The sequence below is a fragment of the Blennius ocellaris genome (genome assembly GCF_963422515.1).
Source record: "Blennius ocellaris genome assembly, chromosome: 18".
Taxonomy (NCBI): domain Eukaryota; kingdom Metazoa; phylum Chordata; class Actinopteri; order Blenniiformes; family Blenniidae; genus Blennius; species Blennius ocellaris.
This window is the reverse complement of record NC_137667.1, coordinates 18,661,890-18,886,889: the sequence shown is the minus strand read 5'-3', so window position 1 is coordinate 18,886,889 and position 225,000 is coordinate 18,661,890. Positions and strand designations below refer to the sequence as shown.

Here is a 225,000-nt window from a genome sequence, read left to right as displayed (position 1 = left end):
CCCGGGGGCCAGAACCGGCCCACCAGATGATCTAATCCGGTCTGCCATGTGATTTTTGAAGTGTGAAGTATAAAAATTAAAACTGACAGAGGCTGATATAAAAACACTCGATTGCCAAAAATGACATTCAAAACCGCCCTTGGTCAGAATTTGACCCCCGACATTAATGCATCTGCGGAGGTCACATGACACAACACCTTTCACAATAAAACAACGAGTCCAACCTATTTGAAGTGATACTTTAGACACGTAAACTCAAAACAATTTCCAGATGATGACAAATTGTTTCAATCCCAAATAAGATATCCAGATACAGGTGACTGAGGGGTTTTTTTCTGCTTTTTTTTTTTTTTTTTTTTAACAAATATAATAATATCTGACTTCCTTTAATATATATATTTCAGAATAGACAGGCAAATTCTTGCAGTTACAAAAGAATCAAAAGAAGGAAAGACTTTGACATGTGTCCGTATCTGCAGTTTAATATGTTATGTTTGACTTGTTCGGCCCTCCAAAGGTCAGATTAGGTTGATGTGGCCCCTCAACTAAAATGACTTTGACACCCCTGTCTTAATGGGTATTTAGTACCGCGCAATCCAAGGAAAACATTTTGTTTGCTTCTGCGTTTTGGAGCGTTTTAGAACTTGGAAAACGACCTGGAACCAGGTTATGTTAAAAAATGGTCTAAATTTAGGATCAGACTTGAAATCCTCATTACTGTTGCCTGAGGTCACCCTGAACCACTTTCTTAATCCTGCTGCTTTAGGTTGAGGAACAATTTACACGACAACGTTGTCGAGTGAAAACGCAAAGCTGCTGTTGTGTTTTGGGTTCTGTTTACCCGACAATGGTGCTCAAAGCCACTGATAATCAGACTTTAAAAAAATGCTCAGTCACTGTGGAAATGGGAGAAAATGTAGTTTTTTGAAACTGTAGCTCCTGTCACTGTAATAACAATCCAACTTGGTCGTCTGTCCATGTTCTCCCACATAAACAAGGCCTCAGGTTTCTTTTTCACTCAGAGTTATTTCTCAAACGGCTCGATTTAAAGGAGATGATTGTTCGGTGCCGCGAGAAGACGATGGATCTGATGTCCTCTGGTCTACTGATTCAATTGATCATTAAAGATACTTCAGAAGTGCCAAATGCAACCCGAGACGAAAGGATTTTTTCCAAGATTTCAAAACTTTGAAGTGAGAAAACTTTCTTTCGTGCCATTTATATGAAATAACATCAGTTGAAAAAAACGTTAACAGATGAAAAAAGACACATAATTGAGATATTCTTAAATTGGATACATTTCTCCAGCAACTTAGAACAAGAAAGACAGAATCCAGAAAGAAGCACTTTTTCTCACTGCATATTCATATTTATTCATGTGGAAGTGACTAAATACAGCTTCTCGCCTACAAAAAGTGTCTGTGAGAGATTGCGTTTAATGGACAAGCCAAGAAAACTCACGTCAAACCAGACGAAGGGTTTGTATCGTCCCGATGACCGTGCAGCTGTCGAACATCTGGGGATGACCTTCAACCGACGGTGACGTCAAAAAACGCTGAGTCAGCAAAACGGCACTTGAATAAAGGTGAACAGAGCCGGGCCAAAGTTTTCTTTAATGACTTTGTTTGAATGGACTGGAGATCTATTTCACTTCGCCCCCGGAGGACACTCTTGTCCTGCAACACCCATTTAAAGCTGCTCCAGTAGAAATACGTTTTGTTTGTCTAACGCGTCGACTGGCGAGAGGCACACAGCGAAGATCCAGGTTGACAAAAGGCAGAAAACTCTCCGGAGCGCCTCACACGATGACTTCATCGGCATGGCGGTGATTCATGAACATAAAGGAAGTGCTTTGCCGTATGGCCGGAGCCGTGTGTCACCATGAAACAGGCTGAGAAGATTTCCTGCAGATGCCGAGCGTCCGTCTCCCACCGGTTCTATACTGGCGACTCACTGTGCTAATGTTTCATTCTGCTGACTCATCGTTACTTTGTGTCCCACCTCAGACTGACCCTGTGGCTCAGGGTTAGCCACTAACTCTCCTGGGACAACCAGCTTCTGTTGGACCGGCTACCGACTTACAGAACTCCCCGTGGAGGGAAGGCGTGGTCTGTGTTCCAGTCAACAAGTTAGGAGTTTCAGTACTTTAAAGGTATACAGGAGGATTTTCCCGAATTTTAGGAAAGAACCGCCCTCTCCACCTTTTGAAAAAAATGCGCATGCGCAACGCTGTACCTGCTCCCGAGACGGAACGCCTACTAAAACGTGTGCGAGAGACGTGCACGAGCCCAGTTCTCCTCGTGCACGCTCTGTTTACAAGTCACAAGTCGGCATCGCTCACATAAGCTCACTTTACAAGAAGATTTGCACCAGAGGGGGTGAAACTGTGTAAAAATGTCGGAGAATAATGCGTCGGGTCGGCCACCGGCATGATGAGGACCGTGTGGAGTGAGCTGCGCGCAGGGACGAGCACGTACGACGGGCTTACGTCATATATCACCAGAATGATTGACAATTGGGAGGAACAGTTATTTTGATGATCCACCCGGAAGAAGAAAATCCTCTACTATACCTTTAATATTAAAAAGGAACCCTGTGAGATTGTGTCCAGTGTTTTGTGTTTAGTGTATTTACACCAGAACCTTAGGCTAAAGAGTCCCAAACAGTTAGACAATATGACCTTGGAGTTTGCTGAAATGAGCTCATTATCATTACATTTCAGCAAATGTTTAAAAAACACATTATAACAATCTTGCCTTTTTTTAGATTGAGAGAAACCCGTTAGAGCCTGATGTGTAATAACTGGTCTCACCCTAACCCCCCGTGATGAACGTTAGATCAACCTGGTTAGAATGAAGATGCTCTATAATGTCCAGCTGCATCATGACGTTGCTGTGAGAAACTCTGATTTAAGATTTGTTAACGTCTATTCCTCAGGAAGTAGATTCACACCAGTTCTGCTCTTCATGATGCAGACGTTGTGTTTGTATCCCACTAATGCTGGTCGATGGAGTCACACACAACTACAGCTGTATTGGAAGCACTTGGCCTCTTTTCAGCAGTGTAATATTCGGAATTTAAATATTAGAAACATCAAATGTGTGTTTTTAGCACATTCCATTTCAAAATTGACAAACTTTACATAAGTTAACGTCTGCTTGATTCACACCCAATCCGCTTCCAAAACAGTGTCAACTTGCAGGAGAAACACGGACCGAGGCATTCTGGAGCCATTCTGGAGCCACTCTGGAGTCACTCTGGAGCCACTCTGGAGCTACTCTGGAGCTACTCTGGAGCTACTCTGGAGCCACTCTGGAGTCACTCTGGAGCCACTCTGGAGCTACTCTGGAGCCACTCTGGAGCCACTCTGGAGCCACCCTTTAACTGTTCTGAAGCCACTCTGGAGCCCCTCTGGAGCCACTCTGGAGCCACTCTGGAGCTACTCTGGAGCCACTCTGGAGCTACTCTTGAGCCACTCTGGAGCTACTCTGGAGCCACTCTGGAGCTACTCTGGAGCCACTCTGGAGCTACTCTGGAGCCACTCTGGAGCTACTCTTGAGCCACTCTGGAGCTACTCTGGAGCCACTCTGGAGCTACTCTTGAGCCACTCTGGAGCTACTCTGGAGCCACTCTGGAGCCACTCTGGAGCCACTCTGGAGCCACTCTGGAGCTACTCTGGAGCCACTCTGGAGCCACTCTGGAGCCACTCTGGAGCTACTCTGGAGCCACTCTGGAGCTACTCTGGAGCCACTCTGGAGCCACTCTGGAGCCACTCTGGAGCTACTCTGGAGCCACTCTGGAGCCACTCTGGAGCCACCCTTTAACTGTTCTGAAGCCACTCTGGAGCCACTCTGGAGCCACTCTGGAGCCACTCTGGAGCCACTCTGGAGCTACTCTTGAGCCACTCTGGAGCTACTCTGGAGCCACCCTTTAACTGTTCTGAAGCCACCCTGGAGCCACTCTGGAGCCACTCTGGAGCTACTCTTGAGTTACTCTGGAGCCACCCTTTAACTGTTCTGAAGCCACCCTTGAGCCACTCTGGAGCTACTCTGGAGCCGTTCTGGAGCCACCCTTTAACTGTTCTGAAGCCACTCTGGAGCCACTCTGGAGCCGTTCTGGAGCCACCCTTTAACTGTTCTGAAGCCACTCTGGAGCCACTCTGGAGCCACTCTGGGGCTACTCTGGAGCTACCCTTTAACTGTTCTGAAGCCACTCTGGAGCCACTCTGGAGCCACTCTGGGGCTACTCTGGAGCTACCCTTTAACTGTTCTGAAGCCACTCTGGAGCCACTCTGGAGCCGTTCTGGTGTCGTTTTGGACGTTACATAACGGTCCCCACACTTCACACAGTAACACCAGCAGATGTTCAGCTCTGTTCAGAACTCGTTTCCACAAAACCTTTTTTCTCGTCACACCCAGGAATTCAATTTCAGTCACTCTTTCCATAGTTTTTTTAAACTTTTATTTCACTAATTGCGTTCTATCAGTGAAATCAATTTAGCATTTAATTGCTCTACAATTTCAAACATAATGAACTTAGTTTTATCTCGTCTTTTAATTGTGTGTGTGTGTGTGTGTGTGTGTGTGTGTGTGTGTGTGTGTGTGTGTGTGTGTGTGTGTGTGTGTGTGTGTGTGTGTGTGTGTGTGTGTGTGTGTGCGTGCGTGTAAGCCTGAGAGAATCACTCTATATAAGTGACGTCCATTTACATTTTACTGTTCACAGAATTCATTTTATTTCAATTTATGTCGGTAACAATTAATGTTTATAGGTGAAGTGAGACTCTTTCTGACTAATCCAGTAACCTCTGACCAACACCGCCATAAAGTCTCCAGAATAAATGATCTCAGCGGTTGATTGAAACCTCGCTGAGCTCCGCACTCCAAGAAATACTATCAGAGCGACGTCCGTCTGCGCCGCGTTCCTCAGCAGAGCGGCTCCTCTCATAAATCTGGCCGGGCTGGAGCGGCGCTGGTTGGGTTTGTGAATGGTGGCAGCTGCTGGGACGCCTCAAACTGAGCTAACCGCCGCTGCCAGACTTTCCATGAGGTCAGCGCTGGCTCGTCGGCCTCTCCTCCGCTTTACGGCTCTGCTAAGAGCCCCCGAAATCTGACTGAAGTTTCTTTTTTTTTTATTGCACTTCACAGCTACGAATAAACACGGCGTTCCGTCCGACTGCAGCGAGAGGATCTGCAACATTCCTGAACAAAAGAGATGTTTTCACCATTTTCCACCAAACAAAATGAGTCTGGAGCCGCTGAACATTTCTTTACATACTAAAACTTCCCGTTGCATTCATGCCTTTTCCGAGAGACAAATATTTTATTACATTTTTAGCTTTTGTAGACAATTTTTGCAATTTTTTATAGTTTTAGAGATCAGAGAGCATTTTAGAGATTTAAAAATAACAGTGAAATCCATATTCAAATGAGAGTTTTGGGTGTTTTAAGCCTGTTTATATGAGGAGGATCATCCAGAAGCTCATCTCCTCCATGTTTGTTGGTGTTTGTCCACCGTGGCGTGACCGACTGGGCCGTCTCAAGGCATCTCGCTACGCACTGAACTAGATGAGCCGCGGCGGCGGCAGCGGTTAGACCAGGACTTGTTGAACACTCCACATTCTGTCAGGTCTCTGTCTGCGTCTTACCTCACCTTTCCAATTATCCACTTGTCTTCTCCCTCTTTGTGCACCTCTCTGTCGTTATGAGTTCCACCTGTGTCCTCCCTTTTCCCTTCGTGCTCGAGCCTCCCACTCTCTGTCGTTCGTCAGTTCATTTTACGCAATCTGGCCTCGTTCACACTGCAGAGGAAAGCAGCCCAGTTCACATTTGTTTTGTCAACTGACTCGTTTCCAACCTGTCTTGTGGCTTGTGTGAAACCACCCATTCAGATTGTTTTCACACCAGAGCCACGCCTCCATCATATGTGGTACCAATTTTCTGATATTTTTCTCTACATTGGACTGCTTCATCATTGACGTGTGACTGACGGCACGGAAATGTGCCGGAGGAAGCGGCTGCGCCAAAGTTTTAAAAACTTAAAGCTGTGCTCTCTTTTCCCTCATCCTCCTTTTTTTCACTCGTCATTTTGTCTAGATGTTGTCGTATTTAACAACTTCAAAATGGATCTACGCGCTCTGACCAGCGTTGCCAGATGTGGCGGTATCCTGCAATTCTCTCACCGTTTTAGCTTTGTTTATTTCATGCATTTGTGTGTTTGTGGCGTGTTCGTTATAACACATTTAATAGTTCTTCGGTTTTAACATTATTTCTACACAGACTGAGATTTGGGCTGGTTTTTATTCAGGTGTGTGGGTTTTATGTTGTTTTGGGCTGGAACCAGTGAGTCACATCTGGCAACCCGGTGCTGACCAGCATACCTAGCGCGATGGGGAGACTTCACATCGTCTTCTGCGATCTGAGGCCTTTGGAAATTGGAAATGAACACGGTGAAAAAAAATGGGATCCCATCAAAAAATTGGAATTGAGCATCAAGACCTGTGTGCTCTCTGGTCTCTGGGATTGGACTGTGCTGTTTGGGGATTTTTAACCTCCCTGGACTATTATTTCTGCAATAAACTGTTTTTTTTTCAAAGGAACTCTGAGTCTAATTGAACAGAAAAATACTCTCAGAATATTTGGATCACAGCTCGAACTCCTTGACACCCGAGTCTTTTGACTGAAAAATATATGGCAGAGCCACGTTTAAAAAGAACCATTATACTTTAGTTATAATCAAACTTTAAATTGTGTATCTATTAGATGTATTGCAATGCCAAGGCCAAGAAAAAACTGCACAGTGAAACCATCAATAAATGAAAAAAAAAACTATTGTAATGATATTTAATACATACTTGTACTTTATAAAAGTGTATCAGTGCCATTCGAAAAGCAAAAAAATACAGAATATACTGTTGAAAATATGCTAGAGGTTGTGCTTTTGTTTGAATAAAAAAAATATATCGTGAAGCTTTCTTTGATGCAGTTTTCTTGGATGTACTGCATTTCTTTAAAAATCATTCCCACTTTTGTAGCTTAACCAGCAAATCTCCCGACGTCCGTTCCCGTCACTCATCAGATACGTTTTCGAACTTTTCTCCGTGCTTAGTTGCAAATTACTTAGTGTAAAAACTTAGTTGACTTCCGGCGTCAGTAAATAAATAAATAAATGCGTTGCCACCCATGTTTTGTTAAAACTCAGCTTTTTAGTGTCAATCCTTCTTCTTTTCGAAAGCTTGTGAGGACGATCTGCTGTGCGGACATCCTAAACCAAATAGTAAAAGTGTTCGCCTGCATGGATTTTCATTGGTTGCGGTGTCATATATATACACAAAGCTTTTCTATTTTAAACCATGCGTGAAGTAAAAGTATTTATGTTTTATTGTCTAATTTCCGACGGGTCTTACGAGGGCTGGTGAGGAACCGGCAAAGCCCCGGATGTGGCCCGGTGGTCGGGACTCAGCCAACGGTTGTCTCATGGTTCCACTTTCCAGACCTTCATTCTTGACCTGATGGGTGAAATGATTTGTAAAATCAGAAGTATCTCCGAGGCCAGCGGGCACATTTCGCTTTTCCTCTCTAATAATCTAAATTGTTGATTCGGGATTGCTGGGAGCTCCAAATGAGTCACTCTCGCGTCGTGATGAACTCATCTGAACGGCGGAGGACCGGTGATGATGTGTTTCCATGGCGGAGATGTGATGTTTACTGATGATTAGTGTGTGTCTAACTCCTGGGCTCAGCGATTGGGCTTTATGTTTGTGGCAGTGATTCATGAGGAAAATATCTGTGGACGAAACTCAAACATGAGACTGGTGATCGTCGTCCACTCGAACAAACTCCTGGCTTCAGGGAGAGAGAGGGAGAAGAAAAAGCAGCCGGAGAGTCCGAGAAGGAAAAGCACTTCGAGCCACTTTCCTCAATTTCCTTGCTGCCGTATTCAAGCCTCTCCAAGTCCCGGCTGCAGGACGAAGGGCTTTCCCTGACAGGAATGAAACGGTGCAAATGTGTGGATCAGCTCTGGGACGCAGGCGATAATCCTCCGCTGAGTGCTGATGCTTTTTGTGAGAAAACTGCAGCTCAGCTGTGGCCTATTTATTCTGGTAAAAGCCTCATTTCACCACTAATTTAGATTTGGAAGGTTCCCTCAACCAGCTTTTTCCTCAGTAGTTAGTCGACCACAGACTCCTCTCTCTCTCTCTCATTCCTCTCATCTCGGGCCAAGAGTTGCTCTGGTCCCTCAGATTTTTGTCTCGCGAGTACAAATGCGTCTAATCAGCCTGGATGCTCATGGTGACGCTCCAGTTGACCTTCAGGTCAATCCAAGTGTTCTCATAAGTTAACCTCTGCCCCATCGATGAACCCAGATGTTTTCTGTGGTGGCGCAGTGCCCCTGTAGACTCTGTGCTCCGACCAAAGCCTCGGCCCCGCTGTGGATCAGGACGAGGCGGGTTGTTGTGCATTTCCACTGGCAAAAGTTGTGGATAGTCGCCAAAGCCCCGTATCCCAACGTTACCATTTTTCCTCACTCCTGAATTGAGGTAGCGAGCACATCTGTAGGAGGGTCTGAGTGCACACGCTGACATGGAAAGTATGGAGGGGCTCTCAACAGGAGAGGATGGTCGGAAGGAGGAAGGAGGCTCGGGGCTTTGCTCAGACCGTTGACTGTTGACGTGATGACGTCACACACCGCCGACCTCTACAACCAGACCTACATTTTAACTCTCTGCAGTGGAACCGCGCGACAGACGGGTCCGGATGTGCTCTGCCTTACCGTCCCGTACCGGCACATACTGCACAGTGGAAACAAACCTTAAATGCATTATAGTTAAACTGAGTTGATCAAACTAGTTATTGAGTTGCTTCTCCAGCTGGTTATTTTTCTGTCTAAATAACATGTTGAGTGTTCCTTGGAATGGATTCCTGTCGTCTCAAAAGCCTTAACTTCATTTCCACTCACTCTGTCTCTCTAGTCCATGTATGAGCCGTCCTGGTAACTGTGTGTTCCACTGACGAGCACGATTGTTGCTTCTGTTGGTTTAGTTGCACCTCTTGTTGGTTCCATTTCCCTCTTCGTGGCCAGAATGGCCTTTTATCAAATCTCTTGTCCAGTTTGTCCTGGTAGCCAGACCGCCTGCAGGCGTTTGTTCACCCCAACTCCTCCAGGTACTTTCTTACCCTCGTGTTCTACTGGTGAACACAACTTTTCCTACCGTCTGGTCAAACCTTCCTGAAACCCTCTTCTAACTGTAGAGGTAACCTCAACTCAAAGACTCTTCTCATGCCCCACTAGTTTTTCCAATCCCCCCTTGTAGTCAAACCCATTTCTAATTAGTCACAGTTCTTTATTCCAGATTAGAGTCCATTTAGTCCTGGCTTCCTCAAGTCAGGTCGTATTTTCCCCCAAATCAATGTTTGGTTGTTGTGGAGGTTTTTCTGTATTCGTGGCAGGTGACCTCACCACAGCTGGGACTCGTGCCAGTCAATGTCTCTTTCTAGTTCAGGGGTCGGCAACCCGCGGCTCCGGAGCCACATGCGGCTCTTTGGTCCCTCCACTGCGGCTCCTTGAGCCTCCGTCCCACTGCAGTTCATCCCGGAGGGACGTAAGGAGGCAAAGCCACCCAGAGTGCAGACCCACTACAAAGAGTGGTAAAATGTAGGCGCAGCGATGTAAAGTCATTACGCACCAATAATGGCATGAAGAACGTAGAGTTGCGGCTGCAGGTCACGACAGCGGCTCAACTGGTGTCTGAAGCTGGGAGCTTCCTGTGCCTTTCACAGTAAAACTGCTGCACTGCGGAGCGCCGACAATTTCTGGAGGTTCATTGCAGATTTGTTGAGAGTGACGGCAAATAATAGTGAATTCCTCAACAACTACAGGACATTAAAGCCACACCACTCACACACATGGTTCCAAAAATCCCAGATCTCCCACATTTATCTTCCATTTTAATAATGTGTAGCAATAAAGGAGCTGAGAGCTGCAATGCATTATGGGAGTTTCTGTTTGTCATGTTTTAAATGTAATTATTGTGGGTTATATTAGGTTTGTAGTGTCTGTAATAATTGTGTTGTGTTGTGTTTTTGTTGCTTAGTTCATGTAGTTTAGTTTATTAGTTGTAAGTTGTCAACCAGCAGTGAAGAAGGTTTTGTGTGTCGTGTCCTCCTGGCATGGTCTGCCTGTGGGACTGTCAAAATAAAATGTGTGCGGCTCTCTGGGTGATGTGTTCAGTGGGACACGGGACCAAATGGCTCTTTGAGTGTTAAAGGTTGACGACCCCTGTTCTACTTCATGCTACACAGTTCACCGTTCTGGACACTTGAAGAACATCCAGCCACATGTGAGACGGGAACATGAGGAAGGTTTTCCTTCTGGGCTCCATACAACCTGCTTCAACCCTCAAAAGTTTCCCTCCAGTTGGTGCGGGTGTCTCTTCTCCTCAGCTCACACTGTCCTCATTCAGGTATGGTCTGAATGAGGAGACTTGAAGTTTAATCTCCGCCTTTTGAATGCTCGGAGCAATATTCTATATTTTTCCACCTCGTTGGCCGGAGTGTATTTCTGAGTGGTCGTCCAGAGACGTCTCAACGGAATTATATTTCCGATAGTTGTCGAGCGTCTACTCTTAATGAATTCCAGTCTTAACATTGTTTACGTGCAAATCACCCCTGAGAAGCTTGCCGAAGGACTGAACGCTGGAGGAGCCGACTGGAAGCTTTGCAACTACTTACTCCCGACTGGTTTTTTTCCTGCAGTCTCAGTCCACCGCCGTCAAAGGAAAAGCAGCTGAATGACATTTTGAGGTTGCTCTTCAGTGGGTCGGCCCGCAACACGAGTGTGGAAAATAGGCAACAAAAAAATGTCTTTTGAACCGTCGTCTGGCTAATCCATTGTGGTTCCATCTCGTCTCGTGTTCGTCTTCTGTCTCACAAATCAAAACTCCACTCCCGTGTAGATTTTCAGTAGTTTTATTGAAAAATGCCTCTTCTGTTTTCAGAAATAAATAAGAAAATAAGGCTGTGGAATTCACAATCTGCGGTGGAAACGCGAAGCGGCAACACCATTTCCATAGTCTTGCAACGCAGACTTTCGACCGCTTTCCGTACTGAGAAAATGACAAGAATGACAACAACTATATTCTGGTTTAAAACAAAAACAAAAAAAACAAAAAAATTGAAATGTAACACAAACATGTACTAAATATACACCACAGACATGCAATTCCACCTTTGGTAAAGTTAGCTGTGACGGAGTAAAGGAAAACTGATAAACACTAAGCCTTGGAGATACAAAATGAAAGCGGCGTTAATCTGAAACCGAACCTCTCCCAGACGACACCGAGCCGAGTGACGGCGGTTATATCTAACATACTGAGTGAACCGTGACAGGAGAGAGAGAGAGAGAGAGAAAAAAAAGAAAAAAAAAGAAGATATTATTCCTCTTCTGACGTCTCGACACTGTGAACGTTTTCTTCCCGCCGCCACCGCTCCGCTACAATGAGTGCACTGTTCAACACTGCCCATCCACAACCTCAATGCAAATATGTTACAAGCAAAACACACAAACTTGGAAAAAAGGAAAAAAAAGCTCACAGGCACTTTTTTTTCCCCCCTCTTCCATTTAAAAAAAAAACAAAAAAACAAAAACACCCTCCGTCCCTCCGTCCGTCCAGACCCTCCACCTGCCACACCGACCAATTCTATTCACACACATTAGAAGCGTTTAAATTGTATTTTCCAATCCAGCTGAGGTGTCAAACCCCATTTCATTTCTGCGCAGGAAACCCCCAAACGACAGACCCGGGTTGAACTGAGAGAAACGGAGAAGTGGGAAGACGGTGGGTGTTTTTATGACGCTCGCCTGTCGGGCGCCTCTCTTGATAGCGACCTCTTCCGACGCTGGTTGCGTGAAACGTCCTCCTCCGCGGGGACCGGGACGACTCGGGTGCCTGCTCGGAGATAGTGACGGGTTTGGGCCAGTGTGAGCATCAACTTTTCCCTCTCAGTTTTGTTTGTTTGCTTGTTTGTTTGTTTGTTTGTTTTCACAGCATGCACAAGAAAATAAAAACAATGGCAAGTTGACAATGGTTTGTTTTGGTGGTGAGTGAGGAGCAGGGGGCGTGTCCACAGGCACAGCAGGTGGTCATGTCACTGTAATAGTTTTATACCAGGAGGCCATCACTTTTTATTCATTATTTCAAAATTCATTCATTATTTATTCACTCACTATCCAGACTCACTTCGTTGCAAAGTTGCATCATGATTTTGCATGATTTTCTTAGAGTAGAGTTCAAATTCCATCCATGTTTAACCAGTGAATAATAAACCAAATGTCTTTTCAATGCTTTTATAGTCATTGCTTTTATATCAGGTGTTGGGAAAACGAAACCTTTTTTAACTTTCACTTTCGATGTGACGTAATGTGTTATTGCAGGCAGGCGAACAGCTGCTAAATAAATGTGATGAACAAAGCGATGGTGTTCAGAAGGTGAAGACCAAATATTTTCTAAACAAGCAATAGAAATGTCATGTGTCTTTAATGGAGAGTTGAAATGAGACTTAATTCTTGATTCAATAGATTTCTAGACTGAAGCCTCCAAGTATTAGAAATCAAACAAGATCCAAGCTTAAAATGTAGCATTGGGGAATATTAACATTATTTCTTATTAATATGAAGCAAATCCAACAGAATCTTTGTGGATTTTTGTTTTTTACAGTAGGGATCAGGTCACCCAACAGCGCCCCCAGTGGACAACACCCCCTGCTTAACAACTCCAACATCGTCAGACCCGTTTACGCAATGTTTCAAGTGAAAATGCATCTTTTTTATGTTGTTGTTTTGCACTGAAACCACACAGAGAAGATCAACATTACCAACTCTAGCAACTCCAGGAGAATCTGGACTGGGAGTCGTGACACTCTGGAGGAAAACATTGTTCTGATTGAAACAAAACAACTGACCCCAACAAAGGTTTTGCCTTTTCACTTGAACAGCAGCGTCGCGTAAACGAGTCTGAGAAGTTCAGATCGTCACATCCCTGCTGTTTCTGCACAACTTTCACAAATACAAAACATTTTTCTTTTTTCTTTTTTCTACTCATCTGGGGTTAAACTGTTAGTAGTTATGATGCAGAGATACAGCGCAGGTGGTTTGTGGAGGAAGATCAAACAAAATCAACGTGAAAATATATATAAAAAAAAAAAAAAAAGGTAGAAAAGCTGGATTGTTGTTGCACGTGTGCAGAAGTGGTTCAGTTTGGCCCCGAGCAGCTTCAAACAGCTACAGAAACACTGTCCAACAAAAAGAGTTGTTTTTTTTTTTATTGCCATTCAGCAAGCAGCGGTTTGTTGTTTGCAAGGCAGAAAGCTGGAGGCGGGACAGATCTGAAATTTAGTGGACTTGGTTCAGAAATCATTTACAAGGCACAAATTAGTTTATTTACACGTCACATGGAGAGAGAATGCTGCTGCTGCTGCTGCTGGGTTGTTGTTGTTGTTGCTGTTGTTGCTGGTGATGCTGAGGAGGCTGCTCTCTGCTACACATCCACCGGTGTTAGTATTTGCGTGGGTTTGTTGTTGTTGTTGTTGTTGTTTGGTGCATGCTCCTCCACTGAACACAAGGTCTCTTTGTTCGGTCTCCGAGATGCAAACAGGCCGTTAGAGGTCGGTGCTGCTGCAGGCGCCGCTGTTTTCTACTGTGAGTCGATGTTAGTACTCGTTTCCCTTCGATCTCCTCAGCGCAGTTTGTTAATGTTTGTTTGTTTGTTTGTTTCGTTCCCCCGGCGGTTATCCTACAGCGTATGAGCGAGTGTTTGGGTTTGTGTTCAGGATGTCAGTGAAAAGCAGCACAGAAAGTCTAACCTGAAGGTTAACCTGCAACAGGCCAGAGAGGATGGAGAGGGGGTCAGTCAGGTCAGAGTTAGCCAATCAACAGACTTCTCAGTGTCTCTGCCCATTAGTCCCATGCATTAAGATTAATGCTACTGCTAAATTTGCCGCGACGCTTTTGAGGAAAGAGCACCAGGGTCGGGGGAGGAGTGAGGGCGACTCGTGGATCCAACTCTGCTGCTTAACAGACACTTTAAAGCAGCTCGTCCCGATAGATTAGACTTGACCGAGCAATCAGAGCCCACCGGGGAGGTGGAGCCCCACAATAAATTCAGGCCGTCCCCGAACATTCAGGTCGGCGCTAATGAAGTAAGACTTGTTCTTGTGAACTACATTGACAAGACGTGAATTAAGACTGAGTTCAGAGGGGGTCCAGCCCTCGGTCCTGGGGGGCCGGCGTCCCGCAGGGTTTTGCTCCTCCCAGTAGCAACACACCTTCTCGCAACCTTGGTGATGACATCATCATTAGATTCAGGTCTGCTGAAGCAGGGAGAGACTGAAACCTGCTGGACCGGGGTTGGAGACCCCTGAACCAGAGATAGAGGTAGATTTAAAAGGTAGATTTGTAGCGTCCCCATTTAAAGGACTCACAACACAGAAATCCCAATGTTTCTTTGTTTAAAACATGTATCTTGGTTTTGGATCTCAAGTTGAAACTTGCCTGAAAATCTGGAGTTTGGAAGTGTTTTGTTTGGGCTCTTTGCTCAAAGCAGAATCGCTCACGAAGGCAGGGAGACCAAGACTCCTTAAATGAGGAGCGAGCGGAGAGATCGGTGGACAACTTGGTAAACTAGAAAATTAAGGCAAGGAATGAATTAAATGCAGGCCTGGTCTCGTAAATTAAGACTATTTTACGGTGAAAATTCATTGCCCGGTTAAATCCGGTTGGATCCTCTCTCCTCCCCCGACTCCGCTGACAGAAATCAGGTGTTCCTCCTCTAAAACGTCGGTGTGCCGGATGTTTCATCCCAGATTAGGGTTAAATTTGAAAAAAAACAAAACAAAACAAGCCATCGTCTTCACGTACCTGCGTATCCTTGCCCGTTGTAAGGAATACCGACGCACTGAGAGGAGTCGCAGTACCCAGAGGGTCCGGGAGGCCCGCGGATCCCAGCGTGGCCCTGACGTCCAGGGGGGCCGCGAGGTCCGGCAGAGCCCGGCTGCCCCGTGGGGCCCGTCCTGGTTTCTCCCGGTGGACCTGGAGGGTCAAAAAAGGAGCCAGGACGTCAATAGAGGCAGCAGTGAGGTGGTGAAGAACCACACAAAGCCATGAGCCAGACACTTTCTAGAATCTAAAGCCCAGGAACGTCCTCCACGCTCATCTTCGTCTCCTAACGTTTTCGTCCACGGGTTTAGCTTCAACTGCGATGTTTTGTGAAAACCAGACGCCCTCAGCATCCTGGGCGAGCGCCAGGAAAAAAAAACTACCGTTCAGAAGTATTTTCCAGACACATCTGATGCCATCTTTATAACCTTTAAGAGTTCTGTGATGATCATTTAGATGGTATTTAAGTTTGTTTTGTGGTTTCCGACAGTTCAGCTCGGGTCTGAACCGCCAGTCGGGAGAAAAACAGGTTGAAGTAGTTAAACTGTTACTTTTCACTTCTTGAGTCGTTGCAGTGATGCAGAAGAATTAGCAGCATGAATGCAGCACGCAAAGAGCAGATGTTTTCTACCTGGAGGAAAAAAAAGTGGGTTTTAACCATGTACCTCCTGGTTGAAGCTTCAATATTGGAGTGTGACATTAATGAGCAGCACCTTAAACGACTTTTTAAACTTTCTAGCAAATAGGATCAAATCAACTTTTTCTTTTCCTTCCTTTTGGCGGGAAACTTCATGTCTGATGTCACGTTCTGTGAATATTTGACAGAAGATGCTCCTCGTGGGCTGGTTTTCTTGGAACTGAGTCAAAGTCCCGTTTGATTTATGAATCACAGAAACTTCCACGAAGCTTGTTTTCCTTACAGTTTACGTTTTTCGCAGTCGTATAAAACTGTTCTTGTTTCAGACTCAAACGGCAGCGAGTTGAACCCTCCGGGCAGAGTTTTATGATCCTTGAAGCAAAACAGATAATTATGGCTCAGTACCGCCGTGGCGTTCGACTCCAGCTGGAAAGACCATAAATTTCTTCTGGAGGAGTTCAGTTTGCTGCTTGACGGCCTCGGAACATCGGAATTAAAAGAGCGAAAAAAGTGCGACTGGCTGATCCCTTTTCCTCCTCCACGCCGCGTCTAGACTCGACCCAAAGCCCGCTTGGAAAGTTTCCTGGATGAGTGCAGCGTGAGCCTCCTCCACCGCCGCCGTTATCTCTGCTCTGACGGGCTGCAGGGTTAAAGCGGGACTGGATGGAGTGTGACTGGACGTGGCAGGACGGCTCCGGGCTGCAGACTCGCAGCTTAATCTGGGTGGGCTGGTCGGGACGTGACGAGGCCTGTAGCGTAGACGCCACGGTTCTAAAAAAAATCGTAAGTCGACGCGTTGCCTACAAACAAACCAGCATGGAGGAAGAACTGGTCTCCAACCAGCTCTCAGGCTCCGCAGCAACCCACCGCCCCACATCAAAGGTGTGGGGAGACTTCAAAGCAGCCATGAGCGTCAAGAGTTATTTGCAGTCTTAGCACGATGGAGCTAGCATATCACGCCAGCACAACTTCCATGTGGGAGTGTTTGAAGCGGAGGCATCGCGTTGTTACTCGTGACTCCATGGAACAGAAGTAAGTAGCGTTACTATTGCCAACGTTTACTAAATTAATTTACTTTCAATTGTGCAACGCACTTCGGTAGTGCTAGCTAACTGTGTCTGTTTGGTTACTGTTAGCAGCTAGTGGCTAAACAGCTGTGTTTAGCTCACATTAGCTAGAAATAGCATATAATGCTGGCCTGAATGGTAACAGTGGCTAACTTACAGCTAACAGAACACAGCTATCTGGCCACAAGCACCATCAAAGTGTAGAGCTGCTAGCTACGGTAGCAAGCTGATTGTTCAACGTTGCATTTGCCAATTCATGATTAGCGTTAGCTCAATCACGCTGCAGTCGTTTCCCAGTGAAACACATTATTAGACTGACGTTTGCCAGTTTAGTATCATGATTCACTAAACCAAAGTTAGTTTGCCAATTAATGTCGACTAATGGAGCCAAGACAATGTCCGTTAAAATAATCCACTATTCAATAAAATAACCGCCCGTTTTAAAAATTATAATTTTCTTAGACATGACGTCCAGCCAGTTTCTCCATCACAGCTGGTTTGGCTTCACACACCTCGACTGGACGGATCGTTTCTCTTCCAATGAGTTGACTGATGCTGCGGGAGCTCCCGTTAAGGACACTTGGTGATTTCGTGGGGACTCAGGATATTATTTAGTTTTGGGCATTAAAGAGAAATTCCGCGAGAGATTCTACGTATAACAGGTTCTAATCACCCTGCAAAGGACTGTCGTTTTTTTACTGGTTCACTTTACACAAAGTACTTTACAAAGAAAAAGATGAAAATTTCAAAGAAAACATGGATTTTCTTTTCAACAATGTTCTGCAGAAGAGTGGACGCAACACAACACTGAGAGTCCAGCTGAGATATTGGTGATGCTGCCGTGACGGAAAACAAATTAGTCTCAAAGCCATGCTGTCAGGCTGAGTTTGTAAAAACACCCATAATGCAACAGTGTAGGAGAATTGTTTTTTTTTACATTTCACTGTATTTTGCATCTGAAGGTTTCATTAAAATTGGTTTTATGTTGAGAGTATCATCATTTTCCATAGTAATTGTTTGCGTTTTTCATGTATCCTCTGCGACACGACAAAGAAAAACATTAAAGTTTGAATCGAAAAGTTATTCTGATGAAGCCGAGCTGTACGTGGCTCGCGCTGTGAAGCATTTCCAGACGTACCTGGAGGTCCTCTCGGTCCCTTCGGTCCGACAGTGGAAGCTCCTCGTTCACCCTTTTCTCCCGCTTGACCTGAAAACAAAACAGCCCACAAATCTCAACAATCACAAGAGAATACTTGAGTGAGTACTTCACAACAAATATGGAGACATCGAAAAAAGCCATCAAGCAAAATGCTAGACAATGTTTGTTTTGTCCAGACAAACTAAAAAAAAAACCCCAAACCAGAACCAGGAGTCTGACTCACCATCCTGCTGGGTCCAGCAGCCCGGTGCCAACCGTCTGCCTACAACTGTTTAACATTCACACGTCTCACTTCTGCCATATTGGACTGTATGTGTTTTGTTGCTGCTGTGTAATCTTAATAACTGCACTTCGGGGACGTATCAACTACACACTAGACAAATTAGAACTATTAGAACTATACACCTAGCTACTTTGGAAACCGGGATTTTTACCTAAACAATTGTTTCATGAAGAATATTATCTATATTATTTTAATCATATTATTGAATTTAAGCACAATTGCAGTGGTTGATGATTTCTAGAAAGTGTTGGTTCCGTACAAGTTAAGTGTTCTCACGATACTCTTAGGTGACAATTCCTAACTTTTGTTTTGGTGAAAACATGAAAAACAATGTGACTAATTACAGTTTTGATCATCACTGATCACATCGGCGACGTGTGCGTACAGTGCTGCAAGAATTAAAACCGAAACGAATACGCTCGCGAAATAGCTCCAGGCTATTCAGCCTTGTAATTCCACTTTCTGCCACAAGGTGGGGTAGAGAGCCACACTCTGACATTGGGTGTTCTCAGTCCAAGACAGGACGGAGAATAGAATAGAATAAAAATACTTTATTAACCCCACAGGGGAATTCTTTTACAGGGTTGCTCCACACAGACTTAATAGGATAAAAAAGTTAGAATATGCATAAAACATAATAAAAATCAAATAAGTAATATTGAATAATAACTAGATATTTTCAGATTAAATGTAAAGCGTACCCAGAGACTAGCATCACCTCCAGTTGGTTTTTTCACCAAAATCCCATCGTCTTTGACCGGACAATTTTTCTGATTGTTTTTGTTTGTTGTTGTTGTAAACAATTTGTTGAATGATTAACAAAAGTCATAACAGGCTCTTCCCAAACTGTCCTCACATTTTGATGTGCATGTCGTGTTTGTGCTCCCAACATTGTTAAATGCTGAAAGTCCTTCAGAAGAAAATTCTGGTGTATTTTCCTGATTATACTGACACCTAATGGACTAAATATGTATTACACTCACGTTTAATCTTTTGAAATAATACTAATTATCGTCTAACAGTTTGACAATAAAAGAAAATCAGCATCTCTATAGTGTGTTTTTAATCTGATGTGCTTAAAGTAAAATTATCAAAACTATCAAAATGAAGAAAACCTGTTCAGTATATTTTTTAGCAGCCGTCCATTAGGATCTTGTGATTTGGTTCATTTTAGATTAAAAAATAATCGCCGCGCAGCGTCCTGTGCTCTCGTTCCAAAGTCCGCCGGTTGGTTTTGGTAGCCGGGGTTGTTTCCTGACCGCAGCTCTCGTACCTGTCTCTCCCTGCTGGCCCGGTAAGCCGGGGCTCCCGGGGAAGCCGTTACTGCCGGCGGCGCCAGGCTCTCCGCGGGATCCCTGCCTGCCGGGGGGTCCGGAGGGGCCCGGGGGCCCCGGGGAGGCGCTGCGGATGCCGTTGGGGATCTGGTTCAGTAACGAGTTGACGCGAGACATTTGGTCTGGAAAAATGAAAGACACACAAACACACACACACAAAAAAAAACCTTGAAGTGTCAAACTCTGAGGCGGTTTGTTCTTCCAGCTGAAAACTCTTCCAAAATGTGGAGGGAAAAAAATTGGGAGCGTCTTACCGCTGACGAGCTGAGCACAAACTTGTCTGGCAATGGATCTCATCATGTTCTGAGGAGCGAAGTCGCCCTGAGAGCCCAGAGAAACAACTTTACATACACACAGTAGAAGGACATGCAGCCTTCAGGGAACTGGAGCAGCAACGTAAGTGTATTTAGGATCGTCACTTTTGACTTTTTCTCAAATATGAACAGTTGAGAAGCTGCAGAGTTTCTGTCCTGCTCACTCAGCAATTATCAGCATTAACGTTAAACCTGAACCTTAAGGCTGCTGCGTTCACTGAAGAGTAGCATTAGCATGTATCCAGGTCCGAGGCCGCGTTTGCTTGAAAGCAGAAACGTTCCGTTGCATTTCGAGTGTTTGCGTTGTCTGACTTTTTTCGAAATCTTAGGAAAATGGTCCGTCTCCGTGGAAACGCAATTTTTCTGAAGCGCTGCTAATGGCCATGCGTACCACAGCCGTAGTAAACAGTTGTGAACGACTGCCTCCGGGGGGGTCGTGACCCCCAGTCCACCTCCGCCTGGCACTTGGCGGTTTTAGAATCGTGACCGTTTAGAGCCTGTTGTTCTGGAGCTGCATCGCTGTGGTTTAGTTACATGCCAACTCGCATGCATTTTCAGCGTTTCTGCCGTTTCCATGTAGACGGACATCGTTTTCAAAACACTGCTGCGTAAACGGGACAAGTTAAAGTAACTTTAGAGTAACTTTACCAGATCACTAGTTACTACTTACTGGCGGCGGCTAACTCACTTTAACAGTGATATTCTACACATCTCATGAAAACACAAAGGAAACGACTTCCTAACAAGTTAGAAACTCAGCTTTTTGTCAAGGGACTTTTTTTCCCTCATCACTTTAACACAAATTGTTGAAAACTCCTTAAATGTGGCGCAGCAGATTGGGTGTGAACGATGACGCGTCACTCACTCTCTCTCCCCGGTCTCCTTTGACACCGGCAGACCCCTGGAAAGCAGGAAAAAACAAAACTATTGGTCTCCACATGCTTCGGGAGCGTTGAACCTGGATGTTGCTCAAACAAGGACACTCACAGGTGAACCGGTGTCTCCGGGGTTCCCTGGTTTTCCCGCAGATCCTGTTATTCCGGGAGAGCCTGGAGGTCCCTGCATGAGATCAGACAAGTCCAGTGAAACATCGACTTCAGGCTTCGTCGCCTCCTTTTGCTTGAAGCTTCAGGTCATTTTAACGGAAGGTCTTACCATTGGCCCTGCAGGGCCTCTGGGTCCAGTCGGCCCCTCCTTTCCCTGAGGACCCTGGAAACCCCCGGAAGGAGACGTTAAAAACGGTACAGTTCACGTGGCGTGAATCCGCAATGCCGTTGATAGCTACTCACCCGCACTCCAGCCGGTCCGATCGGGCCGGAGGATCCCAGAGAGCCGGGCGAGCCCTGGAGAAAGACACAAAACAAAGCGTGAGCTCAGGACGTCGCGTCCGACCGACTTGAAGCGTCGTCGTCGTCGTCGGAGGGTAAATCTTCTGTTCGCGCTCATTTGCGCACTACTTTTCATGGTGGGGTTCTCTCTTGTCTTTGATGCCTCGGCATGAGATTTACAAGCAACATAATCCCCTCCAGATCCGTTTTATAGGCCATTATGAAGCGAGGCCGCTGGCCTGCAAGCCATTAAATGCATGTTGCTACAGCATCTGCACCAACACGGTCACCTGCAGCCTGTCTGTCGCTCCGGCAGCAGCATCCACGTGGTTCCACCGTTTTACTGCCGTAAAGAGCAAATTAACCAGTCTGACTCACGACTGTGAGGTTTCTGATGAAAGCTGCGGGTTTGATTCCCACCAGCAGGTCTCGTCTCGGGTAAAATGTTTCAGCCTGTCCTGTAGGGGTTTATAGAGGAGCTAGTTGAGGTCACCCTCAGTGGGAAGAGAGAAATCCACACACAAGTCCCAGAAAGTCTCAGTGTCAGCTTGATAAAGTGCCTGAAAAACATGAACGCTTTGCAAATGTGGCCAGGAAGAGTGGATTGTTTTCATTTCTGCAATTCATGCCGCGAACACACAAAGGTTTTGCTCCTTCTGACTGAGAAACACGGCCGTCATTTTATTTCTGCCAGAAACGGTTGGAAAAACCCAACAACCCTCTGATTCCCGCCTACAAAAGTCAAACTTATGCTGAAAAAGAAAAAAACCCTCTTTCAATTTCTGCTTGAAAAAATTCAATTATTCTTCACTTACTGCCAGGAAAAACTCAACCATCGTCCAATTTCTCCCTGAAAAACCCACCACCTTTCAATTTCTGCCAAAAAACCCCAACCGTTCTTTAATGTCTGCTTGAAAAATTACACCAACCTTCAATTTGTGCCTAAAAAGAACAAGGATCTTTCTATTTGCACAGCCACTCTCTAATTTCTGCCTAAAAAAATCTCAAACAATTCTTCAATTTCTGCTTGAAAAATCCCAACCATTCTCTAATTCCTGACTAAAAACCCAAACAGTCCTTCAATTTCTGCTCGACATGCCGAACCAGCCCTCAATTTCTTCATGGAAAACTTCCTCGCTCCTTATTTCTGCCTTAAAACTAAACCAACCTCAGATTTCTGCCTTAAAAACAGAACCATCCCTCATCTGGGTTGAAAACCTGAAACTTTCCAATAAATGCCTTTAAATACATTTTGTAATTTATGCCTCAAAAGACTTCGAAATGCAGTTCCAGCCCAAAAAAAAAAAGAAAAAAAGAAAGATAACCCAAACAGAGGCTTATCGTGGTATCAGTTGGGAAAACACTTGAATTAAAGCCATGTGCTGAGGTTTAACTCGACTAGTGTCTCCAGGAAGAGTGTGGCACTGAGAGACTGTGTGAAGGCTGCGGGTTCGAGTCCAGCCAGGACTTCCTGCCGAGTCAAATCTGAATTTCTGCCTTTAAGGCTGTATCTTTAACCGCGACCACACATTTCGTGGAGAAAGCAGACCAGCTTAAACTTCAGTGGGAAGCTCCCAACGACCTCCAACCCAAACGAAATCCCTCCTCCAACGTGTCAGACTTGACAGCGTCCACCAGAGAGACTTCAAATCTCAGCAACTGAATGTTGAAAAAGCCATTTTACACCCGAATAATGATTTAAAAGTTAAACAAAGTCTTGAGATGAGCCTTTTTTCAACAAATCCCCATTGGGATCCTTCTCCCAGCACACTATTCCCACACTTTTTGCACGTTTACATTTGCTTTTTGGATACATGCTGCTCGCATCCGGCGGAAGAAAAAGATTAATGCGATCAAACCGGAGGGCCGGAACCTTTGCGACGGGTCTCTTAAAGAGACAGGCACACAGAATAGTGTGACTGATCCTTTCCTGAACTCCCTTTTCCCCCCCGAGGCTTAAGTTTTCTCTGACGTTTTCAAAGTGCAAGGTGAGTTTACTTGTCCTCTTGTTTGTAAAGTCTGCAGCTCCACCAGTTGACGCTCAAACTTCACTTCGGCTTCCAGACTCGCAACCGGTGAAATTCCCGGAAAGGTTTTTTGGAGCTTTAAGAAGTAAACAAGTCGCCACCCACGGAGGAGTTCATAAACACACTGAGCGGATCACATCTCCACCGATCGCCACTGGCAGGAGGACCTCGGGTTAAAGTTTCCATCTCAACATGATCTGACCTTTAACCTCTGTCCTGCTCAAATCTGCCTGATGAAGCCGCGGCAGTCACCTGCCGTCAAACAATGTCATAATAAACATGTGTGGCTTCACGTTGCTGCCCAGGGAGCCGCGCAGGAAGCCGACCGCTCGCTAAGCTCCATTCATCAACGCGACTCCTTCTTGGCTCGCGCACACGCAGTATTTAATTTGAAGTAGTATTCGGTGAAAAGCTGCTGAATCTCTCCCAGCTGGAAAAGCATCTGGATGTTCACCAGAGCGGTGGTTTAAGAAAAAAAGAAAAAAAAAAAAAAAACGGATGAATCATCAGGTTACCACAAACAGCCAGCGCTGCACTTACTTTCTGTCCAGGTAGACCGGAGTCACCGGGGTCTCCTTTGGGTCCAGGACGGCCCTGAGAGCAGGAAACAGTGACGGATGAGACAAGAAGGACACAAGAAGGAGAGACGTTGACATTAAGACTTCAACACCGCCAGGATTCAGACGTGCTCATGATCTTTCATTGCACTTAATCCTGGATGTGGAACTTTGTACACAAAGTTGTCTTAAAGCCAAAAGGAAGAGATTTAAAGCAAAAGTCTAACTTTCTCTAAATTCCGCCTTAAAAGTACAAACTGGCTGTAATGAAAAAACCCAAACTAATGATAATTTCTGAATACCCCGCTCCAGAAATCCTAAACTTTCTTCAATTTCTGCTTAAAACATGCCAAATTAATGCCCAACGTTTGGTATATAAACACCAAATTGTCTCAAATTTCTGTTTGCAAATTGTGGCTATATTTGTTAGAAGAAAACCCACATTTTCTCAAATTTCTGCTTGAAAAGAGTCAAGTTATTGTTATGTTTGGGAAAAATGCATGTTTTCTCCAATTTCAGGTGGAAAAAGGCCAAATTGAAGCCAGAAACTTTCTCCAGTTTCCACCTCAAAAACCTAAACGTTTTCAAATGTACAAAACTCCTGATTCAAAGTCCTCAACTCCACTTTCTGGTGGGAAAAAAAAACCAAATTAATGCTATGCTTGCAAAAAAAAAAGTCAAATTAATGATTGAAAAGCTGCAATTCCTGCCACGTTCTTATACTTGAAAGCTCAAACTTTACAACTTTAATGTTCTAGACTTTTTCTAATGTAAAAGGTGTTTTCCGGTGGTTTATCTGTCCCAACATCTCTTCACGTGAAACTTGACCTGGAAGAAGCTCCGGTTCTCTCGACTGTCTGAAAGCAGCTCAGAACCTCCTTTAGTTTCCGTCAGTGTCCGTGTTGTGGGACATTTCTAAGCAACTGAGTGAGGGGGGACGTCCCTTTTTAATCCGGGTACATCTCGTCTCCCGAGACGGAAATCCCAGCCGGGATTTATTAATGCTCAGAGATACGGAGGATTCTCGTCTCTCCTCTTCCTCCCAGACATGTTAGAATGTGAGTCTCTGCCACTGATCCTCCTGTAAATTCCCTTTAATGATAATAAATCTGAACGATCCACTGTGTGTGTGTGTGTGTGTTTCCAGACGTACGGCTTCTCCGGGGATGGAGAGTCCGATCGGGCCCTGAGGTCCGGGCAGACCCATGGGTCCAGGTGGTCCGTTATCTCCCCGCGGGCCGAGCGGGCCCTGCCAAACGTGGAGGAGGTCAGAGGTCAGATAAGGAGAGTTTAAACACAGCGGGAGCTTGTTGTAGATAGCAGCTGATGGTTGAGCGCAGATGAGGAGCACCGATCCAAACGGAATGGAATCAGATGTTTTCTACGGTACTTACAACAGGGCCGGCCTCGCCTTTCTCCCCTCGGGGTCCTTTGCTGCCGGGGGCTCCCTGGGGGGGGGGGGGGGGGGGGGGGGGGTTAAGGACATCCGTCAGGTTAACAGCAAAGGTGTGGAACAAATCCACAACAACAAAAAGTTCAGGAATCAACCTCAAAACTGCTAAATGAGTTTGTCTCTTCTGAAAATGGACGGTTCTTGTAGATTAAAAGCTTAACAGAGGTCTCAATAACTTTAGCCTGTACGACTAGTCTCACTTCAATTTGTTTGATTTTCCGTCAAAAGAATAATAAAATACAAAACAAAGCAAAAAAAAAAAAATGCAGTTATAACGTCAAACGATTAAAATATTCAATCAGATTAATTACAGAGTTGCTGTGGATTAATTTCGATTAATCAGGATCAAATATCAAAGGTTAACTAACCACATCAATATATTTCCTCCTTCAGTGTCAAAATAGGCGGAAGATACAAATACAAAATAAATTACCTTTTTATTAAACCAGTTTTATTGTATTGAATGTCATTTCATATCATATTTGTATTACATATGCATACCAATCAAAGTGTATAATGATTTACTGTATGTGATTATTATGTACAGATATGATATATTCTTACAATATAACCTTGTAAAACTTATTTGAAACTCTGATCGCGTTGCTAAAACTTCCCGATCCGTTCTGCAGGCTCCAATCAGCCTCAACATGCTGATCGTTTGTCTGTTTGTTGTTTTCTGTCCTGTTATTTTCTTTCTTCCTTCGATGTCCCCTAATCCCAAACAGCGGCGCCAGATGTTCTCCGACTGTCTGCATCTGTTTGTTGGAGGTTTCTTCCTGTTCAAAGGGAGGTTTCCTCTCCACTTTCTCCATGTGGGATTGTTTTTTTTTTTTGATTTCCAGTGAATCGATGTCTCATCTTTGAGGCATGACCGCACTGCATGATGATCCAGATACGGTGAGAAAACAAATCTAATACAGTTGCCGTTGTTGTTTTGGTATTTTGAAACTGAGCTGTTGCTTAAATTAAGTTAACTGCATCAGGCTACTTTGGCTTTGTAGATTTTTATTATATTTTGATTCCTTTTATCAATAATATTTTTTATTGATGGTGACGTTTTATACATGTGGGCCCAATTTCTTGTCCTTTGGCCTGAATCCTTGAATTTCTGCAATTAATGTGGAATTTATGAATTTTTTTTAAACACATTTTTTAATAGTAGCAACACAAAACAACACTGAGAATCAAGCTGAGATAACGGCGATGCTGCCATGAAAGGTCAAATTAGCATTAGCTTCAGGGTCATGCGGTCAGGGTGAGTTTGTGCAAACTCCCATAATGCAACAGCAATAGAAGTTTTTTGGGGGGATATTTCACAGTATTTTGCATCTGAAGGTTTCATTGAAGTTGGCTTTATGTTACGATCGTAGGAACTTTCAGCAGTAATTGTTAGATTTTTGTGAAAATATGGACATTTTTGTCACGTGCACCCTGTACCACAACAAAGAAAAACTTTAAAGGGGTCATTTTGTGCAAAATTCACTTTATAATGGGTTTCAAACAGGAATAATCGTCCCCACACCTGGAATGACACAAGTGAAGAAAGTGTGTCCTCTCTCTCCCTGGCTTGTTCCAGGTTTTAAAAAGTGTGTTGCTCCAAGCAGCCAATCAGAAATCAAACCCTATAGAGTGTCATCAGAGGGTTCAGCCAATCACAATCAAGGTAGGCTCCTCCCCTTTGACTCCTCCCACAATCAGGCAGCTCTGCTCTGGCACATGGCACCACGAGAGGAAGTACTTCCTCCTCTTCCCAAGATGGGCATGTGTGGGCGGAGCCAGTCCAGCTCACACAGACACAGCAGATTATGAATGTAGCGCCTATGATCCAATATTCTAATGGAGGAAAATCAAGGAGAATCTGGATTTGGAGCAGTAAACTTTGAACACAATGTTTTTGGACCAACGACACCATGTGAAAGTTTTGAAAAACTGGATGTTATGACGTCTTAAAAGTTTATACTTCAAGGTTATTATGTGTTTGACACCGCTGATCTACGAAATCAACACTATCACAAGTGCAAATACATTTACTTCACAAGTCTCCTCCTCTTTATTGCCAGTATGTGAAGTGAAACAGGTCTTAACCTGCTTCTTAACAAGTGTTTGCTCATATCATGTCTACTTCCATAAAAAAAGTGTGAAACTGAAGCTGTTGACTTGACAAGAGTAGCATTTAATGTCAGAGCGTCATGGACCATGAAGACCACACGTGTTTCCCTGATTCGACTCGGCGTCTCCACTGGAACATTTTTTTTGCTACTATGGAGCACAGTGGAGTAAAACCTCGACCCCGTCGGGTTATTTATGGTTATTTATCCTGTGGATGTTGTACAAGGCGGAATACGTTGCCCTGAAGGACATTAACCACGGGAAAGCCTCTCTGCAATGCCTCATAAAACATTTTAAGAGAGGGGAGAAGGTAAACTGCGGTGCCTGTCTGACAGCTGACGGGTGACGCTGCTCTTCCTCCTCCTCCTCCTCCTCCTCTGATATAAGGATGAATGTATGTTCTTTCTGTCAGTGTTGGGTGTTATTACTGCTATTAAGAATTTATTGTTTTTTCATTGATGTTTTCTTTGAAATATTTATAATTCTCTTGGTGGTTTGGCCGGACAGGGGCCTCTTGTCTGACACCACTGTGTTTTACAAATATGAGCTTTTTAAAACAGGTGTGGAGGGATGTCATCTTATATTTGGACCGATACAGTCTTCACATGTTTCTAACATACTGTATCTTTTAAGATTTTGAGCGTGGTACCACCGAGCTGAAATGACGAGGAAAAGTTGGCTTTTGGTAACAAGAAAAGATCAAACTTGAACATTTGATTCGGGGTGAAGGACGGTTACATTACACATGTACACATGACGGCAATGTCTTCACTCGGTCAAACTCGGCGAATGTATGAGACGGTATAAAGAGAAGAATCTGCAGATAAATGGAGGAGTTGATTCTTACCACTGGCCCCTGAGGGCCCGGCTGCCCGTTGGCCTCGGAGATGCAGGTGCAAGAGTTTGGAAGAGAAGGACACTTCAGTTCATCTCTCTGGTGGGGGAAAAACATTCGAGAGTCAAAAAAAACCCAAACTTTTGTTGCACTTTGGGACATTTTGGGAGCAATGGCACTCAGTCACAGAATTTTTGTTTTAAAAACGTTCTGACTGCATTTCAGAAGGAACATGTGTGAGCAGATGGACAATAACAACAATGGCGGCCTCCAGAGTGCGTCGACTCCCTCATATTCCACTGGTTGGAATTCAGTGCAAAGCCAGTTGGAATTTTCTCTCAAGCAGTTGGAAGTGGAATTTTGTCTTTACTGGGAATTTAGTGGAAAAACCATTTAGAATTTAGTGCAAAACTCGTTGAAAAGATAATGGAATTTACTGTCAAGCAGTTGGAATTTGGATTATTTCTAAACTGGTTAGAATTTAGTCAAAAACTGACCAGAATTTAAATCTAAACTGGTTAGAATATAGTCTGTCACTCATATGGATCAAGTCTACCACTTGACTCTAATTAATCTTGGACAAGTTAGAAATTAGTTTATACTAGTTGGAATTTTTTGCCCAGGCTAAACTTTGCTACAACTCGGAAGTAATTTAGCCTAAAACCGCCTAAATATAATTTAAATTCAGTCTTTATTTTTAACAGTTATGAGGAGGAGTTTGGTTTTTTTCCACTGAATTGGTCTCAACATGTTCCAACTTTTTGTTGAGCATCAAACAACGGGAAACAAAACCGATAATCTCACAGTTTGTTGTTTATTCGGGAATCAGCCTGACCTCTGGAAGCTATTTGGTAGAATTGTGTCGATTCAACCAATGATTGCAAACACAATCAGCATCACTTCCACACGAAGAGCTTCTTGGTAGGATTCAGTTTAAAGCTGCTCTGACCTCACATGAACCTCAGAGACACAGACAGTTTCTCCCACGTTCAGCGTGTGCAAAGCTAAGCTAAGCTAAGCTAACCTTTGATCTATTAAAAACACAGTCTTTTTGATCTTTTCCAACATCCCAGACACACAGTGACACACTCGTCTTTAGGATTTCCTGCCAGGATTAGGCTCATTAATGAATTCTTTATCATTATTTAAAGGTTTTCTGTCTAAAATTCTGGGTATAATTAGTCTTTGTCTTTCTTTATTCTCAACACATGGAATGAATAGAAGTAATCTAGCTGTTAAAGTAACTAATATCCTGGCTGTATTGATTAACAAACACATGCCGGGTTGGGTTTTTTTTGTAGTCTGTACGGATGTTTCCTTTGAGTTCACGTTGAATGGCTCCAGTTTTGGGATTGTGTCATAGCTGTCAGTGAAACAGGCCCAGTCACGCAGCTGTCCCCGCTCTGCGGCAGCTCCAGATAATCACCCACCGGAGCTGAAAATCGCATTTCAAAATGTCTTGGACGGCTCGGGCTGTAGACGTGCTCCCCCACACACAAAGCTTTGTTTGTTACTGCCGTCCCCGGAGATCGCTGCTGGGACCCGAGTGAAAAATTTTCGTGGTGAGAAAGACCAGAGACTGAGCAGTGCAGGATTAAGACAAAAAAAAAAAAATGATGTCATTGCTGCTGATGCCTAGAAATGTACTGCACTTAAAACATTCCTGGAGATCCAGACAAACGCCAGAGGTCACAAAAAGTCAGGAGATGTCATTTCACCCAGTGTCCTAAAAGCTGCAGCCTGTCCGGCGTTCATGCTCGCCAAATTAAGAGCTGCTGCAATAAATCCATCATCTGAACTTGATCCTCACCTACGATCACGTGACTGGACCAGGAAAACACGGCTGTCCATCAGCAGCCTCCCAGCGTTGCTCACCAGTCAATGTTTTGAGGGTTTCAACGGATTTGTTGAGTTTGTTTCAGTCTTTTTTGCTCTCAGATACAATTTGCCTGCAACCCTGCTCATGTGTGGAACGTTTCGGAGTTGGTGGAGACCAAATATGGAGCCAAAAGAGACTTAAAGTGACAGATTTCTATTCGATTTCATGGTGAAGTTGTTTTATGCTCATTAGATATCAAAATAAATGAAAGTATTTCACCTCGATAGACACTAAAACTCTGCTAGCCGTGGAGCAAAACGAGACTTAAAATGTCAGATTTCACAGTGACGTCGTTTTCATTATGGATAAAACAATTCAAAATGTTTTTCCTTAAATATACACAGAGTGTGTCTTCGCTGCATCACCTTATGTTCCTCTCCTGGCGTCATTTACTGCCTCGACTCTTGTGTTTGTTTTCTCGTGGGGATGCTGGCTCCACAATCCATCAACAGGTCCAGTATTGGAGGGTAAATGTGACTCCATAACTGGGTGTGTTGTGTTCCTGGGTGGGTCTCTGGGTACTGTGATTGTCCCATAATTTAAAGGCTTTGTAAGGATGATTGGTGTCTGTGAATTGGTTTTAGGCGTGGCTGTGTGACTCTGTTGATCCCGCGATGGACTGGAAAACTCGTCCTACGTGTAAAACGACGGACAATGTGAAAGTCCTTTTGGGACGACTGGATCTAATCACAACGTTCCCCATCTTGTTCATGTTTCGGTTCTGATGTTTGGAGGATGAAATGTAATATAGTCTGCATAATTGACAGGAATAAGAGCCAAAGCTGAGAAAATGACAGCCAGAATATTAGAAATAGTCTTCTTCTGTGTCCTGAAAGCCTCCTGCGAGTTCTGCTAATGCAGATGTATCAGCTGGCGCGGATCACATATACCCTGTTTATTTTCTGGCAATTTGAGCCATTTCTGATTCTGATTACGAGTCCTGAGGAAAATCAAGGACACGTCGACAGCCGCACAATTCAGCTCAAACTCAACTACCCCCCCCCCGACATCCCTACGCCAACAAACACACCATTAACAATTCCTTTACGTTTCCCTTCAGCCTGGATGTTTTCCTCTCAAACAACATCCAGGTGGCCTCGCAGGGTTTTCTACTCGATGGCGAGCGTCTCCAAGATGCAGCGCAGATGTAAAACCTAACAAATGTGCATTTACACAACAGCAGATGTGAGCGTCTGCGGAGATAATCTCTGGACGGTGTCTGTAAAATAGCTTTTTTTTCCCCCTTTGAGCTTCTCCCCCCCCCCTGGGGATGATCTCACTGTCGCCGCGGACTGGAAGGAAACGCAGCCAGCATTGGAAGCATGTGTCCAATCAGCCCATTAATGAGCCACCAGCTCTCAATGATTCAGTCTGCCATCATCTGCCAACACTGAAACCTCACTGTCAAGGACTTCCTGTCAACTCAGTCCTAAAGCTTTACAGCCAACACCGTGAGCGATAGCGTGCTGCTTATGTAACAACGTTAAGCTAGTGTGTTCAGTTATAGTCAGTCGTGTTCCATTGGCTCTTACATTCATCTGAACCAGATGTCTTAATGTTACCTTTATTTAGCTGGTGACTGATTACCACGAAACAATGAGTTCCTGACGTTCCTTTAACGCAAAGTGTTGCAGAGCTGCTGTCTCTCCGCTTCGTTACTAAACTCACTGTAAGGCCCCCGTTTACACGACGACATTTCATCGTTTTCTGCATTTTCGTTTCAGGAAACGTCAGTGCCCTTACAGCGACGTTTTGAATGGCGAAACCAGGCACACTCGCTTGTGCAGAGAACGATCCACTCCCAACATTAGCAACTATCTCAGCTATGAAACTACCAACTACAGCCCGCGGTGCACATGGACAGTGGCAGCGTTCTAGAAAAATTGCATTTCCCCTAGTTTTCCTACAGAGACCGTGTGTTTTTCAAAAAAAGTTCCACTTTGGGAGCCGTTTTCAAAAAGTTGCATTTTCCATGGCTCCGAGCACCGTTGTCATATAAACAAGACATTCAAATGACAATCAAAGTTCTGCGTTTACACGTGAAAACATTGCGTAAATGCCTGCGTCCACGTCACCTGCGATTAACATTAGCGGCTCTAAATAAACTTTAAACTAAAACTCAACTGATGTTTTGTCTCAGGTGCCTTTTTTCTCCATTGTAGTTCCTTATAAATAGAAAGAGGTGAGTGCAACCAGACTTTAGAGCATCTTCCGTCTGCTCAAAATGGCATTTCTTCTTTTAACTCAGCAGTTTATATTCTCTTTTACGATATATATCGAGTCGATATTTACCTCAACGTGTTTATCGATAGCGTATGGAAGCCGGCAAAACAGTTTCAGGCAGAACCTGCACTCTCCACACAGAAAGGCTCCGGGCCGGAATCAAACCAGGACCTTGGTTCTGTGACGCTGCAGCGTGAACCACTGCCCCACTATTCATTCCTGTCACATGTACTAGAAGCAGCTCGGCGAGAGAGAGAGACTCTGCCGAGTGTTTATCTCTGCAGGTCAAAGAGTTCAGAGGGACGGCGGCAGCCGGGGTTGAATCCCGGTTAACTATATCGAGCTCAGAGGCCCCGCGGCGGCCCGGGGTTCCCTCACCATCGACGGCAGGTCGCAACATCTGTCCTTGCTGGTCCAGCCCAAGCTGCAGATAATGTCGAACATCTGGAGCTGGAACTGTGGAGGAAGAGGAAGAGGAGAGGAAAGTCAAAACATGGAGACGCTGTTGTGCGACATGTGTGTGTGTGTGTGTGTCTGTGTGATACCCCCCCCCTTCCTCCTCCGCTAACGGCTGAGTTACATCAGAGGGCGGGGGGCGGGGGTGGTAAAACATCCTCATTTTAATGTCAACTCTAATTCGCTGCAAATGTCTATTTGGACAGCCGCCATCTCGTTCGGGCTCACTGCAACTTTTGAAGATGAAATTATCAGATTATAGAGCATCTTCCTCCCACTGATGTAACGTAGTGAAGTTAATGAGAGAATCAGTCATTGGAGACACACAAACAGGTGTTGACAGCTCAGCTAATACAATACAATAACACTACAACGCCACAGTTTTAACTTCTTTCCCAACTCTTTTTTTTTTTTTTTTTATTCCTTGCTTGAAACCAACTGTGCAACACTGCAAATTAGCACCAATCCTCACTGTGATCAAACCCTGATTCACACTGTCTCTGCATAACGCCGGCGGTCCCTCGTCCAGCCGTTGCTCGAGCTCACTTACAGTTGCCGATTCGCCGGTGGAGCCGATGGACTTGGACATCTTGCCCAGAACCTGGTAGCCGTCGCTGGACGTGTTTCCAGCGGCCTTGATCTCCTTCTCCGCCACTTCTTGGCAGTCGATGTTGAGTTTGACACCGGTGGATGAAACCAGGATATGGAGCTTCAGGGAGACAGAGGAGGAGAAAAGAAAGAAAGAAAGAAAGAAAGAAAAAAAAGGATTGAGATTTTATTGGCATGTCCTTTGTTCTGTGACCAAGCGCCGGCGTCTGGTTTTCATCCTTGCGGCCTGTAAATGATTAGATTTTGTCGGGGGGGGCCAAGGCGAGGGGTGGATCCCCTCTCGACTGGAGTTCTTGCGTGTTGAAACTGGAAATAAGTGAGAGGAAACGCAGCACTTCCTCCACGTCCATTCATAAAGTGGAGGCACTTGATCAGAGCCGCACGCTGAAGCTCCAGAAAGATGGAACGTCACATCTTTCATTCGCTGAAAAAAATGATGTGAAAACACATCGTTTTTGCTTTATTGTTTCGGAAAAGTGACACGTCTCCACGACAACGTTTTCAAAACGATGTCCATTTACACGGAGCCGGTAGGAACCATGTCGTGAGCACGCCACGCCAGGAGTCGGCGCTGAACATTTCCTCCAAACTTTAAACATCTTTCTGCACCTTTAAATGTTTGTGATCACAATCTTTCATTCAGCCCTGCTGTTTTGTATTATTATTATTATGTTTGTTTATATGTGGTGAATTTGATTTGATTGAGGATTTTAGCTATTTGAGGTCAATTTTCAGTCATTTGATTTCTCTCTGTGATCTTTTCATGACTTAAAATGTTCTTGTCATCTTTCCTGAGCGTGTCTTGCACTGTTGTATACCTTCGAATGTTTATTATTTAATGTCATTTTTCATCATATTCAGATCATTATCTGAATCTTTGTGTGCATCTGTTTATCGCTTGGTGATTATCTCGTCTGTTTTCGTGTGACTTCATGATGATTCTTCCTCCCTTTGTGATACTTTTTCAGATTTATTTAGTTACGGTAAGTTTTCGGGTTGTTATTTTGTGTTTTATGCCTTTGTTAAGATTTGTTGGTTGTTTTGATTTTTATTCCAATATACATATTATGCACACCCATATATGTACACGGGTATACTCATACATGGAAACATGGAGGGTGAACAAGGCAAATTAGGGGGGAGGAATGAAAAAAAAACATATATATATATATATATATGTGTGTGTAAAGAAAGAAGTAAAGTAAAAAAAATACAATAAAATAAAAATAAAGAAACATAAACAAAGAAGCAATCAGACAAAATGATAATAAGAAATTATAATAAAAGATTATAAAAATTAAGTGTTTGTCATTGCCATTTATTATTTTGTGGTCATTTTATGAAATATTGACATTATTTATAGTTATTATTATATTTTTTTTAATTCTATCTGGTTGTGTTGTGACTTTTGTGGCCTTTTGCTTCTTGGTAAACTTGTCTGGTGAGTTTGTAGTTATTTTTAGTTGTTTTTCATGAATCACCCAGACTTGTTTTGTCTTTTTTTGCCACTCTGGTTATCAGAGTTCCTGTGGGGAAGCTTTGTGGCTTTACATGTTGTCTCGTGCTGCTTTGGGGTCATTTTATGAGTCTCATGATCAGCGTTTACCTTAATTCGCTGACATCTGCAGATTTTCCATCAAGTCACCCGTTTGTTGTTCAAGTACTCTGATATTTAGCCCGCATCTTAGAGATTCCTTTTCAGCTGCAGAGGCACATTTTTGAGTTTGCCCAGAATTCCTTCCCTCCTCACTGAGGGACTGCTCACAAATCTTAATGGTAAACCAACTGAAGCCACACACAACACACACACACACACACACACACACACACACACACACACACACACACACACACACACACACACACACACACACACACACACACACACACACACACACACACACACACACACAAAACACCACCGTTTGCATTTCTCCTCACTGGCATCACTCTCGCCACGTCTTTGTGTGTGTCGTCATTTTGTGGCGAGGCCTGATCCTCGCCTTCACGGCAGCAGCGGGAGGGAGAGACGTGGTCTCTGCCGGAGCCGCAGCCCGTCTCCTGCGGTTCGTCCGGGCGGGAGTTCAGTGAAAGCACAGAATCATCAGCAAACCATGCGATGCTGAGCAGCAGGTCGTCTTGCACCAACTGCTGCTTGTGTTACTTTAAAGCAGCTTGTCAACAGTTTGTTCTCCTTGTGTAAACACGGGCTTGCATCGATGTAAAAGAGGTTCATTGTTGATTCTAGAATTGCCCATTGGTACGCCTGCGTGTCTTTCTGTGAATTTTCCAGGCTCTACTGCCTTTAACCCCAAAGATGGCCGCGCCGAGCTCCGGGTCCACGACCCTCACCCAGATGGAAACGCATAAAAAGATGAATGAACCCCAAATGTGAGCAGAACTCCCAGCATCCTGAAAGAAGACACTTTCTATCTGTTTAAAGGAGGAGGAAAAAAAACTGGTCGGGGAGTCGGTTTGACGTAGCCCACACGTCATCTGAAACGCATCCCGGAGTCCACCCCCTAGTGCCGCGCCGCTAATCACACTCATCCATACGACCTGGCTGCATCCCAGCTCAGAAAACCGCCTTTTCAAACACTCCGTCAGATTCCGGAGCCAACTTCCTCCAGATGCAGCACGGAGCGGCGAGCGAGGTGCTGCTGAGACTGAGCAACGCCGCCACACGTCCTTTGATTCACGGAAACCAAAGCAGAGAACGTGAATTCTCCCTGTGCAGAGTCTTCTGTGTCGGTGTGATGATGTGGAATTTACTCAGGGGGGGGGGTCAGTCCCTGGACAGGGTTACAGCTGCAGCTGCACTTTTTCATTTAATGACATCAAGAAATAACAAATTCCGATAACTGGGCTTACGATAAAACCAAGGTATTTCTGCAGATCCTGACTCAATGAATGCTGCATGTCACACCATCTGGACACCTCGGCTCAGACGTGTGTGTTACAGCATCAGTTCAGGGTCAATGTCATTCCGGAGCTGAGCAACTTTGTTACAGTTTCACTAAACTCCCGTTTACTGGACCGGGAGAGCCTCGTTATTCGTGGACGTTTCAGGAAATCTCGTTGCTTTTGTCGTTCAGTTGGAGAGTTGCAGTTCTCTCTTAAGTCCTGCTCAACAGTTTTTGACTTTAGTGTTACTCGTTGCTTTTTCACTAAACGTCTCTTTAATGGAGATGGAGCAGCTCTTCAACTGAACAAACGGTCCTCCAGATAGCAACAGGAAACATCTCCACTTCTGAGTAGCGTTAGCCTGCGTGCTATGTAGCTGTGATTAGCATGAGCCACTTTAAATAAAGGTTACCTTCCCCTTCGAGGAGCTGTCTGGATATCTAAGCTGGTTTGTGGTGGTTTCTCCTTTTAAGACGAGCTCAAATCCAAATGATAGAGCATCTTCCTCCCATCACAATCCTTCCAGCTCAGCTAATGTATCTAGACAACAACTCAACTATGCTCACGTGACAAAGACATTCATATTATGAGGCGATTACTTGTTCTTCTTCACAACTAGTTATGTAACTTGGCAACTTTGATAAACTATAGTTAACTTAACTCTATCCAGGTACTCATTTTCAGTAACTCTTAGAATCCTGGTTAAATGAAGAGCTTCATCAGATTTGAACTGGAGTACAACTACTTTCGCATCTTCTAAATTGTACTCGAATAAAGTTATTTCAAAATACCTCAATGTACCTGAATTAGAAGTAACTGACTTTCAATTGGGTTCAAGTGGATTGCATGCTGTTAATTGTACTTAAATGTGAGTAGAGTCCCAGATTCAGCAAATACTACAGTAATGTGAGTACTTTGCTCTCTGGAGGTCCAAAGCTGGTTGGATTTTGTGCTTCAGAGGGAGTAAAAAGTGAATTCGGGGGGGTGAAAACATGGATTTACCCTCAACATGAATGACAGTGGACCGAGCCAGCGGGAGCAGTGTGCTGAGGTGTCGAGGAGCCTGGAGACCGAATCACTGAAGCTCTCCACTGTCATTAGCAGCCGGCCCGCCAGACGGAGCGTGCAGATGCATGCTGGGAGGTAAAACCACAGGATTCCTTGGTGGTCAGCTCCCGGGTGTGTGTGTGTGTGTTCGGAGGAGGGGGGGGGGGTGGTTAGCCGCTGGATCTGATGTCATTGTTTAACAGCGGCAGCGGTGACCCAACTTTTTCCAGGCTCTGATGAAAACCTCGGTGGGACAGACAGCTCGTCAATGAGTCTCCATCAATGCTCGCTCTCTCTCTCTCTCTCTCTCTCTCTCTCTCTCTGTCTCTCTCTGCCGTATCTAACATATTGACTTATTTCCAAACCTATTTACTTATTCATTGACCTATTTGGTATTTACTTGTTTATGCACTAACTTCTTCACTTACCAACTCACTGACTCACTAACCTACTCAGTTACTTATGTCATCACTAACGGTCACTTACTTACTAACTTATTGACTTTCTGACTTACTTACATACTGACTTGCATATGTATTTACTAGCTAATGTACTTACTCACTAGCTTATTTATTTCTTTATTCACAAACCTGTTTGCACACTAACTTCTTTAATTACAAGCTACTCACTAACTTTTTGACATACTTGTTTATTTACTTACTTTTATTACTTTTTGACTGCCTTACTTAGTACTGCCTTACCCACTCATTGGCTTGCAAACTTATTTACTTAACTTTCTAAGTTACTTATTGATCGACGAACCCACTGACTTACTTATTTACTCATTTAGCTTATTGACTCACTTGATATTTGTTCTATCTACTAACTTATTTACTTTACTACTGACAACTTATGTGGCATGTCTAAAAGTTAAAAATAGATTGAGATGAGAAACTTTCAAACAATGAACACTTTTTTCCTACCGAGGTGAAATTAAAACACCACGACTTGCAGCTCTGCCAAACTATCCTCCTCAATAATCCAAACCAAACCTGGGTACATGCCGGCCGTCGCCGCCTTCAGCCCACCACTTGAACCGATCGATCGCGACGAAGAGACCTGGCGGCCTGGCGCTGCGGCGCGGCCCTTTAAAAAACCCGCAGACGACCATCTGCAAGCGGGTCTGCGGTGGCGTGTGAGGTGCGGCGCCCGTAATGTGCAACACATTTGGAATCTCAGGCATCCGCAGTGGTACCTGCGTGACCTCGAGACGTCCGGCGAGAACAAAGCGCAGCGATTCCATTGATGTGTCGTGCCTCGGTTTGCGCCTCGCTGCAGAAGATGTTACATAATTCGCCCATTAAAGACACATTGCAACTTAAACGTGAAACAAGCCAGACCGGTGGAAGAAATTAGCGTTTCGTGTCGCATCCCTTTATGCAGGATTCATGACGTTTTTTTTTCATTCTTCCAGGCATTCATCCAGCGCTGATGGCTGGCAGGAAGCATGTCTGAGATGTCGCTCGCCGTTTACCTTGTGGAAGCTGCCGTGGAACATCTTCTTCACTTGGCTGTTGTCGAACGTGACCCTCTGCGTCTCGCCGCGCTCATCTTTGTTGTAGAACGACACTGTTTTGCTGGAGGCTGATCAGAGAACAAAACATATATCACATGTCAGCACTGTTAAGTGACGCACAAATAAAGTAAGTCATTACTTTAGTAAAACAAAATCACGCTGGTAAAATTCTTTAACGTATGGACGGCATGATACCTTTGTCTCACATGACGTAGAGCTCGAGCTGAGTTAGCATTAGCCACGGCTATCGTCTAAAATAAGTGTCAAACATCAGGACCGACGGCCAAAACTGCCCACAAGAAGCTCTAATTCGGCCAAACCAACAAGCAAAATGAAATAAATTCAAAGAAAACATTGATTTTTTTTTTACACTGAGACTCGAGCTGAGATATCAGTGACGCTGCCATGAAAGCTAGCAAACTAGCATTAGCCTCACAGCCATGCTGTCAGGGGGAATTTTCAAAAGTTTTTTTTTTTGGACATCTGACCGTAGTTTACAGCAAAAAGCTTTATTAAAATAGACTTATGATGGAACCCAGAGTTGATGACTGAGGCTTTGCTGTGCAACACATGGAGAGCCCTTTATAGATAAGTCATACATACTCCTGTGGTGTAAAGTATTAATTTTCAATAACAGAGATTTAAATCAAATCAAGCAAATGTTTCTGATGGGTCAAAACAGCTTGAGCCAGCTGATGACAGCATGTTGAGGGCTCCTTTACCCGTCTGCTCACTTATCGGGAACACGACAACCCAGACGTTTTCAGGAAGGGTCGACCGTTGCTCCACGCAGCAGGGAAACTTACGGTCAATGGTGACACCGGTCTCCGGTTTGTGATCGCTGCTGGAGACCTGCCAGATGTCAAAGGCCTCGGCAGGCGTGTCAGGCAGGAGGCGGAACATCAGGATGATGGTGTATGCGTGGGGGAGGCCGTTGGGGTGGATCTCTCTGTTCAGACACACGAGACGGGAAACATGAAGAGTTTCGTCGTGGTAACGTGCCGAGTGACAGCGGACCGAGGATGACACAACTTTTCACACTTGCGCGATTTCCTGGTCTGGAACAAACATGTGGACCGAACACGTGCCGGACACATGCTCCCACATGGAATCCGTCGCAACACCATGCACGTTGGGTTATTATGGTGGGAGTTTGACCAGCTAAGACCTTTTAAATGGAAGAAAGTGTCAAAGCCACAGCAGCTTCTCTTTGTTCAGTTTCTTTTAACCGGACCACCAGAGTCGGTGTGATTATCAAACACGTCTTTTTGTTTGGGGCTCACCAATAACAGAGTTCAAGCTTCTACAAAAGAATCTAACACTGCGATCAAAGAACAAATCTGACGTGTGTGGATGTCCTGCGAGTTACTCAATATGCTGATGATGTTATCCTCCTCACTCTCAGACGAGTGGAGCTCTATCGCCTCATGCAAAATTCATTCTTGACAAAATTATACTTTTTTTTATCACAAGTGGGGACAGGGTTCAATTGATTTAAGGTAATTGCAATTTTTAGCACTTTGAAGCAATTAACCAAGGGAGACAGAGGTGAGTTAACGACTCACAAGGAGATTTTTAGGCTCTAATGTGGAAAACATGGTTGTTTTATAGTAAATTTTGACAATTCGTAGACATCCATACAGCCTTTTTTAACCAATTAATCCAAATTACATAATAGCCTGTTGATATTTGACTCGAGATTGAACCACAAGCAGTTTGAGACGTGTTTCCTGGATCCTTACGTAGTGGGCTGTGTCAGGAAGGCGTTCTTGTGCAGTCTGTACGACGTGTAGCTGTTGAAGGAGCCGGGCTCCATGGAGACGCCCTTCACGTAACTGTACATCCTCTCTGTCAGGTTGAACGCCTCCAGCATCCTGAAGCCTGGAACATCACATCCAAAGGTCTGTCTTTAACTGTGTGTGTGTGTGTGTGTGTGTGTGTGTGTGTGTGTGTGTGTGTGTGTGTGTGTGTGTGTGTGTGTGTGTGTGTGTGTGTGTGTGTGTATGTGTGTGTGTGTGTGTGTGTGTGTGTGTGTGTGTACTCACCAGGTGAGGTGAAGCCATTCAGGTAAATCAAAGGACAAGCTGTGGACAAGAAAAGACACAGACTGTGACTTATTTTCTTGTTTTTAACTTCATCAGTACCAATTACCTATAATCCCCTCTATGTGAAGATAATTTACATTTTAAGATTAAAAAAAAAAGTTAAACTATTGATAAAAAATGATAGCCACTAATCAGATTGAACATTAAGCAAATATAATTTTCAAGAGGATAATAAATATATTTATTATGGATGTCAATAATGTTTGGACTATTTTTTAACAATAACACACATTTTTTAACCAAAAGTTTAATTTATTTACCAATAACAAGCATTATTGTTATTATTATTACTATTGTCATTATTAAAAGCAAATTTGCAAGCATTAAATTGCTTTTAGTCTCACTTTAATTTAATCTAATTACATTTTCTTCTGCTTTTTAACAAAAATCAATTGGATTCAAAGCAAATTATGTTTTTAAATGTAATTAAATTCAAATCAATTCATATACAATCAGATGAACGTCTTAATGTTTCAACCTATATTTATACCACTGAATTACACATTCTACTATGAAGCTCATTACATTTAATCAACACAACAAATTAATCAAAAGATCTTCAGACACTACACACGAGACACAAATGCATGAAATGTGAGGCTAAATGAGGTCAACAAACAATTTTTCAGTCTCAACATTTCCTTAAAAATCAGGTGATCCTCTTAATCAAATCCAACCTCCTTCTTTATCGACATGCAAAACAAATTCACATTCCTCGCTTCAACGTGTCCCGAACACAACAAAACAACAACACACTCACATGAGCTGGCCGTCTCACAGATGAAGGTGACCAGGTTTTCTTTGATGGTGTTGAAAGCGTCGAAGTCGTCCACCACGAACACGTGCCTCTCGCTGGGTTTGCTGCCGATCTCCTGCAGCTCCACGAAGTCCACGTCGGCCACGCCGATGGAGAAAACGCTGTAGCCTGAAGGCACCACGGCACGTCCTCAACTTTTTACATTATCTCTCACCTCAGCGTGATTTATTGGAACATCAAACCAACACTGAATAAATAAAGTGGTGATGGAAATTAAGATGAGGATTAATAACGGAGATAAACGAAAACTTCACAATGACAAATTTCACCTTTTCCAAGCATCAAAACGTTTAATTGACCGTGTTTTTGATCGGTGGAATTGTTGGGGTTTTCTAGGTATTCAGCTCTAAAGGAATCAAATAAAATTGAAATAAACATGGAGAATCCAAAAGACCTTTTTTTGCTTGGTTGTGGACGTGTTTCTTTTTTCTTCCTTTTTCATATTTGCTCTCTTTATGGTCCTATTTCTTTAATTTCTATTGTTCAGAATAAAACAAAATAGAATTTAAAAGAAAGATATCATAAAGTAGGTTTAACGTGTCACGACAAATAACCTTTCTTTATTCATTTCCTAATGTATTTACTAAGTAGCATGTTTACTGACTAACTTAGTGACTTATTTACTTACAAACGTTATTAACTTTCTGACTAACTTGCTCCCTTATTCATTTCCTAACCGACTGACTTACTAACTCACCTACGTATAGCTTGATTCTCTAAAGTATTGACTTATCCATTTACTGGTTTACCTACAAAATTATTTACTTGCTGACTTTCTTCCTTCCTAAATTGTTGACTCATTCATTGACTTGAATGGTCAAATGAAAAGTAAGCTCATTATGAGCGGATGAACATGTGACCCATTCCCTTCCCCCGGTGAGGATATAAAGAATTCGCTGCGTGGGGCCGCTGATGGACTTCCTGTTTGTTACCTGCGTGCTGCAGCTTGGCGGCGCTCTTCTTGACCTCGTCCTGAGAGCGCCCGTCGGTGAGGACCACCACCACCTTGGGGACGTTCCTCCTCATGCCGTTCTCCACGGAGAAGGCCTTCTCGTACGTGTGCTTCAGAGCCACTCCTGCACGACACACACAAACTGGTCAGGGGCCGCTCGGCGCTCCGAGGCCTCGCTCGGCGCTCCGAGGCCTCGCTCGCCGCTGCCGCACCTGTTTTGGTGTTTCCTCCTCTGTAGCGGATCTGGTGACACGCAGACATGGCGACGCCTTTGTCCTGGTAGGCGTTGAGTCGGAACTCCGTCTTTGCCTCGTCGCTGTACTGGACGAACGACACCTGAGGGGCAGATCGCTCAGTTCAACCAACCGTCCAGTCTCAACACCACGAGGGAAGATCTTGGCGAGAGGACTGAATGTGGCCCTCCGGCAAATCTATTTGGCTCAAGCGTCACCTTCTTCCATAAACGTGCTCGAGACAGACACCCTGCTAATGTCCACATTTAACAACCCTCCAATAAAATCGACTTCCCCAGAACATCCACTCACTCATGCGCTCAGATGCCGGCACCGCTGCATCCAAATACCACAAAGAGAATAATTAAACGCCGTCTGATGGAGGCAAATGAAGCAGCGTCTGCTCACCAGCTTTTTTGGATTAGGACAAAATCTCATTGTCCAACTTGCCCCTCAGGGATGTAAGACGAACCAATAATAGGAACCTAATGGATTCATTTTTTTTCAGGAAAACACATGTTTGGATCGGTTCCTGAAAACTAAGATGAATTGTAGTTTTTCCTGTGAGGCAACAAAACTTCAGTACCGTTCAAAAGTGATCCAATGCCTCTAGTGTTCCTTTTAGTCTGGAGTGTCAAACTGCTTTCAGTTCAGGAGTTTCATCAGTCCAATTTCATCTTGGGAGGACTGGACCGGTAAAATAGAGCCATAACAAACTTGAAATCTAAACTTTATACTTATTCTTTGTTGTGGCGCAGAGTATACGTGATGAAAATGTCTATAGTTTCACAAAACCGCACAATTTTGCCAAGTCACCCTGACAGCGCGGCTTTGAGGCTAATGCTAGTTTGCTCGCTGTCATGGCAGCATCAGCGATATCTTAGCTGGGGACTCAGTGTCGTGTCGCTACTCTTAAGAAATTAGTTTTAAAAAAATGAATCTATTTTAACAATTTATTTTGGTGGTTTGACTTGATTAAAGCCTCTTGTGGGCCAGTTTTGGTCCACGAGCCTTGTGCTATGGAATCTAAAAACAGATTGGCGGTACAAACCTGCATTCCCGAGGGTCCGATGACGTCGAAGGCGGCGATCATGTCGGAGACAAAGTTCACCACCTTGTTGAAACTCTCCTCGCCGATGCTCCACGAGCCGTCGATGAGGAACACCACGTCTGCTTTGGCTCCTCTGCAAACTGGAGGCGAGATTTAAGAAATGGGAAGACAAAAAAAAAAGAGCCAACGTACAGCTTTGTGTCAGTCCAACAACAGCAGCACGTGCCAGCGGAGGAAACGACGCCGTCACACGGCATCGTTACAGTCATCTGGCAGCAGACGATGCAGCGCTGCCCTTCGTATACATAATTATGGGCTCGACTGATTAATAAAGAGAAACACCGGCGAAACAAAAAGCAGGAAACATTTGGGCACCAGAAGGCTGCAGCGCTTGTTAACGGGCTCTTGTTAAGATACACTCAGCTTCACACACTCTTCCCATCCTGTGGTGTGATCCTGTCCTCCTGCTGCTCCCATTTATGAACACATGAACACAAACAAGCCTGTCTGTCTTCATTTTTTCAACACATGTTGTTGGGTTTGTAAACGGACGTGTCCCTCGCGGACACACCTGATGGAGATCAAGCCACTGCAGGACGTCTCCTCTGAGGTTTCCATTCAAACCTCAACCAAAAAGGTTCAGGAACTGATTTTAATGGTCCGAAGTAAACCTGAAGAGTTGAACCGGGTTGTGTTTATTCTGCAACTATTGTGCTCCCAACACAAAACGAATGTATGTGTGGGTGAAGTGATATAAGGCACATGTTCAATCCATCACGCACTGAAAAGCTGACTGCTTGATATGTTATTGGTGTTCATGTTATTTAGTGTGAAAGTCAAGAACTTCATATTGTTGCGTTTTTTTTAATTCACTGTAAAGAAGAGTTAGCTGGTTAGGTAGGTGGTAGGTAGATAGGTAGATAGATGGTTAGCTGGTAGGTAGATAGTTCAGTAGGTAAGATGGTAGACAGCTAACTAGATGAGCAGATGGGTTGGTCAGGAGCTCGGTAGATATTAAGGTTGACAGATCCCACGATGACGAGGATTCAGTAAAAAATGCATTTAAAAAGGCACCCAGCGGTTCAGTGTGGTGGAATTCAGTTTGCGGGTCGAGCTCTGTATCACCCTCGGCTGAGAGGACGGTGAGTGTGACGGCTGGTTCAATCCCTTCGGGGTGTGGAGGAGTGAATTATAGTATTTTAGATGGGAACTGTAATCTTGGTGAGATTGTTTGTGCTGGAGTCACTCAGCTGGAGAACAGTACAACAGGATGGGCTGAACGTGAACACTGAGTGTACCTGGGGTATATAACAGTGTCATCTTTCCTCTATAGAGGAGGTCTGGATTTTTAATATGTGGCTGACTGCTGTTAGAGACTCACCCGGCCATGCAGGAGGGATGGTGGGTGGAGGTGCAGGAGTCGGTGGCAGCGTTGGAACTGGAGTCGGCTTCACCACTGAGAGAAAGACAGACGAACTCTGGTCTACACATTTGTGATGAACCCAACGCATCGTGGAACGGTGTCGTCACGCTGCGAGGTGATTTAAGTTCATGTCTCAGATGCCACGATTCACACTCAATCTCATTACCGCCATCTCCCACGCTTTGTTTTGGGTTTTTTTGGTTTTTTTTATCATCATCGCGAGGCGACAGATTCCAACACGTGTTTCCATGTCTGCTTTCAGTTTGTGGCGAGCAGATTTATCTCTGTGCATTATTTCAGGGAGACGAAATCCCAAACAGGTTTAAGTTGGATTCCGTCCAACTTTGACCACAAAAACAACAAAAACAGCTCTGGTGTCGGTGGCGTCGCCGGCGTTGTTGAGCCAATTCACGAGTTAGTCCATTTAACTCGTGGTCACATGTGGCAGCTGCGCCGGCAAGGGCCAAACTAGTAAGAGACACAAACTCAACAAGACTCAGTAATGCAAAACAGACACCCAGTAAATGAATGAAAGGAATCTCTGACTCGAAGGGCCTGAGCTACGCTGGAAACGATGTAGTTCGCATACCAGGCCATGAGTTAGCGCTGTTGTTTGTTATTTCTAATAAAGACCAGTCACACAAAAAAAAACCCCACTATAATCATTATCAGTGGGAGAACACGGACATTCTAGTGGACAGACGACCAAGTTGGATTTGTTATTACGGTGACTGTCAAAATAAAAGTACCAAGTCCAGCAGAATCTGGACTGGGATTCGTGACACTCTGGAAGAAGACGCTGTTCTTAATGTCCAGCAAGTGAGCATGTGCAGAACTGTTTAGCTGGACCGTCATGTGCATACGCAGCTTTCAGACAAGTTGCACTTTCCACTGTTTCCATGGAGACGGAGTCAGAGCGTTCTCAAAAAGTTGCCTTTTCTGTGACTCTAAGCACAACAGCGTGACCGTTCTCTGAGAAGAACAGTTTACTACGGCCGTGGTCCACGCAGTAACCATCCAAATGTTTGCAGTGGTTCCGACCACGATGGTGGCAAAACGTTTGCGCCCGTTTGTAGACTTTGCACTTACAGGTCCTCTCATTGATGCTGACCCCCGGTCCCTCCAGATTCGGGGTCTGGACGAAGACGTTGGCGGTGTACGGGGCGTCGGGCGAGAGTCCGTCGAAGCAGTACTGAGGCAGGCCGGCGGGAATGGTGACTTCATGCTGCCCGAGGCTGGAGGCTGACGAGAAAAGAAAAGAATCACTAACCGGATCGCACTAGTTCTCAGCAGTCTGGGTTGATCTTTAGAGTCCGATTTGAAGACATCGGATTGTATAATCCAAACACTTTGTTTCTTCTGGAAGACAAACGGTGACTCACGTTGATGGTTTTCTCCGAAAAAGCTGCAAAGTTGCTGCCTCGTAAAAGGCTCAGTGAGTTTTATGTCATTTTCGGCGCTCTGAATCATGAAAGGCCGAGACACGTGCTGAAATCTCATTATACGCATCTCCTGGGGTATGATAGCATTAACTATTGTTATTAATGGATCAGAAATTGCTTCCTCGTGTATGTGCACATTACTGGCTTTTAAAAGCTGGCTCATGACACTGGCATTCTGCAGCTGTGTTTATGACAAAGATGTTTCATTGTGCAGACTTAACTTCAGCGCGTCTGTATTGTGTTTAAAAAAAAAAAAAAAAAAAAAGAGAGAAAAAAAAATGAACACCTGCAGGATTTTTGACAAAACCACAACCATCACACCAAAAACAAAACTGGAAAACAACATAAAAGAAAAAAACATTTTTCCTATTTTAATGGGAGTCACTGTGTTATTTGGTTATGTTCTATCACGTCAATCAGGATGCTCACAGAGAAAACTTCAGACTGTCATGAACACTTGGATTTAGTGGACATCAGCTTCAGGTTTAGCTGCAGCCAGAAGGAGGCTGAAGTTGGTGTCAAATTACAAGCACGGTGGCGCGGGTCGGAGGACATGTTTACTCCTCACTGTTGCCGCACGTGAAAGTCTGCTTCAAAGCTGCTGACTCAGCAACTCTTGGCATTATCCGAAATAGTTGCGCTCCACCAACACTATTTCACCAAACTCCTGTTTATTGGAGAACCTCACTATTCTTAATAAGGATGCACCGGCGCCACTTTTATAAAGGACGAGTGTGAGTACTAACTTTGAGCAACTATTAATCCTAATTTATACTCGAACCTTGTCAGCCTCTGCGTCAACATTACGCCTCCAACAGCCCTGAGACTCTTTAGCATGTAGCATGTAGCACGTAGCATGTCTCTGTTTAGGTTTTTTTCCCCCCACTTACTCACCTCGCTGCCGCCGCTGACCGCCGTTTATGTTTCCACTGGAAACTTTGTTGACTCGGGGCGTCCAGCGGAGAGCTGCTCTGGTTGTGGTTAACCCAACATCTACCCCGATTAGTTCTGGCAGCTCAAATCAATAATGACTACCATGTATTTAGACGTATATATCTGAATGTCGATAATCCCCGTCTGGTTTTTTTTTTCCTCCTCGCTCGCATATGAATGTGAAGCAGATGGAGATTCAAGGAGGCTGAAGTCACTGGAAAGGACGTAATCTCTGCAATTAAAGGTCGGTGGTCCTTCAGTCTCAACCGAAAATCTGCATCGCGCCTCTGATAGTAGTAATCATCCAAAAAAAAAAAGTCTAGACAGAATGTGAGTCGACAGAGTTTTCTAAACCATGATCTCATCTCACATCTGCAGCAGCTGGAGTCCGAACGCTCGGACTGATCGGACAGGAAGTGGAGCTGACGTGTGTGTGGGAGCTAGTACCAGGAGCGTCAAGACTCGCATATCTGTCCTCTAATCTGCTCCAGACCATTTCAGCTATTAAAAGGTATTTAATACTTAAACAAGCAAGAAAAGATGTAAACTGCCACTTCAAATGGAGCAAACACACTATTTCACTTACTTCTGTTTACCTAAAGTACTTGGAAAAATGGGGATGGCGGACATTTCTCAAAGGTTTTGGTGCCGTTTGTTTTTAAGTATTTGTTTCCTGTGTCCATCTTCCATGCTGAAACTCAAACCCTCTGGATCTCTAGTTTACATGTTCAGTTTTCTGGATTAGTGATGGGAAATTGTTCATTTGGTGATTCTTTTGTTCGAGTGCCATTTTCTTTCGTTCCCGTTTATGTTGAATCGGGTTCAGTTTTTCTCTTTCTGTGAACACAAGAGGTTTGTGTTTGTCTTTTATTTTTTTCTACTCTTATTGGTTTGGCTTTCAACTGGAGATATTTGGATTTCTGCTCACAAAGTGTTTTCAGAAAGAAGTGAGAGCTGATTGGCTGGTGGTTTGGGGACTTTGGAAAGGACATTCCTCACATTGTTACGTGAGTCACAAACCCTCCTGACGTCCAACTGACATCAATGACTTTTCTGGAAGAAATACATTTGGATATAATCCTTCTGCCAGTTTCTGTTACAATCAGTTTTTTTGTTTTTTTCCCCCTGTTACTTCCCTTTGTTTGTAATCTCTCTTTAATGTGTGCCGTGAAGTGACGGAGCAGACTTACGGTCCACGGGGTTCAGCTTGATGCGGTACGACGTGGCGGCGCGGTGAGGACTCCACTTGATGCAGAACTGGTCGTGGCCGACGTTGTAGGTCTCGATGCTGCTCACGTTCAGGTAAACTGGCAGCAGGCAGACACACAGTTTCTCATTGGGGACGCGGTCAAGATCCTGCAGAGCTTTTTAGACGGTCCGTCTGATGTGTAAAGATTTCCATGCAATATAACCCTTGAGAAGTACTCGTCGCTATTTCGAATTCTTCCTCACCTAAAACACTAGAAAAACTACGCCGGCTCGAGATAACGTCCCTGCATTGTGTTCAGAGGCGCCGCTAGCTGTTCACGTGAAGGACAACGCAGACTCCTCGGACACACACACACTTCAAAGACACATTTTCATTCATGTAGAAATATAGCTGTGGATATTTTCTGCTTCAGTTTTGATTCAAAGAAAAGGAATGAGGGGATTTATAAACAGAGATAAACAAGCCCAGGTACTTGATACTTGTGAATTTAAAGAGAAACAGATGGAGAAATATCAAGAAACTAATATTTTTGTCAAGGTATGCCTATGTTTTGGGTTGTTTACTGTTTCTGGTCTACCAGCTGCATGCAGAATGTTGGTTATGAAGCTAAAAAAAGAAAAAGCAGTTCAAACGACTGACTGCTTCACAAACATCTCAATGAGTAGCTAAAACTCTCATATATCATTGTGGTAAAATGTGTTTGGTCACGTAGCGACTCATCTGGCAGTAAAGCTTTTGTGGAACCTCAGGTTGACGCAGTGTTTCCAGTACATACGTGTTGTTCCCTGCCCCAGCAGGGGGGCACTGATGCCATTGGGGTACTGCGCCAGCACTTTGACGTCGTAGGTGGTTCCGGGCAGCAGGTTGTGCAGAGTGTAGGACGACACGTCGCCCACAAAGAAATCCACCGGCTGGTTTGTGCCTGGAGAAACACGCGGCCAAACGTTTACTGGACCAAGATCAAGTTCTCTGCCGCTGCACGTCTCAAACATTGTTTTCTCCAACAAACGTGTATTAATCACTCAATCACTGACAGGCGTGTTCCACGGCTTCTTGCTGTTGTGGCTTGTTGCTGGAAGTCCCAACTCAATTTAAACTTCGGTATTTTACTGTACAACTGGTGTCAAATTACAGGACCTGTTGAGGCCACGGCAGAAAGCAGCATCCCGAAGCCTCGATGAAATGTTGAAGAAAGCTCACCTTTAGGGGAGTAGCTGAGCCGGTAGCCCTGGACGGGGGCAGAGACGGGGTCCCAGGCCACCCTGAAGCGGGTGTACCACTCGTCAGAGACCCGAAGGCTTCTGGGACTCAACATGCCGACTGTGAGGGAGACGAGACGAGGCAGTTTAATTCATCAATCTACAACAGATTAGCATCACTGCACAACTGAAATAAGACTCAGTGCTGGAAGATTTGAAGGTTTTAGGGTGAATCTTCATCATCATTGTTGTCAGGCGGGAAACAGCATTTCTCAAAATATATACAGAATAACATTTGTAATATTTACAGAGATTTGTGTCATTATTGTTTCCTTGCTGCAAACAGATGTCCCATAACCATGACATTTCCTCAAATATAGATTTTGTAAGTCTCAAATGTCTTTTTTCTGGCTTTTGAAGTGATTTCAGGATTTCATAGTGGTTTTGGTTTGTATTTTTTTTGCAGTGTTTTATTTAATTTTGTACTATTTTATGGATTTTAGTTGTATTTTTTAATTTTTTTTGTGTTTTCTGGATTTTGTAGGATTTGATAGTTTCTGGTCCTTATGTTATTTCGTAGTAAACATTGAAATATGAAATACATTTTTTTTTAGCCAAGACTTTCTTTCATGGTTTGTTTAGTTCCAGACTTTTAATGTGCCTGGCTCACTGGTAGCCCCTCACCTGTACGCCCGTTCCCGTTGAGCGAGCCTCCGGGCCCCTCGGCGTACACGGCCTCCACGGTGATGTTGTACGGCGTGTCTGGGAGGAGATTCTGCAGCCTGGCGTTGTTCCTGTTTCCTGGCACCACGGTCTGAGGGTCCAAGCAGTGCAGAGTCACAAGCTGAACTCCAAGTCTACAGGAAGTGGGTTTACAACCGGCAACATCCAGGACGTGCGTGCTGAAGCTCGATAACTTAGGCTATCTGGTTGATAATCAGTATCATTGGGTTTTAACTAACATCAACATCGGACATGGTGCGCAGTAGCAGTGTTTCAGAAAAGTTGCAGTTTCCATGGAAACGGAGTGTTTTCACAAAGTTGCTTTTTCCACATTTCCACAGAGACAGAGCTGGAGCATTTTTGAAAAAAAGTTGCATTTTCCACAAAGGAGTGTTTTTGAAAAATTGCAGTCTTTGTCTCTTCAAAAGTATAAGAATGAGTTCTTGGTGTGACACAAGGAATTCATTTGTGTCGCATCTCTAATAAATGAGCAAATATCACCGCAAATATTACCAAACCATTTCACAGGATTGTACAATTGTACAATTTGAAACCGCCTTCTCAATGGGTCACAGATGTTGAGAAGTAATAACGAAGAGAAGGACTCTGAGTTCCCCCGTGGGTCAAACTGTGGAGTCGTCCTTTCCTCTGCGGACTCATTCGGAAACAGGTGCTCCAAAAAGAAGCACAGCTGGAACCCCTCCGCCCACCCTTAATAATATTATTACACCCTTAATTACACCATTTGCACAACAGAGACTGTAATTGGTCTCACTAATGGATGATTAAAAATCCAAATGAGGCAAGGGGATTCTGAGATCTGACTTCACGGTGTAATCAGGAGAAAGTCACGCCAAAAAGACAGTTCATACCAGACATAACACATCTGTAATCGCCAGAAAATCCTGTCATTATGAAAATAACTCCAGCTCTCATCTTCAGATACACAAAAAAAATAATGTCACACTGAGAATTGAAAGAACAGCCACACCTCGGAAGTTGTGTTCAATCGTTCCGACCACGGTTGTTGCGTAAACGTTGTCTGAAGTAGATGTACTTACAAATTCAGTGATGGGGTCTCCGGTCATGGGGGCGTAGGAGATCCTGTACTGCCTCACCGGCCCCTCGGCGTGGTCCCACCCGATGGTCAGCGTGCTGGTGGTGGCGTCGTACACGCGCATGTTCCTGGGACCGGCTCGGGGCACTGCCACAAAACCATAGAACAAGAGAAACGGTGAGTTTTTGGCTCTCTGGTGTTGTGAACAGTTCAGGATAAACACAGAGCTGGAATGCTTTTCATTGAGCTGACTGTTAGCATTGGCGTTAGCTATAGCTTTGTTTCTCGTTCACAAAAAAAATCCTCATTTCTGAAAGAGACAATCTCATCAATTCGCAACCACCTCAGTCTCCCTGACAACATGACAGATATACAACTATAAGTCCCCTTAGCATTAGCCTACACCCACAGTCACTGTGGTTAGCATGAGCTATAGCATTGTTACTATTTAACAAAACCACTGAATCCTGAAAGAGATCATTCTCATTAATCCTGAGCCAACTCCATCATGTTGACAGCAATATGACGGACATGAGGAACATGAGCATTAGCTCGTATCCACAGTACCTGTGATTAGCATTAGCAGCATTCAATAAATGTTAGCTGATCTTTTCTAAGAGCTTCTAAGAGTTTCCTGCCGTCTGAACAACCTGCTGTCGATTTTTCTCTCTCTCTTGCTAACATGTGGTGGTAGTTGATGTTGTGCTTACATGTTTTGCCGTTGCTGTTGATTGTCGGTCCCTCAGCGTCGGCATACAAGGCCGACACGCTGACGGAGTATGGCGTATCCGGGACCAGGTTGTCCAGGAAGGCATTGGTGACACTTCCCGGTACCAGGACCTTTTTTTTTTTTTTTTTTAAATAAATGTTGGAAGAGGAAGAAAAAGAGAAACCACATAATCATCGTTGTATCCGCAGAGGACCACGCTATGCCTCTACTCAAACGTTACGCAAAACATCTGGCAGCGGTTCTGTTGGAAAGTCAGTTCACTGCTCATCCCACATCCAGTTACGTCCTTCGCCATCCAGCTGCCAAAGCTTCCCTCAAACACTAACAAAGGTCTGGCGGTTATATGCCAAACACATTATTTGTTTAGTGAGTGGACCAACAGATCCAGGGATAAACACTTTCTCCTGAGCGGCGCGGTGCCCGTCACCACGCTCAACCACTACAGGCCGTCTTCTGACACCGAGGTTTTCACGGGTGTTTTAAAATCCTGCTCATGGTCCCCGTGAACGATCCGTACACTTACATCATGAGAAATGTATCTGCTGGAGTGCACCCTCATCCCAACGCTTTGTTTTTTTTTGGGGGGGTTAAAAAGCAAAAAGCTGAAAGAGTTTAAAACCCCCTAAGCGTTGGCACGTCGGAGCATGAAATGGGCTCCGCGCTGACGTCGAGGCCGAGATCCCACAATGGGGAGTGCGTATACGCCTACTGCTGGCCTGGGGTTCAATCCCAGCAGTAAACCCGAACAATGAGACCGCTGGATTGGCTGCCGTCCTTCTCAAACACAATGAATTATGTTCAACTGAAGGCTGAGTCATGCGGTCATTTCCTGGAGGGCCGAGATGGACCTCATTGTTTGAGGCAAATCTATTGGCCATAAAGGTTTCTCCTTTCACTCCTGGACTTCAGTCTTCAAGGAGCTCGCAGAAATTATGAGCAAACGGACACTTGACTTAATGAATCGGGAATGTAGAATACAGCCATATTCATTGTAATTATCCTAACAACTGGTGAACATTTGCACTTCTCACCTCGTCTTTGTTTGTCTTTGCAAACCAACCCCCCCCCCCCCCCCCCCCAAACCCAAATTAATGAAAATAAACAGTTCAAATGTGTAACTAGTCAACGAAACAGGCCAATGCAAGACTAATAAACCACTCAGTTGGGTGATTATGCGGGATATTAGTGTGTACAACACTGTAAGCTTGATGAGCACGATCAAAGAAGAGTTTCATAACAGAACAGCCTTGTTACATTATGGCCGAACAGCCCGGAAACGTCAACCGTAGGAGTTTAGACTGATGTCAAGCGCAGATGTGTCCGGCGTGTTTGTCCTTCCAAACTCCCGTCACAGATTTCAGTGGTTTTATGAGGGAAGTAAAGCCCCGTTTTCTCACCCCGAGGTTCAAACATGGGCACCCGTCCATGAAATCAGTGCCGACGGAGACGAATTAAACCCTGATGTCACCACGTTCATGTGAGACCATCAATGTGATGGATAATGCTGTGCGAACATCTGCGCATCACCAACACAAAGGAAACACCTGTCACAGCTTGTCGACGGTACACTTACATCTAAGCACGGAAAAATAAATGCGATTTACGTAAATACGTTTGTTCTTCTTCATGATTTATTTCTTTTGGCCGATGCGACTGAAGCCCCGTCTACATGACAGTGTTCCAAGTGAAACTGCACCGTTGTGTTTTTGTTTCGGAAAAGTATCGTGTATGCACGGTACCGTTTTGAAAACGATGTCCGCTTACATGGAAACGGCAGAAATGCTGAAAACAATGCAGTGAACATGCCATTGTTTTTGGAGTGAAATCAGACACATTTGTGTGCAGAGAGCAACATGCGTTAAAATGCGTTTCCCCCCCATTTCCCTGGAGACACAGCATTTTCGAAAAGTTGGTTTTCTCCCATTTCTATGAAGCCGGAGCATTTTCGGAAAATTGTGCTTTCGCAAAACTAACAGTTCAAATCAGAGACAGAGTCAGAGGCTTTTCAATAAGTTGCACCCCCCCCCCCCCCCTCCTCGTTTCCATGGAGATGGGGCTTTTCGGAAAAGTTGAGTTTTCATGAATTTCCACAACGACGGAATTGAAGCATTTTCGAAAGGTTCCACCTTGGAAGAATTTTCAAAATAATTGTTTGGCGCGGAAAACGCTTTTACGCAGTTTTATGCAGGTGGGAATTCATACTCCTGAAAATATGGTAATCTCAAGGAGATCAGAACCGATGTATATATTTTCTATATTCTAAAGGTGATAAAAGCTCAAATTAAAATATGATGACTTGATAAGAAGAGTAGTCAGCTGTGGTAGAGGTGTCTTTACTTTTGGATCAAGCCTTTGATGAGATAATCACTGGTATTTTTTTTTCTCCAGCTTATGTCTTTACACTCATGCGAAACACTCCCTGGATGCTCGTGACGACCTGCAAGTTCTGACCCGCCACCTTCGCTCAAACCGATGCGCTTCGGAAAAAAATGATTACCTGAACCTCACCAGCAGGCAGCTTTTAATAATCGTTTTAAGAGCAGAATGGCATACCAGAGTTTATTTTTCTCTCATCCTTACGAGAGCAGACGTTGGCGGAGTGATGTTGGAGTGAGGCGACCCCTCCCCCCCCCCCCCCCCCCTCCCCTCCCCCTCTTGCCCTGGGGGGGGGGCCGGTCCCCGCCGCTAATGACAGTTTGTGCTTTAACAGTCTGAAGGGGGTGAACTCACCGAGCCTGAAGGTCTGTTCCCGGACAGGGAGGAATAAGCCACCCGATACTGCTGAACCTGGCCCGAGGCGGGCTCCCAGCGGACGTTCAGGCTGTTGGGGGTGGGGTTGTACACCTGGATGTTCCTGGGTGGCGTCCGCGGCACTGCAACACACAAGGACGAGGCCAGAGAGGTGAGGGGAGCGTGGAGCCGGGCGGGAGGGAGTGTTCACTTTTCCTCGCTTAGCAACAAAACACATTAAAGACCCCGGGGCGCCGTCCGAGTGCCAACAACTGACAGATTTACAAACACAAGTGATTACATTCCTGAAAATGAAAGTACACGAAGAGCCGCGCGGAGCGAAAGATCACAGGGATTTTTTTACACTTTAAATCATTTCAGTTCAGGAGTCAACATTTCGTCTTGATGTGGCCGGACCTGTAAAATTCCTCAGTAATGACCTTTGAATTTAAACTATCAAGGCTTTTTTTTTTTTTTCCACAGCAGAATTTCTTCATTTTTGTTTTGTCTTGACTAAAAATAAGATTTTCGTGTTGAAATTGTGCATCTAGTACAGGGGTGAGTTTAGATTTGCAGGTTATTATGGGCACTATTTCACTGGCCCAGCCCACTTAAGATGGAATTGACTTTTGGCGAAGCCCCGCCCCCTTACTGTTGCTAACTCAGGCAAGCGTATCACTGCTACATGTGCCCCAGGCACATTGTTTGATCATTTTTCCATCTTAAATTACTTAAATAGCCAAGAAAACATCAGATGCAAAAGAAAACACCATCAGCTCAAATGCTTGGTTTGTTTGCACTCAGGGGGCGGGGCTTAGCCAATGTGGCCTCTTCACTGCAATGTGTTTGACGCCCCTGGTCTTATACATATGATCTATATTGTTCGCAGCTTTGAGTGTTCAGTGTTTTTTATAGCCCCCCTGGAAAAAAATTTAATAAAATCACAATTACATCTGTTGAGCTTCTAAAGCGGGTCTCTCTTATTACTTTGTTCCAACTTCAGTTAAAATATGAGTACTAAAGCTTTCCAAATGACTACATGTCCAACTTCACCTCTTCACAAGTTCATGCTTCGCAGTCAAAGTGCAGAAAGGCTCTCCTCCTGCATGTAAAGTCTTTTTACAGCCTCTTCTCTGAGCGGCCGTTGAGGGAAGTCGCTCAAATTTGGGTTTATGCAAAAGCCTTTAACTTCTCTTTTAAACCAAAGCAGGTGTGCATCGAGGCCTGCTACCTGCAGCTTTTACCCAATAAAAGGAAAGGTAGACGCAGGAGATACGGAGAGCCTCTGTAAGAGTGTCCCATTTACACCACGGCGTTTTTGCATTTTTGTTTCAAAAAAGTTTTGCTTTTACACTCTGGAGGCGAACATTGTTCTTATTGTCCGTCTACTGAGCACGTGCAGAACAATTTACGACAGCTCTGGTTCAAACGTTTCAGAAAAGTACCATTTTCCCCGCTTGCAACAGAGACGGAGCATTTTCAAAAAGTTCCACCCCGGGAGACGTTTTCATAAAAATTTGCATTTCGGTGTCTCTGCGATGTCAATAATCAAAGCAGCAAAAGTTTTTCTTCCTGTCGTGTCGTTCATCTTGTGTTTGGATGGTTCCACAGAGCACTAAAAGCCTCTGTGGTTTGATTGTTGAAGACTCAGACCAAAACTAATGTTGTTTAAACAAATACTAGAGCCACTCTAGTGGAACGTTCAAAAAACTAAAGCCACAATAGCCTCTTAGAAAAATCCTTTGTCTGATGAATTTCTCTTTATATTACAAATACAGAGTTTACACCAGTATTTGCTAATTCAATTGTCGTCACTGTTAATAGAGGCCAACTAAAATTATAAATGAAGCTTTAGCGGAAGACTCGAGCCCTGATTTACTAAGATCCTGCAAAAGTGCTGACTCGCACCTCCAGTTTTTGTGTGTTTTGCAGGTGATTTACTAAAGATAACACCCCAACACGTACACGTTTTGTGTGTTTTAGACCAAGCTTACGTAAGAATGATCAGCTGGAAACTGTCTCATATTTTACTGTCTGTGGAGCCCAACACTTGTAAAGTTAAAAATATTTTTTTTAAAAACACACGTTACCGATTGAAAAAACAAGATGTAGAATGGAGAAGAGGAATATGATTTGTCTGAGTTTTGCAGTGTATCTCTAAACTAAAATAACAGCTGTGTGACGAACGACCACAATAATCCGACCGCAGAGGGCGACGGCGGGAGGAAAAACCACATAATTTAAACACAAAAAAAAACATTAAGAGTGAGAGAATCAGTGTTTAACTAACACGTCTTCAGGTTCTCGCGGCAGAAAGACGATCCGAACAAGACATGAAAAGTGCCGCTTCAGTTTAGGCGTCTTCTTTTATTTTCCAGTTACGGAAACACTTTCCGCTGCCGTCTGGGCTCACGACCACAGAGACGAGGACGCTCAGCAGTCCTCCAGGCCTGCGCCCGCACTCCTCGCTTCTCTGACTTATCTTCGTTTCATCCGCCGCGATCAATCACTCTGACGGCAGCTCCCGTCCTCGACCCGAGGGGGCTCTTTAAAGGTGATTTACTGGTTCTGAATGACGCCGCGGATTACAGTATGGCCGCAACCGGCAGTCGCGTCTCTCGATAAAGATGTCAAAGTTTGAAAAATAAAGCAGAAAGCAGCAGAAGCAAACAAATGCAGCATGTTGCTGTGGCGTTGCTATGGGGACAAAGCCAGGTCATTGGATTTCTTTTACCTCCACTAATGTCACTTCCTCTGGCAGTCGCACCTTGACCTTTAACCTTTGACCCAGCTGCTAGGGGGGGGCAAAAGTCTGGCTGGAGGGAAGCTGGACAGACCTGATCTCAACTGTTAGCAGCAGCTATTAAGATACAAATCTGAGCAGTTTACTTTGCTTGGTAAACCTGGTGAACTTTTTTTGCAATTCATAAAAAACAGGTTGCCATGGTGAAACAGTTTAAGAGCTTAAAACAAGGAGGCCACAGAACTTCAGAAAAGTTGTGTTTCCTCCCCCCCCCGTTTCCATGGAGATGGAGACAGAGTCGGAGTGTTCTCGAAAAGTTCCACCTTGGGAGCCGTGTCTCTAAAAAGTTGTATTTTCAGCATCTGGTGGACGCCCACAACTCTACGAAGGTTTTCTGTGTTTACGTCGCGAAAAACGCCGCTTTAACCTCGCTGCCTGGTTCAGTGTCTCTGGGCTCTTGTCTCACGTCGGAGACTTACGTGTCTTCCCGTTGTCAGACTGGCGCAGACCTTCTCCTTCGGGGTAAACGGGAACCACGGTCACAGTGTACGGAGTGTCGGACAGCAGGTTCCTCAGGACCGTGTTGGTCGTGCCGCCCGATACCTGCTCCTGAACACCACATACACAAACACAGCAGACGGGTCAGGGTGTGACTTGTTGTCGTCATTTAGTCATGGTCCATAGGAACTGTTTAGCTTTGCAAAGGAATTCAAAGGTTATTATGGAACAGTTTGGCCCACTCACGGTGGAATTGGGCAGCATGTGGCCCCTGAACCAAAATGCTTTTCACAATGCTGGTCTAATTCTAGCTTGTCCAGCAAAAGTCTCCATCGTTCTTCCTAATAAACGGATTTTCCTTCATCCACACTCCTGGAATTGTTGGGTTTTTCTCTGAAAAAGTGCCATGACATGGTCAAGTCTCACTTATATAATGTCATGTACAACTTAAATCATTGGAACTGACTTATAAAGCATCTATTTTCTCCGCTAAACGGAGCCGGCGTGAATGCCCTGAATACTTCTGAGCAGAACTTCGAGCACCTTCCCTCCTGCGTCTGTGTTGCGACTTGCACAACTTCCCACCTTAAAGCTAAAACAGGGCGTCAATGAGTGGGGCGTGACATCCTACCATGTCCTCGGCGCCTCCAGACGCCGGCACGTAGAAGAGGCGGTACTGTCGGACGTTGCCCTCCGCCGGCTCCCAGCGCACCTTGAGGGAGCTGGTGGTGGGATCGCTGACCTGGAGGTTCTTCACGCCGCCCAGAGCCTCTGCGAAACACACAAGACGTCGCACCATTGTCAGCTTCCTGTGTGAGTTACAGGGGCTGAGTCAGGTCACGCCAGCGGCTATAAATCCCGCCTGAACGTTTGTTTTGACCCCCGTCACAACTTCACAGCTTCAGTTTGTCGGGTGTCAGTCACAGGAAAAGTGACATCTGCTAACCTGAAAATACTCCTATGTGATTACCCAGCCTCTTTGAAGTGGCGCCATCATCAAATTACTTTCATCTGTTTGGGAACTGTTGGGGGTCACACTCACTCGTCTTTCCGTTCTCCGAAATGCGTTTCCCCTCCGTGTCGCTATAAATGGGCACGACCGTCACTTTGTACTCGGTGTCGGGACGCAGCTCTCGCAGCACGGTGTTGGTCGTCATCCCGGACACCGAAGTCTGTGAAAGGCCGAGAGGTCAGTAGCTGAAACTTGGAAGTGGTGTCCAGAGCAGAGGCGTCAAACATAAGGCCCGGGGGCCTAAAGCGGCCCCCCAAGTGGCTCCAATCCGGCCAAACCAACAAGTACATTGTAAAAATTTCAAAAAAAACATTGATTTTTAGAAGAAGACGCTTCAAAAGTCAAGCTAAAGCTGCCTTTTTTTTTTAAACACATAAACCAATTTACAATGGAACCAAATCTAATCAATTTGAGTCTCACACCCGCATTGTTGCTAATTTGAGAGTCACATGAACTTCAATGAAAAAAAATAACATAAACATTAGTTAGAACATTAAATAATTCCTACTTTATAATGGTATTTCCCCAAATATAGCACGAAGACTTACATTTGCAATAAATGTGACGTTTTTGTTTTCGTGCAGTGCAAACACTGAATAATTTCCTTTTTAGTGTCATTTCAAAGAAACTACACAACCTTTTCAGAGCTATTTAAAGTAGTTAAAAGCTGGGAAATTTGCACCCAGGTTGTCAAATTATAGAAATACCAGGAGGTTTGAATGAAGAATCTTTTTGTATCTTACTTCCTCTGATCCAGAGACAGGGCCGTGGTGTGTGACCTGTGGAATGAAGCAGCGATATAAACCACGGTGCAGACTGACCGTGCTCTCCGAGCCGCCGCCGGCGGGGACGTAGATGATTTGGTACTGCCTGACGTCGCCCTCGGCCGGCTCCCAGCGCACCCTCAGCGAGTTGACGGTGGGGTCGGTCACCTGGAGATTCTTCACTCCTCCCAGAGGCCCTGAAAGAAACGGAGACGCCCGTCACAGCCTGAAAGCTGCCCCTGCTGTTTGCTTTACCCCGCAGGGTTACACGGAGCGAGCGGGCAGGGGGGGGGGTTCCACTCGCCAGCACGGACCAGATGTCTCAACGTCAAAGAGGCTGTCAATCAAACCTTTCTGAAACTGTCTGCCGAGCTCCAAAAAAAAACAACCCCGGTTGAACCGTTTCTCGCTTTCAGAGAGATTCTTCTGAGAAGATAACATTTGAATAGCTGCTGCAAACACTCATCGGCATTTGTTTTATCCGGCAGGGCGCTCCAGGGGTGTCCAGATGTGTTGGTCGAGCCGCAAACATTCAAACGCGAGCCGTCTTCTCCTCACCGTCTGTGCCGGAGGACTACCCTTCACGTGGTTTTGTCTCAGGCAGCCAGTGGGTGAACCTCGCCCGTCTAAACTCCGCTTTTGTTTTGGGGTTTTTTTGAGGGGAAAACAGCATTTAAAAGCCACCACTTTGGAAAGAGTGCACGTAAAAACAGCGCCCGGCGACGAGGCAGCTGGTGGAAAGATGATCAGGTTCACCATCTTGAAGTTCTCTTGGTGGTTGGGGATGTTGGTGTTCAGACTCACACTGGGTGATATCATGTGACGGTGGAATGGCGAAGGTATTGAAAGTGGATGAGCCGCCGTTTCGGTGCAAAAGAAGAAATACAGACTTACAAAAAACATGTTATGAATTGTAATTAATTCCCTTCTGGCACCATCATGAAAAAAAAAAAATTAGAAAGCTACAATTACTGAAGTTCTCAGCTGTTTTGATTTTGACGGAGCTTTAAAATGCTTTCTCCCCGTGGCACCGTGTTGCCCGATACCTGGTCCGTTAGCAACACGTCATCATCTTTTCCACAGCGGAGCGATCGCCGGCTCTCAATGACTGACCGACAGAGAGAGTTGAGCCGGTTGGGATCAGCCGGCTCTGTGGAGAAGACGCTCCCGTCCAAACAAAGGATTCTGTTTTCACGGGCTGCGATTCACGACCTATTAAGCTTCTAAGAGAACCGCGCATTCAAGAGGTCTTGTGGGGATTTAAACTGTCATCCCGTTACTTTGCCGGTCCATGCTCCATTTCTCCTGTTGTTGTGTGGTAAGCGAGAGTGACGAACGCGGCATTAACGGGGCTTGAAATGTGGATACGGCTACAAGGTGCAATGCTAAAACTCCAACGAGGTGAAGCCGTATGAAAAACAAGAGATGCTGCAGATTACAGGCACTTTAACGCAACTGTTGTTTCCAGTCAGTCCAGAAATCCTCTATTGTGGGCCGAGTAGAAATAAAAGAGAAGCTCAAACTAAAACAGAGTTCCAGCAAATAAATAAATCTCGTAAACAATAGCATGAAAAAAGGGAATAATGGATCTTTTATGGCTGCAATAAAACATGCTCTCTTCGGGGTTTCTCCAATGCATCATCAGAGAGACGTCCAAAGCACTCCAAACATGGAATGACTGCATCGTTTCCCCTGCGTGGTTGGAAATAATGCAGCAAACAACAACAACTATTTGAAGAATGCTCGGCCAGCATTTTGGTAAGTGTGCGTTGAAATGAAAGGCAACGAGTCCCACGGACACCATACGAAAGCGTGGGGTTGTTCGGGAACGACTCTCATTAACGATTCGTCGCACGGCTTGTATGAAAACGAGAAAAGTCCAACATAAAGTGTCCCAAATGTGACGAAACTCTTTGGACTGGTTCCTGTTGCGTCCATGTTTTCATATCATATCCTCAATAGTTTGCACAAAATGTATATTTTCATTAGATTTCACACTGTTTTAAAATGTTCTACTTTCATTTCTGAAAGCTGAAACTGTTAAAAATTATTTTACGGGTATTATGACTGAATATGACATCACAGTTCTTTGCATTTGATGTTCGATGTTAAAAAAGTTTTACGCAGGTTCAAAGTAATCGCCTCCTGTGATTGTCATTAACTCACCATTGCTATCTTGGAAGAAAACAAAGTTAGCAGATATGATCAATTGACTGAAGAAGGGTTCAAATGTCTTCCAGTCAAATGCTATGAGGTCCGGTTTTTACATTTTTGTTTTACGAACATTTCCATTTCAGGCCACTATTATATGCAGATGATGGTGTTGTAATTGTTGGTAAAAGTAGAATTTATTAGAAAAGCACAGTACTGTAGAGTTTCGGTAACGTTCTATTTACAGTGACTCTAAACGACGTCGTCATGTCAACAAATAGCCAAAACACATCAGATGTTTGCTGTTTTCACTTGAAAATTTAGTGCAAAAAGGCCTTCATGTACTCACAAAGGCATTTTTGTGTCGTTTAGGTCAGAGTGATTGTCACGTCAGCCCTCTCGTTGACTGACATTCATTTTGACGAGTGGGTTTTTCAGTGGAAACCAGAACTGAGGGGCGTCTTTCTCAGCTCGACCCGCCAACAAACCACATCACAGAGACTTGACAAACATCAGAGGATCTTCAGGACTGACGGGCCTGATTTCTCGGTCAAACCGTTTTCCTCCACATCCTTTCATTTCTAATTATTCATTGCTGTTTGAGCCCTTCCTTCGTGATCTGCTGTCCTCTTCACGTCACTGGGCCACTCTTATCTCTCCGTCTTCTGCTGTTATTTTCCTCTCCATGGCAACTTGCAGCCTGTGATTAACAGTGACTCAGCGGTTTTGCCTGTTCAGACATAGACAGCTGTGTTAAATCAGACAATTGGAGCTACTGTCTCTCTCTGGACATGATTGATGTTGCAACAGAGACGTGTTTACTCTTATCTCATCCAAACTCTTTATTGGCATCTCCTGGAGACATCTGTGACGCGACACTGGTCGTTACGGACTTTACGGTTGAAGTCACTGGACTGTCAACACTAACATAATCACTAAAGCTTGAGCTCTGCTGTTCATATTTTGGCTTCGTTCACATTTCGATTCAACCCATATTCTTGTTTTCTTTCCATTTTCATGTCGTTCTTCTGTCTCGTCTCTAACTTTCACTTGAAATTCTGAACCTGGAGCATTTTCAACGTCATTATCAATCTTTGTTTTGATCCCACCGTGAATATTTTGTCTTATTTCTGACCATTTGATGCTATATTCTCAACATTTAAACTTTTGATCTTAAAGTTTGAGCTCAACTCTTTGACCTCTTCTTAAAAAAAAGAAGTCATTTTCACAAGCTTTTCATCTTTTTTTCCATTTTTAGTTGCATCGTAAATCTCTATTCACGTGAGCTTGTGTTCATGTTACTGACGTATGTAGTGTATGAGTTGTTTTTGTTTCCAAAATAGCCACAATTTATAGAGCAACCTTGACAGACCTGAGCTCTCCTTTTAGAGGTCTTGTAACATCTAAAACCCTTCATCAGCCTGGAGCTGGACTTCATTGTGTAAGAATTGCTGTGTGGATCCAGCAGGGATGCAACAGATGGACGGCGTTCGGAGCAGATTTTGACTCTGGGATACATTCTTTTGCGCTGAACTCCCATCAGATACAAACAGTCCAACGCAGTGTCTGAAGATTATTCCGAGGTTTGATTATTTGACCCTGTGTGGAACAATACACCACCACAAGCCAGCAGGAATGTGGGTCTCATCCTTCTAAACGGGAACAGATTCACTCACTTGTCCTTCCCTTCTCGGCCTGCCTGATGCCTTCCACGTCAGGGTAGATGGGAACAACGGCCACGTTGTAGGGCGTGTCGGATTCTAGGTTCCTCAGGGTGGTTGTGGTGGTGCCGCCCGTTACCTCCTCCTGTCCAGCAGAGTGGCAAAATCCCCATCAACACTCTGGCAATGTCGCCATAACTGACATTAAAGGACCGTTTGAAAGGGTCACAGTGAAGCGATTCTTACCACTTGTTCTTCTCCTCCTGGCTCAGAAGTGTAAAAGACCTTGTAACTCCGCACGTTGCCCACTGCCGGATCCCAGCGCGCCGTCAGGGTGCTGAAGGTCGGGTCAGTGACCCGCAAGTTCTTCACGCCACCCAAAGGATCTGAGGACGATGTAGAGGAGATCTTCATTATTCCCTGAATGATTAATAATTAAACTGGACGTTTTGTGCCTGATCTTTAGAGTGAAGAAGGGTAGACATCAAAACAACCACAACCAACAGTTTATTTTGTATTTCTGCTCATCAAGACATTTTCAGAAAACGTGGTGAGGTGCATTTTGTAGTCAAGTATGTCCATGCACAGAAGGTTTAGCTTGTTCTAGTAGATCATTAGGCAGGTGAAGAGGTAGGTAGTAAGGTGGCTGAGCTGGTAGAGATGAATGGTTGTAGGTAGACGGGTAGACAGCTGAGAGGTGGGTGGGTAGGAAGGTAGGGATCAGAAATCGAGATAAGTATTGGTGTTAGTATGCAGCCAAATGGTAAGATAGACACTAGGTTGGTCAGTAGGTGAATAGGTAGCTACTAGCTTGCTAATGAGATGCTAGGTGCTGCGAAGTATATTATAAATGGTGGCAAGCGGGTTGGTCAGCCAGTCAATCGGGATTAGAAATTGAGTTGGATAACTATATAGGCAGGTAGGAGGGTAAAGTTTAAGAAGATAAGGATTAGTTTGGTAGATGGATAAATAGACAAGTTGAGAGGTAGGTAGGTAGGTAGAAAGGTATATAGGAAGGTAGGTTAGTTGGTCGGTCGGTCAATAGGTAGGTAGGTAGGGAGGTGGGTAGGCATTAGATACTGAGATAGGTGTCTTTGTTTGTATGTTGGTAGGTGGGCAAATCATAAGATAGCTGGGTTAGTCAGTAGGTACATAGGTAGCTAGTTAAAGAGATCGTTAGCAGGTATTCAGATAGATTTTTAACCCAGTAGACTGATACTTTGTCTTCACGGTGACTCAGATTTGATTGTCACCAGTTCACTTTAAACTTGGTTTAACTCAGTATAGAACAGTACTTTCAGTGGATATAAAGATGATTGTGAAATATTCAGTTCTGGCTTTGATGAAAAATCTACACTAATGTCTCTTCCATGCTTAAATTATAAAATTTGGTTTTGTTTTTTAATCAAGTCAATCAATTTCGGAGGGAACTTAGAATTGTTAGTTATTATGGGCTTACCAGATGTTAATGCAGCAACATCAATGTCCAGTATGTGTTTTGCAGGGCATTAATGACACATGTTCTAGATATTTTTTCTTTTCTTTTCCTTTTTATTCTTTTGTTTTGGTTATTTTTTTTCAAACTGGTGTTTCGATTCTTTATGGTACTCTGACAGTCTGAGTCATATGTTTTTGTGTCTTTATTCAGAATGGGGCCCACGAGGGCAATAAAGAGTTTTATGCTACTCTTTTATTTTTCCATATAAATAAGAACACGTTTGAGTGAAATCACTCCTTCGCTTCAAGCTTCGGACTACAAATCAAGCAGTGGACTCACTCGTCCTCCCTTTCTCGGACTGTGGCTTCCCCTCCATCTCGTGGTAGACGGGCACCACGGTGACGGTGTAGTCGGTGTCCGGGTCCAGGTTCTTCAGGACGGTGGACGTGGTGGTCCCGGACACCTGATCCTGATCGGGAAGAAGAGAAACAACTCTGAACCCGGTGAACTCCTGCAGATTTGAAGAAGTACGAGAAGAAATCCCAGAAGAGAAGACGTGGGGGGAATTTGGCAGAGCGACTGTCAGACTGAGCGATGTTACAGTTTAGCGTGTCGTGAGCCCAGTTTTCTTGGATCGAGTTGGAAACCGCCTCTGTGTGGATCAGGAGCTGATGAGAGCTCAAGGATGAGGATGGATTTCAGCAGAGGGCGACCACTTTAAAGCCCTCCTGGGACACGCTCAGCGTGGCTCCTTTCAGGCCACATATACATTTATTGTTGTCCATTTAATCTAAATTATGAGTCTCCCAAAATCTGCCAACATGGTGAGACGATTTCACCTGCTTTCAGATCAAATCGGCTCATTTTTTAACATTTTTTGAATCGTGTGAAATGATCTCAACAGCAAATGAGTTAGGAAGCACAATGATTATAAACTGTGATTATAGAACATTGGAGAAGTGGTAGGATTAAATAAGTCTTATTTGTTGTTGCCCCTTTTCATGTTGTATGTACGTCCAGATAGCTGTGTGTACTTTGGCAATAGATGTATTTATTTTGTGTTTTTGTATTTCCATAAAATAACATGTATTTATTTATATAGATTATTTACAATATGTATATAGGCATGTATGTTGATAGATAGATAGATAGATAGATAGATAGATAGATAGATAGATAGATAGATAGATAGATAGATAGATAGATATTCATGATTACATTTTTTTTATTTAAAAAAAAGGAGTCATTCCAGATTTTGTCACAGCTTCGTAGTAAATACTCAAACTTGCCTCACAGATGCGTTGAACTTCATTTACCCCTTCATATTTTGATACTGCAACTAATCCAGGATAAGAAAATAAATGTCCTTGCCTGTAGCTTCCCTGGAAATCATTTTATGTCACTGGCGTGTCTCCACTTGAACTGCGATCTGAGCCAGAGCTGAAAGTGCTCGCTCTGCACGGTCGCTGCTCCGACTTGACAGATCTCTCTCTTTAAAATTAGGGAGTACGACACTGATAGCGCTGCTCCTCCATCCCAAGCGTGGGAGAGTAGAATTTACAAAGAGGATCTTTGGTTGACTCTGGAAGGAGCTTAAAGCTTCATCGGTCTGAAACACAGTGAGGGCTGCTTGAGTTTACGATGCTATGTGGGCCCATATATCAGCTTTTCAATGCTCCAAGTTCAAGTGCTTTGATAAATTAAAAGTGTGAAACCGCAACAGTGAGTTCTCCTCACCGCCTCTGGTCCTAAGGGAAAATACAGCAGCTCATGCATATTGTGGAAGTTACTAAAACAAGTGTTTATTGCTATTCCTTTACAAAGTAGTGGACCAACTTTACTCGAAAAAATTAAATAGTTACTTAAGGAAGATGCTCTATAATCTGGATGTTCGCGCTTTGTGAATTAATCTGATTTAGAAAATAAAGACAAAAACAAGCAGCAACAAAATGTCAACACTTAACTATCAAAATGCATTTGGCATCTTTTATAGATTTCTTTTTTATAAAGCCAGTAAAGCTAAGCTAACCATGCTAATGCTAATCTAACCCAAATTGGGATAATGAGTATTTCAGGAATTAGTTTGAAGTGAATTAGGAAAGCATGGGTTTTGTGGACACAATTTTAGTTCCAATAGTAGCAGTTATCTTCACAGTCGATGACAACTTTGTACAGTGCTAATGTTAACATAGCAAAACATTACTGAGCTTGTTTTGTTTTGTGCTTTATAAGCCACTGCTTTAGTATATGCACTCTTGTTTTTTTTTATTAGTTCAGTCATTTACTCTGTTACAACATATGAATCATTTTACATCAGCATGCTTTCAGTAAAGTTCCCTTATTGCAACTGCTAACTTGTTGCTTCAACAATGAGCAAACCTGTTAAAGTCTATCTAAGACTTAAGAGTATATCTAAGAGAGATTTGCTGCTTTTTCCACTTAAAGTTTGTTTAATGTTTAGTTCAGGCTGCTAATTTGAATTGCGATGGATTAAGGCTAATGCTGACATTACGTACAGATTTACGTTGTGTTACTTTCTTTCTTTCTTTCTTTTTTTTTTTTCATTCCAATTTGCTTTTATAGAGAAAATAGAAAAGCCCAACATATCCACATGAGCAAGCAGGTGTGTTTGCGACTGTGGAAAGGAAAAACTCCCTCAACAAGGAGAAATCTTTGCAGAAACCAGACTCAGAGGTGGCGGCATTCTGCGGACCGGTTGGGGTGAAACGTTGTGTTACTTTCAAGAGAACCAAGTAAGTTCAGGATTAATAAGACACTTCTCCAGTAAATAAGACTTTAGTGAATTAAGCTTGAGCTGACATCGAAGCAAACTGGTTTTTTTCATTAACAGTTAAGGCCCCTGCAGACTCCCATAAGAACCAATAAGAACAAGAAGAAAGTTTGGCTGTGACGTCAGCCAGCTGCCCAAAAAAAAAAAAAAGAAGCTTTTTTCGTCAGGGGAGTTCATACTTCGAGAAGTAACTGTTGAACTGGCAGGCCTCGCCCCTCACAGTAGGCCACGCCCCTAACAGCAGGCCACACCCCCTCACAACAGGCCACACATCTGTGAAGCGGCGCTTTAACTTTACAACCGTGCTAGCTTATTTCTCACTTCAAATGTATTCAGAAATACATTTCTCTGTCCAGAGGGAGCAGGCCTAAGAGAATGACGCCATTTTGTTCGTCAGGACCCCGCAGTGCCAAACTATCTTCTTGTCCTTATGGAGGATGAATTGGCCTTTCGCCTGAACGTGAAACTGTGAGGATGTTAACATGTCCTGGCGGGTACCAGCGAGGTCTTACATTGTCGGGTTCTCCTCCGGCAGTCGGCGCCCAGATCACGATGTACTCCCGGACGTTCCCCTCCGGCGGTTCCCAGCGCACGTTGAGGCTGCTGGTGGTGGGATCGGTAACCTGCAGGTTCCTCACAAAGCCCAGCGGCCCTGAGCAATGGGAAAAAACACAAAACAGAGACGGTCAGAGCTCGGGGGGGGGGGGGGGGGGGCGAGTCTCACACAGCTGCTTTCTGAGGAGGAAGTTACTGGCGTGATACCGGGGGGATCGTTGGGTCTGGAAGCTGCTCGCAAAGAATACGACTGCTTCCTGGTTTTCTCGAAGGTTCGACAAGCGGCTTTATACAGGCTCAACAAAGGCTGCGGGTTGTTCTCGCTACGCTTTTTCGTGAGTTCTCAATCGCTAAATCATGGTATTGACACATCGAGAATACAGTGATGCTGTAGAGCTTCTTGACACTCAAGATCAGAAACTCACGGGTTTTCCCGACGTCGGAGAGACTGGGTCCGTCTCCTTCTGCGTAGACGGGGACCACCATGACCTTGTAGCGCGTGTCAGGGAGCAGCTTCTGCAGGACGGTTGACGTGGTGCTCTCCGACACCTCCTCCTAACGAAGGACAACAACGCAGGAAAGATCAAAACTCTGACGATGTACCAAGACGACAAATATCTAACCAGACAACCAGGTTTTCAACCTTTAAGTCGCCAAAGAGCTTTTTTTCTCTAGGTCACTAAATATTTTTTAAATCTACATCAAGGGTATCAAACATTTGGCCAAAACCAACCCGCAAGAGCTCCAATCTGACCAAACCCCAAAGTAAATGAGAAATATTCAAGGAAAACACGACACTCAGACCTGAGCTGAGATATTGGTTACGCTGTCAGGAAAGCTAGCAAACTAGCATTAGCTTCGAAGCCGCGCTGTGTGGGTAAGTTTGTAAAAACACCCATAATGCAACAGCGATAGAAGGTATTTGGACATTTTAATGTCTATCGCACCAGAAGGTTTCATTAGAATTGGCTTCATGTTGAGATCGTAGTCATTTTCACTAGTAAATGTTTGTCTTTTCATCACAAACAATCTGCGCCAGAACAAAGAAAAACTTTTAACTTGAAATTTAAAGGTTAATATAATACGAGTTTAGAGGTCCAGCCCACTCAAGTGTAAACAGGGCTGAAAACACCCCTGGTCACCACAAATCCACAAAAGGGCTTTAAAAAACAATAAAAGCTACAACAATTATTATTTTAAAAGTGGATTTTATAGCACCAATATTTTGCTGACTCCCCTTACTCATGTCTAGTGAATGATAAGTTATTGTTAACATTTTAACACAGTTTCAAACTTGATTTATTCTTTTCAACTGCATTTTTGACCCTTTCTTCCATATTCTTTTTCTCTGTATTGAATTGACGAGTTTAGTTCTCCTCCACTGTCATAATAGAATGAATTTAACTGCGCCTTTTAAACTTGTTGATTTTAAATTGAGGCACTTGCTCTATAATTTACAGGACGCTTCTCAAAAAAGTTGGGACACTGTGATATATGTAATTAAAAAAATACAATGAAAAGAATGCAAATTGAATAAAAATGCAATATTTTGTTCCCAATAGAACATCAACGTCACACCAGATGTTGAGATTTTACTATTTCATGGAAAATGTGAGGTCGTTTTGAATTCAATGGCAAATCTTTCAAATCTGTTTTGAATCCCAACCTTTTTTTTGGGACTTGTTTGAAATCATTTCAACATTTTGTCGGTGTGGCTTTTTTTTTTTTTTTTAAATCTGCTTGAATCTATTTCACCAGTTGATTCTTGACATCACTTGAAGATGTGCACTGTTTCTCGTCTAACTGGTGGACGGCCTGTGAGACCACAGCAACAGCGCAGCCACATTCCTCTGGCAGAGCATGTAAAAAAATTTTTTTTTTTGAAAACCTCACGTAAAAAAAAAAATCTGCTCTGACATACTAATTGGCGGGTTTGAGAGTTGCATAATCGGCAGGAGCCGACCGCTCGTGAACAGACGGACCGGAGAAGACACGTCATCGGTCAGACGGCCTCAGAGCCGTTACTCAACGTCTCGTTGCCGCGCGGACTTTGTCACCGCCGCTGATTTGCAGGATTTACACTCCTGTCCAGGCTGCACTCCCCCGAAACGTGAAGCCAGCGAAGAAGCCGCGCAACAATGGCGCTAAAACGAGGATTAGTGATGCCGCACGGCGGGATTAGCTTGTGAAAATAAGCAGGACATGAGGAATAAACCCCTGCTGAGTCCTTTGATCGTCTCGTTTCTTCTGGAGGATCAAAGTCTGACGGCTTTTTAACGAACTTCTGCTGAAAGATCTCGAAGGCGTCAAAACCGTGTTTCTTTCCAGCCTCAGTTATTTACTCCCAATGTTGTATTTTACAGGTGAGGAATGGACTGCGAGTATTTACTGGTTTCTGCAGCAACTTTCCAGACTTTCTGCAAAGTGCGGGCCCAACCGGGAGAGGCACTTTACGAGTTATTGTCATTATTACACACACAGAGGTAATGCGTGTATTAAATGATGAAGTGGAAACAGCAGAAACGCTGAAAACCATGTCGTTCTCATTTTGGGCCAGTAGTGGGTGCTGTTATTTGTTTTCATAATGAAACCACACACACACATGCATACGCCGAGAACAGTAGGATCTAAACATTAACACTGGTCTGACATACTAATGCGTAATGGACATTCACATGGACCAACGGGGAGAATCAGCACCAGGAGTCATGAGCCACTCTGGAGGAAAATCTACTGAGTATGTGCAGAACGACTTCTTGTAATCTGATTAAAAGCAACTCAATCCAAATTAGTCAAATAAATCTGACTCCACTTCCCTGAAACTTGCATTGACTTTAATGTTGTTCCCCTCGCAACCTCAAAGTGTGTGTGGATGTTCACGATCCATGTCAAACTAATGTACCTCCAGTTTCCTAAGTTTCAAGTAGACTTGGGGCCAATCCCAATTCTATTTTTACCCCTCCGCCTCCAAAACGAGGGCAAAAGCAGTTTCAGCCCTTAGATTTGGGACCCCCCTCTCCCTCTCGCTCCGTCTCACAGTTATGACATCATAATATGGCGCTGTTATATCAGCAGAGCTGAACCACGGATGTTTGTTGATTTTCCAGCAGGAGCATCGTCCTGCCGTCCCAAATTCAACGTGTTGCAGCAGCTTGGCTGCTTTGTTTCCACATCAAGGCGAAGAAATAGACGGAGACATGGATTACTTCAGTTTTTGCGCTGTATTTGGACTTCAGAAATACTTCCTCATTCACCATGTGAAAGCGGAGCATTGTTTGCTCGGGGGTCCCTGTTTTCAAAACACCCATATTAGAAGACTTTGGAACTCTACAGTGTAATAATAAAATGTTATAAACACGGTCTCTACCAAACAAATACACACAGAAGCTCCATACGGCAGCGCTACTGCCGTTCTTACTAGTATAAAACACAACAGGTTTATAGAACTTTAGAAGCGTATATATGTGAAATGCGAGTCCTTCGGCGCCATGTCCTCCTACCCCTCTGTTTAAAGTGTGCATCTGTAAACACTCCGTTTAGAGGGGTGAATAGCCCTTCCCCTCACCCCTCCGCCTCTGCACAGTAGTGACATGGGACACCACTCAGACCCTTGTGAACGCGCATTTCAGAGGGGTAGGGGTAAGACGAAGGGCTAAGGGGGAGAAATGGGACGCAGCCTTAATATGAGTGAGCTTTACTCATCCCATAATCAAACGCATTACATCTTAGCGTTATTCGTCCATCGAGCCTCTCACCACGATCTCCAGGCCTCCGTCGATAGGTGAGTAGATGACTTTGTATCCCTGCACGTTGCCGTCAGCAGCGTTCCAGTTGACGGTGAGCGTGGTGATGGTGGGATTGGTCACTCTCATGTTGCCGACGCCACTCAAAGGCACTGAAAACGTTTTCAAAAAGAAACACTGTTGGAATTCATTTCTGTGGGAGATCTGTATATCTCGTTGTGGTCCGAACGTGGACTCACATGTCTTCCCATCTTCGGACTGGCGCTTCCCTTCCCTGGCGGGGTAAACGGGCAACACCCCCACCGTGTACGGAGTGTCGGGCATCAGGTTCCTGAGGATGATGCTTGTGGTGCTCGAAGGTACTTGCTCCTATTCAGCAAAGACGGAACGTGAGGAAGGCATCTTCTCTCGGTCTGCCTTTACGGCATCGCCGTGGGAAGTCTGACCAGTGGGGAAGTCTCACCATCTGCTCCAGTCCGCCCGCTTTGGGCACGTAGAAGACCTTGTAGAGGCGGACCGCTCCGTCGGCCGTGTCCCAGTTGACCGCCAGGGAGGTCATGGTGGGGTCGGTCACCCGCAGGTTCTTCACTCCGCCCAGAGGCCCTGGACGACACAAGTCAAGCTCACGGACGAGTGACAAACTCTAAGGCCCCATTTACACCTTGTTTTCCAGTAGAAACGGAAAAACTTTTGTTCCCTCTTTGGTTCCCGTTCATCAGGAAAACGCTGCTCGGAGTCACTTTTTGAAAGCCGCTTCAAAGATGGAACGTTTTAAAAAAACACTGCAATGTTGGGAAACGCAATTTTTTCTGAAATGCTGCTACTGCACATGTGCAAAGTCAACCATTTAATTGAACTATGATGCAACGACTGAAGTCTTTAATGGAAGTCCAGCAACACTGAGTGACGGGTGTTAATGACGTATCGTGAATCACCTCACGTTTAGAGCCTATTGTTCTCTGCTGCATGTGTGTGTGTGTGGTTTCACTAGCAACACAAACAACAGTGCGAACGACTAGCGTTTCTGCTGTTTCCATGGAAACTTGCTTGATTTTTAAAATGTTGGCGTGTAAACGCGAACTTTTTCTGATACAAAAACGCAAAGAAGATGCGATTGTTTCATTGACGCTGTCGTATGAACGAGGCCAACAGTCAGTGTCTACGTCACCTCCACGTTTGGACCGATGACAACAATCTACTCCGCCAACAGCCTTCACAGATTGTCGGATTTGAAAAGAATCGACTTCGCATTTCCTCCATTATGGATGTAAAGCTTCACTCCACCTGTCGCCCATCTGCTTCTGATGAGTGGTAATGATTTTTATGACCTGCGATTCATGAGCCATCGCTAACACCCAGCTCTCACTCAACGTTGCTGGACTTACATAAATGGCTTGGTTCTGTTGTGGTTGCGTCATGGTTTAATCATGTTTATCCTGGGTAAGCTCGTGGGATTTGACGAGGCTCGTTATGAAGCCATAAAAACCGAGGTGTTGTCGATTGTTTGAGTTGGCCTGCTTCGTGCTTCCCCTGCTGTTCGTGTTCATTATACCACGAGTACGAGACATAATTTCAAGTCGGCGGCAAACATTTTCTTTGCATGTGAACAAACTTGTCCGACTCCGTTTCCTCCACATCCACAAACAAAGGTCGGTGTGATTCCACGGAGACTTGCCACGCTTTCATCCCGCCCCCGTCTGGATTACTGTAACTCTGTCTGGCGTGTTTAAATCAACAATCACAGCAGTCATACTCCTCACAAGAACTTCTCTCCTCTGTCTTCAATCTTCAATAACTAAGTGAATTTACAATGGATTTCAGGTTGCCTCAGGCTGCATGGTGGTGTAAGGGTTAACACACAGTCCCTTCACCTCTGGCCTTGGAGGCCTTTTAGCTTGTGAGTTACTCTTCCCCCAGAAGAAACTGGAATGTATGGAATGTATTGTTTTGTGTCGGATGCTGTCTGTCAGGTCCACCTTGTAAAAATGATTCTGGCCTCATTGAGGTTTTTTTGTTTGGTTTGATGGGAGGACAAAAGAAAATGTAGGAATTGTGGAGAGACTGCATGTTCTTCCTGTTTGAGTTTTCTCCTGGGTGCTCCGGCTTGAATGGATGGATGGATGGATGGTGATGTCAAACATATTGAGTAACGGGTTAACAGAACTGTATATCGTCATTATGGTATAGTAATATATGGGATATGTAGTTTAGAGCCTTATTAACTCTGCCAGTTCTTCTCTTGGGTTCCCTTAACCTCTATACACGTGTCGACTCTTACTCGTCTTTCCGTTCTCGGACAACACCTTCCCGTCTCCGTCGGGGTAGACGGGCACCAGGGAGACGGTGTAGAGCGTGTCGGGCTGCAGGCCTCGCAGGATGGCGGTGGTGGTTCCCGGTGACACCGTTTCCTGAGGGTTTGGCGACAAATGGCACGCTTTTAGCTTCACATAGCCCAGAAATCACCACCGCATGCAAAGACAACAGTGAAGAGACGCATGCAGTTTTATACTCTGTTTGCCATCATCAGGCTGATTTAAGCTGCAAATTAAACCAACAAACTCGCCAACAATGTGCATGTTTTTCATTGAGTTTTATCAAACTACGATGGGGGATATGTTCTGTGCATTTTTCAGTGTTTTAAGTAGTTGAGAGTAAAATTAAGTAATCAGATGAATAAAGAACTATTTCAAGTATACGTTCACTCCTGGAGTTCACTAGAAATTGTAAAACCATAACTGGAAGATACTTTATTGTCCTGGCAAAAATGTAAAAATGCCAAGTTGGTTGGTTTTGGCACATGCTTATTTTTTGAGGCAGTTTGTCAGATAAAGATCAATTTTGACTGGGCCCTGAACCCCTTTTTGTACCAACAATCAACATAAATACAAACAATAACAATAGTCCTGATATTAGGCCCGAGCTCTCAATAAAAGAAATGTTTGCAATAAAGAACCAGGGGGAAAAAAGAATAGAACTACCTCAAGAAAAAAATACAAAAGGAAAAGAAAGAATCATAAGAAATTTCTGATCGTGGGGCAGATCATTCGGGAATGTGTCCAGTAAAAACGTAAGATTTCACTTTAAATAGCTTTTCTACTCGTCCTTTAACTTCAGCCCAAAAGTGTTGGAAATCCCAAAATATGTGCGTTTGATCACCCACGACTCCACAGTTTGTCCAGCACTTACTGTTACCCACGTTCCTTTAAACACTTTTGATTTCGTTTGAGAATCAGATCCTGAAGGTCACTTTGGACACTAAATAAGGTATTCAATTAAAAAAAGATTGTAACTTCAAACAATGTTTTGGTATTGACAGAAAATCACCTTTGAACATTGACTTGGCTTCCCACATTGCTGTTTGGATAAAAACGCTAATATGTTTGTTCAACTGAGGATTGCAATGAAGAGGAAGTGGAGGTGGAAGACACACACACGCACGCACGCACGCACGCACGCACGCACGCACGCACGCACGCACGCACGCACGCACGCACGCACGCACGCACGCACGCACGCACGCACGCACGCACGCACGCACGCACACACACACACACACACACACACACACACACACACACACACACACACACACACACACACACACACACACACACACACACACACACACGCACACGCACGCACACACAGGTGCCTACCAGTCCTACCATGCTCTCGGCTCCTCCTGCAGCAGGGGCGTAGATGAGCTTGTACTCCTTGACGCGGCCCTCGGCGGGCTCCCAGCGGACGTTCAGGGTGGTCATGGTGGGGTTGAGAACCTGCAGGTTCCTCACTCCGCCCAGAGGCTCTGCAGGGAAAACACAAAAGTGTACGTTCGATCAGTAAAAGTAACCAAAAAAAAGCATCTCAATTGCATTTTTTTTTTCCCCCTGGCGTTTTGATGAGACGTCTTACTGGTCTTGCCGTCTCCAGAGATGGCTTTGCTGATCCCGGTGGAGTACACGGCGGCGACGCTGACGGAGTACGGCGTGTCGGGCTGCAGCTTCTGCAAGGTGACGGTCGACTTCTTCCCTCCGACCTGCAGCTGTGAAATCATAGCGACAGGACGACACGAAAGAAACAAAAACTTTAGATGTGTGTGTGTGTGTGTACACAGGATGCTAAAAGCACTTCCTGTTCAGGACCGTAACTGTGTGTCTAACATGTCGCCAGGCAACGTAGCATTATCATATTAGCATTAAAAAGCTTTATGTTATTCCTCAAAAATGATAAAAAATCATTGTAGATTCTTGGATACAAGAAGCTCACTGACTTCACTAGGAAATAATCTCCGTCACTCTGGACGAGCCAAATACTTGAAATAGTGATGTGAATGTGACCGTGAGATAAACGTCTCTGTCGTTTATCTCTCAGCTACCATGCAAACTGTTTATCCGCGCCGGGGATGTGTTTACTGCGTCGTATCCATTTCGTGATGAACCGCCTGGTTGTTTGCGCAGGACTTCCCACAGGCCTACTTGGACCCTCCTCCAGGGGAATACTTCACTTACTTGTGTATAAATAATGGTAATAGTTTGCAGACGCCGTCCGGAGGAGGAACGGTGGCCGGGTGCTTTGTGGAGAAAATGAAGCGATGGATGGATGAACGGTTTTGAATGAAGCAGTTAAAAATGTGAGTCACGGAGCTGGCGCTTGTTTTAACGATGAAATCAGCCCGTCGCTTCCGTCATCAGAGATTTTCACACAACGGCAGCATGAATCGATATAAAAGTATTGAATAAACGTAAACACTAAAAAATCTTTAAAATCTATTTCCCATAAAAAGAATGACTTCTGCACAGAGACTAAACCAAAACACCAAAACAAGACCATCGCCACACTTTTGACTAATTTCCAACCCGCAGTCGGCTGAATCAATCGCACCAAAGTCCATGTGTTTACAAACAACCTGGAATTTGTAGCCGTCAGACTGCGTTTACGTTTCGATATAACTGATGTCATCTTTCGGGAAACGGCACGCATGGAATTGTGGGACATCGCTCAGGTGAAAATATCAACATTTGAGCAACTCAAAATGAAAAATAAAAGATTCTGAGATTAGATTCTCAAAGAAAGAGAGAACAGCCTGAAATGTGAAACTGTTGATGTCTGCAAAGGAGATCTTGCTCCTCGTTCAGCAAACAGGAGCTTAAAAACAGTTTTGGATAACACCATAATACTCAACATATCCCCGATGCTAAGATTACACCGCTGCGATAATGACGTTAACAGCAGAGATCTTATATTCCAAGTCATTCCCGCTCTGCTCACGGTGGAGGTTTGTCGCCACACGGTTAAAACCTGGGTGATAAATATCTGAGCTCCTTCCTCTTGCATAGTTTAGCATCACGATTTAGTTTAATGACCTCGCAGTGTGACGTGGATTTCGAAGGTGTCCAAGCGTTGGATCACATTCCTGCGCGGTGACTCCGCTCAGCGTCCGGCCTTGAAAGAGGAGATGAAAGGGAGCCGCGCGGCGCTCCCTAAAGAATTCCAGCCTGATTCTCATTGTGTCTCTGAGATGTTATGACAGCGTTCCCCCCAAACAGCGTGTCAGGGTCGGAGCGTGAGCCTTCCAGTCCCTCTGAAAGATGGCCGGTCCTGCGTTAAACACAACGGAGGGCCGAGAGCATCTGGCGGCGTGAGCTGCAGGCCCGCCGTCATACGATACTCCAGTGTTTGTTTGCTTCGCGGATGAGCTCAGCCTCTCCTCAACCCATCCAAGACAAGCGCAAACGTCTGATCCAAGGCTACGCAATCGTCAGGCCGTGCTCTTAAATGTATTCAAACATCAGAGCCGACGAGCAGAGTTCCTTCTGCGCTGTGAGATATTAACAAACCGATGAGTCATGATAGAAAGAAAATCAAGAGTCGTCGCAGTCGGAACTGTTTTGGGGTTTTTTTTCATTTGACTTTAGGGAAATAATTCAGATTCCTTACTCGCCATTTTTAACAAGTGACGTGATGAGCATAATCCGAAAACACAACAACCAACTGTTCCCACAGTTTGTAAACACTGTAGAGTTAACGTAACAAAAGACATATGTTTGTTAATATATCCTTTCAATAGCTATTAATTGTAATGAGTTTTACAAACCGTTCCGTTTTTGTTAGTTTAGGTACAAAAATTCTTAGTATTACTAAATAAGTAGAAGCGAGCCTGCTTGATAATATAATAGTTAATACCTGTACTAAAATCATAAAAGAAGTTGAAATACTGACTTTAAGTGAACACTTTTTTCTTTGTCACATTTTATGAGTAAACGCATGATTTAAGCACAAAACGACCTGAAACTACAGCAATGACAAGGTTTTCGCAGTTCAATATCTGATTTATGTCATCAGTTGAATTTATTTACAAGAAACTATGTTTAGGCAGTATTTTGTTTCATTTTGTCACAAATATTCAAGAAGAACTGAGGGATTTTTTCGCTGCTTTCAGCATCTCCTCTTGTAGAGTTTAACACTTTTTTTTTTAAATCACTTTCTGGTTGTTGAAATTGCATCTGAGGCAACAGAGATCTAATCTACTTCCCCTCACATCCAGCAGTTGGTAAATGATGTTTTTCTACACGTGCGTTGGGACTCTCTCTGACAGATTTAAGGCTTCGGGGATCCGCCGATCTGTCACGGAGCGGCTGAAACGGACCGGAGACGGTCCCGGAGGTGAAAAAGCAGCACAGCTGGAAGCCTCCGCACCGCGGCGAGAGCAGAGCCAGACCAGAACGGACAGAAATACACCCGAGGAAGGCATTTACTGGTATTGTTGTTCCCATCCTGGACAAACAGTTGAGACGGCAGCATGGGTCCACAAGACCAGAGACGGGGACTCATTATTTGGGTGTAAAAAAGAAAAAAGAAAAGCCTTAAGAAAACACGGTGTGGATCTCTGAAGTGGGTCGATTGTTCAGAGTCGGTGGAGCAGCTCCAGCTATTGTCTCTGGACAAAACGATGAGCCAAGCCTTCGTCTGCGTGTTTTCAGAGCGGCTGCTTTTCACATGACCACATTGAGAGTACTTAAACAGTTGGAAATACTTAAATTTAATCTTGAAGTAATTCCCCCACGGATGTGATATAAGGACTAAACAGCAGGATTTAATGGATGGATGGATGGATGGATGGATGGATGGATGGCCGTACCAGCACAGGCTCTCCTCCATCGACCGGGTTGTAGGTGACCTTGTAGTTGAGCACGGGGCCGGGGGCGTGGTCCCACTTCAGCGCCAGCGAGGACGTGGTGGCGTTGAAGACTTTCAGGTTCCGAGGAGGCTGAGGAGGAACTGGAGGCACACAGAGGAGCACAAAGTCAGCTGGTGGGGGGAGCTCCCTGTGTGATGAGAGGTTAAACTGATGAAGGTGATGGAGGTAATGGAGGTAATGAGGAGGAGGAGGAGGATGATGATGATGATGATGATGATGAGGTCCACAGTCCGGGGGTGTGGAAGCTGAACAGGCTGATTTTAGGATGAAAAGCAGCAGTGAGGATGAGGAGGTGATGAAGCAGGTCAGAGCAGAGCCGCAGTTCAGTGATCGCTCAGTGACACATAATTCCAAAATATTCAAAGCAAAATATTGATTTGAATCCTATTAATTTGGGGTGAAATTACAAAAAATACTAAATACAATTAACCATACTGTGATAGAACATGAAGCAAAAGTGGAGGTTTATATTAATATTGAAAACTTCAATTTCCAACATCTGTTGGAAACTATCAAATTATGACGTTTTCACCCTGTAATTACATTTTCAAAATTATAGGAAAATGTATTACTTTTTATGTACCGTCATTTAATTTAAAGACAAATTTGAACAAAATTTGAAATCAAATCGAAAAGATTTTTTTCATACTTATTTTTGTGGAAATCGTAAAGTTTATGAGACTATTGGAGATCTTATGTGTGTGTGTGTGTATATATATATATATATATATATATATATATATATATATATATATATATATATATATATAAAAATAAAGATTGTTGAATAATTTCATTCATGAACAAGAAAACGTTTAAAAATCTGGATGAATTCAGATTCTGAGGTCTGAACACTGACTGCCCGCCCTGCGTCTGAGCCGCCGACCGATGAGAAGACAACATGCGACCACACTGATCGGATGAACACGTGATGATGACATGGCGTTACGATGGGAGACGACTGGGACAAGTGGACATGTTACCATGACAACGGGGTGGAAGGATGGGACCAACAACAAGGTGTGTGGAAGAAGAGGACGAGTCAATGTACACACTTCCTGCATTTATGACTTCAACTCTGTGTTCACGCCACAATCACCTGTCTGTGAAATGTCTGGTGAATGCAAAAATAACTTTAACGAGAAGGTAAGTGTGAAGATGAAGAAAAGGCTGAGCTCAAACATTTTTTTTTGACTTTTTTAATAATATAACTGTAAAGGATTTTTTAAAACAGTGGTACTAAAAACAATGTCTCCTTCGTAAACTTACTAGTAAGCAGTTTCATTAACAACTTTGCTAAGAAATGATTCCATTTTAATTCACAAAGGAAAAAAATGATTTTTTTTAAATACATAAATAAAGATATCTTAATGAAAATTGAACGTTGTTTTTGTTTTTTGGGTTGTGTTTGGGTTTTTTTTTAAATCATTTTAGCCCTTTTAAAAAATGTTAAGACATAAGTGTGACATTTTTGATGACATTTAAAAAATTGACCATTATACATTTTGATTGTTCTAAAAGGACATTTAACAAAAGGTTTTTTTCAAACCTGGTGTGGAAGTAATGCCAAAAGGCTAGAAAATACATGATCAGATTTTTTCGAGGGGTGGATTGTGGCGGGTACTCAAAATGAAGCTCTAAATGCACACACACTTACAACAAATATATATTTTTTAAAAAGGAGTGTGTTCCCGCTAACGTCGTCTTTTTCCACAAATCCACATCAAACACTGAACAACACAGTGAGAGGGAAGCTGTCCTTCTCACTGTGACACATACCGTCTGGAGCCTTCAACACTAGAAAGGAACGTTGAGAAAACATTGTTATTTTGATGTGAGTTACGTCTCTCGGTGCAGATTCAACAATAACCATGTAGATTTGCTTGAAGCTGAGGCGGCGTTTCCGGCCTTTGCTTACGTGTGCGCTCGTTCCCCATCAGGTCCTCGCTCTCCGACTCGTCCGGGTAGATGGCCGTGACGGTGACGGTGTACTCGGTGTCCGGGTCCAGGTTCTCCAGAACGTGGGACGTCTCCTCGTTACTCAGGATGGCCTGGAGGAGGACGTGTGCGACAACGTGTGAGCAGGACTTCAGTTGATCTTTGGCTACGTTCACGCCGCGGGCAAATGTCACCCCGTTTTGATCTGATGCTCACAAGTGACCTGCTTCATGACGGTGTGAGCTTCGCAATTCGGATTTCTGCACACCAGACCCAGGCTGCGACGGTACGGGTAACAAACTGGATATGTATCTGATGTCTTTCCATACGGTCGACGTCTGACCAGTCAAGTCGCATGTATGTGACGTCCCCTTCGTTGACGTGAGACACACATTAGTGTCTTGTCTGGCGATTCGCTGACACAGACGTATTCAAATGTCCTCCTTGACGTCCCGAAGTTCTGGATGAACTCTGTGCCACTCCTGGCTCCAACGCCGCATCAGCTGTTAGCTTAGCCACCGGCACCAGACAGCTGTTAGCTTGTTAGCTTAGCACCAGCACTCGGTAGCTGTTAGCTTGTTAGCTTAGCCACTGGTGCCGGTCAGCTGTTTGCTTAACCACTGACGCCAGCTGTTAGCTTATTAGCTTAGCTTATCGGTGGCTGTCAGCAGTTAGCTTGTTAGCTGGTGCCAGTCAGCTATTTGCTGGTTCACCGAGTCATCGGCACCAGTCAGCTTGTTTGCTTAGCCACCGGCGCCAGTCAGCTGTTAGCTTGTTAGCTGAGCCACCAGCGCCAGTCAACTGTTAGCTTCATGCGACTCTGCGTTGCTCCCATTGGTCATGAAGCTATAAATCCATCTAGAGAAGTCCTGGACCACCACAAACAGACAGGATCAATATATTTTAGTCGAGAACCACCCCGGAAAAGTGCTAATGTACTTATATTTTTTTTATATGGTCAGAATTGCTCAAGATCTGTTCAGACCAGACACTGCAAAGAGAGCAGATCGAGACAGACTCTTTGTCCCGGACAAGAAATCCGCCCGGATTCGCTATAATCTTGCAGCATGCTCAACATGCTCTTTTCTGCTCTCAACATCTCCAGAACCGCACTGAACCACTTTGCTGATATGTAGCCTCTTGATAAGCTGTCTACTGTTCACTCGCGACTACAGCAAGTAATAATAGCAGTATTACAACTAAAACAACATTAATGAATTAAATTGGAGGCACACTGACGTCTGCTCTTCACACTTACATACTGAAAGTCGGGCTCCCCTCTCTTGGTCCAGCCGATGCGGTACAGGGCCACGTCCGGGGCCCCGTGGTCCCAGGTGGTTCTGAACGAGGTCTGGGTCACGTCGGAGAACTGCAGGCTCTTGGGGGCGGGGACGACATCTGCTCGCAGGAACGAACAGAGAAGATGGACGATGTTTACAAGACATTCGGAGAGATGAAGCAACATCACTTGAAGACTCTTCATAGAGACTGACTGTACAAACCCAGGCTGTAAATACTGTAGCATTGGAGTTAGATGGAGGGTTAATGATAATTATTAGTCTCACTAAAAAAGTATTTCTCATAGTCTCGAAGTCCTCATCTTGCACAGAAGCGCGTGTCCTAATCCTACATCTAATTGCAATGTTTGGTTGAATTTCTAAGCCCTGCCCATATACTTGTGATTCAAATTGGGTTAGGGTTAGGTGTGGAACTTGTTGCAACAAACTGAGTGGATACAACTGAATTGAACTGGATTCAATGATTGAAAAAAAACTAAAAACAGGTGGGATGAAGATGTTATTGGAAATCATCCGTTTAACGCACAAAGGCTCCGAATGAAATGCTCATTCTCACCGGTGATGGCGGTTCCAAGCATCGGGGCCGCGGGTCCCTCGTCATAAATGGGGGTGACGGCCACGTCGTACTCAGTCTGGGAGAGGAGGTTGGTCAGGACTCTGGTGGTGGTGCCTCCGTCAACTTCAACCTGGAAAATAAAGATTGTGTCAGAGTAACCGACGAGGAGCTGGTCTCAGTACCAACACTGGATAATCCATCTGATTTATTGGTATATAGAGAGTTTTCAGGGGTTTATATGTGGAATTAAAACAATAACCGGTTGAGTTGAAATATACACAAATACAGAATGTGTGTACATGTGGACACACACTTTAAATATTATTATAGTGATACTTTCTTTGTCGGCATGAATCAACCAGCAAGTGAACCAGATCATGACTCAGCTTGCATCATGCTTTTGAGTGAGACGCTAAAACGATTTCCCAAACAAAACAGACTGCAAATAACCTGGCTGAACTTTATATAAAGCCTTTGTTTTGGAAGGACTTATTTTTGGAACAAACACAGGAAGTGCTGGCATTCAGACGTTGTTGATGTAACTTCATCGCTCGTAAATTGGTCACAACTTCAGTGAGGAGAACTGTTGCCACCAGCGGTCGGGATCCTTTCACTGTCACTCCGAATCGTCGTCATCGAGTTTTAAACAAGCAACAAGCCAGTTTGAAGAACTTCACGAGGAGGAAGATATTTGCCGTCACACAGAGGGAGGAGGAAAAGTATAAAGTACTCATTTACATATAACTGGAAAATCTTCGTAAATGTGGCGATGAAGTACAAATACTAGACCGTTTGCCGTCTTAAAGGTATATCCAAAGGCACAGGAAGGGAACAAGAAGCCTTCATCGTTAATCCTTAAGAGGAATTGAGCTGCTCATCCATCTGAACTTTCTGGAAACGTCTCTGTGTCCTTCCACCACTGACTCATCCCAGACTGTTTGTCCCTCGCCGACGTCCAAAAGGGGAATTAAGGAAAGCGAGCGGAGACAGAAGCTCTTCAGCCAGCGGTCTGCTTTCCCCATTTCCCCCCGTGATGCCGGGCCAACTGGAGCGACTCGACCGGGTCCCGGCGTGGTGACAAAGCTCTGGGTGAGGTTCTACCGTTTCAAAGGTGGCTCCGGGTGGAGGATTTCCAAACAAATCCGCTTCGTGCCAGTGGAGCAACGGCTGACACGTGCCAAGGGAAAAAAAGACGGCTGAGCGACTGAGCGTCCGCCCCATTGCTATTTGACAGACATATTAGCTAGTTTATAGTTTTATTTGTGTAGAAGGCAGCGATTAACAGCCATGTTAATCGCAGCTCCTTCTCCACGAGCTGCGAGAGCGAAGGAGCCACTGGAGAGCAGTTTCCCTGCCTGCGAGTAGATATTTGGGAAATGTCCACTGTACAAAGGTCCAATGTCCAAATCTGTACTTTCATTTAAGAAATGAAAATAAAGCAGCATGTGTACTAAGTCAGGAAAAAACTGGCATATAATCAATAATCATATACTACAACAATTCTCCTGCGCTGAATGGCGACTGAAAACACAACTTTTTGAAAACGGCTCCCAAGCTGGAGCTTGCTGAAAATGCTCAGACTCCAACTCTGCGTCCGAAAAAATGGGAAAATGCAACTCTAGAAATAAAATGCTCCAACTCTGTCAGCATGGAAACGGGGGGGGGATGCAACTTTTCTGTAACGCTGCTACTGAGCATGTGCAGAACTCATTCTCCTGCACATGCTCAGTAGATGGGCAATAAGAACAGTGTTTCCTCCACAGTGTCGTGACTCCCAGTCCACATTCTCCTGGAACGTGGTACTTTTATTTTGACAGTCACTGTGATAACAATCAAACTTCCTGTGTTCTCCCATTGTGCATGTTTATAGCGTATGGTTCTCTGCCGCATGTGTGCGGTTCCATTCCAAAGACAAACAACAGCACCCACTATTGGCCTTGCATGCTAACTACATTGCTTTCAGCAGTTCTGCCATTTCTACATAAACAGACCTTGTAAACGCAAAGCTGTTTTGAAATGAAAACATAAAATCGATGCATATTCCGGGAGCCTTTAAAATCTAGCATGGATCGTAGATGGAAATTAAAAGGTTTGAACAGATGAAATATTTTTGTTGAAAATACTATAAACTGTGCTTAATTTGTTTTCCTTTTTTTTTTTTTAACTGGTTTTAGTTCAAATGTTTGATTTGTCGCCAGGAACATTGTGAGTGCACGAGTTTGATTCAAGCCTCACTTGTCAATACTTTGAGTTATGACGTGTTTGAGCTGGACACAACTGACGGTCGGTTCAGATTCACAAAATACGTGGGATTGCTGGGTGTTTCTCTGTAAACCACGAGTTGCCTATGTTGTAATTGGTGCTCTGTAAATAAATCAAAGTGAAAGCCTCCGTCACAGATTGATGTTTAAAAAGTGACACGGTCGTTCATCTGGTGGCTAACGGTACGTTCACTGTAATCCTGCACGAGAAAGATCAAACTGCGGCCTCACCTCCTTCAGCTCGCCTTCCTCCGGTTTGTAGGTGATCATGTACTTGAGGACGGCGCCTGGCGCGGCGTCCCAGTTAAGCCTCATGTTGCTGTGGGTAACATCGGTGATCCTCAGGGCGCCGCCGGCTGGCATGGGCACTGCGGGGGGAGGGGAGGACGAGCGATCTGTTAAAAAACTCGGCCCGTCCCGTGGCACAGAAACATATCTGATTCCGACGTCACCGTCGATGTTTCTGCGAAGGCTTTAAAGAGTCTGAGGCGAAGCCAAAGGTTTTTACTGAAGAGCTGAAAAACAGACGGCGGCTTGATTTTTTGCTGCCGCTTCTGCGACGCATCTGTTTTCTATCTCCAAGTCCTTCAATCCAAAATATAAACTGCAGCATGTGAGTGATGCGATCCAGCTCTTATAAAACAATGGCTGACATGCAAATAAAAATCAGCTAAATGCTACTAAAGTGCTTACCTTTCCTCAAAACTGTTCTGAGAAAAGAAATATAGCGAGTAAATAGACTAGAGTGCGGACGCTTGATCTAATACATTTGCAGTACATGCATTTTGACATTATGTGATCTGACTGAACTGTTCATCCCAACATATAGCCTGATCACTGTAAGGCAGTTCTGTTCATTCGGGGTTAAAAATGAGGAGAACAGCATGGGAGCAAATCAAAAAGTAATAGTGTATTACAATATGTATTGTGTAATGTGAATGTTTACTAGTTCAGCAAACCAAATGAGTTTGGAGTTAATGAGCTAGTTTCAATCACTCTGCTTCACTTCAATTTTAAAACAAACATATTTGATGTGTTTTGTCGGGTTTGCTGGTGAAGTAGCTTTAATCACAAAATGTTCTGCCTCCCTTTGGCCAGACTGCCAAAAAAGTGGTAAATGGACTTTATTTATAAAGCACATTTTTACAGTTTTGGAGCGCTGGGCACAGTTCATCTCTTTCACATATTCACCATTGGCATGCACTGAGTGTAAAGGGTTGGGTCTTTTCTTATTGCCCAACTGTCTAAAGAGGAGACCAAACCCTCCACACTTGATGGCCGCCATTGGTTTAAAAGGTTCGGTCTCATCTTGCCACATAACAGAAGACCAAACCCTCGACAATCGTCTCCTCAATAAGAAAAGACTGAAGGCTTCAACCTCTTCTTGCACGTTACTGGATATAAGCCGCACCCTCCAAATTTGAAATGAAAAGAAGAAAAAAAAGAGAAAGGCTGGAGTTACGCGATGCACCTGAACGCATCACCCTTGTATTGCTAGCATGAAGCTCGTTAAATTAGCCGAGTCATTGTTTCAGCCACAGGGTTCAAAACCAGTGAGAAAAGTAGTGGCTTATAGTCCGGAAATGACAGGACTTTCATTGTTGTAGGAACTCGTGTTTCCGAACCCAACCGTTAAACGTTTTTTGCTGTTTACGTATTACTTTTATTTAAATTTTCTGTGGAGCACACAGATTTCATGTGACGTATCATTGAGTTAAGAAACGTTGAGGTCGCGGCCAAAAAGCCAAATATTTCTATACGACAGTGGTGGAAACCCAAAACAGAGCTAAAGTGCCGATGATGTCCGGGTACGTACAGGTGACTCCTCTGCCCTCCAGAGGCTCGCTGACAGCTTCTCCGTGCATGGCGTAGTTCTTAATGGCGTACGCCGTGTTGGGTGTCAGCTGCACCAGCTGGGTGTCGGTTGCATCTCCTCCAACACGTACCTGAGGGGGGAGGGGGGCGGGGGTGTCACAAAAAAAAAAAACAGAAGTTGTTTGTCTGTTGCAATGTCTGGAAAACACGCTTTCGGGTAGATTATAGGCAAACCATTAAGTTCGCCTGGTTTTTCAGACAGAAATCCTCCTGGATTGTTGTACGAAGTGTTGCAGTTTTGTAATCTCGATCCTCCTCCCGCTGTCTATATGGTCAAAAAGTGTGAGTTTCCCATTTTCTCCAACTTTCTGTCAGCAATGTGTGCTTTGTGTCATTTTTCAGTGCCGCCGTACGCGTCGCCAGGCGCACACATACACTTGACTCTGTCACTTTGCCGTGGATTTGCAGCCGCTTGGCGTGAACATGGAGCGGCAGGGTTCCTCAGCCTAAGTTCCAACAACCAGGCCCCTAAACCTCCTGGAGCTACAGCGCATACACCCAAAAGCATGCTAAAGCTCCGATATTTTAATGGCTTCTGTTGTTTAAAGTACAGCATCATTTGTTAAACCTTTACATAAGTTTTCCACTTATAAAAGCGCGTTTTATAAGTGGAAAGTACAACTGCCAATGCTCCGGCGTAAAGTCTTGACGATGCTTTATGTTGGATAATTTCCGCCACGGCATAAAAAATTAAGCTTCCCTCTCCGATTGTGGCGTCTTTTATTCGCACTTCAAACACCTGCATTTTCCAGCGCGGACCACCTCGCCGCGCATTAAATCATGCCTGAGATATTCCTGCGCTGTGTAATTGCACATGTAGGCCGACACCTCGGCGGCGCTTGGAGTCGGGGGCGCAGCATCTGTTCGGTTTATATCATCCCCATGACATCAGACGGTGAGCTAATCCTTCCCATTACCCGGCGAGTCTGACGGCTCCGCTTTTAGTAGGTCAGGTCCGAGCCCGAGTCAGGCCCGCTTCCTGCTCTGTGGCGCGCTCGTCACCCACATCTGGAAGCAGTGAGACAGCGACCCCCCCCTCCCCCCACCCCCACCCCTCCTTTTAGGCAAGAGTGTTAGCGCTGAGCAGGCAAAATAAGGCAGGTTTTAGTTCAAAAGGTTTGCAGTGAATCACTCGCTCTTTTAAACCGCTCACCTTCGATAAGCGATCTTTGTCTACGGAGCAATTGAAAGTGAACCGGAAAAAAAAGGGTTGTTCGGATGAGTGGTTCTGATGTGGAGACGCATCGTCGTGATGCTTAATGAGCAGCCACAAACCAAACAGACTATTCATCAGTTCAAATCATTTAAATTAAAACGGTTTCAAACCTGAGATGAGTGATTAGAATAATGCAGTGTCAGCACACATATGTAAAGATTGTAGTGATTTCCAGTAGTAATTGTTTGGTCTTGTGAAAATAATAACATTTTCATCACATATACTCTGCGAAGTTTTAAATTCATGGTTGTTACGGTACTATTTGACTGATCCGGCCCACTCGAGATGAAAGACTTCAAAGGGAAAGTGAAAAGTCTTAAAGCCTCACTGGGTTTGTGGCCTAACACGAGGACAAGGCGTCTGAGCGTACCTCTCTCTCCTGCTGGTCAGCGCTGCCGTTGAGCGGTCTGTACAGCAGCATGTAGCCCGTTGCCCCGGCCGCCGCGTCCCAGCTCACCATCATGGAGCTCATGGTCTCGTCGTAAACGTTCATGTTGGTCGCCGCTGACAGCGGCACTGATGGGGGGGAAACAGAAGAAGAAGAACGGTCCGTCAGCTTTTATCCAAACGTGCAGCACGGATCACTTTCAGTTCAAAAGCAAAGGTCAGTGTACCTGAACGGTCCTCGGGCGGCCGTTTTAAAGAGGACACTGTGTGTTTTGATGTGATTTAATGGCGAGAGCCACCTTCCGATGAAATGATGTAAATCAGTGGTGATCAATACGCCCTCTCCGATCCTCACAGTGAAGCCAAACACTGACAGAACACCGACAAGTAGAAGCCTTAAATATAAGAGCAATAAAGGTCCCCGGTTTGGTTAAAGTGACGTCAGTGTTTCTGATTGTCCTCGGGGAAGGCTTGGTTACAAAACAAGCTAATGCTAAAACCAGACATCTACATAGTCCAAGGTTGACTTAAAGAGATCATAAAGTTAAGTGTTTCTGATGGGCAGAGTATCATATGTCTGGGTCAGGCTTCTGCTTTTTAAACCTGGGCTTGGGTTTGTTTGTTTGATTTCTTTCCTTAATGGGGTCTTGGGGGGGGGGGGGGGGGGGATTAAGAAAATCTACGTCCACAAAGGAAGATTAGATTTCTTGTGCTGATGGCATATTGCTTTTCATTTTAGTGGGTGCACGGTGAAAGAAGAAAGAATACTGGATTTTTGTATCCAAATGACTTCAATCTAAAAGTCTGATTGAAGCAGAAACTCAATTAAATATGTCAAAACAAGGTTGATGAACAGAACGGGGAAGAAGATGAGGGCTGCTGCTGCTGCAGCAGTTGTGGTCGTCTCTCAATCAGAATGGGTGCAGGCTTGATTCCTCATCTCTGGAGCTGGAGTTTTAAAATGGTGACGTCTAACATTTGCTGACGTCCACGTCGATGCGTTGCGGTGTTTCGAGCGTAAAATACGTCCAAACAAGCAAAAATGTTGTCATGAAAAGTTGAATGCTACTTGCCTAGCCTCCTCACTGGCTGCAAACTGTGGAATGGATTTCCTGACTCATTACTCCACGTCTCATTGAGACCCGCCTCCGTTCAAGAAATCCAGTCCACATTTTGCAGAGCAACGGCAGGGAAACACTTGTGGAGTCACAGACGCGACTTCATGGATCTGAAATCGCCGCTGAAAAAAAACTTTAAAATATCGGAAAAAAACACACTAGCGCGTTCGGGCAAGGTGGGTAGATGATTGACTTGCCCGAGCAAAGCTTTTACTCGCCCTGGAAGTTTGGACAAGCCTTAATGTCCAGCCCTGAGAGTGATAAATGAAAACTTCGGACATGCGACCACTTTTAAGAGGAGATTTTTATCGCTAATGACCCACTGTTCGATGTATTTCACAATCACTGTCTACAAAAGCATTGTCTGGAATCGGGGGCGATTCAGCTCTGGGACTTCTAAAGCTACACTGGCCGGAGGTTTATACTCCCGGGGGCAATCCCCCGGCCCTCCGGGATGGGGATTGGGCGGTCGTCTTGGCCAACGACTCTTTGAAATATAGACAGCATGAGTTTGGGAATCGAACCGACAACTGTGAGGTTGGAAGATGACCGACTCCACCAAACGAGCTACAACAGCTCCAATAAACAATAAAGTACCAGACACACTGGTTTTATCCGTTTCTTCAACAATTCTGCTTGTTACATGAACAAATATTAAAAGTTTCATTGTGAAGAAGGATCATTGCAACAATGAAATGTGCTTCTATTTATTTATTAGTATTATTATTATCTCATGTTTTTGTTATTGTACCACTCATGTATTTACGTGCAAACTAATCTCCATCTGGTGCGTTTACAACTTGTGATTCTCACTCCGCTCACAACAGACTGACATCATCTCACAGCGTTGCGTCACAAGGCGTTCGCTTGTGTTTGGTGCTCTTGTGCAAACGGGCCCGCTGGAGCAGATAGAAAGAAAGACGGGTAAACAAGTTTCACTGGCGTGAGGGAACCTGAAGTAACCGAGCTGGGGAGTCAACTTGTTTATCTCAGAGGCCGCGCAGCGACGATGGCGGCTGTCGGCCCACATGAGGAAGCCTGCAGGGGGCGCCAGAGGGAAAACTCACAGGTGGTCTCGGTGCCCTTCAGGGGCTCGCTGCTCTGCTCGCCCACCACGGAGTAGACGTTGACCAGGTACTCCGTCAGGGGAGCCAGGTTCTCCAGCACCACGCTCGTCACCGTCCCGTCGACCAGCAGCTGGAACGACAGAGGAGAGGATCATCAGTCAAACGTAAGAATCAGAACCGTCCCGCTGATGCTCTTCGGGCCTGCCAAGTCATGATTACTACAACTCCTTCAGGTCAGATAGCCGGAACTTCAAGTGAAAACACATCGTTATTGCTTTTGTTTCTGAGAAGTCTTCTGTTTACACTGCAACGTTCTGAAAACGTTTTCACCCAAATTGGAGAAACGCTGAAAATTATGTCGTCATATGTTATGACACTAGTGAGTGCTGTTGTATTTCAAAAAGTTGCACTTTCCTCTAATTACATGGAGCCGGAGCCGGAGCCGGAGCCGGAGCCGGAGCCGGAGCCGGAGCCGGAGCCGGAGCCGGAGCCGGAGCCGGGGCCGGAGCGTTTTCAAAACGTTGCATTCTCAGCGGCTCCCAGCATCATTGTTGTGTAAAAGGACACCCAAAACACAACAGACGTTTTGAGTTTTACCTCAAAAACGTTACAAAAACAGGGATTTCGTTACTTGAAACTCTTGGTAGCATTTAATAGATGGAGGTCAGACAATTAAAGTCAACCAGTAGAATTATTTTACGCATCACTACACTGAAAAAGTAACAAGTAACTATAGAAAACTATAATATTGCTATTCTGTGTCCTTGATTGGGCCTGATTGAATCCTGTGCACGTTCAAGTTTAGGTGAAGATACAGCTACTGAAGATGCTCTAAAATCTGGATGTTAACGCTTCGTTCAAGAGCTGAATTTATGAACTACTGACAGGAATAAGAAGCAGCTGGAATAAACCACCAACATATCAACAGCAACTCAGCTTTGATATGAGGCAACACATGCTAATCAAAGCTAATGTGGACGTTACTTAAAGATGGATATATTCATGCTCCTGCAGGGAGTTTTGAATATGTTGAGAATGAATAAGGAAATCCTCCTCCAGTAAACAGGAGCTGAATGAAACCGTTTTGTTCTTGGGCTCTTCCAGGCTTCAGATTTACTGAACAAAAATTACAGGTAAAAAAACCAACAACAAAAAAACCACCCATATCAAAATTTGGACACAAAGGAATGAGAACGAGTTCAGCTTGATCTGTAATATGGCGGGTGTTTAAGTCAGTGTTTGGTAACGCTCCAGCCCTCAACATTTCACCTTCAGCTGATTACAGTCTGTTGAGATGAAACTGTTGCGTTGCGTTCGTGGACCAGTCGGAATGCTCTAGAACGTCCAACTTGGCCGTCTGAGTGGAGTCACATTATCGCACTATCGCACTGGAAAATCTCAACCAGCACAGAATAAACAAAAAGGTTTATTCAAGTTTTGAGATCTGGATTTAAAAAAAAAAGAAAAAAGAATCGTCCTCTTATCAAATCAGTTACATCTGTCATCGGTTACTGTGAGTTGAACCTTCGTCCGGTAGAAGGAACAATGTTTATAGTTTGATCTGAAATGGAATTTATTATTCATGATACCTGCAGGAACATTTACTAAACTGAGACACGAGCCATCAGGATACCAAGAGGAACAATCCACACTCCCTTAATATGAGATTTCACATTTAATACAAGTGTCAAGGGCAAAAGTCATCTCCACCATTTTTTGAAGGCACACATTCAAACAGTTTATGAGTCGAAGAAATCTACACAATTTTCCAAGCCAGTTGTCTTTGAAAACACAAAACTTTTGTTTTGCACGTTGGGGGTCTATTTACTCAACACCAGTGCTTGGAGTCACTGAAAACACAACCATTTAAGATTGCTCCAACTCCATGAAACAGGAAAAACTCTACTTTTATGAAATGTTGCTACTGCCCATGAGTCCCACGGCCGTAGTAACGAGTTATTCCGCACATGTCATGTCATGACTCCCAGTCCAGATTCTCCTGGATTTGGTGGTTTTACAGTCGACAGTCACTGTAATAACAATCCAACTTGGTCGTCTGTCCACTACAATGTCTGCGTTCGCCTATTATTAAGACCGACGTTTTCTTTTTCACGAAAAAAGTGATTTAGTCTGTAATTGTTGTTAACTCAAGAAACAAGCAAAACCTGGGCAGGACCATATCTGGTAACTTGCCCTACAAACGGTTAAACATTGTCCAGGTTTGCAGGGAAGTGCCAGAAAACCTCCAACAACTCCCACATGTCCAAGCAGCAGGCGAGATAAAGAGTTTCTAAATTGTGGAAAGGTATGAATGAAAGTAAACTTTATCCGACTCCACATCAAAAACCAGCCTCCACATAATTAAAGCAGTAAGCCAGACCACTGTGCACTCAACGATGCAAACCACGTTTCAAAATAAATAAATAAATACAAGTGGATTTAAACATGCTGTAAATGTAAGAGGAGGTTGCCGGTTTTAAAATGTATATTCCTGTACGTTCACTTTGTTGAAAATTTGAAGACGCTCGTACATTTAACGACCCCCGGGACATAAAACTTGTTTAGAAGCAGAAACACAAAATGGAGGACTTTACCGCTGGGAGTTGAGAAACTACTTAACCTTCGTGTTTCTGTCTAAACTGGTTCGTTTACAAGGTAAAGAGGCAACGAGAGGCTGCAGTGGAGGAACTTTAACCTGAAGGATCGGCAAAAAGCGTCACTATCTGACAAATAATGTCCATAAATACAAGGCATGAACCCTGTTATTTGATCTAAATTGTCTTTATGGACATAATGTAGATGTACGAGCTCTGGAGAAACGATATTTTGATAATGATGCTCAACCTACTGGCACTTAATAGTCGGACAGGTCAGCGTTTGGAGAAATTAAAAGCAGGAAAAAAAAAGACTTCAGCAAAACATCGGGTGAGATTTGACTTCATTGATTGCAAAGATTTGGTGATTTTTACCAACAATGATTTCGTCTTTTGGTGATCAATATAATTGTAAACCTGTTGTACTTCTTTTAAAACGCATGGTAACTTTACCAGCTATAATGCACGTGTTCAATTTATGAACAGTAACATGCGTGTTAACTTTACGAACTATAATGTACATAATAACAAAAAGCCTTCATTTCAGAAAGAAAAGTCACGATAAGCTTCCTAATCTAAGGCCTCGTACATCTCACCAAGACTGGAATGTATCTCCTGCCTAAGTAAATGAATTTGCAATAATGGTATGAATTTTTATTTTGGTCACTATATTGGCTCATATGATCACGTGATATAACAACATATTCAAATATTTATTGTTAATTTTTCCAAACACCCCCCCCCCCCCCCTTTTTTTATTTATGCCTTCTACAAGTGATTTTATGACCTTAAAATAAATGTTAAACACCCACTTTACTACATGATACAACATCTGCTGGGACTATTTAATGTCCTCATGTCTGCTCTTTTGCTCCACAAGCATCTCTTGGAAATTCACTTACTGGTCACACATGCTATGAATCACAGCGGATAAGAGCCGCACTACACACTCGGTATCTAAATATCATATATCTCTGGTTCCTGTGGCCACGCAGGACCTGCACACCAAATGTAAACACAGAAGAAGAGGAAGAGGAGGGAGGAGGAGGAGGAGGAGAAGCTGCTGTGAGGTCTAAATTAAGAAGATCCAGTGGAAACTCGGCCTGATTTCATTCAACCGGGATTATAGTCACACAGTCTGCACATGGCGGGGGCCAATAAAAGCACAAAGAGTGGAAAATGACCTGCGCTTTGGTTTTAGAGCGAGAGAGGGGACTGTCAGTGGGCTGAACGTAAACTCAACTGAAGTATCCTGATTTCAACTCCCAAAGCAGAGCGGGGTTTTGAATAAATGCCAAGAGGGTGAGATCTGCAAACACTCAGAGGACTTTGTGTGTGTGTGACGTCGCAGAACAGACGACGATGAGACAACAGGTGGGAGATGCAGGCTTGAAAAAATCTCAAATGCAAACAAGCAACAGGCTCATGTGTTTAGCAGTCGCCGTGCCACCTCGGGTCAGGGACGGCCTTGGTGCCATCAGAGTTTGGCTTCACTGTAATGATCTGGCAATCAGGGATCACAGAGAGCGGCTGCAATCTTTCACATGCAGAAGTTTGGAAGACCCCCTGGTCTGAGGGAATCAATAGGCAAAAGGAGCTGTTTAATATTCAGGGTCACATCCAACACTGACACATGGTGAACATTTGGTAAAACGCACCAATTATATTCCAGTCTCCGGATCACTTCAAGTCGGAGCCACAAAAGCGAATACAGATCTCAAACCTCAATGACCAAACCAGCACTTCATATAAACCAGACTTTTCTTTTTTTTGCTCCATTGTCTCAAAGAAAACTCAATCATGTATTCAAATGGGGGTGGATTGCACATATTTTATTACATATTTACAGGATAATAAGTAGTAGCTCTGGGTTTTCTTTGCTGACCGCAGGAATTTAAAGGGCTTATAAAGATCTCTTGCGGAACAAAGCTGGGAAATGCAGTTAAAATTCAGCTCCGTGAAGCCGATGGCTCCCTGCTCTGGCATGGCCGAGTCCAACGGGAGTTTTGATGTTAAAACCTCGCGGGCCGAAGACCCTACAGGACCCCGACGGGAGTGGAAACCACGGTGGTACCGGGCACCAACACATTACACCCTTTTTGAGAAGCTGAAATGGTGAGGCGCTAGGCCAAGCAAAAACGGGGCTTGGCGTCAGCCACAGTGCAACTTTTTGAGAACGGCTCAAAAGTGGAACTTTGGGAAAATTATGTTTGTTGTGCACACGTGCAAATTAATGGACAATAATGTAATTTGTCCATACGAATGTCTGTGTGCCCGCCGATGTTAATGTTCATCGCGTATTGCTCTCTGCACACACATGCTAACGACCTCGTTTACAGCGTTTCTGCCGTTTCCGTGTAAACAGGCATTGTTTGCAAAAAATGGTGCGTTTTGACTGGAAACGTAGTTGTGAGGACGAGGAAACGTTTGATCGAAACGGACCAGTGAAGACTTTAAACACCCCGGGAAAATGACAAATTCACGAAAATCCAAAAGTGACCTGAACGTTCTTCTTTGGTCATACATCCATCAATCGGTGGCCATCATGTATTTCCTCTCACCTCCTGGGTGGGTCCTCCAGAAGCCACCATGTACGTGACGCGGTACTGCTCCACGGGGCTGCCGGGCGCCGTCCAGGTGGCACGGAAGGAGCTGTGGGTCACGTCCGAGGTCACCAGTCCGCTCGGCGCCTCCAGTTCGTCGTCATCTGCAAACATGACAAACCCTGAATACCTTGAATACCGTCCAAACAAGTCGATATGACGCGGCCAACCCCGCCGCCACAAATCTGCCCCCGGCTGCCGTCTGGAAAGGCTTCGCTTAAAAAGTCTGTTTTTCTCTGAGCGTGCCGCAAGTCCGTTTTTTGATTTATAGATGGACAGAACTTCCAAGATGGAAGTTTCCACAAGAGCATCCTTTGATGGTCTGACATAATTGAGAGCGTCGGGGAGGATTGCGTCAAATTATGGCTGCAAATCCGTCTCACTTTTATCTTCCGCTGCCCGCTCACGCTCGTCTTCTGCTTTTTTCTTTTTTCAGTGTAAGCCATAAAACGCTCTGCATCATTTCAACCTTTCAACTTGTCAAAAATCATTCGTTTCATCAGGCGAACTGGGCTCAAGTGTGACTTTACTCATATTTCTCTGACTTCACGTCGTCTTTCATAAGCGGAGCGCCGTCCCCGCCCCGCAGCACCTGTAAAACCCTCTGAGAGCCGGCAGTAAAAAACTCCCAAGAAATTTATGGTCGTCAGTCTTTTAAAAACTGTGGTTTTGTAAATTCCGGAAAGAGCGAGACTTTGTGAAGCTACAAAGCTTCTGAGCCGACCTCCAGTACGGCCAATTGCTGCGAGGTGTAAATCTGACTGGCTGGTATTTAAAGAGCGTGCTGTACTATACAGCCGCAAGCGGGGAACCCAGGTCATCGTGGATATTTGGGAATGGGAAGGGGATAGAGGGTGTGTTCACACTGGTAGATGTGGTGGCGGTCGGTCCAGTGGCTTGAGAGCAAGAAGGTTTGATTCTGGGTCCCATTGTTTTGCAGTTTGGAGGTTTTCTCTGTAGCCGTCATACTTATTGGTTCAATCGATTGCTCCAAATTGAGCTGTGAAAAGCTCTCGCATTGGTGTGTCGTGTGTGTCACGTTCGGTTGGATTAAAGAAGCACTTTGTTAAGTTTATTCTGAAGCGGAATCGTGGAAATTTCTCATGTTCATGAGTTGATCACCTCACAACCTTTGAGTCCAATTCAGTTTGGAGGATTTTCTACAGCTTCTATGGTTTATTACAATGAATCAATACGAAGCTTCCATTGTTAGACTTGTTGATGACTTTAAATTGGTTGCAAGGTTGTGTGTGTGTGTGTGTGTGTGTGTGTGTGTGTGTGTGTGTGTGTGTGTGTGTGTGTGTGGGTGTGTGTGTGTGTGTGTGTGTGTGTGTGTCATTTCAGTACTAATTCAAACAACAGTGTCAACTCGTGGCTTGCCATGCGAACTACATCGTTTTCAGCATTTCTTCTGTTTCTGTGTAAAACAAATGGTTTTTCTAAACGTTGCCACATAAACACAAATATTTTCTGAAACGAAAATGCAATAACGATCAGTGTTGATTGCTGACTACTAGTTACTCCTTTAAAAGGTTTGTTACGTCACCAATGATATGTTTTTAAAAGTAACTAAGTTAGATTACAGGTAACTTTTTAATTGCTTTCAGCACCAATATAAGATTTGTACTATTAGAGGTATTTATTAGTACGTAGTTATAGTCTGTTGTGGCACTATTTATCTATTTATTTGCACTATGTGACCATTTAATTGCCCCCCCCCCGGGGAGAAATAAAGTTATTTAAAAAAGGAGGGGGGTCTTATTGCTGACGATGGTTGGTTCCAATTCTTTTGTGTTCCCTGAACGCACCGTTAGAGAGAGTTGACTTGTGATTGGCTGAGAGTGGAGAAGGGGGCGGGGCAGATAATCATGCAGCGTCAGTTTGGAGGAGAAAGGAGGAGCGTCTGGTTCTGTTTCATAATAAAGCGGCTTTACGGACGAGAAACTCGTCTTGCGTGACGCTACAATAGTAACGCGCAGTAACTTAAGAGAAGTAACTTTAATCTGATTACTGGTTTGGAAACAGTAACGCGTTAAGATTAGCCGTTGCTGAAGAAAGTGGCCATGCTCCTACCTGAACCCTTCACGCTGTTGCACAGGTTGACCGTGAGGTCGTCGACGATGTCCAGCAGGAACTGGAAGTCGTTGACGTTGTACATGTGGATTTCGTCGGGGTCCGTGGCGATGGACCTCAGCTCGTTCTCGTCGGCGTTCTTCACACCTGGAGAAGTAAAAACACAGAGCTTCACACGCTGCGGGTCGCACTTGGGGGGGGGGGGGGGGTTCCCCTCTTCCTGCACTTGGGAACACGGCCGCTCGCTCACCGATGGCATAGAGCTCGATGTTTGCTGTCCCTCAGGTTCTGTGAGTTGAAGACGACTTCATCCTGTGACTTTCCGTCGGTGATCAGGATGCCGATTTTACGAGAATTCGGACGCATTCCCACGTTGGGCTTGAAATTGTTCTGCAGGATGTAGTTCAGAGCCATTCCTGCACACGACGGCGGAGAAACAGTTGTACAAAGCTTGTTTCAAACTATTAAGGTAGACTGGCACCGAGGCTATTAGATTGATGGCTTTCTTGATTCATCACAAATTAAATCAAATATATAGCTTTTAGCTTTAACAGTCATGTTGATTGGTCGGTCAGTTGGTCGGCGGGTTGATTATTTGGTCAGTCAGGTAGTTAGTTGGTTAGTTGATTGGTCGGTGAGTTAACTTTTAACAACTGTACAGCCATAAAATGAGAATAAACACAGACGTTCTCTTCATAAGGAACAAAAGAAGGGAAAAGACCTTGAGATCTGCTGGGAGATTTGACTTTTCACTCTACAAGTGAACGTTATCAAACGGTTCTGATCTGGCATTCAGCTCTAATCTTCTTGTTTAAATAGTTGTGATTCACACACTGGGGTACAGATCAGCCGCTCATCACCTGTCATGGTGTTTCCTCCCTTATAGGGCAGGTTCGCCACGGCATTCAGCAGAGACTCTTTGGTCGGGTGAGCGTTCAGGTGCCATTCAGTCTTGGGGTCTCCGCTGTACTGAGCCAGACCTGCAGAGGAGGAAGAACGATTTCAAAAACTAATCTATGAAGCTACGTCAAGAATGCATGAACACATGAAGCACAAACCAGAAAGAGGCAAAGGAGACGGAGTCTGTTACGACAGTTTACACATTTCCTGGTGATGGGTCACACTCAGTATTCGTATGGTTCGGTTCCACTGGACCGACGTGACGGAATCCCACCATGATCGAAGTTATGTCCAGTAAACACCCATACATATATTCATTCTTTTATTTAGTCACAACTCTGAGCTGTGACTTGCTGAACACCTGTTTGGTTGTTTTTTTAACTGCTAAAAAAATAACTTACCAACAAGGATTTAATCCAAATTTTTCTTTACGGACAAAGCTACAAGAACTAGAAGTGTAATTCATGAGAATGAAGACATATGAAATCACTTAATTTATTTAATTACATATCACTTAATTGTGAAATGTATGTTTTATCTCAGAAATGTTAATATCGCCCTGAGTATCTCTGTGGATTAGATTAGACTAGACAAGCTGAGATTAGATTCAAATAGACTTTATTGATTCTGAAAAAACCCTCAACATAATTCATCATCCAGCAACAATGCAAAAGAAACAAAGTCTATATGTCTAATGCATTAGTTTATGTTGTTATTGGTGGGGCAACATTGTTGTTGTTGTTAGTAGTGGTGGTGATGGTGGTGATTTTGGTGATGGTGGTGGTGATGGTGTTGGTGTTGGTGGTATTGGTGATGGTGGTAGTGTTGGTGGTGATGGTGGTGGTGATGGTGATGGTGTTGGTGGTAGTGTTGGTGGTGATGGTGATGGTGGTAGTGTTGGTGGTGATGGTGTTGGTGGTAGTGTTGGTGTTGGTGGTATTGGTGATGGCGGTGGTGTTGGTAGTGATGATGTTGATGGTGATGTTGATGGTGATGGTGGTGGTGTTGGTAGTGATGGTGTTGATGGTGGTGGTGATGGTGATGGTGGTAGTGTTGGTGTTGGTGGTATTGGTGATGATGGTGGTGTTGGTAGTGATGATGTTGATGGTGATGGTGGTGGTGTTGGTGTTGATGGTGGTGGTGATGGTGTTGGTGGTAGTGTTGGTGGTATTGGTGATGGTGGTGGTGTTGGTAGTGATGGTGTTGATGGTGGTGGTGATGGTGTTGGTGGTAGTGTTGGTGGTATTGGTGATGGTGGTGGTGTTGGTAGTGATGGTGTTGATGGTGGTGGTGATGGTGTTGGTGGTAGTGTTGGTGGTATTGGTGATGGTGGTGGTGTTGGTAGTGATGGTGTTGATGGTGGTGGTGATGGTGTTGGTGGTAGTGTTGGTGGTATTGGTGATGGTGGTGGTGTTGGTGATGATGGTGGTGCTGATGGTGGTTGTGATGGTGTTGGTGGTATTGGTTATGGTGGTGTGTTAGTGGTGGTGGTGTTGGTGGTGTTGGTGATGATGGTGGTGCTGATGGTGGTGGTGGTGGTGTTGGTGGTATTGGTTATGGTGGTGGTGTTGATGATGGTGATGGTGTTGTTGATGGTGCGTCACAATGCAGACAGAGTTACCGATCTGGACGGCGTTAGGCCCGATGTTGAACACGCTGACCATGCGCCCGATGAAGTTGCGGATGGTCTTGAAGTTGATGCGTCCGATGCTCCAGGAGCCGTCCACCAGCAGCACCATGTCGGCCTTGGCCGAGGTCTTACACTGAGTGTCTGCAGCAGGGAGAGACACCGGCAGGTTAGCGTGACGGCGGCGGCGAGCGTGGCGGCGAGCGTGGCGGCGGCCGCAAGGCGCCCGGTGCGCGGAGGGGAAGGAGGAGAGTGTGAGAGGAAAGCAAGAGGAGGCGAGAGAAACGCCACAGAACAACCACAAGATGTTGACACAGCGGTGAGCTTTTACACAGCGTTACGTAACACAAACAATTCACACTGGTAACAGATTGTGTAACAGCTGTCACATCTGGATCGAGTGCTCTCTTCGGGGCTTCTCTCTTCCCAGCACAGCGAGACGTTCGGGGACATTTTTTTTTGGGGGGGTTAAACGCTGTTTATGATCCGCCAGTGAATCAGGCCTGTGGTCTCTCCTGGCTGACCCTCCAGCAGCAGCAGGCAGCCACTGTGACACTGATCTACGACGCCTGCTGCTCCCCACTGTTACTGCACACATTCCTGCTCCAGGCACCTGTAGGAGTGAAAAATGGACGCGTGTCCTCAGTTTTAGGACGACACGCCCAGAGATTAAAAAAAAAAGAAAAGAAAGAAAGAAAAAAAAAAGCGGAGCCCTTGATGTGCGATGACGAACACGTTGGGAGGCAGTCGGCTTTCACCCGGGTTGCTCTTCAGCGGGGCTGCAGAAACAGACGCCAGCAGCCGAGCGCGGTAAACAACCAGCTCGTGTGTCAGTCCCGACGTCCGTCAGCGAAAACAGATGTCATAAACACGGCCGGCTTAATGGGCTGCAGACGACCGGGGAAGAAATGTGCAGCCCGGTCGGAGTGCGAGGTGCAAATCAAAGCCTGTTGTCTTCCGCGTTTTTCAAGGTCGGAATCGGCAGCGGCCCAAAGCCTCCGACACCGACGCTCGGAAAATATGAGCCCGAATTCTCTCCGATTTCAACCGGAACGGAATTTTTACAAAAATACTAAGTATAGAGTGTAGCGGTTTTTCGTTCTCGGGCTCCTGTTTGCCAAGTGTGCAAAGCGACAAAGCAGCAATTTCTGAGGTTTCGAGGTCACTTTTGTCTCGTTTCCTTTCTGCCACCTGTGAGTTATCCCAGTACAGACAGTTCAGTTTGACAGGTATACTGCCTGTTATACTGCCCGTTATACTGCAACAAGCAACGCTGCCCTTACTCACAGTGGGATACGTTTGCATGTCAGGAGGACCGGCTCAGTCACAAGATTAACGAGGTACTCTTCCGTAAGTTTAGTGAAATAGTAACAGAGCTTCAGATTTTCACTCACTAATAACTGTGTTACAAATTTCACCACAGTAATCGGCTTCTAGTACATTACTGCTAAAAGTGTATTTGGTGTGATAGCTTAGACCAGGGGTGTCTACGCTATCCTAAAAATGACATAAGGCCAGTTTTAATGAAACCTGCTGGTGCAATATACAGTGCAATGTCCAGAAAACTTCTCCTATAGCTGTTGCATTGTGGGTGTTTTTACAAACGGCACGACTATGAGGCTAACGCTAGTTTTCTGATATGTCAGCTCGAGTCTCAGTGTTGCGTCGCTACTCTTTAGAATTTTGTTAAAAACCAATAAAATTACGTTTTCTTTGAAATTTTCACCATTTGCTTGGTGGTTTGGCCGGATCGGAGCCTCTTGTCCACCGGTTTTGGCCCACGGACCTTATGTTCGACACCCCTGCCTTAGTCGGTTATAAAACTCCAGTCAGTGAGTACTGAATTTACAAATGACTGGTGCCTCATATGGGCCTCATTTCTACAAGAGACTATCGACTGACATCATTTAAATCAATCGGCGAATGTAAATCACAGCAGGCCGTTCCCTTCCTTTGACGAGCCATTCACACTTTGTATAAAGGAGAGGGGTTTTGAAGAAGAATCCGGAATTTAACAGGCTGCAGAAGGTCGAACCTTCCCAGCACACGAAGGCCGTCTCAAAGCAGCTCTGCCAGACCACATGGACCCGTCACAGAGTCTGGATTAAAGCCTTCTCATGAAGCCGACCGCCGTGACGGTGTCACAGAGGAACCTCCCAGGCCCAACTTGGTGGGCAGTCGGTCACCGTGTCAGTTCCCCCATTAGGGGAGGAATTCCTGGCCTTGGGGTCGGCGCCTCCTCGGGGGTGCATGAGAACCATAACATTTTTCCAAGCTGCATACGCGCCAGAGGCGGCTCACCTTCCAGATCCACATCCATAATTACAACCAGACCCCTCGGTCCACACTTCAGACGGTGTAGAAAGGGAGAAAATCTCCACCTTTTGCACGACTGGAGACACATTTGGTCGGCAGACGCCAAAGTCGGGAGCAAACGAAGATTTGTGCTCGTCTGAATGTAGTCGAAGGTCTACCTGGTAGGAGAGGTTGGTACCGGGTCAGACAAGCCAGTTCATATATGTAAGCGTTTCGCTCTTCTTCGCCGTAAAGCCGCACGTGTTGCAGCCTCACTTTACACACTCGACATCATTCGCCCTGACAGAATCCGTCGGTCCATTTCTGGCCCGCGGATGTCAAAAAGACGTAAAGCTCTTTCCACGGTGAAAAAAAAAAAAAGAGAATTCAACGTGCTGGCGGCGATGCGGGCAACGCCTTGAGGCCGGCGTCTGGTCTGCAGGCCTGCTCTTTGAGACGTGTGGCGTGACGAGCGCTGTCGGCGTTTACCCGAAGGAGCGATGGCAGGGGGCTCGGGATCCTCGGTGAGCGTCGTCTTCTCCTCTCCCGCGAGAGGTAAACTCTCCCCTCCGTCAAACATCCCAAACACTGCCACGGAGTACTTTGTGCCCGCCCTGAGGGGAAGAGGGAAGCCACATGAACACATTTCTGCAACATGGAACGCTTTAGGTGTCTGTTTATACAGCCATTGTATAGCCAGCTTTTTTTTTTTTTTTTTAAATGGCTCCCAATGTGGAACTTTGTAAAAATGGGGGAAAATGCAACTCGGTAGTTTTATAATTCAGAGTCACCTGGTATAACGATCCAACTTCGTCGTCTGTCCACTAGAATGTACTCCCCTTGTTAATGTTTAAAGGCCAAGTGAAATGTAAAACACTACTTTGCAAAAAACGATAGTTGGGGTACTACTAATAAGGTTTCTCCGACTCGCCCCACCACTGTTGTCACATAACAAAGTTATTTGAATTTTCTTCCAGCCGAGGAAGTCGGGGGAATCCTTCTTCTTCGTGAGCGTGACGTCAAGAGTTGTGCAGATCTCGATCTGTTGTGTTTACATTGGCTTGTTTCCCTCTTAAATATCCAAGTTTTAACAGTGTTTTGAAGTTATAGTCGGCGTTTTATGAGCTTTGATGAACGATTGAGCCTGGAAGAGACCCGAGAGAGGAGAAAAGGAGCACGGGCGGAGGGAGCGGCTAGCGGCTCGCGGCTAGCGGGAGCCGCTAGCTCGCGCGGCTAACGGGAGCGCTTCGACATGATCCAGGAAGCCGGGTCATTCTGCTAAAAGTCAGGACACCTCAAAGCCTCAAAGGTGAAAACTGGCGGCTGCTGAGGCTGAGGAGGCAAGGAGACGAGGACGAATGGAGGACGAACCATCTTCTGCTTCCTCAAACCTGTTCCAGACGGGGTCACCAATGGCAGAACGACACATTCTGTGTCTTCTTCATCAATCACTGGGTTTGCAATGATGATGATGATGAAATATCGTTAAATTCAGCCTCTTCGTCGTCAAAACTCTGATCCTCCATAATGTAAACACAACTTGGGCGTGTGCACATCCAGTGACGTCACTCTATTGTCAGAAGCTCCGCCCAGCAGCGGAAATACCGCTGTTTATCGGCTATTTTCTCGCAGATTGCCGTGTTTTAACATTTTACCCTTGGGCCAGTTAGCATAAAAATGTCCCTAGAAGCGACAGCCAGAGTGTTTTGGAGGTCGAATTTTCATTTCACTTGGACTTCAAAGCGTATTGTTCTCTGCACGATGTGCGTGTGGTCTCATCACTAAAACAACCAACAGCACCCGCTAGAGGCTCAACATGAAAACAACATCATCTACAGCGTTTCTGCTGTTTCCGTGTGAACGAGAAACTTTTATGAAACAAAAATGCATAAACGCTGCGTCTTCACTTGAAACGCTGTCGCGTAAACGGAGCCTGAGTGAAGGTGTGGCCCAACGCTTCGTTTCTTGCTAAGTAACTTCCCTCGTTCTCTCGCGTGTTTGTTTCTCGTCACGGAAAATGTCGCAGACGGTTAAGAAAGCGAAAGCTTACCTGAGTTCCTCCAGAACAATCGTGTTATCGTAAGGTCCGACCTCGAGCGCGCCCAGGTCGACGCCATCCTCCGTGGGGTGAAAGGTCACTTTGTATCCCTTCACGTTCCCCGGCGCCGGATCCCAGGACACTCGGAAACTGTTCTTAGACGGTTCTGACGTCTGCAGGTTCCTGGGAGACTTGTAGGGCGACACTGTAATCGGAAATGAACAGCGGGCATTTGAAAGAGAACAAAAAATAAACTAAACATTTCCAGAACTAAAAAAAAAACTGACAGAACTGTGAGTCTTGGCAAATTATTTTGTTTTTTTTTAAGATGAACCAAACCACATTCAAGCCAGTTTGTCATTAGTCCATAATACAATTCCATTAACCTAGTGTGGCTCAATCAGAAGCCCAGTGTCGTGGGTTAGTATAATAATAATAATAATAATAATAATAATAATAATAATAGTAATGATAATGATAAGGTGCAGCAGCACCCTTAGTGTGAGAGACTCATCCTCACAAATCGTTTGACCTTGACGTCAGTTTTTTCTGGCAGGACAAGAGTAAAAAAAAAATCAGAAACTTGGAACCGAAGGATCTCGTTTGTTTCCACCGCAGGATGACTTGTGCTATTGTTTCTCTTGTAATGAGTGACAAAACTGTCAAACAAGCCAGATCCTTTTCTTTTTTTCCCCCCATTTCTTTTGCAATACTGAGAACTTAGAGGGGAGCGTACGGTCAGAGACAAAGGTAAGCTCTCTGGCCCTGCAAGGAGATCATTCCTTCCTTCAAAGTCAAAAGCAGATTCATTTGTTTTCTCATCCTGTATCGGGCTCATTTTAGAAATACAAAATTTCCCTTTACATTCTAAATTCTTGTCTTTTCCTTCAGAAGCACTTTGAAATATCTCGTTTTAAAAATGGTTTGCATCTACAACACGGGTGTCAAAGAAATGTGTCGACATTAAAGGTCGTGTCCAGTAATTTGAGTTAAGTATTTCTGATTATAATGTGAATTAGCCGACTATATTTATGAGTCCCGGTTTCGTGTGCCCAACTGTTTGATGTGTTTGAAGATGTAAAATAGTGGAAATTTCCATTGTCAGGTTTGTGGTGTTGTTTTAAAAGGACAGTTCATTTAAATGGAGCGGTTTAGAGTTGTGTTTATTTATAGATTATAATGTAATTATTTACCGAATTGAGATCAAGCTGCTCTTTTCATCAGCGTGAAATGAGTTTGACATCCCTGATCTGGCGAGAGACACATTTTTCCTCTGCACAAAAGTGTCAAATGTCCTAATAACAGTCAGCGACGGAGCTAAACTCCCCAGAATGTGCTCAAAGGACAAACACCGGGACGTGGACAGAGCGGCGGTCCACCCTCCCGCGCGTCTCAACCATCCAATCCCAGCAGTAATTCCAGACGGAGCAGAAGTTGAACGGTCGCGGTTACGGTGTGTCTGCAGTGTGCTGTCTCTCAGAGGGTTGAATTATGGACCAACGTACGTGTCGTTCCTACTCCTTGCCTTGCTTTTCCTTCCCCGCGCTTGTAGATGGGTAGAACCACGATGTCGTACGTGGTCACGGGCTGCAGGCGCTTCATGACGGTGGAGGCGGCCGTGGCGGGGACCTTCAGGACCACCTCCCTGCCTCCCTCCGCCGGGACGTACTTCAGCCGGTAGTTGACCACCTTGCCCGGCGCCTTGGTCCAGGTGACCCTCATGGTGCGCTCCGTCTCCTCTGACACTTTCAAGCGTTTCGCGGCCGCAGAGGCTGAGAGAGGCAAAGGCAAAGGCTCAACATCTCCCAGCAAAGAGAGGAAATCAGAGGTGAATTCCAAGGTTGAGGTTACAGAAATTAACCACAGACAGATGACCACAACTAAAACCTCATTTTGCTTTCAGTTCACCAACATCCCTGTAGTTCGGTGCAGAAACTATACTTGACGAGACCGAAACGGAATTTTTTTTGACAAAGGCGTTAAAACTTTTTCAGGGTTTGTCTTCATGCTGATCGAGAGGAATTTGTCGAAATGGTCCGTTTCCAGTTCAAAGTTGTCTGTGTGAACGTCATTAAATGAGTTCAACCAGCTTTGGTCTGTTTCTCAGTCAGGTCCTTTTTTAATAAGAAGATTTTAGTTTTATAGTTGCTCGTCTTCCTAATAACAATCCAACTTTGGTTTAAATGTCGGGTGTTTTCTGTTTCAGAGAGTCTGGATGTTCTATTTAAAAAGTAAACATCTATTGACAAGGATCCAAGGCTTTTTATCTCAAGAACTTAGATCTTGACTCCAGGTGGTTTAAAGCGGAGTTTTGTCTTGAAATGTGGGAGTTATGGTCTAAATTTAAAGAGTCCAGGACTTGGAGTTTTGTTCATTAAGCCTCCAAAAGCATGACTTTTGACCTTAACAGTGAAAGAGCGGCTGATGAATAAACATCTGATGTTTTACTTGAGTTATTAATGAGACTAATCTTAAAGAAGTCAAGCAGAGCAAGAGTGAAATGTCCCAGTGAAGGAGTAATCTCTTCTATTTCTGATTCCGCGATTTGGATTTTATCCAAAGTAAGTAACTTTTGAGATACCGGAGGTGAAAATCACACATCTGAATGATTTTTCAATGCCTCCGTCGTGCTGCGTGACACGTCCTTGTCTGGTTGGCTCCACAACAAGCGAAAGATTTCATCATTTCAAACTCTCCCTTCTCTATCTTCAACCCTTTTCCTTCTGTATTCCATCAGTTAACTGTTGTGTTTGCATAACTTGAAGACATGATGTTGAGCAACGCCGTCCGCCTCCAGCCAAATCCACTTGGTTATGAATTAGGCTTTCACCCAGAAGTGATCAATTGGAAGGAAATGCTAACCACATTTTTCCTTTCACACTGAAAAACAGGCAAAGGCCCGTAAAATATAATTTACTTATTTGGACAGTTCTACAGACGAGTGGGGGGGGGGGGGGGGGGGGGGGGGGACCCACATATTTAATGATCCAGGGGAAAGTTTTCATGCTACTTCATTTGAGTTTTATGGGTTTTTATTGATGGGGAAAAAAATAGCAAGCGTCCAATTTTGGGGGCGAGTTGTTGAATGAGAACAAACCCACACGGGTGTTTTGTCGTAAGGACTAATTGAGGAAGTATTGTGTGCAGAGATGTGTCAGTCCATCTACATGTTGGTTTGTTTTGTTTTTTTCTTCTCATTCGCTTCTCATTCAGGACCCGGGAAGGTGTTGACATTTTTTAGAGACTTCGACTTGACGCCCACGCTGCACCGGCACTCCTGACCCGAGAACAAAGCTGTCACCGCGCTGGTGTTTCACTCTCCATCACAGCTGGAATCCAATTGAAAATGAAAAAATCCTTCATTTAACGATGGGACACACGGGCCCCGAGAGAAGAATCCTTTTGGCGACTGCCAGCAAGAAATACGTCCCGACAAAGAGGAAGCTTTGAATCTACGTTGGCGGATTTTCACGTGGCGCGCTGCCTCGCAATCAAAACACGGGGTTTTGTGCCAAAAGGTCTGACACTGGATCGAGTGAGAGAGGCCTTCATTTCCCCTTTGATGTTTAAAAACAGGAGTTTATGACTTTTAAACACACGGACTGACCCTGGCCTATCGCTCTGCCGTGGAGCAACACGGTTGTTTGGGTTGGTAGTTGAGTTCCTGGCAAACCGCCAAGCAAATTGTAAATATTTCAAAGAAATGTATCGATATCTTTTCGACATTTCTTAAGAGTTGCATGGTGCTGCCTCCACCATGCTTTCGTGCTGCAATAACGTCAATGTGTTTTGAGTAACTTGCAAATCAAAGAACCTCCTTGAACAAGAGGTTTGAACACTTATGAGCTTTCGTCAACATTTCTCTTTGATTGTGAGAGATTCTGTAACAACTTGTCTTCTGTTGAATCAGGTCACTTTAAAGCAGGGGTGATAACCACGTCTTAATTCACGGGTCACGTACAGCACAATTTCATCTTTAGTGGGCCAGACCGGTTAAATACTGCCATAACTGCTTTACAATCTCAACTTTTAGCGTTTTTTTCTTCGTTGTGGTGCAGAGTATACGTGATGAAAAGGTTTATTCTTTCACAAAACAAAACAATTACTTCTGAAATGACTCTAATCACAGCATTAAGCCCATTTAGCCCTTATTTTTGACGACCCTGCACACTTTACATCATGGGCGTGGTTCTTTCAACGTGGTTTTCTTACCGTCGGTGGTCTCCTGTCCGGTGAGCGGCTCGCTGTCCCTGTGGTCGTACGCGGCGACGACGTTCACCTGGTAGAGCGTCTCTGGAGTCAGGCCGTCCAGCATGGTGCTGGTGGCGCCGCCCGCCACCGTCTTCTCCCCGGCCTCCTCGTTGTACAGCGACTTCCACCGGACGCGGTACATATTCACGTTCCCGGGCGCCGCCGTCCACGACGCCACGAAGCTGGTGTCCGTCACGTCGCTGGTGACCAGGTTTTTCGGAGGGCCGACGTCTGAAAGCGGCAGGCGAAGCAGGTATTAATGGACCGTTGCAGTATCCATTGTGGTGACAGCACTCAAGTGTTTTCAGTGATTTCATGACCTCGACTCAACTGTCTGACTGCTGAAGCTCAAAGACGCCAAAACCCACATATATGTAACCCCCAGATCTAATTTAGCCCGAAGAAATATGGTGAAACCCACTGGAGACGCGAGCTGCTGCACGCAGACATACGACGATGTTAATATAGAGACGCGGCGCGCCACTGGAAATAATTGCGAACGATGGAAATAAGGAAGAAGCGGGTTTTCGCTCAATATCTAATTACCCCTCTTCGTCGGCGCAGGCAGAGCGACGGCGTGCTGAGACGGGCCAAGTTTCCACAACGGGAGGATTATCAGAAAATCTGAGACCCAGAGAGGATTCTGCAGAAGACACCGACGTTTGGAGGCAAAGACAAACGCCAGCCTCTCCAAATATTCATAGGCAGAAAAAGTTGTTCCCGGTCGGCTTTCAAGCAGCCATATTTTGTGACAATAAAGTCTTGTGCACCAACAGAAGGTAGACAGACAGGATGACGGTATGTTTGCCTTCATTGTGGTGACACGATAACAGACTGACACTGAAATATGGGGACAATCATTGAAGTCATTGAAAATGTAAAATGATTAACAATAACAATAATTAATCATATTTTGGTATCTACATTTTATATTTGTGTCCTTTTAGGACCAGTCTTTAAAATGTGAAAACTTTTTTTCGTTTCAGACAAGTTTCCCGTTTGCACAGCAGCATTTTAAATACAGTGTCTGTTCACATGGACAACAGCACAGAATAGGATATAACCAACATAGCAAACATTGTCATTAATGTCAGTAAGTTGTGTCGTTTTCCTAAAAATGTTTAACCCAAAATGCTAACTTGAAAACCTCGTTGAGTAAACTGGGCCTTTATATGTAATGAAAATCTGTTATAAGGTGTCAAACCTAACATGATGACATTGTTTTTTGCAACCTATAAAGAAAAAAAAAAAAAATACTAAAAAGGCAAAATTTCTCACTGTGTGTCTTGTTTCCTCCTGATCACCACACAGTAAAATATTTAGTGAGGTTTTTAATCATTACATTTTGAGATAATGACACGTTTTCAAGGGGTAGATCAGGTTCAGGGTGAGGCTGAGTGCTGAGTGAATCTCACTCAGAGCACTTCACGTTGGTATGTGCATTCATTGTCTGGCGCATTTGATCCTCTGATGAGCTGATGAGCTGATGAGCGAACACGTTTCTCTCTCTGCTTCAGGCTCTGAGTCTGGAAGCTGGAAGGCAAACCTGCAGGCTTCGTAACTAACTGCCTTCAGATGGAGTGTGGAATATCTGGCCCTCTGACACACACTCACAACAGTTTTTCCACAATCTATCACCGAGACGAAAACACGAGAAAGCAAGAATCTAATACATGTTTGGAGATATTTCCGTCTATCTGTCAGATGAAGCGAGAGGCTGCCGCCGCTAATCAGAGCTGCAGGCTGATGTTACTCACCAGGGGATCTTTCACGTTGCTGTCAGAAGGACTGAGTCAATTCAAAACTGCTGAGGTGATCAACCACTGTTAAATAGGAGCTTGTGAAATTTCCACAGAGCTTCTTTTCACCAGAAATAAAACCTCTGGATCACACCGAAGCTAACGCTAACCGTTGACTGTGTTTGGGTGATGGTATATTTGCTTCGTTTTTGTCTGTTTACGTCACTTTTTCACCATTTTACTAAAAATGAAGGGACTTCCAGTTTCCCAACAGGATTCAAGGAGCAGGTTTAAAGTCATCCAAAGGACTAGAAAAGACAGGTTCGGTTCTGAAGTTGGACCCCTTGGATACCGGGATACCAATCAGAAATCTGTACTGCAGAAGGTGAAGAGCACATGATCGGGTTCGGTGAGGTCAGATCTCTGACAGATTTCCTACTGTCGGAGCAAGCAGACGGTCTGGAACGATGTCAGACTGGGACTCCTGCTGCTGGAGGCCTCGGCCCCGGTGGAAAACTCTTTTTGCTCCGTTTAAACTTGGCTGCTTGACATGTTTCAACGACCAGGAGCCATTTAGAGCTACTTGAAGGGCACGGAACAACTCCAGTGTTTGTACGGTTGCTCAGATGGAGTGTGTGTGTGTGTGTGTGTGTGTGTGTGTGTGTGTGTGTGTGTGTGTGTGTGTGTGTGTGTGTGTGTGTGTGTGTGTGTGTGTGTGTGTGTGTGTGTGTGTGTGTGTGTGTGTGTGTGTGTGTGTGTGTGTGTGTGTGTGTGTGTGTGTGTGTGTGTGTGTGTGTGTGTGTGTGTGTGTGTGTGTGTGTGTGCGTGCGTGCGTGTGCGTGTGTGCGTGTGTGTGTGTGGGGTTGTTGCGGTGCTGTTGGTGCCGGTACACGTTGCAGGTTAAACGTCTGTGTAATTCAGTGAGCGAGTTTCCATTTGAAGTGTTTATATTCGTATGAACAAGACACCTGCGCTGAGTCACACACACAAGGTCCTCACAGATCCATAAAAACCTTTTATTTTGAGTGTTGGTTTACCGTTACTAAGAATCCGGGCCGTTGTGTCTCAACTCATCTTCTGGGCTTAGATTTTGAGTCCAGTTATGTAAACACGGCACTTCACGTGTTGTCATTCTCTGTCGCCATGGAAACATGATCAGTTTGTCATCATGCTCAACAGTCATAAATATGTAATCATGTCACCGTGTTATCTGTTGTCGTGATGAGTCATTACGGTAACGTGACACGCTCTACGTTTCTGGAAACTTGATGCTCTTCATGTTGTTATGCTCCGTAGTTACGGAAGCAGGACGATGTCACCATGGAAACGCTACATGTCGTTATGCTTAGCAGTCGCACAAACGTCACGCTTCCCTCATCATTGAAACACGACTCTCCAGGTGTCGTCATGATGGAACCATGACGCTTTCTCTGTCGTCATGGAAACGTGAGCATTTCATACACGCGGAAGCTGAGTAGTCATGGAAACACAACACTTTGAGGTCATCAGCCTCAGTAGTCTTAGAAACATGAAGCAACCTATGTCGTCATGGAAACACGAAGCCCATCGTGTCGTCGTGGTCGGTAGTTATGGGAACATGATGCTCTGCCAGTTTGGACCGGAGCATCAAAAGTAGATATGGCCATGGAGCAAACTACCTACAATATATTATTTTACATTATGATTTGCACCCCCGGGCCAGATAAGACAAATAAAGCTGGGAGGTCAGAGCCTCAGTGCACCTCACCCTAACCTCACCTGCAGCACACCTGGTGGGTAAGGTCACCCAGAACCAAACTGCTCTGAGCCGACAGTCATTTCAACGGGTCAAGACAAGTTTGGTGTCCAGGACTGATGAAACCCACCCACGACTACAGCGGCGGAAAACAGACGCGCTGAGGGCCTGCCGATGTATTTTTAAACTTCACGAGGCTGAAATTTGGATTTAATGATTGTCTGGGACATTAACACATAAAGGAAAGCGCTCAGAGCTCATTATCATTGTAAAACTTGTCTGGAAAAGCCCTCCAAACACACCTCATCACTCCAATTTGCCGCACATTTTAAGGTTTATTGTCATTTGTTTTTAATGGCTGGGAAGGCGAGAAGGAGCAATTCAGTGGTAATTATGTCATTTCAGAGATACACTCGTCAATCTTTGACTTCTTGAAAATAGTCAGAGATTCAAGGGGTTTTCCATCCCGCAACTCAACATCACCACATATTCCTGGGTGAAGTTGAGTTTTTTGGGGGGGTTTTCCAGATGAGATTAAACTTAACCAAAGTATGAGGCGAGATAAACCACATTTATGCAAATAGTACTGACGTTGTACATGTAATCCTCTGTGTCACTGGCCAGGTCAAGAAAAGTCAAACCATCACGTCTCTGCAGAGTTCCATTTAACATGTCAACAAGAACATCGTAACCCATCAATTTTGGCGTGAAGAGCATGAAGCATGAAGAGCACTTTTCCTTTTTAGCTCGAATGCGATCATGAGCGGAAAAAAACAAATCAAAACAAATAAATCCTGCATGCAAGCGAGTCACTGACGAAGCATTTACCGTACAATAAGAAGGTTTACACCGAAAGAGTCTGAGTTCATGAGGTTTAACGCGAAGGTAATTATGGAACATCCATCCTGCCAGCTGCCTCTGATTGATGTGAGCCAACAAGCGGAGAATTCTGCCGGCTGCACCGGCGCAGTGGAGAACACCTCTTCCTCTAACGACGGAGCGTCATCTGAACCACGGACCGAAACCGGCCGGCAAGACTCTCCAGTCCGGCCAAGCCACCGAGAAAATTGCAAAAAAATTTCAAAGAGTTGCACTTTCTTTCATTTTCACGGAGTCCTAACATTTTCTAACAAGTTGCGTTGTCCTCCGGCTCCACGTAAACGGTTTTAAATGTAGTTTTCGAAAAGTTGTGTTGTCTTCTGTTTCCATGGAGGAAGACGGGGATCATTTCTGAAAAGTGGCATTTTTACCCATTTACAAGGTGGCGCAGTCTGAGCATTTTCAAAAAGTTGCGTTTCCCTCCGTTTCCATAAAGATGGGTGTCGTGACGTTTTCAAAAAGATGAGTTTTCTTCCGTTAACATGGAGGCAGACTGGGAGTGTCTTAGAATAGTTTTCAGTGGCTCAGAGCACCTTTGTTGTGTAAACAGACCCAAAACACAATAAAAATTTTGCGTTTTCACTCGGCGTTCAAACGAGGCCAAAGACATTTGAGGGTTAAATGTTGCTAATTTGCCATCATATGATCTGTAACTGACATAAATAACTACCAAGTACTGAAAACGTTCTTGTATAATGTGAACAACCTCCTTGCCATATCACCAGATTTCTTTTTAAAAAACAATCTGCATGTTTTTACAAAAACTTTTGAGCTGCACGTATGGAAAGAAAACGCTTTCATGTAACCAACTAACAGCTAAAGCATTTGTTTTTTTCCAAAGGCAGCTCTGCACAGCATTAACAGACATGCATTAAAAGACATGCTGGTGCATGCTTGTTTGGTCCAAAACATTTTGGACTATGTGCGAAAATCCATAGATGAAATGTACGTCTCTCTGAACGGTCCTGATACTTGACGCAGGAAAAAAAAATAAAACGAATATGAGTTAATTGAGTTCTCACGGACGTGTGATCGCGTGGATTTAATGGCGACTTTGTGACGCTGCATGTGCAGCTGATCGGCGTCACTGGTCTGGGGCTGGACGGAGCAGCGCTAGTGGACGGAGCAGGCTGCTGCCACACAGGCTGACAGGTGGAGATGGGAAGCAGCAAGACCGGACAGGAATGTGAAGTCAGCTGAGAGCAAAGGCTGGAAGGTGAGGAGGAGCAGGGAAGACTGACTCACTCCTCCGTCTCCTTCCCTTCTCTTTCTTCGGCTCTCCTCGCGTTATGTTTTTCTTTCTTCTCTGCCTTGCCTTTGTTGCGCTCTTTACTCCTTTCCGCCCTGTGAGGGCTTGCCTGGAATTTAACGGCGTTGTCTGTAGTGTCTGTGTTTCGGCCTGCACAGCCTCCGGTTTCCTCACCGGGTCCCCCCTTTTCTCCTTTTTTTTTTCTTCCAAGTCATTTCTTGGGTGTTTACACCGTTTTACATGTTCTGCTGTGTTGCCTTCATGGTCTGGTTCAGTGTTGTACAAGTTACTATCGGAAAGCAAACCTACACCTTTCTATTAATAAAAAAAGTAGTGCATTCATTTCATGGTTTCTGAAAATTACAACTTCTTATTTTGTCTCACATTTCCCTGTTTGCTACGGACCAGAGTTCGTTTAAGCGTCTCGAATGCTACTCTGAACACTGAACCCGGAGCTAACAAGCGATATCCTTGAAAACGTCCATCCCGGTTCTCAAGCAAGCGGTGTTTCCAAAGCGAACCGCGCAAATCAGAAGGAGCAGACACAGAAAGAAAAAGTTGGATAATATCTCGCGAGCAGACGTGGAGTAGTGAGGAAGAAGTGGAGAGGAAGGCACTCATTCATATCTGGTCTAAAGACTATAAATCACGGTTGCTTGTGGCTACCCATTAGCCGCGAGCTAACTAGCCTAGCCACCAGGGGCTAAAGCGGTGCAACTGCTGCGTTCGGTCCGGACCAATCAATGAGCCGTGCTTCTTCTTTGCTTCCCCTCTCGTCGGGGTTTGTTCGGGGCGATAGCGCCCTCAAATGAGCAGTTGTTGTAAATGTGTGACATTTTCCAGGTGGTTAGACGTGACTGAACCAAATGAAATTGCATAATTACCCCCAAGTGAACCGAGTCCCCGAGTCTCCAATCACTTTGGATGTCTTAATAATGTGGCCTAAGCTATGCAAATGTTAACAGCTTCAACGGAAGTCAAGTTAGTTAGCTATTTAGTTACTTAATTAGTCAGTGGGAGGAAGATGCTCTGTGACAGGGTTGTCAAACAACTTTTACTTTTTAGTTCATGGGCCATATATTGTCCATTTTCATCTCGAGTGGGCCAAACTGGTAAAATAGAAGCATATTAACCTTTAAATATAATCTATAAAGCTATAAATTGTGGCACAGAGTATATGTTATTAAAATGTCTAGATTTTTGCAAAATGTCAATTAATTACTACTGAAAATGACTAAAATATCAACATAAAGCCAATTTTAATAAGACCTTCTGCTGTAAAATACAGTGAAATGTCTAAAAGAAAAACTGGCTGTTTCATGGGCCTTATGTTTGACACCCTTGAAACCCAACTGTTTGGTCTTCTGATTGTCGTATACTCAACTAAGTGTGTGCAGTGTTATCGCAACTGATTGTAAAAGTTATGAAAATATGTGGTCATTTTTCAGTAAAGCTAACTGTCTTGATCTCTTTCTTTTCTCTCCTCACCGCTTCTCTCCACTTTGGAAGTTTATTTTTACTCTCTAGTAACAACAAGCCTGTCCTCTGAAGACACTGCTGGTATTGAAAAAAAACAAAAACGAAACCCCTCGAACACGTCGCTCTGGCCTGAAGACAAGCCACGTTAAACACAGACTGGGATGAAATGTTTGCTTTAGGAGCGCTCTGGTCGTTATTCTGGGTTTAGTCACAGTGATTACAGTAAAACCTCAAGCAACATGTGCCATGCAGTCAAAATAATGGAAGATAGAAGACATAATGGCTCAATCCAGGAAGATCAGGCTAGAAATGCAATGGAAATACAGCTTTTAGAAGCTTTCGACATATCAGCTAAATTGATGATTCAAATAGTTTTTTCCTATCAAGAGTGACTTGAAAGAAAAAAAATGCTTTTCTGAAATGAAATTATCTTTTATTTATCAATGCCTCCAGTATTGACCATACATAAACCATCATTCATTTTCTATTCAAGGCAAATTTTGTATATTTTTTGTATCCAACACTCCATGTGGGAATTTAGAGATACAATCCTAATGATGTCCAGGATTAGCAACAATACTAAGCTATTTAGCTGGGTTCTGTTTATTGTTTCCAGTTAGTTAGTTTTCAGCTGTTTCAGATCAAGGTGTCCTTATTGTTTCGTTTTCAGTGCTTTTGTATTTAACCTTTCATGAAGAGTCACTTAACTCCAGGATTAGCGGCAATGCAAAGCTCGTTAGCATGTTGTGAATAGATGTTTTTGATTCGAGGTGAGCACTAAGTCACTCTCTATTGGACGCAAATTGAACTGTACTTTTGGTATTTGATACTCTATATGGGTCATTTAGAGAAACAAAGAATTAGCTCCTGGATTAGCTGCAACTCTAAGCTATTGCGCCTACTTTAGGTCATTGTTTTGGATCCACGAAAAGTACATATTTGTTTTTGATTCAAGGCAAGGTCATGGTTAATTTATTGGTACCCATAGGTAGACTTGTTTTACGGGTTTTGTGATCGCTTGACACGTCGCAACAAACAAAGACACACGATGAACCAAACAAGCAGATAATGATCGGTCGAGTGAGACAAGACAGACAAGTGTTCAAATGTTCCGCTATTCACCACTAAATAATTAAGATAAGATCAAAAGTAGATGAGTAGAAACCACAATAAAGCCTTACAGAGATACAAAGCAGTCACTAACATAAACCAGGATAAGAACATTCAATGAAGAGTCACGATAACAAATAGAGCTAAAAATTGATAAAAACAATAAAAACAATAAAGTGCAATGTTCTGTTCTTGAAGCACTTCATCCTGCACCGTGGCACCAGGAACCTCCGTCCAGAGGGGAGGAGCTCCAATTTGCCTCGTAGAGGATGGGAGTCACTATGAAGGATTGCTGAGGCCATTCTCTGGACCTGTTTAGTGAACAGGGAGGCTGGAAAAGACTGAGGCTCACCAATAAGACGACTGCACCATTTTACTATTTGGTTCAGTGAGCTTCTCTCTTTTAAAGAGGTCTGACCGAACCAGGCCACAAAAAGATCAAACAGACTCATTAAAAGACTCCTCGAAATTCATCAATAATAATCCCCAGGTATCTATATGATTGCACTTGCTCTATTTTCTGGCCTTTAATTAAAGTGACACTGTGTCTTGTAAAATCATTGACCGTGTCTTTTATTTTTAATATATTCACTTGAAGGATTGGGACTCTTCACACCACTGTACAAACTCATTCACGACTGGGCCGTGACTGGTCCGCCCTCCTTCAGGAGGCTGACAATAACAGAGTCATCTTGATGTCTGCTCCGACACGTTTGTGTAAAGGGGCGACGGCAATAATGCTGAGTTAGTTTGTCTTTAACCTTCCATAAATGAACATTTAGAGAGACAACATGAAGAATTAGCTCAAGGATTGGCAGCAATCTAAAGCTATTGAGCCTCATTTTGGTCATTATTCTGAGTTTACATGCAATTTTCTATTGTTTTGCATCGACGGCATAGCTACTATTAAAGGCTCAATACTTTTGTATTTAAACTTCCGTAAAGGTTCATTTAGTGGGACACAATCATCAGGAATTAGCTGAAGGATTACCGTTAATGCTCAGATATTTAGCTTGCATTTGGTTATTGTTTTCAATTAGTTTTCAGCTGTTTTGGATTATGGTGGCCTTATTCTTCAGTAATCAGTGCTCTTGTATTGAACCTTCCAGAAATGGTGTCTTACAGACAAAAGGAATTCCCTCCAGGATTAGGAATTTCTTGTTTTGGATTTAATGTTGTTTAGTTGGTTTGGATTCAAGGTGAATTTGCTGTTCCAGCTCAGTCTCACTGCTTTGTGTATCCGATGCTTCATAAAGGGCCGAAATCAAATATTTAGAATTGTTTTCCTGACTTCCTGAGTCGCTTTAAGGTTTTTTGCTTTAATTTGCAGGATATTAACTGAACACAAAATCTGAATCCCAGTGTCAAAAGTTGAGTTTTTGCTAAGCTGTCATTGGGGATCAAAACCGTGTCTGTGTTGCATTGCAAAGTATTTGAGAGAAACTTCATGGTCTTATTAATCATGCACCGCGTCCTTGAGTGGAAAGAAAGGGAAAAAAAACTAAACTTGGAGGAAAACAGTCCGTTTCTTTCGTCCTTGACTGAGCCACTGAACTCTCGGTCGCATCGTAGCAGCAGGAAAAAGTAGAAAAAGGTGTTTGTGCTGGGCTGCCACCAAGACCAAACCAAGCCTGAAGTGTGCCGGAGCATGTCTCCCCTCAAGAATAATCATGGAAATGAAGCAACGCGCTCGCTTTCACCGCCTGATATTAACGCTCGCTGCTTTATTGCTGCTGAATCCTGCATGAACACCCAGACGCTAAGTGCACGCTCGTCCAGAGTGGAGCCCTACAGAAAACCTTCATATCTGTGAGATAAAGTCATAATGGGAACAATATTGCTCGCCATACGAGGAGGAGGGAGGAGGGAGGAGGGAGGAGGGAGGAGGGAGGAGGAAAGCATGAATCCATATGAGAGCCAGCTGCGTGTTTCATGTCAAAGACGTGCAAAGTGGAATTAATGCTGTCTCTTTGTGTAAACCGTCAAAACGTAACCCCCCCCCCTCCCAAAACAAAACAAAACAAAAAAATCAGCTCCGACGACGCGCAGCTGCAGGCTGGAGGTGAACCATACACACCATCAACGTGCAAAGACAAGCTCTTTCTGCATTAGAATCCAGTGCTGGGTATCACACTGTGATCTCACTACTTGTGGCAGTGATACCAGTAACTGGTTGCTATGATGAAAGAAGTATCACAGTGGAATCTTTTGAAATTTCACCCCCCCCCCAAGCTCATCGCTTTTGTCAAATGTGAAAAGACGAGCGTTTATTAGCCGTCTTCCCCTTTCCCATTCATTGAGCTAAATGTTGCCCATAGCTGACGTTCAAATCATTAACATTAGGGATGCACCGATACCGGTATCTGGTCCGATACTGATCGTACTCGTTACACAACTTGTCGGCAACGTCAGCAAGCAGGTCGACAATAGAGGACGAGCGATGTCCACTGTTTGGAGATTCTTTAATCTTTACGAGAATGACAAAAGTAAGACGTTTTGTAAATTATGTTCTGCCAAAATATCAAGAGGCAGTGAAAGCCAAACTTCACATATATAAATATCCAGAGACATTTGGACCTGCAGAGTGGCCCGATGCCCTACGCATACCGTCGACGTGGTCATGTTCTGGGCCTTCGCGCTGGTGGAGGTGAGTGTAGCAGCGACACAGAGGTGGGTCCTATATAGCCTTGGAGTATCATTTGGGTAAGGAGTATAAATTAGGCTTTATGGCATGTAATGAGTACGGGTATGGGTACTCTGCACTGGCAAATAGCTAAAGGTTCGTATTCATACTTCCTTCTACGAAGTGCTAATGTTCAGCAACTTGACCAGTAATGCTACTTACAAATAAGCTAAGTAACCTCTGTATATGTGATATGTAACTTCCTGTTGCTCACACAAGATCCACTGAACACAAGCTGTTCATGTCTATCAATTTTTTTTTTCTTAACAGTTTTCTCCCAATAAAGCCAAGAGTCTTCTGCAGAAGTCTAAAGGACTACAGTCTCTTGAGGTGAAAGAAATCCTGTTCCCGGCTGTTCACCGGCTCTGAGTACATGTTGACCCTCTCCCATCTCCCAGCTCTTTTCTGTTTTTTTTTTCATTCCTTTCCCTTTAAGGCCGCACAGAATCCGAGGAGGAGCTCCATGGGTGGCGACTCACACCGACTCCGCAGGGCGAGGAGTTCCCACCTCCTCTGGGGTCAAAAATGTGCCGACTCCGGGCACTCCCAGGCAGTTTAGAGAACACCCACACGCAAAAGCACAGACGACGACGTCTAACTTTTAACTCGCTTCCTCAGTTTTCTCTCCATGTGAACGGCGGTGACGCGCTCTCACCTTGTTTGGTGGTGCCGTCGGTCTGCAGCGCCACGCCGGGGCCCGAGTCGTAGTCGGGGGTGACGGTGACCCGGTAGGTGGTTTGGGGCTGCAGCCGCTGCAGCACGGTGGTGGTCTCCGAGCCGCCGACGGCGGTCTCCACGGCGGCGCTCTCGTCCCCGACGGGTGCGTAGGACAGGCGGTAGCGGGTGACGGCTCCCGGAGCCGGCTGCCACGACACCCTGAAGCTGTCCGTCGTCTCTTGAGAAACTCGCAGGTTGCGAACGGAGCCCAGTTCTGCAACAGGGGTTCATGATTCAAACAACTGAGGATTAAAGAATGAGCCGCGAGGAGAACGCCTTCAGTAGAAAGTGACGAGAAACATTTCGTAGTTTGGTTCCTTCGTCCTCAAGTTGATGGTCTTTGACTCACGGTCACGACATCTGATGATGTTCAAGGTTTTAAAAAGCAGTTAAGTAGTGTTGAGATGAAATTGCAGACTGTATAAGACAGTCAGTCATTACACTGCCCTGTGCTTTGGTGTTTTTAGTGTCTATGATTTGTAACTTTTTTCCATTTCTGTCCTGAAAAAGCCTGATTTTTGGGTCCAAAATCAGTGTTTTCTTTCATTATTTCCTAATTAAGGAAATATTTTGTTCAGTAATTGTCATAGATCTGATATTAAAAATAAACAGATTAAAACCTATGAAAAAACATAAACCGTCTTTTTTTTTGGTTCTGACAAACTGCACAAAGCCAGAAGAGATACATTATATTGGCATGGAGGACTGATCAAAGTGTTAAATTATCACATTTAACACGCTACAAGAATATGTTTACTGTTCATAAGAAAAGACCAGAAACCATTATTTGACCAGTGTTTGTTTAAATGAAGCATCTCATATAAATCATAAAATGAAACACACCATAAATGACCACTACGATGTGGTCAACAGCATTATTTATCCAAACTACATAATGCTTCCTTCCTTTGTGTGTTTAAAAAAAAAAAAATACAGATAAATACCTTCCCGAGTGGTCTCGTAGCCGGTCACGGGCAGACTGTCCCCCTTCTCGTACTGGGCATAGACTTTGACTTCGTAGCGGGTGGCGGGGTTGAGGTGGGGCAGCAGTGCGGTGAGGTCGTTTCCCGGCACGGACATGGAGACGAAGTGTCCGTTCACGTCGTCGGCCGGCTTGAACTGCACCAGGTAGGACTGCACGTTGTTGGCGTCGATCCCCCACAAGGCCCTGAGGCTCCGGGAGCTGATCTCAGAGAAGGTCAGGTCTCTCGGTTGCGTCAGTTCTATAAAAAAAATTAAAATAAATGGGCAACGGTTTGAGTTTTATACGCTGCTGCAGCTCATATTTTGTGCAGAGTTCAGGATTTAACAAGGGTGAGTAGAGTCAGCAATGGTATAAACATGAGGAAATAGGATTTAGGAGGGGGGGGGGGGAGTAATTAGGTGGCTTTGAATTGGGTTACGTTGGGTTGAGCGAGTTTTAGTTTTAGAGTTTCCACCCTGCCCAAGGATAATTTCTTACTTGCACCGTTGAGCTGCCATGTTTTCTAATAACAGCCAATTTGGTCAAGTCAGATTTGAAGAGATGCTCATTAGAGACACTTCATAAGTCGTGATTTCTCCATCTAAAGAATGTGACGAGATCAGCATAAAAGGACTTCGGTATCGATGACCTGAACTCGACACTTTTGTTCCAGTGAGAAATTATTTTTTGAGGGCAAAGTGACGTTCGATAAATCTGATACGCGGTCACAGTCTGTCAACGTGAAAGCGACCCCAGATGTGAAATCTCTCCGTGACCCCACCCCCCTTCCGCCAGACAAAAAGCAACAGGTCCCATTTGGAGTCCCGTTGGTGGAGATTTAATGGTCCACACACAGCGAGCTGCGAAAGATGTTGTTTCCCTTCAAGGCGATTTAAGACTCGACTCAGCCCGACCCTGACTAATGAAATCAGTGGAGTCTGCAGCTGATTTGTCAGACACGATGAACATGTTACCTTAAGCGGTTGGCCAGCAGGCCGGGACTTGCATCATCGAGCGCCTCGGATCGTTCTGGTGGGGGAAAAAAACTAAAATCCGTTCCGCAAATTGTATTCCTGAAAGTCTTTTTAGGTAGTTATCCACAGAACATTAACTGCAGATGGCAGAAAAATACAAATAAATGAGCACGAAACTAACTGAGCCGAGCTTTTTGCGTAGTAGACATTTTTTTTTTAAAAAGACTTTATTCAGGCAAAAGGAAAGACTTTTGATTTGGCTGTAGATGAAGTTGGTTTGACCTAAAGACAGCCAAACAACTTCTCTTACAACTTCCTTATTTAAAGACCACCAGGAGGGCGGACGCTGCTGACAGTGCACTTTGTGCTCACACGCTGTAAAAATGGACGAGCTGAAAACGCTAAAGGCTAAAAGGTTACGTGAACTAGAAAGTCACACTAAAGTAACCCATGCTACGAAGGCTGCATGATATTAGTTAAACATGCAGTATGCAACATTGATATTGAGTACTGCGATAACCATATCATTTGAGGGTTTCCTCTGCTCCCACAGTCCAAAAACATGCGTGTGAGTTTCACACGCTCCATCAGTTCATGCTGGATCTCAGCAGCCACACCCAGGAACCTTCGCTCCATTAACACGTCCACATCGTTTAAATATCAGAGCCCGAATTCACGAAGCGTCTCAGAGAACTCATAAATTGGCCTAAAAATTCCTATCAAGGAATCTCACCTTAAAAGTGATTGAGGAAGTGTCCAAGATAACTCTGATCAAGGAGTTGACAGCAAAAGCCTCTGTGCTCCTCATAATGAATGGAGAGTAAAACTAACCCATCAAATATAAAAAAAAAGTGTAATATTGAAAATTATTTTATGTCATGATAGTGAATTTCATTTGTACACAGCTTAAAATAATTGAACTTACCTCGTTCACAGGCCAATTATTATATTAATTTGATTATTGTTATCTTTTCTGTCCACGCCGGTATTTTTACCACTTAATGTATTATAATGATATTAATGGTGGACGTGGACGCAGCCGTCACCAATTCCTGTGATGAGTGGAGATCTTTTAAAAAGAGATTTGATTTGGCAGAATGATGAAAATAAACAACCTGAATGGATACCAAACAAAAGACGAATGCTAAAACGTAGTAGTTTTGTGACATATATGAATTAAATGCTCAATTAGAAAATGTTCTACTCCCTCAATATCAAGAGGGCTCGTGATTTTGCTGTGCAGCAAAACAAGGGGGGATAAATATTTGAGGCCAATAAGAAGACAATTCCAGTTTTTTTTAGACTGATGTCAAGAAAAAAAAAAAAAAAACCTGTCTTGCGTTCGGACCAGGAAGTACAATCCGGTCAGGGTTCTTGCCTTGCTTGCCGTTTGAACCAGTGAATCCGTAGCTTGTTGAGTTTTTTTTAGAAGGTGCGACTGTGCAGCTCATTATTGCTCCTGCACACCTCATCGTGTTGACATGAAGTCTTTATTACACAACAATTGCATAAATGTTATATCACATCAATCGAAGCCGGCGTGAGTCACGCTGAGGCAGACGTGGAATCTCTCGCTGGCAAAACACTGATCCATTCTTCTTTCTTGTTTTTTTTTTTTCCTTGCATTTCTGTGTAACTCTTCCTGTTTGCTTAAACTGGACCACCAGATGTCCGAGTGGGGGTCCGCCTGATGATTTCAGTGCAAAGAATGCCTTTTAAAGTCCCGCATTGTTTACGTGACAGACTGCACACCTGACAGTCTGCATCTGTCCCGATGTGGTAACACTGAGTCATCTGGAGCTGCGGCTCCGTTTTAAACAAACGCAAACACAACTGTGCAACCACAGTTTGACCCACTTCTACAATTTCCACATGCAGGCACTCTCCCTGCCCTTGAAAGATCAAAAAGGTGGACATGTGTTTTACACATTTTGGCCAAAACGAGGGTTTAGCTGAAAAAGACACGCTTGGAAGAGTGACATGAAAGTAATTGTCTGCATCTGGGCGGCTTTCGGTACTATTGTGTGTTCTCCATGAAAAAAGAAAAAAAGGGTGGTAGAGCGCTTTTTATAATTGAACATCTGAATGTTGTTTTGATCACAGCAAATATGGCAAATAATACCGATCACCTGTTAAGATGCAACATCTGCATGAGTCGGGAAAGGACTATAACTTTTGAATTATTGTGTAAAAGCATTAGAACTCCTTCGGAGTGCAAATAAACTAAATTGCTTACAGGTGGCTGAAGGCATTAGCATAATGCTAGGAAATAATCTGGTATTAGAAATAATGATTCACGCCATTTAACTGCTTAAGAAAAGCTACGGTCATCACAACGGAGGAACAAGTGCCATTGCTTAGCACACCAACCAAGTGCTGCAACGAGTCCGTGTCCGGGTGGCCCCACCCACAGTTCAGCAGAAAGATAAGAAGAGTGTGGAGGATTTAAATCACTTACAAACAGCTAAAGGTATTAGTATAACCCTGAGAAATCTATAACTGAAATTAAAAAAAACAAAACTCTTCCTATTGTTCATAGTGAGTCATTCATAGCCTTTTACCACATAACTTCCTTTAAGACTTCTAAAGGTTTTAACATAACACTGATAACACTGTAATTACCAGTGTAATGTCAGTTAAATAATAGCTATTCAACGATTTAAATATCCAACCAAGTACTGCAACAATTACATAAACAAGTAAGGAAGCTGACAACCTGTTATCCTCGTAGCTCTTAAAGCTATCAGGAGTGTTCCAGAAGCATAATCCTCTGTTTTACCCATCTCCCTACTTGAACACAACTGAACACAACAAGTGGCTCATAATCGGGATCTCTGCAGAGCTCCCGATTCTCAGACATATTTGACAATGGGAGACGTCTGGCAAAAATTTTTAAAAAAGTGTCCACAACAGGAATGAAATTGGACACACCTGGTTTCACTGTTAAAAACAGCCACATTTTCAGACAGAGAAACTTTCAACTGAGTCACAAGCGTCAACAAATTGCTGCTTTTCTGCCAACCTCAATCCAAAACATTCCAGTTTAAGTCTTCAAATTAAAAAAAAAAATTTATATTTTAACTCAATTCCTTAAACTTTTTTTAAATCATACAATTGACTTGTTGACTTCACTCTGTTGTTGAAGTGAGAATCAACCCCACGTTTTTTCTCCTTCAATCTGTAGAACATTTAAGTTGCTGATGTTGAGATAATTCATTCATTTAGCCAAACAAAATGCAATTAAATATCTGAAAATATATCAATAAAACCCAACTGATAAACCAGGAGTGAAAAGCTCCCGGCTCAAAAGAAGTCTCACAGAGCAGCGTCATCGGCATAGAGGCGTAACGTCACTTACGTCTCTGGAAGATCTTCTGAATCTCCTGCTCGATCCTCAGGCAGATGGACTGTGTGAGCTCATTGGAAATCCTCTGGAAGGCATCGAAATCCTCCACGGTGTACACGTGGGTCTCAGCTGGTGTGTTGGCGATGGCTTCAAGTTCACTTCTTACGGCGTCCTTGACGCCCACGGCGAAGATCTCCACGTCGGAGCTCCTCAGCCTGGTGGCCGGATCCTGGAAGGCGTCGGACGACTTGCCGTCCGTGATGAGGATGGTGACTCGGGGGACGTTGAACCGCGCCCCCCTGTTGGGCTGGAAGATCTTCTCCCTCACGTAGGTCATGGCCCTGCCGGTGTTGGTGGAGCCGCCGCGGTACGGGAAGGTCCTGACGGCTTTGACCATGGCGTTCAGGTCGTGGTGTGTGTTCAGGTAAAACTCGGTGTGAGGGTCCCGGCTGTACTGGACCAAGCTGATCTGAACCTTGTCTCGCCCGATATCAAACGAGTTCACCAGCACCTCCAGGAAGGCTCTCACTTTGGCAAAATTGGCCAGACCAATGCTGTAGGATCCGTCCACCAGGAGGACGACGTCCGCCTGCACGTCCACGCCAAGCGAGCACTCTGGATGGGAAAAGAATTTAAAAAAACCTTTTAGTGGAAATATTCCTAAAGCTATTCCTCCTGAGAGTGACGGCATGAGACATTCTAAAGACATTTGGAGGAGTTTCACTCTCGCCCTTAAAAGTCAAAATTGACCGAAAGCCCAAAATGACCTCGTAAAAAGACGACTGCTCTCAATATTTCATACTCACCCACTGAGACTTTAACTGGCTGAGTCTTCTGCATGACTGTGACAGGATCGCTGGGCATCAGACCCTTCAGAGCGAACAGACTGATCTCGTACTCCGTGTCTGGTGAAAGATCCCTGACCACCACCGAGGTCTGGCCCGGCCCCACGTACAGATCCTGCCGCCGGCTGCCGGCCATCATGGGAATCATCTGAACCTTGTATCCGGAAACGTCTCCGATGGACGGATCCCAAGTCACCCGCATGGACTTTGAGGCCACCTCCAGGACTTGAAGGTTATAGGCGGGCTCGATGACTGCAGGGGACAATAAGGAGGAGAAGATCATGTATCTGAAAACCTAAAGTGTGAAACAGGAACCCCAATGCAATAATGATGAGCTTCTACTAAATAAATGGTTAGAAGCATATAAGCCATATCTTTTTTTTTCCAAATAAATTACATTTTATGAACTCCAGGTGGTGTCATTTTAACATTACGCAACTGGAATTTTTATTTGTTAATCCGTAATTAGTTGCAAAAATAAATGACTTTAATGTTACAACAAGCAAATTTTGCTTTAGATTCCTGATATCGCTGTTTTTTTTTTTGGTTTTTTTTACGGCAATATTTCAGCACTCTTTAGTCGGCGCTGATCTCTGGCTGCTCTCGACACGACACCAGCAACCTGCCGACTTTGTCAAAGACGCACTTTCTTCTTCCAGAATCTTGCACTTTTTTTAAAGAAAACCAGCAGGATCATGATGCAAAACAAGTCTCACATTCTTCTCCGCTGACGAGGGAGTTCAGCTGATCTTCCACGCCGCCGCACAGCTGAGTGATGAGCTCCTTCTGCACGTTTCTGATCTGGTCGAAGTTGGCGACGCTAAAGACGTGGGTTCTGTGAGGCGCGGAAGCCATCTGCTTCATCTCTTCCTCGTCCGCCTGCTGGACACCTAAATAGAAAAAAATTAAAGAAATGCAGTTTTGAATATAGTCACCTTGTGTCGGCCACGCCACTGCATGACGATACGGTTGATCGTGGCTTAAGACCACTTTTACTCCACAATGGCTCGAGCGAAAACATTATTATTTTTGAGAACAATACACTATATATACATATATCAACAATGGCATTTTCTTGGACAGGCGACCAAGTTGAATTATCATTACGACGACTGTCAACTACAAAACTGCCAAGTCCAGGAGGATATGGACTGGGAGTCGTGTCCCTCTGGAGGAAACACTGTGCCTCTACTGAGCATGTGCAGAAGAGCACATGTGTTGTCGTGTAAACAGGGCCTGAGTCCAGGGGTTTCCTGACCGCCGGTGTCACTGAGGTCATCTTCTGACTTTTAGGAAATGTGAAAACAGCTCCCCCCGACAGATGCCAACAACCAATAGAAATCCGTCAGAAAACAACCTGACGAACAAAGTGATAAAAAACGCTGCACCAAAGGAAACACCGTAGCGCGAAACATTTCTGAGGAGGTAAAATGCTGGACCACTGAATTCTGCATCTACAAGCATGTAAATACTGCGAGAACAACAACTTCATCGACGCATTGGTGGCGTTCAATGACGAACTGCAAGAAAACGTTGCTTTTCTCGCAGTTTAACTCGTATATCTTAGTGGCCTTCACCTCCGATTCAGTGGAAACCAAAGTCATACTTAATCTGAAGAAATCCACGTCACTCGGAGCGGCGGCTCATAAATTCACAACAGTGTTCGGAAGGTGGACGGATGGAAGTGGAGCTGAAAGCCAAGTGGTGAGAAGTGCTGTCGGGTTGGGTTGATGCCGCCCTTGTAAAGACGCTGGCGTGGTCGGAGGATTAGTGCGTCCGGGGTTAACTGGTGTTTTTGCTCCAGGCGTGTAAATAAACACTGGACCATGTGAGCAATTTGCCAACAAAGTTGGGTGAAAGTTTTGCGCATATTAAAAGTTATTTTCTATTCATCCACTTTGGATGGAAAGTCTGACAGCTCCATGTGAACGCAGTCACACTTCTTCCTCAAGCTCCCAGTCCCGTGTTCCTCCGCTGGACGAGCCGTCAGCCTGCACGCTTTGTTCCAAGTTCAACTCTAAAACACTGCGTTTCAGAAACCTGTGTGACCCGCTGAGGTGGACAGTGACAGGTCCTCGCTTCATGTTTAACGTCTTGACGTTTCTCCCAAAGGATAAAGCTTCAGGTTTGATCTTCGATCTTTTCCAACTGCTGCAACTTTCACTATAGAGTATAAAACGGGTTTGACCAAATATTTCCACCCAAATGCTGCACGTGCAGCTTTTACTCGATTAGTGTGTCGCCTGTAACAATCAAAATGCTGTTACATTATTTCTGATATCCCAATCTTACGCCACCACTGCCCCTAAAAGATGTTTATACACCGAGTTATCAGCACTTTCTATCTATAAATATTTGCTTTCGTCACCATTATCAGAGCCACCCCATAAAATTTCAGCCTGTGATCCGAATGCAGCTTTACAAGCGTTGTGAAATCCAGCCAAGTCGTCTCCACGCTTCAGAACAACTCTCCAGCTAACCCTTTGAAAACCAAAAAAAAAAGAAAAAAAAACCTCTTAATGACTGGAAAACCTCCAGAAACTGGATGGCAGGCTGATAAGAGGCCTGCGGGGGCAGTGGAGGAAGTTCACGGCGTGACTCACGCCCCCTCCCCCCCCAATCACCCGGGGCCGCCCCGCGAAACGAGATTTATTGTGAATAATATTTAACCGGTGGGTCTCGCTTGACAACAGAGAAACAGTCCCGCTCCCGTCTGTGGAAAGTGTGAGCCGAGCCGCGGCGTCAACCCGCCGTCGCTCGCTCCAGACGCAGGAGTTCTACCCTGGTTCCATTGTGACGTCGACGCCTATTGTTACCGAGTGAAAGCGAGTGGGGGGAAAAAAAAGAAAAAAGTGGGCTGCGCAGGGCAGTAAAAGTTGTTCTGGCTGCGTACCGAGCACAAAGATCTCCACCCCCTTGCTGCGGAGCTGCCTGGCGTAGCTCTCCACCGCATCCTCAGATTTGCCGTCGGTGATGATCACCAGCGCTCTGGGAAAACCCTTCCTGGCGCCGGCCTCCTCGGTGAGAGCAGTTGTCAGGAGGTAGTCGAGGGCGTTGCCTGCACCAGTGAGACACAAAAGGTGTTGTTTTTAAAGAAAAGAAAAACCATTGGAAAGAGAGGTGTGGATTGATGGAGGTGATGGAGGTGATGGAGGAGCTCACGGGTCCTCCATCATGTGAATTTCCAGAAATAATTGCTTTCACAAGTTGTTAAGCACATTTGGACCAAGTTTTTCACAAATGTCACTTAATTAAAATTACAGACACACGGTTCATCGGTTTTATCGAATTCGCCGCCATAATTTTCATCAATCCACGTGGTCGCTGCTCGGTCATAATTTCACTCTTTGGTCATACATTATTCAACTTTTCTCTGTATTCACAATGATTGAAGTTGCTCGTCCCTGATGTAGAGGCGTGTCACACGCCAGAAAACACAACATTCCTTTGTTTTCATTTCAATTAGTGACTTATCCAGTTCCTAATATATTTTATACGGATATTTTGGGCTAAATTTTAAGTAAAACTGAATGTATTTGACCGTTTATATCTCACACACGTCATGTATCCTCACTACTTTCTCACTGCTGCCCCTTGAGGTAACATGAAGTACTGCACTGTTAAATCCAATCCAGTCATACTCGCTTTCAGATCAACACACTTATTCAGTGAAATGATGTTAAATGAATCTCATTTCCCCCCCCCCCCCGACTGTGGAGAAGCGGTGGTGGAGGACATGAAGTAATAAAGCGGTGGTGGAGGACATGAAGTAAAAAAGCGGTGGTGGAGGACGTGCGTCCCTCACCTGTGCGGCTGCTGCCCCCCTTGTAGGGCAGTGAGCTGATGGCGCGCAGCAGAGCCGGGCGCGTCAGGTGTTCGTCCAGCCTGAACTCGGTGGCGGCGTCGTCGCCGTACTGCACCACGCCCACCCGCGTCTTGTCCTCGCCGATCTGGAAGGCCCCGGCCGCCGCCGACAGGAAGCTGCGGACGTGCTTGAAGTTGGGCCTGCCGACGCTCCAGGAGCCGTCCACCAGGAACATGACATCAGCCACCGCGCTCGCTGAGCATTCTGGGAGAAGAGGAGCAAACTGAATGAGCGGAGGAGAGTGGGGGGGGGATTTTCATAATCCACCAGAAACATGGAGATTGTTTCCCCGTTTATTAGATGATCAGACGTCAGGTTATTTACGCAGTAATGTTATATTAAAGATCAATAACATAACAAATCCTAAATGTTGCTTATATATGTCAAGTTTTACAGCAGCAGTAGTAATACACATCAGATTTGTGGGGTTATTTACAATATAAAGACAATAATTATTGGGTGTTTTAACTGATGTGCAATATAGTGGTAATCAGATCATAATAAATATAGTTATTCATATTATATTTGTAATAAATGTCTCATTCTAATTAGATTAGATTCAATAAAACAGTCATGAATATTATGCTTGTTGGCTTTTATCCAGTAAAACTTGAATACATTTTAAAGCCTTTAGGAATTTAGTGAGAATTTAAAAATAGAGACACTTGTACTTGTTTCATGTTTGTTTTTGTCAGAGGATCACATGGATGTAAAACGTGTACCAGGACTAAACATGAGACAACCCTGCCTGTCCACCGTCCACTGAGTCCACACTCTTCAGACATAGCACAGCGAGCAGCCAAACGCTTGTTGTTTTCCAACATGTGTGCATTTTTTATGTGGTTTAAAAAGCTGCTGAGAGCGAGTGCTGTCGGTTTCCCGCGCTGTTTACGAGACCTCCCACGTGTTTCCAACTGTTTGCACCACCGAAATGTTTTTGCTGTGGTACCAAGCGTTAAAAACAAAACAAAAAAATAAAAAAAATACTCAATGATTTTGTAGATCTGTTCACTTAAAATTAATTGGGGGGGGAGATAAAACATTTCCAGAAGTAAACTAAAGAAAGTTCAAACTTTAGCGCGATAATCCTCACATCAAATAATCCCTAATCTATTGTTCTTCATGAAAATAGAGTTGAACTTTTTCTTTGTGCCATTTATTTTTACTTCATTTGTGTAAATGAATGCCCTGCGTTAAGAGTGAAAACTCGTCTTTTTTTTTCTTTTTGCAAAAGTTTTCGGGGCAACATTTTCAAGACATTTCCACAAAAACGATGTAGCGAAGCCACAAGTTGGCGCTGTTGTTTTTATAATTAAACCACGCACACATGCGTGCAGAGAACAATACGCTATAAACTTTAACAATGGGAGTACTCGGACATTCTTAAAAAAAATTAATAAAAATAAGCCACGTTTTCTCCGGTTTTCAAAAAGTTGCCACAGAGACGGACTTGGAGCGTTTTCAAAAAGTTGTGTTTTCAGTGCATCCGAGCACCGTTGTTTTCACAATAGCGGGAGCTGAGCCTTTACTTTGAGTTAAGAGGAAGCCTCTTTTTATAGCTTTGTTCACCTGGAAATGCAATAGTTGTAACAAACATTGTTTGTATTAAAGTTTTTTAAATATTGTGTTATTTTAATAAATTATTAAGTTAAATTATCAAGCCATTTATATCTTGTCACGTTTTATTTTTCTCCACCGAATGTCACCTATTGGTGAAATTGAATAAATAAATTGACTTTTTTCAAAACTATTTTGAAGGGTTAGAAAAAAATATAGCAAATTTGTTAACAGTAAGATCAAATAGGATGAATGAATGAGTTCTCTGAAGAAGAAAACTCAGCATAACTTTGATTCCAATGGAAGGATACGTTTTGGCTGATTTAGTGACGTTAAATGAATTTTTATGTTTACTATTCATTGTTTATAGTTTTTAGGACCCCCACGGCAACATTGCTGCGATTCAAACGTGCTCTCTGGGAGTTTCCTCATGACTTTCTTCTGGTGAAAAGAAGGAAAATCATCTCGTCATCATGTGCGGAACAGCGGCAGAAGTAGCAGCGGTGCTCTTGTAAATCAGCCTCTGTAATGGTTTCCACTTCTCTCAGCACTCTGAGGGCTGGGCTCGCTCCGGGAACCCGGCTCCGACCCCCGGCACTGAGCATGTGCGGCTTCCTCCTCCTCCTCCTCCTCCTCCTCCTCCACCACCACTGGCATAACGAGCCGGCCGGGAACCAAAAACCCATGACTGAATCCTGGAGAGATTTACGGGGGCCCAATTCTGATTATTCCTATACAATGGGATGTTGTGTGGTTGGGAACCTCCCTCTGCTGCTGCTGAGCTCACGCAGATGGACGCTGCCCGGAACAAAACTCAGGGGGGGTGGGGGGGGGGGAGGGGGGGCCGGTTGAGAATAAGACTTACTGACTGACTCCGAAGGGTCGGGTTTCCTGGAAGGTCCTCTGGAGGTGCCACTTGACTCAACTGAAAGACAACAGAACAATCAAACAAGTCATGTCAACCGATGTCGATTCCAAGAAAAAACAATATCCTCACTTGATGTCATGATTCGGAAACATTTCCTGTCAGTAACTGTCGCTGCCCCCCCCCCCATCTCCACCCCAAACTGTCATCACTGGAACCGACCCGTCATCCCTTCCCGTCCGCCAGACTCGACACCAGCGGACAATGTAATGTAATAAACTGTCCTTTCTTGCAGTCGCAGCGGAGATGTGGCCTGATGTCACACCAGCTGTAGGATTTCCAGGGAATCTCCGACGCTTGGAGGGTTTCTGGGATCTTCGGTGGTGCCGAGCAGGCGTCCCCCACCAGAAATACTGCGGCTGCGAAACTGGGTCAGCGCTTTGCACGAGGGAAGACCCGACGCTCGTTCCGTGAAGGCCTTGAGGTGGAAGGCAGAGGACGACCACGGAGCCACTGATGCCTCCTTGCTGCTGAGACCTCTCAAAATCTGTCATTTTCAACTCATTTTTACTTTTGAAAGCGTCAAACTGCAGATACAAGGAACGCTGCATGCCAGTGATGACCTCATTCCCTCAGATCCCGAAGAATGAAGAGCGATAAACTACACAGTCGTGCAAATAGACTGCACTTTCACAGCTAATTAAATAATAATTAAAACCGTGATTATTTGTTGTGACCGAGGCCCCATTTATGTGACATGTAATATCAAATCGTCTTCACTTAAATCCACAGCTTGAAATAAGACTTCACTTTTCAGTACTGTGGTCTGACTGGAAGGTAACAGATTACTATAATCAACCCAGTAATCACTTATTTGTAATCAGTAACTTCAAGGGAGTCAATCCCCTGAAAATGGGCCACTGGAGATCTCTGTACGGGAAAGATCACCTCAGGTGTAGTTTGTACGTGTCACATTAAACAAGTGGTTTAAATGGTTTAAACTTCCCTGAATTTGCTCTGAATTGTCTTTTGTGTCGCCGAGCGTGAAGCCAAACCCTGTGTTCTCCCCGACGAACTGATCAGACTAACCAGAACCACTGGGCAGGCTTCACATGGAGCTTTTCACTCTGCCCTGGGTGCTTCTTCGTTCCAACTCTGGAAATGTTTCACAGCTGACTGCTTCCCTGCGCTGCACCGTTTTACTGACATCTGCTCCCTCAGGCCTGGAAGCAAAACCTCCCCTCACTTGCTCAAACTGAGGATTTCAGCAAACCTAAGCGTAAACGTGAACATACAACGACTGGTTGTGGTTTGTGTTTGTGGTATTTCCTCTACTGAGGGCCCGTTTACACGACAACGAATACTAGTGTATCCACAAAACTTTCTTCACTTTTTTTTTTTTGGGGGGGGGGGGTCGTTTACACGGCACTGGTGTGCGGATCCACTGTATCCGCCAATTTTTTGTATCTATCCCAAGGTGGAAAGTTTCTTTCACAGCCGCTAATCCCTCCTGCAGACACCGGCTCCGGAGCCTGTTACTGCGCATGCGCATCTCTCACTGTCCCTCCTGCTCGCCCAGTTGTAGACAAACATTGCGCCCCGTAGTGGTACAACTCGCGGTCAGTATTCTAGTTTTGTCGTCCATATCAGTAGTTTAATAGTTGAGACTCACCCCTGATAGCATTCAATCAGTTATCATACCATGCGGGTGTCGGGTTCCCTCCATTTTCTTCATGTTTATAGTGTATAATTATCTTCACACGTCTGTGTGGTTTCATTATAAAATCACGCCACAGCGCCCTCGCATGGCCCGGCATACTAACTACATCGGTGTCCCTGTGTCCACTGCTGCAGCGTAAACACACTCTTTTTTTTTTTTTTTTTACGGATTTGGTGTTGTCATGTGAAACCTTTTCGTGTAAACAGGGCCTCAGATCGAACACACACACACACACACACACACACACACACACACACACACACACACACACACACACACACACACACACACACACACACACGGGGACTCACTGGTGATGCGGCCTGAGATGGGCAGACTCTCCTCAGATCCGGCGTACGCCGCTATCGTTACCACATAATCCACATCTGGACTCAAGTCTGAGATGGACGTCTTAGTCGTAGATGCAGGCAGACTAAATTCTTTCGTTAGCTCCCCTATGAAAAAAAAAAAAAAAAAGAAGAAGAAGAAGAAAACGCATCAAGTCAGAGGGAAACCATTAGGAAACTATTACATTACTTCATTTCTCCCAGAGTCAAAACACAGCTTTCAAAAATTGTGACTGATGACCGGAGGACTGGAAGAGCCGCGTAAACACACAACAACACGACAATTCGGTTTAATGAAAACTTTCCTTGTTACTATCAACCAAAACACATGATCTTAACCCTTTAATACCCTCAAATCTTCCTTTAATTGAAGGCAAATAATCGCTTACTGGAGCTTTAGTCTCGTATGCGAGAAACAATAAGAGTTCTAAAGATTTAGACCTACATGATACTGTATTTTGTACTCTTATCGCATTAATACTGTGTATTTGTTGTTAAAAATGTGGGTTAATTTGAAAAGGAGTTGTATTAATAGTTTCATACCTAAAGGTGAGTACAAGTAGTGAATGAAAATGGATCTGGAAAACTCCTTCAAATCCGTGTTTCATTTTATAGCAGTCATGAGACGAAGAGTGAATGTTTGTTTGCGTGTTTATTTTACATTTTTATACCATGTTAAATATCGATTAGTCTCAAGCTGCAGCACTTTGTTTTAAAATCTATTTTGTGTAGATCTAGTCTCCTAGAAGAGTCGCGTCGTTTTGAGACTATAAGTCACACTTTTAAAAAATATTTTTTCGACTGGTCATGCAACTTATATAAACAAGTCGATAATGGGTCAGAATACACCAGTAAAAAAAAAAAAAAAAAAATTTGAAGGTTTTTTTCTCCTTTTTGTGGAACTTTTTTTTTGCTATATTTGACTCCTAGTCTAGAAAATACGGTAATTGATTATTGGTGTTTTCTTATAAGTTTCTGTTCTCAATCTTTAGAGTCTTTTAGAATATTCAAGTGTAAATTTTAGGAATAACAGTTTCACATTAAAAATTAAGAATTAAAGTACCGTATTTTCTGGACTAGAAATCACTTCTTTTTTTTTTAGAGTTGCATGACGGGTCACATTCGGATCGTACATTAGGAAATCACTAATATATCATACACCAGTGAAAAGACTAAATGGATGTTACATAGCAGTGTATATGTTTTTTGACTTCTTAAAGCTTTTCCAGATTTGACTCCTCGTCCAGAAATTACGGTAATTAATTAACGTTGTTCTGTTCCCTTTTATCTGGGGGGGGGGGGGGGGGGGGGTGTTATTACTGGGCTGAATGAAGGAGAGACTAAATAAATATTCCAGCAAATTGCAACAGATTTCCATACCACTCTCTCAAACTAATTGCTGCAAAGTTGGAAGCACAAAAGTCTGTAATTACGATTATTTTAATGAATCACTGAGATTTGTCTCCAAGCGTCCTGGAGGCCTATACAGACTTCTTACTTGGGGTTGGTTGTTCTTGTGTGACTGGAGTGAGCGTGTACGCTCTTGAGCTGAAACAACGCTGACAGTTTGCCAGCCGCCTGACGACTACACTCACCCACACCTAATGTTTTTTTTTTTGTTTGTTTTTTTTTTTACTTCATATGAGCTGCGGGAGCCGAACGTGTGTCTGCAGAAATCACCTTAATTACAGGGGGGAGTGCTGGGAATTAGAGCTTTCGGGACGCTTGTAATGACTCGCTTGTTTTTTTTTTTTTGGTCTTTTTTAATTGAGCGAAGCACCCACCTGTGTCGGAGGTCACTTGAATTCTGTAGCCCTGTATCGTGGATTGCGGTCGGCTCCAGATCATCTGTACCGTGTTTTCATTTAAAATCTTAAACCTCAAATCTGACGGCGGCGCCACTGTGGACAGAGGGGAGAGCGTCAGCACAATCCACCCGCTTCACATCGGAGTTGTAAAAAAAGTTGGATGTAAAGACGTTTTAACTGTTAGCCAACAGTCAACACTTCCAGGGCGAAGTGACACAAGTTCACTGTTGGAGCAAACAACAACAACAACAACAACAACAAAGAGGAGGAGACACACCAAACCACACATGTGAGGAAGGCCATTTTTGGACACGTTGGGGAGAAAAATAAAATGACCTCCGTTTGAGCTCGACTCAACCGACAAACGAGACGACAAACACGACAGAGCCACACAACACTGCCCCCCTGTGGTTCAGGAAGCACAAACAGGGAGGGGGAGGGGGAACTTTGAGGGACGACTCCATGGAAGCAAAGAAAAGACGATTCTTTTCTCTTTTTTTTAAATTGGTTGTGGTCGGAAAGTCGACAAACGAAACTCGGCGGAAAACTGACAAATCAGCTTCAATGGGTTGAAACAAACATTTTTAGCACTTTGCTAATGTACGTTAGGTAAGACTAGCGAGCGCTAATATATGCTAGTGAAGAAGGAGGTGACCTGTGAGGCCGTTAAACACTTCAAGAGCTCACAAGGCCACTTTAAGAAAACTTTTGCTGTTTTTTCTTGGTTTTAATCCCGACACTGCCCCCTACAGCTAACCGCGGTACTGCAACGTCCAATTCCAAAAAAACGGCCAAGAGTCTTTGTAACTACAGTATCTAACATCATAATGAATTCACCTTAAACTGTTTATTACTGACTTACTCCGAAATTAACTTTCATAACTTTCTCTCAAACGTCATCTTTTTCAGGACAACAACATCACAACTTAATTTTCCAAAATGTTAGTTTTTTTTCCCCACTGAAAGCTGATTTGTGAATTTTCTGACACTCTTTTGATATTTTCAGATCTACAGTTCATGAAATAAGTGTTATAGTACGCAAGACCACATTTTACATGGACGAGACATTTTAAAGTATTGTTTTCTTGGGTTTTTTTGTTTTTACTTTTAATTATTTCATAATTTTTCAATAAACAACCAAATTGGATGAGAGAAACACAATATTTAAAATATTTGTATATATTCTGACACTAACCTGTAATCAAATAAAAATAAGCTTTTGGATATTTCTACATATTTCAAATTAAATTGTTACTTCTTTCTTGACATTATTACCTTAATGTATTTATTTTCTCAACATTTTTGATTTAATAGAATTAAAAGAGTTAAATTCCTTGCCGATTTTTTTATGCGACTTTAGAATCAAGATTTGAACTTTACTTTGCTCACATTGTTATTGACTCTGCAATGACTTCGTTTTACTCAATATGTTGTATTGTTTGTCACTCAGGTCTCGAAAAGGACTTTTTGAACCTTTTCCTCAACATTTCAAGTTCAGTCAAAACAAATAATCAAATTTGTACATTTTCTGTGAGATTAAGGTGGCGTAGAGTCGCTTTTTTTTTTTACATTTTGTTGTTAAGATTATAAATTATTTGGGATTTCACACCTTTAATCCTCACATTCGTAGTCTATTTTTGTTTTGGGTTTTTTTTACCTCTTTTGCTATTTATTATTTGAAAATTCCACTTTATTTGTCATACTTTTTGAAACATTTGACTTCACGTGTAACATTACTCTTCAAATGTGTCTTTAGTAGTTATTGGACCTCAGTTTTAGGAATTTAATTGCTTATAAAAACTGATATTTGTCACCTGTCTTTGCTTCCATGCGCGTCACTGCTGCTGGTAAGATCCCTTTTTAAAAAAAAATAAAAAAATTTGAACCTACATCACCAAATCACCTCCCAGCGACGAGCCACAACAAAGCATGGGCAGGCCGACGTCCAGCAGACTGTCCACGAAACCACAAAAACACAACGTTGGCTGCTGGCGATTATACAATGGATGCGGATCTGAGCGTCGTCTCCATTGCAAACCTCGCAAAAGACGCACGCGGCGTCCGTGCGGAACGCCGTGTGCGTCTTTTCTGCACACGCTTTCCAAAAAAAAACTGGTCGTTTGAGAGCCGCCGGTTCCTTTCGCCGTCGACCAACAGACAGTCAGAAGGAGTGACACGGGACGGTTCATGCAACGTGTACATGAGAAGTTGTTTTGTGCAACAACTTGGGAGCAACGACAAGGGGAGAGAACGTTTCCATGTACACGGGGGAGGAAGGGGGGGGGGGGGGGACACCACAGATGGTTTTCTGTCTCAGAAAATATTTGACCGTGATACTCTTCAGGTTGGGGTGGAGAGCGCCTGGCGGGCTAGCTCGCTGTTCCCATAACACATCTCAGCCCATAACATCGTCTCGCCAAAGTTCAACTTAAACAGCCGACAGAGCGTTTTGTTAAAATAGCTGAAATCACAGAGACTACTTAAAAGCATTTTCAAGCAAAACAAACCTAAAACATTTCCTGTTACAAAACAAACGTAACGGATGCTTCCTATGAAACGCAACAGAGCTTCACCTAAGCTTCATTGAAACTTACAAAACAAAACAAAACAGTGCACCTAGCTAGAGTTTCCAGACTAGCCTGAGACCGCCAACCAGTTTCAAGGTGGAGGTGAAGAATATCACAGTGAAATATTGCCGTGAAGCCGGGACGCAGGCCGGGTCAGCAGACCTGGTCCAGACTTGACCGGGGAAGGTGACAAAGGACGTCAACAGACACCAAATGGAGGAGCCACCAACCTGGTGAATCCTTTCAACCGGGGCGGGGGGGAGGAGGAGGAGGAGGAGGAGGAGGAGGGGGCCGCGAGCGTCTGCTTCCAAACGGGAATATCGCGGACAGTCACAAAACAAAAAAAAACCCTCATACAATCCACTCGCGCTCTTTTTACATCTGTAGACATGGAGCCTTTTTTTTTCTTTTTTTTTTGGAGGAAAATGAATAAATAGATAAATAAATAAGGCTATGATTGTCTGAGATATTTGCTTTTTTTTGTTTTTGTTTTTGTTTCCTTTTAGTCTTCAAGGTGTTTGAGGTTCTACCTCAGGCCCCCCGCGTGTCAAACTATTCCACTTGTCAGGATATATACGACCCGGCCGCCGGGCCGTGACCTCTGGTGGTGACAGGAGGAGGGAGAGGGGGGGTCAGAGGAGGTCACAACCTCTCCTGGAAGGCGAGAAGAGGAGAAGATTCCTCCACTCCCCCCTCCTCTCTTTGATTCTGAGAGAATCCAGAGCGGCAGCCGAGCCAGTTTGCTCTCAAAAACCTCTGGAAAATAATGTGAAGCTCATATTTTGTCTTTCCGTTCCATCAGGAGAGAGGACGGAGGGAGGAAACTTGGCCACGTGCCGCCTGGGCTTCTTTCTTTCTTTCTTTCCTTCTTTTTTTTTTCTTTTTTTTCCTCCTGAATCTGGTGAAAATCTAAGCTTTCGCAAACGAGTGTCAAAGATTATGAGCAAGGGCCCCTCCTGCTGTAAAAAAGATCAAACTACATCTCTGAGGGGGGAAAAGAAATGTCCTAATTTTCATAAATTGGATGCAGCAGATCCTCAAACAGTTTCTTTTTTTTCTGGTTTCTTTCAGAGTTTTAGTCACTTTAACGTTTAAAACTGGAAAAAAAATAAAAATAAAGTAGAACCAGATTTGTCTTTTCCTCCTTCCTAATTGGAGGAGTTTTGTCCTAAATATCAAAGTTCCGCTGGTATTTCACTCACGTTAACGGCTTAAAGTGATTATACAAGTGCTACTGGCTTTCGAAATGCAGAATTCAAACCACATGAGTCAAGTTGAAACTCCTCGAGAGGAGAATCTTGTAGAAAATCCCTGCTGGAAAAGCAAATTATCGCAGTGAGGAAGAATCAATCAGGAGTTCAAAGTGAGGCTGGAGGGACAAAGAGAGGGCAGGTGAGTGCAAACAAATCAAATCACAAACGCACATCTGCTTGAGCAATGCGATGTTTTTTATTCAGAGTAAATGTGCCAACTGTATATTGAAGGGAGCGAAGAGAGAGGTGAGAAGAGGAGGAAGAGGAGGAAGAGGAGGAGAGGGAAGGATGAGCGGCTTTACCTCGGCCCTGGGCATGAGTGAAGGCCAGCAGCAGTGCCAGGAGGGCCGCTGCCACCAGAAACAGCCTGCTCTTCATCCTCAGCGCCTCTGGATCAGCAGCGCATGAATGAAGCTGCAAAGGAGGAGGAGGAGGAGGAGGAGGAGGAGGAGGTTAGACTCGGAGCTCCACAGCAGCCTCAGGGCTCCACAAGACCTCCCTCAACACCCCACTCACCCACCCTCGCAAAACGTCACAAACCTGACCCCCTCTTACGTTAATGTCGCATCAATCAACAGAAATCTCATGAAATCACAACTTTTTAGGACAGAAACGCTTCAGAAACTCACATTCACCCCCCTCAAAAAAAGACCTGTTTCTCCACAAGGTCTCCATTAAAAACACATGAGCAGTTCTAAACGTGTAAATAGCCGAAAGCTCCCAATTCCTGCAACATATTAGCTTTACAACAAATAAACCACATTTAACGAAATTCAGGAGCGAAAGGCCAAATATCTTCCATTTCGCTTTTTCAGTTCACATTTTGGAATTTTAACTCTTCAAATAGTCCAATCAAGCAGTAAAAAAAAAAGAAGAAGAAGCATCCATCTACTCAGATAAAGGTGCTTTCGATCAGATGATCAAATTCCATCGTCCAGGATCTTTGAAGGATCGTGCGCAATTACGCACAGCGGCGCCAAGGATTACTCCAGCGGGTTCTCCAAATAGTCCCAAATCAATGCGAGTGTCAGCGGAATATTAAAACACATGAGCATCGTGAATAAAACAACCTGTGAATCACATTTTTTTTTCTTCAATAATTTACTCAAAATGACAAAAGAGATGTTTAAAAAAACAAACATGCAGGACTAACCTACAAGAGGAGACTGATGCCTTTTCTTTAGTGTGATTCCAAAAATTAAAAAATTAAAAGATTTAAGCCTGTGTTGTAGACCCCCAGGATGAGAAATTAAAAAGGTGGGGAGAGGGAGAGAGAGAGAGAGAGGGAGAGAGAGGAGGTCCGGTTGCTGGGAGTCGGAGCGGAGGTTTCGGGGATCCCAGACGCGTCGGCGAGCGTCTTTCCAAGTGGGAAGAGTCTCCACGCAATCAGCTACTTAACAGGGGGGCTGCTCCCAGCTCTGCCTGCCCCCGCCGCGAGCTCTGACGACATCCAGCAGGGCCAGCAAAAAAAAAAAAAAAAAAAAAAGAGCGATGAGTAAAACCTCCGAGAGAGAGAAAGAGGGAGGGAGGGAGACGCGCACACTCGGAAACTTTTACATAGTTCTCTGCATTCCTTTCCGCTGATGGAGAAGCTTCTGTGCGCCACCAGACGGGAATCAGAGGAGGAGGAGGGAGACTGTCTTCTTTTTTTATTTTTTGTATTATTATTTTTTTTTTAACCCCTTTCTCGTTTTGTGAATCAACGAGGAAAATATTACACAGTCGAGTAAACTACCCCCCCCCTCTTTCCCCCTTTAATGCTCCTCTCTGCCGGGACAGATGTTTTCTGGGGACCACAAAGCAGCAGCAGCTGCAACACACGCAACTTAAAACCATTAAAGTTACTCACGACTTCAGAAATATCTTTTGTAGTACACGTGCGGGAAAGTCCAAGTCATGGAAATATTTTCCGTCGTTTTCTTTTTTTTCTTTCTTTTCAGAATTGCTCAATTTGAACCTAAAAAAATCCATCATTACAATTAAATAATCTTGTTCCAGAGCCCCCCCCCCCCCCCCACCCACTATGTGTCAATGTTGATATTACAGGCAATTGTGTTTCAAAATGTGGTTTTTTTGTGACAATATATTCTATTTTAATAAAACAATTTAAACATTCGTGGTTCCTGTGATGTACCAAAACAAAAACAATAATATAATGCACATTCTGTCCTATAATAGTTGACTTTTAATCAATTATTTTAGACGTCAGTTGAGATGTTGTTGTTTATGGGTCACAGTGCCCCTGTTGGTGGGACGTTGCTACTGCAGCCAATCTTTGTATTGATCAGTTGAAGGAACATTTTATTGACGCTGGTACAAAAGTAACGTAATTCAGATGGGCACCCTCCCCAGCGACATTAAAACAATACATTATATACAGCAATGTTCAATACAAATTTAAATTATAATTAAAAAAATATGAAGTGGAAAACTCAATTCAGTTTCTGAGTCACATACAGCGTATTTTGATCCAAATGACTGTTAAACAGCCTGTAAATATGAAGGGAAAAAAATCGAATATTCTCTCTTAGTTCTTGTTTAAATGTGATTCAATTCTGCAAGAATCTATTAGGGCATGTTTCCCAAAATATTAATCAATTCTTCAATGTTTTATTTATTTTATTTACTAATCCTGCCCATTTGTTATTCATCACATCCCCAAAATGTCTAAACTTAAAATGTCACACTGTGGTGGTCTCTCTACAGTGCCGAAACTATTCAGGAAAACATAAACCAAATCACAATTTTAAAACAATAAATTCTGATTCAGATTCATTTATTTTGAATTTTCCAAACTGGTCCAAATATTCAGGTTTCATAAGTCTCACAGAAACATCAAGCAGGTTTGTGCTAATGTAATATTTAAAATATTTTATATATTTAGAAAGGAACTAAATCTCTAAAATGACAGACTTACCAGAAGTCTCATAACATTAATAAACCAGTAAACATACAGTATAATTATGAAACCATACAGATTCTTGATACAATAAGATCCCATTGATCCTTTATTGGGGAAATCCTTATGCAACCGCAGTAAAATAATAGGAAAGAAAAAAAAGATGACAGAAACAGATTTCTGTGTCAAATCTATTCTACTTACATGTTTATATTTGAACTGTCCCCTAATTTGTAAAAGTAATACATTTAATCCATTTTCAAATCAAAAAAGATTGAAAGTCCATTTTAAAAAAAAAATCAGCAGGAGAAAATTGGTCTGAATTTAGCTCAAACATTTTTATTTGAGCCAATATTCTTCAAAATTCAGAGAAACTTGGTGTAAAAGTGCTTAAAATTGAAGTTGGTTTAACTCTCTCTCAAACTTCAGCAATTTTCATTTGCACACACGCAGAAAACCTGCAGAAATCGTGTATTTATATGATCTGACCTGTTCAAAGCGGAACTTTATTAAAGCGGCGTTCTTTACCGGCTCATTTCTTTGAAAATGTCTCCCTCTAGCGGCAGCCTTGCAAAACTGCAGGCTCCCAACCGCCTCTGAAGCAGGGAGCAAACATTAAAATGACAAGAATGTCCACAGGAATCGATTTAAAGTGGGAAATAATTCGCATTATCTGTAGGTTTTGGTCCAGGTTTCTTTGATTTGTGTGGTTTCTTCATAGAAACACAAGACGACAGTGGAAAACACTCAATGTGACGCCAGGCTTGATTTGTCAAAACCATGAAATGCTTTTCATCCATTTTCCATTATTTTTATTTGCGTTTTGACATCTTTTAGTAAACGTTTATATTTTTTTATGTATTTAAAAATTATTTTAGGCTGAGTTGATCAATTCTAGCAGCTGAACTTATTTTGATAAAGCTTGATGAGCTCATTAAAAGTAATGTTTTGGCCTTGGAAGGTTGGATTTGTTACCCCGGTTCTAATAGTAATGTGAAAGTCTTGTTTTTTGTGTGTGTACTCTCACCGGGCTGAAACAAGCACGATCTTTTTCTTTTTCCGTCTCTCTATCCACCTGCTGCACTTCTCCTCTACTCCTGAAACCTCGATCCACACGGAGACACTGAACAGACGGGAGACGCTCTTTCAAGGGTCATGAGAGGCTTTTTTTTCATCTTTTATTGATCGTCAGAGTACGAGAAATAAATATTGATCCCATGAACATGAAACAATATCGCACCGTGATGGGAAGCCGGCGGGTCGGGCCGGGCAGACGGAATATCTTCATCTTTTTGTACATTGTGGAGGTGAAGGAGGAGGAGGAGCAGCTAGTTTTTCTTCTGAGGGAAGGCTGCTTTCACCAGCTCGTACACCACGTAGCCGGTTCCTGGAGGGGGAAGCAACACAGCAGACGTAAAGAAAAGGAAAACACGAGGCGCTCCCAGTGCAACCTGAACCCGTCTGTTAGCTGCTGCCTCTCAGTGAAGGAAATCTCTCCGATGTTTACTTTTCGTTCGCCGCTATTCTGTTGGATTTATTCTTAACTTATTGATGCTTATTGATGACTGCTTCACAAACATTTAATCCCACTGAGATCAGGGAGTAAATACATGTGAATATTCTCCACACTCTCGCCCCTGGAAAGAAAACATGGCTGCTGATCCGTTGCCCTCCTCCACTGGCCTGCGTACCCAGGACGGTGAGCACCATGGTGGTTCTGTACAGCAGGGCGTCGGCGGTGCCTCCCTTTAGGTGAACCGGCATCCCGTTGTCCTCCTGCAACATGGAAACGAGTTCAAGCGCCACCTCTTCAGCGTGGACAGGAAGCAGACACATCATCATCATCATCATCATCATCATCATCATCACAATGCACACCGGATCAAACGAAGCAAAACTGGAGCAGAAAAAGATGCTGGATGAGGAAACTACGTTACTGATCACACGTTATGCTGGTTATCAGACTCAAGGAACAGAAACACAGCAACACATTAGAAACAATCCGATCAAGAGCAAAGTGTTGATCTTCTTCCCGCTGCAATAAGGACGAATCAAACTCCACCTGACACTTTAAATACTATTATAAAGTTAGAATATTCTACTGGAAACGTCTGCAATCTCAACATGAAGTCAATTACAATGAAACCTGGTGCGAAATACAGTGAAACGTCTCATAAAGCTGTTGCACTCTGGGGGTTTTTACAAACTGCACCCTACAGCACGACTTTGAGGCTAATGCTAATGCTAGCCAGCCTTAATGGTAATGATCACTGATGTCTCAGCTCTGGTCTCAGTGTTGTATTGTGTCAAAACTCCTCAGAAATGTGTTAAAAATCAGTGTTTTCTTTGACATTTTGTTCAATTTTCTTAGTGCTTTGGCCGGATTGGAGCTTCTTGCCGGCTGGTTTTGTGTTGTAGTTGAAGTGCAACGAGTTCAACTGAGGTTTAAAGTGGAGAAGTAGAAGTGTACTTCTCCACCGTCACACCGGATCCTGTTAAACATCTGCCAAGCAGCTTTTTAAAAGGTTTCTGCATCACCACCTATAAAACTCTCAGCATCCAGCCTGAAGTGTCTCGAAACTTTATGTGCAAGATTTAAAAGTTCCCCTTCATCACGGTCTGACGTTACGATAAGCACGCCGCAGCGCAGGAGGACAACGCCGCCGTAAAACCCGTCTGTTTAGTCTATGGCACGCAGCTGCTCGTCACTGCAACACGGCGGCGTCCGGTCAGCCTGCGAGGAAGAGCTCCGGTCAAACAGTGCAAGGCTGAAGGTGAGACTTGCCATGCAAGGTGTTAGTGCTGCAGTCTGGGAGACACGACATGTGGCTACTTATCTGTGACGCTACACTGGAGGATCACAGCTAGAGAGATGAAAGATTTCTCAAATTCAGAATGAAAACACAAAACCACAACAATGTGGTCAGAAAAAAAAATGAAAAAGACCTGTAGGGGCAGAATGTCCATTTCTGTGTCTACAGCTGGAGTTCAAAGCAAAAACCAACATGGCGGCCCGGTCACACGCTTTCTCTGTCAGCACTATAAAAGCCAGTGTGATCAAAGTATTTCTGAAAACACCAGAGTCGAGAAAGAAGCCGTGCAGTTTGAGGAATCGGTCGTCGTTTCAGTTCCACTCCAGCGAGTTTAGACACTTTGATGACATCACGAATGAGCAAGTATCTCCAGATCTTTAGTGCCACTTTAAAACAACATGTTCCGTTTACACACAACACTCAAACTGAGCCATGGACTTCCTGTATGGCTGCACCTCTTTTAGTTGGCTGCTGAAGTATAAATCTGGAACTTTCCTATGTTGTTTATTTTATTTCTCTAATTTTATGCAACGACTAGTTTTTAATTCAATTTGAATGGAGCAGCTTCTAAGACTTCGCTCATTTACTTCCCATGATACTTTAGACCAGTGTCACCAAATGTCACGTGTTGAACAGAGGTCACTGGATCTTTTTAATGTGAATTTGACGGGAGAAAAATATATTTTGTAAATGCAGGAAAGATGGTTAATTGAAATGTCTGAGGTGTGAAAACTTGACTGAGTTGAGTGTGGGTTGAGGAATGAGATCTCCTGTGTTGGGACATATAATTGTTTGGTGTCACCAATATGAACAATTCATTTACAGAAGGTTGCGCTGTATCGTGGTAACCTTTATCTAGTCTTTATCTAGTTTTGGTTAAGTTTAAAGAAGGCAGCGCTTTTTAGCTGCACGTCTCGCTTAACTCATGTTTATTGAAGCCGCGTTCACTCAGTTAAACTACAAAGCTTGGAAACATTCAGAGCCTCGTGCGAGAATCGAACCGACGTTCTATGTTGCGCTAGCAATGGAAGGTTTCATCAAAAACCTGACTTCTTCTGGACTAGTTTGAGTAAAAATTGGGTTTTACACCTTCGTCATTGGTACGAACGTGGTACGAAAGCAGGTTAAAGCGTTAAAAAAAGAACTGAATTTCTCTATTGGGGGCAAAAAAATGTGTGTCCAAGCCGGGGATCGAACCCACGACCTTTGATTTATTAACACCACGTTCTAACCAATTGAGCTAAACGGTCGTTTTTCAGGTGTGGTAAAAAAGAGAGTTTTTATTTTCTAGTGTCTTCTGTCTCGGACAGGCATTGATGGGTTGTTTATATTACAAGTTGTATTGATGTTGTACACTGCTCTCACAGCTGACAGATACTTGAGACGATAGAGATGTAAATTAATGTCTCTTTTTACCTGGAATAGCTTCTGTTTCTCCGGGACTTTGTTCACTTGCCTCCGAGCGGAGCTGCAGATGCTCCGCCGCGCCACCTGCTGGAGTGACTAAAAAACAGCACACACACACAAAAAAAAAAGAAAAACCCAATGTGACCCGAATGAAAGAGCATCACACAGAGCATCTCAACATCTTTCATGAGGATTTACACACACTCAGCTTTACAATAGAACAAAAAGAGACCCTTAAAGAAAAGTAAAGCGACACCGGAAGCTAAGCTAAAGCTAGCCGTCCTCCTGTGACCCCGGGCCGACATTTAGGCGCGTTTCATCAACTCACACCGCTGCTTCAACTAAACAACGCTAGTTCGTTTATAAATCTACCGAGCAGTGTGGAAGCCAAAGCAGTAAAAGTACTTACGTTTATGTGTCTAAACATTATTTCTGTTCTGCTCTCCCACACAAGGACACCACACTCCGCTTCCGGCTTTTTCTTCTTCTCCACTGGAATTGACAGCAGAGTTAATGGCACCCCTGTCTCCCCCTGCAGGAAAGATAGGGGAACTACACAATGACGACAGATTAGATTAGAATAGAATAGAATAGAATAGAAATATTTTATTCATCCCAGAGGAAAAGTCTTTGAGGCATTACTCCTCACAGAATCAATAAAAATAAAGCTAATATCAATCAGGCAGAATGAAAATGAAGTAAGTAACATTAAATATGAATATATACAGGGTTGAGTGGTTACTGTTATAAGAATGAAATATTGGAATTAAGAGAAAAACACAACTAACACTATTTACAGGAGTTATAAAGTCGTACTGACACAGTAAGGAAGGATCTTATGTGTTTCTTGAGCCTGTTGGTGTCGGCCAAAAAGAAAATACATTAAAACAAGGCCATTAAGAATTTTTATCTTAAGCGATTAAGATTATTAAACACACACAAAACAAAGCAATTAAGAAAGGAATAGTCAAGTTAAAAAAATAGATAAAGGTAATAAAATAAGCAAAATCTATTGTTCATTGGAAAACCCGATCAAATAATATTGTTTTAAATCCTGATTTAAATAAAGTGAGCGTGTCAGCAGGAAGAATATTCTACTTCTAAATATTGTATCTTGATGTATTTATACTAGTGCTGTCAATCAATTAAAAATATTTAATAATTAACTGCACAAGTTTCTGTAATTAATTGCTATTAATCGCAATTTTTTATTTATTTTTTTACTTCAGACTGAAGCTTTTAGTTTGTAATGCATATTTATTCATGGGAAACCACATAATTAATGTCGACTAAAACACACAGAGGCGACATTTAAATTCAAAGATTAGTTTTATAACTCCCTTTTAGCCTGGAGTGACGCTGTTTCTCTCCAAGTTTAGCAAGAAAAGACCACATAAACAAACAAACAAATAATATTAACTAGAAAATAATAAATAAAAGAAATAAATTAAAAAACAAAAACATTTTTACTTTATGTGTAATGAGTGTCAACAAGTTGACATCATTCAGTTCAGGGATTTACATAACTTTTTAAAGCATCCAAACTTACAAGAAGAACAAGAACTACAAACAAACAAGAAGAATAAATTACACAGGGAGGCACACAAAATGACAACTGGCTATACATTCTTAGAAGTTTATTTCATTTTGAGATCCATCCATTGTTTACATTTATCAGCTCAGTTTTTATCCATACTCATGTCTGTGTGATTGAAATGCCAAACTGCTAAGAAAATATTGACCGTGCCTGAAATCAATAGTAGAAATTCCATTTAGTTGGTCATAAAAAAGATAAATAATAGAAAGTTTACAGGACAACATTTTCAAGTGAAAATGGAAAAAAAATTTGGGGGGGGTTTCGGTGTTCACAGGACAATGGTGCTCGGAGACACTGAAAACACAACTTTTTGAAAAAAGTGAAAACGTACCTTTTGAAAATGCACTCCAACTCCGTCCCCATGAAAGCCAGGAGAAACGCAACTTTTCTAAAATGCTCTGAAGCTGTTTTAATAGAAATGGAGAAAATTGTAGCATTTCAAAAACACTCCATATTCATGGAAACTAAAAAAAACAAACACAACTTTTCAGGAAAACTCAATTATCTGTCTACTGAAATGGAGAAAAGCGGAACTTTTCACAACGGTCCCACGTCGTATCCATGGAAACGGGGAAAAGAACAGCTTATCCGCGGTAAATAGTTCTTCTGCTGATCCAACTTTAATGCTGTCCATACCAGTGGTCATCTTCTTGTGTGCATGTTTGTGGTTTCATTACAAACATAAACAACAGCACCCACGAGTAGAACCAACATGCTAACTACATTGTTTTCAGTATTTGTGCTGCTTTCGTGTAAACGGACATTGTTTTCAGCGTTTTTCTTGTGTAAACGCAAAACTTTTGTGAAATGAAAACATAAAAACGATGGATTTTCTCTTGAAACGTTGTCCTTTTCTGGTCAAATTACAACTGTGGATCGGTTAATGAATGGTCTTTGCTCGGGTCTAAAAATAGGAACGAATTCCTTATTTTCTTATATAATTTCCCCATGTGCGAAATCCCACAATCATTTTTCCCACGTATGTTTTGTAACCGTAGATTTTCCAGATCATAGACTTTTCAAATTTTCCATTTGTCAAACTTTCCTGGCAGGTTTTCTCTTCATCAGCGTCTCGTCTCTTCACTCAAACACAGAAGCTTCAGGCCAAATTCATCATTGTTCATATTGAATCTTTTGATTAGCTGTTTTTTTTGTTGTTTTTTTTGTAAACTGTGTTTTTGTTGTTGGATCCAAGAGAAGTCTTCGGCCATCTTGATTTGTCTTCACATCTCAGCGGCGGCTGTTCACTGCGTCCTGCTGTGAACCTGCAGTGAAATACAAACATGTGGTTTTGACTTGGAGATATTTGTTATTAGCCACAAACAAAAAAAAAAACTCTTTTCATCGGCTTCATTTAACACGACAACGATTCAAGTTTTTGAAATTTCATTTCAGAGAAGTGTTGTGTTTATATGGCAACTTTTGGAAAACAGCATAAACCCTGAAATTATGTCGTTTTCTTGTTTCCACAAGTGGCTGCTTGTGGTTGTTTTTGAAATGAAACCACACACACATGCAGCAGAGAACAACACGTGATAAACAATAACAATGGGAGTACACAGACCTTCATATGAACAGATGAAGAGGTTGGATTATTATTATTATTATTAGGTGATCGTCAATGTGCAGAACTATTTACTACGGCCGTGGTGCGCATGCGCAGTAGCAGCGTTTCAGAAAAGTTATGTTCTGTCCCGTTTCCACGGGAACAAAGTCAAAAGCATTTTCAAAAACGTCCACCTTGAAAGCAAAACAAAGACGCTGGAGCTCGTTTCGATTCGTGTTCAACCCTCTCGTTCTCCGGATGATTCTCCCGCCTCCTCACCACCATCAAAACTCACTCTTATCCGGAGTTCAGTCGATTCATGTCGCACTCTGTCGGCGGCTGTGAACTTTAAATGCAAATGTTACAACTAAATCTTTCTGCCATGAAATAAACTCGCGGTATTAAACTAAACTCTTTGTCTCACATTAAATAGTTTGATTGTAATGGATTTTATACACGTTTCATTGCCTATATGTCTTCTGTATCATCTTGTTCTAGAACAGGCGTCGGCGAGCTTTATGACCGAAGGAGACGCTTTCCACCAAACACATTTTGTCTGGAGCCGCAATTTGTAACTTCTAAAACAATTTAGAACGTTAGACATTTTTGTTTTGGTCAAAACTTTAGTGGTTATTTTTCTGTCTTTCTTTTCTTTTTTTGTTTGAAGCCAGTTTAGTTGTTTTAGCTGTCTGCTTCAACTGTTTTCACTGTTTTGACTCTTGGTCATTTTACGAGTTGCTTTATTTTTCATTTGAGGTGACTTTTGTACGTTTTTAATCTGTTTTAGCTGTATAATAATAATAATAATAATAATAATAATAATGACAATAATAATAATAATAATAATACTGATGATGATATTGTTTTCATTTTATTAATTTTTATTTGCACTGGTTTGAGTCATTTTAGCTGTTTTAGCTTTTTCAACTTTTCATTTTATTTTTAAAATTTTTTTGTTGATTTTATTTGAGCCACTTTGGCTGCTCTACATTTTTCAACTGTTTTCAGCCAGAAGACAAGAGTCCTTATAAAAATAAAAAAATAAAGAAGAAGAAGCTTTTTCAGCATCAGGGAGCCGTTACAGTGTGGCTGAAGAGCCACATGTGGCTCCAGAGCTGCAGGTAGCAGACCCCCGAGCTAATAGGGGAACGTGAACCCGTTTCACTTTGTACAGCGTCTCCACGCAGCTTCGTTTCAGTCAGCAGAGAAGGTTAATGTCATGAACACAGCTCACACAGATGGGAGTTACGAAGCGATGCCACAACCTGGTTTTCGAGGGATAAATATCTTTTATTTAGGTGTTTTGTCACAAAACGATGGCAGTTTAAAGGATTCACGGTAACTGAAAACAACCACAAACTGTGAAAATGCAATAAAAAAAAAAACATGCTGCGAAACAACAAAAATGTGAACGATGAGATTAAAAGTTTACAACCACGACTCAGCAGGATGGAGTTAATCCAGAATGCACAGAGCTTTATTCCTCATGCGTGAACCTTGAAACCGGTCCACATAAATACCAGAAAGGAAAGCATGTGAAGTAGCAGACGGAAGGTTGTGGCTGACAGTAACGTTTTGGGTAAAAACACGTGGCGGTCTGTCGTCGTCCCTCAGCTCTTGTCTGCGGCCGCAGACGCTGAGCTGCACACCATCGACTTCCTCAGCTCGATTCTCATGGCCTGGCCCTCGGCCCGCGACTCTAACCTGGTGACCGTCGACACTCCCACCAGCGCCCTGCCGCTGGGTTTCATACCTTTCGACATCGGGATCCGTGTGGCTGTGCTTCGAGCTGACGGCACGTCCGGCCCGGGCTGGAAGACAAGGTGAACTATTGAGAAAATAACGGAGATCCAGATCATCAAGCACAGCCGTCATATCTGCTTCTACGTTAAATCAAAGACGACAATTGGAGGGGGAAGTCGGACTTTCTTGCAGGTTGATTAAAACGCTGATTTATCTACCAAGATGGTTCAATTGTGAATTTAAAGTGTTAAAAAAAAAAAAAATCAAGCCTCTACAGGAAAGAGTGAATTTGTCAGTTGGTAAATGTTGGTGGTCGTATGAACAGATTCACAGTAAGAACTAAAGTTTCCTCCAGAGTGTCATGACTCCCAGTCCATGTTCCCCTGGGACTCGATAGTTTTATAGTTGACTATCACCGCAGTAACAATCCAACTTTATCGTCTGTCCACGAGAATGTCCGTGTCCTCCCTTTTTTAATGCTTATACCATATTGTTCTCTGTGTGCAACTATGTCGGGTGTCATTATAAAAACAACCAACAGCACCCACGAGTGGCCAAACATGCGAACTACATCACTTTCAAAACGCAGTCTATTTTTTTTTCTTCTTCTTTTTTCTTTCTGCAATACATAACATTATTATTATTATTATTATTATTATTAGTAGTAGTAGTAGTAGTAGTAGTAGTAGTAGTATTATCAAAGCATGTTCAAATTAATTATTAAAAAATGTTCTTGATGTGGGAAATATACAACTCAATGTCAATTCCATTACTATTTATTGACAAGTTCATTTATTTATGCAGTTGTTCTATCTTGGGTCATTTATTTAATCATTTCTATACTTACTGGCTTCCATTCCTTTTCACTTTTTTGAAAAAAAAAAATCTTCTAGACATTTAATTAATTAATTATTTAAGTTAGATTTTATGTCTTCAGTGTTAAAGCCTATTGTTTGTTTCTTTACTTACTCAGAATTTATTTATTTAAATTACTAGCCACATTTCTAATATATCTCACTTGTGGACACATTTGGCTCTGGGAGTCAGAGTTGGCAGGTTGCTGTTAAAATTGTGGGCCACCAGGATATTTCTGTACAGAAAGTGAACTTTTGACCCCTACCGGCCCATTGTGGACCCCCTTTTTTTTATTTTAAATTAAAAAAAAGACATTTTTAAATACATTACAGTCATTCCAATGTGCTTTTATAGAGATGCAGTCTAGACGCAATACTATTCTTCAAAAACAATGCATTTTCACTTGAAATGTTATCGTGTAAATGGAGCCTAAAAATGCCAGGGTTGGGATGATCTTATGGAAGGAAGATCAGTCCAGTGTCAGTTGATACCATGAATGACATGTTGGATACCTGGACGGAGTGCTATCTAGGAAGCACACACCACCTCATTTCATTGTGAAACATTTCAGAAGCAACTGCAATGTAAGAGATTAGACAGCGTTCAGACAGGCAGTGGATTACAGGACAAACGCGTTGGGATCAGTGAGGCGCTCACCACTGACTGTGTCGGTCTGCAGGCTGAAGACGTGACGGGTGTGATCATGATGCTGCTGGTCATTTTGCTCTTGGTGATGGAGGTTTGGCGTGGTGAGCGTAGCACCGTCCCCGTCAGCGTCTCCCTGCTGTCGGAGCACACCGCAGTGGGCCTGAGTGTCAGCAGGGGGCTGCTGCAGCGCTCCGAGGGCCTCTTGAACTGCCCTGCGCCCAAGTGGATGTGGATCTTGTTGTCCTCTGTCGTAATGATGTTGCTGTTGCCGTTGTACTTCCTGACCGGCGTCGGCCTCGGTTGCTTCTCCGGCGTCATCTTGATGACTGTGCGGCTCGTGGGGATTTCATGAGGGTCTGAAGAAGTGCACGCTTCTGCCACAGGAGTGGTACTAACAGTTATGATGGACACTGGTGACTGAAGGCTGCTACCGGCGCCGGTGCTCCTGTCTGGACTCTTTGCTCTGGAGATGGTGGTTATGGTGACGGGGGAATTGGCTCGGTCGAGACCTCCCATCACATCGCAGGCCTTGGCCTTTGAGGTCACAGTGGTGGGCTTGGGGACGATGGTGATGCGAGGTTTCTGAACCCCAAGAGTGGGTATTATGGTAGTGCTGGAGAAGAAATCTTCAGCTCGAGGGCTGGTGATCTCCAGTGTGGCGGTGCTGTTCTGATGATCCGGCGTCACTCGGATGTGAAGCGGCTGACCCGGCTTTGGGGACATGCTCATTTCAGGCGGACGGAGCAGAAACGCGCCGTTGGTCTTCTCCGGCATTGTTGCTATACCTTCCTTCTTCTTCATCCAGGGGATCCATGATTTTCTCGCCCCGAGATCAGCCGATGCCGGAGGGTATCGGTCAAGGACAGTGGGCTTCTTTAGACCACGTTGTCTGAGGTTGCTCATCAGGTGGTTCTCCTCCTGGACTGATTTCCGGATGAAGCCCGCTGCCGTGTCGTCCTCCACCGCCTCGCTAGGCATTGCGTCTGTCTGGACGGCTGTGGAGGTAAGCGGGATGTCGACCATCCTACGACCGTTGGTACCCGGCCTCAAGGCACGACTGTAGCGCTTGGTGGCCTCCAGTTCTCTGGTGAGGCTCTCCACTTCCTGACTCATGTTCCTCTTCTTCTCCTCTTCCTCCATGAACCTCTGCTGGAGGACACTGAAGTCTACCTGCAGCTGGGAGAGCTGGTCCTCCTTGTTCATCAGTTCGTGGATTTTCTCCTTCAGCGCCTGCACGTCCATCTGCAGCTCTCGGGATTTAGCCTCCTGCACTTTGCAGCGGACTCTCAGCACAGCCTCCGAATTCATGACCTCCCCCTTCTCGATGGCCTTGTTCCTGGCGATCTGACTCTTCATGTCCTCCAGCAGCTTGGACAGGGTGTTCGCTTTATCCTGCTCTGTTCTGAATTTCTTCTCCAGCAAGTCGTACTCATCCTCGGTTTTCATGAGGTCTCCCTCCACCACCTCGAGCTGTTTGAGCCTGCTCTTGAGTCTTTCTATCTCCAAAGTCAGCTCTTTCACTTTGTTGTCTTCGTCCGGATTTTTCTCCTTGTCGCCCCACTTCCTCTGCATCTCCCTCTCCACCTCCTCGAGTCCTTCTATTCTGATTTTCATTCCACCCAGCTTCTTATTTAACTCCTGACATGCTTCCTCTTCACTTGCGAGTTTGTTTCTCAGCCCTTCTTTCTCCTTCGTGAGACTTGTCACTTGGATCTCCATTTCTGATTTGAATTTGAGAAGCTTCTTGCTCTCCTCGATCAGCTTCTCTGTCACGTCCGTCACCTTGCTCTGCTCGGCTTTGAACATCTTACTTAACTCGTCACTTTTCTGCTCTTCCTGCTTCAGTCTCTCCGCCATGTTTTTCCTTTCATCCACTAGTATGACGGTGAAGGACTTCATCTTCATGAGGTCATCTTTTAGGGCCATTTCTGCCTTTTCAAACTTGGACTCTGAAGACTCAAGCTCCTTCAGCCTGGTTCTCACCATCTCCAGCTCACCGGCCAAATCCTTCACCGCCCGTATCTCTTTTTCCAGGTTGGTGTGAAGCTGCGAGCACTCTGTTTTGCTCTTGTTGAATGCCTCCTCCAGTTTCTCCAGCTCCACCATCCTCTTCTGGAGTTTGTCCACCTCCAGCCTCAGCTCCTTGCTGTGGTTCTCCTCGTCCTGCAGCTTCTTCCTCAGCTCCTTGCACTGAGTCTCCGTTTTGGTGATCTCCTCGTCTTTGCCCTCCATCTCCAGCACCCTCTTTCGCAGATTCTCCAGCTCGGACATGAGAGTAGAGTTCCCGCACTCTCCTTTGCTGATCTTCTCCCGCAGCTCCTGCAGGTCCTCCTCAGATTTCTGCAGCGCTTTCTTGCTCTCCTCGAGCTCCTCAATCTTGTTGGCCAGTCCGGCCAGTTTCAGCCTCAGCTGCCGGCTCTGGGACTCCTGGTTGGCCAGCTTGGAGGTCATCTCCTCGTGCTCCTGCACAAACTTGGCTGCTTTGTGCTCCAGCTCGGCCTCCAGCTTGAGGACCTTCTGGTTGTCCTCCTTGGCGGTGCTGCTCACCGCCGCCAGTCGCTGCTCTTTGTCCTGCAGCTTCTGAGTGAAGTCCTGGATCTTCTGGCTCTGCTGGTCGATCTGCTCGATGTGCAGCTGCCGCTCGTCTACCAACATCAGGGCGAAGGACTTGAGCTTGACCAGCTCTGCTCTGACCTTCTCCAGCCGCCGGCTGTGGTCCTTGTCCTTACGGGCCTGGTAGGCCTTCTCCTGCTCCAACAGCCGCTTCAGTCTACAAAGACAGTCAGTAGGAAACGTTAGCAGAAAAGCAGAAAACATTTTTAAACTTACTTAAGTGACAAACTAATAAACAAAATACTTTCAGTAACAGAGGGAGGAACATTTTTGCAACGTGTCGGAAGCTGCTTTTTGACGCGTTAACGAGCTGCGGGGCTCATACAGGAGTGACGCAGCCACCGTCTTAGATGTTTTGCACTCTCCTATTGGACCAGCAGCTTACATGTGACTCAGACGCATCACGCATGACAACAATATCATTACGCTAGTAAAGATAGTACTGACTTTAAACACTGGTTTAAAAAAAAACAAACAGCGGAATTACACATGGAGAACGTGTGACATCTAGCTCAAGGCTAATGTATCTTTATAATGGTGTAAAGACATTGTTGTGCATCATGTGTGCAAAGAAGACCATTCTTTGAGAGAATAAAGAGCCATATGATACCATACTAAATCTCTATGGACATATACTAGATATATGAAACATATATAAAACATAAATTACAAATAATATAAGTCAATTGTACAGGATTTATTTTCTCCCAAAAATTCAGAAATTTGTTTTATGGACGATTTGTCCTTGAATCGAAAATTCTAGTCCTACAGACTTTTCAAATGTTGTAAAACAGTTTTTACATTCTTCGTCATTATTACAAAAAGTTCGAAAAACTCAATGAATCAGACAATTATTGAACTTCAACAATTCATCACTGCCAGAAAAATAACAGGAAGAAATAAGTTACTCAACCTTATTGCTTGTTTGATAATGGCTTAACTAGTAAATGTGGAAAAAAAACCTAAAAATGTTAAAATCTCTGCTTGAGAACTGTGCACATACATTCTTCTAGCAATACTCAGTTCAAGTCTCAGTTGAGTTTAAGGGTGTTTCCATATGTAGTTTGCATGTTCTTCCTGTTAGTTCTCCCAGATATAAACGGTTAAAGATAAAAACATCTTCCCTTGATAGGTAACCTCAATGAGTCCCTATCGACATTTGCATATTGATAATTTCACAAATGCAAACTTGCAACAATTACACAGAAAGAATAATGATGAGGAAAGAGAGGAAGGCTGCTCCAGCTGCTTGTAGATGTGTAACTAATCTCTGCGGGAGTCTGAGTTTCATGTATACTTACGTCAGCCAGTCACAACACAAACAGCTCTCAGTTCTCAAAAGAAAAAAAGAGCTCTCATGAAAAATCCACCACTCGACTTCCCGCTGAGTCGTGCTGCTGGGCAGGTTGATCAATATCTGAGAGGGTTTTTAGAGAAAACAAAAGCTGAGCAGGAGGCTGACAGCCTCAGACAGTGAAAGGAGGAGGAGCCTCCACTCTGCAGGGAGTCACCTGCACCTTTCTCACACATGATTGCGTGAAAAACAAAAGGAGGGGTGTGTTGTGCTGATGTCATCACCTATTGACCATATATGGCACCGAGAGGCGTGGCCTTTCTTTCTTTTACTAAAATGTGAAGTACTGTATGATGTCATTTTTATTGCTGTCAAAAATAACATGTTCATTTGATTAATTGATTTAAAATATCTATCTATCTATCTATCTATCTATCTATCTATCTATCTATCTATCTATCTATCTATCTATCTATCTATCTATCTATCTATCCATCTATCTATCTATTTTTTATTGCAAAACATGGAGAGAAACAACATTCACTCAAAGCTAAAAGGATATAATGAAAATAGTCTTTAAATATAAATAAAGTCTGAGTGGGATGAGTCCTCATTAATTCAGTAGTTTTACCATGAATAAATACGCATTAGTAAGCTTGAGTCTTACAGTAAGTAGAACAAAATTAAATAAATTGCAATTAATTACTGAAACATTGTGTGATTAATTAGTTAGTTATGTTTAACAATCAACAGCACTAATCATTATAATTATTAAAATTATTATTATTAATATTATAGAATAAAGCAAAATAAAGTAAAAATATTTGTTTTTAAAATTAGACAAGAAAATGTAAATGTCTGAAAAATATATACTCATGTACATTATTAATAAAGTACAAATATTCAGTTACTTGCCACCTGTGGCCTGCAGTACACTTTTATCCAAATAAACATATTGTGCATCTTCTAAATGTGTACCAATTGCTGCATTGCTTATTTTCATCACTAAACACTTTGTATTAAACCGGCAGTGACTGCAGCCTGCAGGAAGCGGCTGGAGGAGCGCTGAAGTAGAACCCACGAAGCAGAGCTTCAAAAATATGACAAAATCAATGAGGACGTTAACCTCGGTGTTATATTGTTCAAAAGCTCTATGTATACAAGTGTGAAGGACGTCGCCTTAATAAACGAGGCGCAGTGAAGCATTGCTCCACATCCGGGCCTTTATCTGAGGCTTCATGGTGTTTGAGGAGAAGATATAACAGATTTGCCTTGACGTCTAAAATGTTGGTAATAAAATCTGAAGCACAGCTTTAATGAGCTACTGGTCTCTATTTTAAAATCAGCAATGTACTTCCAGTTGTTGAGGTTTTAGACGTTTTCAAGCAGCCTTATAGGAACATTAGCTTCACTTTCTCACATTCTGCAAGTCGGTAGTCTTTTGTTGCTGCTTCTTCTTGTTGTCATTTCTTATAGAAGATAGAATCTTCCTTCCAAAAGCAGAGTTTAACATGGAAATCAGTCATTCTCAAGGCCACTTATCTCAAGACCAACACAAGACCAAGTATTTAAGGAGCCGAGACCTGGTTCAGATCAGGACCAGAGCATCCCGGGACCAATAGAACAACTTTAAAGGGCCGAGATTCATTCAAGACCAAGACAAAGACCAAGACAAGGCCAGGACTTTTCACGGGCAGAGACAGAATCAAGACCAAGACCATTCACAAATACTACAATCCTGTATTAGACAGTGCTAACAGCACAGAGCTAACAGCGCAGAGCTAACAGCGCAGTGCTAGCAGCACAGAGCTACAGCTTAGCTAACGTGTCACAGAAACAATAACAATATACAGACTTCACCAAATTAGGGTAAAAACTAACAGTTACTTTGTCAAGTAACGCCACAAGCTAACAATTTCCCTGAACAATATAAAAAATGTGTAATTACTACTAAATAACAAAAACTACGAGTAGCGCTACTGTTAGCATTGCTACAATGGTAGCATTTCCAGTTAAATTACTATTAAAGTTTCCTTTTGAAAGAAGCACATAGTAACTGTAAGGCTCATTTTAAGTAGCTCACACAACTCCAGTCCTCTCTCACCTACAGGAAATAATACATGACAAAGAGTGAAATAAATATTTTCATCCTCCTGTGCGTCAAATCTGAGGGATCAGATAAGCATCATGCGGTGGATGAAACTTCCTGTAAGTCCCAGCCTCAAAGAGTTTGTATGGTTGGGGGCTGGACATGATGTCATAGTGTCTCTGATGGCTGGATAAGACTCCATTCATCGCCTCCCCTATCAGAATGCTATCCAGAGACACTGCTGCAGGTTTTATCTGACGCCTGCTCCTGCACAAATAAACATGCAACTGCAGAACATGTTTGTACGAAACGACTAAACTCAAATTCTGTCAAAGAAACGGATCAGAACATGTTGAGAACAGACAGACGTGTAGTTAATTCATGGATCATATGGAGTTTTTGAGATGATAAAAGACGTTATCTGTTGAAGGCCCTCTTGATTTAAGTGAATACATTTCCATGAGTTTTTACTGTTTCAACAAGATGCTGATTGCCTTTTATACAGGGGTATCAAACATTTATATTCCGGGGCTCACATTCAGCCCAATTTCATCTTGAGTGTGCCGAACCAGTAAAATATAAACCTTTGATTTTAAACTTTGACGTTTTCCTTTGATAAGCAGAAAATATGAAAATGAAAATGTCGATATCGTCACGAAACCCAAACAACTCCAACAGAAACTGACTACAGTCTCAATATGAAGCCAATTTTAATGAAACCTTCTGTTGCAAAAGACAGTGAAATGTAGAAAAACCTTCTCTTCTAGCTGTTGCATTATGACTGTTTTTACAAACTCTCACTGACAGCACAGCTTTGAGGCTAATGCTAGGTTCCTATTGTTCATGGCAGCGTCACTGATATCTCAGCCCAGTGTTGAGTTGTGTTGCTACTCTTAATTTATTTGGTTTAAAAAAAAAATTCAAGGTTTTACTGTTGGTGGCTTGTTTGGACCGGAGCCTTTTTATGGACCAGTTTTGGCCGAAGGGCCTCATGTTTGACATCCCCGTTCTATATTTTCACGCTTCAGAGGTCTTCAAGCAGAAAGCCAACACAAAAAAATAGTGAAATAATTCATTTCATGTGAGAAAACAATCAGAATCAGAAGAATCCAGAAAATGTCTATTTGTTCTTCATCGTTTGATGCCATTCTGCTTTTAGTTTAATGAAATAGATTATCTATTCACATAGTTGAATCTGATGACATGATGGTGAATTTCTTGCAGCGACACAGTTCTTCTAGTATCTTGGAGGTTGTATTATGGGGTGATTTTCCAGCAGAGATCATGAGTACAGTGCCCCCCCCCCCTTTCCCCCTGGCCTCACCTCTCCCTCTCCTGCTCCAGCAGGTTGGTGAAGTCGTCGCTCTTGTTCATGAAGTCGGCGTGCTTCCTCTTCTCGGTGTCCAGCTCCGCCACGGTGCGCCGGTGACACTTCTCAGCCAGCAGCAGCTGCTCCAGCATCCGTCTGTACGTCTCCTTCTGTTTGTCCTCCAGACGGTCCAACTGAGGGGGAGAAGGGGACGGAGAGAAAGAGGAGGAGGAGGAGGAGGGTTCAGACTGCACATCTGCCCCGGACACAATAACCCAGCAGCATTCGCCTCGGCCCTGCTGACATTGTTCTGGCGTGGAGACGCTCTCTCTGCACTGTCCCAAACGTTTTCACGCTCTCTGCTCGCTCGTTGGGCCCTTTTCACCCGACGCAGTTCAGCATGCATGGAAAATTATGTTCTCAAGATTTGCTGCCACTGAATGCGCCACACATTCAGTCAGTACAGATCTCATCTGACCCCTAATGTTTATATCACATGACTGTAACTTACTTACATTAACTCAATACAAACTTAATTTGAAATTGTGCCACAAATGTATGCAGGCGCAGAATTTACGACAAAATATTTCATTACATTGTATATATAGTATATCATTTAAACTTCTTACAATCACTCAAATGCTGTTAATATTTCCTCATTGATTATTGTCCTTCTGTCTCTGATTGTTTTTCAGCACTTTTATAGCAGACAACTGTCACTGCGAAATTAAAAACGATGTGCAGTTCCTCGTCAACATTATGAGATCGAAGAAATCGTGGACGACGTCCGCTGCGTCTCTCACCTCGGCCATGGGTCTCTCGTACACGTCTTCTGTGCCGCTGCCGCCGTGGACGAGCATCCCGTCCCTCTGCAGCGCCTGCAGGGGCTTGGTGGGCAGGGCTGAGCCGTAGTGGGCCTCCAGGGCCTCCGGTGGGGTTCTCTGGGTCTTCATCAGGCCGATGATGTCCTCTCTGGCCTGAGGAACAGCGGGACAAAACACCGCACATTCAAATCCACACCTCAATACAGACAGTGCAGGAAACTCTTTCAATTTTATTCATTTCATTTCTACAGCTCCAAATACAAGAATGTCCTTTCAAGGTGCTTTTATAACAGAGAAACCCAACAATTCCACATGAGCTCGGATAACAGTAGGAATGAACTCCCTTTTAAAAGGAAGGAACCTTCAGTGAAAAAGCAGCTCAGTGCAGTAAAAATCTCCCATATATCATAAGAAATATAGAAATGAGCCTGAAATAAGTCATTGGCAAGAAGATCACTTCTACCTTATCACATCACACCAATAAAATGTGAATTTTTCATTGTGTATTTTTCACATAATTTGAAATATTCATTTCAGTTAAGTTTTATCTCTTTGAATCAACATGATGCACAAAAACAGTACAATAAAGTATAATTTTAAAAAATGTAATCGATACAATTTTTTTAAAGAAGTTATCACAAATGAAGTGAACAGTTTAAAAAGTTCTTTTCAAACAGTTGTAATTACAAATATCTGAATGTCAGACGCTCCAGATCAGAGGTTATAAAAAGCTTTTGTGCTTATATCGATTGACTGTGAAGCAATAAAGATAAGTAGACTTGGATCCGATGTTATTCAAACTGATTTAACTTTTCCAGTCGGTCCCTTTATTAGGTGCTTGAATATTTGCACCGTGACGTCTTCGTACATCGGCTGGACGTGAAGCTCCGCCCTTTCACGCTGATAACACAGTCTGGATCTGGCCTGGAGGAGAGACACGACTCAAAGAGTCCTGCAAGATGTCTGATTAAGTGTGAGGGCAGTGGTTTGGTTGTGAATCCTCAACCTCGACGAGAGCAGTGGAATGGCGACGGTTCAGACTGAGGCCGTCTTGATGTGAGGGAACGGTGCCAACCACTGCGCCACTGCTCCTCCCAGATGCAGCCTTTCAAACTGGTGCAACAGCCCAGCTAATCTATTTGGATAGATGCACATGAGAATAACATGAACTCGCTTTCAACTCTCTCTGTTTTCTGTGCGGCTATTTTCTCTTTCCTCTTCTACTATTCATGAGGTTTCTCATATGAAAGGCAGAATTCTAATTGTCGCCCAGCTGTCATCTTTGTGTTAAAAATCCTGCTCTGCAGTGGCTGTTTTTTTTTGTTTGTTTTTTTCTTTTGAATGCGATCAGAACAAAAGTGGCTCCTCCAGCGCAAAATGTCACTCTCTAATGGAAAATATGCAACACGCCCCAAACGGAGGACGGAAACCGAGGGAGAGGCAGCAGCATCCTGCCCTCTCTGGAGATGAATTTATGAATGTGGTTCCATTAGAAAATCATTATCAGCCCAGCAGCTGGCGGGCCGCTTCCACACAGCCGAGGCTCGTTTTTTTAAAAATCGGAGCCATCTCACGTCCATATGTCTCCATAAGCTTCCTCGACTGGTGGAAACCACGTAGGACTGTGACGTAGGAGGGCCCACCTCAATCACAAATCCGCCCACGTGTCTCCTACACGGTTCTATACGACAGAATACGACGGCTTCCCTCCTCAAAGGTGTCCCTCAAGGTTCACGTCTCGGGCCCCTTCCTCATTCAGTACCTGTGACCCGGGTGGTCAGACCGCTGACCGTCAAAGTCTCCACCAAGACCTCCATCCACTGGCATCTACTCCACCCTGAAAAACTGCATTACAGACCCAAAACCATCAGTTCAAACGCAAGTCAGGTAAACTGTGTCAGAAATAGTCATCCTTCACTCTGATCATCAACTTTTTTCCACCTCTTCTTGCGTCCAAAATCACCTGTGACCCTTTAAACTTTTAAGTCTTTGTCGTGGCACAGAGTATACATGTGTGTCTGACTGCTACCTGCACTTCTCCCTCCATGATGCCCAGCAGCTGGAGCAGGTCCTTCTTGGACAGGTCCAGAGCTGCAGGTTTCTGGACTTCCGCCTGTCTCTGAGGTCTCTTGGTCGTCCCGCACGACCCCGTCCTCACGTCCTTCATCTTCCTCTTCGTCAGCTCGGGCGTGTTCACCGCTTCCTGCTTGGTGAACGTTTTGTTGGGCTGGATGTGCCCCTCATCGGGACTCTCCACGGTGCAGCTCCTGGATCGCATTTTTTTTTCTTTTTCTCTCAAAGCTGTGAGGAGAAAGAAAATAGACTGAAACTCTCAACCAAGAAAAAAAAAAAAGGCATTTGTTCTGCATGACATTTTCTCTACAGTGTGAGTTTTGATCTTAGTTTCCTCCCTTTTGGGCCACTGAAGGTCTGATTTTTTAAACGGAATCCAACAGAATGATACTCTCGTTGTTAATTCCTGATTCTTGGCAGCTCTCGATACGCCACGAGGGGAACATTACAAAGTGATGACAGCAGCACAAGAAAATAAAAACGATTCTCCATGATGGATTACCGAGCTTTTCTTTTAACTTTCTTCTAAAACAAAAATATTTTCTGGCAATAGTACAGCAGTTGCTTGGAAATCTAAAATCTGGATTATGTGTGTATTTAGTATATGTTTTGTAATTATGCCCTTTATGGCTTAATTTGGGCAAAAGTCCACATTGAATTGTTTTAATAACCTAATTATTATGCCTTTGATTGTGGGCATTATAGGTTTTGAATGTATTGTAGGGATCATTTTGCATTTTAAGATACGCCTAGTGGCCACAGTGAGAAAAACAGGAGCAACAAAAAAACTTGAATCAAACAAAATTGACCCCAAACTTCCTAAAATGTACATAACACACATAAATATATTATAGCTGGTGTCACTTATGTATTAAAAGGTCCAAGAATCAACTAGTTAATTTTGAGAACGCCAACATACTAATTTTCATGTCATAGAGGGAAGCTAACGTTTAGATTTAATTTGAACAACTTGTGAAATATGATGTGTCTTAGGTTGGTTTTGAACATTTCGAAACAATTTAGTTAGATAGAAATAACATTAAGTTGTGTTTGTGACAACTAAGGGGAAAGAGAGAAAGTTGAAATTCAATAATTTTATTAAAATAAGGCCTGATTTTCACCACATTTCAAGTGGAAATGCAGTGTATTCCTGTTTTTGTTTCAGAAAAAGTTTTGGAAACGGTGTCCATTCACGCTAAGATGGCAGAAATGCTGAAAATTATGTAGTTTTCATGTTGGGCCACTAGTGGGTGCTGTTTGTTATTTTGTCAATGCACTGCCTCACCTTCAGGGCAGGCATCTGTGATAAAGCTGTTTATGGCTTTATGCCCTGAGGAATTTTGACATTTACCAAAATAAAAGCTGCTGTACTGTGGAGGAGGTCATGGAAAAGTAGATAAAACGACCCAGAGATGATTGGAGGGGCTCTTCAGATGGAAATAGATGTTTATTGTGCACAGTAGGTGTAATAATGGCATCATGTGGAGTCTGAGCTTGTTCTTGGCTCTGGGGTTTCACCTCCTCCCCTCCTCTGTCACCGTGGGAGTAGCCCCCCCCCTCCAATAACAACTATTAATACCCTGCACTGCTAACGTGGGTTGCTACCGCTCGTCTGCCAGGATTCTCTGCAGCTGAGTCACGGGCGGCTTTTTTAACTCAGACCTGCAGCATCGGCGAACTCTGGCCTCGTTCTCATCCAGCGGCCCCTAACCTGTTGTTTTCTCAGGACACACCCCCCCCCCCACCACCACCACCACCACCACCACCACCCGACCCCCACACCAGCTGTCCACGTCCGCACCTTTTGTGGAACCACCGATGACATCAGTCAGTGTTGTTGTGGTTTGAATTACACTCCTGAATCCAGATCTGTCCCCACAATGTTTTGAAGTGATAATGCGTGTGTGTGTGTGTGTGTGTGTGTGTGTGTGTGTGTGTGTGTGTGTGTGTGTGTGTGTGTGTGTGTGCGCGTGCGTGTGTGTGTGCGTGTGTGCGTGTGGTCCTTATAGAAAGAGGAAATATTCTGAACATTTCACATTTCAAAAAATCTTTATTTACAAATGGGGATAAACTACCACGAACTATAAATATTTGGAAAAAAAACCCCAATTATATGATTATAATAGGCGCAAATTGGCAATGGCAATGCAACTTTTTGAAAACACTCCGTCCCTGCAGAAACTGGGAAAAGTAGCCTTTTTAAAACGCTGCTGTTTTAAAACTCAATGTACAGTTTAAACATTTTGTTCAGTATGTTTTGGTATTAGAATGTGAATTAGTCTCTTTTGAGGACACAAAAAGATGCCAAATCCTGCAAAGTCTAATATTGTTTCATTAAAAATAAGCTCCTACAACATTGGACAGCAGGCAATACCGTAAAAGAATGTGAAAAAGCAAATTCTGTAAAGAAATACATATTTTATAATAAAACAATAAAAAAAAAACATTAGATGAAGGACATTTTCTGTAAAGTCAGACACATGAAATGTTCAGTATCATTTCATCACAATCACAACAGTCGAAGCTCAATCAAAGCAATATAACATTTCCTTCACTACTTCATTAAGACTCTGTGGGAATCAGTTATGTTTACAGGTGGAAATAAATAAAGTAAATCACACATTTTAGTGAACATTAAATTTGTGCGACGTCAAAAGAAACGACACTTGTTTTTACTGTCAAAGCCTCATATGTTAGTATGAACATTCACAGATAAAGATATATTTTATGTAATATGACTGCCACTGCGGTTAATAAAGGTGGTTCTTAAAGCTGGACTCTGCAGCTGAAGCGCTGCGTAAACAGTGAGCGTGAAGCCTGTAAATAGAGAGCGGATGTTTATAGGTGGGACACTTTTCGTTGGCGCTGCCAAGTGTCTCATCAAAGCTGTTTGAGAGGTCAAAGGTGAGCCGGGCGGCACCGACAAAAAGTCAACGCTCGTCTGTGGAAAAACGTTCACCTTCACAGCGGGGGGGTCGGTCATTAGTGTCACAGCGTCCGGCCTTCCATGTGTCACACACGTCGAAACGCACGTCCCACCTAAACATCCATCCTCGTTTACAGTTTAACCCGGAGCGGCTTATAGCTTTTAGTATTTTTAATTTTTCACAGCATGTTTAATCTCAAAAACGAAGATTACATAATCTTCCCGCTTGTACGGTTGCATTTGTTACACATATAAAAACTGTAAGTTTTGCATCAATAATTTAAAAAGGGTAAATGTTTAATCAACATTTTTTTTAATCTGTTTTTGCCTCTATAGCCACGTTTTGTTTTTGTTTTGTTTTTTTGCATATAGGAGATCAAGCCATTTTTTAAATTGTTCATAAACATCCAGCTCATACTTTTCATTTCCCGACTGACTCATTTGTGAGAGCAGCTCAGCGAAAAGACGCACTTGACCTTGCGTTGCATTTGACAGTTGACCTTTGACCTCCGGACTGATCCGACTTGATCCTTCGACCTACTTTAGTCCTTTGCGCTCGATCTACTTTCAACGAGTGATAAAAATACACAGTCGGGGTTACAGCCCGATCGCTTCATTGCAGGAACGTTCACCGCTCTGGAAAGTTCAAGCTTGACGTCGCCTCCGACGGCTTTTAATCTGCAGGGGAAACGTAAATAAATCAAACGTGCAGGCTGGAGAATGAGTTGTGGAACGTGGTTTCTTGCAGCTGTTTGTTTGGGAGGATTTGACAAGGGTAATTTTAGGGTCCCACCCTGGTGCTCGGGATCCGATTTTTTTTTTTGGGGGGGGGGGGGGGGGGTTGTGGGTGTGCGAGGCTATCACTTTATAAACCATCAGCAGTCCCACGGATGCCTGAACCTTCATTTCACTCCGTCACAGCTGCAGCTCAACTACAAGGTTTGTTGTGTATAAACCAAACCTCCAACAGCCGGATCGGTTCCCAAACCCCGCTGGCTCGCGTTTCTTTCAGCCTCTTCATATTGTCGCAAGTGTGAATGTAGACAGAGGGAGGCGGCGCGTGTTCTTCCCTCTTCCTTGTTTTCTCGTTCTCACCGAAGCTGCGCCACAGAACGCCTGCTTCATTATTAGATTGAGCCATTATGAGCACGTGTTGCTGCAGGAGGATGATTAAATGCGCTACATAAGCTATTAAAAAGATGAAAATAGTGTGAAAACAGGGGGCAGGCTGCGCTGTAGCATCTGTAACAAAATGTCGCAGATGCTTGCCGCCCCTCGCTTCACAGCAGAAAGAATCAGGTTTTGTTAAACAACCACAAAACGGTCAGTGTTATCTTTTCTCAATACTGTGGTTTAGACTGACTTCAAAGGTGAGGCGGAGTCATAAAGTGGTTAGTTTTGTCGAACCACATCAAAAGCTCCACGTAGTCTCAACTTTCTGTTGAGAAGTTTGCAGGTTCTAGTGTTTTTTACAAGCACTACAGGTTCATGCTTCAGGCCATGTTCACGCAAAAGCACATCGTTTTTGTTTCACGTTGACACGAAAATGTTTTGAACACGATGGCCAATTCTACAGAAATGATGAAAAACGATGGAGTTTTCAGGTTGTGTCACGAGACTGACATCCGATGAGCATTTCATCCCGTTTAAAGATTTTGTTTTCCCAGGAAGAAATTGTGAAAATAAAAATTGTATTTTGGTCAGTTTTACACTTCCCAACTGAATTTCTTTTAATGAAATATAAAGACAATATTGTGTTTTTTTTCCCCTAGACTTACTCTATGCTATGAGAAACATAATAAAGCAGGTCTAAAAATAGTCTTTAGTGACACCCAAATATACAATTCGGTCGCCTATTAAAGTTTAAATGTTGCTTTTTTTTTTTTTTTTAAGGGGAAAAAGAAATAAGTTTAAATATTGCAAAAATTTGTAAAAAAATTGGGTAACCACTATTCAGCACTAATGTGTCACATTATAATGCATTATTTACCAAAAATACCTCAATTAATCAATTAAACTTACTGGGAGAAAGTTGTGCTTCATCAAAGGTAAAAGAGCAAAATATATCCGTATATTATATTTCATTATGTTTTCTGTCTGTCGTTTATTTCCACTTATTCATTTGGTAGAAAAAGAAGAAATGCAGAAGTTAACTAAATATTGGCAATTGATTATAATTCATCATTGTAAAAATTTCTAAATAAAACATGAGTTCCAGTCATACCGTCCCCTGCGGCGTCCCTCAGGGTTCAGTCCTCGGCCCACCGCTTTTCTCCCTCCACTCCTGTGTAAACCCGCCTCATCCTCCCCACCATCACTCATCCTCCGTCTGCCGGAGAGATAAAAGCATTGATGCTCCGGAACTTTGTGGCACTAAAATCGCTTGAAAACTGAGGCTATTAGCTAGCAGTGCTCCCAGATACGCTCATTTCCCGTAACCACGGTAACCTCCTGTGGTCGGGACGCAATAAGTGCTCCGGATTTGCTGAAAATGATAAAAACGTCAATACTTCTCAAACTACGTCTTATTACAGGTTTTATGCCTCATTAAAAAAAGAAGTAATTGCATTTGAGAACATTAAATAAACAAAGATTATTGTGTTCTTGTCGCCATTTTTTCAATTTTTCGTCCATATTTGACATATAATATTCTGGGTGGTAGTGTTTTCTAACCATCCAGAGGATTTATGTACAAGGTGTTTGGTAAGATGACATGAATGACAGGGTACGCATCTTTTTCTGTTGTTGTTTTGGCAGCCGTGCAGCTCCTCCGTCCCTCCAGCTCCGTCAGACTCCTTTTCTCACACGCTGCAGGATTTAAGCATGTGGACTCACGTTTGACTATATAAGGACATCAGTGGCCTCTCCAGTGGGTTTAAAAGAGGAGGTTATAGAGTCTGAAACGCTCCACAGGAGGGGGGAAAACAAAGTCAAGCAGCCACTCGTTAAGGCGACTTCAGATAGCGGGGAGATGGAAAACACAGAGAACAAATCACTTCAGGGCTAGAATGACTGAAAGCACATAAATCTGATCAATTGTCAGTCGAAAACTTTTGATTTGGTTGACCTGTATTTATCATTCAATGTGCACTTTTTTTTACAGGATAGAACAATTACAACACGGGAAACTAATGTAGCTATAACACAGTTATCCCTTTTTTTTATGTTGAATACAAATACCGAGCTCAAGACAGAATTCAAACTAAGATACGTTTTGAAAACGATGTTCATTTACATGGAAATGGCACAAACACTAAAAATTATGTCATTGGCATGTGAGGCCACTAGTGGCTGCTGTTGTTTGTTTTGGTAATGAAACCACACACACACGGAGAACAACACACTGTAAACATTAACAACGGGAGCACACGGAACATTCGTATGGGCCGACGACGAAGTTGGATTGCGATTCCAGGGGATCCAGCTGTCGTTTCGTAAACGCGGGCCTACAATTAAAATGACTTGAAAACATGGTCATACAACTGTAGCCCCCAAAATGAGTAGAGAAATGTGAGGAGATATTAAAACAGATCAAACTGTACTTGCTGGGTTTTACTGATCGTTATAAGACGGTCACAGGGGAATGGAACCCTTTTGGAATCGGTAGAAAAGCGCCGGACCCCTTGGAGGCTCATGTGAAACATAACAGATCTGGACCGTCGAGCACTTGTGCTTCTTGAAATAGTGCTCGCGTTCCGCCGATTTCACAAATAGAACAATTAGAACGTGCGATGAGCGGCACGTGCTGCTGCCACAGCAACGCTTTCTATTCTGAGATTTAAGAGCGCGGTTGTGTTCCGCTCTTTATTTGTGGAGCTCATCCGATTATTTCGCATCTTTTTTTTACTGTAGTTTTGTTGTGGTTTACAAATGATTTCAGGTGTGTTTGTGATCAGTTTGTGTTGTTGAGGAGGTTTTTTTTCAGGATTATTTAACTTCTGATTGCTGAAGCCATATCTATGCATAATCATGTGCATGTATTCAATTCATTTCAATGTATTTATGGTTATTTTGTTCCTTTTTCAAAGCAGTTTCTTTTTTTTTCCAGTATTTGGACTCTGTTGTGGTTGTTTTATGTCTCTAAGCATCTTTTACAGTGGTTCTAATGTTTTCTATCATCATTTTGCATGTTTTTATACTTCTTTCTGCATAACCATTCTGATTGCTTTATTTATTTTTTCAAGAAACTGGGTGTTTTTCCCATTTTTATGTGTCTTTGTGATGATTTTGCATCTTTTCGCAATAGTTTTGGACCTCTTTTTAATCACTTTGGTACAAGTTTTCCATCGCTGGCCATTTTTGTTGTTGTTCTTTTTTACTGGTATTCTGTCACGGTGTTTATTTTGTGTGTTGTTGGAGTTATTTGACGGTACTTTTGTGTTCATTGGGGTTGTTTTCGTCATTTTACATGTGACTCTTTTACGTACATTCTGCCGATTTTTCCACTGATTTTATGTCTCTTTTAGAGCTTTTTGAGGGCATTTTTCTGATCATTTAAATGATTTAAAATTTGGTTTGTGTCTCTGTGGAAATTGCACGTCTTCTCTTGACTGATTTTGGATGTATTTTGTATCACCTTGTTGCTGTCACAAGAGAAGGGACCCGTGGCAGATGCAGAAAGTTGCCAAGTAAGATCTGAACCGTTCCAGCCGTCCTGGATCCCGATCCACTGCTCCAAGCAAGACATCAGGGTCGCTTATGTTGTATTAGTGCTTCTCTGCAAGCTTTATTGATTTGTGAAAACGCTCAAAGTGTAAAATGAATGTGTGCGGTTTCTTCCAGGAAACTGAATTGAATTAAAAACATTTATGAAACCAGACTGAGGATCAACTGAGTTTAGCATCCAAAGATCTGGATTTAATTTACTGTATGACACAGACATTTGGAAGCGGCCACAGACTCTTCGTTATGGTTTTCAGTTATGTCACCCCGCGAGGACGCAGGGACACCTTCCACGTTCTCCCTGAAGTCAGGTCTGATGTGAAACTCCCTCCCCGGGGGGAAAGATTCGAGGAGTTACAGCACATTTTTTCAGACGAGGCGGGTTTCCACGACCTGTAATCAGCAGTGACCGGTCCAGAGGGCTGACGTCACCGCAGACATGCAGCTGAGCTCAGCTCTCACAGGCGTCCGAGATGGACGGAGCATGAGCTCACTTCCCCCATAAACTCTGAGAGGACAGGACCGGGTGGGGTGGGGGGGGTGGAGAAGGTGGGAGGGGGGGGGAGCTGCTAGTTTTATGTCATTTTTACAAGCCTTGCGGTTCCAGAGCGGTCGGTGGTCAACACAATGTCACCCTCCTGAGAAAAGAGGCATTAGAGGGGGAAACCTTTCAGAGAGAAGACCCCCCCCCCCCCACACACACACACACACACACACCCAGACCACCACACTGACTAGTAAAGACCACTTCATCAAGTATGCATGAAGCCTCTGCTGTCAACGTGAATCGCTGCACCATTTTCAGTCGTTTTTATGTAGTTTATCTTAGTTTGTCGTCTTTTTAGCCTTTTTTTTTTTTTATTGTCTACAACACTTTATAACAACCATAGTGAGAAAATAGGACATTCTAGTGGACAGATGACCCAGTTGGATTGTTCTTACATTGACTGTCAACAAGAAAACTACAAAGTCCAGGATAATCTGGACTGAATCATGACATTGCAGTGGAAACATTATTCTGATTGTCCATCTACTGAGCATGTGCAGAAGAACTAGTTACTCTGACCTTGGTAAGCATGTGCAGCAGCAGCAGCACTTCTAAAAAGTTGAGAGTTTTCAAAAAGTTGCTTTTCTGCTCCATTACCATGGAGACGAAGTCATAGTGTTTTCAGTAACTTGCATTTTTCTCCATTTCCAAGGAGTCGGAGCGTTTTCGAAAAGTTCCACCCTGGGAATTGTTCTCACCAAGTTGTGTTTTCAGTGACTGAGCACGGTTGTTGAGCATTTGTGATCATGTTCTATGGTCTTCTACCCATTCTGCATTTTCTCGTAGTTGTTCAGTTGTGACTTTTTATTTTAATGCGATTTGTTTGACACGTTTCCAATATTTTAGCATCTCTTCATGACTGTTTTTATCCTCATGAGTATTTTGTGACCCTTTGTGCTTGTTTCGTATCTTTTCCCACCAGCTTTGTGACTCCTAACTCTCACCATGGATCTCTGAGTCTGACCTTCAGCCACTTGTGGCAGGAGCTTTATCTCGGGCATCACAGTTTTCCCAGCGCGCTCCATGTGGCCGCTATCGGAGGTCTGACGTCGGCCTCCTCCGGCACACAGAAGCGCACCCAAACAAAAGCGTCGCTCCCGTCCGCTGCCCGCTCTGCTGTCATGGGAACGGCGGCTGCTGTTATAAAACCAAACAGGACACCGGGCGGCTGAATTAGCACGCTGATCTCATGCTCCCAGTCTTATCAGTGTCCTCGGACCGCGAACCGCGAGATACGGTGACATAAACCCACGCGGGGGGGGGGGGGGGATTTCAACCCGAACTGACAGAAAACAGCTTCGCCCCCGAGGCCCGAGCCACAGAGTCACACCTATTAAAACCTGATATCCAGGCGGGTTGGTCAACCTGGATTTGTCTTGATTGCAGATTTCTCCCCAGGGAGGCGTGAACTCAACATCATCAACTAAACACCTTAATGAGGCCCTGATGTCTGTTTCAAATGAGCTAATGAGGTACATTTTGTAAGATATTTATTATGTGTGTTTATTATAAACACACCACTTTTCTGAAACAAAAGCGCAAAACGTTGTCGCGTGAACGGCACCTGAGCAATATCAAGAAATTAAGAAAACCTTATTTGGAATAATCTCTCATGCTCTTCTACGACAAGTGATGCATCATGGGAGCGTTAGATCGTCTTCAAGACACAGTGCAGGTATTACAGGCCAAAGAAATCAGATTACAGCAATGGAGACGATAAATATTGTTGAAAACGATAATATCCTATTTTGTCAAACACCATGAATCAAACATTAGAAAGTGACTTTTGCTAAATATAGGACCTTTGAGTCGTAATAACTCTGAGCCCATTGTCCTCCTCTCGCCGATTGTCCTTAAAAACACACCGCTTCTGTCAACTTCACATTTTAAGTGAAACTGATGTGTTGGCTCTCTTTAACATCCCATATGGATTTGGAAGGACTGATGAAAATCCAACATCTGGATCATCACCAGAACCCAATCAGTCGCTGTCTGAACTTGTAGAAACAGTCCGTCCAGCTAATTTTGGATTTGATTAATGATCCTTTTTTTTTTTTTTTTTCTATTAATCTTGAAACATCTCAGTCAAGATTTTCACCTTCTGACTGAACGAATGAAGAGATTGTTATATACAGTTGATAAACGAGATCTTTTTTAATGCATTCCCATCCATCCCATGTATTGCCCCGGTCCAGCCTCTGCTGCCAGTGTGCCGACAAAAGTTTTAAAATAAGTCACAATGAAAACAAAAATCTATTAATGCAGAGGGGAGCTCCCCGGGGGGGGGGGGGGGGGGGGGGGGGTGGGGGGTGGATCTGTGCAGGGCGAAGCCTGCTGGGTACGATAACACAGAGGAGGTCGAGCCAAAAGAGCGCCTCTGTTTAATGTTTGGGCTTCTGCGTAGATCAAATGGGGCACATTTTCCAACTGGAAAGGGGGAGCCGTGTGATCCTCGCAGCAGACGACGCAGACGCTGCCAAACACCGACACACTGCAGGGCCGACACATTGAAACACCTATTCATCCCCAGAAATAAGAAGGACTTCGCAAACGATATCTCATTAGAAGTTCTGAACTAAATTATAACCATGATCGTATTGAATCTTCGATCTGCCAATGCAAAGGAAAAAGAAGTGTCTTCAAAATGTTAGAAGGTAGTTTGGTTTCTTCGCAAACTTCACATTTCCCCTTAAATCAAGCGTCTCAAACCCTCTTTCACAAACTTGTGTTGTCCAAAACTTTTACAGTGAAGCCAAACAAACCCAAACTGAACCACGGTTTGAATCCCGACCTACAGTCTGCCTGTCCATCTTTTCCTCTCCTTCGTTCCGCTAAACCAACCAGAACCCCTCTGAGTCTGGTTCTGTAGGTTTCTTCCTCTTTGTTCATTATGAATTGTTGGGTTTTTCTCAGTAAAAGTACCTTGAAGTGTTGTGTTTGGCGCGACGGACATAAAATTGAATTGCAACACTGGAGGACACGCCCATTCTCACCAACGTACAAAATGCGGAAGCCTTCAAGTCCTGGATCGTTGTTGGAATGCGGTGTCACGTTTGTAAATGATGAGAACCAGGACGAGCACTAACCTTTAGTTACTTCCCGATACGGCGTGCCGCTAGGAGTACTTATTAACTGCCAATACGTCGAGTTTACACTCAATACGCAAACGTTACGAGAAGGCTATGTGCTATGTCACACACAGCTGATCATTCCAGGGTGTTTCCCGCCTCTCACACTGTGATGTTGGAGAAAAAAAAAAAGACAAAAAAAAAAAGCTCCGGACCCCCTGTTGACCCTCGTTTAGCTAGAATTCAGATCTGGCTCCAAAATAAACTTGTCTAGGAAAAACCTAACAAAAGCATCATGAAACGGTTGAGTTTATAGGCTAAAAATAATCATAAAACATTTTTTATGCATAAAATTGCAGATTTCCACCTAAAATATCAGGTTCATGTTTCATATATTGTCCTGGAATTTCATGCCCACGTTCTCTGCTACCGGTTTCTAGCATGGTTTTCTACTGCCTTGTGGCTCTGTTCTCCACTTCCCACATTTATTACCGATGATTGCTGCCAGCTGTGCCTCATTAGCCCCCGACTCCCCACTCATGATGTTTGCTTGTTTGTGGCCCCATTTTTAACTTTCAAGCTTCAGAAAAATGTTGCCTTTACACGTGAAGGGTGGAAACACTGAAAATGTAGTTGTCTTGTTGGGCCACTAGCGGGAGCCGTTGTTTGCTTTTTGTGAGCAAACCACAAACACAACGATACGCTCTAAACATTAGCAATCAGAGAACACTGGCATTTGTATGGACTGTGTCCACTTGTGTTTTCCCCTTGGTTAACACAGAGATGGAGCATTTTCAAAAAGTTCCACATTGAGAGGTTTTTAGTTTTTTTCTTCAAAAATTGGCATTCTCAGTGGCTCCTAGCACCACTGTCGTGTAAACAGACACTCAAAACCGAAAGGAGGTCTTTCATTTTAAATTGAAAACTATTAATGTGTAAACACTCCACCTTTATTGCCCTCCGATTGTTTCCAGCTGTGCCTCATTAGCCCCCCGACTCCTCACCCTCCTCTCTTGCTGGGTCAACCTCTCATCTCTGATATCTGCTACAGAGCATTCAGTCCAACAGTGACCACGTCTTGTAGGGTTCTCATCATAATCTACCCAGTAGTTTTGACCCCCGTCTTGAAGTGTCCTTCTTTGTGCTTCTGGCCTCAAACTCTCCCTCTATCTCAACCTAAAATGAACAGAAATTTTGCTTTGTTTGTGCCGCATCATCTCCTCACTGCACCCCACCCCCCCCCCCCCCCCCCCCCCCCCCTCCCCCAGAGACCAGCGCTTAAGTACTCTGGTAAAAGATCTATTAAATTAATGCCTTCTAATGTACTGCTTCCTGAAACAAGCATTTACTGGGCTGTGAATGAAGGCAGCCGTAACTCACTGACTCACAGACGCTCCTTTCATGAGTCAGTATGTAGGGGCTCAGGAGGCGCGCCTTCTATACTGTAAACTCATTATTTAGAACAGTCGTCACTGTGGATCTTTACATCCACTCCATCTTGTGTCTTCAGTGGCAATAAGCTTGTGTAGTCTACCACTGGAATCTGGAAGCATCGACCAATAGTTCTGTGTTCGGCTTTGAATATAAGCAAACTGATTCATTTTGAGGTGAAATTTTCAGAATTTTTTTTAATTTCACGATAACTTGTCACTTCTTAATTTTCAAATTTACAAAAGACTTACTTTTAGGTTTATGGTAAATTGTGACTCTGAAATGTTTAAAAGTGGGCATTAATATCTGTTGGCTGAGAAAAAAGGTTTAGGAACTTTTTCTGATATAATAAAAATATGTTTTCTGTTTATTTCTCCATGTCTTATCTGTTTATTTCTCATACTGTTTTAATGGCATAATAAAAATCTTTTAACCCCTAAAATATTTGTAAACCTTTCATAAGCAAGTGAAACAAATCTCAATTAAATAATTGGTAGAGTTAACAAATTCTAATAGCCACTTTCAAAGCATGAAGGAGAACCTATGGCAGACAGACCTTTGAGATACTGTATAAAGTTAAACTCAGAGACAATAAAACAGATGTAAAGCAAGATATTGAAAAAACATTATGACAAATTATATCAGGATTTTCCTTCTTATCTATGATATGACACAAAAAAAAATAACTTGACAATACAAATTTAAAAAAAAAATGTGATAACTGTTTACTTAATTCTTCTAAGGCAGGGGTGTCCAACATCAGGTCCGTGGGCCAAAACTGGCCTGTAAGAGGCTCCAATCCGGCCAAACCATCAAGCAAATGCAGTTTCATAAAAATCAAAATTGGCTTCATGTTGAGGTCATTGTCAATTTCCTTAGTACTCTCTTGATTTAGTGAAAATATTGACATTTCCGTCATGTACACTCTGCGCCACCACAAACAAAAGCGTCACAGTTTAAATCAAAAGGTTATCATGGCATTATTTTATTATCGTCCGGCCCTCTCAAGATGGAATTAGGCTGAAAGTGGAACGTGCGCTCAAATGTGTTTGATGCGCCTGACACCCCAACAGGAGAACGTCATGCGGCCCAAAAGTTGCAATAAAGTTCAAGTTTTGCCACAATAAAATACAAATAAAATGGTCAGTAAGAAAAAAAATGAAATGAATGAATAAATTGTTGGATATAATTTAATCTATTTGAATTGCGATGAAAATGTATTATTATCTAATTACATATTTTCTAAAAAAAATACACGTTATATTTTGAATATTTCTGTAATTTGTATCCGATTTTTTAAATGAAAAATTTTTTTACGTTTGTATTTTAATGTTTGTTTGAATGAATAAAATATGATTATGCAAGCTCATCTATTTCTTATGAAGGGTTTTTTATTTTTAAATGGTTGTCTTTTATACATATTTGGACTAATCTTCTCTGTAAACTAATACAATACTTAATTAATCCCCTTGGCTATAATAGCGATAATGGCTGTCATGTAAATAGTGTTTGCTGTGTTTTAATCAATTTAATCCTTTCTTTGTGTATATTAGCCACAATTAAGACATAATCATACTTAAATGTACTTGTTTAATTTTTAACTTGCTTTATCAGAGATTTGACTTTCTTTTTATTTGCTCTATGTAGAGCAGACATTCTACAGGAAGCATTTCTATTCTATTCTATTCTATTCTATTCTATTCTATAATGTCTCAATTGTATGAAAAATGCGAGAAAAGATAGATGAAACAGCTAAAATCATTTAGAAAAACAGCTGCAAATGTAATGTAATGCTCACCATCATCAATGGTTATTGAAACTTCACAAATGAAACATAAGATACAGTTTCCAAACTAAACTTTAGAAGCCGTGTTCATGTCATTTTAAAGGAGAAACGTGTTTTGTGGTGCCAGTGGAAAATCACACAAATGACTGTTTTGGTCATTAAGGTTGCAGACACCTGAACTAGGCCGTCACTTAGACACTGGAGTATTTCTACGCTCATGTTTTATGGTGACATCACACGTGTTGCTGTAAAAAGTGTCTCGTCACCCATATTTCTGTGCCGGGATGAAGTTTTTAAGCAGTATTGAGCTGACTCACCTTATTCCAGCACTTGTTTGAGGTCCTTGATTGACTGCAGTCCTTATTGACGTGTCGACTGACCCCAATCACAGCATCGCAAGTCTCCCCCCTCTTCTCCTAAATCCAAACCTTCCCTGCCGAGGTTGTTCCGGCTGAAGCTCAGGGCGCTGAAGCTGCTCCTTCCTCCCAGAGAGTGACAGTAGTGAGGATAAACAGACTCTTCCTCTCTCTCTCGGCCCGGGTCTCTTCTCCGGCCCGTGAGCGCATCAGGAGTGAGCCTCTGCTCTATATTTAACCCGTGTTCTCAGTCCGTGTGCCGCAACTCAACTGACTGACTGACTGACTGACTGAGGCTTTTCCAAACCCCTCAACAGCTGAACTATCAGCAGACTGACCACTCCTCCTCTTCCTCCTCCTCCTCCTCCTCCTCTTTCTCCTTTTCCTTCTCTCTCTCTCTCCTCCTTCTTTATACAGTAACTTCCGAGTCTTCCGATAAGATCTGGTTTCGCTCAATTTAGTGGCTCGCTTCGTCTCTTTGAAGCTTTTTGGTCTTCACCTTGAGACCCAGGCCACCGTTTACACGACAACGTTTCCAAGTGACAACATCTTTGACCGTTAAAAAAAAAGTGTTGCGTTTGCACCGCAGCAGCAGGCTCACTAACGACAGTGTAGTTAGCATGCCGGGCAATGAGGAGGCGCTGTTGCTCATTTTTGTAATGAAACCACGCCTACTGGTGTGCAGAGAACAATCGTATGGACTGATGAAGAATTGCCGACTGTAAAACTGCGGTGAAGTTTTGCACCCACATGGAAAGAACCTATATAAACATATATGTTTTAATACAGGTTTTGATATAGGTTTTTGATATATGTGACATATATAAAATTGGCCGTTTTCCTATATTATGTGTACATAAATGCACATATATGTACATATACAAGTGCATATCCAATATAGGTATATATATGCACGTATATGTTCTTCTTGCATAATTGTTTTTTAGTTAGTTCTTAGTTATTGCCTTGATAATATATGACAGTTGCCAAAGTGAGACATGGGCTATATATATGTGAAAATAAAGAAGCAGTACAGGAGACCTATATGGCCTGTATATGCACATATATGCACCTCAATTTTGCCTATATGTGGCACATATACGCATCTATGTGCATATAAACTGCTGATAGGTTTCATATATGCGCATATATCCTCGTATAGGTTCTTTCCATGTGGGCCGCTACGCTGGTTTTTGTGACTGTGCAAACGGGGCCTTAAAAAGCTTCTTTTTAGACAAACTGTGACTGACGAATATGAAGAAACCCGTTGAAGAGCCGAACAGCTGCTGTCTCCTGTCCTCCACGCTGAGCTGGTTGTTAGCATTAGCACGAGCGTCACGCAAACCTTATGTCTCTTTCTGTCCTACGCACTGTGTCCACTTTTAACGTGAGCACGATTGAAATCTGCTGTCGTCTTCGGTCCTCCTCATTGAGCATCATTCTAACCTGCCATCTCTTTTTGTCCTGCTCAACGGCTTATAGTTTGTCATGTTCACATTTCTAGCATTACCTCTCGCTGTTGTGTTTTCTTTGTCCACATCCTGCTCACTATCCGATCATGTATTAGCATGACCTCACAGTTTACATGTGTTACCGGTGTGCCTTGTCCTCATGTTGATCTTCCCTCGTGGTTACTGATGGCTGGAGTTCCACTTCCTGCCTGTGCCCCCGTTGTGTTGTTGCCCCCCCCCTCCTGTCCTCCTCCGTGCTCTCTCTTCTACTCCTGATTGTCCTTGGCGGTTGGCTGCGGGGCCTCGCTGGCCTGCAACGTCCTCCACCTCCCCTCACTTGTGACAGTGAGGAGCAGCAGCCTCGTTGCTACATTTAGTCATTCAGTACTTTCCCTGTTGCCGTGTGAATGCACCGTCGTTAGCGTGCCAGGCCACAAGTTGGCACTGTTGGTTGTTATTTTTGACGAAACCTCACACACACACGCATGCACACAAAGAATAATATGCTGCAAAAATTTACAATGGCCAGTAAACAGACATTGGTATGGACCTATGACTCTCAACTGTGACTGCCGATGTGGACTATAAAACAACTTGCGCATGTGCAGGAGAACTGCTTACCACAGCCGTGGTCGCCATGGAGACGAGCCCTGAGCATTTTCCAAAAAGTCTCTTTATTCGCCCGTTTATCCATCGTCGGAGCCCGAGTGTTAAACACGACATAAAGCACGAAACATGAAAGCGTGACATTCCTGGATGAGGGAATGTGTAAATGAAAAAAGCAAGGGGCCCATCACTGATACTTGGGGCGCACCACTTGGATACAAGAGCATGTAGAGGAACCTTACTTTTTATTTGCAACAACTTTCTAGAGTGAATTGTAACTTTTATACGCTACACCAGCTGTGGTGTTTGTGTGTGTGTGTGTGTGTGTGTGTGTGTGTGTGTGTGTGTGTGTGTGTGTGTGTGTGTGTGTGTGTGTGTGTGTGTGTGTGTGTGGGTGGGTGTGTGTGGGTGTGTGTGTGTGTGTGTGTGTGTAGGTCACCATTCAACCACAGGGCCTTAAATGTAATCAAATACTTAATTTGTTGCACTGATTATAATATAAACACTATTATAACACATGGACATTGTCAGTTCAGTGTTGTTAAGCATTTTCATGACATAGGTGGATTGACAACACAAAACTCACTTCGGTAAAACACCTTGAAATGAAAGGAGCACAACAAATCTTATAATTGTAAGACTGCAAAAAAAAAAAGAAAAAAAAGAGTAAATACTAAGCAGCTGTTTGTGTTTAAACCTTCAAAATTATTCTAACGTTCAAAAAGGTGCAGGAGAATAGTGTTGAACATGCAGCAGTATTTGTGATATCATTAATCATGCTGAGGTTTATTCTAGTCATTACCCAGCTTGTAAATGTTTGTTTTTTAGTGTCAGCTTTGGTTTGGCTCAGAATTTTGCAAACGAGCCGCTCACTTATTTCTCCTTTATTCACTGTTGTGGGCTTGGACGCGCTCCCCCGGTCTGTCTCAGCAGTTTCGGTGAAGCTGGACCGTGGCGTTGTCTTTTCAAACACGCCGTGATTGATTCTCGTCTAAATACCAGAGTATTTTCTTCCTGATGAAAGAGAGAGCAATCCGAGCCGTAACAAAGTGTGACGACCAGCGTCGGCAGACACAACACAGCAGAGCCTCGTCTGACCACGGTGGGCTGGTAAACACTGGCAAGGACCGTCATTCCACCACATGGGTGCACCAGCAGATCAGACAGCCTCAAGTTACTGTTTGTATTTACATTATCCCGCGGGTTTCAGGGCACAATGGACATCAAATTAAAGCTTGAGGTTTTGCATCAATCACTGTGTCATCTGCAAACAGGAAATGTTGCATCAAAATGGACTTTGAGATCGTTAAAGCGCCAAGGATTTCAAGTGAAAGCGGCGTCCGTTTACGCAACAAAGGTGCTCAAAGCCGCTGAAAACACAAGTTTTTAAGAATGGCTCCCGAGGTGGAACCAAAAAAAAAAACACTTCCGGGAAACGCTCCGGCTCAGTCCCTAGACGACGATGGAAACTCTCCTACTGCACATGTTGATGGATAAACACAACAATGTTTTCCTCCAGAGTGTCATGACTCACAGTCTATATTCTCCCGCGACGGTCAGGTAAGTGTCACTAACTCCACTGCTTCAGCAGTGGAAGCAGTGCACTGACTCCAGTCACTCACAATGTTGGTCAAGAGGACCTCATGGTTTCCTTTTGCTCAGGACCCCAATTTGATCCCAATCCCTCAACTCATTTTCTGTCATTAGAGGCTTTTACAAGTATATTTTATGATTCCACCGTTAAGGGCTCCTTTTGATTCAAGCTCCAACACGTCAAATCTTGTCAGAGCCTGGAAAATAAGCAAATCATTTCATAAGGCAGAACAGTGAAGCCAAGATATCTTGCAGAATTCACACAAAAATACACACACAGAGTTTGTGGAGGTCAACATGTTCTGCAGAGGGTCTGTTTGACTTCTTCCTGGAAATGTTCAATCTTGTGAGAGAACCAAAGCACACACACACACACACACACACACACACACACACACACACACACACACACACACACACACACACACACACACACACACACACACACACACACACACACACACACGGTCCATTAAAGTTGTCAAACACTTTTTTTCTGGACAGTTCACACACACATGATGCTCACAAGTCCATTTTCTTTGGCACAGACACACACCATGGGGTGTTTTTGGTCTAAATTACATCTTGTTATTTCATTTATGAGGATGAACTGTTTTGAAGTGTCGACGGCTTCCAACGCTGGCACCTCTGACGGCTTATAAACTGGGAAGTTGGTCCAATTAGTTCTTTTCAAATGTGTCATTGTACTTTGATAAAGAACACACAGATGAAAGCCATTATGCGAACTGAAACCTATTAATATCCATTCCCAGCCTTTCATCGTACGAGGCAGTAACAATATTAGTAGTAGTAATATCAACAGATGAGTCGTGACAACAGCCCTGGTTTGAGCCCAGTTAGGAGCCATTCTCTGCAACGCTGGCTTGTTGTCTCTGTGTGTCTCGGGTTTTCTTCCCACTGTGTAAAAATATGAGATTTTTGTTTTGTTTTTTGTTAATTGGAGAGTTTAAATTGTCCATTATGGTGAATGTGTGGTCTGTGTCTCTGTGTGATGGACTGGTGGTCTCCTCAGGGTGAAGCTAAAGTCTGAGGCAACCCTGTTGGGTAAAGAGCCCTACTGTGTCATATCTGTGGGAATTATCACATTATTGCATTTGAGGCAAGTTTTTGAAATTTCAGAAATTGTCATTGTCGCATCTTCTACGTTTTTCTCTTCAGCAGCTCATCTTCATCCCTCTAACTCCATCCTCTACCTTCTGTGCTGATGTACACTGACCGTCCATGCAATCTCCTCGGAGGTCTTCCTCTGTCGTCCTGCCTGGCAGTTTCATCTCCAAACCCTATCCGAACCACCTCAAGCATGATTCGAGCTCCATCTGCTCTCCCGCTGAGCTTCTCTTTGGATTTAATCGACCCTGGTCACTCAGAATAGAACTCTCACAATCCTCAGCTCAGCCTCATGTCTTTACACTGTCTCCGAAACAAACAATATGCAGGTACTGTTCCCAAACCACACACGGTTCTGTCTTATCTGGCTGATGATCGCTGAATGAAAACAATCCATCCATCCATCATGTCCTTCCATATTAGTTTGGTGAGAAACATCGCCATCTGGTGCTTGTCAGGTCACTGGAAAATGTTCAAAATCTGGAAAAAAAAAAAAAAGGGAAAAACCAAACAAAAGTGCTGCTTGCGTTTTTATAAAGAAATAAATCATTGTGATTCTTTTTGGTTTTAGAATGCACTTTTGCAAATAGGTAAAGGCTCTTTTGTAAGCTTTTATTATTATTATTATTGAGAGACATGTTTATTTCAAACTTTCTTAAATATTTAAATTACTTTCAATGTTGTTATTCATTTTCATGATGCTCTGACAAGAAATAGGTTATATCTATACAAATCAGTGGCGGCTGGTGAGACATTTTTTTGGTTGGTTTCTTTATTATTCGATTTCAGCTCATGTTAACGTAACTTAAATACAGTGTGTTTTTTAACCACATTACAACAATCTTGCCATTTTTAGATTGAGAGGCCCCCAGCGATTATAGTTCTTTTAAACAGCTGGTGAATAGAGCACTTATTATTATTTTATTAACATAATTTCAAACAAGTACAATCAGAAGCTTAATTAGTCAGTTTTTAGAAAATGTATGTGTTTTGGGGCTGGTTTACTTGAAATGACAGTTAGTCGGAGTTTAGTGAAAACAAAAGGTATATCAGGTATATTTTCAAACACATCAATCCATCTTTCAAAGCATTTTAGAATGATTTGAAAGAAACCTGAAAAAAAAAGAAGTTGAAAAATAAAACTGACTTCTTTAAGCTCTTTGATTTTCAGTCATTCATAAAGATGACCAGATCTAAACATTTCTAAACATTAACAAACCTGAACACGTTTCTGTTCACAACACAATTCCATCAGCCAACATGGTTATAATATAACTTAATGGTTTTCAACTTTTGCCATAAGAAAACCCTTTATCCTTGATTGGGAGATGACCTGTGAGCGTAAACACGACAATATCTTACTCTGATAGTTCCTTTATTTGCTCATCTGATCCTGACCTCTGCTGGATGACAGCAGGTGGCTCCTCTCATGGAGACAGCGTTGCTTTAACCACCATGCGAGCGTCACTCTTCACCTCCATCGCAGGCTTCTTGGAAACACGTTTGGCCTTTGGTTAGAAATTGTCTTGTGTTCCAAATACAATGTTTGTCATCTTGGTTTTCTGAAACTCTTGCTGTAAGAAGCAACCCTTCGCTCACCAACTCGTCCACTTTTAGCTTCATTAAACTCAATTTAATCCAATTTAGTCCATCCGCGCACTTCACACGTGTTCTGAGCGAGTATGTGTCACTTCATTTAGAAACCTACGTCCATCTATTCATCTTTTGCCTTGCTTTATTGAATTAGTTCAGGGCTTCTGGGCGCTAAAGGCAGGGTGCACCCTGGGTAATCACCATCAACACACCAGTTTATTCTCAAACTCACACAGCCACGAGGACGAGGAACAAACTTCACACAGAAAAGACTAAAAAAGGGGATTTTGTCTCTGAAGCGAGTGCACTAATCGCTACTGCACTGTGCAGCCTTGATTTACAAACAATCAACTCTGCAGTCGACAACATTTCTCAAAATACTTTGACATGAACAAATGTAGGGTCAAGTTGCCAAAATCCTTACATTAGTCCAGTGTACGGCTCCACTTATCTTGCAGTAATGCTTCACTGGAATAGACACATGAAGATTAATACATGGAGTAGAAAATAAGGTTTCAAATAACAGTTCACTCAAGCAATACACTTTTTTTTCACATCTTCAGAGTTTCCCTCAATTCAGGGTTAACTTACTCTGGATTTTCACATAACCCGCTTTCTGGAACAGGGCTCTGATCTTTGAAGCTCAACTGAAACCAATATCGAGCAGCTCGTCAGAAAAAAAAGCTTCAACGATTGTTTTGTCGCTTCTTTGAGTATCTCAACAGCTACGAAGAGAGAGAGAGAGAGAGGGGGAGGGAGAGGGAGAGAGAGAGAGAGAGAGAGAGAGAGGGGGGGGGAGAGGGGGGGAGAGAGAGAGAGAGAGCGAGAGAGAGAGTGTTTTGGAAAAGATGGGCACATTTTTTTGAATAGAAATTAAAAGTTTTTTTTGTATTGTGGTTTTGATTCTTTAAAAAAAATCAGTGTTGGACACTTGATTGTTACTGAGTTTTGATTTACGTGTCAATACACTGAGCAGATGACACAGTCTATTCTTTCTTGTCTTTATTTTTTACGTTTGCTGGTGAAATAATCCAAAAGTAGCTAAAAGTGCTCTGGCACGTTACTTTTTTATATTTTAGTACTGAGAGTAAGTTACTGGATAAATTTTTTTGACCAGTAACTTGTAATTGTAATGGATTACAGTTTTCAAGTAACCTTCCCAACCCTGGCTACATGTTATGAAATCGACAAACGATCCGTCTTGCAGCAGCTGCTTTTTGACGGCTCCAGGTACTTTTATTGACATGATGTGGGCGTGTCCTCCGGTTGAGCAGCTCCGGACTAACGTGGCCTCTCAATGATCAAACTTAACACACTTTGTGTTTGTTTTCTGTTGAACTGTTTGCTTATCAGTTGATGTTTTGGTTTATGTTCTTGGTTAAGTCCCCGGCTCTTGTGGCCTGAGCGATATTGCAGGTCAGAGATTTTGCGTAACGTATGGTCAGTATTGTGAAAATTGAAGGCAAAACTTTAGCTCCTGAGGGGAATTGAGGGAACTGACGAGGCTGGTCCCGCCACTCCTACATGCTCCAGCAATATATATTTGTTTTCACCATATGCTGCTGAACCTATGATAATGATAACTATTATGTTTTGTTGGATTTTTTTGGTTCGTTTGTTTTTGTATTTGTGTTATGTAAAAAAAAGTGTTGTATCTTGTTTAATCTCAGTCACAATTAATCAAAATAAAATTGATCACAAAAGAAACTAAAGAATGGCGTGTCATTTTGTAGTCTGTGTTGAAGGATGACCTGTGTCAGAACTGTTGGAACTTCTGTGCTGCTTTTGGTGTCCTTCAATGCAGACTCAAAACAATTCAGCTTTTAAGAAGGCGCCGTCTGACTTCAGAGTGAGACAGACTCCTGGACAATCATGCAGAGGTTGTACTGTGACTTTGTCTCTTTTGCAAGAATAATGTAATGAAATTTTTTATGTATTACATTTTCGAATTGCTCTCAGTCTGCTTCCTGTGTATTCTGTCTCACTGAGGGAAATTCTCCTGACAACCACATCAACCTGGCAGTCAAACTAATGGGTTTATCATTTCAGCATAGTATACTGGTAAATAGCGTGCATAGTATACTCTGTCATAAGCGAAACACCACATATGGCTGACAGACGCAACAGCCAGTTTCCATCTTGTGCAGCACACAGCAAGGCAAACAAGACATTCACAATCAGGTTCGGAGCAGCTTCATGTACTTTGGGTTCTCCAAGAGACCCTCAAGGTTTTGCAGACAAAGGCGTCACAATGTGCTTCCATACATTTTTGTTCTCCTCCAGCCATGGGAGGCATGATGGCCACGCCATTCTCATGAAGGTTTCAGACCAAGATTTGTGCATATACACTGTTCGGTTGTACATTGCTGGCCAGTCGTCCCATCATGGCTGTTCCTTAACCCAGATGTTGATCTGGCCATACTAAAAACCTAAAAGTTAATGTCAGAGTACATGAACATCATCGTCAGGCCCCAATACGAGGCTCTAAGGGAGGACCAAGTCACAAATCGGGAGCAGGGCAGAAGAAAGGGTTAGAAATCGGGAGTGTTGGCAGGCATGCCTTGTTAGTGGGATGAACTGTTCTTCGTCTTGACTTGGTCTTGGTCTCATAGAATCTTGCGCTTTTTTTGGGAACCTCTAGTTTTGATTCGGTCTACACCCCTATAAATCCTGGTCTTGTCTTAATACACTCAGGATATTGATCTTGAATAGGTCTTGGCCCCTTCAAATCTTGTCTTGGTGCTGGGATGCACTGGGGTTGCGGCCCCATGAAGTCCTGGATTGGGTGGTGTCGACCATCAACACTACAGAGGAAGTTGTATTTTTGACAGACATTTGATTTGTCCTTCTGTCAGAGAACGTTGCTCGGCTCTTATTGCGAAGGCGCCTGGTCGAATGGCTGTGCTTCCGGTGGCTGTCATCGCTTCACCGCTGTGGGACCCAGCCGCTGCCACATTATAGCCGATAAGCTGCTGTGCAGAGTGTCCGAGGAGCGCCTCTGTTATCCGAGGAGGATCATGGAATAAACATGGCCCACAATAGGAGCTTTTTCTTTGAAGGTAAGCCGTGACACCGCGACCCCCGGCTCCGGCGGGCCGTCAGCCTCCCGTAGCGGCACACAGGGTCTCGAGCCCGGCGAGCAGCGGCGGATTTTCAGCTCCTTTTAATTACGCGGCGAGCTGGCTAACGGCAGTTAGCCGCACTTCGCTGCTACATCCCCAGGCAGGGGGTGAGCTGTTGTTCCAGGGGTAAAGCTGCATCCATTGGGCCTTGGAGTCGTAGACCGGCCTGGCCCGGCTCGGCTCGGCTCTTCTCAGCGGGGGTGTTTTTTTTTAGCTGGAGTTAGCCGTTAGCAGTGACGTTAGCAGGCGATTTTTCTTTTGCTGTGTGGACCTGGAGACAGGCCTTCCTGTGTTTGCAGGGTCTTTTACGGTCCACAACACGTTTATTCAACACACTAAAAAAAGGCAGTGTTGCTGGAGTCGACTAAAAGACGTGTTTAAATTAGGCATTAAGCACACACAGTCTCCAAAACACAATGCTAACAAGCACAGTGCTAACAGGCTAGCAATAATAGTAAACACAGCTTTGTGTTGTTGCTTTCTGTAAACCTTACTTTTCTCTACCGGTTCGTCAAAAATCACATTTCCTTTAAATCGAGCTATACAATAGGTTTATTACTGCCTTTCCTTGTGGCACCGTGAAGCACAGCTGCAGCAATAATCATGATTAAAGACTATGGATAGTTATTTTTAGGTGCTGCTGATCAATGACCTCCATAAAGACTTTAAAACACAATACAGATGTTAATGATTCCTTAAACCCTTCGACAATTAATGAATTCTTATTCTAAAATACATTATTTCACGTCATTCCAACCTGAAGCAGCCTCCTCCTGACAGACATGTCAATGAAAAAAGAGTTTCTGAGTGATCTTTGCTCATGATTACCATTCCCATGTGTCGGTAAACATTTCAAATGTGACTCATTCTGCTATTTCCCAGATAATTTTCAATGAACACAATGAAAGCTGCTTTAAAACTCTCTGATAGGTTTACTGTGATCTCCATAACACTTGATCTAAGACTACAAATAGGGTTTGGAGGTGTTGCCGAGCAATAAGACTCAACAAGTAGGCACCCCGACTTGGTTTCACTCCTTCCTGCCTGTACGACAGTCGAATACCACCGCAGACAACTCTTTACTTGGATACTTTACTTATATGTCACCTCTCCGAATCATATCGCCGAAGAAGGCCCACATCACTTCACATCACTTCACATGTCATTTCATGCCAAAGCATGAAGAGCTGAAATCCATCTCACCTGCAACGCAGAAGAATGCATCCGCTTTTGAAAGTCGTCATAATCAAATGCCACTTTAATCTCATGTTTAGGGCATTTTGGCTCAAAACGACATGGTATGATGAGCCTCAACCACATTCAGTCTAAAGGAGAGGTTTATTTCTCTCTATTTGACAGCATTTTTCCAGCAGAAATTCCCTAATTGTTTAGTTTTGTGAAAACATAGATGTTGTTATCACATATCTCTGTGCCATAATAAAGAAAATCTGCTGAGTGTTAATTTAAAGGTACTATTGGTACTATTTTAAAGCCACGGCACACTGTGATTTTAAGTCATCCCAGACACAAGATAATCATGAGAGAGTCGGGTTCAAGGATGGCCATGGTCGGGGTCTTTCGACCAAACACAACCTGCAGTACAATCCCGACGGTGTCAGATATTTGGGGTGATCGTGACTCCTCCCTCACCCTGTTTTTTTACGCTTACACGTTGCGTGTTTTGTTGGAAAATTAAAGATCACATCAATAAATGCTGATGTAAAATGCGAACGCGTACTTACTTCAAGCTCCCTTTGTAAAATTGGCGTCCCAAGTTGGCGTCTTACCAAGCAGCGTTCTTTTCCCGCCCCTTATTTACATGGGGTTTTCTCTCAATCACGTCAACCGACGTCGTCATAGGCTGCGATTCAGTTTGTATTCTCATTGTGCGTTCTGTGCACGGCAAACTTTGTGTCACGGACAAGATTTTATTGGATTCACGTTGTACAGTGCGGCTCGCTGTGAACTTACAAGAGTGTTAAAATCGCACTCCGTAGGAGACTTTAGCGGTCTGGCTCCCTTGAGATGAAATTGGGATGTTGTGTAGGTCCCTGAACTAAAGCGTGTTTAGCAGACCTGCTTTGGAGGTTCATATTCATTACAACCCGACCGACTGGAGTGAAAAGCGTCATGTGGCTGGATGGTTCTGTGGCACTGTGAAGCCGAGCTGCAGCAGTATTTTTCATCCATAACAAGGGGGCAACATAGTCTGAGGAGCTGTGGCTGATCAATAACCCCCACTCACAATGCAGAACTTGCCCCCTACCGGTCAATCAGGGACCCCAACATGTGAAGCCGGCGTGTTCCCCTCTTTTCCTCTTCGTCACCTTCCTTTTTCACTCCAAAGTGTGTCTGTGTGGGTTTTGTGTCTCCGTGTTGGCTCCATAATAGACGTGCAGTCTGCAGCTGCACTTTGCTGTTTACCCGGTTAGCTGGGAGGTAATTCAACCCTCCGCCACTCCAGCTCAGTCTGAGCAGGGATCGTTTGGTTTGCAGATGTTATTTGAATTGGTGAGTGATTGCAGCCGAGTTTTCGCGAGTTATTCATTTTAGGAATGTTCTGTTTACTAATTCCTGTCGACTAAATGACAGCGTATTCAGGCCAAATATGTTCCATGACCCTCCTGGAGATTTTACACTCGAATGATTTCAGTGTTGTAATGAGCTGCGTTATCTCCCAGTGAGATTTATGTATGTAATTTCTCCTCTTCATAATTTGTTTTTTTGGTATTTACTTATCAGGCTCAACTTAAAGATATCAGATCAAGAGGAAGTACACAGACCAGGAGGACTGCGATTGGCCTGCTCTACTGCATCCTGGGACACCTTTAAGAAACTCCACATGTGACCTTGACGATCATGTAGTAAAAGTTTTCTTTGTTGGAGAAGTGCTGTTAAATCCAAGAGTGAGCAGCACACGCCTCCCCGGGGCAGATCAGACAATCCTGCTTGCAGTTGTCCGCCCACCTCCGGTAATATGGCCGACATTGTGTAGGAAGCTAGCACGTAGCTCGCTGCTGCAGCACGCAAAGCTAAAACGGCAAAGTGCTCTTGTGACCGCTACCGCAAAAGCAGAAATCGAGCTTCACATGGTTTTACGAGTAAAAACAAGCATACTGCAACAGCTACAGGGAACGTCTTTTTTGACAATTTTCTGTATCTTGCAGCAGAAGGGATTGTTAAAGTAAGGATGCTTCGATCCACGTGTTTTTCACTTCTGATCTGAGCCCATACCTGAATTTGTATATCTGCCGATACTATTCTGATACCAGAGCTCTGTTTGCTTTAATATTATGATCATTATTGTTGATTTAATATGAGGCTGTAATAAGCTCCTCTCTACAGTAAAGTATAAAATGTAGGAATGTTTGCATGTATCCTCTTAAAAGACAACTTGAGGTTAGTAGAAGGTCAGAAAAGGAAGCAGTACAAACTATTTTAGTTCCATTTTGGGCAATGTGGGGGTCTGAGTGATGTCATCATTTCATAATAAGCGTATTATATCTCTAAAACCTCAGAATCACTTTAGTCATCCCCATAGGAATTCTTCAGCAATGCAGCACCGATAGAATGTTTCCAGAGTAAAATTCATCCAAACACTCGGGGTAGCACTAATTTCAGCAACAGTAAAGCAGACGAGGCTTCATGGATCGCAGATTTTTGAATGACGTCGATATCGTAACCCCCATACCGATACTCGAGCTGATCAGCTACGTTGCGATCGAGGGTTATTTTCATTCGCTATCGTTTAGATTTGTGGAAATATAGACACTCTCATCACATATCCTCTGCGTCACAACAAAGAAAAAACTTTAAAGTTCAAATTTGAAGGCTGATTATAGCATTATTTTACCTGTTTTACCCCCTTGAGTTGGAATGGGGCTGCATGTTGCCTCTCAACTAAAGTGTTTATCACCGCTCGTATACTGAGGCCTTTAAACTGCACTGGTTTTATGAGTAAACGTACCTCCAACCTTTGTCATGCAACTGTTTACCGGAAAGTTCACGTCACAGACGAGTGGCTTTAAGACTGGAGTGTAGTTAAGTTGTTGGATTGTAGAGGAAGCTCCCCATCAGCGGCTGAAATGTTGACGTGGCAAAACGCTCCGCGTCGCCATAGCGCCCAACAGAGATAGATGCTCGTATGCAGAGCAGGAAATTCATCGTTATGCTCTCTTTAGCCACCACTAAATGAGTGTGTTTCCGCTTCCCCTCGCTGTAATTCGAGGCTTCTGGAGAGATTTGTGAAGGTTGAAAAAATGGAGGTTGACCGTCTATTAGCCTGGACGAGACAAAAAGCAGCTCGATTGGATTTGCACCGGCTATAAAAAAAAAAAAGAGCCGGGCACAAGAGCTTCAGCAGCGTGATCCAATATTTCTGTTCTTGAACTTTGGGAGATGATTTGTCGTGTCTTTTTATAAAAAAAGAAAGCGGAGGATTCGGTTTGGAACGAATGCATCATGGCGTGTTTCTGTTGCCAGTTAATCCACCGCTGCAGCTGCACATGCTGGGCAGAAGCATCATGAGGCAAAATGGGAGGAAAACAGGGCCGAGGCCTACTTTCTCTCTGGGGGTGAACGAGGAGGTTTTAACCGCGTACATGAACTGAAGGGAACGTCCTCTTGCAGGAAGGTGGTTGAGCTGCTGTTTACCTGCTGGGCCTGCAGCCAGGCGCTCCGCTTGTGTGATCACGGCGGCGAGCTTCGTCACGTCACTGGGCTGAGCCTGGCCACAAATACACTATTTTTTTATTCCATCTTTCTCCCCCACGTCTGATTTCTCATGTGTGCTGTGGTATCGGCTTGAAAGAAATCCAGTTGATTTTTTTTTTTTCCGGGGAGACGTGGTGCGAGCAGGGGAGCATACTGTGCTCGGCAACCTGCCGCTGATGTCTTTTGTGCTTGTGTGACTTAGCATTGCATGTGAAATGTGTGTTTGAGGCCATTTTCTCTTAAACCCTCAAAGAGGAACGCCAACAGAGTGGCACAAAACTGCTCTCAAATGGACGCAAGGTGCTTCAGAAGCACAAAGTGTGAAAGAAATGTGGACGAAAAGCTTGTAATGGCATGAAATATCAAAGAAAATGACAGGTTATTTGTTTTGTTGTTGTTGTTTGTCTTGGGATGACTTCACTTCTTGCCGTTTGGAGCTGCATGGAACCATCTGGAACCCAAGTGCTCCCAATTTGTTCCAGTCCAAACTTTGAATTCTGGCGTTAAGAGGACAGGTTATGAAGAACATCCTCAACTCCAAAAGCGACTTTGAATTCCAAATAGAGGTCTGATGGTCTGATGGAGGTCACGTTTAAACTGTAATGTGAATGATCGTGCAAAAAAAAAAAAATGGGACCCCAGCAAAATAATAAGTGAATAGACCTGCAGTGTGAATGTATTGAAATTCAACCTCCTCAAAACATCAGTGGTGGGCGGAAAGATACAAAAAGAATAAAATCTTAAAGCATCCAGACGTGAAATGTTTGTATGTATTGAAAGTCCTATTGTCGTTACAATAATAATTCTCGTCTTTTCTTTCTATTGTGAAAAGCATTGACCATTCAAACAATGTTGGCTGGTAAAAAAATAAAAAGGACTTAAATGGACTATTTATAAAAACCAGGATACTGTCGTCCTTCACTTTTTGAGACCCAGATGAGGTTTTTAAAAGGTGTCTGTAAAATAACCAACATTTAATCTACAGATGGTATAAAGATCCGAATTGGCCAGAAATGGTATCACAGTTTCACGTTTTTACATTAAATGATCCCGCGTTTAAACTGTGGGTTTGTTTATTGTAAAAGGAAATGGACCGATCCTCCACCAAGGCCAACTATCAGCCGGCGGAAAGGAATTGACTTCATTATGTGACTCAGATTGGGTTTTTTGTTGTTGTTGTTGTGCCGTTTGGGCACCGCTGGCTCAGCGCAGTGTAATTCTGCCAGACATCGCTCTGCAGAATGATTGAGGCGATTATATTTCCACAGTGAGGGGAGGCTGGGGAAGGGGAGGGAAGAAAAAAAAAAGAAGAAGTTTGGAGATAATAGGTGTTTTATCATCCGACGCTTCGGGGGCGTCATTATGCACATGAACGCATGAGCAGGCTTTAATCAATCCACACGTGGAGCAGAATGCAGACTCCTGAGGCGACCCGACCCAAGGAGAGATGCCAGAAGTCTTACTGGATGGTATCAAATCCAAACGAGCAAGCTGTCCAAAAAAACTAACTCAAACGCTTCTGGATGCAACAACAAAGCAGCTCTGCTTGTGAAATTTCAAAGGTATTAAAATCAGACCAACTGTTGACTGAGTGAACTCTGGGGGGGGGGGGGGTTTACACGACAACGTTTCACGTGACTGATCGTCACGACACGGCGGAGGAAACGTTATCGTCCACCTACTGAGCACGTGCAGAACGACGGCCTTGCGCAGTCGTAGTGTTTCGCAAAAACGGCGTTTTTGCCTATCATTACTGAAAACCAAGCTTTTTCTTTGACAATCTCATATTGTGTATCTGAAATAGGTGTGTGTGTGTGTGTGTGTGTGTGTGTACTGACGCCCGTCTGCTTTATCGTCCAACTCAAGCCCTGGACAGATCAGAGACCAGGCGAGATGGAGGGTACAAGAACAACTGGAGCTATTCTCTCCCTGACAACAACCAAGAGGAAAGGAGACACGAGTAAGCACTTCTCCTTCTGAACACCGCTTCACTCCCTCACCAGACAAACGCCACCAAACCCTGGCGCCGCCGCCGCCGCACGTCAGACGAGTGCAGCGCTTCGCCATCGTGGCAAATACAAGCTATGAACATGCACAGTGTCGCACCAAAGTGTTTTTGCACATTTTCTTATATTTAATGCCTGTAGGCTCGAATTAGTAAAGTTAATGCAGACAAGAAGGTGGAAACTTTTAGAAAATGAGAAATGATAATGATTTTAGAAGCTCAAGCTGCTTGATTAAGCTCCGTCAGTAGTTGTAGATCCTGGTCCAACACTACAAAAAGTAATGTAGTTAAGATGAAAATCTCAGTTCTTTATTTATTTATTTTAATCAAATGTGTTTAATGCCAAGTTCAAGAAAACTGCAGTAAAAGCATCAATAAAAGAAAAAACCTGTAATAGCCTGTAATAAGTACATGACGGCAGGTAAGCACATCCTTCTTGTACTTGAGTGTTAAAAAGTGCCATCGGTGCCTCACCATGTGGCAAATATAAACAGAAATTACTTCTTTTATTCCAAAGTGTAATGAGACGATACAGTGACGGCAATAAATACAATTCTTTTCCTTCTTTTTCCTGTTTTAGTATTTGTTTGAATTCTTTTTATTTTCATTTACATTTTATCTTTACTTAAATTTTTTTTTCATTTTTTGTCACTTTTTTCCCTTAAATTTTTTTCCTTCTTGAATTTTCCTTTTTCTTTCCTCTTTTCACAGATTTTTTACCATTTCATTGTTTTCAATGAATATTTAACCGTTTTCAAATTGTACTCATTGCCGTATTTGAGCATTCAGGCGTATCGTAGTAAAACCTGAATTAAAGTCCACTTGCATTAATTCAAACAAGATGTACAAATGTTCCGCCACCACCTCAGAATAAACGTTTGTAGGCCCCGACGTGTGCCGTCTCTGGTGAATCAAGCGCTCCCTGCACGTGACCTTCTTGCCAAACATCGTCAGTGTAAATGTAAATGGACACTGTTGGTTTAGTGACGGCGGGACACAGTGAGACTTGACAGTCCAGACACTTCCTCGCTCTCACACACAGAAAAGAGCAACAGACGGACGGTAGCTAATCAGACTTGTGTCCTTCCCTCTCAGTTCAGGCGTGTTGAGCGTGGACGAGATGGACCGGCAGCCGCCCGCCTCCACCGAGGAGAAAAAGGTAAATTCAATTAGATAGCAGTTTATTTCCAAGTTCTCATCATCTCATTGTAATCACATATTAAACACACGGTGTCATTTACAACAGAGCTAAATGTGTCTTTTTTTTCCCCATTTGTAAGTTTTGTGGGTTTCCCTGACTGCAGTTCACTGTATTGACCATCAGTGGCCACTAAATCCCACTAAACTGGTCGTCTTCTCTGCTTTGTTTCCGTCTCCAGTCCCCCTCGCTGAGGCACTTCACCTCCTCCGACCCCCTGAGAACGTACGAAAACCGGTCCAATAATCACATGAGACCTCTCAACAAGCTGCCGCCCAAAAGGCTCGGGTACGGGTTTAATGAACTCATTTCAACTCCGACTTTGACACATTCAACGTTGATGACTTAATATGAAAAAAGGAAAAAAAATGCTTGAAACATTTCATTTTGGATGTCTGAATTTATGAGATACAACTTTTGTGTCTGTACTTTATATTTTCAAATGCTAATGACTTTTCTATTTGCCTGTAAGACCTTTAATTCTTCCTTTTAATGGTTTTTACCAACCCTGTTGATCTTTTTGTATTAGTTTGTCTTTATGCTTTTATTTTATAAACCTCACATGTGCTTCACAACTTAAATGTATCATATGTGTAGCTAAATCAATTTCTAATTAATTCTTTTTTTTATTTGTCTTCAAATGCTTCAATGTAATATAATAATGATGATGATAATTAATAGTAATATAGTAACACAAACCAAAAGTTATAATAGAGACAATAATCCTAATGTATAGTAATCAGAGTACCGTATTTTCTGCCCTATAAGGCGCACCGGGTTATAAGGCGCACCTACATTGATTGACATAATTTACAACTTCATTCATATATAAGGCGCACCGCCCTATAAGGCGCACAGAACAGACCAGTGGTCAGCAACATTTATAGCTCAAAGCCATTAAGTTACATTTTCCATTGCTTCTAACACCCAGAGAGGTGCACACGCTTTATTTTGATAGTCCTACCTGCAGCCTATGCCAGTACCAGACTACACACAAAACCTTCTTCACTACTGGTTGACAACTTACAACTACCGGTAATAATAATAATAATAATAAACTAAACTACATGAACTAAGCAACAAATACACAACAGAACACAATTATTACCGACACCACAAACCAAATATAACCCCCAATAATTGCATTTAAAACACCACAAACAGCTGCAATGAATTATGGGAGTTTCTATCGGCTGCACTGAGGAGCTCAGTTTGAATTCGTCGCTGCAAGGCATGATGTCCCATCATGCCTTGCAGCGACAAATTCATGGTTTGTGTTGTTGGAGGTTATTGTGGGTTGTTGTTGGGCTTGGTGTTGTGTTGATTGTGTTTATGCTGTGTTTTTGTTCCCCAGTTTAGGGAGTCATTATTTCATCTAGTTTATTTTGGTTTGTTAGAACGTTGGTGTGCAACCATGAGTGATTAAGGTGTTGTGCGGAGTCTCGTCCGCACTGAAGATCCGGTTGCAAAGTTAGAGTTGTCAAAATAAAAGCTTCTAGTTGTTCAGCTGTCAAATAGCAACCTGGAGTAGAACAATCGTCCATATATAAGGCGCACCGGGCTATAAGGCGCACTGGCAGCTTTTAAGAAAATTTGAGGTATTTAGGTGCGCCTTATAGGGTGGAAAATACGGTAAATGGAGCTAAAAAGAATTTGTGCTCCGTCTTTTCATGTTCCAGTTGTTAAATGAGTGTGACGTTGCCACGCGCTCCTCCAGACGTCTTCCACTGGTCTGCCAGTTTGTCCTCGTGCCTCTTACCGCCGTGTCCTCTGTGTTTGCCTCCGCAGCGACGCCCCTCTCACTGTAGCATCGTCCTCCCCCATGCCCAATAGAACCAACTATTTCATCATCAGTCCCGCGCCCTCGCAAGGAATCGTCCTGCAAGGACGCCACTTCCAGCACACACACCTGCCGTCGTCGCCCATAAAGAAACCGGTCCAAAGGTAACACTGCGTCCATATTTCACTCCCAATTCTTGTTTTTTTTTGTGAACCAGTCCTTCCCTACGGTGACCCGGAAGGCCCAATACCGCAACAGGAAAAAAAGCCACAAAAGCAATTTTTTTGAAATTGCTCCCACTTTCAGTTTGAAGGGACTTTACTGACGAGGCTGGTTGTTTTCCCACAGAAGCGACTTCTCGTCCTCTCAGCCCACAGTGGAAGTCGACAGCATCGTCCTCACCTGTCCAGAAATCCCAGGTACAACCTCACACCTTTAACCTGGTTTCACTTTAATCTGCTTTGATGTCTTTGATTCAGTTACATTTGATTGAAGTCATACATTTGGTTTAAATTTATTTATTTCATTTCATAGGTTTTTTGGTTAACTTTTTATTAAAATATTAGATGGATTTTTATATTTTTTTTATACTTTAAAAACATTTTTTAATCTACATTTATTTTGTTTTCATTAATATAATTTTTCTGTTAGTTATAACATATTTTGAAGAAATATTTTGTAATATTGTTTTGTATTTAAATTTTATGTGACTTAAATTTCATAGAAGTATGTTTATTTAATTTATATGTATGTAGTCTGAAAATGTAAATTTAGTCATGTTATTTAAATTAGATTCTATTTTAAATTAATTCAGTTTCAATATATTTAAAACATTAGTTTAAAATGCATTAGGATTTATGTGTAATAATTTCTGTTTAAATGTTGTAACTGAATTTGAAGCAACTTTTTTTTAATTTTGTGTTTAATCATTTTATTTTGACAAACCGTTTTCATTTTAATGGAGTCCTAGAATAAGAAAATAAATGGTAGTTGAGCCTTGAAAATAGTTTAGACTTTCTGTGGTTTCAATTGGCTAGAACAACTGTCCTGTGATGGTTCACACACATTCAAGAGTTCTGAGTCGACTATTACTTGTTAAAAGCCAATTTTTTTTACTCAACTACAGAAAAAAGGGGGTTTGTAAAAGTACTGATTTAACTTCCTTATGTGAGTAAAAGTGTCAAAGTTCAGCTTCTCAATCATATTTTTAATTGATAAATAATGCATGTTGTTATTCTGTCCGTGACACAGATCGTGATTCAACTTGCATCGTAGTTTAGAGTCAGACGCTAAATGCAACTTTTAAAAAGTGCTCTGTCTCCATGGAAACGGGAGACTTGAAAGTTTTATACAACCCCAAAAATATGATGGAATCACCAATCTTGGGGATTGTTCATTTAGTTGTTTAATTTTATAGAAAAAAAAAGCCGATCACAGACTGACCAGAGATGTCAGTTGAAACAAAGGAGAGGATTATTAAACGTCTTAAAGAAGGTGAATCATCGCGGAATGTTGCAAAAGATTGTTCACAGTCGGCTGTGTCTAAAATCTGGGCCGAGTACAAGCAAGATGGGAAGGTTGTATAAGGTGAGCGTACTGGGAGGCCAAGGAAGGCATCAGAGCGTCAAGACAGGAAAACTTCAAGCAAAATGTCTTGAAAAGTGAAGATGCACAGCAAAAAGAAATGAGGAAAAAGCAGGTTAAGATAAGCCGAGGAAAAGCCACGGTGGACTGTGGATGACTGGATGAAAGTCATATTGAGTGATGATTCTGCTCTGGGCACGGTCCTTACCTACTGATTTACCCTCTTCTTTTTTTTCATTGTCAATTTCTCCCGTTTGCAACGTGAACAAAGGGTCAATCAACTGAATGAACGACCTCCAAGCCTGCTGATTCCATCATTTTGGCCAGGGGTCTTCTCCCATTGTTGATGTTTAGAGAGTTTTGTTCTCTGTTGTTGTGAGTGTGGTTTCAGAAAAACAATGTTGCTGTATGAAGATGAACCTTTTTTTTTTTTGCATCAGTGGTTTGATAGATTTTACTTAAATTGTGATTATGCATTTTATTCTGTTGGTACATCTCAGGATGTCCAAATTAAAAAAAACAACAAACCAATCAAAAAGATTTGCCGTTGAATTTGAGGATCAGTTGGGACTCATTGCTCACCAGTCCATTGAATGTTTGTCAAAGCTTCACAATACCTCCACTGGGCTTTACCATAGGAAGCTTCTCTCTTTTTTTTAGAGTTTTAGTCCAAGCAATGTTTTCCCAAATAGGGAAAGTTTGTTTTATTTGTCCGTGGATCCAGATTGAATAATCTCCCATTGCTCCAACATTTGAGAATCACCCAGTTGGCAAATGAATGCGTTTTAATTGAAGTGTTTCCTGTGCTTCTGGTGTCGTTCGCTCAGACGAGTCCCTGAATATAAAGCGTCGCTACCAGCAGAAGAAGAAGCCGTTGGAGGGCTGCTGCAGTTTTCCTGCCCAGGTCAAAGCAGCCGAGGTGAGGAAAAGTCTCGTTAATCCTTTCACTTCTGTCCACTTTCAAGTTGTTTCCCCATTTCCAGGAATTTTTAAATCACCCGACATTAAACAGCTCTTAAACACAACAAGCAGAGAGATTGGATACAATCAAAAAAAGAGTGTATTAGGAGTGACAAGGACATGTATAATTTAGAAGGTGATGCTTGCAGTAACAAATGACCTCTAATCACATTGCAATACATAGTAATAGAAGTTCTGGTGGTTTTCTGTTGTCACACAGTGACATCTAGAGGTCCTAAATGGTATGTACCTTTAAATCGTAGCGTAGAAGTCGCATGACCAGCCAAACTTCCTCAAAGCATGTGACTTATTGTCCAAAAAAATACGGTAATCAAGTGTAATGGATGTATTTTTTCACACATTATTTGTTCCAGCACAAATTGTTTTTTGTTTTTTTTGAAGGTGTAAAAAAAAAAAAAAAAAAAACTAAACAATTGTTTGTTTTCGTCTCTGCCTGGTGCACAAAATGACACAAAGAAGTAGAGACAAGGGGCACAGAACTAGATGTCAAAAAAAGAGACGGCCCTTCTCTTAAAGACGGTTCTGGGTAGAAACAAACAAATGAAACAAAAAACACACATATATGGGTGGGAGTCGGTCAAAATCCTCGGTCAGTAGGCCAACACGTAATATAAACATGACTAAATGTATATATTTTATAAATAAAATAAATGTTTGTGTCATTGATTAGTTTGGTTATAAAATCTGGGATCGGCTCCCGTATTAACTTGACTTGAAGTTGACGGTAAAAGTGTGATTGAGGGAGATTAAATTTAGTTTGGAGCTGAAGGTCTGAAGCTAATTAGTTAGTTAGTATATAAAGGTCCCCAATACAGAATTAACAGTGCCCTTTCTCGTTCCCTCAGTTTACACCAATTGTGACATAATTGTGTTTTTTTCCACACACTTTGAGACGTCACACACTCACACGACTTTATCACAGGCTGTTTTTCTCTTTTTTTTATTTCCAATACACATATTGCTCATAGAGATGTCCCGATAATGCTGACTCTGGTATTTTGTGCAGCTCGAAGTGAGAAAACCTTGATTTACGGCCACATCCTCCCTCCGCAGCCTCTCCGGACCAACGTCTGCCAGGCGGTCTGCGTGAAGTGCAACAAGCCGGCGGAGGACAGCGGGAAGTGTCGGAGCTGCGGCGGCGGCGGCGGCGGTGCCTCGGTGCTGCTGCCCTGCCAGCAGCAGGACTCGCTGTCGTCCCCGACCCCGAGGCCCCCCATCCGACTGCAGCCGTCCCCGGGGCCGAACGGCGCGCAGCAGAACTTTTACAAGCCCGCCACGCCCATGAGGATGCCCCGCGGGGAAACCTTACCCATACGCATCACGAACATCCGGAGCGCCCTGCCGCCGCTCAACAACGGCCGGGTGGCGCCGTCTGCCGGGACGTCCAGCTGCTGCGGCGCCAAGGGGAGGAAGGTGACGGCACAGCAGCGCGAGCTCAACGACCCCAGTGAGTCACCGCGGGGCCCGTGTGGTTGTTATGGCAACGCGTAGCCTTCGTGTATTGTTTGAAGGCATAGAGTAAGTCGTCTTATCGGTCCTCGGTATCGGCGAGTAGTTGAAGGTTGTCGTTTTTTCCAGAGATAATCTGTTCCACAATCATTTTTTAAAGAAGTTTATCAGGTGTTTAAGGCAATAATCCAAGTGGAATCAACCTCTCCTCTCGCGTTGCCCCTCAGTCGTCTTGTCCAGCGACGACGAGGAAGACGAGGACGCCGACAACGCCAGCACGGGGAGCGTGAACAGGCTGGACAGCGTCTCCCCTCGGCCCGCCGACTCCGCCCATTCGTCCCCGGCGCCCTCTGGGGGCCGGGTGGAGGCGGCGGTAAAGAGCGCCGGAGGAGAGCAGCAGCAGCAGCAGGAAGAGGCGGAGGCCTGCTCGGAATTCTTTGAAGACGTCAATATGAAGATCAGCATACCTCGGAGGGCCCGCATGAAGGATCAGGTGGGACGGGCAGCGCCACGCGTTTCGTGCCCCTGCGGCGTGGACCGATCAACTAACTTGTTGCACTTCTCCTAAAGTTTGGAAACCAGCCCCCGGAGCAGTTCTCCCCCAGGGTGAAGAAGCCCAAGTACATGTCCAGCAAATGTGACAGCATCATCCTGGAGTGTCGGAGCGTACGGGTGGGAACGCTGCGCCGGATGGTCACCAAGCCCGTCGTGGTCAGTCGACGGCCATTGTTTTCAAAACCATGCTGTGTAAACGCAAAACTTTTCTGAAACGAAAGAGGAAAGCCCTCATGGGGCCCAGTTGTTTTTCTATTCCAATGTCATGAATCAGAAACGACAGTCTTGTAAAAACTGGTCAATTTGAACGTGATAAATTGAAATCTCACTTCTTTTTCTTGACTTTTTGTTTTCTCAGTTTTCCATCGACAACATCCAGCTGGAAACTGAAGGTATGCAGCAACGGATGTGACTGGATCGTTTTTTTTTTCCTTTTCCAACATTCGTTATCGACACAGTTCATTAGAAAAGTCCGTATAAAGTTTGCGTTGGCCGTGTTTTGCCCCCCCCCCCAGGAGCCGACAAGAACAGCGTGGAGAAGGTCTGCCTCCGGGCGTCGGAGCTGATCAGCTGCGAGTGGTGCAGCGTCCGGAAGCTTCCCGTCCTGTTCTTCCAGACGACGCTGGCCGAGTGCCTGCGTCTGCGCACGCAGCTCAACATGTCCATGGAGAAGGGGGGCCAGTGGTACGACTGCAGCGGAGACCGTGAGTGCCCCTCAGAGCTTCGGTGCCGTCACACACTCACTGGAAACCACTTCTACCACACGGACGAGAGGCGCGCCTCATGCAGCTGCTCTCGTTTTGCCATTCTTTGTTTCTGAAACGTTGATCTTTTTTTGAGTGTTTCTTCCTGTTTTCCAGCTTTATAGCGATCTGAGGTTAACCATTCATATTTATTCAACCAAGCTTCCAGTCTCAAGAAATAACGAAACATTATAAACTGATAGAATAAATGTATCATATTTTGAATGATGTCCTTCCATAATCATGATTATACTTATATATATATATATTCTGTATCATTAATTATTTAAAAAAAGTAATATATCCCTTTTCATCAGATGAGACTTCTAGCATGTTGAAATGAATTAATTATTTAATAAGTTATGCTTTTCAGACATTCAACCTGATTATGTTGTTCTGCTGTTATTTATTCACTGTTTGTTCAGTGAAATATCTTCATCTCGTTGACGGGAACTGTTTTTGATGTTGAATTGTTTTTTTTTTTTTTGTCTTGAAAATGTAATCTCTTGAAAAGGGGGGGGGGGGGAGTTTTAGTTTCCCCCAGGTCAAACGTTCACGTCAGAAAGTTTGGATTGTCACTGAAAAGCGACTGCATCAGCATATTTTGAAGTTTTGTGGGGCAGTTTGAAGAGAACGCGTTGTGGCTTCGTCCCGCAGAGTCGGACGAGAAGTACATCGTGCTGATCTTCGAGAACGGCCTGGCCATGAAGGAGCAGATGATCCTGGAGGACATCCTGAGCGAGATCGGCAGGACCAACAACCTCGCCAACTTCCCCACCAAGCTGCAGTTCGAGGAGGCCAACATCCGCCTGGTGAATTACAACAAGGCCACGGCGCAGAAGGAGGAGAAGGTGCGCTCATCGCCTTGCGTTCTTTTTTTAATCCTTCACCCTGTGGGCTGGAGAAGCACAATCTTTCACCTATAAATGACTGAGAAATTAAAAATGTTGGACACACAGTGTGTTTTGAGGGGACTTCCGACCACACACACACACACATGCAACAGAGAACAATACACTAAACTTTAACAATGGGAGTACAGGACGTTCTAGTGGACAGACCAAGTTGGATTATTGTTATGGTGACGACATTATTGTGATTGTCCCATCTACTGAGCATGTGCAGACCAAGTGTTTACTGCAGTGTCAGCGTTTTTTTCCCACGTGGATGGAAACGCAACTTTCCAAGAAGTTGCTAAAAAATATTGTTTCTGAAAAGTTGCGTCCCACCCCGTTTCCAGGGAGACGACAACGGAGTGTTTTTTTTTTGTTTTTTTTTTTATTCCACCTTGGCAGCAGCTTTCAAGAAGCTGCGTCCTCCAGTGGCTCCGAGATCAAATATGGAATGAAGGTTTTCCGCTTTGATTTGAAAGCGTTGTCATGTTGAATTGAAGGCAAATAAGAGTCTGAGACTTTTACTTTCGACCAGGAGGAACCAGCAGGCCCAAGGCCGGGTTCCGACAGAGTCAATAAACTGACACAACTTTCCTCAGTGGGAAAGTTCCGGACATATTGATCCCCGTGATGCTGCAGACAGACAAATATCAGTCGATTCCTCATCGAATGTTTCCAGTGCAGTGGCTTCTAATGGAGGAGGAGCTCTTTACACCATTAAAGTCAATGTCCCTCAATAGATTTACACACTTATGTTTTCCACACACTTGAGTCCTGAAGCATCTTTCTTCTTCTTTGCAGGTGAAGTTGGGCCAGGCTCCTTCCAAACTGGCCCCGGTCAAGGTGACGCCCGTCAGCATGCCGGTCCGCACGCGGATGGCCACCCGCCAGCAGAACGCCAACTACTTTGAGGACGAGGACGAGGACATGACGGACCTCCAGCCCACCTTCTCGGGACCAATTGTGAAGTGAGTTTCGTCTGTTCGCCGGCGGGTCGCCAGCTGCTTTTCCTGGCTCTGTCATGAACTCCATCGAAGACAATCTTTTCTTTTTACTATATTCTGAACCATGACGGCGTATTTCTAAGCACGGCCGGTGGCAGGCCTTCTGTTTCTCGCCTCCTCACGCGACAAACGATCGACTGGAAACAACGTTTTATATTTTACTTCAGAGAACTTTTGTGTTCAGATTGTGACAGTTTGAGGGGGGGGGGGGTTGTTGGGGATGGTAGCCAGATCTCTCTCCTGACATTTAAGATGTTTTTTACCCAGTAAGGTCTTTTACACAACCCATCACATTTTGATCCCCCCCCCCCCCCCCCCCCCCCCCCCCCCCCCCACACACATCAAACCTACACCAGGTAATACGCATCAAATGTACACCCTACTAATGTGAAAAAAAAAAAAGAAATTCTGAAAGAAATGCAGTTCAGTTCATCAAAAGAAATTCAAATGCCTCCAACGGGAGAAGGGGAAAACTCTTCTGGCGCAAAAAGAAATAATTCCGGAGCAGCTCAGGAAAGTTCATCAACAAACAAACAAACAAACAAAAAGATTTTAAAAGCTGCGCCTCTCAGAATCGATATGCACCAGTCATGATCACGGGGGGCGGGGGCCAGCTCGACAACTCCACTGTTCACTTTTACCGGCGTTTTTCCAAGTGAAAATGAAAAGCGTTTGTTCCGTTTTGGATGTTCGTTTACACAACAACAGTGCTTGGTGACGCTGAAAAACGCAACTTTTGAAACTGCTTGGAAGTGGTGGAAAACTTGGAAATTCTACAAACTCGGTCACCCCGTAACTTGGTCGTCTGTCCATACAATGGTCTGTTTCCTGCCATTGTTAATGTTTATGAGGGTTTTATTCTCCGCACACACTAAACAAACACTGACTCGTCACCTGGCTTGCTGACGACGTCGTTGTCAGTCTTTCAAAGTGTTGCCAAATGCCAAACTTTTCTGAAAACGTCAGAACGAGGCGTCTTCACTGGAAAACGTGCGAAAGCGTGCGCTGCGGTAACCACACTAACCGGTTCCTTTGTGCCTTCAGGTTGATGGTTTACCCTCCTCCTCCAGCCAAAGGGGGGATCTCAGTCACCAACGAAGACCTCCACTGCCTTAACGATGGAGAATTCCTCAACGACGTTATCATAGACTTTTATTTAAAGTGAGTATCCCAGCAGTGCAAGTACGTCCACGGCCACGCAGCTTCTTAACATCGCAAACCCTCCTCCTCCTCCTCCTCCTCCTCCTCCTCCTCCTGTTTCAGATATTTAGTTTTAGAAAAATTAAAAAAAGAAGACGCACAAAGAATCCACATCTTCAGCTCCTTCTTCTACAAGAGGCTGAACCAGCGCGAGCGCAGGAACGTCCCGGACACCACCAACCTGCCGTGAGTGTCCAGCGTCCAGTGTCCAGCTCAGGCCTCTCGGAGCGTCACTTCACTCTCGTGTGTTTCCGCTTTGGCAGCATCCAGAAGAGGAAGCACAACCGGGTGAAGACGTGGACCCGGCACGTCGACCTCTTCCAGAAGGACTTCATCTTTGTTCCCATCAATGAGTCGTGAGTCACGGATCAGTCCCTATCCCGCGGACATTTTTCGAGTAGACGTCGGCTTCGTGAAAGCGTCTCATGAGGCGGTTTGATAGGTTGTAGGAGGAGGGAAGACGTTTGAGCCAAATAGACTCCGTGAACGAAGTTGAAGGAAGATCTGGTTGGGTTTTAAACGACGATGTGAATCCTCACAGGACGGGGACGTGACTAACGCCCCTCTCCTCTGTCCAGAGCTCACTGGTACTTGGCAGTGATCTGCTTCCCGGGCCTGGAGGGGCCGGTGTTTGAGCACAACCCGCTGTACCACGGTCCCATTCCCGCGCCCGGCTCCTCCACGGACCACCAGTCGGAGGAGAACATCCCGGACCACTGCCGCCCCCCTCTCTCCGGACAAAGACGGAGGCGACAGCCCCACGGGGGCCCCCGTCCCCCGGAGCCCCCGAGGGCTCCTCGGGCGTCAGCAGAGACCCTCCGACCGAACACCCGGCCTTCAAAGACGTGAGGACAGAGCTGCCGACGGCGTCCAGGAACACACAGCCCCCGACGTGGACCAGCAGTACACCAGTGAGTTGGACGCCCTCCTTCTAACCGATGTCTGTGTGATTTATAGTCCACAAAACCTGGTCGGTAAACAAAAAACGGGTGTGTTTTTGTTTACCGTTTAGACGAGCTCCAGAGAATCAGTTTGTGTTACGGTTCAGAAAAAGAAGAGGAAGACACATACACCTTCTCAGACGACCAAAGCTCCTGTCAGGTATTCCCTCTCGTCTCCGTCCCGTCGTCTATCGTCCCGTTTCTTCCTCAGGCCGTCGCTTCATGACTGTGTGTGTGTGTGTGTGTGTGTGTGTGTGTGTGTGTGTGTGTGTGTGTGTGTGTGTGTGTGTGTGTGTGTGTGTGTGTGTGTGTGTGTGTGTGTGTGTGTGTGTGTGTGTGTGTGTGTGTGTGTGTGTGTGTGTGTGTGTGTCTTTTTGCAGGACGAGTGCAGTGAAGACGGAGCTGAGGACACTCTCAGCGCCGACACCTCAGCCCTGGCCTCCAAACCCACCCTCTGCAGACAGTGAGTGGATGTACTGCTGTGTTTGTGCCTGCAGGGGGAGCTGGAGACTCACTGTGATCCACCGGTTCTGTTTCAGGCCTTGTATTCTCATCATGGACTCCCTGCGAGGTCCGACCCGATCCACCGTGATGAAAACTCTGAGAGAGTGAGTGCTACACACACACACACACACACACACACACACACACACACACACACACACACACACACACACACACACACACACACACACACACACTCTTCCTGTACAAGGCGTGTCTCAGCTGAAAAGACTACATCCATCTTTATTCCAAAGAGAGCGAATGCAGCTTTCTGCCGTCTGCCAAAGTGAGTCGCAGCTGCAAAGAAGAGCACCTGCTCATCTTTGGACCCTCCAGCAATAAAACACTGATCGCTATCAAAACCGAAGAGGACGTATCATTTCTAACGCTGTGATATAACTCATGAGAGCTTCCTGGATTTCACTACATAACTGATGTGACTGAGCACTGACCCGGCGTCAGTCTCCACCAGTTTACTAATCTGTTTACTAACTTTTCAAAAGTGCAGTTACCGGAAAAACAACTTTTCACAAACTGTCTGGGGAAACTTGGGGAAAATGCCACTCTGTAAAGGGAGAAGAGCAGTTTTCTGAAAATACTCCGTCTCCATGGAAACGGACAAAGCGCAGCTTTTCTTAAATCCTGTGACTACTCATGCGCACCACACCTGAATTAAGTAGTTGCTCTGCACATGCTCAGTAGACGGTCGGTCCGTACGCAACCAACAGCACCGACTAGTGGCTGAACATGAAAACATTCATTCATTTTCAGCTTTCCTCCCAACAGGCGTCACTTTCAAAATGTTGCTATAAAAGCAGAACTTTTGTGAAACGAAAGAAGCGCAAAACCGCCGCGTTTTCACTTGAAATGTCGCCATGGAAACCTGGGCCTCAGATTCTGTACATCCTCACTGCCTCAGTTCTGAAGTGGCATGTTCGTTTCTGCTCCTGGTATCGGTAGAAAAACTAGACGGCTTCCTGCCCTCATGTGTGTTTGTTTGTTTGTTTGTTTGTTTGTTTCAGGTACCTGGAGGTGGAGTGGGAGGTTCGGAAAGGTGTCCAGCGCAGCTTCGGGAAGGACGTGATGAAGGGCTCCAGCGCTCGAGTGCCTCAGCAGGACAACTTCAGTGACTGTGGCGTTTATATCCTGCAGTACGTGGAGAGCTTCTTCGAGGTGAGGAAACATGGGAGGGAGGGAGGGAGAGAGAGGGAAATTAAAGCGAGGGATGTGAAAGAGAAGTGAGAGGATCAAATATGGACGTGAGCAACAGAGGAAAGGAATGTAGGAATTGGTGGCGAGAGAAGAGAAGCAACGACGTTACAAATGAGTCAAACTGGGTGTTTTTTGGGTGGTGGAGAAATGGAGCGCTCCTTCCGCGGGCGGAGCGCTAATTGTCCCCCGTTGTCCCCGCAGAGCCCCATCAGCAGCTTCCAGCTGCCCCTCAACCTGTCGGAGTGGTTCCCCCAGCCGAGGATGAAGACGAAGCGCGAGGAGATCCGGGAGCTCATCCTGAAGCTGCAGGAGACGCAGCAGCTGGACAAGAAGGAGCCGGAGGAGGAGGCGGCGCCGCCGGGCTCCCCGGAGGAGCCCGAGATCGAGGAGACGTCCGGCTCCACGGGCGCGCCGCTCGGCTTCCCCATCAGCACCTGAGAACCGCCTCCTCCTCTTCCTCCTCCTCCTCCTCCTCCACAGGTCCAATCCCTCCGTTCACTCCCGGGGCCCCGCCAGGAGGCCTGAGCGCCGGCCTCCCTCTCGGGACGCCAGACCTTTAAAAATTTCTACGGATTCACAGTGTAAATAGTTGCTGGAGTTTTCCCGCTGCCTTTGTAATTTACTGTTTTCTGGCTCATCCACGAAATGGCCCGGTAACTTATGTTTTCATAGACGTTCTCCTCTCCAGGAGAACCCGTGCAGAAGATACTGTCTCGCTCTCGCTTCGTTATTATTCAAGCTTTCCACTCGTGTAGAGGAAGACAAAAAAAAATTAAAAAATACTATGATTATTGATGATAATAATAATAATAACAATAACAAAAGCGCGAAGAAGAAGAAAAAACAGAGGAAGTTGCAGTTTTGTTTTGTTTTTTTTGTTTTTTTTTAAGGTAACACTCTACGGATGCGGAGGATCACGAGTCACATACGTAGTTCAGTGCTTGTTGTGTGTCTCTTCGATGTGGAGTGGATACATTTTCAACAATAAAAGCAAACATGAAATGCAGGAGCACCTCCTCTGGCCTCCACTCCTCATTCACAATTAGTGTGTTTGTGTGTGTGAGGGACGTGTTCTACACTCAGCGAGTGCCAAGTTCAGTAGCAGACATTTAGGTCACGTTCACATGGTACCCGGGTTTTTACAAAAACTGATCTTTCAACCCTCTATGTTTACAAAAACAGTCTTCATTGACACGGGCCTGCTTTTCAGAGCCGAGCCTGTAGGGGGCAGTGTAATGAGAAGCGTGAGGCCATGATAGCCAAACAGATTCCTGGAAGAAACACCGTCACGGGTTGCAATGTAAACCTCCGCAGAGTTTTTCTAAATCTCCACAGCAGGCTGGCGTTTTGGGTGAGCGTTCACACGACAACGGTGCCCGGAGCCGCTGAAAGCACGACTTCTGACAACACTCCAATTCTATCTCCATGGAAACGAGTGGGCGGGTGCAACAATTCTGTCTTTGTGGAAACGAGTGTGTGCAACATTTTGAAAACACTCTATCCCTGCGGTAATAAGAGTGCAACTTTTGGAAAACACTCCACCTCCATTGAAACAAGAGCGCAGCTTTTTGAAGACGCTGCATCTCCGTGGAAACAAGAACGCACATCTTTTCAAACGATGCTCCGTCCTGGTGAAAATGGGGTATAGCGCAAGTTTTTGAACATGCTCCACTTTCTACTCCGTGGCATCGGGAGAAAACACAACTTTGTGTCAATAAACATCCTATTCAAAACAATGCTGTGTAAACGTAAAACGTTTCTGAAACCCCAACACAAAAATGACTCGTTTTCACTTGAGAGGTTGTCGTGGAAACGGGGGGCCTGAATTTGCTGCAGCTCCAACAAAAGCCCAGCTGATGTTCATCAGAGCTGCACTTCACTTGACAAATGAATGGTGGAGGTTCGAGGGCGTCTTGTTGAGAAAGCAGCGGCGGCAGACAGAGATTAGCACCGTTGTTGTCGTCTTTGACATGATCCCCCGGTAATCCGGCACCTTCCTGGGGCTCAGCGCCACTCCACAGAGGAGGAGAGGACAACAAGAAGCTGCGTCGGAGAACTTCAGCTTCCACGTCATTGGAACCAGCCGAGTACACGAACTCCACGGTCCTGACGGCCACGGTCTCGTCAAACTGTGGGACCCAGATGGATCCACATGAAGCAGCTGCTCCAGAAACATGGGTTTACTACTGTAGTGAAATATGCACCAGGGGTCGTAGAACATGGCCATCAACCCGCCATTCAAGCCCCATGCAATGTGGTTGCCTGCCGATGGGTCAGTTCGGTGAAGAAGTTTCCCCAAAGGGGATTAATATATGATTCACCCAATGACCTTAAAACTGCACTGCAGAAATGCAAATCCAACTTCAAATAAACACAACATACATTTGTGTGTGTGTGTGTGTGTGTGCATAGACACAAAAAAGTATAGGATAGAACATTTATGTATATAATAATCTATATGATATATTCAAAACATATCTCTGGAACTCCATTACACAAGTGATCTATAAGTAATAAGTGATGCATGTTATTTAAGATACAAATAGAAGCTTTTCCAGTCTTAGAATAATTAGAAGAATATGGATAAGAATGAATGACTGAATAACTTTTTTCAATGCAATTTTCTTCAATGACATAATGGAATCAATAACTGCCAAAAGACACTAGTTGAACATTTTATCGGGCAAGAAAATATTTGTTTTCATTTTTAAAAATATTTCTTCCAAACTAATACCAAATTAATAAAATTATTAACAGTGTTAAACACTGTAAATTGAATAAACTCTGGATGTTGGTAATCTGGAGGTTATATCAGCTAATGGGAGGAAGATGCTCTATAATCAAAGTACAAAACAAGCGTTGTACTTTTTGTCTTCTTGATTTTGTTGTGTCGACAAATATATGTGAGACAGCTTTGTGATTCAGTTTTCTACCAAAGCCACCTGAATGGAAGGAAGAATGATTATTTTAATGTCAAATACTGACTAATTCTAAAAACCTATTTTGTTTTCGTTCTGATATAAATGTGTTTGCCACAGCGACCCCTGCAGGCCCCTCCTCCTCCCTGCAGGTCACTGCTCAGCCGGGTCGTGACGTCATGGGGGCAGTTTCCCAGGATTGCTGCGGGAGTCAGAGGCTTCAGGGCGGGGAGAGTGTGGCCCAGGCTGCCGGAGCGAACACCCACCTTCTGGAGGAGACGACCGGCAACGGCGCAGCCTCGGACAGGGATTCTGGGATATTCCTTTCATTCGTATTCACTGCCAGCATCATTGTTCCCCACCGAGCAGCCGGCGGAGTTTCCACCGAAAGCAGGTGAGTGTTTACCGGCAAGAATTTACCGCAGCAACAGCCGGGATGAGGAGCTAGCTGACGGGCTACGGCGCACGGCGGCGTCCCGGCGCTAGCAGAGCAGGGAGGCTGTCAACACAGCGCAGGGAAACCTGGAAACTACAGGACGAATCATTGACACGACAGTCTGCAACAAATGAGCGTCATTCACTTCATTCATTAACTTTAATTTTGTATTTTTGAGCAATTGTACCGCGCTTGGATTTACCTAGCTTTGTTAGAAGACTTGACGCCAGACCTCCTTCACGAACCAGGGAATCTATAATTTTGCGGCCTTAAAATAATTCATTTGCGGAAACTTTATTTTACGCTACATATTTAGAAGCATTAGGAAGTCTTCTAAAATTCGGTTTACATATTATCTTTGTTTTTCGTAAATTGGAGCCATAACTTTTGAACAATTCTGTCACAACCGAAGAGAGGATTCCAAGGGAACATGGTAGAAACGATCATAAAAAAGTACGATTTTCTAATAGGGACGATGCGTTTTAATTTTTCACACAAGCCGGATAAAAGAAGAATGAATTATTTTACTAAAAGTGATGAATCTCGTTTCGGAGCCTGCGTGGGTCTGTGACAAGCGCCACGACTCTAGACAATCCCACGTTATTTCAATGGAGTCCGGATCGGCGTGTGCAAGTGCAGCCGGAACCCCCCCGGGATGGAGCATTTATAGCAGGAGCATGATTGCATTAGAGGACGCCGAGAAAAAGGGGACAGAGCTTGGCAGGAGCGATGAGGGTTCAGTGGTGCGTACATGACACGGGAGGCTGTGTGGTTGTTCAGCAGCAGCAGCAGCGATATGTCAGCGCTCAGGAGAGGAGCGACGGCTGCGGCCTGCTGCACACCCAACCCACCGCCTGGGAAGCACAATCAATGGACAGACATGCTTTGCATGAGGAAAAAAAAAAAAGGGCTTCAGTGGGTGGTGGTTTTGTGATATTATTGCATTGATAAAAAAAAAAGAGAGAGAGAGAAAAGACAATGGTGCATCTTTAGTGTGGATGCAGAGAGGCAGCTCCACAAAACGCTGCTTGCTTGCTGTGTGTTTCTGTCTGTGTTGCTTGATTATGTAAGAGCTCTGCTGCTTATTGTGTTCGTTCTGAGCTTGTTCTTGAGGCTCACTCACCACTCCAGCACTTTTATTCCCCTCAAGCCTGCAAGAAGTGTGCAAATCCTACTTTACAGTGCGTTTCATTGCACCGTGCATCGTCCTTGTGGAGTTATTCCTGTGCCTTGGTGGTATGAGGTGCAGTCTTTCTCTCCAGTGGAGGCCTTGTGTCTGTGGGGACTTTGACTTTTGCTCCTTCCTCACGTCCTCCTTTGTTTTATGGCTGTATTTGCCTTCTTTCAGGAAATGAGCCTGAGTCATTGCACTATCATGCTTGATTGCTTTATATATACGTTTGGAAACATTTATTCAGTCAATGATTTCTCCTCTTTAATAATACTAATTGGTTTGGTATTATATATCATTGGAAAGCCATGCAACAAGGTATATGTGTGGGTAATGACAAATCCCATCCAACCTAACCTGGTAATTGGGTTGAGGTCTGGACTAATGGCAGACCATACCCATCCTCTCCACGCCCACAAGAGGTAGTCTGGAGGTGGTCTGTAATGATCCTGGCTCCGTGGGGGCGAGCGTTGTCCTCCTGGAGGATGGCGTTGGCTCCCAGATTCTGGAGATATGGAATTGCCACTGGCTCCAGAATCTCACTCCCATACCTCACTGCATTGAGTTTGCCTTCGATGATGACGAGTTCTGTTTTGACTCATACTTTCAGTCTGCCACCCAGCTTCAGCAGAGAGAACCTTGATTCATCACTGAACATGACGTTTCCCCCCAACACTCTTCGGTTCCACTGTCGGTGCTGTTGACACCAGGGCAAACGGGCCTGACGGTGAAGGCCCGTCACTGCCGGCTTCCTGGAAGGCTGGCCTCGTGCAGTCGGTTCCTCACCGCCTCATCAGAGTCTGCCTGTGGTATCGTTGTGCAAATCTCTGGAAGAAAGCCTTTGGTTCGTCAGTGAAGCAAGGGTTGGGAACCGATCTTCTTGGGGTTCTTGTCTTCCTGGGACGCCCACTTCTTGGTCTGTTCTCGACTTCACCGGTCTCAAGGAACTTGGTCCAGGTTTGGACATGGTAGCAGGGCTGACAGCAAATAATGCCGTCACTCTGCGACTCTCTACCGGAACACCAGCTTCCAGTTGTGCTGCTGCAGAGGCCTTATCCTGGAGGGATGAACGTGGCATGTTGATGCTTGGAGCAACAAAAAAACCCCAACAAAGTTGCAGGACCCATGACCGTAAGTGCTGTCAACCAGGTGGCCGTCACACACCTGCCAACACTTGAAGCTCAAAACAAGAGTGAATGCCAACAGAAGAATATTGCAACGGATTTTGACACTTAATTTTTTGTTTTTTTGAGGTACTCCCCACACTTTTAGCTGTGTTGCTCATTCAACAGAAGCATGATCATTACAAGTTATATCTTGTTGTAAAGGCGACTAATCAGGCTTTCCAACGATATGTAATACTACACCAATTAGTATTATTAAAGGAGAGAAATAATTGATTGAAATAATGTTTCCAAACTTTTTTTGAGGAGTTTATTTATATATATATATATATATATATATATATATATATATATATATATATTTATGTGTGTGTGTATGAATGACAGTACATTTTAGCAGATTGTATGAAGAAGCCTGCGGAGATGTGATCGTTTGAAGAATCCCTGGTAAAGGCCCCCGTCCAAGTGTCTTATACAGGATAAGCAGTTTATAACCTGCTTTATCCAGTTAAAATATCCGACGGGGCTTTGGAGAAGATTGTGAACGCTGCGCCGCCAGTAGGGAAGTAGTGCGTGTGGCGCTTTCCTGGAGGAAGCAGACGGAGGTGGGAGAGGGGAAGTCTCAGGCTCAGTGAGTTCCTGGAATAATCCTGCAAGTGCAGAGTCAGAGTGAAGATACAGGGGGTGATGCAGTTTGTGTCCCATCACCTCATGAAGGATACTGATGCAGCTGAAAGGTCATTTATTTCCTCAATTCTACACTTTCTGTACGATTCTTTAAGCTTCAAACACGTTTTATTTGAGAATCTATCAGCAGCACTGACGATTTTGGACTGAAACCTCTGTGGAAACGCTCCGCCTCCGTCTCCGTGGAAACGGGGAAACGCAACTTTTCTGGAAGGCCGCTACTGCACATGTGCACCACGTTGGAGTAAGCAGCTCTTCTGCACATGCTCAGTAGCTGGACAATAACAACAGTGTCTTCCTCCAGAGTGTCACGACTCTCAGTCCAGATTCTCCTGGGATTTGCTACTTTTATTTTGACAGTCACCGTAACGTGTGGCTTCATTACAAATGCAACCGACGGCGCCAACTTGTGGCCCGAGCGAGGTAGGGCCCGGTCAGTACCCGGGATGAGGGACCGTGAGGGTGACTGCAGTGTGAGAGTGAGTGGTTGGTGGTGGTGCAGTTTGGCAGCCTCGCCTCCGTCAGTCTGGCCCAAGGCAACTCTGGCTCCATACATAGTATGGAGTGAATGAATAATGCAATGTAAAGCATCTTTGAGTCTCTGAGGGAAAAAAAGTGCTACATAAAACCCATGCAGCATTATTATTAATAATACGTTTTCAGCGATTCTGCCATTTGCCTGTAAATCGTTTTGAAAACGTTGCCCAGTAAAAACACGAAACCTTTCTGAAACAAAAATGCTACTTTTTTTTTGAACATGAAACATTGTATAAATGGTCTGTTTGAGTCACCAGTGATGCTCAAACTCCACTTTGTAGTTTTCCAGTCGGGCCACCAGTTGGGGCTGTAATTCTAGTGGACAGGCGACCAAGTTGGACTGTTGTTACGGTGACTGTCAGAATAAAACCACCAAGTCCCAGGAGAATATGGAGACGGAGTCTTTTCTCAAAGTTCTGTTTTGTTGGGACAGGAACCCCCCCCCTTAAAATACAACGAAAGTTCTGCGCTGTCACTTATTCGGGGAGTTCGATTGGCGTCCCTGTCGTGTTTCTGTGTCGGCCTGTAGGACCTCCCCGCCGGGAGTTCCTGAACCAGGGTGAAGCTCCCGCAGCCGCAGCATCGACTTTCTCCTGGCCGCCGCTGACCGAGCGGCCGAGTTCAGACGTATCGCGTATCCGACGGCGGTGGCGGTCCCCTCCCCCTCCCCCTCCCCCTCCTCCTCCTCCTCCTCCCCCTCCCCCTCCTCCTCCTCCTCCTTCATCAGCCTTTGTAATCAGGAGAATGTGAGCCGTATTAGTCGCGCCTCGCCGATCGGGCCGCCGCTTCGCCTCACGTCGCCGATGACGGCGATGAAGAGTGTTGACTTACGTGCTGGCAGGCCTCCTCACCCCCCCCCCCCCCCCCCACTCTGTTTCTGCTCTCAGGAGCAGCCTCAACATGTGGCCACAACCAAGCTTGTAAACAGAAGTCTCGTGGCGTCACAAGCAGATGGTTTTAAAAAAGGAAACTCCACACGCTGTCGTCAGTTTTCGAAAGCAAAAAGAATGCCGCTCAGCCGCGCCGAGTTGAATTCGCTGGATATCGGATGTCAACATCTGTCCCTTGACTTCCCATCAACCCATGCAGCTCAGGGGGAGCGTCTTCCAGCTCGCTCCACGTTACAATCTGCAATGTTTTCCATCCGTTCTCGCTGTTTGACGTACCCTGTAGCTATATTCTTCAGTTTGAACAGTGTTCCTACTGTAGACGTAAAAGAACACAAGACAACATACTGTAAAATAAACATCCCGCTTCAAGTCAACAGGCATTGTTTTGGGTTTAAATGATCTCCGTTTACGTGGAAACGCTGACAACAATGTCGTTTTCAGCCACGGACATTGGTATGGATAGACAATGAAGTTGAATTATTATTAGTTGACTCCACTATAAGACTACTAAGTCTCAGGGGAATATGTACTGCAACTTGGATCATTGTTAAAAAGTTCCACCTTGGGAGCAGTTTCATAAAGTTGCATTTTTGACCGACTGCTGCGGAAAGTTGCTCTGAACTGGTGTGTCCACTGGATTTCTTGTAATAGTCGGGGATTGTCAGGGAATTTACAGGTGCTGCAGCGGAGGAAAGCTCTAGAATGAGAAAAGTCCTCCAAATTAGAGTTGAATTATTGAAAAATGTGGGCGACTACAATAGTGAACCGTTTTACCTCGGTTCCCAAACTAAAAAATAAATGTACTGGACTCTTTAGGACGACAACAATGGAGAAGAACTTCACTGTAGTATATACATTTGATGGTATTTCACCTGAAAAGAGGCTACCACAGTTTCAAAAAGTTGTGTTTTCTTCCGTCGACACGGAGACAGAGTTGGAGCATTTCCAAAAAGTTGCGCTTCCAGTGGCTCCGGGCGCCATTGACGTCCAAAACGTTGCGTAAACGGAGCCTTGGTGGGTTTTTTTTTTTTCTTCTTTCCTCACCTTCTCATTCTCTCCTCTCCCTCTGTTGCTGATGTCACTCTGACTTTGACCTCTAGAGGTCCCCATAACCCCCCCCCACCCCACCCCCCCCCGCTACATTGCGGACGTTTAGGTCGTAGGAATTTTTTCCCCTACCGTTTGATTGACGCGCGGCTCGATAAACAATCCCGAGCTGTGGACTAAAATAGCTCCACTGTCTGCGCCGCCGAAAACAAGCGCGAGGATCGATCAAACCCTCGTTGGCAGTGGAGCAGAGGAAACGCGTGCCGCGTCTGATGTCTGGAAGCGTTGGCGCGAGTCGTTGGAACGGGAGCGATCCGAGCTCCTATCCCCGCCGCCGTTTCGTCTTTGCGTCTACAGGCTGGACGGATCTCTGACCTCGTGAACTCGACCAAGTCCGGAAGTTGTTCCAGGAAAAGGAAAACGCAAGGGAATGTGGTTCAAACGCGATCAATTCCGGAGCGTTGATAGGTGCACTCGGTGTGTTCAGGTGCCTTTTTGTGTTTGAGCCCCGCTAAATTTAGCCGTCACTTTCTTTATTTTTAGCAGCAGACGTGCCAGTTCTCGTCAGCTCGTCCACTTTAATCGCCAAGTTTAGCTTTTTTTTTTTTTTTTTTTTTTTTCCAATTACTGTGCTACTCTGGCAGAATGACTACTAATATGAATACTGCTTGAAGTTTTCCAAACGCGCGTGCATTTACTAGTTACGTTAGGAATAATTTGCACATAGTCGTCTTGCTACAGTGTTATTGTGACACAGTAGCTGAGCTGGGAGCACTGATTCAGGAAGATGCTCTACAATCTGGATGTTAGAGGAGGAAGATGCTCTATAATCTGGATGTTAGAGGAGGAAGATGCTCTATAATCTGATGTTAGTGGAGGAAGATGCTCTATAATCTGATGTTAGAGGAGGACGGTGCTCTATAATCTGATGTTAGAGGAGGAAGATGCTCTATAATCTGATGTTAGAGGAGGACGATGTTCTATAATCTGATGTTAGAGGAGGACGATGTTCTATAATCTGATGTTAGAGGAGGACGATGTTCTATAATCTGATGTTAGAGGAGGACGATGCTCTATAATCTGGATGTTAGAGGAGGACGATGCTCTATAATCTGATGTTAGAGGAGGAAGATGCTCTATAATCTGGATGTTAGAGGTGGAAGGTGCTCTATAATCTGGATGTTGGAGGAGGAAGATGCTCTATAATCTGATGTTAGAGGAGGAAGATGCTCTACAATCTGGATGTTAGTGGAGGAAGATTCTCTATAATCTGATGTTAGAGGAGGAAGATGCTCTATAATCTGGATGTTAGAGGACGAAGATGCTCTATAATCTGATGTTAGAGGAGGAAGATGCTCTATAATCTGATGTTAGAGGAGGAAGATGCTCTACAATCTGGATGTTAGAGGAGGAAGATGCTCTATAATCTGGATGGTTGTAGGAGGAAGATGCTCTATAATCTGGATGGTTGTAGGAGGAAGATGCTCTATAATCTGGATGGTTGTAGGGGGAAGATGCTCTATAATCTGGATGGTTGTAGGAGGAAGATGCTCTATAATCTGGATGTAACCCACGACAGCTAACATGTAATGTTAAAGTGACGTCAGTTACTAATAGATTGTTTATTTGAAACTCACGTCCGAGGTTTCGGACTGTGCTGTGATTAATGCTAATCACAGCTCCATGCTAACGCCGCCCACAGTGGGACGTCTTTCTTGTTGCTTTCAGGAAGACGGAGTTCCTCCAGTCAAATACGTGAGAGACGGCTGCTTTACATCTCTTTTAGATTAGATGAGATTGTTCTATATTTATCCCACAATGGGGGAAGTCATTTTGTTACAACGGCATCGAGGTAAAAGGAGCAGAATATACAATATACTAATAATTTAGGAAGCAAAATATGCAATATACCAGAAAGCCAGGCATAAAATATACCTAAACAGAAAATATAAACACTCTACTATGAACATACAATCAGTATACTATGGGAGAAGTGTGCAAAGAGGTTATTTTAAGGCAGGTACATGACAAATATTGCACATCCCAGTGTAGAAATGTCTACGGACAGGTTGTTGTGGTGTTGTACAGTCTTCTGGCAGTAGTGTGGAGCTGCTCCGTGACATCAGAGCCACTTCCATAAGAGGGACTGGACGATTGATTAAATTAAATGAGTAATCTGTTATTACTACTGAGTACGGGAGTGATTCCCCGACAGTGGCGGCATTGTGTCAACATGCAGACCAGCCCTTCGTCGTCCTGTCGTTAATGCAGCCGCATGCCTCCGGTGACCTTTTGGAAACCTTACAATGGCTGACGGGTAAAACGCCGCTGTCAAGGCGTTTGACTCGCGGGCCGTTGCTCCCGGGCGGCGGCCAGTTATGACACGAAGAGAATACACGCTTGGATGGGGAAAAAAAAAATGGGTGGATGGCTCCGTGTTTACCGAGGCCTTCAGACGCCTCGTGTTTACAGCTCCTGGCTCACGAGCGCGGCGTGGCGGCTCTACGCCGGCTCTACGCCGTCACATTGCGGCTCTCGGCTCCAGCGGGACTTTGACCCCAGTTAATCCGGCTCACTTTAGCACTTCTCTTAAATATTCCAATGACATAGGGATCCTTGTTTCAGCCGCTGCCAGGCTTTTACAGCTCTGACCCTTGTACTTCTACCCACGGCTTTCCTTCCTGTAATATTGCTGATTTGAATGAGCATTTTGAATCCGTCTCTGAATGTGGCCCTGCCTCACTTTTAATAATTAACCAGTTTTTGTTTCAAATCCCTGGAACGAGTACGACACTTTAACGTGGCTACTTCCTCTTCAGCAACACTAAATGACTTGTGTCTGCGGCTCTGCGGAGAAATCACTCATAATGAAACTTCTTTAGTTCTTTACAATCAACTCTTCACCTGATCTCGTCCTGTTTAGACGCAGACGTGGTCTGTGGCTGCGCTTGAACACTGTTTTCAAGTGAAAAGGGAAAACTTTTCTTGCGTGTTGTGCATCGGTTTACATGATAAAGGCACTCACTTTTTTGACAACTCTCCTCATATTTTTTTCTCCTATAATTTAAAGCGCCCTGTGTCCTGCAGTTTAAGTCCTACATTTGCTTTACTCATTTAATTTCATTAAAAAAAGAAAAAAGAAAAAATAATCAAACAATAAAAGAGAAGGATCTCTTCTGATGTCTGTATTTTTAGATCAAAGCGATGGATTTGTTGTGAAGTGTTTCCAAATAAAGGAAACAGAGCGCAACATTTTGAAAACGGCTCCCAGGGCGGTACTTTTTTGAAAACGCTCTGACGAAAACGCAACTTTCTGTCGTTTCTATGCGATCAGACATGTTTTGTTAAAACATTTACTGTGTAACTTTTCTCTAACAATTGAAACATTGTGGTCTTGATGCTCCAGAGACTGGCTAGTGAGACGTTCTCCAGGATTTTCTTTTCCACGTTCCGCAGAGTCAAAGCGGATTCCCACCTCCAGATTATCCGTTTCATCACAGTTGCGCGGCTGCGGATGATTGGCGTGGAGCTTCCCGAGCCGTCACGCCGCAGCGGCATGAACTCTCCGGCTCCCGATTGTTGTATTTTCGCCCTCGCTGGCGCACATCCAGCTCTCTGAGGTCGGCTGTGCAGCCGCACTGGGACATGGGACAGGAGAGGAAACCCGCCGGAAGACGTGTCCGTTAGCCGGGACGCTCCCGGACAGATGTGTCGTTTCTGGTTTTTGCTTGACGCCAGCCCCCCCCCCCCCCCACGCTTCCTCTCCTCCTCGTCCAAGGAAGTGACCCAACAGGAGACAGAAATGCCGGGATCATGGGAAAGTCACGGCAGAGGTTCAGGAAACCAACTTTTATCTCGAGGCTTTCAAGAGGATGATGAGACGCAGGGTTGAAGCGAGCTGGGTGACAGAGAGAGACGTCCTGCAGCTGTGCAAAACCTATAGAAGCGTAATGGAGACGATGGGTTCCAGCAGCCGCCTGAAAAAAAAAAAAAAATCAAACAGTGTTGCACAATGAGGTGCACATGCCACGATGCTTAATATTGCGAGAAAAAAAAATGCTAATGCAGTTTTTTCTTACTATTATACAAGTTAATTAACCATTTCTTGTACAATTTAATTGACATCCATACAAAAATAAGCCAAAAATAAATAGTAGTTCTATTTTAAGAAGAAGACGCTGAAGTTTTTGTTCTAAAAATGTATTTAGCATAACTGCTGTCATGTGATTGGCTGGGAAACGTGGACATGTTTTATTTAGGTAGTAAAGAATGAGGCAAAAGAAATGTGTGTTCCACAAGGAACAATGTGATTCTCCTCTGAGGTAGTGGATCTCTGCCCTGACTGATCCCCCCCCCGTCGCCACGTCCCTGTTATGACACTCAACCGGCTCCTATTCGACGTTTTAGAATCTCCAATAAGTTGGATTAATGTGGTGCAATCAGCTCTTCTAAGCCACCATGAAGATTGAGTCTGCAGAGCTTTGCACAGGAGGAGGAGGAGGAGGATCTATCATTTCTGTTTTGGGGTTGAGTTGGGATTTAATGACGAGAAAAGAATATGGAAGGACGCTCGTCTCTGTCGGCCTGGCGGCGGGCTAATTTACTGAAGTGGAGCAGGTGACCTTTGTGTCACACCTTGACCCCCCCTGCTGCTCGTCTGCCTGCAGATTATCGGGGATTATCTCTCCTGGGGGAGCCGAGGACTGGGATAGGTTCCTGTACGGCCCCCCTGATTCTCCGTGTGATGAACGACCTCACGGCCGCTTCTTTTTCTTTATTGGCGTTAGACTTCGACTGGGGCAGGATGACTCCTGTCAATCTTTAAACAGGATCACAGGGAGTTTGTAAAAGATCAGCACTTCCCAAAAGTCCCGACGTCGGCTGAAGCGGCCCTGGAGAAACTCCGGGGTCAGCGCCCAGAGGAAATGCCTTTGCCAACAGCGATGCTATGGCTTTGAGAATATTAGTCGCGAATAAACATTTTGTTTGCATTTTTGTTACATTTGCATTCCACACTGGTTCCTCTAAAATGGGTCAAATGACTAAGACGGCCACAATAGGTGGATTTGATAATTATACAAAATAAAAATGCAGAAAACTGCTCAAAAGAAATTATGATGGAAGAATAGTCCAATCTAAATCATTAAAAATGCAAAAAGAATTTCATAGAAAGAAAAAGAAAACAAAAAATATGAAGAATGAAAAGGGGGGGAAAAAAAAATTGCAAAAGAAAAAGGCAAGAAAAGGGGGGAAAGAAAGGGAAGTTGGTAGAAAAAAAAATTGTAAAAAATAGAAAAAGCAGGATATAAAACGCTTGTATTGCTCAAGCTGCTTTAACAAATGGAAGCAGCTGTAAACAAAGGAAAAATGTCTAAAAATGACCACAAAGGCTAGAAATGTAATAAAATATATCTAAAAATCAAAAGTTTTTATATACGTAGCTTTTTTTTCTCTTCTATTTTATCCAGCGTACCGAGGACACATCGGCTCCACAATGACCGCTTCAATATCTGGTCGGTCTGGTTCTCGTGGCGGGAGCAACGTTTGGGATTGAGGATTTCCTTTTGTTCGGTTGAGGGAAGTGTGTGTGTGTGTGTGTGTGTGTGTGTGTGTGTGTGTGTGTGTGTGTGTGTGTGTGTGTGTGTAGGGAGGGTCGGGTGAATTTCTGCCTGAGTGAAAGGAGTCATACCTGCGGCCTCCGAACACGCCCTGCCCGGGCCCGTCTGTCATGTGGGTGCGGCTTGACAGTATTATCAACAACTATGTGGCCCGCTTTTATTTTTTTGTTTTGTTTTGTAACAAACCCTGATCATAAAAGAAGCA

The 225,000-nt window shown here is 43.9% G+C and overlaps 5 protein-coding genes across 8 annotated transcripts in view; 2 read left to right on the top strand and 3 right to left on the bottom strand.

Moving 5' to 3' along the window:
* Positions 1–10,948: 10,948 nt before the first annotated feature.
* col12a1b (collagen, type XII, alpha 1b) lies at positions 10,949–142,996 on the bottom strand. Its single transcript, XM_080513816.1, is given in 78 exon segments — positions 10,949–11,944; positions 14,911–15,081; positions 17,771–17,839; positions 19,348–19,530; positions 19,663–19,729; positions 20,588–20,623; positions 20,710–20,781; positions 20,878–20,931; positions 21,012–21,065; positions 23,618–23,671; positions 24,788–24,883; positions 25,029–25,082; positions 28,047–28,133; positions 32,515–32,592; positions 33,143–33,301; positions 38,627–38,736; positions 39,475–39,617; positions 40,411–40,549; positions 40,714–40,752; positions 41,534–41,698; positions 42,523–42,666; positions 42,755–42,878; positions 43,827–43,966; positions 45,208–45,282; positions 46,339–46,491; positions 48,815–48,931; positions 49,610–49,756; positions 50,035–50,154; positions 50,718–50,847; positions 51,818–51,960; positions 52,524–52,653; positions 55,274–55,416; positions 58,496–58,625; positions 59,146–59,285; positions 59,557–59,686; positions 60,348–60,487; positions 64,118–64,247; positions 64,349–64,488; positions 65,880–66,009; positions 68,844–68,983; positions 69,312–69,441; positions 72,642–72,781; positions 72,869–72,998; positions 73,093–73,232; positions 74,908–75,037; positions 76,295–76,434; positions 76,542–76,671; positions 79,768–79,907; positions 81,607–81,624; positions 81,746–81,878; positions 83,024–83,163; positions 83,620–83,749; positions 86,112–86,248; positions 87,697–87,826; positions 89,342–89,487; positions 91,544–91,673; positions 96,699–96,844; positions 98,814–98,960; positions 99,064–99,085; positions 99,087–99,229; positions 99,674–99,793; positions 101,335–101,484; positions 104,125–104,249; positions 105,686–105,878; positions 107,179–107,445; positions 109,886–110,155; positions 121,454–121,729; positions 122,460–122,738; positions 126,812–127,414; positions 127,606–127,896; positions 128,361–128,534; positions 130,538–130,702; positions 131,450–131,713; positions 133,932–133,991; positions 135,963–136,106; positions 137,783–137,899; positions 141,929–142,040; positions 142,780–142,996. Coding segments are annotated over 77 exon segments (10,653 nt in total). The 5' UTR covers positions 142,005–142,040; positions 142,780–142,996; the 3' UTR covers positions 10,949–11,843.
* Positions 142,997–145,669: 2,673 nt separating this feature from the next.
* cox7a2b (cytochrome c oxidase subunit 7A2b) lies at positions 145,670–149,270 on the bottom strand. Its single transcript, XM_080514286.1, has 4 exons — positions 149,155–149,270; positions 148,755–148,841; positions 146,217–146,301; positions 145,670–145,912 (listed from the first exon to the last, which is right to left on the bottom strand). The coding sequence occupies exons 1-4, from the start codon at positions 149,170–149,172 to the stop codon at positions 145,854–145,856; spliced, it is 249 nt and encodes an 82-aa protein (XP_080370412.1). The 5' UTR covers positions 149,173–149,270; the 3' UTR covers positions 145,670–145,853.
* A 1,095-nt stretch (positions 149,271–150,365) lies between these two features.
* On the bottom strand, positions 150,366–180,372 carry filip1b (filamin A interacting protein 1b). 4 transcript variants are annotated; one of them, XM_080513890.1, is made up of 7 exons: positions 180,074–180,372; positions 165,293–165,564; positions 163,243–163,416; positions 162,455–162,633; positions 155,144–157,904; positions 153,642–153,699; positions 150,366–151,607 (listed from the first exon to the last, which is right to left on the bottom strand). In XM_080513890.1, the coding sequence occupies exons 2-7, from the start codon at positions 165,539–165,541 to the stop codon at positions 151,573–151,575; spliced, it is 3,456 nt and encodes a 1,151-aa protein (XP_080370016.1). In that variant the 5' UTR covers positions 165,542–165,564; positions 180,074–180,372; the 3' UTR covers positions 150,366–151,572. The 4 variants fall into 4 exon arrangements, with proteins under 4 accessions (XP_080370016.1, XP_080370015.1, XP_080370014.1 ...); XM_080513889.1 differs by lacking the exon at positions 150,366–151,607 and adding an exon at positions 170,487–171,159 and having other exon boundaries at positions 152,769–153,699; XM_080513888.1 differs by lacking the exon at positions 150,366–151,607 and adding an exon at positions 170,487–171,070 and having other exon boundaries at positions 152,769–153,699.
* A 9,046-nt stretch (positions 180,373–189,418) lies between these two features.
* Positions 189,419–211,376, top strand: senp6a (SUMO specific peptidase 6a). Its single transcript, XM_080514495.1, is given in 26 exon segments — positions 189,419–189,542; positions 196,185–196,278; positions 197,419–197,482; positions 197,703–197,809; positions 199,310–199,465; positions 199,650–199,720; positions 201,713–201,804; positions 202,920–203,313; positions 203,543–203,808; positions 203,886–204,026; positions 204,229–204,262; positions 204,386–204,574; positions 205,271–205,464; positions 206,308–206,474; positions 207,555–207,671; positions 207,774–207,896; positions 207,974–208,066; positions 208,289–208,433; positions 208,435–208,487; positions 208,489–208,594; positions 208,597–208,621; positions 208,723–208,811; positions 209,032–209,114; positions 209,191–209,259; positions 210,178–210,328; positions 210,569–211,376. Coding segments are annotated over 26 exon segments (3,291 nt in total). The 5' UTR covers positions 189,419–189,511; the 3' UTR covers positions 210,806–211,376.
* Positions 211,377–213,546: 2,170 nt separating this feature from the next.
* The window catches only part of LOC308143475 (unconventional myosin-VI-like), a 122,415-nt gene continuing 110,961 nt past the window's right edge, over positions 213,547–225,000 (top strand). The window contains 1 exon segment of the mRNA XM_080514298.1: positions 213,547–213,679. The gene's annotated coding sequence lies outside the window, so the exon portion shown is untranslated.

Bases quoted from the DNA above. Each gene is read 5' to 3' on its own strand.
- cox7a2b (XM_080514286.1), bottom strand. The intron at 146,302-148,754 runs GTAAAAAGAGAC...TCCATGTTGCAG, and splicing joins AGAAACAGAAGCTATTCCAG to GAGGACAACGGGATGCCGGT. The intron at 145,913-146,216 runs GTACGCAGGCCA...TTCCCCCTCCAG, and splicing joins CATGGTGCTCACCGTCCTGG to GAACCGGCTACGTGGTGTAC.
- filip1b (XM_080513889.1), bottom strand. From the start codon at position 165,541: ATGCGATCCAGGAGCTGCACCGTGGAGAGTCCCGATGAGGGGCACATC. The intron at 163,417-165,292 runs GTAGCAGTCAGA...GCTGTTCCTCAG, and splicing joins TCATGGAGGGAGAAGTGCAG to GCCAGAGAGGACATCATCGG. The intron at 157,905-162,454 runs GTGAGGCCAGGG...CTGTCTTTGTAG, and splicing joins CTGGAGCAGGAGAGGGAGAG to ACTGAAGCGGCTGTTGGAGC.